This window comes from Ambystoma mexicanum, chromosome 1q (assembly GCF_040938575.1).
Source record: "Ambystoma mexicanum isolate Mex_15411 chromosome 1q, UKY_AmexF1_1, whole genome shotgun sequence".
Taxonomy (NCBI): domain Eukaryota; kingdom Metazoa; phylum Chordata; class Amphibia; order Caudata; family Ambystomatidae; genus Ambystoma; species Ambystoma mexicanum.
In genome coordinates, this window is record NC_090922.1 from 341123815 (window position 1) to 341412172 (window position 288358).

The following is a 288358-nucleotide window of genomic DNA, read 5'->3' on the forward strand; positions in this document are numbered from 1 at the left end:
AAATGTATTCTAATTGAGTGCCACATCCTAGGCTAAGGGCAAGGGTCCTGGTCCGGTGTGTGATGTCTGATTGGAATCCTTCATACTATACTAACCAAGCACTAACCAACACAACTGAGAAAAAACTGCAAATCTACCAAAACAATGCACTCAGAGCAGCAACCAACTTCCTGAGAACACACCACATCTCAGTGCTGAGGCAGAGTGGCAGGTGGCTCTCCATCAACCACAAAAAATTAAATTCAAAACCCTCGTACTTACATACAAATGCCTGAATAATCAAGCTCCCGTGTATCTCTGTGACAAATTCAAACAGTACACTACTAACCGACTAGATCAACACAATCCAAATGCCTCCTTATACCAAGGTTTAAGCTACAAAAGGCAGCTGGCAGAAGCTTCCCGGTGCTAGCAGCCAAAACGTGGAATGCCTTCCCTCCAAGCCTTAGAGTAGAACCATTCTACTACAAATTCCGTAAGAATGTTACAGCATGGCTCATCACAAATGAAGCCTAACTACCAACAGAACTTGTCACATACGTCATCATGTAAATACTGCGCACAACTGTAAATTGCTTTGTGTAGCGTGTAATTTTATCTCATTGTATCTGTATTCTTGCTAAATGTACAAATGTGCTTGCCTGTGTAACTTTGTAAGAAATGTGCCCAGATGCCTAAGAGCTTGGCACGCTATAGAAATAAATACAATGAAGAAAAGAAGAAATGAAAGAAGGGCCTGTATCAGAGGCGGGGTAAGTACTGGGAAGAGGAAGAGTGGACAATCCCTTTGCTTACAGATCACTGTGCTGGTGCCAAGTCACTCTATCAGAGTGTCTAATTTCGCCAAGTTAGCCACAGCAATACACACAAGTAAATCACCAACGTTAGAGAGGCCCGGTCCACAATCACTCGACTGGCAGACTCAGTAGGCACTTCTCAACGAATCACGGTGTACACCAGAGATGGATAGCAAGCCAATTGCGGAGTGCAATGCTCCACAGTCATTGTAACTTGGCTAGGCAGCTGGATGGCCAGTCTCTCTGGCCCTTAGAGTCTTGAAAACACGGACAGCCCAGACTGCCTGCTCTGCTAGGAGGTCAAATTTGACATTTTTGTGACATAAGATTATCAGCTTCACTCTCTCGCTAGGGTCACACTACCCATACTGCCTGCTCCACAGCAGACCCTTACAAGGTCAAATGTGATGTTTCTGAGACGTAAGATGATTGTTAAATAAGGCATGTCTTTTGAAAGAAATTGTGGCTTCCATAAAATAGAATTTCTTTTTCCGTCTTTCTTTTTCATAGCACTAACATGCAGCCTTACGTGCCTCCTAGTGCTTTGAGAAAATAATTGGTACTAGGCAGAAGCCGAAGCTACACATCGCTAAATGATGCCCTATTGTGGTGAAACATGTCTGGGATGGCTTGTGGTCTCATGTAGAAGGCATGTGAATTAGCAGTTTGGACTGAACTGCCCCCTTTGCATATGTTTCTTCCCTTCTTTAATGGCATAACAGGCTGAAAAACAATGTCAGAGTTTAAAATTCATTTAAAACTTTCCAGCTGCCACTCTTCTGTTTTGCTAAAGAAGCCCCCCACTACAATGTGTATACACAGACATGTGTCCCTCTCTTCCCATGCCTAGTTACCCAGGCTCACCTCACTGACGATGCCCAATGGGCTCATGCAATATTAATACAACCTAGAAGTTCAGACTTGACTGCCTCTTTTGGGGCGTAACTTAGCCAGATTTGCATATGGCTTTTCCCCTCCTGTAATGGCATGGCAGGCTGAACAACTATGGTCTGTGTGGTTGTTCAGGGCAATGGCAGAGGTTGTGATTCATTCAAAATCTTCCATCCACCACTCTGCTGTTTTGCTACAATCATTCCGAGGGGGCAGGGGGTATGCCCAGACATCTGTCCAAAGCTTGCCATGCCTAGAGCCTCAGGTTACACCTCACTGATGAGGCCCAATGAGGGACAAACATGTCTATTGTTGCCTGTGGTCTTGTGCAGAAGGGCTGAGACTTAGCATTCCAGGCTGGCCTTCCCCTTTTGGAGTGGGACCAAGCCTGATTTGCATATGGCCTTTTCCCTTTCTTTAATGGAAATGTAGGCTGAAAAAAATGTTCTGAAGGATTGCACAGAGCATTGCTAGAGGTTTATGATTCATTGAAAACTTTCCAGCGATCTCTCTTGTTGGGGTGGTCAGGAAAGGTCCCAATGAGAAAGAGGGGTTCACCTTGCGTGCACCATATCGGTGACTGGGTGAACAACGAAGTTGGCACGATGTTGAAATCTTATATTTATCTAGTGTAGTTAATGAGAATGGGATATGTGTTACTTTAGAGTTACTTTGTTTTTAAGTTCATACATTTAGATTTGCACGTGCATAGCAAGATAAATGTAAAAACCCTTCAATGAAATATAAACAAAATATAGGTATGGTGTTGTAGAGTGGGGACCAAATCTGACCCTCATGCCCCCCACATGACTCTCAACACGAAGGCATAGAAACAACAGATGTGCCTCCCTCTTAGGCCCATCACCACAGTCTTCGATGTATCACAGTTGTGGGAAGGGCTATTCTCACAGACAACCGTTCAGACCAAACCCAATCAATGATTTGGACGAAATGGAAAGGACATCGATCGAGCAAGTCGACTGACTGCAAAGCTAGAAATCAATGACATCACGACATAGCCACGTTAATACATGAAGTACACATTCATCCATTCATGAAATTACACGAACATGCACTAGTTTACTGCATATAGGCACAAAGCACATGCTTATGACTCACATAGGCAGCTGAAACCGCAAGATGCAAAGTATTCATACATTTAGCTTGCACATGCTTGATTGGTACTTACAAGAAGAAGCCATAAGGAATGGCATGAATCTATAGGTCTCTGAATTGGATGTCAAAGGTGAGAAAGGCTTCGAGCACATGGAGGACCCGACTTGATCGTCGCAGCCAGAGGCCTGCAGAAACAAGGCACTCAGCCAAGGACAAGTGGAGACAGAAATGTTCCAGTTACCAAGATAATAAGCCACCTGCAGACCTTCAGGCTAAAATACTCATAATTACAGGCAAGAGGGCTTACTTTGGTGGTCTCAGCACACATGACCCAGCTGAACAGGACAATGCCCATTCAATCAAGGTAGACAGAGAGAGACGTTCCCATCGGACCAGGGGAGAAGAAGCTACAAGTGTTGCATCTGGACGATTAACAGAATGCACTCTCACAGGCTTAGGTGATCAGAGAATGGCAACATTAGGGAACGCTTCGCACCTTCATGTTCTTTCTCATTACCTTGAAAAGGTACACTCAGTGTGAGAACCGTCTAGGGTCCCAAGGATGGGAGAATATATGCTGCCTTTCACATGGGGATATAATTTGTTGCAAAGGCCAATGGTCTTCCTGCGACCCTGCAACATTGTAGGCTGATGCTACTAGAGGTGGTCCTAGGAGGAGCCACTAGATATGGCTATCCAATTGTAGAACTAACCTGTATATTCTCCATATGTAGTTTACCCAAACTGACCAATGTAATTGACTAATATGTTTTTGGGTTTTGGGTTGTGTAAGGAAGGCATGTTTATCAGAAGTGCGACAGACAAAAGGAGTACAATCTAAGGGTGTTTATTGAACAGTATATGGGTGAGACAAATGCCTAATCTAAGCCTAAATCTAAGATGGGAGCAAGCTACGACCATCAAAGTAAAGAAAACGCTGTCGTAGTGGTGTTGTGTCAAAACAAAATGGGCCATACTAAGAAACCTATTGCCAAATCCTTACTCTATATAACAAAAGGGTGTGGGACAATGATAGTGTAGTGCAAACTGAAATGTCCAAAAGGGTTTTGGTAGTTCAGGACTGCTGAACTAATGCACTCCTTTCCCCACGTTACATCACGGGACAAGGCGGAACAGCGCATGACTGGGGGCACCACTTGAGTCTATAGGCACCAGGAAGCAGTTTCTTCAGAAAAGACAGGATCCCTCGAATCAATGTCTTTGGCTTGGACTCACAAGACTTTTCCCAGGCTCTCACCATGTGGGATTTCCCTCTTCCCGGCTTTCTCATGATACACCTTTGTTGGGTTCACCTTCATCTTTACACAACTGTTCATTCACTTTATCAAAATGCGGGATTCACTTTCTCTTGATTTCACTTGGCATCCCTCCGTCAGGTTCACTGTAGCCTTTAAATCACAGTTCAGTTAACTTTACCAGTTCTACAAGCTTATAACACTCAGGAGCTCTTAATGTCTTTTTCAACGAACATTTTGTTCACTTTCACTGATTCATTCAGGTCCCCCTCCTCCGGGCTCAGACCTTCCTCTGTAGGTAGTTCTGGCTTCCCTCAACCGGGCGCGAGCCTTCAACCGCTAGCATAACACTTGTTACTTTGCAATCTTTCACGCTTTCACTTCAAAGCACTTGCCAGTTAAATACAGAGACTTCCGATCATCTCGCCGGGTCACTCTGTTATATTGTAGCAAGTGCGTTTACCTTTAACAACCAGGCTTCTATTTCTCATGGCTGCCGTCCTACACACAACCCACTATACTGGATACAGTTCAATGGTTTGTACCAGCCTCCTCTCCCAAGGCCTTCTGATATCTGCAGTTCTTAGTTGGCATCACAGGGCTAATAATTCCTTAGGTTAGCTTTATACTTGGTTTCACCTTTTTGTCAAAGACTTTTGACTGTACGAGGGGGCTTGTACCCTTGACTTTACCATTGTATGACCACTTTGACTATTCGGCTCCTTTCTTGGTTTCTTTCACGGCTTCTCTCACATGGATAATTTCGACATTCTTCAATCTTGCTACAATGTGCTTTCGTTGGTGATTTCTCGACAACCCAATGAGCACGTCAAACAAGAATGTCCTTTTCATATATCAACACAAGCCGGTCTCCCATTTAACTCACTGGCAGCGGGTCATACAATTTATCAAGACCCCTGTAGTCATGGCTTTTGGCCGAGCGCAGCTAGCCTCCTATCAGGTCCTCACACCACACATGAAGGTGCTACCACTGTGACCTTCCGCAGTAGCACAGCGTTGCCCCTTTGGGATTCTGCAGCGACCTTCACCCAGCAGCTGGTAGGACCACTGCCTTTCATTCGCCTCCTGGTCCCATCTGCTCTGCTTCCATGGTCACATCGTCTTCCTGGGATTTCCTGCCCTTCCGTTCTGCTAGTCTTGCTCGCTTTGGTTGCCCTTCTCTCCTTGCTCTCCGGGTGCTCTCATGCTCCGCCTTTTATCCCAGTGGGGAAAGGTAACATGATTCAGGTGCATGTCATTAAGATTAAGTGCCTGACTCTGCCTGACCCTGATGTTGGGACATGTCAAACGGACTGGCTGTATATGTCTTTCCCTGAAGCGCTTTGTCCGTGCAGCACAATTTGTGTAGGAAAGAGTGGAGGGGGTAAAGTTCCTAGTTAGTATACATGGAATGAGGGTGTTCTACAGGAAAATGGAGACAGGGATACCGCGTCTTTCCTCCGAGTGCCCCACTCACACTCCCCGGGAATCCCTCATCCAGGTGATCCTCCCGCAATGGTCACCCCCGGGGTCTGGATTCAATATCGATGGCCGTACCCCAGCCACCTAGATGACAGATCCCAAGGAACAGGTTGTTGAGACACCCTTTGGTTTTTCACAGTGGAACACGAATTTGTGACGTCACACTGGGATCAAACCGGGTGACACATGCTTAGAAGATGAGAGCTCCCGAGGATACTCATATATCTGGTGTGATCCCCGTCATTTCTGTTTTGCTAATAAAGGGCAATAACTTTGCCCCATGTCTCAGTCCCCCGTGCTTGTGTCTGGGAGTCATTGATGGGCCTGAGTGTTCGCTGCTAACAAGTCCTGGCCACGCTATACAGTGTGACACATAAGCGACTAGAAACTGGGCAATGAGGAGCTTCACAATGCGCATGCAAGAAGATTTGTCATGATGGAACCACTGCAAAAGGGATACAGTAGTTTTAAAACATGCAAGCACTGATATACATACATGGGCAAATGTACAAATCTGTATTCCGTGTGCTCTTTCATAAATTGGTTAAACTCTGCAGTCAGGGTTTGCTAGGTGAATTCTGAGTGACTGAAATAACTGGTTTGGCAAGGATTGAAGGACCGAAGAAGGGCAGCTGCAGCTATAATCAGATGGTCACACACAGGCAGGCCCAGGGTTTTCAATGCTTGGCAGTATCGCGGAAAAGAAGGTGCAATTGTTCAAGTACATGGGAGCTTGTTATTTATTGTTCAGGGGAAATCGGCCATTTGCTTTTGACCAGCAATAAACCTGTGTTGAACAGACGCCTGAGGCCAGAGTTGACCAATACAGTGATTGATTGATTGATTGATTGACAGGTTATTTATAATACGCCTATACACAAGTGTTTCAAGGCGCAACCAGGCTGGGAGGGGGAAAACAGGGGAGAACAAGACAAACGATCTTACTAGGCCTAGTATCATTTAGATTGTGCAAGAGCACAGACAAGAAGTGCAGGGGAAGGGAAGGAGGAGAAGTGTACATAGTAGAACAGTGCCCTGGGTTAAGTGCAGGAAGGCAGGGCCTCCAAAGGGAACATGTCCAGGAAGTGCAAGGAAGGCCAGGTGGCAGTATAGGAGGGCCCGAAGGCAAGTGCTAGGGACTGGACGGGGGGGGCAGGTGTCCTATATGACTCAGAAGAGCACCAGGCAGCCAGTCAAAAAAACAGCAGGAGGAAGGGAGGGATTGCAGAGGGAAGGCAGAGAGAAAAGGGAGGTGGGGAGAGGTTAGCAGGGGAAAGGGAAAGGTAAAGAGAAGGAAGAGAAAAAACTGAAGGTATTAAGGAGCTTCCGGAACTTAAGGAGGTCTGACACAAGGTGGAGAGTGGCAGGGAGGCCATTCCAGAGGGAGGCACCTGCAGAGGAAAGAGATCTACCACCCAGTCAATGCTTGGAGAAGCGACTCAGCAATAGAGAATTGGAGGTAGACGAGCGGAGGGCTTTGGAAGGAAAATACTTAGGAAGAGAGCATTGGAGTGCAGGCCCGGCCCCAGAAGGCCTGGTGTACAATGCCTATGGGTTTCAATTAGTTTCTCAGATTGTGTCTGGAGGTCATGCATGTTGAATTGGTAGTCATTTAGATTAGAGTGTTCCAGGGATGCCAGCAAGTCTGGGTGGGTGAGATAGATATAACCAGTTCAAAGGAAACATATTTACTGCACCCCCCTCCCACCCCATATTGCTCAAAGTGTCCTTGCAAATCACGTCTTGGGTTAAATAACCCATCTATATTGCTAATATTGGTGAAAACGTAATGTATACATGCCTCTATACGATGCAGTTTAACAAAAAAGACACCAAGTAATTTTGGATGCATATACATACTATGAGCGTACATACCATTCACAATGTAGATATTAGGTTAGTTGCTCACACCGTGATAATCACTCAGGTAATGCTCACACCATTTTATTTTAGTTATTAATGTTAGCTTTCCAGCTGTCCGTGTCTACAATGTACTATACCAGTAGCATCCAACCTAATTAGGGCAGAACTTCAACACCATGATATATAGCCACGCACTAGATTTTAATTTCAGCACGTTTGTTGAGGTGCCATGATGCCTCGCAAGGTCGCCTTGAGAACGTTAGCAACATTAAAGCATAGAAGTGCGTGCTCATGGGCGGCTTCATTCCTGCAGCAATGCTGAAGAAGGAAGGTAAGCAGACGCATGCCTGGTCACAGAGACGTCTAACTCTTTAACAGCGAGTTGGCAGTAAAAACATGTTTACTTTTACAGCTTTCAACTCTTACTTACAAGCAGTAAGCTAAAGCCTGCAAGGTAAAAGACTTTTCATTTATTTCACTACTGCAAATTTGTTACACACAAAGAATTATACGTTACGAACCACGCAATGAACACAGACATATACACATGTTTTCTCTTTTCCCTCTTGGCTGAACAACAGTGACAAGGCTCAGAGATTAAGGTACATTTTAACGCAATTTGGTGCCATTATATCACTGAATATAATGAGATGCGTAATATTCACGATGACATTCTATTTCTATTTTCTATCTTCCTTAATGCTGAAACTGTCAATGGATGTACATGATATGTACTTTATTATTTGTTTGATATTTTTGTCTTCTTAAAAATTGGGATGCTGTATTCATTACTGTATAATATGGCAAAATGTAAGCCCTGAAGATGGAGAAACACTCCAAAACGCATCTGCTCTCTAGCCATAACCGAATTCAGTAGACAATTTATGTTGAATAAAACTGGTTATTTTTATTACAACTATGAAATCATATGAATGACTCAACTCTGATTTAAAAGCACGTATGACTGGGAAATGAAATATTATAAAACCTAAAGAATCATTATAGTCATAGCACTTTTGAGAGAATCGGACTTAGCTGGGTGAGCCCATCCAGCATTTTTGTGTGTTTCTGTACTTTATGGATCCTGGTGTCAAGGGATCATCATATAGTCTTGTAGCTCCTTCACAACCAAAACTGGTATTTTTTTTATTTTTTTTATAATTCCAAATATTAAGGAATTTGCGTGGTGCCCACCTCTTTCTCCTCTCTTTGCTATCCTTTATCAGAAGGGAGTTTGAACCTCCATTTTCTCCAGTGCCAATTCCAGTGATTGCGAGAGGGACACAGTTAACACAGTTATCAGCTACGATTCCTAGAATATGGGATATTGAGGAAAGTGGAAGGATAAATCTTTCTATGGTTAGGGCTGTAGAAAGGTTGAGAACGGAGAGCCGAAAAGGAATAACTCCCCTGACTGCTGGGTTAGCAGAGAGATTAATGGTGGGGAAATTAGAGAGAGTGAGGCCGGCAGCCAGAAGAGTAGATGAAGGGTTGAGAATAAGTGAGAAAGGGGAGATTATGCCTTTTACTGCTAGGATAAAGGGTAGGCTGTGAATGAGAGTAGAGACAAAGGAGCAGAAAAAATTGGAGGAAGCGCTGAGGCTAGCGGAAGAAGAGGTAGTCATATTATGACAGCAGAGAAGTGGAGCAGGAAGAAGTGAATAGACAGGCAATGACATAGAGGAAGGAAGGTAGAGGTATGGACAAGTTCTTGTTGGGTTGGATTAATCAATTATCAAAAAGTTAAATGTGGAACTGGAGGACGGAGGTATTGCTATTGGTACAGGATTCGAGCAGGGACAATGGGAACCGTCACTCTATGGTAGTGCTGAATATGCTTCTGTGCCTGTAGAAGTATCAGGGGAGCTGATAACAGGAGTAGGAGACAAAGGTGAATGGGGATCAGATGTTGAACAGAGAGAGCAGGTTGTAGCAGCCCCACCTCCCACTTCAGTAGCAGTAACAGAGAGTACACCATGGGATCTTAGGACCAGACTTGGTACGTGCATGGCCGTAGTAAGTAGTAGGAGAAAGATGGGGGAAGCCCCAATAAAAGCGGGTGTAACTCAATTTCCATCGCTCCAGAAGGGTCAGGGAAAGGTGTATTTTGTCCGGTGGTCACACATGAACCAGAATAATTTGATGACGACACTCCCTTCACTCACTACAAGGGCAGAGAAATGGATTTATGTATTAGAGAAACACACTGACTGTGGGCCTCATTACGAGTCCGCCGACCCGGACTTAACGCCACCGGTAAAACCATACCACCGTCGTTTCCGTGACCGTGCAATCACGACCCACGGACCCGGAAAAACCCCCACCACAAACCACAGCCGCGGAGTTAAGGGATCCATAGAATGCGACGGCAGTGAAACCACACAGTTACCGGCAACACGAAACACCATGGGCATCACGAGTACCACAGACATGGAAACACTGCCACAAAAATGATGGAAAAACCGTGGCCACAGAGGCGGTATCGACGCCACCGCGAACATGATGTTAAACAGTACCAGGTGAGGTGAATCAGGCCACAGGTGCCCCAAATGAGGCCAGCCGGACCCAGCAGGTCACTGGGAGGCTACAAAAGGGCCACACCCACACCCAGGCCAACTCCAAACACAACAATGCAGGCAGCAGCAGCATTGGGACTGAGACTATTGAACCTACAGGCAGCAGTGCACATGGTGGCAGCAATGGTGCAGAGGAGGATGAGGCGGAGGCAGAGGAGGCGCAGGCGTCAGTTAGCAAACCCTGCACCCATTCCAAACCCAATTGCGCAGCCGGCACGACCCCGCAGGCAGCCTGCAATACCCCGCATCAGGGCCTCACCCTGGAACCTGACCCCAGGACAGATCCACACATTATACCGACTGGACCGTCCAACAATCATGTACATCACCGCCATGATTGAGGACGACATCAGCAGCCACATTGCCATCTCAACCGCAATCCCCCCCTCCTGAAGGTGGTGTCAGTACTGCATTTCCTAGGCACCAGAACTTATCAGCACACAGTTGGTGAGCTGCATGGGCTCTCACAACCCTGTTTTTCAAAAATATTGCGACAGGTACTGGACGTTCTGCTGCGCCATTTGTCGGAACACATCGCCCTACCCCGTACACTTGCAGAGGTCATTGCAACCAAGTTGGCATTCCATGCCATTGCAGCCATGCCAAATTGCATAGGTGCATTAGACTGCATCCACATAGAGCTGACAGTACCACATGCAATGGTGATGGTGTACCGCAATAGGAAACAGTACCACTCACTGAATGTAAAATGGTATGTGATGCCGGACTGCTGATTACACATTGCTGCGCACGTTTTCCGGGGTCAACACATGACTCAATGGTCCTGCGGAATTCCACATTGCCACGCTACATGGAACGCTACGCTGGACAAAGCACATGGCTATTGGGTGAGTACAACTGCCAATGCATAGGCCCTGTTGAAGTGTGTTGAGTGCCCAGGCAAATGACCTGTGTAAGTGGGCTGCTACAACTGCACATGCATCCCCCTGACCCATGTAATGGACGGTCAGCATAATCCACACATCACATATCTGCACATGACTGGTTGCCACAGTACTCACCCTGCCTAAGGAGACATATGACCAAAGCTACCAACAGGCCATACAAGTTGATCCACTCAATCCAGCCACCCACACTTAGGACCACTTCCCCCCCCAAAGCACATGACGGCTGCACATGAGACATCCTGCAACAGCCAAATCATCACAGGCCATGGAATGACTCCCCCATGTGTGCTTGTCATTGCACAGTGCCTTACTTACCAACCACTATCGTGTATAAGGTCCACTTCATATGCACAACAAGTAATAGTGCAATGTCCAAATGCCACCATCTACAACAATTACCCATGGATGGCAATCACCCGCCCTTCCGACCACGGCTAGGCCCATATGGATGAATGTATGATGACATAATATTGCATTGCATCAGATCGTGAGATGAACCACAAACACTGACATGTCCCACACATTTACATCCATGTAGGTGATGCTGGATATGCACTCACGCCATGGCTGATGACACCTGTACGGAGGCCAAGGAACAGGCATGAGGAGGCGTACAACAGGGCACACGTCCGCACACGTGGCATGATTAAGAGGACATTTGGCCTACTGAAGGCCAGGTTCCGCTGCTTGAGCAGATCTGGAGGATCACTGCTCTACAACCCAGTGAAGACGGGTAAAATTGTGGTTGTGTGTGCCATGTTGCACAATCTGTGCTTGCGCAGGAATATTCCGCTGCCCCCAGACGCAGAAGATGAAGATGGGGATGGAGATGGAGATGGAGATGGGGATGGCGATGGGGATGGGGTGGCAGCACAACCTCCCAGGGGTGTGCAAGATGGCCAACAAGCACGGGATGCACTCATTCGAATTTACAACCTGTTATAATGCTGCTCTCTTTGCGTTTAAACTTGATATTCTATATGCATTGTATCACCTACTGTAACCAACCACTGTTCTTCTGTAACAGCCTGTGTCAGGCTTTGTAACTAAGTTTCGAGCCCTCTTGTACTGCTGCGCCCAGATGCCCACGGGCTCGGAGCGCATTACCAAATAAATAAACAAACAAACAAACAAACAAACAAACAGCAAAGCATGGATATGACGATGCCAGTGAATAAATGATTTTTGTCTGCTGATGAAATGACAGATGTCCACTCATTATGGTAGTTTTCAAAGGTTTTTTATTATCAATTAAACAGGGAAGAAAGTGCATTGGGTAGGGAAGCTGTACACCCATGCCCACCCACCACCCAAACCACCCAAACGTTCCCACCCCCAACCAAGCCCCTAACAACTAACCACCTAATGGGCAACCCCCACCACCCAAACGTTCCCACCCCTCCAACACCCATGGTGTCCCCAAATGTCATGTTGACTGGCATCCCCACATGCCACTATTTGCGGGGGTGCTTGTGCGCAGGTGTGTCTTTGCTGGTGGATCCAGTCAACCGACTTGAACGCCTCCGTGGGCTGCCAGTGGCAGAGCTGGATGAGGTGGTGTAGGCTGAGGTGACTGTTGGTGTAACTATGGGCAAGCGACCTTGAAACGCCTGCTGGGCTACCAACATTGACTCTGCAATGCTGCACTGCACACTGTTCCCTTCCCTGATATGGCGTGCCAGGGTGAGAATTGTGGCCGCAAATCGTCCATTCGACCTGGTGAGCCGACGCACCGTCGTGGCATTGCTCTCCCGCTGCAGCCTGGCCTCCTCCCGCTGCAGCCTGGCCTTCTCCTGCTGTTGCATGGCCTCCTCAGGCTGCAGCCTGGCCTCCTTCAGCTGTCTTTCCACCAGCGGCGTCAGGGTGGCCTGTTGTTGCTCAATGTGCTGCAATCGTGTACAGAACTCGCCCATGGATGGAGTTGGGGAGCGCATGGGGCTGTGCAGTTCTGGGGGGCTGAACTGTAGGCCATGGATGGGTGACAGGCCATCCATGTTGTCCCCCTCGCCCTGTTGTACTGCTTCGGCCTGCATGGCTGGGGCACTCCCATCACTTGATGCAGCCTCCTCAGCTGTGCAGATGGGTTGCGAATCATCATCCGGGGCCAGGGTGGGTGGCTGCATGGGGATGGTGTTGTCTGCTGGTGTGCCTGCTGCAGCCGGTGTGCCTGATGTTGCCGGTGTGCCTGCTGCAGCCAGTGTGCCTGATGTTGCCGGTGTGCCTGCTGCAGCCAGTGTGCCTGCTGGAGCCAGTGTGCCTGCTGTAGCCGGTGCCTGTGTGCCAGAGCAGCTCGCATCATCCTCCTGGACATGAGTGCTGCGTTGTGCGCCTGCAGGTGGCCGCTGCGTAGCCACTTGTCCATCGTCGCTGTCACTTGTCACGACTGTGGGGATACAGAGGGCATGCGGTTAGTTGTGTGATGTTACGTAATGTTTCCATCACATGCATCAAAATTCACAATCCATGTCCACTTGCAATTCAACACTTTTGACTATTGATACACACAGGTGTGTGTCTCTGCTTCCAGTCAGGCACGCACTGTGTGAATTACGAGGGATTGTGCTTTGGGGATGTGATACTCGTCGTTTGGCCAGTCGGTGGGTCCATTGGGTCACTCCTGCCCTGTTTGGGGGGAGGGACAGCATTGGGAGTGGGTCCATTGGGTCACTCCTGCCCTGTTGAGGGGGGGCAGCATTGGGAGTGGGTCCATTGGGTCACTCCTGCCCAGTTTGGGGGGGGGGGCAGGATTGGGAGTGGGTCCATTGGGTCACTCCTGCCCTGTTGGGGGGGGCATTGGGAGTGGGTCCATTGGGTCACTCCCAATCACACGTATGGCTTTGTACTCTGTGCACTTACCAGCATCTGCAGGTGGGCTCACTCCTGCCTCTGCCTCTCCTATGCCGTGGATGCCTTTGAGGTGCATGACACTGCTGCAGAGCTCCTCCCACTATTGCATCTTCAGAGGGGATGCAGGGCCTCCACCAGTACCAGTGCTGTGTTGGCGGTGTGGTGATGAGGTTGCGCACCCGGAGCCTGAGGTCATCCCACCTCTTGTGGCACTCCTTCACTGAGCGTGTGGTCACGCCAACCGCTGTGCACTTACGTGCTGCCTCTGCCCACACCTCCTTGCGGCGTTGCTGAGTAGCGCACCGCTGATCTGCACTAAAGAGCATTTCGGCATGCTCAACAATGTGCTCCATCAGTACTTTGAGCTCAGCCTCACTGAAGCGCAGCTTTCTCTGTCTGCGTGCTGGTATCCTGGATGCCATGATGGTGTTGGATGGTTTGTCAGTCTCAGGGAGGTGATCTGACCTGTGGTGTCTGAGGATGGCAGTGGATTGTGCTTTATATAATGGCTGCCTCTCTGTTTCCGTTTCTTTCCCCGCGGTTATGGTATTTCCGCTTCCGGTGTTTCCGTGTCGGCGGGGGCAGACACGGTTCTAGCGCCGTTTTCTGTGGTGCTAAGTCCACGTACGTAGGTGTTTACGTGATGGTGGTGACTCCGTTTCCGCCTCAGTGTGTTGCGCGTGACCCACCTGCCGTAATCGGCCCTTCTTTCCGCAACCTTGCGGTCGCGGAAGCGGAATCACCGTCGACACGGAATCACTGCATTCCAGCAAAGCGGACTCGTAATGAGGCCCTGTGTCACATTGGCCATTGGGGACATGAAAAGCTTATTCACGGTCAGAAGATCTTTGGAGGTGAGCGGGGTACCTGGCAGTTCAGTTAGATACAAATACCCACAATGCAGCAGCATTTAATAATTACAGGGCACAGGTATGGGAGGCCACGCGGGTTATGTATCCTGATATGCCCGATATAAATTCTATTCTGGCCAAAACAATTAAGTTATATGATGATCCTGCCTCACACATCCAGTTAATTCAGGAGATGTGGAGGGTAGAAAAGGGAGAAGCGTGGGATAAGAATTTGGCAATTTTTTTTACCACATTCTAAAGAAGGGACTTCCTAAGGAATTCCAGCTTGATCTAGACATAGTAGTAGGGATGAGGCCAAAGGTTGGCCAGATATTCAGGCACATATTGTACATTTTTGTAAAAGGAGGCAAGAGATCGAAAGGGAGAGTATAGATCAGGCACAAAGGCAGAGGACAAGCTTGTTAATAAAAAGCTAGCGAAAATCTGTTTGAAGGAGTGGTGATTGCCAGCTCCAAGGAGGGACAATTGGGACAGCGGGGACATAGTGAATCAGGGATGACCCATGGTTGGATGGACAGGTATGTGCCCGGTCCAAGGCAAAAGAGAGTTTCCGAGGGGTAGAGGAGGATTTTCACGAGGAAATGGGTCATTTGACACGTTCGGAGGAATGAGGCCCCAGTTTAACGGGCCAATGGGAAATAACTATGGAGGGTTTATGGGGTTCAGTGTTGGTCGTGCAGAAGGATGGGACACATGGCACGAGATTGTCAAAGCAGGTCACAGTATTTTAACATAGGAGCTCAGCAAATGCAACCCCCATCCATGCCATATGCCCTAGGTTCTGTGCAATCACAGCAGGCATGGGTTGAACAGAACCCAGCGACTGGGGTTGCACAGACCTATGTGAGTCAAACGGCCATGCCAGCACAGGCACCGATACAGACATGGGAGTAAAATCCTTTGCCCCAAGGAATGGGCCCTCATTACACTGGAGCAAATATTTTTGGAGGGAATCCTTTCTTGCTCCTCTGTGCTAATATGTACCAAGATTAGGACAGCCCACAGGGATCTCTGATGTGTCCAGTCCTGTCCGTTACCACCGATCCAGAAGAGGAGCCCCGGATAGGTGTGCAGGTATGTGACAAACGTTTTCATTCATGGTCGCTACAGGGGCTACAAAATCTTGCATCAATGAAAGAGAGTTCCCCTTGTCAGGCAAAACAATGGACACACAGGGATTCTCTGGGGCTATCCTCTTGGTTCCTTACACTAACGATCTACGTATTAAGGTAGGTACATAAAATGCACCTGCTCCTTTGTTGTATTGCACAGATACCCCCGGTAAACCTCTTGGGCGGAGATCTCCTCAGTCAGCTCCACTTGTCGGTTGCTTTCATGGAGGAAGGTATACTATGCTTAACTCCAGGGTTGTAACCAGAATGAGAAGCAGCACGTTTGCATGCATATTGTAGTGAGAGCCTGATAAGGGGAGTACCTGTACACTCAACTTTGTTTGTTTATGGGGTGATGGTTTTGTTGATTTGTATCCTGGGAATTAGAGATCAGGCATGGTGGGTACCGACTGGCTTTTTGTTTCGGCCTGCTATGCCGCAGGAGGTAACACCAGGCACCATTGTTACGATTTTCCTAGAAGCAGTAGTCAACAAGGAAAAAAAGGGTGAGTCATGTGCCCAGCCTCACATGCTGCAGGGTGTCGGGCGTGGGTTCCCGCCCGAGTGCTTGAAGCCACAGCAACATCCGGGTCTGAAGGTACTGCCCGGAGCACATCCTCTCTATCTACATCCCGGATCTCCCCCCTGGGCGATGCAGATCCTGCTACACACGTACCCCCGGGGCAGGGTAGGTGCCACTTGGCTGCTGTGCACCCCCAGGCTTGAGTAGCGGTTGACACCGCTGTGGACTCTCCACCCTAACTCTTTCTACTGAACGATCACCACAGGCGGGCCTAAACAGCCCACACTGCAAGGCCTCAGCACTGCCCCCGACCCTGGGAAGCAATCGCCCAGGACTCCTGACCTTTGGGGTGCCGATCTACCCCCCCACACCAAAGCTAGGTGACATTGGTACCCATCCAACTTGACGGGGAGAACCAGAATGGACTGCACTCCACCCGGTGGTGTATAAACACTGGTGCCTGTTCACTCTCGGATAGGCCGACGATCTCTGTGCTTATGTGAAGGGGATACCAACAAGGGCCGACAGACTACTCGGACCCCAGGGAAACTGACCCCGCTGAGATATCAAGGGCCCCCTACAACAAAACACCAATCTACCAAGAGACTGACATGGGCACCGGTTCTGGGACCCCACCCTCCCTCCGGACCACGCAAACCAGCACGATGGTCAAAAACAAGGCAAAAAGGCAGGCTTTGCAAAGTAAAATCAACCTTTTTATGATCAGAGCTTCCCCTAGAACCACAACACAAAGCCTGGGTGGCGAAGAACCGAGCAATGGAACTCAAGACCATGCCATCTCTCTCACGGACGTTATGAAGGCGATTGGGACTCAAGAACATCGCTAGAATTGAAGCTAGGGGGCTTACCTGCAAAAGTATCCTTCCTCCCCCAGGACATTCATAACCATGCGTCAAGAGCTGGGGAGTCAGAGCAAAGAATCTTGAAAACAGAGGACACGCTCCAACAAATGGAGAAGAAGCTGGCTGCAATCTCAAAAATGGTTGACCAACTCGATTACCGCACGGAAGACAGTGAGGGAAGGGCGCAACGGAACAACCTAAGGATCCTTGGGATCCCGGAGAAGGAAGAGAGCCCTAGTGAAGAGCTTTTTCTCGAGGACTGGCTCGCCCACCTCTTTGCCCCCAAAAACCTTTTACATTTCTTTTCCATAGAATGTGCGCATAGGGTGCCCGCTGGATGCCCTGTCCCTGGGGCCCCACCACGGACGATCATTGCACGGCTCCTTAACTAACGGGACAGTGACGCCATCCTCCAGATGGCCCGCGCCACTGGCCCTGTCCCCTATAATGACTACTACATCGGCTTTTACCAAGATTATACTAAAGAAGTACAGAAGGCCCGACAATCCTTTGACTCTGTAAAAAAGAAACTGCACTCGCTTTCGATCAAATGCACACTTTTCTTCCCGGCGCTGCTGAAAGTCCATCATGAAGGGACCACACACCTGTTCTATAGACCCAAAGAAGCATGGGAGGGGCTGGAGGCTCGAATCCTCAATGAAACTGGGTCGCTACAATCTCCACAAGGACCAACCGGGCGGAGGCCAAGTACAGAATGGTCCCCACCATTCATAACTCCTGCGGACCTAGAACCAGGGGCAGCACGACATCCCGGAGAAAGGACCATGGACCACGGACAACAGGTGAACACCACGGCCCGAGTGCCACAACGATACACTAACTGATGGGGTGGACATAGGCGGCTCCCGCCTACATGAGGTGAACTTCACTACCACAGTCGGGGTTAAAGCCCCATAATGGTTTACGTTAGATTTATGCACCCTGTTGGTGCTTGGTTCAGGTTACAGGTGCTTTTGGTTGGGGGGGGGGTGCATAGGGTGGGGGTTTGGGGAAGATGCTCTTCACAGACGTCATTACAGCAACCATTCTTGCCACTCAGGAACGGGGGTGGGCCAGGCCTTCGGGCAGTTACACCAGGACACAGCTGTCATGTGTCTGGGCGCCTGGAGGGTGTGAAGGTGTTTGAGACTGGGCGGCCATTAACTGTTCCATCACGTTTCTGCTCATGGTGTGGTCGCGGTCTAGTCTTTTCTAAGATGGCGCTGCTAGGAGGTTGTTATTCAACCCACTCCCAGCTGTCTTTGCATTGCAACCGTGAAGCTTGGATTCCTTCTATCCGGTTCTAATGCTAGTGTTTACCCTTCCTTGTTTCTTTCCCTCTTGGCTCCTGTTTATTTTGGCTCCCTGCTTTTGGTTACCCCAGCAGCCAGCTCTGCACCCGGCATCAGCGGGCGCTCCTTTTTTGCTACCAGCGTTATTGCCATTCTTTTCTCCCTTCGCACATATTGACACTGCAAGCTCTTTTCTTTTTTTCCTTACCTTTTCCTCTCTCAGCTGGATTTGTCGGTAGCTTGTCTCTCCACCGTCTTTGCTCTGGGGCTCTACTCTGCTTCCCTCCTTGTGCCTCAGATCCCTCCCTTCTTACCTGAGTCATTACCGAAGAAGTCGGCTTCCTCCAGCAGATCCACCATGAATAGGAAGTGTGTTTTTCTTCCGGCTTTCTTCCTTGTTCCTACAAGTTACTTTGCCATCCGCACACCTCTACTGGATGCCTTCAAAGCTACTTTATCGTCGGCTCCAGTGGAACTCTTTGGGGTTTTTTCAGCCTTTGGCTTTTTCCCTATTTCTGCCAGCTTCGGAAAGGGGGCCACAGGGCTACAGCTTACTGGAGGCCACTGTGGCTTCCTTCCGAGGTAGGTCAACTCCTCGAAAAAAGGAAAAACACTTCAACTACAGTCGAATCCTAGACGTTTACGATTCTGAGTGGGGTAAATCAGATGAGGAGGAGGGCAGGGGGTTGGAGGACGGAGGACAGGCACATCACAGCAACAAGATATGGAATAAGGTTGAAGCGGGGGGACACTGCCCTCCCGTGCAATCGGGGTCCCAGACGGGAACCGGGGTGGGAATAATACCTCCCCCTCATGGCAAGCTACCACCGCACAATACCAATGACGCAAGATAAGCAACTAACCCTACTCAGATGGAATGTTAATGTGCTGGGCTCTGGGGTGAATCGGCCGGTTGGCCTCCAACAATTGAAAAGGCACTCAATGGACATCACTCTCCTGACCGAGACGCACCTCATGGGCACGGAATGTAAATTCTTTAAGAGATCCAATTATGCAACCACCTTCCATGCCGGGTTCTCTAATGGGTCTCGGTGCACCATGATCCTTATACACAACCGGGTCCCATTCCAACTGAAAGGACTCCATATGGATCAGAGGGGGCGCTTTGTGGTGGTCACTGGCGATATTGTGAGGGTCTCTTGGGGGATTGTAGCAGTGTATGCCCTCCCACTTACCCTTGAACTCCTTAACGACCTCCAGGAGGCAATGTTTGGGAAACAGGCAGACAATTGGGCACTGGGGGGAGACTTCAATGAAGTGATGGAGGTGCTCAAGGATAGGTCTCACGTGGGTAACAGGAACCCTAGAACAAAAACCAAGCTCCACTCCTTCGTGTCGGCACTTGGGTGGGTGGACGCATGGCACGCTCTTCATCCCGCAAACTCTGGATGCTCCTTCTTTTCCAACGTCCACAAATCCATGTCCCATATAGATTACCTTTGTCCCCAAGGATTTGTCACACATGCTCAAATCCACCACCTACCTAGCCAGAGGTATCTAGGACCATTCCCCCTTCTACTCACTTTAAAACAGGCCCGAACCAAGCCCTGGCCCTCCTGGAGACTCAATGCATACTATCTGGGGATCCCCGAGGTGAACGGAGGCCTCACGCAGACGACAACCAAATACTTTTCTTTGAACAAAGGTTCACTAGCCAGCCCTATCGCACACTGGGAGGGGTACAAGGCAGTGCTCCAGGGGGATGCCTTCTCTCTGCTCACGGCACACCGCTGGCAAGAAGTCAGAGATATCACTGATAAAGAGGTGGCTGCAGTGAGGGCTGAGGAAGAGTTCCTCACCTCTGGGACAACGGAGTCTAGAGAGGCGATGTTAACGGTCCAAGAAATATTTAAAAACATGGCACTAGACAATGCAAGGACTGCTCACTGGACCATGCGCAGTCAGATCTACGCTACTGGGGACAAAGCCGGCAAGGACCTGGCTTGGTTGGAAAGAAGTAGAAATAGCCAGGGACATGTCTGAGCCATCCGATGGGGATCTGCTTCAGGAGGACGCAGACATAGCAAATGCCTTTGCCGCCTTTTATGAAAGTCTCTATGCCTCCAGAGAGGTCAGACCCGAGGGGGTGACCCCCACTACCTGGACTCCACTGAACTCTCCAGGCTCTCTGGGGCGCGGACTGGGAAGTTGGAGGCAGAGGTCACGGAGGAAGAGGTGGCCGGGGCACTGTCCCAGCTCCAATCTGGAAAAACTCTGGGACCTAACGGCTTCCCAGTTTAAACCTGGCGGCGAACGGGCGATGCAGTGGTGGGACACATGCACCGCATGTTGCTGCGCTCTCGGGCAGATGAGATGCTCCCACATGACCTCAGACAGTCCACCATTGTAATAATTCCCAAACCCGGGAAGCCCCCGAACCTCTGCACCTCATATCGGCCTATCTCGCTCATCAATGGAGAGGCAAAGATCCTAGCCCGGGTCCTGGCCAACAGAATGATTGGGGTCATCCAACCTTTAGTCTATCCGGATCAATGTGGGTTCATGCCAGCAAAATCCACCTGGATGAATCTGCGCAGGGTCCACTTTGCAATTAGCCAAGCTGCAGTGATAAAGGAGCCACTTGCTTTACTCGCAGTGGACTTTGAAAAAGCCTTCAACTCTGTGGGGTGGACAGACCTATGGAATATCACGGACTGTATGGGATTTGCACCCAACTTCATATCGTGGGTTAAGATACTGTACACCGCTCCAGAAGCGGTGGTCCGAGTAAAGCGGTGGTCCGAGTGAATGGATTTCCTCCAGACCCTTTCCACTGGGCAGGGGAACCAGGCAGGGGTGCACTTTCTCCCCACTCCTATTCATACTGGCCATAGAGCCACTCACAATCCGGCTACAGACTTCCCGCGGGTGGTCAGGGTTTATATGACCTAGGGGGAGGGTGGACTGGGTCTCATTATACGCTGATGATCTGCTCATCTATATGAGCAACCCCATAGTCTCATGCCCCGAAGTCACCTGAATCCTTACCGAATACCAGGAGTTTTGTGGGCTTAAAGTTAACAAACACAAGACAATCTTTTTCCCACTCCAGGGAGGAGCTGAAGCAATCCCACAGGAATGCCCCTACTCGGTCTCCATCCAGAGTTTTGGGGTGACCCCCAACTCTGACGAATTTCATCGGCTTAACCTCAAACCCGTGATAAGCAGATTTGAGGCGGATGTCACCATTTTGCAATCCCTTCCGGTAGGCTTGCTGGGGAGGGCCGCCCTCTTCAAAATGCTCTCCCTCCCAAGATTCCTTTACGTCCTGCAGAATGCCCCCACCCATGCCCCCCACACGATCTTCCTCACCATAGACTCTGCCCTTCGGAAAATCCTTTGGGGCAGGAAGCTACCCTGCATTGCCCTGGCCACGCCACAGCGGTCTGTCTGGAAAGGGGGTTTGGATATACCCTGTCTGAGGGCTTAACTGGGTGGCACAGCTAGGGGTCTTGAATGACTCGCTCCATGCAGACCCTGCTCTGCCACATATTGGGAATGAGATCAGCTGCATGGGCAGGAGAAAGCCCCTCCAGGTCCTATACAGACCATAAACCGTAGTGGCCGACCTGCCAGGGATGATACAGCAAGTTTGCACGGTGTGGGTGTAGGCGCTCCAACACATTGGGTGGGGAGGGCGGCCGACAATGGGTAAATCTCTGTGGGATAATGGGTATATCCCTGAGGTCCTGACCCTGACAATGGGCCCTTTCCCGAGCTAGGAGGCCCAAGTGATACAGACCTTGGCTGAGGTTGTACAGGCTGGGCACCGTGCAGCCGTTTGAGGCACTGCAGGAGGAGTTTGGTCTCCCTCCTGGAGACACATAAAGATATATACAACTGACGCACGCCCTCCGTGCCCAGTTCCCTATGCTTTCAGACATATCAAAATGCTCCCCCCTCGAGGTTAATTTTCTTCAAACGAGGATTCTGGTAAAGCCCACATCAACACTGTACCAAGTGATCACTGCATTTGGGGCCCAGGACTTAGCCTACCTAAAGGAAAGGTGGGAGAGACTGGTGGGCCCCTTGGAGTAGGAGGAGTGGGTGGAGGAACTGATGTTCCCACGCAACATGGGTATAGACGCCAAACTCAGGCTCATACAATACAAAATACTTCACCAGGCTTACCGTTCCTGGGCAATGATGGCTAAATGGGGGCTGGCGGAAAACGCTGATTGTTTGAAATGTCACAGGGTGGTGGGCTCCTTCGACCATATGTTGTGGGAATGTGAGGTCATAAACGAATTTTGGTGCAAGTGTATTAACGAAATAAACAAGGTCCTATACTCTCCGGTTTTGCCGGAACCTCAAGTAGCACTCCTGGGGATCTAGGGTGACGGGGACCACACACAAGCAGAAAAAACATTCCTTGTGGTTGCTATGGGCCTAATCAAAAGATTCGTTGCCACCATGTGGGGAGTGCCAGAAGGTCCAATCCTAAGTAGATGGACCAACAAAATGGAAAGGTGTGCCTCACTCAAGAAACGTATGTATACCGCATGGGGCTGCCCCAGGAAATTCCTGAAAGTGTGGGGTAAATGGACTGGAACTGTATGATACAGAAGCAACTAGGGGTACTGGACTAGGGGACACTGATGCTGTCGTTATGGGCCCCATCTCTTTACTATGGACTACCACGCTCACATGAACTGCACTGTGACCTGGCCTTGCGGGTCTGATTGTTTGACCTTTAAATTTGCTCCTTGTTTAAGTCTGGCTTTTCGAACACCATTCTGTTTGTTATACATGTTGGAGTGATGGGTATGCCCATCCTTTACCTGTTGTAAACCAATAAAAAGAATTTATTTTTTTTTAAAAAGAAAAAAAGGGTGATTCTCTGAGGCACCGTCGACGAAGGCAGAGAGTGGCGCACAGTTTTGTGCATCATCCAACCTTATCGCTATGGGACGTGCCCAATAAGCCATTGTTCGAAGACACTAAAGACAAAGGAGAGATGGTTTTTGAGATTGGGGTGCCTTGCATTATAGCGGTAGAACAAAGGGAAGTACCACAGACCATGCTCATCTTTAGAAATACATTGCAACATTGGAAGGAGGATTTGGGCAAAGTGCCAGACCATTTATGGACCTGAAATCCTCATGATGTGGGGCTGTTATAGAGTGTTGGAGCGCTGTGGATGAAATTGAAACCTGGTGTGATATTACCATATTACCATATTAAGCAGTACCCCATGTCTAGAGAGGCAGATGAAGGGATTTATGAGACCATATGGAGTTGTTGAAGCAAGACATAAAACAACCTTCTGTGTGCCCATTGTAAGGAATCTGAGGGCATCCTCACTCCTTTCCCTAAACTAGCTTCCACCCAGGTGGCCAGGGAAAGGCTGTACCTGGGGAGGAGAAATGGGGTTCCCGAAGATGAGACTCAGTATTCCCCTTTTCCCTTCCATGATGTCCCTTCAGTTCCACAAGACTTCATGGGCTATTGTAAGCTCTCTGTTTTCCTATTGACAAACATGGGCACACGCACCACTTTGGCACTGGGAGGAAAACAATGACAAAATACCACTTTGATACTGAGACGAAGAAGAGGAATACTGAGGGGTTAGGATAATCAGCTAATGAGTGAAGATCGCCTACACCCGAGAAAGACTGGGCGGCATAAATATCCCTCTCAGGTGCAGACAGGAATGAATGGGGAACGGGCAGGAGAAGCTGGAGAAGCAGTTGAAAGCAGGGGTGGAGAGACAAGCAGACGCCGGGATCACTATGGGTCTTGAGAGGGTCTGTAATGCTTGTTGTCCTCCTTGCAGAGCTTGCACAGCGGAAGGCAGAGACAGTGAAAGCAGCCGAAGTGTCCCTGTTGGCTGGATTGCACCATGCTGTTGAGGAGACAAGGCAGCTCAAATTCAATGTGGTGGAAGCAACGCTGACCCGAGGGATGTCGGGTGCCTGGCCGGGAGGAGCTACATATATCGAGGTCCTACGCACACCAAGCGGAAGATGGAAAAGCAATTTACCCGGTGAGTTTGAGGCAAGCGAGTGACTGCTGGTCGCTCCGATGTAGTCCTTGTGTGCCGCGCAGATCCTTTCAATCGCGTGTGAGTGAACAAAGTGCAGACAAGTCGTATGAATACAGTACTACAAAAAAAACAGTACAAGCATTGCCAAGGGCCAAGAGAGAGCAAGTGTTGCCAAGAGTCAAGAGAGTGCAATAATTGTCAAGGGCCAAGAGAGAGTGTAGAGGAGGTCCCAAATAAAGCCTGCACTCCAATCATCCATTCTGAAGTTCCAGGAACATTCACACCAAAATATGTGATGTATGATGAGCAAATAAACCAGCAGAGAGCTGCAGTACGGCTCTGCCCAGTGCCTATCAGAAGAACAGCACCTATGGAAGTACCAATACCAAGAAGACCATGGGCAGTAAGGTATCCATTAAGAAAACCTTAACAACAAATTAAACGAAATGAAGATCGTCTGAGTATAGTCCCAGAAGAAACCAAAAAGGAAATGACGACCATAGAATGACACTAAGAGACGAAACGCCATGAATAAGTATATTGTGAGCTTAAAGTAAAAGAACGATTTCAAAATACAAGAAGCTTAAACTGTAAACAGGATGAAGATATTCAACCAGTTAAAACCTGTAAATATGCTTGGAACCGCAAGAAAGCTAAGACAACAGTGCAGCTTGCTATGCTTAGCAGAAGAATAGTGCAGCAAGCACCATTATACATAATCTACCTTAACGAAACACAGTATTACATGTATATTTCTACTTTGCACAAAAGCAAACCAACCCAGGTTACTAAAGGCGTAATGAGCAGAGATTCACATGTAGCAAAACGAGAAGAGGCGGCTGAATCGAAACTCGGCAGAAGCAACTTGTGCCAGGAAAGCCAAGGTCATACCAATAGACAAGGCGAACAGTAGCTACATTTAATTGAAACTAAGAACAGAATATCCTACCTGTGAAAGGTCGAGATAAGAAGACGTAGGCAGGTGGCGGGTGAAACAAAAATCAAATACACAAATTGATTGAAAAGAAGCAAATTTACGGTGTCTGAATCACGTGACCAGCCGAGCAAGGAGAAGCGGGGGTTCACACCTACGCTTGGCACGGGACCAGACAGAGATATCAGAACTTTTCCAGACAGAAGATGCAGTTTCGAGGCCAACCACAGTGAACTAATTGACACATGGCTATTAAAGGGATGATTGTTTGTAACCATAATTGGAGGAAGGCCGGGTGACTAAGGGGCACCTCGCACCTGACTGACCGTTCTGCGTGCTACTAAGCAAAGTAGAAAAATATACATGGGGTTGGTGCCAACCCAATCACAATGGACCAAATAATCTAGGGTTCTATAGTTAGTAGAACCAATGAGACGTTGTACTTTTAGTGACGTCTGCAGTAGTAATTTTTGGAGGAAGGGCTTAGATGCGCACCTGACAGTGTTTACCCAATCCCCTCACTCCGTTACCATATACAGATATAGTACCTATAGTAAAGTTACCTTTTCCTAACCAATATAATTGCATGTTAACTTTTGAGTTTTACACATCAATTATGATGGGTTTTGAGTATAAATGTGACAACTTGTATGAACTTTGTTGGAGTTGAAGCGAGAAGGACGATCGCATCACTGCTGATATCTATGACTCCCCATTTTTTGTACTTGTCATTAAATGGATTCCCTTTGCCAAACCATTGAGTTGTCCTTATTGATTGGTGTTTGAGTAATAAATCTACACCCCCATCCATCTCAAGGGTGCAGCTATCTCATCTTAAAGTACTTCTGAGCAAACCTCGGCTCTATGGGCCAGCCGGGGGTCTCGGAGTACACTAGGTAGCAGAGAATGATGGTTATCGATTATCGATTATTGATCAGAATAAGACACCCATTGAGCGTCGACATAAAGTAACTCTAGGTCTTCGGCAATATCACAAGTCCTTTGCCATTCGGCCGAGTAGATCGTGAAGCTCCCGTAGACAATGGTAGTGTAAGAGAAATCTGCAGACCAGGGTCTGAAGAAACCCGTGCTTCCCCAGCTAACCCCTTCCCATTCCTACGGACAGCTGAGCAGGCGAAAAGCCGAAGAAGGTGGTAACAAAGGCAGTGATCCCAAGGGTCCAGAGAGGAAAAATGTGAACGGTGAGTGAAAAAGACTGAGTGTTTTGGCAAAAGTGCATGCTTTAGAACAAGTAAAGGGAAAAGGTAATGGAGAGAGGTGGGAAAAAAACAAAATATAGTTAGAAGTAGAGATGAATGTATATATCTAAGAGGAAGGGAATAATGACTCGAGAATAATTAAGCAAATAGAGAGAAGATACCAGGGAGGACACCCGAGAAGAGAGAGGAAACGTGTATCCATAGTCCCAACTAAAGGGGAACAAATAGACTTCCACAGCGATTAAAGACGCTGTGAAAGGGGTATGTTTAAACTCCATGTCGGGGTAATATTTAGAGGCAGAGATACATGTGACCAGCTGGTGTTCATCTAGTCTGTTAAACGTCTGTCTTACATGTTGTTTGTTGTGACGTCACAAGTCGACAAATTTTCCTTGAGAAAACTGATTTCAATTTTACACGATTGAATAGCCAAGATAATTTGCATGCAAATTGATGTTTTTGAGTAAAATAGAAGATATAACATTTTGTGGAAAAAATCTGGATTGGAGCTTGCGGTGTTTGGTGCTCGCTCATATTGTTGGGAGTTGTTTAAGTCACGTGAAGCGTTGACAAGTGTTATATAAGGAGAAAGGGAACCGATTTAAGCATGGAAGACATAACTCCATTGGCACACCTATGCAAACAGTTGCTGAAACAGGCACATAAGCAGAAAAAATACAGTACAGAGTGGGTTAAGGGGACGGCCCACAAAATGTTTATGCCATGGCCACAAGGGGGTCCTTATCTAAAGCTGTTTTGCAACACATGATGACATATTTGCACGTCCCATACACGGGCAAAAAGTTAGACAAACGCCTAGCTGTTCTAGAACTTTGGAAAATGTATGGAACAGGGAAAGGAAGAGGAGCCGCCAATAGATTGGATACTTAATGTATACAAAGAGGGGGGTGAGATGCCTTACGCGCCACCCGCCCCATCTGAAACAAAAGTTGAGAAAAATAAATACGAGGGACTATACCCACTGAGAGAACTTAAAACAGCCACAGTGTATAGCAACCCAGCATATGAGTCACCTACGCAAGGTAGTGATGAAAATCAAGGGAAAGATAAGGATAAGGATATCACCTCCATAGTCCCAAGGGACAAGGAGAGACGTGATGACGAAAGAAGGGATCAGGCACAGACAAGTGCATCTCTCGATAAGGAGAGAGAAGGAAAAAGATGGAAAGGAAACAAAGATAGAACTGATGAGATAGCATTCGCAAAAAACGAATTAATGGGAGGGCAAATTCTATTGAAACCCAATGGCAAAGGCATTGATGATGCGAAACAAAAGGAGAGACTAGACAATGTACAGAGAAAGGAGAACGAGAAGGAATTGAGAGATGAAAGAATAAGCAAGAAAGACAGACAAAGGCGAGAACAGCTATATCGCAAAGAGCAAGAAAGACAGCTCGATCGCAAACAGAGAGCAGCCAATGATCAAGACAGACAGAACCAGCAAAGGTCAGAGGAAGAGCAAAGAATCCGAGAGAAGAGACTAAAGAGACGAAGGGATGAGGAAATCCAAAGGGCAGATGAATGTAAAAATGAAAAGAAAAAGGAAGAAGAGAGGGTCAGAGAAGAGGCGAGGAAGCGCAGAGAATTCAATGACGATGTAGAACGTAAGCGAAGACAGAGAGCATGCGACCTTGAATATCTGGAAAGAGAGGTTAGAAAACCTGATCCAGTAGTAGATTGGGAAGACATCGAAGAATTCTTCCCTGCGTATGATTCAGTACCAGGCACGTCTAGGGCAAATATGGAAGATGACTTCGACACCAGAAGCATCGGAGAAACGATTGATAGAATATATGATGAAATGGGGCTAGAACAAATACCCCAAGGGGAGGGGGAAGACGAGCGCCTAGAGAGCACTCAGCTGTACGACACTGAGGATGTTTCCCGAAGTAGTGGGAATAGAGAACTATCCCTGGATAGACTAGAAATAAATAGGAACAAAGAAGACACAAGAAGTGGCACTAGTTGGGCATAGGCAATGTCTGACTCAGAAAGGGAGGAGCGCGAGGAAAAGGAGGAAGCGAGAAAGAGTGAAAGACAATTCCCAAGGGAAAAAGGAATACGATGGTCAGACACTAGCGAGTCCGTATCAAGGGCATCAGAGTCAGCCACAGAGTCAGACTGACACGAAGAAGTATCTCAGGGTCAGAGGGGGGGTGTCATCATCGCCCTATGTGGACAGGCTCAGGACATTGCCAGGCAGACGGTGATGCGGGAATATTACCCCTGCAATAGACAGAACAATGAGAGAAGAGAGAGAGCTATGCATCCCAATTTCCGTTACTCGAGAAAGGGGGAGCGAGACCACAATATATTCCATGGCCACACATGGATTGAGAAAATTTGAAAAACAAGCTTCCAATGCTGACATCGGGAGCTGGAAAATGGATACACGAGTTAGAAAAAATGACAGGAGGAAACACGTTAGCTATAGGGCATATCAAGGGTCTCTTAATCGCCATACTTGGTGAGAGAGCAGACGATGTGTGGACATGGGCAGGTTACCCTGGTGTGACCACAATCAATACCGCGCATGACGGAGCTCCATTTAATAACTGCAGAGCCGCAGTATGGGAAGCACTACGAGTGCTTTACCCAGACACTTCTGATATGGTAGCTACAATGATGCGTAAAATGAAGGAGTCTGAGGATCCGTTAATTTACATACAGAATTTTCAAGACGCGTGGGTACTCGAGACTCATGAATCTTGGACAAAATCTATACCTGTGTTCTACCATATATTGTGCCAAGGGCTGCCAGAGCCGGTACAGAAACAGCTCAAGAAATTGGTAGGAATCGAGGCTAAACCTTGGGCAAAAATACAGCTGACCATCACACACTATTGCAGGCTACTACAAGAGACGAATCGCAAAAAGGAAGCCACATGAAAGGGTGAGGAAGTGAAATTGGTGCAGAAGAAATTCTCAATATATGCTCTTGAGGGAGCCATGATAACTAGCACAGCTGAATCGAGCATGCAGCAGGTCAATAATCTGCAGCAGAATAATCAGGGCAATGCAGGGTTTTACCCAAGGGGAAGAGGATTTAGAGGAAGGGGATGGCAGAGTAATCAGGGAAGCTTTCGGAATAATCAAGGAGGTTTCCAAAACGTGCAAAATGGCAATAAAGATATGTCAAATGGGCAAATGATCCGACCACCGCCGGTATGTTGGTTGTGTGGGATGACAGGGCGTTTAGCGCGCACATGCAGAAACCAAGGCATGATGCAAAACAGCCAAGGTATGGGAGCAGGCATGGTGAATCCACCTGCAGTTTTACTACAGGGAATTGCACAAAGTCACACGTTCAACAGCAAACGCCAGGAGCTCAGCAAAACCCACAGCCCCAAAATGGAGAGAGGTTTCCACAAGGGCAGTCCCAATAGTCACCGCTGCAATTGTTACAGACAGTGAGCACAGGACAGAACATGAACCATGGAATGGGAAGTAACAATGGGAATGGGGGAAATCCACCAGCACAAGGTGGGACAAAATGATATATGGACTAGGACAGCTCACTGGGAACCCTGATGTGTTCTATCCTATCAGTGACACCAGACCCTCACTGTGAACCTAGGGTGGATGTCGTTATAAGGGATATAAGGTTGACAAGGAAATGCTAGAATATTGTGAACAAGAAGTGCTGTACATAGCCCAGCTAATCTCACATGAGGGAAAGAGCGTGACCCAAGAAACGGCTGAAGCCATACTGAACACGGCTAAGCCACACACGATGAAACAGATGCAGAGCTTTCGAGGCCTATGCAACTATGTCAGAGCATGGGTCTCTGACTATAGCTCTTACACTAAGCCTTTACTTTAGTCCCTAAAGAAGGCCGAAGTGACGAAAGAAAAAGTTGAAAGGTCTGAGACCATGGAGGAAGGATTTGCTGAACTGAAAAAAGCTATTTGCACAGCACCAGTTTTAGGGATTCCCAATTATGCCAAGGAATTTTACCTGTTCTCACACACGAATGGCAGTGTTATGACGGCAGTGCTCACACAGAGAACCACATTGGGGTACAAGCCCCTGGCATATTACAGTGGGAATTTGGACCGGTTATGAAAGGCCATTTCCTGTGCGAACAAAGTTTAGCTGCCGCAGCGTTCGCCGTCGAAAAAGCTACTACCATTGTAATGGGATGCTCAATGACTTTATACGTCGAGCACTCACTATTTGCTATTCTAGAAAAGCCAAAAGGCACACTGACATCTCAGAGAGCTTCTGCTTATGAAGGGATCATATCGAATCCATCGATTAAGGTAGTCTGATGCAAAATAGTGAGCCCAGCTATGTTTATAGCAGAGCCAGTCTTTGAGGGAGAACCAATACATGACTGTGCGAACTATGAAGAATTCTATGATGAGATTCCCAGAGTGAAAGAAAATGCTTTGGCAGAAGGAGAAAGTGTCTTTATTGATGGTTCTTCGAGAATCGATCAAAGCGATGGGCAAAGATATACAGGCCTTGCTGTGATGAAGCACACAGCAAATGGAGAATTCCGAGTACTTACTGCAGAATTATTGGCGTTGATACTCGCTATTGAGAATCACGCAGACCAGGAAGTAACAGTGTACAGTGACTCCACCTATGTGACGTCGATAGTGCACGCAGGCTTAGCGCGCTGGAAAAGGAGGGGCTACCTCCGAGCAGACGGCATGCCAGTGCAGCACGCAGCCTTATTGGACAGGCTGATTAAGGCACTACAGCTCCCAGTGGGCATAGCGGTCGTGAAATGTGCTGCCCACAGAAAGGGGACAGATTTTATCTCACATGGAAATCAAGCAGCAGACACGGAAGCCAAGCGTATGGCATCCAAAAGTGAGACGATCGTGGAGGTGGAGGTCATTCATGCCAATGAGAGAATGATGGTTGCATGAACTACACCTGAAGGCTATAACAATCTTGGGCAAACACAGCTGATGGAACTCCAAGGGGAGGCACCACAGGAAGAGAAGAATCTTTGGAAACGACAAGGGTGTTCTTTAAACCCCTCTGACAGCTTGTGGCGACAAGACAGCACTGGTAAACCAGTGATACCTGTAGCCCTATTAAAAATAGCACTGGAGCAGTTACATTATCCGGCACACATGACAAAAGAAAATTTAGCAGCAACACTCGCAGAAGACTGGTTCATACCGAATTTAACCAAGCACGTTGCATTTTTTATAGTAAACTGTATAATCTGCCAACAATTCACAGCTAGGTACGCATTAAAAGCAATGAGAGGAGTCATCCCCAGGCCAAATGGGCCTTTTCAGCACCTGCATGTCGATTACGTCGACATGATTCAAGCATGTAACAGGTATATATACTTAATTGTTGTGGTGTGTCTATTCTCTAGTTGGATTGAGGCAGGTCCCTGTACAAATCCAGACTCTATCTGTGCGGCCAAATCTTTAGCGTGGAAGTGTTCCCCGGGTGGGAGGTGTGCGAGATCATGAGATCAGATAACGGAGCTCACTTTGTAAACGAGACATTCGACCAGATCAGCTTGCTGCTTGGTATAAAGCACAAGTTCTCCTCGGTGTATCATCTGCAAGGTAACGGAATCTGTGAGAAGCTCAACGGCTTATTAAAGGAAAGGATAGCCAAGTTGAAGCTTACTCTAAGAAAGGGATGGTTGCACTGCCTTCTTTTGGCACTATATGCACTTAGGAACCAACCTGGTTCCGACCATCATCTTACGCCACACGAGATAGCCACAGGAAGAAGAATGCGTACTCCTCTGACACCCCTAGATAGGACTAGATGTGATGCCCAGTCAACAGAAGACATTTTAGGGTCTGAAATGCAAAATTACCTGAATTGCATGACATCTTGCCTTACTGTAATTTCAGACCAACTGCAGCGACGACGAAAGGGGTGCAGGGAAGCACGGAACACAGAAGGAGATACTACTACAGACACAGCTCAAGGGCTTTGTGTACCATTTGTTTTCCCTGGAGACACCATCCTTGTAAGGAACCATACGAGGAAAAAGTGGGATGAGCCAAGATTTAACGGTCCCTTTACAGTGGAGGACTGCACTCCGTCCGCAGTAAAACTACAAGGCAGGAGAGCTTGGATTTTTTAGGGCGATATCAAACCCTACATCGGAGAAGGCTCCCTACCGGCGTCCCACTTCAGTTACGAATCCGTGAGATCCCGCGCTGTCAGGATTTACAGTAATTTTGGTGTTTTCTCGCCCCTACCGATCCAGGTAATGAGTGCTTGTTCACGTGTAGATTTATACATACTATTATTGCTTCGCGTGTCTTTGGAGGAGCCTTGCTATGAACGTTATTTCTTTAGCGACACAGCCATGTTGGGGAATATTACCCGGAGTGTCATTTGGACTACTTGGATCATTACGAGTTAAATATAACTTGAGCCATTCAAGTTATATGACGTCCTAAGACATAAGACGTCCTAAGAGTCACCTACCATAGAAGGTACTCATTTGTATGTGTATTTTTAAAGATGTCCTCCATACTAATCACTCTTTCTGAATGGTCTAACTTGATATTAACAACGTTGCCCCAATGTTAGTAAAGCCTCTAGCAGCTTTATTAAGTAAACCATTTGTGAACTCTCAGACTGATGCTTTTCTCATATTTTGTCTATGTAATTTATACATTTTATAAGATGGCTGGCTAATAAAAAAGAAATTTCTCTGCAAGCACAGCAGTTTTTGTTAATGAAATAGACCTGACGAACCCATGGTAACAAATAAAATAATCTGTTGTCCTAGGTGCCATGTTTTGTCGCTGTTCTGAATCTTATTGTATTGTGAATTGGACCTACAGAGCCCTGGCTCCTGGGCATCTGTCTGATTTTCTGATTTTTTGATATGTATCTCTTGTAGATGAGACCAGATTAAAAGTGGAAATATTGAAAATTGGCTAAATGTAGTAATATCTTTGATTACTGCTGTTGTTTCAGACGTTGACCACTCCAAACAGAGGTAATGAAAAAAGTATTTACCTATGTTTTGCACAGATTGATACTGTCCCCTAAAAAATAACTACGTTTCTGAATTTGGGTATATATGTTTATCTCTCAACAGTTCTTCTGTACAATATATATTGATTTTAACCCTGTATGACAAGATTTTGTGTGGCAATCGCAAGTGACATAGATGGAAATCCTCCTGAAGATAGTTCTACACTTATGGAAATGAACTGAAACATGTCGAGGCAAATGACCAGGACTACTTGAAGACTTGGGTCTTTTCATGAAACTATATCTATAAAGTAATACAGTGTACCTCTATCTGCTGTATTGAGTTGGCATAGGGTTATCCTAATCTGACCCATTTTGGTACTCAGAAAATTGTGACTATTGTTGGTCTATTATGTTTTTTGTGTCACTAGCAGCTTGCTTTTTTACTATCAGCACTTTGTGTGTTTTCTACCGTGTTGATTTTTATGTTTTTTTACAATTATTGAATACAATTTATACTTTGTTTGTGAGCAATTCTGAGAGTGAAGGACTGTTGGTAGTTATTGTTTTGTTGACCCTGTTCCTTTGTATATGTACCTCTTTTTGACCTCAGCTGACAGGGTGTTTTGAACACTCCTCCTGTGAGTGGTGAGAGTGTCCACTTGGGGTTTCCCTCTGTAAGTAGAATGATCCGGTACGAGAAGCCTGGAGTTAAGGAATTGGAAATAAGATGGGAAGTGAACCTGAAACTAAATGTCCAAGGAAAAACTCTAGAAGAGGCTCGAAGTTGGAAGAACAGAGGCCAAATGCAGATTTGGGGAACAGTGCTTTCACCAGATGGATGGGAGAAAGGAGTAGTAATCTGTAGAGCCTGGATGGTCACTGGTCGTTACCAAGGTACCATCGACATTGTACAGAACGGATGCAAGCCATTATGGCCAAAGCTTGCAAACCTTTTGACATAGGTCGCAGACAGAGGAGGACCTTTGCAGATAGTGCCACTGGAAAGCCCATAATTCTGCTTCAGGAATAATGGCACAAGGAAAATGGGAAAGAATCAGAACTGTGCACGAGTTTTTGACGCTCCATGAATGGTTCATGGGACTGCCGTAATTATGGATCATTATTAGGCATGTGGATCCAAAGCATACATCAGACTGCCAAGACACTGGGGAAGTATATGCACAATAGTGAATGTCCGTGTTCCAGCATTAGTGATTCCAAAAAGTGACCTGAATATTGACAGTTTCCCGAAAGTAGATGCTCACCTGAGGAAGAAGAGATCTGTGGAACTGCTTACTCGAATGAAGAGAGAGAGTTACTTCTCTGCTAAATCAGAAGAAGCCTTTCATGCAATCCCATATGAACACAGGCTGTTCAGCCTCACCTCATCAGTGTTCCCAACGATTTTCGTGCCGAGAATCCAAGTTGAAGCAAATACTAAATGGTTGCAGATAACCAGATGGGAGTTACTGCAGACCATCAACACGACAATAAAAGGATTTAATGCAATCAAAGAAGAGTTAAGAGCCATCCGACTGATGACTCTCCAGAACAGATATGTCCTTGACATGATCACAACTATGGATGGAGGATTGTATTCTAAAATTGGAGAATCATGTTGCACATTCATACCTTCTTACGATGAGGAAAATTGAACTTTAACAGAAGCTATAAGTATGCTGACAAATCTGCAGAACCAGATGATCAATGAAGCTGACGTAGTTGATGATAACAGCTGGTTTGGATCACTGTTTTCAAGGGTCCCACAGTGGATGGCAGACGCATTCAAGTTCTTGGGAGCCCTGCTAGTGATGATATTAATAGGATTTTGTGTTATCAAGATAATAATCTCTCAGTGCCAGAAGACTGCAAAAAACGCCATAGGGATGAAGATCATGATTGATTTCAAGCCAGAATGGAAGGCCAAAGATCTGACTGATGAAGAAATAAGAGACTTTGTGAAGGCCAGCATTTACGCACCAGAAGGATCAAAGTTTCTCTACCAGAGGAAACATCGAAATCATGTGGGAAGATGAGTTTACTGCAGCCCAAACGGCCAATGTCAACTGATGCCATGGAATAAAGACGAGCATGTAAGAACAGCAGGAAGCCTGAAAGGAGTAATAAAAATATAGACTCCAAAGAGACACTTCTTCAGACCATCATGTATAAATCCAGAAGATGAAGAAGGAATGAACCCAGGCAATGAAGTGAAGATGAATACAGAAGAACCGAGTAATATGGATCCAAAGACGGAAGTGAAAATTGTTGATGAATTGCCCAGAGGGGGGCATGTAGAGGAGGTCCCAAATAAAGCCTGCACTCCAATCGTCCATTTTGAAGTTCCAGGAACATTCACACCAAAATGAGCAAATAAACCATCAGAGAGCTGCAGTAGGGCTCTGCCCAGTGCCTATCAGAAGAACAGCACCTATGGAAGTACCAATACCAAGGAAACCATGGGCAATAAGGTATCCATTGAGAGAACCTTACCAACAAATGAAACAAAATGAAGATCGTCTGAGTATAGTCCCGGAAGAAACCAAAAAGGTCTTAATGGAAGACGAATGGTGAAGTCACGAGGACACGGACAGACTCACAGATAGAAGAAATGACGACCAGAGAATGACACGAAGAGACGAAACGCCATGAATAAGGATATATCGTGAGCTTAAAGTAAAACAACAATGTCAAAATACAAGAAGCTTAAGCTGTTAACAGGATGAAGATATTCAACCAGTTAACACCTGTAAATATGCTTGGAACCACAAGAAAGCTAAGAAAACAGTGCGGCTTGCTATGCTTAGTAGAAGAATAGTGCAGCAAGCACCATTATACATAGTCTACCTCAATTAAACACAGTATTATAAGTATATGTCTACTTTGCACAAAAGCAGAACCAACCTAGGTTACTAAAGGCCAAATGAGCAGAGATTCACATTTAGCAAAACGAGAAGAGACGGCTGAATCGAAACTCAGCAGAAGCAACTCGTAACAGGGAAGCCAAGGTCATACCAATAGACGAGGTGAACACTAGCTACATTTAATTGAAACTAAGAACAGAATATCCTGCCTCTGAAAGGTCGAGATAAGAAGACGTAGGCAGGTGGCGGGTGAAATGAAAATCAAATACACAAATTGAGAGAAAAGAAGCAAATTCACGGTGTCTGAATCACGTGACCAGCCGGGCAAGGAGAAGCTGGGGTTCACACCTACGCTTGGTACCGGACTAGACAGAGATATCAGAACTTTTCCAGACAGAAGATGCAGTTTCAAGGCCAACCACAGTAAACTAATTGACACATGGCTATTAAAGTGATGATTGATTGTAACCGTAATTGGAGGAAGGCCGGGTGACTAAGGAGCACCTCGCACCTGGCTGACAGTTCTGCGTGCTGCTAAGCAAAGTAGAAAATTATACATGGGGTTGGTGCCAACCCAATCACAATGGACCAAATAATCTAGGGTCATAGTTAGTAGAACCAATGAGAGGTTGTACTGTTAGTGATGTCTACAGTAGTCAGTTTTAAAGGAAGGGCTTAGATGCCCACCTGACAGTGTTTACCCAATCCCCTCACTCTGTTACCATATACAGATATAGTACCTATAGTAAAGTTACCTTTTCCTAACCAATAGAATTGCATGTTAACTTTTGAGTGTCAATTGTGACGAGTTTTGAGTATAAATGTTACAACTTGTGTGAAGTTCGTTGGAGTTGAAGCGAGAAGGACGATCGCATCACTGCTGATATCCATGACTCCCTGATTTTTGTACTTGTCATTAAACGGACTCCCTTTGCCAAACCATTGAGTTGTCCTTACTGATTGGTGTTTGAGTAATAAATCTGCACCCCCCATCCATCTCAAGGGTGCAGCTATCTCATCTTAAAGTACTTCTGAGCAAACCTCAGCTCTATGAGCCGGCCGGGGATCTCGGAGTATAAGAGCAAGTGTTGCCAAGAGTCAAGTCAAGAGAGTGCAAGGATTGTTAATAGCCAAGAGAGAGCAAATGTTGTCAAGAGTCAAGAGAGAGCAAGTATTGCCAAGAGAGTGTACAAATACTGTCAAGAACAAGCTAAAACTGGGCGCAAGTAACCAGAGCAAGCATTGCCCAGAGCAACAGATAAAGGGTAACCTGGCAGGGGAGCTTACCAAGTTTCCACTGAAGTAGAAACTCTGTGATTTGCGTATTGATGGAACTTACTATGTTTTCCTCTAGTCTGAAGAGGAACTGTTTTGTTGTGTTTGACAATGATGAACTCTTGGGAACACACCAGTTTCCAAGTGAACGAACTTTTGCTTTATGAACTTTTTGAGAACTTGAGAAAAGAGGGGCTCGACGCACCCCCTGCTTGTCAGTTGAAAGTGTTGTGTGAACTTTTGAGAACTGTGTCTTGAGGAAACTGAAGAACCTTTTGTTTGACAAAGGGGGCTGGGACGCATCCCCTATTTGTCCTTTTGAAGTACCTGAAAGCTTGCGGAAGGGAATCCCTTCTCAAGCCACCAGATGTGAAGAGCCAGTGGAAAATTTGTTGAACAATTAGCATTTTGAGATTCAACCCTTACACATTTTGATCCAAGTAGTATGTGAGGGCAAGAATAGGGTTGGACACAGACAGAACATTTGATTTGGGCTTCCTGACATAGACTGAAAACAGTTTGAGCTAGGTAGGGAAAATCCCACTTAGAATAGGACATGGTAGACCTTTTTCCCAAGATACCATAGATTTCACCGGATCCAATTCCACCTACTCAGAAATCTTTGATTTCTTTTTTTTTAATTAGTGAGGTAAGTAGGTACATTTTAAAACATTGATGAGGTGGGGTAAAGGGATAGGATAAGGTGGAGGAAGTGGTGGTGGTGTGAGCGGTCTCCCGCACATAATAAAAAAGAATTTGAAGAAAAGAAAATTCTAAGATTCCTCCTTTAGGTGAAGTGGATTCGGTGAAATCATGGATATCCTTTTTTCCCAACCCCATTTCCCTGTCAATAAAAGTTTATAGCCAAAACGATTTCTCTTGTGTCTGTGTCTGCTTCATGATGCCTTCACACCATGTAACATGGCCATCTACCCAGTGAAGAAAGCAAAAGGGTCCAGTTGAAGGATGCTCCAGGATTTGCGCCCCTTCAATAATATTGTTGAGACGGAGTTCCTGGTGATACCGAATCCTGCTACATTTCTCTGTAATATCCCTACTGGGTCAATCCACTTCACCGTGATTGATTTAAAGAGGGCATTTTTCTTGGTCCCCTTAAACCCCGATTCTCAGTACCTCACGCTGTTTACGTATCGTGGTCAGAGATTCAAGCACACAAGGTTGCCCCAGGGGGTACTGTGAATCTCCAAAATGTTTTCAACAGGGTGGTTCAAATGGATTTGGGGAATTTAAATGTGTTCAGTACAGTTACTCAAAACATGGATGATGTGCTAGTCTGTGGCACTTCAGAAGAGCAGTGTCAAGGAGATTCAATAACGCTCCTCACCCTGTTTCCGGAGAAGGGGTAAAAGTGGACATAGAAGGTTTGCAGTACTGCCAGACAAAGGTAGTATATTTGATGCAAGTGATATCGCCTACAGGAAGGAATGTAATGCCAGAGAGAGCCACTGCAGTTCAAAGTGCACCTCAACTGGTCATGGTCAGGAAAACGCAGACGTTTTTGGGACTTTGTAACTATTGTAGAGCTTGGATCTTTGACTACTCTAGTAACCTGAGGCCCTTACTGCAGGGACTAAGGAAGCGCAAAAGGTGAATGGTCGGACAGAATGGTCTGAAGAGATAGTGACTTGCTTTTGGGAACTTAAGGCTGTGATCAGCAGTGCTCCGGTTTTAGCGACGCTGAATTACAGGAAACCATTATATCTGTCTCACTCAAATGGACAGATGATGACAGCGGTCATGACCCAGCAAACATCGCTAGGCCATAAACCTTTAGCATACTATACTTGACTCTTAGACCCAGTGATTCAGGGACAGTTCCCTTGTGAGCAAGCTTTAGCGCAGTGGCTTTTGCAATTCAAAGGTCTTCAACCATTACTATGGGTTGCCCAGTGACACTGTACGTGGAGCATGCAGTCTTTGCGATCTTGTAAAAATCCAAGTCGACTTTGATGACCCAAAGAGTTTTGGGGTATGAGGTTATTCTATCAAACGCATCCATGCATATCGTACGGTGTCACTTATTCAACCTGTGACATTTGTAGCTGAACCAGTGAAACCTGATGACATTGTCCACAATTGTGCAACATATGAGGAAGAAGAGCAAGAGAGGATGAGTGTTAAGGAAGATGCTTTGGAGGGAGGTGAGGTACAGTATGTTGATTGGTCCTCACCAATCAATCAAGACACTGGTGAGATGCATACGGGTGCATACAAGTGCAGCCATTGTGCGCCTTGTGGATGAGGAATACCAGGTCAGACTAAAGAAACGGTTGCCTTTGCATTACTCCACGCAAGCAGTGGAACTAGTGTCACTTATAGAGGCGCTTGAAATTAGTATGAGGTTGGTGGTCACTATTTATTCTGACTCTGCATACGAAACCTCCACTGTTCATTCAGGCTTGTCAAGGTGGCAGAGAAGAGGGTTTAGGAGATCTGACAGGACCCCTGTCCAGCATGCTGCACTGCCTTCCAGATTAACTGAAGCACTAATCCTGTCCACAGAGATAGGGATCGTTAAGTGTGTTGCGCATACTAATCGTATTAAGTCAATTTCACTTGGAAATGCCGTAGACAGGGCTGTGAAAGAAGCTGCATATTTAGCATTCCCAGAAAATGGAAACTGTGTCCCAGCAGGTACAGTTACCAGCTTCATACACTGCAGTCCCTTTGCTTCAGATTATAGAAATACAGGGAAAAGCACCTATGGAGGAACAGGAGCTTTGTGAAAAGAGAGCATGTGCTCTCTCACCCATGGATTTGCTGTGGAGACAGGAGCTTACAGAGCCCTTAGAACTGCTTCTTCTGGCTCTAGAGCAATTACATTACCCAGCGCACACTTCTCTGCGACAAATTGCAGCAGAGCTCCAGGAGGAATGGTTCATACCAAACCTCCAGGAACAGGTAAGTAGATTTGTAGAAAACTGCATAGTGTGTAGGGAATTCAATCCTGGAAACACCATGAGGTAAGTAAGGTGAGTTTTGCCGAGACCTTCTGGGCCATTTTGGGAACTTCATATTGATTTTGTCGATATGATTGTAAGATGTAAGAATTACTGTTACCTTATAGTCAATGTTTACCCATTTTCCCGATGGTTTGAGGTTGGTCCCTGTGTACACCCTGATGCTAAGTCTGAAGCAACATTTTTGGTATGGGAGGTATTTCCACGGTGGGGAATTTGTGAGGCCCTGAGGTCCAACAATGGAACCCATTTCTTTAACGTACTATTCACAGAGATGACTTCACTCTTGGGGATTAAGCACAAGTTGTGTTTGGTGTACCACCCTCAGGCCAATGGAATATTGGAAAGGCTATGTTGTGTTCTCAAGTCTCGATTGTCAAAACTATGTAGAGATTTGCATACAAATTGGCACAGTTGCCCACTAATTGTTTTGTTTAATTTGAGGAATCTGCCAGGGAAAGATAGTCACTTTAGCCCTCTCGGGATCGTGATGAGGCATTGGTTACACACACTGCTCTTGAATGCACCCACAGCACCAGAAACACATAAATCAGCAGATGTCCAGGGTGAGGGGTTTAGGGAGTACCTTAGGGACTTAACCAAAAGTGTCAGAATTATATATTCACAGGTTGTGTCTTCTCACCAACAGTCTACAGGAGAAAGTGGCACAGAATCTGACCGTCTGCACCAGCAACACTCCCCGGGGACCAAGGCTCCTATGTGTGCCATGGACTAAGCAGTGTTTTGATGGGCCGCACCTCATGATTTTTGCATCTCTGAATGCTGCGAAGTTGAAGGGCTGCAAGAGCTGGGTCCACATCAACAACGTACAAAGGGATACCGGCGCCCCTCCACCGGCACAGGAGCAGGCTCAAAGGTAGGTATGCCATAATGATTCACAGTTCATTACAGTGTAAAAGGGGGAAGCAAATGAAAACTAGCAATTGTTATTTTTCAAGAATAAGAAGAAACTTTGAATTTACAATGTGTATTAGAATTATTGTTTGTATATCTTTTCCGTTTCTGGGGTCATCACTTTCAAAGATGGCAAACAGTATGGATGTGAATGGTTTAAACTCATCTAGTATCGTACAATTTGATAAAAATATTATTGAGGTCACTAAGAAGTAGTGATTCTGACTTTATGGATGATGGTGATGATGTAAATTTAGACCCGATAGTAGATGCACATGGTTTTGTAGTAGATAATGTATGGTATAGCCATGTGCAACATCTGCTCTCTCATCCCTCATGCTTCTTGTGTCCCTAGGGTGTTTATCCCAGATAAAATTGGGTTAGCAGAGGCACTGTGTCTAGTGCATCTAGCTTTGTGCAGGGTTCAAGGACCATTTCCAGGGCAATCAGTCACAGCATCTATTTTACCTATTGATGAATAATGTTCAGCTACAGTTCGTACAGAGCAGAAGAATGTTGAGTGTACGCAAAGAGTCCAGTTGAGTTTAAAAGTGGCCGTTATCATCAACAACCGATGGGAGTAAGGGGTGAAGAGTTGCAGAGATGGAGGGATGAGGGGATTCTCAGAAGAAGGGGTGGCATGTTTAAACCAGGAATGTGGAAATGTGTGGCAGAAGTATTTAAAATATCTGACATGGCTCAAGGAGCCAGAAAACCTGTTAAGATACAGACACTTACACCTTTTTTTCAGTGTTTTAATGGCGATGGCATGGTGCCTGTTGGCAAAAATGGGTACTGCAGCCACATACTTTGCATCACTGATCTGGCAGGAGGTACATCTGCAATTCTCAATGTATTTTGGACCTGTGGACAGTAGGCCTATAGACAATTGCCTCCAGCCTGGCGAGGTGTGTGCAGTTTCACCATGTTACATGTGGCTGTCCTTGTTATTCCTGAGGCCCCTTTGATACTTGCCCGCCCGATGCTCAAAGCCACATCTGTGTCCCCTTTGTCCCCTGTACACCTTGCATCCCCTGCATTACCACACATGGGCACCTCAATTACTTTGTCTGATTGTGGAAAGGAGGGACTATCACGATGGACCAAGTGGTTGAACTACATCTGGGCGGCATCTTCAAAAGCTCTTTGGACATTCCTGAGCAATATTGGTTATTCAGTTGAACAGAGAAATGTTTCTCCTCCCTCCTGGCACCTGGAGTCCAAGTTGCAGTGAATGCAAAGTGGCTCCAGGTGACCCAGTACGAAGTCCTGTTACTTGTGAATTCCTCCGAATCCACTTTCAGTCCCATCAAAGAAGAACTACGGGCCCTGAGGCTCATTGCCTTGCAGAATAGATATATTCTTGACCTCCTAACAGCTATGGAGGGAGGGCTCCGCCAGAAGATAGGGAGCACTTGCTGCAAATTTGGGCCGCCTAATGATTTGGAAAATGGGACTCTGACTCAGACTATTCACACTTTGCACAAGCTTTGGGTGATCATGGAGAATGAAGCAGGAATTACAAATGACCCTTGGTTGAACTCTGTTTTTTCTTGGGTGCCATCTTGGATAAGCCTAGCTGGGAAAATTTTAATACCAATTTTTGTCTTTTCCCTTGTTATCCTTTGCTCTTGCTAAATGCTCTTACGGTGCTGTTCTGCCCAGGCACTGAAAGCAGCTGCCATGATGACTGTGACCATGTCCAAGGCTAGAACCACTACCATTTCATATCACATGGGTAGTCAGACTGAAGCTGTCTTGTGTCCTCCACCAAATTGGGATAATTGTGTGAAGCAGCGAGTAGATTGTGGAAATGGTGGGGAAACAAGTTGGGTTTGTTCAGCAGAGACGTATGCCCATATTGGGACCAATGTGAGAGATGATAATAGGGCTTTTTCCCAAGAAAATGTTTTTTTAGGAACAAGAACTTGGATTATTAGTAAAGTATTAACTAAAAGGGGGAATGTTGGGGTGGTCAGGAAAGGTCCTGATGATAAAGAGGGGTTCACGTTCCTCACGCCATATTGGTGACTGGGGGAGCGCCGAAGTTGGCGCTTTGTTGCAATTTTATATGTATCTAGTGTAGTTAATGAGAATGGGATATGTGTTACTTTAGTGTTACTTTGTGTTTAAGTTGATCACGTGCACAGCAAGATAAATGTCAAAACCCACCAATTAAATATAAACAACATATAGGTATGGTGTGCCACGTAAGCGCCTAGAAACCGGGCAACGTAGATCTTCACAATGCATATGCGCGAAAGGAGATTTGTCATGAAGAAACCACTGTAAAGAGGACACAGTCGTTTTAAACATGCATGCACTGATATACATACATGGGGAAATGTACAAATCTGTATGCTGTGTGCTCTTTCATAAATTGGTTAAACTCTACAGTCAGGGTTTGCAAGGTGAATTCTGAGTGACTGAAAAAACTAGTTTGGCAAGGATTGAAGGGCCAGGGAAGGGCAGCAGCAACAATAATCAGATGGTCACACACAGGAAGACGTGGGGTTTCAATGGTTTGGCAGTATCGCGGAAAAGAGATGCATTCTTTTAAGTGCATGGGAGCTTGTTCGTTATTGTTCAGGGGAATCCGGCCTTTTGCTTTTGACCAGCAATAAACCTGGGGTGAAGGGACGCCCGAGGCCAGAGTTGACCAATACATATAGGTTTCAATTATTTTCTAAGATTTTGTCCGGAGGTTATGCATGTTGAATTGGGGGTTGTTTCGATTAGAGCGTTCCATGGATGCCAGCCAGTCTGAGTGAGTGAGATAGTTATCACCAGTTCAAATGAAACTTATTTACTCTCCCCCTCCTTAAAGTATCCTTGCAAACCATTTGCAAATCACGTCTTGGGCTAGAAGAGTGGAGGCCAGCTGGAACTTGTAATGAATTATGTTTATGTTTAAATGTGTAACTATGTGATGATGTCATGACCTACCATCGACACATCCTAAAAGGGGGTGTGCTTTACACATGAGCTGAAGATGGTATTTAAGATAATTGTGACCAATGAGAGCGGGGGAATTAGAGAAGTTTGGATTTCTTTTGTATAGGCTTTGGCCAATCATGTGTGAGTGGTGGTTTGTAATAAAAAAAATGTGGGAGTGTTTTAACTGTACATAATGTGTCAACTTGTGTTGTTCAGGGAGACTCAGGTTAGTTTGACTCTACAGCGTGATATAGCTCCTCCCAACCAATTTTACAATAAACTTGCTTTACGTACAAAAGTGCACTTGCTTCTTAAGTGGTGGGCCTTCTTTGGGTTAAGGTGATTAGAGGACCATCTGCATACTCTTCTGTTTTTCATAATTATGTGGTAACCTGTGGCAATGTGAAACTGGCAAATTAAGGTAAAGACTGACATGACAAATGTGTTGCATGTAATGTGACACTGGCATGGTAATTCTATCAGGGCAGTTCGAAACTAGCATAGATCTTTTTCGAGGACCAATGTGAAACAGAGAACAAGGTGCGTGGGTGATGAACCGCATAATCACCTACACTGGGCGTATATCAAGTATATTGATGAGGGGTCCAAAAGAGGATGCTGCACATGCATTGGTTTAGGGCACACCCTGAGAGCCCCAGGAAGTTAACTTGGAGAAAAGAGGGACCAAAGGCAACTTTGTGCTTGCCGTGTTTGTCAATGAGTTCTCTGGTGTGTTTTATTAGTTGGCAATGTGACGGCATATTTAGTATACACAAGTAGCAATGCATCGGTGTCACATTGTCCTGTTATAGGACAAGGTAAAACCAGCAGGTCACTATGTTTATTTTGGGCTGAACATACATAGCATGGTTGAAATTGGCATGGCAATATTTTGGGGCAATGTGAAACTGCCATATGGCAGTTTATGGAGGCAATGATTTGATTTAAATAATGTACAAAGCACAAAACAAAGTATCAAGCCGTATACACTGCATCTGGGTGCAGAAGAACTAAATTACAGCAATTAAATCAAAGGTTGTGAAGCATAAAATGTTATGGAAAAGGGTACATTTTCAATTCTTTTCGAAAAGCAGTAAGAGAATTAACCAGAAAGAGTGCCAAAGGGAGATTGTTCCAAAGGCGGACACCCAAAACGGAGAATCATTTATCTTCTCTGGTTTTACAATGTGAAGGCTTAATAATTAACAAATATTGGTTTGAGGTTCTAGGTGGTCTCAATGGATGATAAAGTTGGATCTTGCATGTAAGCTACTGATGTGCCAAGTTGTAAACACACTTGGAGTTTAGACAGAGAATCTTAAACATAATGCATTGACAAATGGGAAGCCAGTGTACAGAATGTCTAAAAGAGGATACTAGAGAAGATTTTGACAATTTTAATATGACCCGAACAGATGCATATTTAATACTTTAAAGGCACTTCAGGAGATGTTCTGAAATATCAAGGGATAGTGTGTTGGCATAGTCGAGTTTAGAGTCAACCAACATCCAGACTACCATTGTATATTCTTCTTGTTGAAGATAAGAAAGAATAGCAATCAGCAGACGAAGACGGAGAAAAGAAGATTGAACCACTTTGTTCACTTGGCAGGTTAGACCCATATCCGGTTCCCAAATAACACTAAGATTCTTTACCTTGTTAGAGAGACTGTAGGTAGATTGAAGAGCAAATGTGCGGGCATTGACAAAAGTCCCTTGACAGGTGTTTCGAACCCACTAGCTAGTATTGCTCTGGTCTTTGAGGGGGTTTAGTTGGAGTCCATTGGTCATCGTTCGTCGCTTGACTTCCTTGAGGCAGAGCTGAAAAAAGTTCCAAGAGTATCAGAAAGGCCCAGAGATACATTGCATGCATCTCATATCAAGGCATGATACTGTTCTTGCCAGGATCAAGATGAAACTGGTATGACTTTTCTTTGGAGGAAATGTGAAACAGTGTTGGTAATTTTCGGGGGGGCAATCTTAACCTGACACTAAATTTCCGAGGCAGTGATAATATGCTTAAGTGTGACAATGTGGAACTGGAATGACGCTGTTAAAACTGACATGACAATTTTCTAAGGCCAATGGAAAACTGCCATGATAGTTGACAATCGGTTTAGTTGTGGAAACTCAAAACTACCATAATACATTTCTGGGTGTAATGGCATCTAGCCATTGTATTTTTTATGGTCAGTCTACCAAAGTTCTTAGCTAAAGCCAAAGTGACACAGCACTGTTGAAAGTGTGGTGCTAATTTCTCGAGGCAATGTGAAATTCTGCCATTCATTTTCTGGAAGCCATTTGAAACTGGAAACATCATTTTCTAGATGATGGTAAATCTGATGTATGTTTTTGTATGAATTGTGAAAATGGAATGACAATTTTCTAGACACATTCCAAATTGAAATTGTGCTTAAATGGGGCACAAGTTACATATCCCTCTTGAAAGTGGCATGGAAATTGTATGAATACAATGTGAACTGCCATGTTCCCATTTGTGGAGTTGGTGTTAAACTAGCCTGATAATTTCTTGAGGCAAGGTGAAGCTTCTATTGCCTTCTTCTAGTGGCAGTGTACAACTGGGAAATCAATGTTTTTATTTATTTATTTGTATTTAGTTCAGATAGAACTTTTACAAAAAGAACACAAAATAGTGTTTCGAGTTTACCAAGAACTCTGCATTTCCGACAAAGCATATGTGCTAATGGAATATTAAGTTTTGCACCTCTAAAAATTAATAGTGGCTGTTGGTTTATACGTAGTCTCAGTATAAAGTTATGACTGCCAAACTTGGGCACTGTCTCAGATATCTTTGTATTTGTAAGTATATGTGTGTAATGTTTGAGACATATTTGTATGTGCGTAGGGTTGAGAGGTGAGCATAGTTGTTGGTCCAGTCCCATTTGGCCAATTTTCTTTTAAAAAGAAATGTTAGAACCTCGTATCTAGTACCTCGTGAAAGATCGGGAAACCAGACCATGTGGTTGTAGAGTGTCGCATTTATTTGGTTAAAATTCTCTGCTACCTACTAACATTGTAACTTTCTGAGCACAGTGTCAAAACTGACATGATAATGTATTTAACTAGGGGGAAACTGTCAGAGTAAAATTGAAACCAGCATGGTAAATTCATCAGGTCATTGTAGAACGGGTATGGTAATTGTCTGTGTTTATTCTGAAACAGACATTTTCATTTTTTGGGAACACTGTCAGACTGTCATGGTAATTTTCCAGGGCATTCAAAACGATGTATTTTTCAATTCATTTGGAGAGGAACATGAGTGCCCCTCCCCCAACTTCAGCAGCCCTACCACTGCTTACAAGGTTTGCAAGTTTGATGGTCCACAGATCCATTCTTCTTTCAATGCTCCAGTGCAAGCAAGCCGTTCACTCAAAGTGAACTGATGGACTGGGTTCATGGGCGCAGAGAATCAAGCTGCACCTCATGGATGAGGGCCTCATCATGAGGCTCAACAAGGTCATCAATTGTTGGAGGGGTCTCGTGCGCCTTTGTAGACGAGACTCAGCCTCGCTGCTCAAGGTAGACTGCTCCCTTTGGTGGCAGGGCCAAGACGGCTTTGCATATAGTTGGCGCCCATCTATTATGGAGCAGATGATCTAAAAGATGATGGAATGTTAAAGCATTCAACGCATTACTCATTGGTGCTTGTGGTCACGGCGATTGGAATGTGCTCTTAGTTGAGTACAATACTTGGTAAATGCACCAGACCCAATAGCAGATGCGCCACCGGTCGTGTGAGGAACTTGGTTTGATACCAAGTATTTTTTCCTTATATTGACACATTTCATAGGGAACTCGATATTTTGTTTTGTTAAATCATACCGTCCATGGAACCCATCAAAAAATGTCAAAAGGCAAGCTTGTCCACGCCGGCTAACATACTTTACATGAAATAGGAATGTAGGAAAAAATATCAAAAAAATACAACAATATGTAGTCAAGTGTTGGATGCAAATTGTCTCAGCTGACCTAGTTCTCATTCTCCTTTTCATTTTAAAAGCTCAGCTAAAAAATCCATAAATTAAGGAAATTAACTGATGGAGCCTCAGGCGTCTTTGTAAGTAAGCTATTTAAATCTTTAAATTTACAACATCTTCTGCATATATCACGTAATTGAACTAACTACGGGGATGTAACTTTAATGAGAAAATGTCCTTCTACTCTTGTAGTTTGGGTTGGAAAAAAAATAAAAATCTGCCCTCAGGGGGTTAAACTTTCTGTTTATTCCAGACTTAGAGGAAAGCGTATCCAGCGCACACAAAAGTGACACTTTGTGGGGCTCCTGGTCTCTCTGGGACTAAACTGGGGCAACGGGGGCAAAATACCCCCCTGGCACATTCTGGGCGTACACGATCCAGAAATGTCACTGCCTTTAAGGACACGGCAGAGCGCTCACCAAAACCTCAAAAGTGCAATTTCCCGCAGTGATCCGGCTGTGACGTGAAAAGTGCCTGGAATGTGGAGCTGGAGGCGTAGGCGGGGGCGCAAACATACTCAGAGAAGGCATCAATGCCCCCTTGCCCCCCTGCACATGGCAACAAAATTCAACATTTTGGAATAACTTTGGTGCACCTCCCCTCATTCGCAACTAGTAGGCGCCAAAGGCCTAAAAATCAAGTCTACGGTTCGGAACAGGGTACCTGGTTTGAGAAATATCTATTCTTGTTTCTGCCCAGGGGCGTTGCTAGGGGGGGGCTAAGGGGGCTATAGCCCCTGATCTTTTGGTTGTAGCCCCGGAAAGAATCTCAGGAGCTACAGCCAAAAGACTAGCTAGCCCCCAGTCCCAACAGTACCGACATCAGCTTAGCCCCGGGTCTTTTCCAGACCTAGCAACACCCCTGTTTCTGCCCTAGCCTCCAGCGTGTGATCTTGGCCCTCTGCAGCAGAGGACTGGCAGGCCCTTCTTATCACAAGAGCAGGCGCCTGAGACACAGCACAGTGAAATCATCCTTCCCCGTGACGAAGGTCGTCCCTGTTTATGCCGGGGAAATAAAGCAGACGTTTAGTTAAAAGTTTACGTTTTTTTTGTAACTGTTCCTCCTCTGGAAATGAAGCATTATTTTCCCCCTTTTGTTTGCCTCTTTCTTGTTAACATTAAAGAGGAAGAAAGCCGCATAGAGGCCGTGGGAGGGAGGGGGTACCCCGCAGAGCGCCCGGGGAGCTGCCTGTCTACATGGGAACTCTTCGCGACAGACAGCTCCATCTAAGCCCTCGCGCTATAATTGAAATGGCGCGTTTGGCCCGAGGCAGGCAAGCGGAGGGCGATTTTTGCTATAGCAGAAATGCATGTCGATAGACGTCATTTGGTTTTAAAGGCCTCGGGGATAAAGTGGGGGCGGGGGGTTGAAACCGCCGCTTGCACTGCCAGACATTAGCAACCAAAAAAAAAAAAAAAAGAGGGGAGTGGAAACAGCATGATAAAGGGAAACTGCCCTCCCCGCCCCTGGATAAAAGATCACAAATATTGGACACCCCCACCCCTTAACAAAAAATAACTTGAGCCCTGCTCATCAGCAACTTTGAAGGGTCCTGGCCCCTAATTGTCTAACACCCAGTGGAAGCTTTGTGAGAAACGTGCCCTGTGTTACTTATTTGGGAACCCGAAAATGTATGCCTAGTTGAAAACGCCTGGGGAAATATTACATCAGACGAAATGAAAATGATTAAAATCAGCTCCCCCTCTCTTCCGCCCCCATTCTTGCCATTTCCCCCTCTCCCTTCGGTAAAGTCTGCCGGGGGAACCGATGATACTTCGGCTTTATCTCCAGCCTTATTAAACCGTTATCCCCCAAGCAAATAAAAAAAGCCCGTTATAAAGATTTATTTCAGGGGTGGGGGGTAGTTATAGGGGTGGAAAAACCTCCTCCAAACATCTGTATGAGGCAGAAATATCGCATTTTCATCGCAAAATTAAGCCAGGGCGAGAGCTAGGGCTGAGCTAATTGCGGCTTAATCCATTGCCCGGAGGCGTTTGGAAAGCCTTGAGCAAGAATTCTTTTTTTTTCTGTCTGTCGCTCTCTCTTTCCCTTCCCTGCTTTACAGACGGGTTATTTTTTTCCCCTCTTTTTATGCCCTTTCTTCATCTCGCAACAGTCTCGTTTTTTCAGGGCACGGGGAGGAAAAGGGGAGAACTAGGAGCTGATTTTGTTGTGTTTTGTGGCGTTGGGGAACAAGGAAAGCTACTCTCCCTGCGTTCAGCCGGTGGTGAAGGGAAAAAAAAGAAAAAGGAACGAGAGCGAGAGGGAGATTTCTCCTATGTACAAGGTAAGAAGAGGCTCTGCTCGCTGCCGCCGCCGCGTTCACTCCAGGCTGCCGCCGCCGCTCTGCTGGCTCCTAAGCGGGGGGCGGAGGGGGGGGTTGGCTGCCGTGACTGGGGCGAGCGGGCTGAGGTCCTCGGTTCTCTGTAGGAGGGGTGCACGTTTGAATTTTGAAACTGTTTCTGTGGTAAAATGCCTTCCCCTCCTTGTAGCCTTTTCCCTTTTTCGATTACAATACGTTGTTAAGCTTTTAGCTCTGCTGTGTTCTCGTGTACGTGTGTGTGTGTGTGGGGGGGGGGGGCTCTGGCAGATGTGACTGTTTCTTGTTCCTCTGGAGAGCGGCTCAGAGAGGAAGAGTGTTGTCTTTTGATGTGTCCTCGGCTATATGTCAAATAATTAACAACTCTTAAGGTGGCACATGTTTCCTTTTTTTTAAACAACCGTCTGGCCGCCTTATTTTCTCTTCGGCTGTAGTTGAATGGTAAAGGTGTCTGCATGTCTGTGTGTTATTCTTTTTTCCCGCCCAGACACCAACAAAACATTTTTTTCCCATGGTCACAGCGAGACCATTGGTTAGACCTGCCACGCTGCAGCTGGGTGATAATGGGGCATTTATAATGTAATGAGTTGAACAATGAACGATATGTTTTACAGTTTTCTTTTTTATGAATTCGTGTTAATGTACGTAGTCCTAATATTTCTTCCTGGTATTTTCATTCTTGGTTCCTTTATCAAAACAGCCTTGTGCCTAAAATGACACGGTCACTGTTGGGACCTTTTTTGTGTGTGTACCAATCCCCCCCCCCCCCTATGCACAAAGTGGGCTTGCACAATGGAGAAATCGGGTGATTTAGGCGGCGCGAGTGTGTAACATCCTGGCGCCAGTGTGGAGGCGAGTGCTCGTTATTGTGTGCGTGTCTGCGTCTGGGTTTACTGAAAGCGCTCCGGGGCAGCAGCGTGCATCTCGCCCCGCGTATGCCTTCTGTGGGGGCACCCCCTTGGAGAGGAATCATTCTTGGCTATAGAGTTTGGTGGTTGTGGAGCACAGGACTTGGCTGCTTGCTGGGGTGGGTGGCTCGTCACAGGCAGCCCACCTCTCCCGGCTTCCTGCCCTCGGTGTCTGAGAATAAGTAAAGAGACGCCATGTTGTGTGTTTTCTTTATTGACATCTTGACTTCAGGCTGTGAAAACGGGTGTTGGAGAGAGTGGGTCTTCTGGGATCCTAGACGGGGTCCCTGACTAAACTTTATCCAACCAACACAATGGACCAATCATGTCTCGCTCAACTTGTGTGTCCGTTTGGGAGAGACGCCCGTGCAGCGAGTTTTGTAGACCTGGGGGAGTGGGAAGACCCCCTCGAGTTCAGGGGGGCTCCAGCTGTATGTAAATCGGTTGTGTGGAAACTGTGGTAGTTCTGGAGGCACTGTTAGCATTAGTAGGGGGGGGAGACACCGCGACGCACAGCTGGACGCTTCTGGGACAAGTTAACCAGCTGTGTGTCACAGGATCGAGATGCAAGTGTAACTCCCCGCCCAAATGAATGGGCCGGGACAAGATTTGCATGAGCATCTTTCTAGCTCGCCCCAAAAGTCAGAAAGACTGCGGACCAAGCAAGCCTGTCTTGCCAAAACATGAGAAAATGCGACTTCACACGCGCACACTATGTGTCCCGGCCGGGTATCCTAGTGTAATACTAGGCGCTGCCAGGAGACTCACATTTAACTTTATTGCTCCACTTTCAGAGAGGCTAAAACACGAGCATGGCTCCCCCTCCCCGGTTGTAAAAAGAGTGCAACTTAAATGTCCAGGGCACGAACAGCCTCTAAACGGGGAGTTAAACAGCAATGCACGGGCGGGCCACGGGTTGTTATTGAGCCACGGGTGTTTGTGTGTGTATAGACACACCGGGTGCAGAGTATCTGCACTGTACCAAAAGGTCCACATTTGCAAATCCTGTCTTTCGCGACACTGCGTAGACCCAGAAGTGACCCAGAAGAGCACTTTGGATACAAGTTGTGACATTGGTGCCTCTTGAGCATAGTCACGTGGCATTTGTCAAAAATCGCAAGGCACTATCAAAGCCCACTACTTGGGTCCACATACACTGGACGGCCGGGCCGGCCCTTGGGGCATAATTTACCGAGCTTGTGTGGGAGTCGGGATCTGGAGAATAAATGTTGTGGCGACAGAAGCTGCATCTCACAACAACAACAAAGCCCCCAGCGGCTTTGCTCGCGGTGGGGGCAGATGCTTGGCGGTCATCTCGAGGTTGGTGACAGGCCCTGCAGCAAACTGCACTCGGATTTCTGAAGGAAGGCCAGCTGTCTGGCGGGCCCTAGCCGGGGGCGTCAGCTGGGATGAGGCCACACTATCTTCTCCCTCCACTTCCGGTATCCGAAAAGCTGTACAGCATATTGGGCTGGATGTGTTCATCTTGATAGCCAACCCCTAAGCAGGACAGCGAATAACTGAAGCCAGCCCTGTCACTTGCACAGATCATAGCCACACCTGGGTGCACGGAGGCACACCTGTAAAATACTTTTCATGCAAATGGCCCAGCGTTTGGGAACTCCCAGCGTGGAAGTTTTTGAGCAGTATAGCCGTGGGCAGGGGAAAAGACGTACTCATGTTCTAATTGACTTCAACTGAAGAAGGCACGGATTCGACAAGAGGATTGAAAAACCCTTTGGCTACCGCCTGTGCCCTTTATAATATCGAAATCTGTACACTTGACAGGAAGCGTACGTCAATATTTTATAACGATAACTTTCGAAATTGACGCTTTAATCGTGATTGCAGGTTTCACCAAGATATCTTTCAACTTTGTTTAACGCCATTGTCCCGCCTATCAGTACCTCTTGTGCTTTTTTCCTGTTGTGACTCCGGGCATTTTTGCAGCTCCACCCGCAACCTTTCACCCCCTTCCTAGGCCGCCGACCCTGTTCCCTTTGCGGTGCTATTTCTGATTTCTCCCCTCCCCCAAACCCTGTGATAAACAACAACAGTATTGGTTTCCAGGGCCCTCGAGCTACACGCAGACGTGGGCGACTTTTCCACCCCAGAACCCCCCCCCAACTTCCCTGACCTTTGAAGTCTTCCTTTTACAAGGAGATGACATGTATCAGCCGCACAGTGCGTGCATGCTTTAGAGACAGAGAAAGAGAGGGAGGCACCACCCTTGCAACATGTCTGCCGTCTTTCAGCGTTCTCTGCCTCAGGCCCGGCGCCCGCGGGCCCAGAGCTGAATGGAGTTCTTGCAACCGCCTTCTGTTTACCTTTTATGGCTAGAGAAACAGCTTAGAAACGAGGCATCTTCGTGGGGAAACGATTCAGCGAAATGGTCTCAAGCTGCAGCGGCTTAGCTTCTTTAATCGCCCCCAGAGCGTGGAACAACTGGGAGCTCGATGGGAGGCAAAACCATTTTGTCTTCGAAGGCTCGGAGTCGCTCACTCTTCATGGGGACATAGTTTTTACTAGCAGCACTTAGAAGCTACGTTCCCAGGGATAGAAGCACGCGAGCAGGCTCCGATGGGCAATTCTGGCAAATTGAAATCCTCTGATCGATTTTTTGGGGCCTTCCTTGATGGATTTTTGTCTTCAGCGAGTGTCTTTGTCACTGAACTATGTGGGACTAAGTTCTGTTACATTTGATATCAACATCAGGACATAAAGGGTGTAGTAGTTCTGACGTGACCCGAAATACCCCACCCTTAAGCGTGATGGGGGATACTGCTGTCATACTTCTTTTTGAACAATTTGTAAACTGGAATTGTCTTACACCATACAGCCAAATATTACACTCTTGAGTCCTGGCCTCGGTTAAATCACGCCCAGTTAAATCATGGCCCCAGGAAAGGACCTACTTGGTAATGAAATTGAAGTGTTTTCCCATTTAAGGGACATCCTTACAACCCCCCCCTATTTAAAATATTTGTTTTCCTTTCCTTTCAAAATATACTGAGACATCTTGCTTGTGTGCATTGCGTTGAAAGTGATGCTATGTTTTCCTACCTGACACAGTAGTTGGCACATACTGAAATAATCTACTTCTGCCATTAGGTTTAAAAAAGCACCAAGTTTGAGTTTCTAATGGTTGACAGATGGTGGCCAACGTGGAACCACCCAGTTGTTTTGGTGTACAAGTCTCATGACCTGTCACCACTGGCTATGCTAGCTCGTGCCGATAGGAGCTGTAGGACAAAACATGTGGAGGTTGATGGGAAAAATATTGCTGCCATTTTCGGATGAAAAAAAGTGATCCTCTTTTCTTGGTCTGTGTTGAAAGAAACATGTGTGTCAAAAGAATGTTTGCACCTTGTGTGTGTAAATTTGCTAGATTTGACTGCTTGAATACATGCATTTTGCCCTCGTGAGGGGACGCTCTATAGAAACGTCATCGACTCACTAACTTTTGCTTTTATAACACTTTCCTCAAGAACTTGACACCCATCCACACACCAATAAACATTCCCAGCATTTGGCCTTGCTACAAGTAATGTAATTACTGCCCCAGTCCCCGCACCTCCATGTTGCGATGTTGGTGGTGATATGTCAATCCTGACTGTTATTCTGTTCTGAGAAGTAGATGTCTCGGGAGGATAGCTCAGCAGCAACGTGCTCGCCTTGGAAGCAAGACAACACGGAGCAACACAGGTCCGATCCCTGGGTCCGCGCTTGGAAACCTCTGCGTATTAAGTGCGTTATAAATAACCTATCATATGCTGTACGGTTGAACCCTCATACACCCCATGGTCGCCCCTTGTTTCTATTCCAGTCTGCTAGACTTTTGTCCAGTACAGCATTGAGCCCATCCACGTGTGCAATAACATTGTGCCTTATTTCGTTCATTCTGTCCTTTCGTGTTCGTCCATTTCTTTCCTTTCTAAGCGACTCCTTGCAATACCTCATCTAGGACCTTCCTCACTTTATTAATTAATGCAGCCAATCCCTGCATTGATCTTTCTCTCCTATTGCAATCCCTTGTTTACTCAAATTCAATATTTGTGTGGTTTACTGCTTCTGGGCACCCTAGTCTGACTGCACATCTGTCAGACATTACTCGTCACCCTTGTACTCTAAGCGATCTTATGACGCCCTTCTATGCCCTTGAGTTTTTACTTGATGTACAAGGGATTCGGCCTTGCATGGCCATTCCTTGAATTGTCTTTTTCTTCTTCTATCCTGCAGCCAAGCACATTGCTAAACCTGCTTGCTGATCGAATAATATACTCCACCTTCTTTGTGCCTGTTACAATATTAGGCCTTACATACTAGTTGTAAAGTTGTCCACACTCATGAAAATTACCTAAATACACTCTCTTTTTTTTTTTGTGCTCAGCTAACTTGAAATCACACCCTTTGGCCATTCGATATCTCTCTACCCTTCCAACGTTACCTCTTATGCCTTTCAGCACTTTACCTCAACCAGTTCTGGCGTCTTCTGCCTCCGGGGTTTTCCCTAACTACTTTACCATCTTCTACCCACCACTTTATGACCCGGTGTCCTGGAAAACTCACTTGTGCAGCACCCTTTCCCCTATTCGAGTCATTGATGTCAACAGAGGTAAAAGATGGTGCATTACAAATTACTCCCCAAGCACCTGAACTTTGCCAGCATATGCAGCAATGGAACCATTATGGTGTAAACGAACCACAAAAACCTACTGAACTTTCCTTGCTTCTTCCCAGTTTTTCTTATAGATCCCCCTCTACTTAGTGTCCTGCGAGCCTGCTCACAGCACTCTGCAAAGGGAACTCTGCACCCCTGATGGCCATCTTCTACCCTCTCTCCTCCTGTGCCTCTCCTCTCTACTTACTACCGCTGCCCTTGACGCTCCTCAACATGCTCCTCCCCATACAGACCTCTCCCTAAACCTTATTCGCGTTTCTTCACGCTAGCTCTCACAATCCAAAATGTCTTGTGGATGCTTCCACTTGACTCACCATTATTACTATTTTACGCAATCCTGGTGATCCCACACTCTGCTTCGTGGGGTAGGCTGATTTCATTTCAAACATGCAAACAGCATCTGTCTCGATACTTGTTCTTGGGGCTGTTAATATCTGTTTAAACTGTCCAACAAATAAAGAATCTCTTGCTTTCTCTAACCTATATGACTCTCTTGTCATGAAGATCAGCCCCAACTCACATTGGCAGCCAAACACTTGATGCCATCCTTTCAACACTGAACTTCGTCCTGTCTTACGCTACAGTCACCAATGTCCCATGGTCGGAAACAAGCTGAACTGGCTAGTTTCCAGAAAAAGCCCTCGTTACCCCCATGGGAACCAAGGCTGCAGAGAAATTAGACACATGAGAAGAGTGACCCCAGCATCCTTTTAAGCAACATTTCCATCCTCATCTTTGCACACAGGCTCAAATGATACTATATTGGACGAGCTTAATCTTGAGTTTACTGAATCTCTTAATACTCTTGCTCCTGTCATTAAAAAAATCAAGCCTCCTTCCAAGATCAACATTCGGTTCGGATTTGCAGCACTCCAGAAAGCAATCGGAGCACTCGAACAACCGACCGCTTACTCTTTGCCTTCTTGGATCTTGGAACTGTGTCTAAGCATGAGTTTTGTGATATCAATCGTCTTGTGGGAGTATAGCGAGACAGTCAGTGGGATAAGACTGAGGGTTTTCGCTACAAAAGGCTTTGTTCCTTTCTTCTGAATTGATCCCTGTTGGTTAAATTAGGCACTCTCACTTCACCACGTTCATTGATTGCTTATGAAGTCCCACAGAGCTTGTTCCTGCCGCCACTCCTTTACATCGTAGCTCTCGCAGCCCTTATTCGGCAAATAGCTTTTTTTTCTTTCTAAACTATGCATATGACACACACATCCTCGTGAAGCTATCTGAGTTCAGAGAGAGGGTTATTCACAGATCCTGATGGACTGCTTACTAGCCACTGACGGATGGATGGATGGATGGGAATGTTCTAAAGATTAATCCCAGTAAGAAGAGAGGTGCCATCTTTCAAGACAGTAGCTACCCTCATGGAGTTCACTGTTCTGGCTGGGTAGCTTTGTTGTGAGCTCTACGTCTTCTCTACCTGTGAGAAATGTGGGCATCGTGATGGACTTTGACCTCTCACTCACCTCTTGGATATCTACAGTGGTAAAGTCATGTTTCTTTAACATGAGAAAACTCAGGCACTTTCTCCCCATTCCTTAGTTCCCCACATGTTTACGGCAGCCAGTGCACTGGTATCTTGATTCTGGATTCCAAGAATAGCATTTTTTTGGGCTCACCAGCAAGACATAGGGCACGCCTGTAGCGAGGACAAAATACGTCAGCCATGCTTTTTTTGAGGATTCACAAATTCAAACATATATTCCCCCCTCCCCCCCGAAGGGCAGCATTACACCGACTACCTGGAAGATCCAGCAGAGCGGTCTTCAAGTAGATGTGCTTAACACATGATGCCTTTTGTAGCAAAAACCCTCAGTCTTATCCCACTGACTGTCTCTCTATACTCCCACAAGACGATTGATATCACAAAACCCATGCCTAGACACAGTTCCAGGATCCAAGCCCGATATGCCTATAGTGCTAGAAACCCTCAGGGATTATGGCATGTGCTAGGGAGTGCAAGTAAACTGGGGTGAATCACGCCTATTTCCTCTGTATGATATACAAGGTCCCCAGATCGCTTATCAACCAACCTTACTCCTCACATGGACACCTACAGCGTGTGCTTATTTAGTGTGTATTGAAGTCTTTGAGACCAGCTACAACACAATGCCAGGGTGCTGGAGGGGGGCGAGGCCTCTGGAGATTTGGCTACGTTTGACCCTTGACCATGATGGGCAAAGTAGAGGCCTGAGTGAAGTGGTCATCATGCAAACACTACTTTAAGACTTTTACTGTTACTATGGTGTACATTCTGGTCAAGACGTCTAGGAATATGGATCCTTACTAAACAGAAAGGGGGCTCGAAAAGTGCAAAGTGTCTCTGAAGCTTCTGAAAAGTCCATGAAAGCGGGGGAGTTGAGGTTCATCTCCCCCGCTACAGAACGTAGTGCAATGGTTCACCACGACCAACACCCTGGATTCCAGATTGCTGGGTGAAACCCGGATGAAGCGACAGCTACATTGACTGGAGAGGGTCTGGCCAATAAGTTATAAGAAATAAAAACAAGTGATAAACAATGCCCCATCCTGCCTCTTCCTAAATGTATTCAAGCGGCCGATCATCTGATTTGCACTGCTGGAAAAATGGCGGTTGCATATTGGGTGGACATTTATATTTGGGAGGGAAACGTATGACATTCTCTGACATGGGGGCATGGTGTAATATCCCTCAGGGTTACTTTCCAGTATTCTCGAGGCCAAGTAAAGCAGTTAAGGGGCTTTGGCTCTGATTCCCAGATGGGCAGGAGTCGTCCAATGGGCATCACTGCCGAACCGTTTAGACTTGGAGGAACCCGCTCCTGTCCTAAAGTCACAATTTCAATCACATAGAGTCTGCTTGCTACCAAGCTTGCAGGCCTTACACGGAAATGTCCACAAGATGAAGGAAAAGGCTCAAAAGCAATATGATATCGCCTATCGTATTAAGTATAGGGCAGTGCTTAAATGATGTCATAATGCCATTCGGAAGGCCACGCAGGGTTATTGGTGAATGTTGATCACCCTGGGCGGGCATCAACTGCCTTTGAAGGGATTTTAGCTAACCGCAACAACTCCTTTGGCCAAAGTGCCTTTTACAAGCCAGTTCGCCTTCCAACAATCCCTGAAAGAATGTAGCCTCTTGTTTTTACAAACAAAATAAGAGGAGACCTAGAGATGACTGCTAAGCCGATTGCCTCTTCAAATGCAAGGTGCACTCAGGTTGCACGATGCCAGCTGCCCCCCTCCCGCCCCCGGCACATGAAAGCATTCTCGCGCACTTTGAGTCAAGTGCAGATCGCTGGGCCCTTCAAGACTGCGCAGAGACTAATTCCTACAGAGGTGTGGGTACCGGGTGGCTTTAAAGGGGTCTGATTAAGCACCTTTTGAAGAAACCCTCCCTCGGGCCTTCATTACTGGGGAACTACAACCCACTGGCCCCACGTGCACGGTTTTGGAAAGTGGGGCAGTACAAGTGCTTCAGTCCCACCTGGAGGCATATCGGATCCTGGGTGTTATTTAGTTGGGATTCGGACCCGGACAGTGGCAGCTCGACCTGACAGTCATGGATGATGTTGGCTAATACTGATGGCAGCAGGCTTACCCTGCTGCTGCTGCTGCTGCTACTCTAGCTCTCCGCGGCTTTAGACGCATTTGACTTTGCGATTGTGTCTTGAATTGTAATCCAAAAGAAGATTGTGGTGTAATAGAGTGCACCACCACTAACGTGCATGTGGATCCCTGCAACAGCCTCTGGGCTTGCTCTCGTGCAACCCTCCTACACTGCAGAGGTGGAATCACCTTTAAGGTTTTAATTATCGTGCAGGCTCCTGGCTAGCTGAAGGAACATCTAATGAGACCAATGCTTACGGCACCTTTACATCTTGGGGTCATCCCTAGACTCGCTGCTCTGTCTGAGGATGCCTGCTTTTGAACACCTTGCCCACCCACAATCCAGAGAAAGTGGGCAATAGGACACCCCGGTCACTTTTAAGAGAACATCAACCATTTACAGGAAATCGGGTTCCTGAAGACTCTACCAGATCTGAATAAATGGCCCTTTGGAAACGAGAAACAGATGGAGCACCTTTCTGAGAAGGCCAGATAATGCCTGTTAAGGAATGTTTACGTGACCTGGTACATCATGACATGACTTTTGGGGAGCAGGGACTATCCCGCTTTGGTAATGGTTTGTCTGCATGTAAACTATTGGCAGGAGAGTGACCAACGAGAAACACTGGATGTTCAAGATCTCACAGACACATTGCTCGGGAGTTGGAGCAGGGGGGGGGAGGAGTTATAGCCCTGGGTCTTTTGGTTGTAGCCCTGGATAGAAGGTCAGGAGCTACAACCAAAAGGCAAGCTAGCCCGAGTCCCCCCATAAATTCACATTGTGCAGCTCGTGGTGGCATTCAGTACCTGAACACAGCTGGGTCTGTGACGTCATGAACACATGCATCCACTACAGGGATCTGTGTTTGGCCTCAAGATCACAGGCTCTGATCCCAGCAGGTGCACTCAGCCCATCATCTTTCCGTGGTCGATAAAATGGGTACCATTGAGTGTGGTGTTACAAACATCTGTTTATTGTTTATAGCGCCAAGATATCCCTGTGAATGTGAACGTGTACACTACAAAATACACCAGTTATGCTATGAGAAAGCATCGCTGCGCGTAGCAAGAACAAAATCTGAGAGTTCACTGAAAAAGTAGCCAATAGATGGGGCTCCTCCTTAAGCCTGTCAGTGTGTGATACGGCAGCGCGATCCAGAAAACTGTTTGCAGCGAGCAGTAAAAAACAGATGGAGGACCTGCCGCCAACTACTCGTGATTCAAAGGGTGCATGCTTTAGAAGGTGGCAGAGAAAACGGCATAAAGGGCCCCGGTTGTGGCCTACCAATTCATTATTCCTTGGCAACACAACACAGTCAGTCACTGGGACTGGGTTGGAGAGCATGCCAAAAAAAAGTGTGGGAGAGTTGCAGCCACTCAGAGCCCCCAAACATAGACTTATCTCCAGTGCCAGTGAAGCAAAAACAAAAACCTTAGAGGCTGAGATCCTGCGTCTGAGATTTAACAGCGGGTGTGGAAAGTTAGGGGTGAGCAATTGGCACCATGATTCATTGGGTGGCAAGGCGAAAGGGGCAGGGATAGTGTTGTTTTTATGGAGTTGAAGACTTTACCCCAGGTGGGACGCAGGTGCCAGCTATGCATGGATTCTCCTTGCATGAATAGTCGACTAGTAGGAGTGTTTTGAAGAGTCCTGTCCGCAAGAACTCCCAAGTGGCTGTGAGGGCACCACCAAGGAACTGTTGCCGGTGTAACGTCATTTCTTGCTACCTGTCAGAAAATCCTACCGACAGCAGGCATTGAGCAACCCACCCAGAGGTAGGAGAAAGTAATGGTTTAGGAAAATCTGCCAGCCTGACCTGTCATTTTTTCCTACCCATCAGAAAATCCTACCGACAGCAGGCATTGAGCAACCCACCCAGGGGTAGGAAAAAGTGACGGGGTAGGAAAATCTGACAGCCTGACCTGTCATTTTTTCCTACCCGTCAGAAAATCTCCTACCGAGAGCAGGCATTGGGCAACCCACCCAGGGGTAGGAAAAAGTGACGGCGTAGGAAATATGACAGCCTGACCTGTCATTTTTTCCTACCTGTCAGAAAATCCTACAGAGAGCAGGCATTGGGCAACCCACCCAGGGGTAGGAAAAAGTGACAGGGTAGGAAATATGAAAGCCTGACCTGTCATTTTTTTCCTACCCGTCAGAAAATCCTACCGACCGCAGGCATTGGGCAACCCACCCAGGGATAGGAAAAAGTGACAGGGTGGGAAAATCTGACAGCCTGTCCCGTCATTTTTTTCCTACCCCTCAGAAAATCCTACAGAGAGCAGGCATTGGGCAACCCACCCAGGGGTAGGAAAAAGTGACGGGGTAGGAAATATGACAGCCTGACCTGTCATTTTTTCCTACCTGTCAGAAAATCCTACAGAGAGCAAGCATTGGGCAACCCACCCAGGGGTAGGAAAAAGTGACGGGGTAGGAAAATCTGACAGCCTGACCTGTCATTTTTTTCCTACCCGTCAGAAAATCCTACCGACAGCAGGCATTGAGCAACCCACCCAGGGGTAGGAAAAAGTGACGGGGTAGGAAAATCTGACAGCCTGACCTGTCATTTTTTCCTACCCGTCAGAAAATCTCCTACCGAGAGCAGGCATTGGGCAACCCACCCAGGGGTAGGAAAAAGTGACGGCGTAGGAAATATGACAGCCTGACCTGTCATTTTTTCCTACCTGTCAGAAAATCCTACAGAGAGCAGGCATTGGGCAACCCACCCAGGGGTAGGAAAAAGTGACAGGGTAGGAAATATGAAAGCCTGACCTGTCATTTTTTTCCTACCCGTCAGAAAATCCTACCGACCGCAGGCATTGGGCAACCCACCCAGGGATAGGAAAAAGTGACAGGGTGGGAAAATCTGACAGCCTGTCCCGTCATTTTTTTCCTACCCCTCAGAAAATCCTACAGAGAGCAGGCATTGGGCAACCCACCCAGGGGTAGGAAAAAGTGACGGGGTAGGAAATATGACAGCCTGACCTGTCATTTTTTCCTACCTGTCAGAAAATCCTACAGAGAGCAAGCATTGGGCAACCCACCCAGGGGTAGGAAAAAGTGACGGGGTAGGAAAATCTGACAGCCTGACCTGTCATTTTTTTCCTACCCGTCAGAAAATCCTACCGACAGCAGGCATTGGGCAACCCACCCATTTGTTGGTGGGTAAAGGAATGACCGTAAGCGCCACATGTGATGTTTGTCACTCAAGAACCAGACGCCAAACTCTGCACTGAGCAGACAGAGATACTGAGCAGACACAGGCAGTGATGTAAGTAGAAGGAGTCCATATCAAATAGACAATGCTGAAATTCAGCACCAAAGTGTGAAAAATAGTTCAGTTTGTTTCAACATTACCAACAGCATTAAAATTGGTGTGGTTCATTCTGTGTGTCCAGTGGGAAAATGTCTGAGTGGAGACCTTCCAGTGGCAGTGCAGTAACAATGGGAGCAGACTTGCTGACCAATAGCTTAGCATTCTACATGAAGCAGCAATACATGTCTTAACCTGTAACTACCACCGACTGAGATTGCTGAATTTGGGTGTTGGCTCCAGGAAAAGCAGGAACACAGCACCCCCTCCCCCATTGCCCCCTCATCCTTATGCCCCATACAGGCCCTGACTGCCGCCAATTTGTCCTCCAGGTCCCTCTGTGTCTCCCCCATCGACTTTGCTTGTCTTTTCCTGTGCCCTTATGCCTTAACAGTCAACCCTGATCCAAAGCCCTCCTTCCCTAATCCCTGAATCAGACCTCCCCTTACCCTGCACAATACCCCCCCTTTAAACCCGCTGCCTGCTCCTTTTTCATAATCCATACCACTGCTTCTCACCCCCTTTGAAGTCAGTAAGCCTTCACAAAGAAATTATCTCCGTTATGGTTTGGTCCTTAACGGAAATAATTTCTTTATGAAGTCAGAGTGACTTCAAGAAGAAACAATGGGCATCATTACGGGTTTGGCGGTAACCGTGCCGTTGCTACCGGCAGGTGGCCGCCGGATCTGTAATGATTTACTGGTGCCTGACCCTCTTCCCCCTGTTGCCCCCAAACCTACGGATTAACTTAACTTGGCTTTGCTTAGCGTGTGATGTCTACTTGAGCACAGTTTTGTAGAACACTTAGATAATAAGTATTTCTAGAACAGCCGAGAACTTTGCTTCATACGGCAGTAACCTAAATTACTTTGCACGCTGTTACGTCCCCCCGCCCCCACGCTAGGTACATGGGATAAGTATTCCACTAATTCAAAGGTATATTGTCCAGTCGGGTAATTATGTGATTTGCATTGACAGTCACTGTGCGACTGGTTTTCTGGCCAGAATGTTCCAATTAGGTCTACCCATCTATCTACACATCCATCTCAGTAGAGCTCTGTGCCCCTATGCACTTGCACGTTCTCAATGTCACTGGGCCTAGTAAGATCGCTGTTTCGTTCCCCCCTGTTCACCTCCCTCGCCTTGTCATGGCAAAACGTGTAAACTTCCCACAAGAGAGGACCCCCGCACCTGTGAACGGTCCTACCAGACCCCAATACACAAGTACTAACTAGGGCTGTACCGAATAGCATATTTAGTATTCGGCCGGATACCGAATAGTTTGTCAACTATTCGGCCGGAGCCGAATAGTGAGCCGAATAGTTTGTTTTTTTTTAGGCCCCCCCTATGCAATACAATCTCGGGCCACCGGCTTTGGCCCGGTGGCCCGACAAACAACATTATTGCGGTGAGGCCGCGGGGGTTCCCTGAGGCCCCGCGGCCTCACCGTGGTGAGGGGGATGGGGGCCGGAGGCCGCCGGGGTCGGCAAAGTGCCCCGGCGGCCTCATGAGTCTGGGGGGCCGCTCCTGTAGGAGCGGCCCCCCAATGCAAAATAAACGTCGGGCCACCGGCTTTGCACCGGTGGCCCGACAAACAAAACATTATTGCGGTGAGGCCGCGGGGGTTCCCTGAGGCCCCGCGGCCTCACCGTGGTGAGGGGGATGGGGGGCACCGAGGCCGCCGGGGTCGGCAAAGTGCCCCGGCGGCCTCATGAGTCTGGGGGGGCCGCTCCTGTAGGAGCGGCCCCTCAATGCAAAATAAACGTCGGGCCACCGGCTTTGCACCGGTGGCCCGACAAACAAAACATTATTGCGGTGAGGCCGCGGGGGTTCCCTGAGGCCCCGCGGCCTCACCGTGATGAGGGGGTATGGGGGGGGGGGGGCGTCACTTACCTGGTGATTGGGTCCGGGTGCTGGCATAGGAAGTGAGGGACGGGAAGAACTGTTCCCTTCCCTCGCTTCCTATTTCAACACGTTAGGCTGTGGTCAGACTGCAGAAGCCAATAGGCAAACAGCTTGTTTGGCTTCTGCAGCCTGAACACTGTCAAACATTCTATGATTGGCTGTCATCTCCCAAACAGGGAGAGGGCAGCTAATCATAGAAAGTGGACTTCGGCTTCGAGTCCCTAAACAGAAACTATTCTGCCGAAGCCGGATAGCTGTATTTCAGCCGAACTTCGGCAGAATAGGGACTCGAAGCCGAAGTTCGGTACAGCCCTAGTACTAACACCTCGAAACTGTAATGGAAACCACAAATGCTACTTCCAAACAGTTAACACGCTTCCCCTCATATACGGGGAGGTAAGCAGACACTGATAACATATCATAGCATCGTCCATTACCCTCCAGGCAGAAGCAGAAAACACATATGCACATTACTGTCACCCCTAGGTGGACTGGCCTATAGGGAACTCTGGAGATTACCCGTTGGGCCTCCGCACCCTGGCCCTCTTTATGTGGCATTCCCACATTTTTCGTCGGAAAAGCCTTGGGCTTGCTGAAAATGAGTAATATGGGGCCACTTTGAATATTACTTCCAGGGCCTCTTTTAATTCCCACTCCACCCCTGCAGTGCCATCTACGAACAGACCAAAAGCATTCCATACGCAATAACTGACACTTCCAAATAGATTCGGAACCCTTGAGCGGTCGGAGGCAGCGCTTAGAAACAGATCACCAAACGCTAGCTGTGTACGCCCCACAGTATGACGATGAGCTGGGGCCATTTATCTTTTTGCTGTTGCAAGCAGCGCAGGATACCGTACCGTGCAACGCTGTGAGCTTTTGTCGCGCCTTGCAGCTAAGCATCAGTTTTAAGCACTATACAAAGAAGCCTAAGGGCACATCTTCATGCACTGCTCGGGTGCCAGGTAACATGGTACTGCCATTTGCAATGGCCTACTGGTGGCACATGTTCTCTATGCACTGGTTAATAGGTGGTCATGTGTTTCTCGTCAGTGCAGCTCCAATTTCTGTGCTCGTGCGTGGGCGCACAAGTCACTGCAAAACGTCTTGCACTAGTGCAAAATTGATGCCAACGGGCAATCTAACCTTTGGTGTTTATGTTTAAAGTTAGGGTTGCCATCCCAGGTACAACTCAATCTCTGTGGACCAGTTCGTTTCCAGCCCCAAGCCTTCCTTTTGTAAACCTTGATAATCTGCTAAATGTCATTGAAGCTAATGAATACCACAACCCCCAGAATGCATTTAGTTCTTACACAAAACCCAGACCTGTATGCATTTAGTGATCCAATGTATTTACCATGCCCTAAACCTCATAAAGACACACTGCCTTGGCGGACATTCTACAAAACATGATGATGAAAAGTTTCTCCCGTTTCTCATTCCCGAATTCCCCCCCACTCCACTCTTGCTCTGCCTGCCCATAACTCACTACGCCCTCTACATTCCAGATTTCTTGATCCCCATATCTTGACGCCACTAAGCACCCCTCACCCCTACTACAGCCTGAATTCTCTGCCGCACGCACCCTGGTCCCTGGACCACATGTCTAACTACCAACCTGGCTAGGTGCGTTGCCACAGCCATAAACTTCAGGCGCCAAGCAATACCGGTCTGTTATTTAACGTTTCCTTTTTTGCTTTTATAGCCGGCATGTTTCGGTTAGCACTCACAATAATCAGTATAAATTCTAGCACACAGCCGAGTGCGTTTTAACGGTCAAAAGCCCATGCACTCCAGAACATGCAATGCAACAATATTGCTTCCAGTATAGCGCTCAGGATGAAGCTTTGCAAGTCCCTTTATAATACGCTACAATCCAATACAAACAATCCTGGAGGGTACCATAAATACTCTTCGCCAAAGTCTAGTAGCATGGAGCTGTATGTATGCAGGTCTGCCACGTTATGTGTGCCTTATGTCACCACCAAGGCAGGAAGGATACTTACCTGCAATAACAGCGCGTGGCATTTGCGCCTAGTACAGTTGGCTATGAGGGCAACCAACTGCCTATTCTGTAGCAACGGGGCCTGAGCCACACTGTCTCCGTACATTTGTTTACATTTTCCAGCCGCTTTAAAGACATGTGCCCCACCCTTTTATTTCCCTGTCACGTTCCCGGGCCAGGCCATTAGGTGGCCAGGCCCTCTCCAAATTTATGGCCTGACTTTATTGGACTTTATGGCCCAAAATGATGGTCCTGCGTGGTTTGCCCAAGGTGGCACCGAACACTCTCTCCCTTATCTCCCACTTGGCCCGCCCTGCATTACCCAACGCTGGCCCCCCAACCCTTGCCCCTTGGTATGCAATCCCGCGTTCCCAATCACCCCCAGGACATACCGAACACCTCGGCCCAACCGTAACTAAACCGCCACCGCCCCTGCTGCACATTCCCTGCACCACCCTACTTTTCACGGCCCGACCCTTCTCCTACCAAGCTGCCTTACGCCCCTCGCACCATGGCTCCTTCTCCCCTGCCAGAACCCCCACGAACATCCCCGTTCCCTCCCTAACCTTCTACCTCGTCTCCCCTCCGTGCAAACTGTACACCCTGTGCGTCTTGCTGGTCCCATACCAATTCCCCCATTAAAACCCTTTGTTATATTTTTTGCACATTACATTTGCACATCACTCCCTGCGATGCGCCATAAAATGCCCCCCTTATGCAGGTAAAAACCCAATCTTTTAGTTTGTGCTGTTCACCGCACAACCGTGTGACCCAACTTCTACACCCCCGCTCCCTGCTGCATCCCGCTTACTGCACCGTATTCATGCGTGCGCCTATCTGCTCATTTATACCCCCGCCCTTGCCGCGTCCACTACCTAACCTCAATTTACCGTTCCCTTTTCGCCCAGCCCTGCACCACATCTACCTCCCAACAATTCCCCCTACCCCCTGCATGAAGCCTGCTCATCTGCCACTTCTAACTCCTGCTGCCCGTATCCCCAGCAAAACACACCTACCCCCATCTGCAAAGAGCGGCTTGGAGACCGTGCGCCTTGATATTTGAACAAAGTTATATCACCACCATAAGTCATCCAATGCCCGATAACCTTCTCGCCCCCTTACAGCGCTCGCCTGGATCCCCTAAGAAAACCCTAACACTGATACACACCTAACCATCTTTGAGGCACCGTTGCCAGTGCATGAAAGTGCCAAATTGACACGGGACCGCCGAATACTTGTACTGGTAAAACATATTCATGAAGGGGTACCACCACCCCGTCGCGCTCAACTAACGTATGTATGTATTTATGTATGTATGTATGTATATGCTATGCGCAAGGGTACTGCGTGACGTTCATCCCCCATTAATTGACGCGCCCAGGATGACGCTCGCGATATCCCTTATAATATGCCACAATCCACTACAAACAAAACTGGCGGGTACCATACTCACTCTTCGCCCATGTTGATTCCCCGAAGAACATTCCACCACCGTACCATAATACCCAAACAATAATTGCTGCAGGTGCTGCCTTGTAAATAAATAGCCCATGGTGCCCGCCCCATACATCGCTTGTGCTCCACCATGCTTTCCTACTGTAGTGCCCTCTCCGTTCCCGACTTGCATGTCCCCACTTGAAATATCCTTGCATGCAGAGTGCATTTGTTCATGTTTTCTTGTAATTAATCCGCAAACCATTGATTTTGCATATGTCTGAAATTCATTCAGGAGTTTCTAACTGCCACATAAGTCTGGTCACACAAGGCCAGATCGTCAACATATGGAACACAGTATTCCCGACTTGCGTGTCACACTTGAAACGCCCAGTTGGCTTACAACCCTACAGGCCCCAAACCCTTATTATGAGTTTACAGTCCCTTCCCTCGAGTATTTACCTCCTATGAATATTCTAGCACTACACACGACTTTTTCCTTGCTGGAACCGACCCCTCCTCACTGGAAGCCACTAGTCAGCCACATATGCCCTGTTCTTATACAGTTGCAGAAAAGATAGCTCACTGTGTTGGGTACCTGCTGCTGAGATCTGTGCTCACAGCATATATATCACATGTACAATCGTACTAAGGAACAAATGTTTTTTTCATTGTGGTCAATAATGAGTATTAACACCAGTGATGCTAAGAATCACTATATTGAAGTGTTTACAGCTATGTTTATTTTTGTTATAGCTTGTGCACCATGCTGCCAGTGCAGGTTCCCACAGTGTAGGGTGTTCAATTCAGGCTTTCTCACACGCGCTGAGCATGTGCACGCATGCACAGTCAGCCAGACTTATCACAAATATGTACGTGTATGTGAACTAAGTGCATTATTATCACGTAAATAATGCACTTAGTTCACATACACATACATATACATTTTTGATGGATTCTTTAATATGTTTTGCACATTTCGTGCTTACTAGAATCCTGTGAGCCTGTAAAACAAAGTGTCTGCTGGGTTCAGGTTCCTTCGTCCGCTGGGTTCGTGGTTTTTATGTCCGTTTTGGAGTTGCTAGTGACACGGCTTCACCGTATTATGTAATTTGAGAGAGCCTGGCTCTCATAAAGTTAAACGTATTGCACACCCGGGACCTCAGAAAGACAGGCACACCACATTCCTGGTGTCAAAAAATCCTATCCGTTAAGTACTGACTGAGCATGCGCACGCAAGCGCAGTCATCAGGATAGGATTTTCTGACACATAGCAAAAAGTGACGTTACACCAGCTCCATATTGACTGAGCAAGTGAGACGGAAAGGAAGGAAGGACTACGCAAGGCCTTGTCACTTTCTTCCAAGCAAGCGATATGTCAAAGGGAAAGAGCTCTGCCCAGACTGTACTGCATTGCTTCTCAACTGTGGCCTCATCCTCATAGCTCCGAACTCACACGCTTTTGGCGGGTGTCACCCGCCTTGTAAACAGCGGACTCACCCGCCAAACCTCATGCACGCCCATTCATTTCAATGGGCCTCTCACCCGCCAAAAGTAAAATCGGGTGGTTTCACCCGCTTTTGCGACATAAATGGTTGAGAGCTATGCATCCTTTTGAGGGAGACATTTATGGAAACAACATATTGTACGTTTTGATGCCCACCTGACACATGTTTTTGTTTCTTAACGCTAAAGGGAAGAAGGCAGAAAAAATGATTTGATTTCAATCCTCGAAGCTTCCTCTACCCCTGGGGAAACCCCCAAGAAGGTCAAAGAGCAGTGTATGCAATGCAGTCGCATTTTTTCCGAATTTTGTTTTGTCCTTAGGTCTTTGGAGTGTACCATAAGGCAACTTCTAAAAGGACGTTAATCACTAGCGCGCCCTTTCTGCATAGTTTGCAAGCTGTAAGGACAAAGCCAGTCTACAGGTTTAAAAAACAACCGAATATGCCCAAGTTTCCCTGACCCATAATGTCTCTGGTTCAACAATGATGTTAGCACGTCTGGTTAATACGAAGAGGTGTGCCCCTTTTTTCACTGGCTAACTGCAGTGCATTTTAGTTCATCAGAACATGGGGGAAATTCTAGCCCCCTGATTGGGCCAAATGTTCACCAGCCTAACATCGCAGAATTGTCCGTTTTTAGGAATGGGCAGAATCCCACCTAATTCAGAGAGTGAAGGGGAAAAATACAAATTCTGACCCACAAGTGGAAAGACAGAGGGGGAACTTGTTCTACCAATCTGGCCTTCTGTTCCGTTGAGCGGTTCTTGATAATTTCAACCATCCCTACGATATGGATTCAGCAGAACTTTGGATAGTTTCCTTTTGAGGGTCTTTGTTGCCTCTCTATAATGTACTCATCCCAGAGTGCAGTGCAGGATAAAGCAAGAGTCTTTGGGCCTCATTTCGTGCCTTGAAACACTTGTGTATAGGCGCGTATAAATGCCTTATCAAATGATATCATTTTAGCCACCGCAGGAAAAGCACGACCCACTGCGCACGACCAAGGTGGAGCAGTGCATGCCCACATGAGTGTGATGAATGGTGTGGAAAGCAGGCATCTGCTGTGGGCATGCACCCGCTCTCACTCTAAAAATGGTGGCTGGCTTCCCCATTCATATTCACAAATTCTGCTCGGTCTTGCAGGTGCAAAATCCGTTCAGTTAATCTGATTTTGGGGGAATTGGAACGCCAATCGCCAGTGAGTTGAAAATGGCCCATATCTGTGAAACCCCCATGCTACTGGGGATTGCAATACACGAATGCAGATACAATTCGCGCAGTCAAGTATTTCGCTGTTTTTACTCAGCAAGTGTTCAGGCAGCATGAGGCTGCAAGTGTGCACTGTTTCCTGGTTTTTGATGTACAATGAGACATATTTATATAAGGTCCGTCCTAGCATAGATACATATAAAGGAAGTCAAAACAATTACACTAGTACGTGCACAGTACAGTCCCCGTCCGATCTGCCAATCTCTTCCTTCTCTCTGTCCCCCTGTCCCCATGCGCCTCCTCTCATTTTCGTTCCTTTCAGCTCCTTGCCTCCCTTCAATGGAACTGCCTACCTCTCTCTATCCGTTCCATCCCCACCTATTCCTCCTTTCGTGTCTCCTTGAAATCTCTTCTTCTTCACTCTCCACCCTGACACTCCTATCTTCTCCTTCCACCTCCTCTCTCCTCCCTTATGCCCTTCCCTTCTTACCTCTCCCTTCTTGCTCCGTTCCTCTTAAGTCCCCTCTCTCCTCCTCTCTCATCCTCAGCCTATTCCTCTTCCTGTTTCCCACTTCCTTCTCCTTCTCCACCCCGCCCCTCCCCCTCTCTCGTTTTTCTTCACTGGCAAATTGTTCTACTTACTGTTTTACTGGTTTGATTCATATTTTGTAATTGCTTCTACTGTTTTTATTGTATCCTTGTTGTTGTTATAATGTAAAGTGCTTTGGCGTAAAGCGCTATATAAATACAATAAACATAAACACAGTAGACACGCCTTCCCCCACAGTCTTTCAGTTGAGCTTCCAAAGCTCCACCCTGTTTTTAGCCTTACCAATCCCTTTAAACCCCACCCTCCCCTGCGCTTGCCCTGGAACTTCGAGAATCTCCACGATCATTGGCTGAGGAAAGCTGATAAATGTGATTAATTGGCCTATGCATGCACCAGAACTCGAATGTGACTACAAGCGAAATATTTACACAAAGATCGAACCGCCTGAGGAACAGTGAGCCTCTTAAAGTAATTCTGGAAGATCAAAATAATTCAGGCAGAACTACAATCGAACACAATCAAGAGCGTTATCATTGACTTTTTACTATGACTATTTGCTCTTTTGTCAATGGTGACAAGTAAACACTGTCAATGTGTTTTTGTTTTAACCGGCCACCTCTGTGCAGATCGTAAGTACGGAGCACTAGAATTGTGGAACTACTGTGTCTGATTGCTATTCCTGAGCATAGCCTGCTGCTTGGGCTGGTGTCTCTAAGGACAGTGATCTACTGTCCTAGATTGGGAAAATTGGAGACCCCTCACAGTTGTGCTGGGTACTTGCAAAATCTGTGTTTAAGTAAACCTTGATAATTGTATGTTGTATCTTTTAAGGAGTAGGAAGTAAAGTTTTGAGTTGAGTGTAACACGTGTATTTTATTTGTGTAGCCGACACTTGTTTCGACCCTCAGGGGTCATTTTCAAGGCGAGTTGGGGTACTAGGAACAGGATAATCCTTGGTTGGGTTCTAGGGACGAGGCCCATCCACTGGATGAGTGGGTATTCCACTGATTGAGCCAAAGAAGGCCGAAGGGCTCTGGTCGGAGCTTCCTGGCGGCTTCCCAGAACCCAACCAAGGATTATCCTGTTCCTAGTGACCAAACACGCCTTGAAAATGACCCCTGAGGGTCGAAACATGCGTCAGCTACACAAACAAAATACACTTGTTACACTCAACTCGACATTTTGCTCCCTACTCCTTAAAAGATGCAACACACCATCATCAAGGTGTACTTAAACATAGATTGTGCAAGGACCCAGCGCAACTGTGAGGGGTCTCCAACTCTTTTCTCACTTCTGTACTGCTGCACAAACCTTTCTGAATAAGCCAGTGGTATTTCATCTTTTTTATACTGCGTCTTTCCTTGAGTAAAAATATTACCACAAGCTATATCTGTTTATATTTTCTATTAAAATCAGTCACTGGAATCCCCTTTTAAAGAGCCCCGTGCCCTCATGGTCCTCCTGGACAACCTTTGGGGGGGCAGCCCCACAGTTTAAAGACCACTGGTTTCAAGGTTTACTTCTGTGCCTGAGTTCCTTTTTCACTTTCTATTCATTCTGTTCATTGAGGGGTGCATGTACACAGACTTTCCGCCAGAGGCGTTGCTAGCGGGGAGGGGGCTTTGTGTATAGGGGGGGGGGGTAGGCTAAGGAGGCTAAAGGGTTGTAGCCCCTGATAGAAGCTCTAGGGTTACAACCAAAAGGCTAGCTAGCCCCGAGTCCCGACAGGCCTGACATTAACAAAGCCCCGGATATTTTCCAGGCCTGCTAACATTGGTACCAGTCTTTTGAAGCTCGTATATATGGCCTTTTAAACCCTCTTTATCAAAGATGGCTGGACTGATTTAGTACAGCTCGTTGTCCTTTAAAAAGCAACAAAAAACGAGTCCTTGCTGAGATGATCGATAGCTTAATAAGTATAACTCATACAATTTGCGTTTGTACCTTTTTACAACATGTGTCCCCTTCTTCAGGCGGGTATGCATAGCCCTCTGAGGGAAGAAAGTCCTAATGTAGTCTTGAAAGCCAGCAGCCAAAGACTCTTCAGGGTTTTCTATGCTTATTTTTGTTGTTGCTTTTCTTTAAAACAACCAGCTTTACTTTTTGTGGAGCTAACATTTTGGGCCAACCTTTTTTTGGGCATAATGTAAACCATTTTACCAAAACATACTTCCATAGAAGTAAGATGATTCTGCCTGTACATTTTGGTTAACATTGCTGTTCGGGTATATTGTATAAAATGCGGCCAAATCTTTCTATCATTATTTTGAAAATGCAAGATGGTGATGATTGAACGCTTACTTTCTGGCCCCACCACTGAATCGTGGCACATCTTACTCACCCTTGGTTGTGTGCGCTGGTGATATGAGGTTATACCTGCGCACATTGGATAATGCAGCCCACGTTTGTACCGTGGTGACCAAGACAGGTACACTGTGGTCCTGGGATTGTACAGCTGGGAGTAGTCTTGACTCTGAACTTTGTTGCTAAAGAGTTTGCGTGTGAGTATCTCCGTAGGCCTCTAACTTTCACCTTCCGTGCCCTCGAAAGTGCAAATCTGAATAAGCGGCACCGATGAGGGTGGACCCGCACTATTGATCATGCGCCCCAACGCTTCCCGCCTTAAATGTGTACGCCACTGCAGATCTCTGAAGCCAGGTGGGCCTAGGGCATCTTTGTAAGATCTACAACATTTACAAATGAGGGGGTGGGGCATTTAGGTGTACAACTCCCCTCCCTGCGCGTCGTTTTGAATTCAGGTCTTCAGTTCAATCTAGGAAAGTCCTTCCACTTTAGCAGTACCATTAACAAAACTGGGTAATTAAGAGGGTGAATGGCCAGCTGTGGGGGTATGTTCATGGCATACCAGTATCCTAACTATGTGCAAATTATAACACGTGTCTCTCGGCATTACCTCATTTGATATGATCGGATTGGTTATTTATAACGCACTTAATACCCAGAGGTTTCTAAGCGCGGACCCGGGGATCGAACCTGTGTTGTTCTGTGTTGTCTTGCTTCCATGGTGAGCACGCTGACACTGAGCTATCCTCCCAAGATCATTTGGAGGGTCTTATCTTCATTTTCAAGTACAAAAACAAGCATGACAATTTAAGTCTCGCCGAACTGAAGAAAGCTTCACTGATTGGACAATGCCCATCCTAATGTTGATTATTACAGTAAATCTCCTTGAAATGAATATAATGTCAGATTCCCCCAAACACTGACAATGCCATCGAGCTGCCATTGCAATCAATGCACCTTAAACCTCCCGGAAATAGAGGAAAATATAAAGAATGGGAACTGCATTCTCAGTTGGTTAAGCAACAAGCTGTTTATCTAAGCATGCCCTGCATGTCGCACTGTCTACCTGAAATGTGTGGCTCTCAGACCCTGCACCTTGCTACTTTTAGTCTCCAAAGCATTACTCTCAACTGATTGCTAGCCCAGCATGGGCCAGTACTTTCATACACCCCAACAGCAGAAAGCTAAAAAGAAGGATTTTTGGGTCGCAAAAATAGTTGACGGATGTCATGATTTTAGAAACTGTACCTATATTTGTCAAAAAATAACAATTTCACTTTATTTTTTTATTTTTTATTGTAACAGTTTTTACAAACTTTAGTTACAAAACACGAACGATAACATCACATAACACATCACTAAAAAATGAAACACAGAAATCCAATCAAACATATTAAGATTCAGCCAAACACATAGGCTACCCTTTAATAATTCTTCAGTATTCTATTATTATGGCTATTTGTAATGACATCTCGGTCACCCATCTTATAATTTATCCAATGCAGCTTAGTCAGTGTGGCCAACCACAATTGATATTTTTTAGAGTACTGCAACCAAGATGATTCAAATCAGTTGAGAAACATCTCACTACTCCAGAATTTTTTCCAGAAAATCAATCACTGCAAAAGTTAACATCACATTATTTCCAGACATCAACCTCCACCACCACTCTTCCAAGTTGATGTCAGGAGGTGCAAATCTGCCCAGAAAACATAACCGTTGAGTAGTGATTGTAGAACATTCCATAATTAGATGTTTTAATGATTCTATTTCCACTGAACAGAATCGACAAAGATTGTCAGCGGTCTTCGAGTCTTTTCTTCTCCAAAGAACTTCTTTGGTTTTATAAACGTTCAGGCATAGCCTCAGAAAATTATTGCGATGCCACCTGGAAGGGAATCTTGATAGATATCATAGAAGCTTATCTAGGCAGTTATAAGATAAACCAAAGTTCAAGGATGAGGACATTGACGAACGCTGCTCTTCATTCAAAATCCAATTCCATTGCTTTAGTTTTTTCTTAGCAATTTGAGGCGTTGCTATTACCATTTGCCATGGAATATCAGCTATTTCAAGGGTTTTCCTGATTTTATTTGCCCATGTCAAAAGAATTCCTGCATGTGGATTCTTAAGTGTAGACTCAAAAATCTTATATGCTGGAGCTATATCTAATAGCTGCATTTTTCGTAAGGCAGAAATTGATTTCCATTGGATAATTCCATGTAGGGGCTCCAGACCTATTTCATATCTTATTGCGGCAATCGAAGTACTACTTGGGAGTCACAGAATTTTCTTCCAAAATTGGCCTTCCAGACTGGCCCAAGTTTGGATGTCAATATTCAATCCAGCTTCTGCCCCATACGTTATTATAGGAATTACTTTCTGTATGTAGAAGGTCCGTAATGGTTGGAGAGTGAATTTGCCGTATTCAAAATGAAGCTTTTGACCTTGCATTGTCAGTATGGACATACAATGTTTCAACTCTGCCACCCAAGCTGATTCACAGATCGAGCTGTTTACATGAACGCCCAAATATCGAATTGCTGAAACAGTCTCGATTGTCTCGCCTGCTGCAAACCATTTGAATTGGTTGGATTTCTTTTTTGATCCTGCTCTAATTTCCATCATTTTGGATTTCTTTGTGTTGGTGGCAAGGTCGTTTTCTTGAAAATATGCGACTAAGTTTGTCAAAAGTCGCTGGAGACCAATTTGGGTTAGATCAAACAGCAAGATATTGTCTGCATAATATGCCCAGCTGATTTCTTGCCCATTCAATTTTGATGGAAAGCGATGAGTTTTTACTAGACTGCTTGAGATGTCTGAAATGAATAATTTAAATAGGGCAGCTAATGGACACCCCTGTTTTACGCCCTTAGAAGTTTTTTTATTTCATTTGTCAGATGGTCAGATGCATCCCAGCGCACTCTTACAGAAGTATCATTATGAAGTGCAATCAGTGGTTGAAGCAGGGCTGGTGGACAGGACCACGATTGTAGTTTTGTCCATAATTTGCCACGGTTGAGGGTGTCAAAGGCTTGACGCATGTCTATAAAAGCTATAAACAGATTCTTACTATGTTTCAGTGCGTCAAGTTTTAATAAATTTAATATCAGCAAATTCACCTCTGTTCCAGTGTCTTTAGTGAACCCTGTGTGACGACAATCCATTAGGCCACTTGCATGTGCCCAAGATGTTAACTTTTGTTGTAAGCAGGTTGCAAATATTTTTCCTATGGTGTCCAGGAAGGCAATAGGGCGATAGTTGTTTGGATCATCCCTATTGCCCTTCTTGAAAATTGGCACAATAACCGATGTTGTCCACGATGTTGGAATACTTTTTGAGTTCGATATCAGTTGAAAAAGGTTCTTGATTAAATCAGCCCAAAGTTCCTTTTTTTCTTTTAGCATTATGTTTGACAAACCATCAGGGCCTACCACACATGAATTTTGTAGATATTGTATCAGTGTCCGAATTTTATTTTTTGATTACATTAAATCCCAGGGTTCTGGACAATCCAGAGATATTTGCTCACTTTGTGTTAGTTTATCCCTGAAGACTAGAGTGAAGTGGTCTTCCCAGACAGATGCAGGGATTCCATTCGCTAGTCTTGCCTCTTGGCATAGTGATCCTGTGTTCAAAATTGTCCAAACATCTTTTACATTATGTTGTATGATCAGCTTCAGCATAGGCTCGTCTCGTTCTTGATCGCTTATTAATTTAAATGATTTGAGCCAATTTCGATATTTTAATTTAAGCTTTCGGATTTTGGTCATCATGTCACAGCCTCCACTTTTTTTCAACAATCTTATGTCTTTGGTCAGTTTTCTTTTCTCATTGCTCACCAACGCACTGAATGTGTATTTGGTGGTTAGACTGGAGTTCCTTTGCTGGTATTTTTTGGTACAAAATTGCTGAAGCAAAGGAGCAAAGTTTAATCTTTTGGCTGTAACATTATTTGAATTCAATAAGTTGTTACTCAGCAATTTGTTGGTTGTTTATTCTAAGTCTATTTGCTCCTTGATTTATCTCAAGTGGATAGTTATAGGTTAGTTTTGTACCACTCCTTCCCATCAGCAAGGCCAACTCCAAAGTATAATGGTCGCTTTTAGATGACTTGTATATGTCTAAGTGTTCAATTTTCGACCAATAAGAAGAGCTGATCCAGAAGTATTCTAGTGTTTTCTTACAGCTCCCTCTCTGCCATGTGGGACCAGGTGGGATGTCACTTTGTACTCTGCCATTTACCATTTCACAGTTTCTTGCTTTTAGAGCTCGACTCCGAAGGACACCTCTTGACAATCTTTTGGGGACTACAGATGAACTTATTTGTTGATCTTCATACCATGAATAATTAAAGTCTCCACAAATTATTATGATAAGTTTTGAGAGCGTTATTAAACACTGATCGATTTTCATTGTGACAGAACTGATAAATCAATCTGTAGATATCATAACAGGGTTCCAATATATGTTTATCAATAATAACCATTTCACTTCCACTTTTGTGGCCGAGTTCAAAACCAACAAGGTTCCTTGCACATAGATGTTCAGATTATATCTATCCATCACTTTCCAACCATAGGCACTATTCACTAAAGTTAATAGCCCCGGAAAATACAGCCCAACCTGTTTTTATCAGCTGCATTTAGCAGTATAGTATAGCCGTCTTTTATTGGGGTTTAACGCAACCAGGTTTCTTGAAGAAATATTACAAAATTATTTTCTAGAGATAAAAACCACTCTTGGAACAGATGATTAAAACCTCTGGTATTCCATGAGATTAAACCACACGATTCCTCTCCGTTATGAAATGCTAGTTATGAGGTCTGTCTAAAATTGGCACTTCCTCTCAAATTATTGAAATTATTTTGTTGGTGTGGCACTTCTTTAGTTAATTTAGGCAATGTCAATTTAAAATGTTGCCTTAAAACATCTCTTATGCATTCATTAAAGTATTTTGCACCTACTGGCGACAATTTGCTTGCTTAGCTCCGGTCGGATTGTTGCTTTTCTAACTGGATGTCAAACCCATAGAATAATAACTCGTCTTTTGCAGGAAGTAGAGTTTTTTCTACTGCATTCGATTTTATGTGCAAAACTATTCTGTCGGCAACATCCTCTGAGATGTATTCGACAATATCATCCGAGGTAATTGTCCGGAGTGAGGGTATTGTGTGTAGCAGATGCTTCACAATTCTTCTATTCAGATTGATGTCTTTATCATCTGGAAAGAGATTTTCGACTTTGATCTTCCAAGTCTTTGTTTTTTTCCCAACAGGGGACATTGACCTCATCCTGTTTTTAAAAACATCTTGATTCTTCGTTTGGGCCAAAGTCGTTTTTGGATTGAACTTATGATTTTGCGAGAATCTCACTTGCTCCAGCTTTCAGCAGGACCTGCTGTCGCATTTATGGCACTCCGAAGTTGGACATGAGTTGATGCTTTCACTACTCCACAATCAAGCACTTTTGAAGAGGCTAAGTCCTAACAATTTCACTTTCTCTGCCCTGAAAGGTTTATGGATCTCACCCAAATGTCCCTTTTGGATTATCTCTTACAGTACCCATAGCGTCCCTGAACATTTCTCATAATTTGTAGGGACAATGTGTTCAACATTCAAAGTATATAATCACAGAGGATAGCATAAAATCCATAAGACCATGGTGTCAATGTTTGGTTTGCAGATAGTGCATGAACTCAATTCAGATTTAAATCTAGGAATGTGGTTGGCTTATGCCTAGAGAACGTTTTCCAGCTGCCATCATGGATCCATGACCAGAGCCCATATCAGTGGCACCCCTGCTGCAAAACCTTTGACAAGTGGATTATAACATCTCTCTGGGAGACATCTTGGTCCAGGGAAAGGCATGGCTAGGCCAGGCCGTGGGGGTTGGGGGGGATGGATTGTGTCATTTTCAAGGAAGAAACTGAAATGTACCTGTAGATTTGGGGGAGGGGCTATGAAAAACTGTGCATGCTAAAGTTAGCAATGGTGGGCCCTAGCAAAGGGGACAAATCTTTGGTCCGCTTGGACAGAGCTGCGTGAAACGTCAGAAAACAGAAACACACCCACATTTTAGTATTTAAAAGAAAAAGTTCAGCTTTGTTCCATCCTAAAGGGGCACAGTTATTATAACAGGAGCATAAAAAATGCATTCACCCTGTTAAACGGCCCTGCATGAACTTTTGACACGAAGATATACAATCTCCTCGGATTATGTTGGCATTCTTTGTGAAGTTGTGTCCGGTGGGAGGTGTTACTTGACTCAGAGGATTCAAAATGAACATTTCCCATTCAGAGTCGCACAGGGATTTTTTTCTAAAGTGCAACACAAAACACGCTGGAGGGATTGACATACATTTTGGCAATAAATTGGGATATAGGATTACTCTGCCAGAGGCACCGTGACTGCTGGGCAGGCCATGCCTAACGGGCACTGCAGGTAGGGTCGTTGAGGCGAGGAGAGACAGTGCTCGGCATCGCCTCAGGCCATGACTAGAAGAAGCTGTGTGCAGGGCATGGGGTAGTGCAAAAGAATCCAATAGATGAAGGCATTTTATACTGCAGTTAGGATTGGTGGGCTTTAACTGATTAAACAAACAATAGTGCTTTACCTTCCTTTTGTAGCATGTTTTGCATGCACTGGTCAGAGGAGGAGTGGACAGCTGTTGCATGGAGAGCCTGTGTGAGATTCCCAGTTCAGGGTAATGCTGCAACAGCACCAGTAACTAAGGGTCTGTTTCACGAAGAATCTTTTATGAGAGGTGTAACTTTCACCTGCGACTGCCTGCTGATTCCGAATGAAAGCTGTATTAATAACACCGCGAGTGACAGACAGTCAGAGTAACTAGCACATGACTACACGGAAATACATTTGCGTTAGACATGATTCCCTAACGCAGCCCCAGATAGGCTGCCTGAGACGCCACCCAGATGGCACATAGAAAAGCAAAGTGTTATTAAACCAGTGTAGGCATTGCCACCGGTATGCCTCCTGCAGCGCATCCAGGTGTAACTTAATTTTGTTCACATACATTTTTATAGGCGTGCACCGTTTTTGCACCCAGACACCCGTGTTACCCACATCACGGTACGTGTACACCATGCATACACTTGCCCTGAGGTTAAACACTTTTTTTGTAATAGTGAGTACGTTCTTTAGTGAGTTGTTCTTAAATTCCAACTGATTCAAGGCGTAAACAACACTACGTCCGGAAAAAAAGCACTGTGAACCCATCTCTGGGTGCTTTAGTCGGGAGGGAATTCGCTCCGAAGGCTCCAAGTTACTGGAATAATTTCATGGCCTGAAAAAGATATTATAAACCTTTTTGGTCTCAGATCTAAGAATAATTGGGACATTTCCTGCTGCTCCCTGAGATGCAAAAGAGCCAAACCATATACCATAAACTTACTTTCGTTTATCCACGGCTGATGTTTTGAGAATGTAATTTAAGATCCTTTCTAAACTGACTGGTAGCTGCTGGAAGGTACTGGTGTCAAGCCTAGTTGGCTTGACACCAGTACCTTCCAGGAATAAATGAATACTTTATTAACTCGGATTTCTCCATTAACAAGTGCAATGATGAATAAAATCAAGAGCATCAGCTATTAGACAAATTAATTTTCGAAAATCACCTATTTAACAATCTTAAAATCAGCTGGATCCCTACCAGGAGATACTTTTGACTCTGCAGACCAAATGATTAACTCTTTGGGACAAATGGCGCCATACAACTTACCTATGAAAGCTTAACTCTCTGTTATTGGGAATACGATTCACTGAGCATTAGGAGACATTTAAAGTATAATGGGCAGTGTATAATGAATGCAATGTATATAGTTTGCATCTCATCTGAGTGTTAGATTTGTGGCATGCTTTATTCTGGTTCCTCGTTCCTGTGGGTAGCGCTTGCTCATCAGATCCTTATTTTGATCTCTGAACAACCTCCCCCTACAATGTTCCCAAAGTACAGTTCTGAACCATTGTGATTTTTCCCTGAAATCTGTGGAAGGTTGGTCCAAGCAGGGCACCGTTGTAGTGAGTGAATTACCGACAATGCACTTTTCCATGTATTGCTCTGTAGAACCTAATTTGGTCATGTCACTAAAACTGTTGAGATGACACAAAACAATCCCTCTCATCACGCTTTTACTGGAGCTAGACCCTTCTACAGAAATCCTAAAGACAGCACCACTATATTAAAGTCCTTGGAACTAGCCTTCTCATTCGGAATGATACCAAAAAGCTGTAAGAATGATACTACTACCTGGGAGGAAGCATAGCTAGACCTTGCAACTAAACGTGTCTACAAGGGAACTACAACAAGTCTTGAAGAAACAGGCCCTGCAATTCCTGTAACTTAGGTTATCCAAAGATCCACAGAACACACCAAGGAAGGTAACTACTTCCAAGGTTATTTTACTGATGGATCAATGGTAGTTGGAAAAAAACATAGCAACTAAATCTTTGATTACCCATAATAAAAAATGCTACATACATACAAGCAATGAATCTAAAGGATCAAGTCAGTGTGGATAAACCATGCGAGACACAAAATGTTGCATACCTTATTGTGCTACTGGAGACAGGTCCTCACGAAGCACTTCTTGCACAACTCCCAGAGAAAAACCTAGGTTACGATGTCCTTTCATCAACAGTCTTTTTTTCGATGAGTTATTACGAAACATTTTCAATGAAAAAACTCATAAAAAAATATAGATGGGTCGGGGAAGTGCATATAAGTGGTGGGGTCAGAATAAGAGAAAAAATAAGGGATGGAGGCTTGGGGGGAGGGGGCGCAAAAATAAAAAATAAACAATTTTGATCTGTTTTTTCATTGAACATTTTTCATAAAAAAACAAATCGAAAAAAAAGACTTGATGAAATGACATAGAACCAAAACCCAGTGCAAATGAAAGGACTGATGCTCTGACAAATAGAACAATGCATTGGATTAATACAAACATAACAGGACCACTGACAAATCCATGTGATATATAAAGGAAAGTAAAATAAGTGGGGAGTGAAATTAAAGCTGCATTGTAATAAAAAGATAGAGCAACCATTCATTAGCTACTCAGAGCTGTGAAAGGTAGGAATGCCATAGGTGAGTTTGATCAATCAAGAGTTCCAGGACCAAACGACCTTGGTGCAGTCTGGCACCCGAGATTGTTCTGCCTAGATTCCCAAGCTATACCTGATGATGCCCATTGAGGCCGAAACATGTCTTGCAGTAATTTTGGTCTCACGCAGAATGGATGCAACCTTGCAGGTCGAGCTGGACTGCCTCTTTTGGGGCGGGAACAAACCAGATTTGCATATGGTTTCCCTTCCTGTAATAACGTGTTAAGCTAAAAAAGAACAATTTTCTAGGGTTGTCCAAGAGCAATACCAGTCGTCATGACTGACTCAACACCATGCAGTCATCCCGTTTCAGTGTTACAGCCATCTTGCTAAAGTCTAATCCTAGCTGGTGGGCTTCTGTTTGAAATTCTCTATTTCTGAGTCCCTGCGGTACTTGGAATACAAGTGGTAATATCCTCAGCCCCTTTCACAACAAGTGACCTAACTTACATCCTGCTAATTACCTTAATATGCATGAGTGAGAAAGCTCTTGGGAAGATTATCCAGAATGAGATGCAGACCTGAGCAAATCGGTCATAATTAGTGCCCTGTTCGCACGTTTGATAACGTAAGGACCGTCCTGCCACAAATTGCTGCTGGGTTCTGAATAGTTAAATTGATAATTATTCTCTTGTGTCCCACAGATAATTGTATTTCTGTTTTGTGGATTGTCCATGTGGATCATTTTGTCAAATTTATGGAAGGACATATTTGCCTTCTTCACTGATACATTGGTCTGAGTTCAACTGATAGTCAATGGAGTATGTTCCTAAAGAATACGATCAGGGAGGTTTTAACATAGGTGTGCAATCGTGCACCCATAATCTTTAATCTCTGTATTGATAGAGTGTTCCTGAAGAAAGGGTTAGCAAGTAAATTAATTCCTGCCCTACTGAGATGTCATGGCAGAGGATTATGGAATTCATAATAAATACACAAATTTGATGACGTTATCATGGATCATTTTACTTCAGAAATCAGGGGGAAATTTGCAGCTATTCTACATTCTTATATTGTAAACATATTTGAAAACCTTATGTTTTACTATTGTCACATTGCCAAAGTAAAACACACAGCTACTGACACCAAAATAAGCTTAAAGGGTTTTGTTAAACAAAGTAAAACATAAGACTATTCATTGACATTGGGTCAGTATGCCTGTAACATAAAGATTCTTGGAAGAAGTAGCCCTTGGATAGGGCACTGCTCACTAGTCCATACCCAGGGATATATTCGGCCTGCACACACTCTCTACTTTTCACTGTAGCACACTCCTCTTGTGTTCCACACATCCTCTTCTTGGGCCAAAATGTATGTATCTCTCTCTCTCTCTCTCTCTCTCTCTCTCTCTCTCTCTCTCTCTCTCTCTCTCTCGTCCCTTTCTATTACTCTCAAGGGATCTACTCACCTGACGGGAGCCCACCCCGCTTCTGGGTCCGAGCAGCTCACCCTTTCCTCTAAAGTAGCACACCCCTCTTCCAGAGATCAGGGAGGCTCTTCTGCACCTTACTGTAGCAGACACACCTTTTGGGGCTCAGGGGAGCTCTCCTCCCCCTCACTGGAGTACACTCATTTGGGGAGCAGGGCTACTGCTCTTGCCCTCAGTGGAGCACACCCCACTTTTGGGTGTCAGGGGAACCTTTTCCTCCTCAGTGAAGCACACCCCTCTTCTAGAATTCATTGGACTCCTTTCCCCCCCTCAGTGGAGCACACCCCATTTATTGGATTCAGGGGGGCTTTTCCCCTCTCTGGAGTACACCCCTTTTCTGAGGTACAGGGAACTCCTCTCCCCCCTCACTGGAGAAGATTCCACTTTTTGGGTTAATGGGGGCTCTTTTACCCCACACTGGACCATACCTCTTTTCTGGGGTTCAGGGAGCTTCTCGGCCCCTCACTTGAGCAGACTCATCTTCTGGAGTTCAAAGGGGGCTCTTCTATGCCTCATTGGAATGATTCCCTCTTCTGGGGTTCAGGGGACTCCTCTCCCCCTTTCTTGAGCACACCCTTCTTCTGGGCTCAATGGACTTCGTCCTCTGGTGGCCTCCAGCTTCCTCTGCAAACTCATCTCCTCAGCTCCCAGTATTGTGCGTGTTTCCTAGCCTTTGTTATAAAGCCCTCATAGTTCTACCCATTGGCCAGGCAAACATTTGAATTGATTGGATAATTACCTTCCTATTCCAAGCCAGGTAAAGGAAGTCTTTAAAAGGCTTTCCACCATCTTGGATTTCTTTCAGTTGGCTTTCAAGTGCTGGATCTGGTGTTTGTTAGATGTTCCGCTTGGCTCTATGATGTTTCCTTGCAGATAAACTTCACCAAAGCCCGGTTCACCGACCCCAGTTTCAGCGCTGCAGGGAAACATCATTCCCTCCAAGCTCCCCCTTCCCTGCCCTCTCCCAATGCGGGTAACGCCCTGCAACTCCGTTCTCTCACAAGCCCAGTTGTGTATTCCACAGGGGACACCCCTACTACCCCCTGACTGTCGACCTGCCCTCCCGTTCCCCACTTCAATAACATTCATACATGCACACACGCACCCCCCAGACACATACATATGCATACACATACTCCTGTCCCTCCCCACATCCCATACTTAGCTCACCGTCAGCACTGCTATTTGTGCCACTTTACTAGAAGAAGCCGCCACTTCCTGCATGCGCTGTAAGTGCATGCGTCGTTCCCATACAGGCTGCCGTTCTGTGAAAGTGGCCTGTCAGGGAAATGTTTGGGAAGAAAGTGGCACATACCGTTCTGCTCCTGCCTTGCTTCTTGGCTGTCCCTGTGCACAGAAGTTCATTTTGTGGGTTTCTGATCAAAAAAGACCCATCGGAATGGGCAGGCAAACCTTTAGTAAGTTCCCACCTGTGCAAACATTGTTTTTTCCTTTGGGCAACGGGAAGGAAGTATGCTGTAGCTGCTGGGGTGGGGGAAACATTCTCCTTTAGACACGCTACTGCAGGAGGGGATGGCATATGTTATGTTTTTCCCTTCAAGAAAAGGGGTCTATCTGAATGTGGTATAGTGTATCTCTCCCTGAATCCGTGGAAGACATTCCAGAATCCACTCTGGAATTTGGCTTTTACATCTGATGCTTCTTTGGAGATGTAGTCCCAAATCTCCTGTTTCTTTGGGACTTGGTAGTTTCTAATTAGTTGCTCTGTAAGGGTGCGTGGGAATAGTTCAGGGCTGGTTTTTGTCAGTCCTATTTTCAGGTGGATCAGGGACTGGATGTGTGATGTTTACACTGTGACTTTGTCACGCTATGTAGAAAAATATCTGTAAGCCTTCAGGATCTATAATGCAATTTAAAAAGTCTTTATTTCATTTGTGGTGTCCAGCCATGCTATGTCCTCGTGGCCATTAAAGTACAAGGGAGCAATTCTTAGGACAAAGTATCCATAACACAAAACCTGCCCGAAAAGCAGCCATGCAGTTTTTTTTTTCAGTTTCAGATACGGATCCTAATGTCTATAAATGTGTTGTAGATTGATGCTGGTGTGTTTCACTCCCTCCACCCTATACACTTTAAAACATTTCACCAGCGTTTAGCATGTACAAATACTCTGGCACGGTATAGGCCGGATTAGAATTACATGAATTTTGGTTAATTTTTGCAGAACTATCATGGCTGCTCTGTTTCAGTTAACCCGCCAAGTGACCTGCAGGTTACACACCAATACCTGTTCCATTAGTTGACTGTACAATCACACCACAGATATTTCATTGTAATGATGTCCTTCCTAGTATTCATGCACTTTAGTGAAATTGAGAAGATGTGTCTATGTGCACTGAATTTAAGATGGTTAAAACATCGCAGGTCTTATCGCGTATTTTGGCTTGAATAGTTAATGTATCACGTTTTCTATGTTTATGCTAGTACATACAACATTTCTTTGCACGGAGAACTAGGAAAATAATTGGAAACGCATTGGAGTTTGCTCCAAATGGATCTCCTCCTTAAGGTAAAATTGCCTTTTGTCAAGGACACACGCATCTACGAACTTTCCATCCGACAAACGGAACTAAGCCCCCTTTTTTTACTCTGACTGCAGTACTGTTCGTTTTAGGTACTCCCACCCCACCACCTCCTGATGCCCATTGACATGTTGGACAAGTACATTTGCCACTCCCCCTTGTTGGTATTTGGTCTTTTGGAAAAGCACACATGAGAGAACAGGCTGATGAAGCCAGAACAATCTTTGTGAAGGGACTAGTGTGTGAATGAATGCTTGAAGGCACTGCATGAGCCCACTCGAGTGCCATGACAAGATGGAAATACTTATATTTGTGTAGTGACTTGAAAATATTTTGTTCAGCCAAAGGAGATTACGTAAAAGACAATGGCGGTCGGTACATTTTTACCATGCCACCAGAATATGGCCTAATTATGCTTGATGGCGCGTAGACACGTCGAATTCAATACACTGGTGTTTTTTTTTTTACTGATAACCCTACATTTGTATTTGTTTTTGTTAATTTTGCCCTCATCAACCCAAAGGTCATCTCATAACGAGCTTTTCATTACACTATTGACGGTACCTCGTGGTCCCGTGACAATGAATAATGCACGCCGTTTGCAGTGCTACTGCGCCCCCTAACACGGCATGATCCTGTCTTTGTTTGCCTGGGTGATATTAGCTACCTTTGCTGGGGGGAGTAACATTAAACATCAGTGATCAGCTTGGGTTTATTTTTGGGGCTGTCAGATCCCAGGTAAGCCCTTCTTGGATTTTTCCAGCGTGCTCTGCACCGACGATTTGACCCTTTCGAGGGCATCCGGTTTGCAGTCGTACGCGACAGGGGAAATGCTCTTAGCTTGATGTGAAATGTACTACGTGTATAAACCAGATGCCTGAGGTGGCGAGGAAGTCACTAATTTAGAGGTGTCTCGTTATTGAGACAAACTTGCAAAAAAACCCTGAATCCCAATTCACAAATTGGTTATTCGTTTGTCAGGGGGATATTTCACATCTAACACGTAAGCCTGCGACCTTTAATTAGAATTTTGCAGTTTGTTTTATGCCCCTTGAGGCTGACACCTTGACATTTTTTTTCTTGATTTCTTATTGCTAATAAGCATCTTTTTCTTACCCTCTGGTGCTGGGAAGAAAATGATGCAAATAGACTTAATTACAGTCGTGGCAATAATTTGTTAGCTGAATATGTGATCAGGCAGATGCAAGAGTGATCTGATGAGATCTAAGATCCTGCGAGAAGTTGAGCCGGCTCCCCGGTTACATTTCAGCGGAACTGTTCATTGTGTCTGTCGTTTCCAGGAGGGAAGAAGCATGTCCCGTCTCTCCTTAACGCGGTCCCCGGTGTCACCTCTCGCGTCTCAAGGAATCCCTCTCCCAGCTCAGCTCACCAAGTGCAACGCGCCAGTGCACATTGATGTGGGAGGACACATGTATACCAGCAGCCTGTCCACCTTGACCAAGTATCCGGATTCCAGGTACCGTCCAGTCTTCTTTTCTTCATATTTCTGTACTTTTATCATTTGCTGACACTGATGGCATGAATATGTGCACTTTATTTACATGTGTCTTTAAAAGTACCGCAATGTAATAAGGCTATGAAAAAAAAAAACTCTTCCATGAATTATGTTACTCCATTTTTGTCTTTTTGCTCTTTTTTAAACTCATTGACTGTGTGATCTCTTCACTTGAATGTTCAACCCACCTAATAGCATATGCTAACTCGTCATCTGTAATTCTCTTGATTTAAAATGTTAAGCCTGACCCAACTCGCTAGTCCAGGTCATGAAAATAGCAGTGGCAACATCACTGCAATATTGTCCTCCGGCAGGTCCCGGCGCTTGCGATCCGCCTGTTTCCACTGCAATGGGCACCAATGATATTGAATATATACACACATTGACACACCGTATTTATTTGCACCTACCTATTAGCATAACGCAGTGCATAAATATTGCACATAATTATTTACTTCACATGCTAATGGCGTAGCTGGGGAAGATTGCTTAATGCTAGTAAATATTTTAAAAGCGAAGCCATCAGCGAATCCCACAAGGTATATTTAGCCGTCAAAGCCTGAAAGGAAGCTCCACATTCAGTAAATTTGAACCGAAGTAGCTGCCTTGAGACTAGGGAGATGCTGGCAGCATGCGCGGCAGCGCGCAGCATGTGAAGGGTGGCTGGACTGCACTGGAGCCTTATGGTGAAGGTACATATGCAGGAGGCAGCATCTGTAAGAGTGGAGAGAGAGAGAGGGGTCTAGCCTAATAGGACCTGAAAAGACATGCATCTTCAATCCAGGCTCCCATGCAGTCCACCCTCGGACCACAAAGAACAGCCTTCAGCCTCATCTAGACTGACAAATACAGTAGTGCCCCTGGACGGCTTCAGACCATGCAGTATTCTCTTCTATTTTTCCAGGCACTATGTATCAAATATGGCTGCATTGTCACGGAAGTCCGTGGGCCACATATGTAATCATGGTAATCCATCCTAGAGGATTCTGCCTCTGAATCCCATCTCTCTGATGGATCAGAGACGCAAAGTATGTTCCCCGGGCCTCTGGGTCAGGCGGACATTTTCACTCACACCTGGAAAATGGAGTGCACTAATGCTGATGTCAGAGATTCTCAATTTGTGATCAGTACATTTGTCATCGTAGGTATCTGTGAAATCAAATCAGACTAGTGATTGTATATAAAAAAACGTGTTCAGGCTTTTTTTTCTTGTCATTGGACCGTGAGTGGACATATGCACAGTCTAGGGTGAAAGACATTTATAAAATCATCAAAAGTATTTCAAGTATGGCATGGCACACCTTGGTTGTCACTAGGTCTAATCAATCATCCAAGAGAACTAACACTGTTGTTAAAGTGGTAGAGGGTGTGTGCAAACAAACACAAAGGGGTAATCAAACAACACAACACAAATAGCAGGTGGGCCAGAACAAGCATGCACATAACCATCCACACAATAAGTAACTGTTGCAATGATATTCCAGACACACACACCTAGAACCATACACAGACCAGTCCTCACCTCATATTTGAAAATGTAAGAAACGCAACCTGATTCCTGGTTGGAGAGTGCTAGTAGCACATTGTATGTGATCTAATTTCGTGTCACATTAAGGTGATTTAGAACATCCATTTCTGGGTCCAAATCCATCTTCTTGACAGAAACGGTGTTGAGTGCAGCTATTAATCAGCCTTTAGTGTAATACTAACTTCTGATGTACTTGTTTCTTCAGCCGCATGATTGGGCAGTGCCACAGTTTGAGAGTCTTCACATCTTCTGCCTCCTCAAAACAGAACTGGCCGACTCAATGTACTGGAAGGGACAGTTTCCTTCTTCCTGTTTTCCCATCCGGGTCTGCATGTGGGGGTGCTCCACATTACTTTGATGCATACAAGGAGTTGAGTGTAGAGTGTGCTTATTATGGAGCCCCGGGCTTCAGCAGAGCTTGAAAAAAATCTGTTGCAGGATGTATAATGTCTTGGGAAGTAGGAGTCGAAAGCGTCGCCTTTCACGCATACTCTGCTCTCGCTTACTACCTTCCGTGAACAACGCAATCCTACAGGGAGCTATCCCAAAAATGGTGTTAAAAAAGATGGTACGACCCACCATTGCCAACAAAAATCCCTGTACTTCCACCCCACAAACGTTGCCAACTAGAACCCCATAATTAATATCCTATATGTGGTCAAAGTTCTAGACCCAGAAAACCTGTTATTCAACGTTACTCCTATGAGTAGTTCAATCGCACCTTGCATGAACCCAAATTTTGTTTATTTTATTTTAAAGTTTTTTTATAACGCGCTTAATACCCAAGTGCGGTTTCTAAGTACGGATCCAGGATTCGACCTCTGTTGCTCTGGGTGGTCTTGCTTCCAAGACCAGCACGTTGCCCCTGTGCTATCCTCCGTTCACTGGTTTCCTCCCAGTAAGAAGCACAGAATCTGCACTGGACAGTATTGGCGGCACTCCTTTGCGATATCTGACTAAAGAGGCACCCCTTCACATTCCTCCTGGATACAGTGGTAGCCTTGAATGGTCCTAGCCATGGCACACTGCATACCCAGATGGCCAAAAGTGCAAGAGCAGCTTTGCTGGTCCTCGATTCAAGATGTTCCTTAATTGTGGATGCCAACAAGTCCAATGGGGTTCCGCTGCTTTCCCTAGTCTGCACTTCCTGCAGAAGACCTACCTCTGATGACACTCAGGCATGGCTGACTCTTTCTTTCCTCCTTCCGAGAACGTTTAGCGGATTCTTAGTGGCACCCAGTATTTACATCTCTGTCAACAACAACAGTGTGCGAGTAAGACCAATACACAGGAACACCTAGAAAGAAATAATCTTTCAGAATACGCCCTTTATGTCAAAAGGACCACATATAGTTGCGTTGATTGATGTACAGTTACACCCTAGACTCCGAAAGAATAGATGCAAGCCATCCTGCACATTGACACCCCAAAGACCTCGATTTCAAGCATGGTGAATCTTTAGTTTCCTTATCACAAAAATGCCTTGCCTTGCCTTGCCTAACTCCCACTGTTGAAGTGTGAATATAGAAGAACTGCTAACAACAAAGTTGACAGTTCTGCTTTACCCATCCCGCTCTTGTCAGCTCCAAGCTGGTGGCCCAAACCGCCACGTCAGGGCTGTCAGAAGCTCTCTTGCACCCCTTGGAGCCTGGAAAACCCAGAGTAGTACTCCTGCTCGGACGCCCATGCCTGGCCAAAGAGGGGATCTGTAAGGGTTCCCTTGGGCCCACTCAGAGTGTGGGAGTGGAGCATCTGCCGCCCCTGAGGTGGTGGCACACCTCGTATGCACTGCCAGCTGAGCCTAGATGCCTGCGTGGCGGTGGACTGCGTATGGCTGGTGGAAGAACCTACACCAGGTGAATCCTCACCTCTGGATCAGTTTTGGCAACATCCTCTTTATTTGAGGAGAGTTGTCTGCCTTCCGGATAGGGCACAAGGTTCTAAATTAGGGGATGAGAACTTGAAGTGCTGCACGCATGTTGGGACAGGCCCTTCATGAGTCTATCTCATCGAGAGGCCAAGAGGAAAAGAACAAAGACATGTGGCAACATCACTGTAGGAACAGGTGGCCTTTCTCATAATTGGTAGTATACTGTATGCATGTATGGGATTTATAAAGCACAAGCCTGGCTGGGAAGCGATGGCGCACTGCACGTGACTGGTTCTACTTCGCAGAGGCATTCTCTTTGTAGCCTCCAAGTCTGACATCTTTCTTCACGTGACAGGGCCATATCAAGGACATGAATCATAGATGTTTTTCTGGGATGGAGGATGCAGACGGCACTACAGGCGAGGGCATAAATGTATCTGACACCATTAGGTGACATCACACCTGTACCGACACCAGCCCATGCCACGCGTGAGAAGTAATGTTCAGCAAATGCCCACTCAAGAATCCGTCAGCACGCTGGATCCCCGTGCTATGCCAAGTGCTGCAGGGGCATTGCCGGGGTAGTGCGCCCCATCAAACCTCCGACCTACCTTTAATGAAATGCAATTAGTAGAGCCCTGTACATCTGAGAGTTTTAATCAGAACACCACGATGGGTGAGAAAGCATGGCGAAACCACGCATTGCGCGCCCTTAGGTTGCTGTTTCCTTTTGCTTTTGTGGTCATTTGTGACCTTCATCATCAGCTCCTCTGATGTGCTTTTATATAGTATGGGTTTGCATGTGTGTTGTTGTATCTACACTGATGTATCAATTGCCCTTCCATGTCAGCATACTAAGATCTACTGTTGGCCTACGTGTAAGACGAAACGCCACAGCCAAGTTGTGTGTTCTGTTGTAGCTGACTCATCATGGGGTGCAGGGTAATGTATGTATCGCTTTGCTGACTTGTTTTCTGGTGCGTCTGTAGCTGAAATGATGTCTAATAACCAATCGACAGGCATGTAGGCAGCAAGCAGTGGTTGGTGGTACGGCGTGATGCTTGCACACTCTAGTCTTTTTCTTTACATGCCATCCGTGCATTTCGGTTTTGCTCTGATAAAATATTGACAGATGACATCCATCCTACTCTGTCTTCCATCATCATTGCGTGCATATGTATCTGCCGCGTATAGTCAATAGCAGGTCTGTATGCATGCCTCGCTTTGCTTCTGCATTGTGGAGCATGCAGCACAGGACAGCACGTCATCTCTCACACTCAAGCTGTGCATACACCTAGGCTTCAGCTCTGATGCACATGCATGCTCAATGGCGTGTCAAGTAGCAATGCTGGCGCAGCAATGCATTTGGGTTGCAATAATTAGCTCAAATGTGGCATCAGGATCCTACGGTTGATTCCAATGGGTGACTAACTCCCTTTGTCAGACCCACCTGCCGAATGCTGTACTCTCAGTACCAGTTTGGGATCTGGTGTATCCCATATCTAGAAGCCATCGTCAGTGTTCAACGTCATCTACTTTAACTCGATATCCTGTCCGCTGTTCCTAAATATGGATGTGTTTACCATTGATTAATAATGTGCCGCATGCTAATATCCGTCCCAAGGCGCAGGGGTGTTGCTAGGTCTGGAAAATATCTGGGGCTTCGCTAATGTCGCGACTGTCGGGACTCAGAGCTAGCTAGCCTTTTGGTTATAGCCCCTGCACTTCTAGCCGTGGCTACAACCAAAAGATTCGAGGCTATAGCCTCCTCAGGCACCCCCCTAGCAACGTCTCTGCCAAGGCGGCAACATTTTGGAATCAGATGTGCGTCTTGGTTAATCTGCACTCGCTCTCCCAATTACAAGCTTCAAAATGCAAGCTCCTCATTCATTGTTTGGGTGTAAGATGTCCCTACTGCTGTGCATGTATGATCTGAGGCTTGCGGTGGCACCCGTATCATGGGTAGTAGTCAGGTGCAAATGTGGGACTTAGGAGGGTCCTGCTATCCCGATGAAGTCCTCCTTCACCTGTGGCGTATGGCGTTCCTCAGTCAATCACCCTTACTGGCATGACTGCCAACACCGGCTCTAGGGGTTTGCTGGGATTTCCCCCGCCACTGCTGCTACTCTTTGGTTTATAGAGGCGGCTATATCCTAGTTGTGTTGCACAACCAGGGACCATAGTGATGGAATAGCATTCTCCCATAGATGCAATAGCCCCTGACAGGACTCACGTGTGCATGATTATTCTTTTTAACCCTCCAGCGTATCCGCAGATAACATTAATAGATAGCAACAAAAATATACAATTTAGAATTTGCAAAAGTGCGCACAAGTTCAGAAAGGTCGCACGATGCAATATTTGACCCACCTTGCGTGCATTTTAAATAGTTACAAGGATGCCACAATCGGATGGTATTGCAATTTTTACACTCTGAACTTGTGTTCAATCAGCAGAGCACACAAGCAGCTGAATTACCTGAGCGCGTGAGCTATGCATCCCCATTTTGAACTTTTGAAAGAAAGGCATGCCAGCATATCCGGGAGGTGCTGCTTGCCTCGTGAGTTAGTAGATGCAGTTGACCTTTCCCTCTGGCGCGCTGACCACGTACGTACGTACGTACGTACGTACGTGCGTGCGTGCCGCGCGCGTGGCTCTCTTGCCCTGCCTCGTGCTGTTCCCGGGTTCGCTTTCCTGCGCTGTGAGGAACGGGAGGTGCGTCTGTGCCAGCACTGTCTGCAGCTGCAGCCTGCATGGCTGCTGCTGCTGCTTCCGTGGCTGGCTGCCACGGTGCTGGGCGCTGCTGACACCTGCTTCCAGTTCCAGCCAAGCTGATGTCTCTGTCATTTTTATTATGATTTGCTGCAATGTAATTGGCATTCAGAGCAAGTCTTTGTCTGACACGAGTGTTTACGTGCGCCTCTGCCCTCATTTGCATTGACTTCACTAGAGGATTTGAGTCACCTTTTCAGTGCTTAATTTGTAAAAAGAAATATGTGCCAGGGCCCATATATTTTCTAGTACGTCTGGGATACATCGGGTCAAGCAACTCCGGGCCAACTGGGGCTACCACCCACGGCTGTGCCCCAAAGTGTCAGCATATTTAGGGTAAAACATGCAACTCTTGCAGGATAATGCAAGTGATGGGTGCACTGCCCATGTCAGATGTGTTGGTGCTGCTGGCTGGTGACTGTCCTCTTATTGTCAACCCACACTGGAGTAGCAGACCTGCACCATCGTCGTGCAGGATGACAGCATTGTCACCTTCCAACTCCTTGTTATCGATGAATTCTACCGCTGTCCTGGTATAACAGTGACAATGAACCGGCCCAGGATGAAGAGACTGCCCCCAGTGCAGCTGTTTTCCCTTGTTGTATGACAACTACTGGATGAGAGTTAAAATAATAAAGTCTGAGAAAATAAGTGCCAGGGCTCAGAAATAGGTGCAGTGACTGAGCCCTGGCAAACACTCCCACAAATTAAGCACTGATTTTTTTCGCGGGGCATTGTGGTGTCAGACTAGGGCACTCTTCCGTACCAGCTCTCACTTTTGCTACATCATGCCACTGCATAACCACATATTTTGCCGGCCTCAAAGCATTGGCCCAGGCCTTCTGTTGCATCACAGTGTGGTCTAGGGTATTTTAGCCCCTCTGCGTAATATTCTTAATGGCACAGGGCCTTATGGAGATAGCTCACAACAAGGGCCGATATCCAAGTAGGGCAGTTTAAAACGTACTAGACAGACATCCAGCTTATAGCGATTTAGCACTCACAAACAAAATACACACAATATTTAGGGCTTTACTTAGATTTGAGCAGTGGTATTTCTGACCCTTTCAGAGTTGGGCAGAGGAGGTAGTTCTTAAATACCTGGAGGTATACCAGAAATACCACCTCTGCCAGAGGAAGACCATGAAATGTCTTTTTTCAATCATTTTATTTACCCATTCCTACCTACAATGTGAAGGAGAAATGGAAAATGCACGCTGGTGAGCCACCCCACTGCTGGTCAACTCTGACCCTTTCATGCATTGCATGGGTAAGGTGGTGTGATGAGGGCCTCAGAGATGGCCACCTTTCCACCCCCTTATCATGGCTCTATCTCAAAACATGTTGGCCCTCATTAGGACCATGGTCCATGCCGGAGTCCGCCATGGAGAAAGGGGGAATTACCACCCCATTCCAAGGTTGGCGGGGCAGTAATTCCCCCCTTTCTCCATGGCCCTTCCCCATTCCCATTTTTGCCCCATAGGGCTCAATGGGTATTGGGAAGGCGGCAATTACGGTACCGCAAATTGTGGTACCGTAATTGCCATCAAGGTCCCTTTGCGGGTCCCTACTTTAGCGGCTGGTCCAGACCAGCCGTTAAGGTCGGGAGCTGCAACGGGACCTAGTAGTAAGGCATTAAGGGGAGTTAACAGCGCCGCAGCCTTTTACTGCGCCGTTAGCCCCTTAACGCCGGGGTCGTAATGACCCTGGTTGTGTTGCATTGGATGGAAGTGCCTACCTGTACAATTAAAAAGACTTGAACATTTCTTTTGGGGCCAGCCACTTCGTAATCTTTTCCTCTACCTCTGAGGTGGGTAAAAATAGGCTGACTTTCTGTCAGCAATATTCCAACCCTGAATTGGGTGGACGGTAAAAACAACTGTATTTGGCAGGTAAAACCAATTTTAACGTTACCTCCCAACTCTGAACATGGCCCTTAATTTTAAAATGTGCCACAGTATTTGTGAAATGCGGCTAAACATGTGAAAACATGTAGTATTTTACCCAGCTGCCACTTCTTTTAAATAGTCTGAAAGACAAATTAATCTTAATTTCTAATCCCAGATTCTCCAACATCAGTGTTTACAAAAACTGCATGTCTTTTAAAAGAAGGAACTCCCACTTTACTATGTTGTTTTTCATCAGGAGGTACAATGAGGACATCCGATGGTAATTCTGTATCTTTACTAGCTACCTATCACTATTTGAATTAAGTGTTATACAGATTGGTGCCTTTAATATATCCTTTTAAGGCCACACATTTCTTCAATCAATGCCGCTATGTCTTGGGCGGTTTGGCTAGCGTTGTTGATTGTAAGTGTGGGTTATTGCCAGCGGTTGCCATCTTCAGAGCACACGGATAATGCAATGTAATTCGTATAAACTAAGTGAGATGGCGCGTTCGGCAACTCTCCATTTTGACTTTAGATCATTTGAGGAGAAGCTATTGGGAGTGGCTGTGGGCGACTCATTTGGGAGCTCTATTTAGAGAGGGAGACCTAGAGCTGGAACACCCCCTGCCACTGTGCATCTCTTTACGCATAATGCAACTTCAAAAGGAAATAGCGAATTTACTCCGGGAAGCCCCACCCTAGAGCGATGTGGGGGAGGGGCAGAGGTGCCGATATCCGTCTCTTCAAGGAACCAAATCAAATGCAGCTGAAGGGCACCTTCAGGAGGGACCTGGGTGATGGCGATTTGCATAAAAGCAGGATGGGAATTTAAGAATGACCACAGAATTGTATATTTGAAATGTATCTGTGTCTGTGAATCAAGCAGGAAACCCTTTAGAGCAAGGGAATGCAAACTGGACTGCCTGCTCATCTCCTTACTCACCCGACCACAAAGCTTTCTGTAAACTACAAGACATACGTGCTCACCTGGACAGTCCCTGCATGGATGTGCGTCTGCGGCTGTTTCTGCACGCAGCTTGTAATTGATGACCAAGCCCCTCTTGTGCACTGCAGACTCCTGAGAGGCAGTCTAACCTGGAGATTTGTGGACCAGCTCTTCTGTCGAGGTTGGGGCCTCGGGCATCCACAGAATGAGCCTCCATCCTGTTCTGGCCCAATTCTTTCCCTGATAATAATAGCTCTATTGTAAACGTGCAGGAGGAGTGCGGTGCCATCCACTATGTAGTTGGAAAGAACTTCTGCAGGAAGTAAAGCCCTGTTGGGGCCAGTCGCGAATGGCGAAGCAACACTAACTTGGAATGGATGTCTTGCGTGGTGCAGCTTGTGATAGCCAACATTAAATCGAAGCAATCTTGGCCTTTTTAATGGCTTACACCTCAAACTGAATTGTCATTTCTTTTAGTGACCTACATGACAAGGACGAAAGGCTGAGATGCCACTGCTCAGGAAGGAACCTTTGAGCTAAGGTTTGACCACAGATATCTGAAGTCAGCAACACACCCGCCATGCCATTGCACCGACCATGAGGGGGAGATTTAGCAGATCTCCTGCATTTGAACTTGCTGATGGGCAATTACAGCAAGTTCAGAATTGGCAAAAAATTACAATTTCGGATGTAGGCAGGGTGCCAACAGCAAATGGAGAGGTGGATCATAAAAGTAGCAAAGCTGGCCTCCATGCGTAGGGTGGCATAAACCCTCCGAGGATGTCGGCCGTGCCCCAGGGTTACCCTTTCATCCAACTCCCCATCTCCCTTAATGCTCAGACAGTGTCAGCTGACGTCTCGACACCAACAGAGGATTAACCAAGTTGTGGGCTGCACCTGGCACAGCATGTCTAGCCTGCGCCAGGAGAGGCATGTACTTCTCGCACCATCACAGACTGGAAATGTGCCGCAGCACTCTGGATCAGCACAGAAAACCTAACATCCTGCCATCCAGATTTAACCCCACTAATGCTGCTAGCATTATCGATGTTCATGTAGGGTGCACATTTGAAGGGGCCCTGCCTGTAAAGCCCCCCACACCCTAATCGAATAAAGGATGTAATAGGGCAGTAGCCTCCCCTTGCTTTCATGGTACATTGTTCATTAAGAAACAAGGATACGACTGATCTGCAAACACTATGGCAAACCACATCTGCAATATTAATATAGCTTTATAGACTGAGGGATGGGTCGTTATCGCGGGATAATGACCCGCCACCAGGTTATGGCCTGAGGTGAAGCTAAGGGCCATAAGTTGGGGGAAGGGTCGTTACCCTAGGCGACAATAACCCCTCCCGGGGTCTATAAGGCTATTAGGACATAGTGGCAGTAGAAATGCTTGTTTTGGAGTTATGGTTGTGAAGTAAAAAACGTTAACAAGTAACACATTAAAGGTGGTTTCATTTGATGGTGTTTAAATAACGTGGTTGTCTACATAAGTGAAGCTTTTTAACTGCAAACTTGGATGAACTGAAATAGTTTAAACATGAGCATACATTAGGTGCCATGTAAAAGTAAACAGTTTCTCCAGAGGAAAGTGAACGCAGTTTCTCGTATTTTAGCTTTCTCTTTTGTGGATTAAATAGGATGTTGTTTTGTCTTGTTGAAATAAATCTTGCCTGGAAATTGCATTGTTGTTTCTCTGTCTGCTTTTGAACACAGACTGTTCAGAATGCAGTCATTGCCAGTAGTTCTAGACTGCACGCTAAACACTGTGATTGGCTGAGAGGAGGTCAATAACGATCTCCATGTGCTAATACTTGACTTGTCATGTTGAGGATGCCATAGCTATGACGCTTCCAAGGGCTGTACTTGCCAAAACGAATACTATGAGCTTTCCTTTGCAGGCCTTGTTGAGGCACTGCATAGATATTGCTTGCGGGTCCCGTGGACGTCGAGGGTGGCTAACGTTCTAAGTCCTGCTCAGAAAGCCCCAGGAGTGGCAGCTTGGCTGAGCTTCTAGAAGGCACATTTGCCCTGGAGCTCTCGCTGCGCCAGGCACAATGTTTCTGCTGTATCCCAGCATGCAGCACGTTATCACAGCACAGCAAACGTGTCCTTACCTGCTCTATTTCAGGAGTCCAGGCAAGCGGTTCGATTTCATTTAGAATTACTTTTTACCTCATTGTCAATTAGCATCTCAGTTTGTACCTTAACCTGGCGTGCAATATCCTTCCTTTTTTATTTATTTTTAATACCTTTTGTATCGTTCTCCACATCTCCCGCCGAACAGGTCAGGACAGCGACTCTATCCTCGACTGAACCCTCTCTGTTGAGGGAACGTCCTGGCGTGCAGGTTAACGTGGCAGCTCCACACAGATCATCCCCCATTTAACATCACTTCCAGGCTTATTTGTGTTTTATGAAGTTCTTGTCATAACCTGATGTGTCAGTTCTGTCTCGCTTCCCCTCTCCACCCCCTTTCTTTGTCTATCTACCAATCCGCGTCCACCTGTCTGGCTATATTTTCTAAGTATAGATTCTAAAACCTGAGAGACTTGAGTCTTCATTTTGATTTTTTGTGGATTTCATATACATGTATGATTTCTGTGGGAATCCTGAGCGCTGCGCACAGCCACACCCTTTATTGTAAACGCTGCATTTAGGCAAAGGGACTCATGGCGCAATGAGTGTCATTAAAAAATACCACTATTTGCTTGCGCATAGGATTTAAGAATTCTGATTTTAATATGTTAATGTTGTGCTCCAATAAGCCATATCTGTGGAAGAGTTTTTTACCGCTTCCCGGAACCACAGTAATTCAGTGGCGTTGCCCAAGTGTGGTAGAAATGGTTCACATGACCTAAATGCACAGCCTGAAAAAGCTCATTACTGAGGGCCCCATTTTAGGGATTGCATGTTTGAAGGAGCACTACCTCTGCTGCCAGCATGGTGCGGGCGCCTTCTGAGAGACAATCGTCTTTCACTGTATACTGTGGCACCAGGCACGGAATCCGGGCATATGCCAGGGCCCAGTGGCTAACAACACACGATGCAATGAATTCACTCAGATCCTCCCCGTGCACGCGTGCTGATCGGTAATGACGGCTGCTATAAAAAAAAACACACACAGTGGCCGCCACTTACTGCAGGTGAGATGCTGCGGGAAATGCACACGGATTCCCTGTACCCAGCGGAGAAACGTTTGGGCGGATTTCCAGCTCTGTGTCCCGCTTCATGTAGGCGGGCAGTTTGGTTCCAAAATGGCAGGCATGGTTTCCCTACATCCTTGCCATTTTGTGATATCAAAATGAGTCTTTAAATGAACTTTACTTCACATGCACATTATGGGCCTCATCATGACATTGGCGGTATCCCAGTGGTAAATCTGCTGGGATACTGCCAAGGCTAATAGCGTTACCACAACTCGGTCCGGCGCTATTAAGTTGTGGTAAGGCTGTTACTCCCCATTTTATTAAGAATCCATAGGACTCTATGGGGCAGTATTGGCACTATTCCCGCTGGCGCAAATAGCGCCGCAGTAATAGTGCTGCAAATGGGCGTAAAGTGGAGAGTTTTACCTCCGGCCAAACGCTAGAGGTAAAGCTCCCACTTTCCGCCCAAAGTTGGGATTGGACGGAGCAGTAATTCGGTGGTAATAGCATTAGAGCTGGGTTTTTGCCGCTTCGCCCAACCCCTGACGACCCCCTTTATGTCTAAAGAGTTGCCTCTGCCTCCTTCATCCATGTTTACCTATGAAGCTGCACAGTGCTGCAATTGGGCCGTATGGGCCCAGATTTGGAATCTGGGAAACCATGGAAAGCAAAGATCCCATGCACTCGATCAGACACTTGAACACAACGCACACAAGGCGACCAGCTATTCCCACCGTTCAGAGACCTTTATGCGCAAATGGGCTCTGCTCTGGATCGTCTTTTCAGCTCATAGAAGTGCAGTAAAGGTTAGATGGATGACTAACAAATGTTGATTTTTCTTGCACTGCGTTTCTTTTTAGATTCAGAGGCAATGATTTAGGCTCACATTAATCTGCTTGCTGGTAATTGTTGGCTTCCATTCAAGATGTGGAAATTCAAGCAAGAATCGTACTCTTTGCTTAACTGTATTGTTAGGTTGGTTTATTATGTCATGTCAGTGCACTCAAGTAAATCCCTGTTACTTTAGTCCTGTCTTTTTACTCTTTTTACAAGCCTTTGACTTGTCTCCCATGACTCCACTCAAGCCCTGGCCCAAACCTATGGCAAGACGACTGGGCTTCTCTAGTAAGGAAATTGATGTTGTACCCAATATGTCTTTTGGCGCACTCAGAGATCTCTGTGCCAGCAATCCAACAGACACAATATGTAGGCGAGGACAACACAAACCCCATGTAGGCGAGGACAACACAAACCCCAACCATGGTAGTAATTGCAGTGTGACCCAGAGTGTACTGTTTATCAGGGCTCAAATGTGTGCTCATCACTAGCCATTGGTTAATGAGAATTGGCTTTTGGCGAGCGGGCATGGTGTGCTGTGGGCATTTGTAGAATTGAAGTGGAGAGTGACTTTTTATGTGAGGCTAGTGACTTGCAACTTCACATTTTGACCTCTGGTGATTATTGCACACTACCCATGCTTGTGGCATCTGGACTCTGTGCTAGATTGTGGTCATTCAAATCTGTCCATGGTTGTGGCAACCATACTCTACCTAGAGTTATAGCAATTCTATTCTGCCCATTATTTTGTTCTGTTTATTGTAATCTCCAAATGTTTATAGTAACTGTGCCATTGGATGTGGTAATTTGAGGTTTGACTCTGCCTGGGATTGTGGTAACTGTAACCGGCTAAGAATGGTGTCTTATTGTAATCTGACAACATGAAGATTTGTGGGCTTCAAAGCTAAGCTCCAATCATTATTTCATTGGCGCAGCAACACATCGTGCATGCATTGGCAATAACACTTTATGGAATGCGGTGGAGGGAGGGAAAGAAAAATCATAGCTTCACTTCATTGACGGAGATGATTTTGTGGCACTTGTGAAATGTTTCCAGAACATTCTTGCACTCTCCTTCTTATCCTGACTAACTAAACTCCACGCACCATCTTTCAGAGCTGCCAGGGCAGTGGTATGCAGTACGGATCCTAATAAAATAAGCGTTGACAGCCGTAGCGAAGAGGAAGCAAGGTCAGGGCCCAGCAAAGACAACTTGTAGAATGCTTCTTGGCAAGTTAGATGGCGGTAGACGGGGAATCCCCGACAGAGGCATCAAGAGGTTTAAGAGCACTGGGGCCTCTGAAAGATTGCGTCACATTGCGTGTGTCTGACTGTGCTCTTCCAGCGCTCCAGGTGGATTGGCTAGTCAATAGGAACAGACGGTGACAGATAATTCAGAAGTGTGTCCCTTGGATTGCTGAGAGGACAAATGAGCCTTATGACAATCACAACTTTCTGTAAAACATTTGGCCCCTGGACCTGCCCAGAGAGCAGCTGCCATTGGCACAATGATATGCATGTATAGAAGAAATGACTCCCCAGTCTGCAGGCTTTGCTGCTTATCTTCTCCAATACAGTTCTCATGAGTTAACTTTACATACTGTGGACATATTCGGAGTACATGCCGATAAAGCCAGGAGTAATCTTTAAACATTTACTGGCGAGTTCAATTCTGGGAGAGAACGGGACTTCCAGAAATGACCTCCCACGTTCACCTGTGCGAAATCAGCTACCCACAACCAAGTGGTAGCAAAGAGAGGCCAAAAAGAGCGCGTCCGTTAATAAGAAAGACAGGGTCGAATACCAGAGGCTTCCGGGAATGTTGGTGGTACGCCACAGGATGAAACGTATTAGCTTTTAAAATCGAAGTCTCTCTACTGCTGGCCGGAAATCATGTGGGCTCCAAACGTAATCTCGTCTACTCTGGTTGAGCAGCAACGGTTCCATGTTTCCAGTTTTAGAAGTAGCCTGCGTTTATTTTAGGGGTCACTAGAAGAAACAATCGTAGAAAAAATAAGTAATTATTTCCAACAATCTTTGTATGGAAAACTGCATCCTTCTGCTACACGCATAGTTTCATCCGAATAGATAAAAACGAGCAGAATGTTGTTGGGTGAAATGTTTCTTTAGGGCAAAAGCGACATATTTGTTCCAGCAGTTGACCACTTTCATTGTCTCATGGGCTTCTCTATCTCATCATTTTATGTGAGGTAGGTTGGTCGACATTGAGGAATGTTCATTCTTAACACAAATGCTTTACCAGAACCAGGCACTGTGCATTCACATATTCACGGATTATGGGAGATGGGACTGTAAATAGGGGGAGGGGGGGAGCGTGAGGAATCGCCACCACACTGTTCAGAAAGCATTTTGTTCAATGACACAAGGATGGAAAGTGAAACACGGATATTAGGAGTTTGATTGAGAAGTGATATTCGAGAGGGAAAAACTATTCTGAACTGGAATCATACACGATTCTTAGAGACGGACTGACTTTAGCAGACCATAGGAGGAGACAATCCTTGATGGAAAACCATGTGAGCGATGACGACCTAGACTATGGTTCAATTTCTGCCCTGACAAAGACCTTGTTTAGGTCGAAACACGTGCCGGCCATCTGCTAAGACAAAGAGTTCTGTTTCATCCGCCTCTCTGCTTCCATGTCTGTTATTTCATGTTGCAATGTCACTCTTATCGTGCATGCCAGGCCCCTCCACCTTGTTCTAAAAACCCAGTGTTGTGCAACAATGCATTCCCAGATAGCCCACAGTGTTGCGATGACCAGGGTCGGATAGGCCCCTCAGCCTTTCGGCCCTTGGCCGGGCCAAAGTCGTCCCTGGAGAGTAGGGGCCGGTTTCTGGCCATGTCTGGACCGGTTTGGAAGAAAAACAAATTGAAAACAAAATTCTTTTTTTTTTATTTTCTTTTTTTTCAAAAAGCCTTTCATCCTTCTTAGGTCGGTACATGAGTACCAACACAGGTTGGGTGATATTGTATGCATATTTGTTCTATAAAAAAAGAGATTAAGTGTAAGTGCTATACAATAACATATTATCATTTGGCCTTGGACGTCTGCTTGGATTCACATTGAATAGTGTACTTAGGAACAATGCTATTTGATGCCACTTCCTGTTTTGTCAAGGGGTGAAAGGTCGTGTTTCCTCGCTTCCCGGGATGTCACTTTGGGGTGGGGTCAAATGACATCACTTCCGGTAATGTCATCAGAGGTCAAGGATCGTGAGGTGAGGGGTGGGCCACTTTTTTTGGGGTGACCGGGCCTATTTCTGGGCCCAGTCCGACCCTGGCGATGACAACTCAGTTGTTGGTTAGCACTTTACAAATGGAAAGGCACATGCAAGATTACATACTGTGCCACACTTCCCTGCAGTTACAAGTACCAAGATCTTTGGCGATGTATACATTTTCTATAAACAAACCAGTATTATTCACTTGCTTTGTGGGAGTAGCTTGGTTGATATGTGCATTGTGTGCTTGAGGATAGAGTTTAAGAGTTTTAGTACATGGAGGTGAGTGGAGAGCTAGGTTGGCAACTCTGAGCATGCATCGTGCAGACCGGCACCCGTGAGCAGAACTCGTGATTGCACCGGCGCCGTTATTAACGTTGCCAGTGCAACCATGCACCCGACCCCCATTCTGCCCTATGGGGCATAATGGGGATCGGGAGGCCGGCCATACTGGCCCCCGCGAATGGGCAATTTTCATCTCGTAATAGCGAGTTTGGCGATAGCAGTGCCCTTAATAAGGGCACGGCTAACGCCAAACCTATAATGAGGCCCAATGTCTCGTAAGGGATGCCTCTTGGACGACGTTTTAGAAGTGGTGCCCTTTGGGTAAGGTGCTTGTGAGTATATGCCCTGGTACCCTTGCATGGGCTGGTATCTCTGGCAGTGGATAGTGGGCAGCAGCTGATCCTGGATGAGAGTGAGAGATCACAGGGAGGCGTGGAAGACATAGGGGAGCATGCAGCAGTGAGTTCCAAGTAGACCATGGGTGAGAATAGTTTACAAGTGAAGTTCAGAGTAGACATTCCAGAGAGAGCAGAGTCCTGGTTGGTTCTCTGGGACCCGCTCACCATGCTACAAGGTCAAGGTGTGATATGTAGGAGCCAGTCACACTACATTGAGCATCAGAGAGCAAATACACAGTCGGCAATTAACTGCATTGGGAACCAGAGGGACGAATCACACAGGGACATCAGGGAGCAAAACCTAAGAGGGATAGTTGTGATGTGGCTCGCAGGATCAACATTATAGTGGGACATATGCAGGCAAATCCCAGAAGGCAGAATGACAGTGGATATGTGCTATATTGGGCAAGCTTGATGTACGGCATCGCCTCTATGTGATACACATTTGCCGCCATGGCATACAAGTAGCCATTGCGGTGCATTAATCAGGCAACACACACCTTGTGTTAATGGTACAAAATCAGATGCATTATAGACACCTCATTGATCCCTCTTGTGCAGGGGAGTGGGGTGGGGGATTGCACTGTTCACTTGCCTCCAGATTGACCCCAGGCCTGTGTATGTCTCTGGGTGGGAGACATCTCAGGGGCCGTTCACCTCATTTTGCAGAGTAACCTTTTATTATGTGTTACACCCCATGGCAAGGTCATATATTGACATTTGGGGGCATGAGATGGTGTGCAGTGAAAGTGGGAAATGCTCTCAAGGAATGACATGCGGGCACAGATTCTAGTGGGTCTGTTTGGTCATGCACCCACGAAGGTTCAATGTCTTTCCATCCATCGCTGCATTTACCTCAATATGTCGTTGCATCAGTGAACTTACATCTGTGCATTTGCATCCTTCTTTTTTTTTGTAAATGGGTGGCAAGTATCCCATGCTCCTCCCCTTCCCTTTTTTTTAAAACGACCTCCTACCCTTTTTCTGCTCTAATACTTGTGCCCTAAAAAAAGAAGCTACATTTATATCTTTCATTCTGTGCGCTTACATCAATGCATTTCCTTCTTTTTTCCTTGAGAATTGGGTGCAAGACCCCATACACCGCTCCTCTTTCTGAAATCACTTTCTTTCAGCGCACTTACGTTGGTGTAGTTGCTTCTTATCTCTTCTATGAAATTGGGTGCCAATCCCCCATACAGCTCTTTACTTGTTTACATCTTTGGCCGCCTACCTTTTATCACCGCTATACTTACTCCCTGAAAAACAAGCAAAGCCGAAGCAAATGCGCCGATGTAAGTGCAACGCCGGAAAGATATGTAAGTAAAGCGAGGGAGAGATGCCGCGTTCATGCCCACGTGCGGAAAACACATACGGGTTGCTAAGAAAAGGTTTCCAGCTGATTACCTCTCGAATCGTGCACCAACCTACCACATGCTTCACTAAAGTGTAACCAGCACATGGAAGTGCAAGCAGCTGTGGTTGTGGGTAATGTAAGGGAAGCGGGCACTGGGACCAAATAATTGCCTTGTGCTGTGTGGGAGTGTGCAGAACAATCACAGAAAGCACACATTGCTTAATGCAAAATACATCTTGTGTTTTGTCTTTAAAATAGTTAAAAAAAAAAAATAAGCACATTAAAGAAATCTGCTATTTGTTTAACTTAAATGTGTTGCACAAAGAAATCCTTCCTTAAGGGTCCAATTAATTCTCGTGTTGATAAATATAACATATGGCATATTTTATCCACTCGGTCGTTGGCTTTGAAGCATTCCCGTTTTTGTGTTATTGTGTAATTTTAAGGTCATGACCAAAGAGGAGTAGCTATCGGTTTTGAGCTGCTTTATAGATGGGATAACACACTCTGTTTCTTGACTTGTCTGTTTGTTTGTACCCCCAGTGTTGTGATTTGTGATGAAGACTATGCAATGTGATAGCTCCGGCTGAGGCCATGTGCTGAGGCTTGCCAGAACCAAAAAGAAGGGCCCTGGCAGTTCCTATCTCCCGGCTATGCTTCACTACTAGTAAAAACACCATCAATACTGTTCTCAGGGACCTGTATAAGACCGCCCCCACCCCCTCTTTAATTCTTCTTATTAACACAGTCTGTCTCACACAGGCGTTCTGCTAACCACCCACCACGCTACAGTCTTGCCAGCCAACTCCATAGGAGCCTGTGCACATCAAGCCTTCGTTCCGAGTATCACCTCCAACCAGCAGACCCTCCACTTGATCCTACATTGCCATCTCTCTGTACCGATTGTGTACCGATTGCTCGCAGTGAACATATGTGGTCCCTTCTCTGCTGCTGTAGCAAGCTCGCTGTCTTTTCCAGTCCAAGGTGTTCTCAGAGCGGATGCTGAATACATCTCGTTCGGCAACCATGGCCTAATGAGAGGTCATTGTCCTTCAAAAAGAAAGATGCATGTGGTCCTGAATATGGTTAGCTGTTCCTGATGTTCCTGATTGTGGCTGTTGATCGTGGCAGCTATTCCTGATTGTGGCAGTTGATCGTGGCAGCTGTTCCCTATTGCGGCATATGTTTCCGATTGTGGCTGCTGTTCCTGATTGTTGCAGTTGATCGTGGCATTTGTTCCTGATTGAGGCAGTTGATCGTGGCAGCTGTTCTCGATTGCGGCATCTGTTTCCGATTGTGGCTGGTGTTCCTGATTGTTGCAGTTGATCGTGGCGCTGTTTCTGATTGTGAGAATTGATCGTGGCAGCAGTTCCCGATTGCGGCTCCTGTTCCCAGTTGCGGCTGCTGTTCCTGATTGTTGCAGAAGTTATTGATTGTTGCATCTCCCCCTGATTATAACCTAGTGTGCTTGTGTGTGTGACTGACTCCCTCCATAAATGCAGTCATTAGTTTTATTATGCGGGGCGCAAGGCTCACCACGGTACCATCAGCCTCAAACAACAAGCTGCTTTTGTATGCCGAGTTGTCCCATTGTACTACTTCCCTGACAGAAGGTTCCCATGCAGAATGCTTTGTGTGCCACTCCTGTACTGCAGGAAAAAGCTGACAAATATTCTGCTATGTGGAATGTATTTAATGAATTATATATATATGAATATTCCCTTTTGCTATTTTAATCTTTATTTGTTTTTTTTCTTCTCTCTATTTCTTCCTCTCTTCCTTTTTTCTTTTCTTCCTTCTATTTCTCCCTGTCTGCTCTTTCCTGTCTTTGCATTTTCTGCTTTTTTATATTTCTTGTGAATGCTGTGTAAGCATATGGATAAGTGGGAAGTCTTGGTGGACAGGGCGGTTCTGTTCGGTGTGTCTGGAGGATTGTAGTCCGCCATTGCAAAACAAGAGCAAGGCAGTGCCTGCGTAACATTGAACATTGGCCTTCCCTGTAAGATTCGATAACATAGTCATCAACATAGCGTTGCAGGGAGAGCGTCCACAACATAGCGACAACATCCACCGGTAACTGACAGCGCAGCCATGCTGGGGTTTACGATGAGTGATGTGACGTTGCGCTACATCAGCGGCTTGTGCTGGATAGGAAAGGCCAGGGTGTGGCAAAAATCCAGTACATCGGAAAGTCTACTTGTATGCTATGATCCAGTAGGGATCCGTTTTAAATTGTCATCTAAACTAGAACTGGGCATGAAGGCACTGAAACACTTAGGGGTGTGAAAACCCAAACAGCACCTTGAAATCAGTGTTGTACTACCTGCACTGGAGATGAGGAGAGACCTGAGAAGCGTGGGGCCTCATCACGCGCATTGTCGGTGGTATTTGGTAATTACTCCCACTGGTAAAATGCCGCTCATTATCTGGGCTAGTCAATGCTGCCTCGCAGTAAGATCCACTCTGCCTGGCTTCTGCCAGTGGTAAATCCTTTCAAGAAAGAAAATGCGGAAATTGCGGCCTTAAACCAGATCAGATTGCACTGCCATTAAAAGCTATAAAACCTATAACCAGCGTTTTAACCCCAAACACCTGTTGATGGAGAAGAGTTGCTCTTGAAGCGGCTCCCTTCCTGTTTCTGAAATTTAAATATGTTGCAGTGCTGACATATTTTACCCACAATAGTAAAATATTACAGCCATCCCCTCCGCCCTCCCTGGTCCTGTGCAGTATCTGCAGTGTATAATCTCAGTTCTGCAGATATCAGCACCTGGCATATTTTATTTATTATGTGCTGAGGCCCGTGCAGGTTTTATGCACAAAAAACATTGAAGGAAAAAGGCATATTATATCTTATCATGTAAAGAAACTGAACTCTGCACCGTACAAAGATAAGTACAGATTCAGTGAAGCAAATCCCTCATTCAAGTGTGGCACCTACCGTCAGACCATAACAACCCGCTGTTGGCGAATAGTCATCAGAATCTATCTATAGTGAGACAAAAAGGCATCTGACAGGGACGTCATTTCCTCAAAATCATAAGGGGACTAGGAAGTGACATCACATGCATTTGCACCCGATATCATCACAGGAAACCCTTGTTGATTAAAATCACAAGTCTGCAACACGTTGATAAACATTGGTTGAGCTAGCTGCCAAAACTAGCAAAAGCATAAACAATTTTTTTAAAAAAAGGTCAGTGACCTCACTGAATAGCAGGAGATTTTAAAGTGTCTACAGGGGTTGCAAGAAGCAAACTTGCAGTAAGAGGTGCTACTTATACCTACCCCCAAATTACATCCATGGACTGTATAGTCTCAAGCAGAAAGAGAAAACGCTGTAAAAAAGTCAAACAAATGTGAAAAGATGCTTTAAGGCAACTAAGAATATGCGATTGCAGGGGCAGGCTTAGTGGGTAATGTCCTTAGGGTCTTCAACAAACAATGTTTCAGGTTTAGTTCTGTTATTCAGCGATTTTGTCAATTTTTGCAATGAATACATCATTTGAATTTCAAGATTTAAGCATTGATAGATTCTGCTGGCCAATATGTATGTATGAATCCAGCCCACACTGCTGGCTATGATTGTATTGCCAAAAAGGGGAGATCCTGAGATCAGATTCTAGCTCTACAGTTTCAAGACCACTGGGGTAAGAAATGTGACAAAGTTCTCTGCCTGTCTCAGCAGCTTAGAGAGCGAGGCAGCGTGGGAGAGAGGGAGAGGCATAGGGAGAAGGCGAGGAGAGGGAGCGGGAGAAGGAGAAGGAGAGGAGGAGGGGGGGCAAAGAGGGAGAGGGAGAGTCTCTGGAGAGAGGGAGAGAGAAAGGGTGAGGAAGAGGGACCATACCAAGCCAGTGCAAGAAGGGCCCAGTGATGGAATGGGAAGGATCCCCACCGAGGTCACTCTCATGCAGTCCTGGTCGCTTGGCGGGGGCCAGTCATATTGACTCAACCAATGAATCAGTCCTGCAGTTGGAACCTAAACAATCCAACCAACCACCAGGACGGCTTAGCACTGAAGACCCTTCAACCCGGTAATTAACATTTAGCAATAGTCCTCCTGGAGAGCCATTCCAAATCTAGGGCTAGGCCCAAGCCCTAGACACAGGAAATTATACCTTCTCCTTTAAGAGAGAAGGGTTTAATTCTCTGGCAGTCAGCAGCGAGAACTTTGATACAGTTTTCAGCTTTGTACATGAGATAGCAAGTTCATCTACACTGGACAGCTCTCCTAGCTTTACCTGACTTATGATTCCCACTCAGTTGCAACAGAGAAGCCTAGGTCCCAGCAGGAAGTGCCAATAAGGGTTGACAGGCTATGCGAGAGGGACCAGCAACGTGTCTAGATCAGGTCTTAGATCCAAAAGGGCAGCTGGCCTTGATATAGGCTTTAGGCTAGCCCTCGCTTGGCAGATATGAGCACAACCACAGGGTCTAATCGCAGCTCAGCACGGGTCACCTTCCACAGCTGCAATTACTGAGGCAGAGGTATTATTTCCCTGTATAAACTAGGACTTCTGTTCAGGGTTTCTGGGTGGCAGGGGCAAGAGGCTCAGTTTAGGAGAAGATTGGGGCATGATGGGAAAAAGAGGAGGAGAGAGAAACAGAGAAAGCTGCAGAGGCAGTGGCAGTGGAGAGGAAAAAGGAGGTGGTGACATCAAGTGGGGAGAAAAACCAAGGAGCCCATAATGCCCAAGGCGAGGGAGGTGAGGCAACCTCAATGGACTCTAAGGACTTGGAGATTGGCTGCCTGATGGGCTGGCTACCCTTATCCGGTGACATGGACAACGACCCCAAGAAGACCATCCTGATTACTGTTAATATTTTCCTTTGTGGGAAGTTCACACGTTCACTTTAGCCGGCATTCACTTGTATATAATCCCACAATATAACACATTGAAGCATCAGCATATGGTCTTGGCATCCTTCTCATTCCCAGATCTCCTATGTGACAGGACATGCAACAATATAAAGACTTCCTCCACCAGGCACCCTTCTGCAGTCAGCCTGAATGCCTGGACTTCCTGACAGTAAAGAGCATCATTACCAAACTCAGTACCTGGTTGGCCTGCCTATGTACCCATGTCCTGTTGTCTGATGGGGTTGGAGATTATGATCATTTCCTTCCTATGTGGAGCCCAGGAATATTGTGGGGGTACATTTATCAGCCCAGCAGAACTCCCCTACATCACCAAACTGCATTCCAGCGGTTACAAGCAACGCTATTCCCTTGCATCAAAAATGCGTTTTGCCGCAACAAAAATAATGGCTGTGCTGTATTTGCCGGGCACATATGGGGCGAGATGGAACCCGGAACTCCGAGAATGTCTGCCAATGTTTTCTTCATGTGCACCAAAGAAAATAATCCAAAGGCAGCGCTGCTAGGCTGCCAGCTCAAAACTTCCCACTGAAAAAGAAAATGTTCTGCATTTAAAATGACTGTGCACTGATGCTCTTTTTCATCTTTTCATCATCACCCAGTTTGGTTCAAGTAAGACACATTCATGTACACCCATATTCAGGGTGTACATCAGCAAATGAGGGCATTCCTCACTGAATGGCATGTTGTGTCAGGCAAAATCTGTGAAATAGCAGTACTCCAAGCCATACTCAAAACACTTTACTTTTTGCAACAAAATAACACAGACAAACCCTTCACAAGAAGCCCCCTCTCTCTTTGCTTATGTCAGTTTCATTGGCCCCTTGCCTTGGACAGACTCCTGTGTGGTAGAAATTGACTAGGGCCATGGAAATGCTCAGAACACAGATCCGAGAGATACCACATTTTGTAAAGGAACATTTAAGGAATATTAACCCACGTGTAAAATGGTGCTTTTTAACAAACAAGAAAATGCCTTTAAAAAAGTGAAATGTTAAACTAAGGCACCATGTGTGCATGGACATGTGATGGGGGCTTGCTTTAAACATATACATGATATTTATTTCTAAAAGATTTGCTTTCTGGTTAAGGAAAGAAAAACAAATAAATACATTAAATTACCATGAGGCCAGCTTCAGGTTTGACAGGCCTTGGTTTCACAGGGCCCTGCCTTTCCTGGGAACAGAACCATCTCCCCCAAGGGGACCATCCCCCTGGAAACTATGAATGGTCAAGGGGGAGAATGTAACACCCTCGTCAGACGAAGCAGCATTCTGCAGCCAAAAGACAAGGGACTTCCAGGACTCGTAGGTGTGAAGTCCTGGTGACACTTCCCCTCAATTCAAACTGAAAGACTTCAAAGAAGTAATCATGACAACATCTGTGCTAGTGGGCCAGAGAAAGACATTTGGCTTGGGGGGTTGAAAGACTGCTCACCTTGGGGACAAAGCCAGCCCCCTTGGTTTTAAAGACATTTTCTTCTTAAAACGTTTTTCTGTAACCTGAAAACTTAGGAATGTGAAATTTTGACAGTACGAATGTAAATTTTACACCTTTAAAACAAGACGATGTAGACCTTTCTGACAGGTTGTGGATGCAAACACCAAAAAAGTGACATTTCGGCTATGAAAGTTGGATGCAAATATGACCCAGATTAATATGCTTCAGTGCACCTATTTGTAGATTTTTAGGGGAAATATTTCCCACCAAATATTACAAAAGATTATTAGAAGGACTAAACAACATTGTATAAACGTGGGAGTTGGAATGACAGGTTCAGTATAAAATATGACATTTGCCTGTGTGATTTTTCAAAAGCGTAACAATTGTAAAAAGGTGCAATTTTGTGTCATAACTGATTTTGGCAAAAGTAACTGTGGGATGGCTCTCTACCTCATAAAAAGACACCCCATAAAACGAGTCCCCTCCTTCAGTCCAATCTGCTTCCAGGGAGGATGCGACATTACAGATTGACCTATCCGATTCTTAGAGGTAAGTCTAGCTTGGTTCTGCCCCATGGTAAAATCGTGTGATGTCATGCTCCTTATATAAAGGGGAGGCATGGGGAGCTCTGGACACACTCTTGTGACTTTTCCAGCTCCTGCGCATCCAGAGATCCAGACATTCCAGATTCAACCCGCAGGATTCCAGATTCCACTGCCAGGACAGGGGTAGCTGATCCAGGCCCCCCTATCCAGGCAAAACCACCCTGCAGAACTCAAGCCCTACAAATATCCCCATAATCCAGGGAGAAAGGGGGAAAGGTAGCTGAATCCTCATTGGGATTCTCTGGCGCTGCCTGCTCTGCCCCGCTACCTGCTTTATCCATCTGATGCACCTCACTATCTACTGAGACCAGACCCCGGTTGCCAGCTGTCCCCTTCTAGGAGAAAAGCTGCTTTGTACCATGACCAGATCCTTGTCCCACTGTCCAGAAACCCGGTTGGCTGTCCAAAATACCCAATCCAAGTGATTATTGTAAGTATAATCCCTTCCCCATACCAAAACATAGCATGTCCCATTTTGATACCTTGCCATTTGTTCCACCCTATAAGTAATCCTATAAGTATCCTACTAACTTGTTAAAAGGTCAGAATCCTCTGTGCATTCTGTTTTTGATCTCCATGTGTTAGCACCATTATTTCCTATCCTTTTAGTCAATTGCATAAGTCTGTAGTCATATTTGGAATAAACGAATTAATTCCCACATAAAGAGACACGCGGAGTGTGGGAGGGTTAAGACTGCAGCTTAACCTTTTTCACGGGCGGCGTTCCTCTTTTTTAGCCACTAAAACCTAGACTCAGTAAAACTTGTCATTTCCTTTTCAAACCTATTGTCCCTGTGCAACTGATTCCCGTTTAAAAACCGATTTCCTTCCCCTTTAAGAATCTCATACTACTGTCATCCCTTCAGAGTTACCCTTTCACTTTCATATTATACCTGTGATGTGCATTTGTCCCTTAGCATCAAAACAGCATTCCGTTTTTGTATGTTTTTAACCCGTTTTTCAAGCTGTTTTGTCATTTTAAATCGTGAAAATAAGCAAATGCAATTTCTCCACGTGTGATTTGGCTGCACTGTGTTTTTCCTTCCCAAGTCGATTTTCCGAACTATATGCCCGTTGTTAGCACATTGCCTTGTAGTTTGCTAGTGTTCTTACATCTTTGATACAGCTATACTCATTTCTACCTCATTCATTCAACCGCACATGTAAAACATGTATTTAGTAATTCAGAGTGCTATTTTTCTCAATTTCAAAGGTTTTCAATCCAATTTTGCCTCCCATTCAGAGGTGGAAGGTTGGATTTCAAGGGATTTCAATTCTGTATGTTGCCTAGTATACCTGACTCCTTGTTACCCCTTTCTACCCACACAAAATTCGGTTAACCGCGTTTGACGGAGCGTTGCATGGGGAAATACTAACTGTGGTGCTATCTGATAATTAATTAATTATCAGAAAACACCTGCCAAAAATAATGTTGCCTGTATTCACTTACGCATTATATATCTGATGTTAAAAGGTAAAACTAAGTGTGTTCTATCATTTTACAGTGTAATTATCACCACACTGGTGTTTGCTGCGCTATATTAAATTTGTGTGCTTTTCATTGAAATTTAAAACTAAATAAATATTGTATTATTACACACCGCCTGGTTCATGGTCCATTGTGACTCGGGGTATTTGTAAAGGTGGGTGTGAGATGGGTTGGGTGCCTTCTGAAATTGAATTCATAATAAATAAAATAAAAGTGTTTTGATTGTGCGCTGCATCCCCAGCCAGTAGCAAGAGTCCTGGTCTGGAGTGTGACGCCCCTTTAGAATCCTTAACAACATGTGGGGAGTACACCTACAGGACCTAGGGGGTTCCTTACGCAGCAGAAGGAAGAAGCTTTCCCTACACACAAAACACAGTGCCAAGATGGATCACAAAAGACAGTATATGCAGAGCTCTAGAATGACAACTGGCCATGAGTCTGAAAATCTAGGCCATGTTCTGAAAAATACACTTCCAAAGCCCATCTTAGCCACTAAGAGTCCTCTGGAGTTGTAAGGGCCTGGCACCCTTCTTTCATAGTAGGGATCTGGGCATCCAAGACCCTGGTCGTTGTTGGGTGTCTTTGTCTTGGGCCTTTTTCCTACTGGGATCGTATATGGCTTCCGGTGGTAGAGAGACCCCTCCTGTTCTTAGGGGTCTGGAAAGGTCAGGTGCATGGTTCTCCCTTCTGCCCTATTAGTCTCCTACGTTTGAGTGTACCGCTTCGGACAGCCCAGGTTGTCATTGCCCCGATTTGGGTTGGTCTGGATCCGATTTCCTTCCCCCCCCACCATGGGTATTAGCTCTTGGGGGTTGTACTCATGGCCTTCTCACTGCCACTCTGATCCGAACCACACCGTAGCATTCTGTTATTGTTTCTGAAGGGGAAATAGCACCACTGACTGACTTCGTATCGGAAGCGGGTCATAAAATCCCTGAATCATCGAGCCACCTGAAAGGTATCTAACAAATGGGATTTACTTCAGCAACTTTCCCAGTACTCTCTGCCTGCTCCCTGCCAGCTGCTGGCCATAGGTCCTCTGGAAGCCTTCTGCCTTATTCTGAACTTTCCACTGGGTTTCGACCCACTGTGGTCCCCTGAAGCTGACCCCATCCTCGTCTCTAACTTCACGGACTATCTGCACCCTTTGCACGCTAGCTCTTGCTCACCCCTTTCCTCTTTTCTTACTCTCACTTCTACTTCCCCCTTGATCCTGCTTCAGCTCTTACTCCTGTTCCTTCACCACATAGTACTGTCACAAACACGTCTTCCTTTCCTCCTCCACCCTTTCTGCAGCTGTCCTTGCTCTCAGTAACACCAGCTCTTAAGAACGCCGTCTTCTTCTCCCACCCAGCTATTGGAGACTGGATGCCTTTTCTTGTATATGTAATAATGTGATTGGGGCAGCAAGGACTCTGATTGGCTGGCCCGGTCTCTCATCATGTGCATTTAATAGAATACTGCAGTTCGCAATCGCAAACTATATTCCTGTATTCCTGAGACCTGTATGTGCCTTACGTTTTGCTTTAGACTACTGTCCACAATCCATGTTAGAAATTGTTGGGGGCCTGCCTCGGAACACCGGGCAGGCCCCTGCATGTGTTGGGAACACCCGACACAGACCTTTGGCGCAGCGCTCACACCGCGGGGGCACACGGCGGCCCCGGCTCTGGGGGCACCCAGGCCCGGGGTCACCCCACCAGCCGCGATCACACTGCTAGCACCATGACGGTGCGGGGCCCCTCCATTGGGCTGGACACACGCGGTGCAGCACCAGCATGGTGCCGTGAAGAAGACACCGGAGTCAGTTCTTTGTTGGACTGATGATCCGGAAACGGCTCGTATCTTTTATTAAGTTGGTCACGTGGCTACTGCCGCGTGAGCCATTACAACATCCTGGGAGCTACCATGCTCCCAGGAGGGGTGCCATGCAACACTCCTCCTTTTTCATAACAATGAACAAGTTAACACCACACCACACTATATACCATACTACTGGGACTATACCTATAACTTTACTTTACCCACTTAGGGGTCTAGGCTACACCAGGGTTGGTGAGCTCCTGGTTGAGAACTCCACATACAGACACACCCTTTATTATTCTGGGTGAGTGGACTTGCACCACCACAGTCCCCCATTGCCCCCCTTTGGACCCCTCACTACAAAATAACCCCACCACTGCAGGAACACATTTACAAACAGTACTTTGGCTGAGCCGGTTTCGGTCTGAGGGCTCCCAGCCTTAATGTTCATGATTCCAGGTCCACTCTGATCACTCGCATGTCCGCCGGATGCCAGTCTTACTGTCCATGATCTCTTTGCCGGACAGTTCAGAGCTCCCGCGCCGGTAAAGCCGCACCTGGGGGTACCAGGGGCCACATCGGCCTAGTCCGTAGCCGGTGGGCAAACCTTTTGGATGATGGTGGCAGCCAGATGACTGCCATGTACAGGGGCCGCCAAACTGCACCTGGGAGCACCAGGGGCCATCCAGGCCATGTTCATACACGGGGAAGGCTCACCGTTGCAGGGCACTGGCGGCAAGATGACAGAAACCCGCTCCTTTCACTTCCCCTTCCGCCCAGGCACTGCTGGCCGGGAGCCACTGGTGACAAGGTGCGTGGGCCACCTATCCTCCTCTGCTCCCCCAGTCAGGAGTTTCTGTGGCATGGGAGGGCGCACAAGCACTCATTTTTTTTAAATTTTATTTATTTATTTATTTAAATTTATATAGCGCGCAAGTAACCCATGGGCATTGAGGCGCTGTTACTTGCAAGAGCTTAGTTACAGGCAAAGAAGCATACATCAGTACATTATGTATTCAACAGGCATAGAGCTGCTGTTTTGGTTGGTACAGTTGGTCATTACAAACAGTTTATGCACTGGAACATAGGAGATGTATTCAGCTGGTGCGAGGAATCTTATGTGAATAAGATGGTTTTTATGGATTTGCGGAAGGTGCAAAGGGAGGCCTCACCTCGGATTATAGGAGGTAGGGCGTTCCAGTGAGTGGGTGCGAGATATGGGAAGCTGGAGCCGCCAGCTCTGGCTTTTTTTACTAATGGCACAGAAAGCATGTTAGTATATGATGATCTGGTTGGCCTCGTAGTAGAGACGGGGTGGATCCTTTGGGAGAGGTAGTCGAGGGCAGTAAGGTGAAAGCACTTGTGAGTCAGTGTAAGTGTTTTGAAGATGATCCTTTCTTTAATTGGGAGCCAGTGTGCTCGTTTTCTGGCTTCCGAGATGTGTTCTCGTTTGGCAATGCCTTGGGCTGCCCGGAGAGCGCTATTCTGAATGATTTGTAACCTCTCTAGGTTTTTGTTGGATGTACCTAGGAAGAGTACATTACAATAGTCAAGCCTAGATCCAGTGATGGCTCTGGCTATGTTAGTGCAGTTCTCTTTGGAGAGAAAGGGCCTGACTGCGTTGATTAGTTTGGCATGATATGCAGCTGCAGAGGCTATAGCGTTGACTTGTTTAACCATGGATAGGTTGGAATCTAAGTAGACGCCAAGTGTTTTGACTGATTCTGAGACAGGTATTTTGATGGAGTCTATGGTGAAGTGACTGAACTGGGAGTCTAGATTTTTCAGCGTGTCGGGTGAGCCTACCAGGAGGAGTTCAGTCTTGTCTGAGTTGAGGCATAGTCCATTGTCTGCCATCCAGGCTTGGATGGTGTTGTATAGGTTGTTGAGGGTCATGGAGTCAGTGTCGTAGTTGCCAGTGAGGGTGAGGAGGATCTGTGTGTCATCAGCGTAGTTGGTGTATGAAATGCCCATGGCGTCAAGGATGAGAAAAAGGGGTCGTGTGAAGATGTTGTAGAGGATGGGTGAGAGGCAGGAGCCTTGGGGCACACCACAGAGTATGATAGTAGGTGAGGCGGATGCTAGGTCCGAGAATACTTGCATGGTTCTGTCTTGTAAGAAGGAAGTGATCCATGCTGTGGCTTCAGGGGAAAATTTGGCCGTAGAGGAGAGGTGGTGGCATAGGACGTCATGATCCACGAGGTCGAAAGCCCTCATCAGAGCTGCAACCCCCTTCACTCCTTCTTCCCTCTTGGGAGTTACCACCACTCGGCTCTGGAGTGTCCATTACACATCCAGCACGCTGGCATCAGCCTGCTCCTGACTGGTGAACAAGGGCATGATGTTACTCCTGCTTGGAGCCTGCAGGCCACACCCTCTTTCTTTGAGACTGTCAGCACGGTGGTGGTCTTTATGTTCCCCTCCTCGATCCTGTGTGATCACATACAGACTTGACCACCGTTGGGCCTGGGATGTAGTGAGGCCATGTGCGGTGGCAGCCGAGATGTTAGGAGGGCCACACGCCTTTACCTTTTCTCTCTCCTTTCACAGGGCGACCAAATACCCTTTATGCCCTGTTGTGGTGCCCATAATTGGTAGGCCTTCAGGGCAGATGACATCTGGAGGCAAGGACACGGGCCAATGGGGTGTGCCGGCCAGCCCCACCTCCACTGCAACAGGGAACACTGTGTGCAAGGGCACGCCACCTCAATGCCTCCTTTTCCTCCCTCTCTGCTATTACTGATAGGCAAACCGTTGCATCCCATCCACACACGGCCCCACTGTGTGCCGTGTGCTTCGGTTGGTCTGGTCCGTCTTTTTTTTCCTCGTTCTTCTACCCCTCCGCGGGCCCGGATCATGTGGGCCATGCCAACCTCCTTGTTTGTCCCCGGGCCGCTGCGGCCCTTTTTCTTCAGTTTCCTTTTTTTTTGTTTTTTCAAGCTCCGGTACAGAGCAAAGTGTTTTATTTATTCCATGTGCGGGCCTCCGCACTTGCAGCCGTTGTACTGCATCCATGCCCACCTCCTTTGTTCTTGGGCCGCACGGGCCTTCTGTTTCATCTATTTTCTGTGCTCCGGTCCCAGAGCTCCCACTCACCCGCAGCTGCTGTGGGCACTCCATTTCACTGCTGATGCTGCGGCGCACACGTCAGAGGGGCAGGCACCCACCGACCCCGGCTGCACGAGCACCCTCTTTATGAGGGCCGCGGCCGGGGTGGTGCAAGCACGAACACCCCTCCCTCCGCCTCCTGCTGGAGCGCTCATCAGCTGTTTTCTTGTGGCCACCCTCGCCGCCTACGTTACTGACGCCGCCTCCTCCCTGCAGGCACCAGGCGAACTGTGTACACGGGGCCCTGGACCGCCCACAGAGCTATGATCTCCATCATGCTACCACTGTTCCAGCAGGGGGCCGCCCAGCTCTACGGCAGGCCCCCTCCGAGACACCAGACCTGGCGGAGCAGCTGGCCGCATTTCTCCAGTCGGTGGCGGCCGACCCCGCTCCTCCACCACGTGTGCACCAGGCGGCCCATGTAGACGTACACGGGGCCCTGGACCACCTCGTCGCCATTGTTGGGGGACTGCCTCGGAACACCGGGCAGGTCCCTGCATGTGTCGGGAGCACCCAACAAAGACCCTCGGTGCGGTGCTCACGCCGCCGAAAAAGGAAGGGGGGTTACCCCACTCGCTTCGGATCTCCGGATCAACCCACGTGGCTGGGGACACCCAGGCCTGGGGTCACCCCGCCAGTCGTGATCACACGGCCAGCACCATGATGTGGGACGGTGTTGCCCAGTAGGGGCACCGTCCCGGTGCGGGTCCCTCCATTGGGCCGGACGCACGCAGTACAGCACCAGCATGGTGACGTGAAGAAGACACCGGAGTCAGTTCTTTGTTGAACTGACGAGCCGGGAACGGCTCGTATCGTTTATTAAGTTGGTCACGTGGCTACTGCCACGTGACCCATTACAACATCCTGGGAGCTACCATGCTCCCAGGAGGGGTGCCATGCAACAGTAATGGTCCCACGTTTGCACACCGTGCGGGGGCTCCTACTCAGGCATGGACTCACAGACCTTAAGCAGGGCCTGGTTCTGTCCTAAGCTTCCTGGGCCTTTTTTTAACTCAGCTATGGATTCTCTCCTGGTTAACTCTAGGAGACACCAGTCCTCTATGTCTCTGTGGCCCGCATCCCGAGTACTGGAGGAACTCTGGGGTAATCCTCCATTTAATACTACCGTAGGTTGCATCATGGAATGGGTGGCTCCACCAGGGCCACAGAGTACCCTAGTCTTGCTTGGCTGGTGAGGCTGCAGTGAGTTTTGCAGTATGTATACACCTAGCACACACTCCTGGAAAGTGTGACTGTAGTTTTGTAATCTGCGGAAGGCATAATTCATTCAGTTTTGACAAGTTTATTGGTTCAGCATTTCATAAACTGAGCCCATTTGTTCCTTAGATACATGCCAGGGCTGTCTGCCAGTGAGAAAACATATTTTCCAGTTTGCATCGATTGCATGCAAAATACGTTTACAAATTGAAAAAAAATATTAATTTCCAATAGCCAAAAAATGGCTCTAGTGCAGCGTTAGCTGTGGACCCCTCCGCAAAGTCAGAGCAAGTCTTGTATGCCTTACTAGTGCAAAATGAACTGTAGGTTAAGAGCACAGTCACCCTCGATGTTCTTAAGAAACTGAACAGCACTTGCCTTGTGATCATTTTGGGTTTACGGTATCATAAATCCACAGGGAAACGCCATCTTGTGTCCTGCTTACCTTTGCTAGCAATCCTGCTAAGTGCCATTCACTAGCGTTAATTGTGTCTTGAGATCCACAAATTCAATACTGCTTTCTCTGCCACCTGCCCCTGTGAGCAGAAGGCACATACACATCAAGCGCTGGATGTGCACTGCTCACATCATAGGATAGGACATGGACCTAAAACTTGTTGGCAAGTAGTGATTGTCAGGGGTATCCATGCTGACTCGTTCCCTACCCCGTGGCCCACAACAGAGTGTATTGGCCTCTTGCATTTCCCATGCCTCCCCATCTTTGAGCTTTGTCCTGAGAGTGTTTCTTGTCGCCCTGAATTTCTTTGTTGTTTCAAATCACATCTCCTCCATGCGGGTTCTGCCCGTAGACCCAATAGGTTTTCTCCAAAGCCATATGCTTTTGTGTCTCCTCTCCACCCTCTGCCATTAAGATTGTATCATGCCATCTTCCCCAACTTGCCCACTGTTAAATACTTGTCACATGTGTATAGCCTTTTTTGCTCTCGAGTATTGAACAAGTGTTGGAAACATGGCTCCTGCCTTCAGGCATTTGGTATGTACATTTTGTATTTGTGTTCTTGGTTTGCAACAACTCTTTCACAATTATTTTGGTATATCCGTTTTGACCTATAATTGGGACTCCAGGTATTTTTTTTTTCATTTATAAAATGAAGATGTGTAATGTAAAAATGTTTATTTTGTAGTCATATGTTTGGTATTTCCCTACGTCCATTGTTATGTTATATGACATTTGTATAGCGCCTACTGCCATTGGCATGGCCTCGAAGAGCTGTGGGTTGAACGCCCTTGGAGCACCGAGGTCCTAGGTTTGGGGTGTGGAGGAGGATTCTAGAATGTGTATGTGCACTTCTAGCCGGCACGAAGATAGGTAGGGGTGGCTATGCCCGTGATAGCAACCGATGAGGATCTGGATAGTGGCTGGGTGATTTGACTGACTGTCAGGAGTGTAGGCGAGTCAGGGTGACTGGTTATCTGCTCAGCCCGACTGCATTTTTTCGTGGGACGCTGCTGCATTCTATTGGCAGAGATGATGTGTGTTGTGCAGTCCAGTATTGATTATTGGCGATATATGCAGGTGGGTGGCTGTGTCCTGGGGGATACAGCTATGCTGCATTGTGGTGGAGTGATATACATACCGGTTAACCAGGGCTGATATCTATTTGCCATGAGGTTATGTAGCTCGTATCGTAGGTTTTGACTGAAGTCCTTTCTGTGCGCATGTTTTTGATCTACGAAAAGCAACATCACCACAAACGTTGTGTAAACATTTATGTTTGTATTTGTTCAATTGTTGTAGATAAAGGCAGTGCTACATTTGCCAGGATAATAACATTGCAATGCTGATTTTGGACTATCAAAGTCCTTCTTTGATCTCGAGCTAGCTGTGGCTCTGACGCTGGCTTCTCAGGCAAATAGTGTGCCCTCTGGCCAAGTGCGGGCGAGCAGTTTCCGTGCCAGTCACCAGTGCCCATTAACATCAAGCACAGGCAGACAGCGGAGCACAGGTCTGCTTGTCTCGCTTTCTTTTCGTATGAATCGAGATATCACGATCATTGTTTATATGTATTTATCAATTTAAATGGAAAACACGAAGCTGCATAAGCATGACGCCACACAAAGGCACAACAGAAAAACAGAACCAATCGGTAGAACCCACCAAACCTATGTAGAGGCTTTAAGGTGCCTGAATAATGAATATGTACAAAATTCAAATAGGTACCCCAATAAGTCCTGGTAATGTCACCACCAGTGAGATAACATAACAGGTGTATTTGCAGAGCACACCTTCACCCCTGTGGGGCAGCTAACGCCGACAACAAGGGCTTACTGCTACTCAACTCCATATAACTAATGTTATCATCGACTCAGCAGGGATGAAGGACGGATGGGGCAGATCTGCCGGGATTCAAACTTATGACCATGGGGTCAAACACAGATGCCGCTAGCAGATGCATTAGTCCACCCAGCCAAAGATACGGCTATTTAGATGAGGGCAGAACCCTACTTGGACTAGTCGCTCATAAAGTTCAATTCAGAACGGCAACAATGTAAGGGCAGTCCTCAGCAGTCATAAGTATATTGTCTGTGCTCCCATAAGCAGCATGCCCCCCTCCCATGCCCTTTAGGTGCGTGCGGCTGGTGGTTCTTCTCATAAGATTTCTCAAGAAAACACTGCTCCCTTTTGGCCCATCTCCACTAAACATGGTCGGCTTTGTTTAGAGGTCTTGTAGCCTTTCGAATTAGACATCGGTTCTCAAAAGTGCCTTTGACACCTGACCCCCAAACTTAGTTTTTTTCTGGATAGACCTTTCCCAGTGGACCTCTTCATTCCACAGTGTTGACTATCTGCTTTTTATTCATTGGGCACATTTCGCGGTTACGTGTCATCCATGTTGTGCCTATACTTTAGATATAGACACATAGTGACATTTTATCCAGTTCTCCTCACCCCTGTGCGGTTTTCCAAGAATCCTATCTGCTATATGTTTCCCTCGTTCCAGAGATTCCTCAAAAGTAGCCTGGAGTGTTTCTGTCCCCAAGAAGAGTCACGCCTATTGCAGATACATTTCTACGAGCCCCATCTGCACTGTTTCATTTTCACACTAAACACACCTGGTCCAAAAGCAGGTAGTTGGGGCACCCCTTCCATCATCCCCCCCAACCCCCACCTTCCGGTGGAGAGAACTTCGTCAGCACTCTTTCATCAACTTTCATTTAATACATGAATCTTGTATAACACAATTAATATACCAGAGAGCAGTCTCTAAGCCCAGGACTGGGATTTGAACCTGGATTGCTCTGCGTTATCTTGCTTCCAAAACAAATGCTTTGCCCCTGGGATACTCTACCGGCCCAGACAATTTGCAATGTCAATGCCCTGCTGGCGTTTGAGAATCTGGTGTGCAATGCTATGGAGGCCTTAGTTAGATGAAACAGAAAGTGAATGGGAGGATTTCGCCCACGTACCCTTCCCTTTCCCTGTTTTACTTCCAGTACCGTCAACGCTGGTGAAATAGTTCAATACCCAAATACTCCAGCAGAAAATTGCCTGCAGTAAAATGATGCAGCCGTCTCCTTTATCGGGAACGCAGGATTTGCCTCTTTTTTTTTGTACAACATGGTCTGTACAAATATTTCCCATTTTCAAAGCATTGTTCGAACTTCTATTTTTGGAGGGAAAAAGCAATAGCATGCCATATACATTGTTTCCTCCAAGTATCACTACAAATAATAGTTGTCCAATTGTGTCCACTTAAGTTGCCATGTTAAATGGTATAAACTAATGAAGAGGTTGCTGGACATTGTGAAGAAGAACTTTTCTCTGGTTGAAAATTATTTTTAGGGAAAATGTCCTTTCTCAATATTTTTGAAATGGTAACATGGCATGCATCAATGGTTATGCTGCGTAACTGGGATCTATACAGCGCACCCGGATGTGCAATGCAACGTTGGGCAACCTCAAGCATGTCAGCTGCACATCTCTTTAGCAGCAAAGCATTTTTCTGCATGGTGAGACAAGCAAAGTCAAGTAGTGGTTTATTGATTTAGTTTGACTATCTAACCAATTAATCAAATACCATATGGGATTTAAAAATAAACAGTTATCATGAAGTACATCATATGTCAAAGGAGAGAACAGTGGAACATAAAGGCATTCATGACTATGGCGTAGGTGTACCAGTCTGTAATTTACATCCATTCATTTTGGATCGACCACCCAATGGTGGTGTTCCAGCTTTGATAAATCCATATCCGCAGCGTATTTGAACTTGCAGAAAATATCTTTTACTGAGGTTCCCTGGCCACCACATATCTGGTCTGCATTTGATAACTGGATTTACAGTTAAAAAAAGAAAAAACAATTATGCATGTGAATGATCGATATGGTTCAAACTGCTGGCAGCGCAGCTTCTGGCACAAGTCCCTCATTCACCAGAGCGCAACCTCTGGGACCTCTGGAGTTTTGATCTTCTGCACTACCTTTGAAATAGAGTCTATATTTGTCCTGTATTTCACTTGATCTTAAGAGTAACTTCTCGGGGAATAGATGTATAGTGTTGTCCTCAGGCAGTACCCCCTCTCATTCCAATTCTATTTTTAAAAAGTAAATATGTTCAGAAACTTGTGTTTTGTGGAGGAATGAATACATGCATTTTTTGACTCTGGAAGCCACAAGCCATATGAAAATGGCCATTTTATGTTTCATTTGGGGAGATAAACAGTAAAAAAAAAAATCAGTATGGAACATCTTCCTTTAAGATTCTGCGTTCTAAGTCTATTCATTGGTGTCTAGGTTTTTTTGTGGCTTTCGTTATGGTTAGCCCATTGAACCGGGCAGACACCCGTGGCTTTGCTGCTGTGTTTTCCAACTTACTTACTACCTTGGCTACCTCCACTTCTACTTGTTTTCGTGTATATGTGTGTTCCAAATGAACATTTAATCCATTGATAAGTCGAAGATGCAAAGACATGCCAGTGTCTTCAAGATCTGGTTAACCCAACAAAATAATTTTTAAATATAGTTGTCCATGGCTTTTGCGTTCATTGCATTCTGTGTGGGGTAAAACCCCCTGCCATGTGCTTGAAAATGACTTGAGAATATGAGCCCCAGTGAAAATCTTTAAATCTGTATTCTAGCAAGGAGCTCAAAATAGTAAAATGTATTTTCCCTAAAACTAATAATACTAGTTCACTTGTAGCAGGGCAACTGAGTTACTTGCCTTATTTCCTAGAAACTAGCATAAAAAGCAAAGCAAACATTTGAACCTCATAACACCTTAACCAACACTGAAAAATTGAAGCATGTATCTCCATGCTCAAACTACCTGTAGACAACTACCCCTTGATTATTGTGGGCGTGGTGCAAGTTGCGCTGAAACCAATCAAGTGAAGGTGCAGCTGGTCTATTACGTCTTCATCCCCTCACAAATGCCTTGTGCCCTCTCAATCATTTTCCATCAGGTTACTGTAACATCAGCCAAATACAGAAAGCGGCAGAATGTCTAAACTTTTTAGGGTAACTTGTGGCCCTCTTAAGTGGGGCTAAGGGTAGTTAAGAACAACATCACCTCTTGAAGGTCAGATGGTGGTGTATGCATTGATCGCTATTCTCAGCAGTCTGTGTGTGAGTCATGTGAAATGCTTGTCTGCCTTGGTACTCCCCCCACCTTTTCGGCATGGTTTAGTTCCTAATGGAACCCCCCCCCCCTTAGTCTCCTGCCAGGAGGGTTCAATGGGCCCTCCTAGCCACCATCCACAAGCTGTCTTTCAAGGATAACACTATATTGACCACTCCTAGGTTGGTTTGTAATATGTGTTGAGAGAGAGGTTGATATGTAATATGTGTTGAGAGAGAGAGAGAGAAATGAGAGAGAGATGTTGCTACCGGTGTATGTTGTGTATAAGTTGAGCACCATCCAGCCTTCTCTAATTGGTATTGGAAAAGGCCCGTGCAATCAGGGCACACCCCTCATGAATACACAATAATGAATACTAGTGCCCAGCATGTCCTGCAACAATCAGTTTCTCTCAAGGGCAGCCCCTGTGCTCACTTTAAGCAGGTGTGTGTGTGTGTGTGTGTATATATATATATATATATATATATATATATTTCATTTTTGGGGATATATATCAATTAAAAAACTTTGTTAAAGGGAAGTTATGGTTCCAAGTAAAATCGAAAACCCCCAGAAATTCGCCAGTTTTGGTAAGCTAAGCAACCATAACTCGCGCCACTACAGTGCACTGCTAAGACTTACACCCAGGACATCAAAGATGACATCACAAATGTCATTAATGACATCACTGATGACATCACATACCTGGGTCACTTGTTTTTGTTCACTGACATATATAGTCCAGGTGGTTTTGTTCACTGACAGTCAGAATATTAAAATTTTAAAGGTGCTATATATCTTGACGTTAACCTTGTCATATGTTCTTAAAGTACTTTTCTTAGGGTTTGGTCTCCTCAGCTCATAGTGCACATACATGTGGAAATGAGCAGGCCTCAAACACACAATTCATTTGTATACATGAAGATAAACTTTAATGTTATTAACATTTTCTGATGATACTGTTTCTTTCTTCCTTACTTTAGTTTCCCTGTATGTGCCTCTGATTTCGATGCATTGTGGTTCTTCATATGTATTGTTTGTACTAGCACATGTGTTGTAAGTCTTGAATTGTTAGCTAGTTATTACATCTTTAACATTACTCAAAACTCTGATAAGGTAGCATTCATTATTGTACTATCCAAAATTACAAGATTATAAATATTGTACTTCTATGGTTCATGCTGCAGTCATTGCCTATGTTTATATATGATTAGGTTTCTGTATTAACAACAACACTCCAATAGAATGATTTTAGATGAGTACATTCTTTAATAGATTAAGTAGTTCATGATAGGTCCCCCAATCACCCCTGCCATCGTGTTACCAACAGTATAAACACAACCCCCTGTAGGGACTTTTCATCAAAATGTATTTCACATCTGATGTAATCAGTGATGTCATCAATTACATTTGTGATGTCATCTTTGATGTCCTGGGTGTTAGTCTTAGCACTGCACGGTGGTGGTGTGAGTTATGGTTGCTTAGCTTGCCATAACTGGCGAATTTCTGGAATTTTCCGGTTTTACTTGTAACCATAACATCCCTTTAACAAAGTGTTTTAATTAAATTTCATAGGTTTTTATTAATGCAACTTAACCATAACGTCCCTTTAACAAAGTTTTTCAGTGAATTTCATGGGTTTTTACCAGTGCATGATATTTTCCTACAACTTACTAATTTCATACTTACCCAATATAGCAATATTTGTGTCCAGTTTACGAAGTGTCACCTTAAAACTCTGCCATGTTCCACCTTCTAGAATAATTTTTAACACTTCTATACACTTTTTGCAACTATTTCAACTGGTTTTGCATCCGTAGACGTCTACGAACATCTGACTTCATTGCAAACCTTCCGGACATTGCCACATGACCATACGCTGGCGCACGGTATGATGACGTGTCCGAGAACCCGTCCGCACTTCGGGATAAGATCCGTGCTTCGCAGACAGTTCGGAACTGCATTTTCTACTGATCTAGGAACTTTCAACTTCAAAATTTCCCTTGCACAGCTCCTACACCCATTCCTACTCATTATCCATTAACAATCTAGTACACAGTACATACTTTTAGCAAAACTGCTATTTATCTTAAAATGGCATCAGCTAATGCCATCCTCCGCCATCCCTCCTCCCCAAGAGCCACAGTCACTGCTGTAATCAGAGAGCATGAGAAACACTGCCCCCTACCTTAGAAATAACGCACACGCAACATTTTCCCCTGTCCACCTGCCCCTCCAAATTAGTGTTTGGTGCCTCTTGCCTCATTTCCCTCCACCTTTCGTTCTAAGCTCTCCTGCCAAAAATAAAAAATACATCCGAAAACAACAAAAGAAATTTTCCTTTAGGAACCACCTTTCACAGTTAAAAAATAGGACTAAAAAGAAAGTATAGACTCCATCTACTTTACATTTCTCAGTAAAGTACATAGACTCAATAAGATTTTCCAACATTTCCATTTTGTGTTATGCTAATGGGAACGGTAAATACCGGCCCCGCAGCCCAAGCTATCAGCCCAAACAAAGCGACGGTGGAAAACGAGGTCTCCGGACCATTATCCCCCCATTCCAGCCCCTGTAATGGGCGATGAAGGCCATTAGCACCCTAGGTTCCCTAAGCAGGAACCCAGGGTACTAAAAAAATGTATTTTTATTTTTTTATTATTTTTATATTGGTTTGATTAAACCTTTTAAAAAGGAAGAAAAGACAGAACACTTGACAAATCACAAGGAAACCCTGTCCCATCATCGTGTGGTCAACAAGCTCGTCATTTAGCTGATAATTATCTTTAAGTTATTTTTATGGGAGAAGGTGTAAATCTCACACAGTTACTGGTTTCAGAGTTATTTTCTCCGCATCTAAGCGTTCTTTTAGGACTCGGAGGAACAACACCAATGCAAGCATCACTGGTCTATGGGATCCTTCAAACAGGGCTTTCCACCACTCTTCTACGGTTAGAGTTTGATGCTTGCTAATAATTAGATCAAAGGTAGTTTTTCTGTGTTAAAGAAACGTGGGGCAGAACATCGTCAAGTGTTTCAAAGTCTCTTTAGGGGCACCACAGAATCTACATGTTATAGACATATCAGCAAATTGCGTCCAGGAGCTTAAGCGTTCCTTAGTTGCCATTATATTAAGCCTGAAATGCATATAAAGAGCTCTCGAGTGGTGATCAGGAAAGCAAGTCAAGTAGGTTTGCAGCTGGCCGTAGGCTCTTGCTTCTCCAGGTACCTCTGTCATGAGTTTTTCTTTCAGCCTTAGATTACAGGTATTGATCCAGTCTTCTCTCCATAGTTTTTTCTTGGCTAGGTCTGGGTTGTCGATCAGAGTTTGTAGGGTAATATCGTACTGATCCAAGACATCAAGACAGAGTGCATTCCATTTTCATCGTATACATTTTACCCAGGTGCGGTTTGTGTAGTATACGGATCTGTGGCGCTGGAACCTTTAGCATAATTTTTCTAAAAAGGCTCAACAGGTTCCTCAAGACTCTAGCTTGTATTGAAATGTATCCCAATTCGTATTTTTATGCTGACCATTAATAATCCCTTTGGCAAATTTAGCACTCTTGTCCAAAAGATATTTTCAAGGGAGTTCCATAATGAGTCTGGACATCCAAAAGCATTTTCTCCACCATAGATAAGGGCTGGGATAGCTTTTTGTTGGAAGAAGGTGATGGTTGGCTTCAATGAGAATTTCCCATGTTTTTTGTTTATCAGGCTCGCTTGGCATGCCAGCTGATGACATTTACTTTTAGATACCTCAGCCCATGGTGCATCATTCCTACTTGCACTAAACTTCATACGCAAATAGGAGGTATTTTTCGCAAAAATTATTTTTTCTCCTACACCAGGACGCTGAAGAAAATCCTTTTCCAAGATGGCCACCATGGAAACTGAAGGCGGGGTTCCATACAGGGCTTTCCATGGCAGCCTGCAGAAAGCGAGAAGAGAACCCTATGACCATATTACCACGAGCACATTTTTCTTCCCTTTCAAACCTATCCATATTTCGAATAACTTTTCCACAAAGCCAGTCCCAGGTGGACATGGCCACTTTAACCCCATGTGTTGTTCCTCATGGTCATGGCCAGTAGCCAGATTGTCCGGATCATGACCTTATTCCATGACCCAGACAATGTGGCCACTGCCCATGGCCACAGCCTAAACCTCAGTCACCAAAGGTATATCACTATTTTTTGTACCTACATTATGACCCTTGTCAAAAAATAAAACACAGACACATTTGCAAAACCATGCTTTAAGGTCCTTGCCAATGCTCCTTACACAAGTTTCCTGGAAATCCACCCATGTTTTATTTTTTCAAAAGTGTCAAATGTATGCACATACAATAGTCATATAACTTAGCCCCCACTTGACAAAATCCATTCAGACTTTACAAAAACATTTATATCTAGATTTAAAATCTTTTTGCACACATTTGTGTAGATTCATCAAATTGCACCACATTTATAAGTCTTTACAATATTTTCTGATGCCCCCTCTTGACAGAATCCCACCAGACTTTGCAAAAACATTTTATCCAGATCTATAATCTTTTTGCAAACCTTTGTAGGTTTGTCAAATGGAACCACATTTATAAGCCTTTACAATGTATTTGGGACCCCCCTCTTGACAAAATCCCACCAAACTTCACAAAAGAATTATCTAGATCTATTATCACTTTGCCAACTTAAGTGTAGATTCGTCAAATGGCACCTCATTTATAAGCCTTTACATTATTTTGGGACCCCTCTCTAATTTTGACCCCTCTTGTTAGAATCACACTAAACTTTGCAAACCCATTCCGAATCAGGTCAAGAATATATTTCATTAATATATTTCATTAAGAAGCATTCATGTTTCAATAAGTGGCGCCAAAGTTATAAGCCATCCAAGAACTGCTTTTCACCAACCCTGTAATGCAGAGGTGTCCTTTTATGGTGAAAAACACCTGTTTGCAGCCATAACCCATCCCATCCTCATCACCCCAGAGATTATTTGATAAGTTTGACCAGTGCAATGTTGTGTTTTTTAATATGTTTTTACCACGATGTTCGCGGACACCCGCAGCTGTCCGCAAACCCAAGATGGCGGGCGTTTCCAAAAATCTGACGCACTTCACGCTTTCCACCATCCAATCAGTGGGCGCGTCCGATGTCCGCGGACACCACATTTCCTTCCAAGCCAATCGGAGTCCTGTCCGCGGACCGAACAGGGAAGTGAGTCCGCGGACCGAAACTAGATATCACTAATTATTTGGGACCTACTTTTTGGTCGTTTTAAAAACGACGACTGGATGGATTTCCACCAAATTTACAAAGGCACACTTTCAGGACCAAGCTGCTGCTCCTGTGGTTTGGGCTGTAGGCTTGAGCAAAGTTTTTCTCCATTCAGTCTATGGAAAAAAAGAAATTTTGGGACCCCCCCTATAACTTTGCCCCCCTGGACGAAACCTCACCAAACCGAAAGATTCAGAGCAGCCCATATACTTGTTTTGCAAAGTTTGGTGAGGATTCGTCCAGGGGGAGCGAAGTTATAAGCCACCCAAAAAGTGTTCTTCCTATGGGTTTAGCAACTTAAACAAAACTACACGGCCATGGTAGTTCCCATAGGAAGAACACATTTTGGGTATGTATATATATAGGAAATGGCCAACAGTGCTTTCTGTGCAGGTATGCACAGTTCACCCTGAAAAATACCCCAACACATAATTTACAGTGGTTTTTGTGCCTTGTCCACATTGATATGGCATTTATAACGCGCCTGTACACAAGTGTGTCCAGGCGCGATGTGACCTTTTAGCACCTTACATGGCAATGGGCTTCCAACCCTGACCCTTGCTATGATAGTTAGATTTCCTCTCTACTGTTAGTGTGGATAGGTGCGGAGGGCTTAGTTCCTTTTGGAATATGTGAGAGAAAAATGTTTGAATAGCCATATGTCCCACAGCTACATTCGTTGCCTGAGATAACCGTGGTAGACCCTTGCGTTATGCTCAAGACAGTAAACTCTTACTGGACAGTTATTTAAAAGCCTAGAGGCACCGTTTAAACCTTCACTGACTAGAGCTTATTTCCCTTGTTTGATTTGTTCACTATTGTTATGTTATGTTATCTTACTTTGCATTTATATAGTGCCTTATGTACCATTTGTATGATCTCAAGGTGCTGGTAGGTTGAACGCCCTTGGGAACCATAGTTCAGGTCAGTAGAGAGAGAGAGAGTCAAAAGGTGCGTGTGTGCACCAGATATGTGTGCAGCAGTTGTGGCACTCATATGATAGCTGCTTCTTAGTGGTAGGTGTGGTGGTTGGGAGATCAGGAGTATGTGTTCGTTCTGGCAGGGTGATACCAGACTGATTCTGGTTGCGTTAGGCCTGAGGAGAATGCCTAGGCTAGCAGGTGTGCAGCCAGCTGCGTTTAGTTAGGATGGTGGGGAGTATGTGGCAGGTGTTGGTATGAGAACAGCTATACTGAATGTGTCATAGTATCGCTGTGTTCTAGTTGAGTGGTGGTGTATAGAAGAGAGTAAGCGTGGTGGTGTGATATGGTGGTTTTCAGTAGGTGCTTGAGATGGAGGGCCTTCATGCTCCATGCGTTCCATGCACTCCAAAATGTTCTGTGCACTCCAAAACGTTCTGTGCACTCCAGCCGTTCCATGCACTCCAGCCGTTCCATGCACTCCAGCCGTTTCATGCACTCCAACCATTCTTGTACAATGTCCATTCTATGCTCCCTAACTGTTCCAAGTATTTCATCCGTCGTACGTACTCCCTCAGATCTATGCACTCCATGCGTTCAATCAGTTCCATGCATTCCGTCCACTCCACACTCTTCATCCGCTCCACACTCTTCGTCCGCTCCATTCTCTTTGTACGTTCCACGCTCTTCGTCCGCCCCACGCCCTCCATCCGCCCCACGCCCTCCATCCGCCCCACGCCCTCCATCCGCCCCACGCCCTCCATCCGCCCCACGCCCTCCATCCGCCCCACGCCCTCCATCCGCCCCACGCACTCCATCCGTCCCACGCAATCCATCCGTCCCACGCAATCCATCCGTCCCACGCAATCCATCTGTCCCACGCACTCCATCCATCGCACACACTCCATCCGTCGCACGCACTCCATCCGTCCCACGCACTCCATCTGCCGCATGCACTCAATCCATGCCACGCACTTGATTAATCTATTCCATTTGTTCCGTTCATACTATGCACGCTGTCATTCCATGCCATCTATCCGTTCCATGTACTCTATCTATTCCGTGCACACCATCCGTATCATGTATTCATCCTTTCAATCCTCTTGTCCACTTTATTCCTCTCATCCACTTCGTCCCTACTTCCATTTCATTGATTTCATCCATTTCCTTAATTTCATCCACTTCACTGCTTTCATCCAGTTTATTCCTTTCATCCACTTTACTAATATCATCCACTTCACACGTTCTATTCAGTTTATCTGTTTTAATTTACATTGGTGGTTATTAGTTTTTGATTTCTCGCTCGGATCATGGTGTTGGATTGTTATTTATGATAAAGCAGCTTTGGGCTAAGGTCATTGATTGCTGTTATCCAGTTGGAGTTAAGAGTCGATTTTAGGGGATGAGCCATGTTTTCAGTAATTTGCGGAAAGACATGAGGTCCTCAGTGAGTCGGATGTGGGGTGGAAGTGTGTTCCACAGAGTGGGGGCCAGGGCAGAGAATGATGATCCACCTAACCTGACTGAGTTGGTTTTTGGTAGGACTAGGAGGCTGGCAGAGCTTGATCTTAGAGTGCGTGGAGGATGGTAGGGTTTCAGTTTGTCTTGAAGATATTGAGGTCCGGTTTTATGCATTGCTCAGTGAGAGATGCATAAGGTTTTGAAGGTCACACTTCGGGCAACCAGAAGCCAGTGCAGGGTTTTGAGGGATCGGGAGATGTGATCTCTAGGGCCAAGTGCTAGTAGCAGTTTGGCTGCAGCGTTTTGTGCTCTTTGTAGTTTAGTTAGTTGGTACACATGGATTCCGAGGTAGAGGGGGTTAGCATAGTCCAGTCTTGACATAACAATTGATTGGACCACAGAGAGTCTGTTGGGAAAGGAGAGGTACGGAAAAATGCACCTAAGAGTTTTAAGGTGGTAGTGGTAGGACTTGGAGATGTTGTTGACTTGGAGCGAGAGGGTTAGGTCTGAGTCTAGGGTGTGTTTTATCTTGTTATTGTTGTTAACACCAGAGACACCATTACTGATAAACCGGTTCTTTAATCCTCTAATCAACAACTGAGCACAGAACTGAACACCCCCAACATTCTACGTTCTCCAATCTATGACCTAGTAACATTCCAGGTCACTATAACTATTACAATACAACAATCCCCCCTTACTTATCATTTAACTTAACATCCTTTGTAAAATGCTCTTAATTTCATCAACTCAAATGTATACACAACATGTACTACTCAAATGTATATATAGCATGTACTTACAGGTTGTTGACTTGACATCTCATCTATATTTGTTCAATAAGTCTATCTGGTTTACGCACCATTCGATGAGGACGGCTTTCCACTAGTGATGATCTGGAATCGGGTTCAAATTCTCCACCACCTCCTAACTCCACAGGATGTGATACATCAACTGCTACAAACCCCAAACCACTACCATAATCCCCTTCCCCACATTCAACCACTTCTTCACTATTAAGAAGATCTCCTGAGTTCACAGAAATATCGTCCCATGCTGAACTGTCGAATCCTTCACCATCATAACCACATTCTGGTTTACTTCTATCATCATTGATAGGGTCCTCGCCTCTTGAAACATCCTCCTAAAGAATGATGCATTTCTTGTAACTTCATGATTGTTCTCATCAATAGCAGTGATCATAGGTCCTTTCACTTTCTTCACTTTCCAAACCACCGGTTTATACTTTGAGTCTAATTTCGAGCGTACTCTCTGTCGAACTAACACACGTTCTCCAACCTCAATCTTACTGTCCTTTGCTCTCCTTTTGTAATCTTTTTGATCTTTTTCCTCACTTCATCTTGTTTCCTTATTTCATCATCTTCTTCCAGAGTATAATCATTCAACTGCGGAATACGAGTTTGAGGCTTATGTCGAATCATTAGTTCAGATAGAGAGTACCGCGTCATTTCATGCAGAGTATTCCGATAACTCCTGAGTATCTGTGACACTGCTTGAGTCATTGCCATGTTGTCCACCATAGCTTTCTGTCTTGTTTTTTTCAGATTAAGCATGAATTTCTCGACCATGCCATTAGCTTGTGGCCACAGCAGAGTAATTTTCTGATGTATAAATCCTAAGTACGCTGCAAGGGCCATTGTCTGTTTTGACTATTTTGGGAATTCCCCATTCACTGAAGACCTCATCTAAAACTCCAACCACATGATGGAAAGCAGTTGAGATTACATGTTTCACCAATGGAAATCGAGAATATTCATCTAATATCACTAATAAATATCCCCCTTCTTCCAGAGGTCCGTAGAAATCCATAGACCCTCTACTCCAAGGTGCCTTGGGTAATGGAACAACTTGAAGTGGACAAGCATTGCTATCAGATGCAGACACCTGACATGCAAAACACTTTTTCACATGATTTTCGACCATTACATCCATCCACGGGAACCATACCTGATTCCTCAATATTTTTTTTGTGTTTGTTATTCCTCTATGGCCTTCATGTGCTAGCATCACTAGCATCTTCCTTAAACTTCTAGGTGCCACCAGCCTATTTCCTCTCAAGAGCATACCATCATCTGTTGATGCCAATTCTCCACTAATTCTCGCGAGCCTTTGCAATTCCTTTATATCTACTCCTCTGTCAACCTCTTGTTCTTTTGACATCCTTTTCCACTGACCAGTCACGGTCAAACATATAGCTGCTCGAATTGTCGGATCAGTCTGGCTTTTTTCAGCAAACATTGCTCTCGAAATTGTTGGTGGTAAGGCATTAGCAGATAGATATGACACATACTTTTCTGCCTCCATTTGCATTTTGTCATCATTCTCTTTTGTTGGGTGTCGAGATAAGTAATCGGACGGATTTGCCTCTTTACCTGGTTTGTGTATAATAACAGAATCCTATTCCTGCAGGCGTATCCCCCACCTTTCAACTCGTGGAGGCATTTTAACTCTTGGATTTCCGAATAGGGATATCATAGCCTGGTGATCTGTAATGAGCGTGAAAGGTTTTCCAATTATGAAATGATGACATTTTCCACAGGCCTACTCAGCAGCTAAACATTCTTATTCTGCCTGTGAATATGCTTGTTCAATTTTGTTCAAGGCCCGACTAGCATACATTATAATATGTATTTCATCTTCCTTTCCTGGCTCAACTTGCACCAGAATTGCTCCTAGTCCCACAGGGCTTGCATCTACAGTGACTTCCATTTCCCATTCTGGGTTATAGTAAGCTAATTGCTGGCTATTCACAAGTTCCTTCTTTATTAACTCAAAACTGTTTTTGCACTTTTCATCCCATATGAATGCTGTTTCCTTTTTTAACAGTTGTCGCAAGGGGTCTGTTAATGTTGCAAATTCAGGCACATAACGAGCACAATAGCCTGTCATTCCTAAGAACGATCTTACTTCAGTTACATCCCTTGGCGGTTTCAGATCAAGAATGGTGTTTACTTTGCTTGAATCTACTCTTATTCCCTTTTCAGAGAATACATGTCCAAAAAAAGTAGACTCTTTTTATTCACCTCACATTTAGATCCATTTAGAGTCAATCCACTATTTTGTAGAGCTGTACACACTTCTTCCAATGCTTCATCATGTTGTTTTTGAGTGGTACCAAACACTAATATATCGTCACTGCAATTAAATGTATTTTTTACAGGAGCAATGACCTTCCTGATTGCCTCTTGGAATATTTCCACTGCTGATGATATTCCATAACTCAGTCTCTTATATCTATACAAACCCTCATGAGTTGTAAATTTAGTTATATACCTGGACTCAGGATCAATTTCTAGTTGGTGGTATCCTTGATTTAAATCAAGCTTTGTAAATCTCGTTGCTCGATTTCATCTAATGCTCATGTCTTCAATGCTAGGTCCTGGATGTCTTTCTCTAGCTACATTTGGGATTCTCATGTCCACACATAAGCGGATGCGTCCATCCGCTTTTGGAACCACCACCAATGGTGACACACATGGTGTAGGACCACTTTCTACCTTTTCAATTATAACATTGTCAATTAGTTGTTTTAGTTCCTTAGAAACTCTTTCCTGAAGATGAAACCCTATCCTCCTCGGATGTTGGGGAACCGGCTGAATTTGCGAGTCAATGTGAAGATGTATTGCATCACCTTTTAACTTCCCTACTCCTTTGAATAAATTGGGGAATTTCTCCTTGATCATTTCTATGTTCATTGTGCTTTCTGTTATACTTTGCACTTCCTGTCTTTGTGGTGGAATACCCTTTATCATCTCATATTTGTTGTTGTTCACATTAATAATTTTCAGATCTGTTGCAGTCCTGCAACTGATGAGACATCTTGCTTCTACAGGACTGTCTATAACAAATATCTCAACAGGTATGAGAGTATCTTTATGTATTAAATCACATGTGAATTTCCCTTTCACAGTCAACGGCCTTATAGCTCCCCATTGAAATATGTTAGCTCTTGACAGTCGTAACAGGTATAACTGCGCTATTTTCTCATACATCTTGCTGCTCATCATATTTACTGTGGCACCAGTGTCTACCAAGAAAGGTATGTTTTGATTTCCTAACCTTATAGTCACCTTTATGGCTCTGTTTCCATCCGATATCAGTCTTACATATTCCTTGCTGTGCATGTCGTAATTCTATGTATTCATTGTTTGTCTATATTCATGTTTCTTCTAACTTCTATTGGAGGATTTTCATAAGGATCATTATACATTTCTTTAGCACATTCTTGATTATTGTTTGTTTGTGAGGAGAGCATTTCTTCGGATTCTGTTTGCCTGGTCTCCTCAATTTCCAGAGCATCCATCATTCTCACAAATCCTGGTCGGAGGTTTGGTTGACTTGAGTTTGATCTCACACCACTATCCAATGTTTCTATATTTGTTCTTGTAACAAACTGTCTTTGATTCTCATACCTTCTCAATTGCCCGCTTGATTTCTGTGCAGGCGTCCAGGGCAATTTTTCTCTGCACATATTTTGAAAGTGGTTTTCTTGACCACATGGAAGACACATGTGGCCTAAAGCTGGACACTGACCTCTGTGTGGGAACTGAAACCCACACCTATAGCATTGTCTTTCTCCGCCACCTTTACAATTGTTGTACCAATAGGATTCATTTGGAATCCTTCTTTGCCATTGTGTGTTTTGCTTTTGACTTGTGGCAGCAATGGTGTCTAGTCCTTTGGGATTCTCTATATTAGCTGCCTGTGTATCTACTCTTTCATAGATTTGTGCTAGCTCAAGTACTTCTTTCAACGAAAGGGACATCTTTAGCTGATATTTTCTGTATTGCAAAGATATGCAACCTTCAATAATCCTCAATCTGATTGGCTCATCATCACTGAAATGTGAGAAATCACAATACATCGCCTTCCTTTGTAGACGTAGGGCAAATTGTGCAATGGTCTCATTTGAGCTTTGAGTGCATTGATTAAAAATCTATCGCTCATAGTCTCGGTTTGGTGGTACAATGATCCTTGCATGTATTGCTGTTATTAGTGGTTGGTATGGCGTTTTTTCTTCTGGAGGTATTGTTTTAATAACACTTCATTTCCCTTCCTACTAGATTTGTAAAGATATCTAGCTTATTAACAGCGTTTTGATTTCCTACTGCTCTCAAGAATTCCTCGAAATCATCTAGCCACTCCTGCCATCTCTGCCCTTGATTATCCTGGGGTTCTAAGTCGAAAGGAGTGTGTTTTCTTAGAAAATTCATTGGGTCAGTCGATATGACTGGTGTTCCAGACATGAGCTGTGAAGATGCACTTGTGTTTCCACTTGCTTCATTAGAAGACATATTTCTGCTTTCTTTGTGTAATATTTACATGTTTAGTCGCAGTTTATTAGTATTTTTTAAATATTGTTTACTGTCTGTTTTATTTGTTTTCAGCACGGCTTATGTGTGCCTGTTATTGGTTTCCTGTACCCTGTATCAATGTTGTTGTGATTTTATTATGTGGCGTTCTTTTTTTTAATTTTTTTTTATTTTTAGTCCTTGATATTACTAGCTGTTTGTTTTATAATTCTTATAATTTGTTTGTATTTCTTTGTTTGTCACTTCAAATTGCTGCATCAGTAACCGTACATTCCCTTTTATTAATTTATTGTTATAGGCCAATGTGAGTAGCTGTTGTTGCAAAAGCATTTCTCTATTTCTCATTATTTTGCCTCGTATGCGTTGTTCGTTATTACATTGTCATGACAACGTTTCATTTGTTAATCTGATGCAGCCCGAAATGGCGGCACGTTTCGGCACATTTCCAGGTGCCCTTTTCTAGTATGTGTGTGCCTAACGTCGCTCGGTGGGTCTACAGTGGAGCTTGCGCCCTGCTTCCACGTATGTCCGTTTAATTATTTAAAATTATGCAGCGCTTTTCCCATATATGCTTATACGTTACTTGTTTCAAGCTTTTCTTCTCCTCACTAAATATCATTCATCACTTCTTCTGTTCCATTTTCTTTCAGCTTCCCACCTTCTGTTATTCTATTTGGAGTTTGTAGCTCACTTGTGTATTAGTTATCCTTTCTTCCTGTCTTGTTCATCCTCGTTGCCATTGTTTTATCTTGTTATTGTTGTTAACACCAGAGACACCATTACTGATAAACTGTTTCTTTAATCCTCTAATCAACAACTGAGCACAGAACTGAAAACCCCCAACATTCTACGTTCTCCAATCTATGACCTAGTAACATTCCAGGTCACGATAACTATTACAATACAACAGGGCGCATCCAAGGTTTTTTACTGAATTTGAGGGTGCCGGGGAACTGCCCATGGCAGATGGCCAGTGTAGCGGGTGTGGAAGAAGCTCGGTGTTACCACATACCATGATTTCAGTTTTGGAGGGGTTTAGCAAGAGGTGGTTTGTGGTCATCCAGTGATCTATGTCGAGGAGGCAGGAGGCGAGGTCAGGTTGGCCATTGGGTTTTGAATTCAAGAGTTTTAGGATTAGTTGTGTGTCATCGGTGTAGTTATAGCACAGGATATTGTGCGAGCAGATTATTCGTGGGAGGGTGGACATATAGAGGTTAAACAGGAGGGCTGATAGGCATGCTCCTTGTGGAACTCCAGTGTTGACTGGGCGGGCGGGGAAGCATAGGTGGAGAGTAGGGTTATTTGGTTCCTATTGTCGAGGAAGAATGCTATCCATTTGAGAGCGTTTCCATGGATTCTCGGGGAGTGGAGGCGATCAAGGAGGATTGAGTGGTTGATAGTGTCGAAGGCGGCGGATAGGTCAAGAAGGATTAGTGCGGGGCATCCCGCAGAATCAGCAGTGTTTCGGTTCTGTGTCGAGCTCTGAAGCCTGATTGCGCGGGGTCTAGGAGATTGTTGGTTTCGACAAAGGCATTTATTTGGGAGTAGGTGGTTCGGTCAATGAGTTTGGCGAGGAACCTGGTGTTTGAGATGGGGCGGTAGTTTGACATGAGCAGTTTTGAACGAGTCGGGAAAAATTCCCGAAGAGAGGGATTCGTTTATGATGGTTCTTGCGTGTTCTACTGCGCAGGTAGATGCAAAAATCTCTTTGAGGGTTGTGACTGGGCGGGGGTTGAGCGGGGAGCCGGATGGTTTGCGGGCAGAGAGAGTTTGAGAAATTGGTCAGTTGATATTGGAGTGAAGGAGTCGAAAGTCAGTTGGGTAGCGGTCGCAGGCGGTGGGATGGCAGGTAGGGTGGGTGGATTGCATGGTGGGTGTAAGAGAGCAAGTTTGTTGGTTAGAGAGTTTGTTCTTTCGAGAGCTGTGGGGTAAAAGTGTAGAGAGAGTGTGTCGCACAGTGGTTGTGAGGGGGTGGGAAGGGTGGTGGTACATGATGGTTTGGTGAATTCCGCGATGATTTTGTGAAGTTCTTTGCTGGGGTTTTTACAGTTTAGGATTCGGGAGTTGTAATGGGCTTTTTTAGCTTTCCGGATTTCGGCTTTGTAAAGGTGATGGTGCCGGGCCAAGGAGGATCTGCTCAGGGCTGTTTTGTCTTTCCGCCATTTGCGTTCTAGGGATTTATATAGCCGTTTAGTGGTCTTCAGTTCTGGTCTGAACCATCTAGGAAAGAGGCCATGGCGAGCTGATGTTTTCGAAGAGGGGGTGAGAGGGATTAGTGAGCTGTTGAGCCATGAGTCAAAGGCCTCGGAGGTTAGGGTTTTGTTAGGTAGGCGGGTAGGGGGAGGTGACTGAAGGAGTGCATCGGCTAGGTCGGGAAGTATTCTTAGTTTCTTCCAGCATTTGTGAAGATTCAGAGGTTCTGGTTCGGGTAATGGGAGCGGGTTGGGTGAGTGAATGGTGAAAGAGACAATTAAGTGATTGGACCAGATGATAGGGGTGAGTGGGTTTAGATGAATCAGGTTGTGGGAGCTGAAGATGGCATCAAGTGTGTGTCCTTTATAGTGAGTCGGCCCGTTTATGTGGGTATGGAGGTTAATCGCGACTAGGCCGTCAACCAGAGAGTGGGTCATAGGGTTAGTGGGGATGTCAAGCCATATGTTGAAGTCTCCTAGAGGGGTTAGGGTGGGATGGTTTAGTTGGAGGGTGGCAATCGAGTCGCAGAGGTTGTTTGAGAATTGTCTATCGTAGCCAGGGGGTCTGTAGATGATTAGGAAGCTGTGGGAGAATGAAGGAGGGAGGGATAGTTTTACGAGGAGTGATTCGCTGGAAGGAACGGAAGGCTGGTTGTCGATGATTGAGGCGTAGAAGTGAGACTTGAAGGCGATTGCTATGCCTCCTCCTCTAGAGGGACGGTTCAGTGGGATGAGGGCGTAGTCTGGGGGGAAAGCTTCACTGGCGATAGGGGCAAAGTCATCAGAGAACCAGGTTTCCATGATAAAGACCGGGTCCAGTTTGTCAGAGGCGAGGAGGTCAAAGATGCTGTGTCTGTTTTTTGCTACAGATCGGGCATTAAAAAAGATGCAATTTACTTCGGTACAGGAGGGTGGGGGTTGGGAGCGGAGAGGATGGAAAAAGGGTAGCTAGAGGGGGTGGATGCTTGGTGGTCGATGGGAAGAGTAGGCGGGCAGTTGAGTTGGTGGGTTTGGGGGGAGGGGTTGGACTGGTGTGATGGGTTGATTGAATTTGGGTCAGAGGATTTGACGGTGGGGTGTGGGGGGTTAGGAGTTTCAGTTGTGGTCGGTGAGAATTCGAGGGAGAGGGGTTTCAGGTAGGGTGAGGCGGGGCGTGGGGTGGTGATGATCAAGATTGGGAGGATGAGGTGGTGGGTCGAGACAGGAGTGGCGATGAGTACTGAGAGATGGAGGGAGACCAAGTACGTTTTCTCTTCAGTGTTTTTGTTGCGGTTGGTGTGTGAGAGAGGGTAGAGGGGTCGGAGGGTGAAAAGGACGCGGCTACTGTTCTTGCAAGGGCGAGGCGTGCAATTTTTAGGGAGGGGAAGGAGTGGGGTCAGGGGGGAAGATGGTGGGAGTTGATGAGGGGAATGGCGGGTGGATGGTAGTGGTGAAGGGTGTGCTTGGGAGGTTAGGCTAGGCATTAGGGGAGTGGGGGCAGTGTGTGTGATGATAGTAGGGGGGAGGGAGGAGGGTATAGGAGGAGGAGTGGTCTTAGGATGGTTGGCTCGCCATCGTGCCCCTCTGGCTTGGTGTTTGGTCAGGGGATGGGTAGGGCATTTGGTGGAGGGCAGGATGGTTTGGGGCAGGGTGGGGTGGGAGGTAGAGCGGGCAGGCGGGAAGGGATGTGGGCACGAGGGGGTAATTTTCGACGGACCTTGGTGGGTTGGGAGTACTCATGGTTTGGGGTAGTTTGAGCTGCGTTATAGTTGGCGTTGGATGATTTCGATTCACACCTTCCCACTTCAACTATACCACTGGATGTTAGTTGTACACACTCTCTATGATTAACTATACTACCGCTGTACCACAGCGATAATTCTATCAGAAACTTAAAATGTATCCATTGCTCAGTGTTATGCCCTCGTGCATTTTTCTAGAAGTGTTAAAAAAAGACTACTTTTGAAAGAATACATTCACTAAAATCTCTAACGACATGCTTTTGCACCACCTCCAAACGAGTTTTTAAAGGAGCTTGGAAGGCCCTTTTTGATCTTGGCTTATTGGTAGCACATCCCCAATGCCAACTGTGTTTATGCACATGGAAGTAGGTGAGGAGATCGACTGGACTATGAATAGCCACTCACATATTCTATGACGTGTGTATTCTTTCCTCTCAAAAGTAAATCCTTACCAAAGGATAGTCGGTGCACACCAGGCTGTGGTGAACTGTATGCTTCTCAAGATGGGGAGAGGGGGTGTGCCCTTACAGTACAAAGGGGAGAGGCCCATTGCAGCTGTGGGGGCATGTCTCCACTTCCTGCATCAGCATCACAGAACCTGGCCCATAGAATGCAATTTGTTACATTTGATGAGAATCTTGGGTATTGATATTAGTATCAAGTCATTTGATGCCAAACCCCAATAATGGTCTGTGTGCATGGACTTTTGATGGCGATAATTTGTATACGGTGGCAGTGCCTGTCATACAACAATGGTAGCATCCGTCCATGTCATAGTAATAACTGGCCAATGCCCTTACAGTAGCTAAAACTATTGGATTTGTCAATGCTTTCTTCCTGGAAGGTGGCAGGTCTTACAGAATGTTCTCACTGTTGAATGAAACTATATCTGTAAGCAGACACTGGGTGAATTATTTCTTGAACTAAATGGAAATCTGGAAATGGCGATTTCATGTCGGGTGGATGTTTGAATGTGTATGCTTGCTCCTTCTTCCTGTCTGACATGTCTACCGGTCTTAAATGCCGCAGAACACATAATACATCCGTGTAACCCCTAGTCCTTTCTTGGATGCCCCCCCAAGACGGACTATGAAATAATGTCCAAAATAAAGGAAATGGCAAGATGGATACATTAGCATACAGTACTATTATGAAGGCTTTATGCAATTGTTGTGTCTGGGCTGTCATAGGATTGGCTCCTTTTGTATGGATTTTTATGATTGACGCCACCCCGCCCACCCACCTGAAGGAACTGTGTGAGCGTTTGTGCTTGTGTATTAAGCTTCGTCGCTGGCTGGGTGACTGAAGGCAGTGGCGTCTCTGCTTCCCTTTTCTTTGTATCCTGTGTGTGGTGTTGCTTGGGCCAGGTGGCGGGATCCTTTCCTGGCAGACAATGACCACTTCCCTTTTGCAAAGCTTTTGTGTCAAGCCACATTTTGCTTCATTTTATCAGATCCCTTGTAAGCAACTGTCGGCCCAGAGCTGTCGAAGTCTGCACAGGAGGCCAAGGGGCAGTGGGGCTTGAAGGGAAAGCGGCCATCTGGCATTGACATAGAAACATCTGTGTGGGATCCCTCCTGGAGTAACGGTCACAGACGTCTTCCCAAGATTGGTACCCATGGGCAGACAGGTAGTCCCACCCCCCCCCCCCTTCCCTGAACCTGGGAGATGTAATGAGAAGAAATACGAAGGATGCCATGCAAAGTCTTTACAGGTCAAATATCAAAGGTTGTGGGGGTTCCCAGAATTGTGCATGCTGTGGATTTTACATGGCAAATGGCATCAATGGCCATTAGAAACACAACTAGAAGCCTATTAAGCCTTATATATTGCACCAGGAGCGCCGCCATGACCTGCATATAGGAGTCTGATGCAATCAACTCTTAATGACGCATATTAATGGGGCGAAACGTTGGTTGCGGGGTTGCTAAGGCGAGTCTCCTTAACCTAAGATCCGCGAACGTCCTAAGCACAATGTCCTACGTCCTGACCAACTCCCTTAACCCCTTTCTTGCAGCATATGTATAGTTCTGAAGTAGAAAGGCACTGAGGCAAACAGTACAATAGAAGCTGGGGGTCTGCATTCTCTCCCGTGCACAGTGCAGAAAAGAACTCGGCCGTCATCATTTTAAGGAGCACTGCTCATTCTGTGTGCCACACACCCGGAGCCACACATTTGATAGGCACAAGTCTCCAGAAACTCTGTGCTCGACTCTCTAAAGGCCCCCAAACTTCCTCGTTCCTCTGCCTTCCACTTTTACGTCACCTCCACTTTGAGGCTCATTTGCATCAGAGTCGTAATGTCAATAGAAGGCGTAACAGCCTTGTCTAAGGCGTCTACACCTTCCATTGAAGCCACAGCTCATTTTCATTCATTTGTATGGTGGATTGGAGGGGGGAGAGCGAAATGCAAGTTGCCAGTGGACTCCATAGGGATCCATTGTACATGCTTCCTGCCGTGCGCACGTCAGGCAGCGTTTTCAATTAAACGCTTCCTACCATGCATGCATGGTAGCACTGTTTGCTCATTTGTACAGTGGATTCCAAATGCGTAGGGCGAAAAGTGGCCTACACACTTATACGCCGCCTTTTTGCCTTAAACCTTTTTAGTCCACCGTGAAAAAGATGAAAATTTGGTGGCGGGGCCTGTGCACAGCAATGTGCATGCGTACAAGTCCCTGCCACCGAGTTATGTGGAGACTCTAAAATGAGGTCCTTTGTATTCCTGTATGCTCTGCTGCTTTTTGAAGCTAGGTTTGCACTTTGTATTTTAAGTCAAATAAATGCATACAATAAATGGCTGGTGTGCAGCTCATTGCAACCCAAATCTCCAATACTGAGTGCGTGGTAACACCGCTAAGTTAACTGCGAAAGGGAGCGCCTCATCATTGCGGCCATGGTGCTCAAGTCGTTGGCCGTTTGCGGGTCCTGAGGGGTGTGGTCTGAGATGCTGTGCCTATTTTGGTTTGTGAGGGCATGTCCAAGAATAGGGCATTCCCCTGAAGAGATGCAGATGTGCTTAATGGGCATAATGCTGTCCCTTTCCCCCTTGGTTTCTGCTCAGGATAAGTCGCCTGTTCAATGGCACGGAGCCCATCGTCTTGGACAGCTTGAAGCAGCACTATTTCATCGATCGGGACGGCGAGATCTTCAGATACATCCTCAGCTTCCTGAGGACCTGCAAGCTGCTCCTCCCAGATGACTTCAGGGTAAGACCCCGACACTGCAAACACCCTTTTTCACATGCAGACTAATTCACATTGTGGAATATTGTTTCTGCATCTTATACCTAAACACATCTAACTACAGAGAAGTGTTTGCCATTGCTGTTTTTTGATGATGTGAGTTTTTTTCTGGATTCACGTTAAAACGTGATGTAAAATAATTCAAGGTTTCCATGGTTACCATCAAAAATATTAAATGAGTAAGCCTTTGCCTACGAGTTTTCACTACAAATATTACTTAATCACATTGTTCTGAAATTCAACAAGAGTTAGCAACAATTGTAGTGAAAAGAGAAAAAACATTTCCTTTTGCTTGATATCCAGATGTTGAAGGCCTGTTTCATAGCTGGATTTTTCAATCTGTGTCTTTTTAAACAGGAAAGCTGTATGAAGTAAACCCATGTTTTGCCAAAAACACCTCTGAAGTTGTTCTACCTAGCCCGCCTTTATTGTTTCTTTTGCTTTACGCTGCCTTTAGTCACTTTAAAGCACCGACCATAGGGTTTCCTCTGACCAATCATGTGTGGGAGCTCTCCTCCTCGATTAAAGGAATTCAACTACATCTAGCCATCATTCAAAAACTCTAGCCCCTGCTATGTTAAGCCAAGAAAGCATATTCTCTCCTATTGCCACCTAGGGCATGTCTCACATACTCCACTCTTGGTTTCACAACACACCTTGCTCCTTACCACTTTTCTCACCAACGTCTAAAATTGATGTTACCAAAGCAGCCCTTCTCACTGTTATGGGTCCTGCATTCTTCTTTATTCTGTGTACACCTCCTGGCTTGGATATTTTGCGGTATTCACTTTCACATGTTGGGGGTCTTAGAATGGGTATATGTGTCTTTCACGCATCTTCTTTGCTTTGTTTTCATCGAGGTCGAGGGATATGGATGTCTACGTTCAAGTGTTGCCAAGGACTACACCAGCACGCTGTGTTCCCTGTAGGGCAGCCACGCGTGTCTAATATTTCATCACCTCGAAAGGAGAATGATCATTTGTGGCTGCTTTTGAACAGTAAGAAAGGGAACTGTTCCTTGGGCGTTAGGGGAATTGGGCCCGAGATAGTACCGAGTATGGGCTGTACCATCATACTTCCACCGCGGCAAGCGATATGTGGAAAATAGGCTGATGTCCATTGCTTTTATTGACACTGAGAGGAATTTCCACAAATGGAACCTATAAGAGATATGCCATGTCTGCCCTCTGGTTGGGCTTGTGGGGTGGTTCTATAGGTCTGGGAATGCCCACTTTTCTCAACCTGTCTTCTTGGGGTGTGCAGATTGAATGCTTTGCACACGCATTGGAGACCACGGCCATCTAGCCCTTTTATGAACAAGCGGCCTGCTCTCAAAGGAACCCTGCTTAGTACTGGGAGTCACAGTAGATGTATCAATTGTTTTATTAACATTTCGGCCCCAACAGCCTTTGTGAAATAAAACAAAAATCAAATAAATAATGTCACCAACTATTAAACATAGAACCATAAAACCACAATTCAGAAAATGCATAATGCTAAGATTCAGAAACTATTCTAATCAAGTTGGAAATCTCCCTAACACTCAAGACTTCACTTCACTCCCAAGGCTTAGTTAGTGCCTATCCCCAATGATTGGGTACTAGCAAGGTTAAACCCCCAAAAGAGATTGAACAGCTACAGAAGCAGAGGGAAAGGAGTCATGTATCGGCCCCTTAACCTAGGTTTAGCAACTCTGAACCCTTAATTGGCTTATGGCATGACCAGGCCAAGAGGCTCAGACTAACATGTACTGCAGAGAAATAGGCCACCAGCCTTCTGAACGATCTCAGCCTGAACAAGGCTTTTTATTTGGTTCTATGTGATATTTCTGCATTTTGAAGGCCGCACACCTAAAAGACCGAATTATTTCGGCCGATTTTATGTGGCCTTCAAAAGTGGAAATATCACACTTCTAGGGGGTTCACCCCCAACCAACCGGAAGCCGTTGCCCTGAACGCTAGCATTTTGTTTTAGAAATTGGGGGATTTCACTGCAAGTCTCCTTACCATTCCTGCATCCTCACTTCCCCGCCCAAGCCTTCCACCTCAACCCCCCACCACAGACACTGATTCAGACACACAAACACACACACACACTCACATTTACCTGTTTCCCACCCCCTCCATCCCCATCACCAACGTTCCCCCGCAGACACAGACAGACGGACACACACACACAGACTCTTATACACACTCACACATACACGCAAAACACTTACCTGGGACGCCCGCAATGTCCCTGTTAGGGCTCCACCGTGCCCGTCAGCCCCTGCGAGCACTCATGTCTGTCCAGGGGCGTGAGAGTTCGATTTAGAAAGACAGCCTGGAGACCACTCTGAGCGGTCTTTCTAAATCGATTAATTTTAGCCTGTCTTTTTTAAAAAATACGTTTTCACTCAAGATTTTCCACCAAACGAGGGCAGTTGTTGCACCGATTATTTACACACATACTCCATCTTTTCCTATTGCTGGCTAGTGGCAATGTGTCACCTATAGGCAAATCAAACAGGTGTCTGTCCTATGGTCTTGGCAGAGGTCTGAAGTAGGGTTGTTGGAAAGGATCTGCCATACCAATGTCCTGCTATTGCAGATGGCTCAATTTCTCAGGCGTAGTCTCCATTTGTTTCTTGCTCCACTCAGCTTGTTTGCTCTTTAAAATATTCAGCTAGGCTGTATGAAAGGGCAACAAATGATTTTGAAGTGCAAGAAATATCAACCAACTCCATAAGTAGGAGATAACGTTTGTGCTCCTTTAGTGTGACTCTGGACGAGGCTGGGAAAGGTGCACCCTCCAGGCTTTATCCACCAGACTGTTGTTAAACGAGAATGTGGCCCTCATTACAAGTCAGGCGTTAAGGGGTTAACGGCACCGTAAAGAGCGTCGGCGCCGTTAAACCCTTAACTCCTGATTCACACTTTAACGCCTGCTTTTTGCAGGCGTTAAAGTCCAAGGCGCTAAGCGACCTTGCTGCTAATTACGGTACCGTAATTTACGGTGCCGTAATTAGCGCCTTCCCCATCCCCATTATGCCCTATGGAGCAAAAATGGAAATGGGGAAGGGCAAATGGTGAATGGGAAATTACCGCCCCACTCACCTTGGAATGGGGCGGTAATTCCGCCATCCACCATGGCGGAATCCGGCATGGACCATGGTGCTAATAGCACCATGGTCCACCGCCTGCCTTGTAATGAGGGCCATGTTTAACAGCATACGCGCTGGGCTTTCACGCTATCTTTTCAGCCCCATAAAACACCCATTGCCGGCTTCTAAAGCAGCCCTTGGGAAGCTCTGGTGGGGGAACAGGAGGCATTTCCATAAAGGTACCTTTTCACACTGTCCAATCCCCAAGCCTTAGCACCGTAAATCACAGTGCCTCCATATTTGGCTGAGAAAACGGAATTCACTTGAGAGGAAACGATGTTATCATGAATGCAAACCAGTCTGGTATTCGCCCCTTCAGCTACCACTGCCACTTCTACGGCTGAAGACATTTTGTGGGTTTAAATTTGGCTTTGTGGATGTCATCACTTCAAGAAAAGAGTAGATGGTCACCTGCTCCAAATGTTTGACATCCTGTGTCATCCAGAATGCACCTTCTCTGGCTTTTACCAGGGTCCCTCCACCCCAAACATCATTATTTTGGATTATAATTTGTTGATAACCAATTTGGTCTCATTTCAGTAGACCCACCTGCTATTAATTGAGTATTTCATTTCATCAATATACAGCAGAATAGACCCCTGACAGCCCTCTATATAGGGAACATCTTTAGCAGCCATCATTACTCTAGTCGCCATAGCATTAATATATGAACAAAAAAGGATGATGGCTAAGAGGCCGCCCTGATTAACTAACTGCCCTGATGGTTGTGATTTTGCCTGATGGTCTCAAGTGTACTTGTGAAGAAGTATCTGTATAAACCGTGCGCATGATCTTCAGCAGGGTCTTATCCATGCCCACTGAACTTGGCTTTGCCAACCATTTGGCTCTGTCCTCAAAGTCAGAAGCTGGTCAGAATTCCAAAACGCCTGCATACACAGGAATTCTGTATGCAATGGAAAACCATGCATAATGTGTTCCAGAATGGAGATATGTTCAACCGCTGACAGGCCTGATCTGATTCTTTTATCCAGCTATTTACTTCTTCCAAGAGTATCTGTCAAACATTTTTACAATCCCTATCAATCACACTGATTTCCGTACACGCTGTGACCTGATTTGTTGGAGCCTCTTAAGAATCGGAATAATATTGATCCATTGACTTGGGAAAGATATTTTATTTGTCAAAATAAAGAACACAAACCCTCAGTACGGTGGCCCACCAAGTCTAAACATAGTTAAAGATTTCATCAGGTGTTGAAATTGGACCAGGAGCCTTGCCCTTCAATAAATAACTTTGATCTTTCTTATAGAAAATAGGTCCCCCACACCATATGTGATTTTTACGGGTGGCTGGAAAGTATCTGATAAAAGAGCACTATCGCCCACCCACCCACTTCTCCAGTGGACGGCCTTGGGCAGTTATATGAACAGCTTCTCTCATCCATTCATTCATCGCAGCTTGGAGGGCTCTCCGGGGACATTATTAAAGATCTTCGTGAAGAGCTCTACCAAGACATTTTCAACACTGTTTGCTTCCACTGACTTTTTGTGGATGCCCATACCCTGTGATGTGCATCTCGAGGATGGCACTGGATCATTGTCATGAGCTGCTTTTTCGACCATGTTCCGTCTTTGCTTCCAAAACGCTCTTTACTTGTTGCGTTTGAGGATCTCGTATTAGGATCTTAACTTTCTAATTGCTGCTCTGCATGGCCCATTCTTGGGGTTCAGATTCTCCGACCATGTAGAGCTCATCATGGAATGATATGCTCGCTGCTGATGGTGTTGGAGCTGGTACGGAAGGCAGCCGTTTTGAAGTTTCTGTTGGAGCTGGATGTATTTTCTGGAAGTGTGTAGTTTGCTGGCCCTTTCTGTACTTCAAGGTGAACAAAACTACTGTATTACGGGGGAAACAGCAAAAAATGTACTTGGGATGCTGTGGAAGATGGAAGTCCGATTGGACCACAGTTGATCTGTGACAGCAAGGGCATTTCGGCACCAAAAATGAGTTCTTGATTTTGGCCACCACTACTTGCCATATTTCTAATGCCAGCCCAGAGCCTGTATCAGCACAGACCGAAAACCACCCCCAGCTGAGAAGCCCCAAGCTTCAGAAACTCAAACTGGGATCCATAATGACCTCCAGTCAACGTGCCCCAGAGGTGCAGATCATGATCTGACTTTGGTTATAACAACGTGCTTGTTAGGATCGCTATTTAGTCAATGTACTCTGGGAGTATAGGCCATGACCTGCATTGAATTAATACACAGATCCCAGCGTCTGACATTCTCCCCTCAGGAGGTGATGGTATCATAAGTACTTACTGGCCCTCATTACAACACCAGCGCTAAACCATGGCGCTATTAGCACCATGGTTGGTGCCGGTGTTGTAACGGGTCCGCCATGGTTCAATGGGGAATTACCACCCCATTCCAAGATTGGCGGGGCGGTAATTCCCCATTCAACCATGGCCCTTCCCCATTCCCATTTTCGCCCCATAGGGCTCTATGGGAATGGGGAAGGCGCTAAGTGCAGTACCGCAAATTGCGGTACCGTACTTAGCACCAAGGTCCCTTTGCGGGTCCCTACTTTAACAGCTGGTGTAGACCAGCCGTTAAGGTCGGGTCCCGCAAAGGGACCTCGTAGTAAGGCGCTAAGTGTTTAACGGCGCCACAGCCTTTTACGGCGCCGTTAAACACTTAGCGCCAGGGTCGTATGTTCAGTGAGGACAGCATCCACACAGTAGCGCACTCGATTACAGCCACATGCCGCAGGCCGCATGCTAACTCCCTTCCCTCCTCAAACGTCTTTCAAATGGAGAAAGATGTCTGCTGTTGAGCTGGAACGTGAGCGGTGACGCATCTGCTGAGCCACTCAAGGAGTGCTGGTCATGCAGGGGATGTGAGCACTACCTGCTGGCAGGACGAGTGACCGAACTAAAGTTAGGAATAATCATTTGATGGCTGTACAATTGCACTGACTGTTTACCGAGAGTTTGTTCCATCAATATTAAAGTTCAACAAGAAGTTCAAATATGATAATGCCGAATGTGACGAACATTGCAACATTCCAAGTAAGAAACTGAAGCATGTGTGCCGAAGAAAATGATGAATCCTTGGGTAATCGAGAGACTGACTGAATAGGAGGGAATTGCACTCACATTTTGGCCAACATTGAAATCATGGCAGACATCTCTTATCAAAATATAAGAGCATATGCAAGATCAACTCTCCCATGACTTATCAAACAAGGCCCTCCTCCCTTCCCGAAATCACATTTAAACTAATGAACGATGCAGGATTCTGAAGCAATGTCACTTGGGGGCATCTCTAGTGGCAGAATATCATATTCAGCAAACTTTCCGAACTATAACTAATCCCGGGGTCATCTAGGAACGGAAGGAAAGGGGAGAGGGAGTAGAGGAGTGAAGGTGCAGGCAAACAAATAACTACCCTAGGCCCTTTTGAAATCATTAGCCTCAACCTATTAAAAATTGGGTCTAATTATCTATTTGGCCAGGGCATTTTTAGGTGTAGCTGAAATCTTATTAATGGGCAAAAGCTTCCATAAAAGAGGCCACAGAAAATCTCTCCAACCTCCACGTGGGTGGCAGCCCACCACTTGGAGGTTAGAGGGATTTTGTGAGATTTACAAAGAACAGGTATAGTAATTCTAGCTGCAACTAGGCAGTGTGCAATGAGGGCCGAGCAGGGTCTCTGCAGTGTGTGTGCGTGTGTGTGTGTGTGTGTGTATGCAAATATGAATCATCTACATCCCGTAGCAGCGTAGCCGGAGGGCTTTTAGGGAGGTCTAGTCCTGTAACCCTATGAATGTTTATAAAAACCGGATCCCAGAAGAGTTGAATAATACAACAGCCCCATTATTGGTACCGTGTCATCCCTATTTCTAAAAGGCAGCGCCAGCAAAAGGGTCGTATACCAGGAAAGCATGTTTGAAGTTGCAGAGGAGTGAAGTAACATCTCAAAACAAATGTGTAAGTGTTCTCCCACACTTGGGTGGAAAGAGAAGATTTAGCTGCCCTGTTCCAAATGTTGACCCAGGAAGTAAGATCAATATCTACACCAAGTTCAACTCCCCGCTCTCGCATGAACGAACGAATGAGTGAGTGAGAGAACCGCCTCCTGAATCCCAAATTTGATAAAGGGCCAACACAGTCTTGGAGTAAAGCCCCCATAAAAGTATGTTCTCAAAGATAGTTTTGTCTCTGCCTCCCCCTTTTACTACTGAGAGAGCTATGAAGTCCCAGGTAACGGGGTAGAATGCCATGCCCTGGATCCTCTAGGATTATTTAAGTAGAACATTGGAGCATGTTCTTCCAGTGAGAGCAGAATTTCTGTAATACAGAAAATAACCAGAAAGAGAAGAGTGACCATGAGTGATTCTTGGAGGAACTATTTTAGACTGCAAATGTGCAGAATTTAAGCATCCAACCACTTGTAATGCTTCATGGCAAGACCCAGGGAACCAGTTATCCCTTTGCCTAAATGGAGGGATTATTAAACAAACTACATGAATAGAATAGATATTGACAGGTTTAACATCTTACAAAAAGAAATCCCTGCATGCCCTTTGTCTGGAAAACCAGTGGATGTATAGGGAAATACCTCCCATAAGAGCGGAGTTGGCAAAGGGAGAACAGAACAAGAATGATACTACATTGAAACAATTAGACACCTTCTACTTTCCAAAGACTAATGTGGGCATACTACTGCAGCAAACAAGCTGAGAGAGGGGGCTAGAGAACTATGTTTCAGCTTTACGCAAATTAAGTGTCATGTTCCTTTGGCACTGGTGTAATACTGGACAAACTCTTCTGTTACCAGATCATTATACTAAGTAATAAAACAATAGTACAAGAATGTATGTGGATGAGCAGGAATCTCACGCTCGAGAAGACCATAGAATTATCTAAAAAAAGATGAAAGAGAAGAAGAAAAGGGAAGGGATAACAGAACCAACCCAAGTTAATGCAGCCATTAAGAAGCCAGGAAGCAACGATCCGAAGAGGAAGAAACATCGGCACCATGGACCTGGAAACATAAAGTGCTTCAGATGCTGAAAGATGGGTAATTTTGCATATTCAAAATCATGTTGTGTTTTGGGACAGAGATGCAGTTATTGTGGAATGAGGGGTTATTTCGGATCTGCATCCAGACGAAAGAAGAGAGTGGACATCAAATCCAATATTCAGAAACGGAAATCAATATGAGTACGAGTGATGGCAAGGAAAGTTAGCTCAAATGCACAAGAAAGGAGGACAGTATAAAAGTTGAGCTCATATCAGACCTAAGATCACTGCACAATGCATTGATGAAAGAACTGCAGGAGTGAGTGAGTTGGCCAGGCCTGAGAACCACACTTAAAAGAATTCATGAGAGATTGAATGATCGAAGACAATGATATTGGGGGTTCAGTTGACTTTAAGGGCCACACAGCAGTGATTAGAATATACACATCAAATAAAGGTGTCAGGGTTCTGGGATGGAAACACAGGTTAGACTGAGACAAAGTTCGGTCCGAACATTCCGTACCAAGTGCTGCATGTGGGAGTTACAGGGGGACTGGAAGAAATGCAATTTCCAGATTTGTATACCAATAATATCGGGAAAATGAGAGGATAGGGCCATAGGATAAGACTCAAATGAGATGCCACACCAGTAATTCAGAGGCAAATGACGTACCGCCCTTACTTAGAAAAGAAGTTGAGAAAGAAATCCATGGGTTGGTGAGAGAAGAGATCATAGTACCGACAGAATCGGCTCAGTAGCGCACACCGATTGTGGTGGCATGTAAGACCAATGGTAAGATCAGTGTGTGCGGATCTTGGGGACATCAATAAACACATTCTGTAGACAGATTTGCCATGCCTATAATCTTGTAGATGTTCAATAGTAATGAGCAATAAGCAAGCAAACACTTTCATTTAGCTAGACCTGTCCACAGCTTATCACCAAATACCGCTAACACAATTAGAAAAGAGCAGGAAACTCATAACATGTATCACTCAATTTGAGCCTTTACATACCACATGATGCTTTTTGGCCTTGTTTTAGTGGCAGCCATATTCCAAAGAGTCGTAACACACATTAAGAGGGTGGGATTAGGGGTAAGGGAGGAAGGATCCCACATTCAGCTGGGGCAAGTACTGGAAATGCTGATGGGTCAGAGGGCTAATAATTGAACTGAGTAAATATAGAATCATAATGAAAGAGGTTGAATGGGACATTAATGAGTACAGAATGGTACAAGTCTAAGGAATGACTGCTCGGGTAGCCAGAGTGATCAGAGACAGCTGGCAATGCCTTGTATAAATGTATATGCTGGGTTTAATATAGCATGAACATAGCTGTGAAGTAAAGGAGCACTGAAGAAGGGGATACCATGAAAGGGTACACTAATATCGATACAATTAGATGGGTAGGGTGTTAAGGGTACATTTGTAAGGTCAAGGCGAGAGGGAATACAAAGGGTCATAGGCAGGGGATACAGGTTAGGAATGGAAAGGTGGGTCCATTCTTGATTGGTTTGCTAGTATATCCATGTCTTCTCCTCCTCTGAAACCATGTTCCTGCGAGGTTCACAAAATCGAACCTTTCTAACTGCACTCTTCAGTCCCTGTTTATGCATCAATAATTCCATCCTTGCCTTCTGCTAGGACAGAGGAAGTCCAGCATGCTCCCTTTGAATTCTCCCTCAGAAGACCCCAAATAACCAAATCATTAAGCATCTCCTGCCACATTTTTCACCTTCTTCTTTACTAATCCCCTTAGCGATCCCTAAAGGTGGCAAGTCATTAACAAGCACCCGCCCCATGTTTCCGCCATTTTCTCTGCCAGCGTTTACCAGCTTCATAAGGGTTTTAAAGCAGACAAAAATGCCAAGACACAAAGACAGCCCCTCAGCACATTGTGAGGTTAGGGATTGACATCCTAGTATCTCATGGGGCTATGTGGAAGAGAAAGATTCATTATAACCATCAGCAACCACTTCTCAAAGTAGGTGGATGAAGGTGTAACATTTATCAGGAGAAGTAACATGTATCAGGGAATTAAGTGATCGAATTTCTGGAGGAACGGATAACCTGAACTGATCAAAAGTGTTAATGGATCACAGTTTGCAGGTAAAGATGTGAAAGATTCAGTGTGAGTAAAGGGATCAAAGGGTGCCATAATTCAATGTACCACCCACGAAGTAACGCAATGGTGGAATGACTCAATAAAGTAATTTCCGAGGCCATGGAACAAGTAGTAAGTTGTGGCATTGCTATTCGAGCAGCTCTTAAGTATGCACAGTTAAGTAATAGGACAGCTACTAATGGCACAATATTAGTGCCCCTTCCAAGCTCATGAAGGGCATTGACGTAAATTTGAAGTTTAATCCGGCCTTGGCCAATGAAAGAGTGGCAAAATTGCAGCCCCAAAGGAAGTTAAGACCATGATGGAAAAGGTACAAGGACAATGTAAAATAGCTTTTGATAAAAGAGAAGGAAAACAGGCAATGTTATATTGGGGATTGGGAAAGTGTTAGATGAGGGAATTAAGGAAATTCTCCAAACCCATGTAAATATTAAAGAAATATCATGACGCAGTGAGAAGTGAGATGGGAGGGAGGATCTGTGTGTAACATTAATAGCATAGCCAGGTGGGAAGGCAGTGAGGGAAGGTGAAAGAGTGTGACGAAGGGACACAGGAGAGAGTGAGAACTGGCGATAGGGAAGGATGAAACCCTGCGAATGGACATTGGGAAATAAAAGAAATTAGCATTCGGGATGTGACTGATGAGTCTAGTAATAGATTCAGAACGGAGTAACACAGTAGTACAGAGAGGGGAGAGAAGATGATTTGAGCATGGCACAAGGAATAAGAGAGGAAAGCACAAGAGTAAGAAGGACCTCATTAAAATGGAGGACTCTGAAATGTATTAAACATCTGTTCGGGAGGAGAGGGTGTGTGGTATTTAGGATGGAGTAAGACATCAATAGAACGTAAGGAAGTGAGCACCTCTTAGGATTGAACTCACCACTGATGTTTAGAAAATGTTGGGGTGGGAACCAGGAGGGACAATCAGTTTTGGATATAGAAGGAGGTAGCAGAGGACAGTGTTTAGTACTCGTCAGGGTTGTCATTGGGCAGTATACCCCTGACAGTTACCTGATTATTATGTGTCAGTGCTTACATCACTCACACTCTGCTGTACATGTAAAGGATGGTGGCATCCCTGGGGTCCCCCCAATGAACGATGAGGATCAAGGGGGCTGATCCAAGAAGCCCAGATATCTCCTACCAGCACATTCTGAAACACCAGGTACCCTGTCAGGCTTGCACCAGTGCAGATGGCACACCTGGCAAAAGCACTTTTCCCATTTAGATCTCTGCTTCAGGCCTGCCACCGGCAGCACAACCTAACCAGCATTGGCAAAGCCACATGTTTTGGATAGTCATTTTCCAGGCAATGCCATTGCGTGATCATATACTTAAACCATTATTCAGCTGTTGGGAAGTGTTGGAAACCATCACTGTCCAGCTATTGACAATATTTGCCCATATATTAACATCACAAGAAACCATAAATGGGAAGCATGGCTATCATATAGGTGCCTTGGCATCTTTTGGGCAGGTATCAGCAACATTCCCATATATCACCCTCAAACATAGGTGCACTCACACTATTGTAATATCACGTTTACAGACGCTGTATGTGCAACAGCTGGAAAATAGTGTAAGTACCTGGGTATATTATGGTAGTGTCTAGCAAATGGCTATCCGGTGTTTAGACAAAAGCCAAATCTGTTGACTTTGCCAATGCCTGTTCCTAATGCCCCCTTCAGACAAAACCCTAAGCGAATGCTGTGCGACGAGGGCTCGAAATGACTGTACTGCCTGGCAGCAATTTCCTGCCTTGGAGCAGCCTGCATACATGTGAACAATACGGCATAATGGAAAACACGGGCACAAAAACAATTGATGCTGCGACTGCACTTCATTAGGATAAATAACAAATATAATATTGAGCATGGCAAAAATACATTTTCTGGTAGATGCTTCACGATAGAGATGCCCCCATTGGGTAAGGCTCGGGAAGTCTCCTTTCCAACATGGCAGCTCTGTTTGCTATATAAACAAACAACACCAACAGGTTGTGCGTCCCTCTTTGTATCCATTTCTCCTCTAAAGACACCCTCATGCCAATAGTTTTGCCACACTGGGGGCTGTGTGGCACGGTCTGCGAAGAACCCTGCGCCCCTTCCCCCTCTTACCCCCTCTTGGCCTGCCTGGCTGTGAGGTGGAGCACGTGGTGAGGCTATGACATCAGGCCCATTAAATAGTATTGTGTTGCCCCACAGTGTTGACAGTTATTCTGCAAGTCATTGTTCCAGTGTGACCACAGTGGGCGCATGGGCGGCCCTGTGGGGAACGCGAAGCGTTTCCCCCCGGGGAGTTTTTTGGCGCTGCACACGGCCAGCGAATGGCCGTGGGGGTGCAGAGCGCCTCCCTGGGGGGTACTTTAGGGCTCTGGGAAGGTTCGGGAGGCAGGCGACGGTTAGGACTTGGTGATGACACGGGAAAGGAGGGGGTGGCGCTGTTTGCACAAGCAGGTCACCCTGGGGGAACAGGTATTGAGCCTGGAGGGGCATGGCCCCTGGGAGAAAGCGGGGCGCCTGGAAAAGGGGCAAGGAGACGGTAGGATCCAAGGGATCATTAGGGAGGAAATTGGTTATTTAATTATTTAATTGTTGGGGGGAAAATGAAAATGTTTAAGTTATTTAATTGATTGTTCAAATATCTCTTTAGTTTGTTAGGCCATGGAGCCAGTTAAGCGTTTTTGAGTGTAAGCTTTGGACTGTCACATTAAAGCGACCTTTTCCACTTTTAAATGAGTCTGGGTTTTTGTGCAGTAAGCCAAAAAGGCATCTCAATGGCGCAGGGTGACTTTCCATCACCTCCGAGAGCCAAATGTTGACAGGAATTTTGGAATAGGTGTTGCTGTATTTGGTGAGATCCCGTCTAGATTTTTTTCATAATTCATGTAAGTTGTGCGGAAAGGCCCACATATAAACTCCATCAGAAACACGTATTATGAGGAGCAAGACATCGAGCCGATGTTTATAATAAACACTTTTGTGACTTGTCGCGACCGTGAAGGCAGTCCGACGGAGGGCGTGTTTGATCTGTCAATGTTTTTTTTTTCCTTTTTAATATTTCTTTTGACAGTTTAAAGGCTGCAACAGTAAATGTCGAATTTCTTTTTCTTATTTTCGAAAGCGGATAAGTGAACCATTCAAGCTAGAAAGAAGAGAAGTTTAGTGAGGGCGAAGAGGAAGAGGGAAACAAAACAAGGAACAGATAAGTGGCCAGTGTCGATCGATGTTTGAATGCAAACGTATCCACCGCCATTTTGTCCTAGTGATTTGTAATTGCTAAACAGCATTAGAGGCACGAAAGCAGGCATTATTTGCAGGGAGAGTTGTCTGAAGTGTTTTCATCGAGCACATCATTATAACGTGTGGCTGAATATTTATCAGTTGCCGTCTCTTCCACAGGTTAGGTTTAAAAGTTTGAATATTTAGTGCCCTTTCACATATGTGTTCTCTGCTTTAAAATGTGCTACTTAAATTGGCACTGAAATGTGTTGTCTTCAGAGGCTGTTTTCGTATACCCATTGCTGAGGCGCTCTGACTAGTGAATGGCTTATGTTGTTGCTTCTGAAGTCCTGGTCTGCTCTAAATTTCCCAGAATTCATCACATGTTTCTATATGTGCAAAACTGTCTCTATAGTATAAACATAAACCGGCTATGGACTTGTCTTGCTCTAACTGGCCTCTCCTTGAACCCCACATACTGCCGGAAGGGGACCAGGGGTTACCCTAGTATTCACTGCACATTCTCCGCCCCCCCCTGTCCCCCATGTGACCCCTGTAATAGCTTGTGAAATGACTAATGGCCGGCCTGTCTTTTCTGGCAATGTGACTTATACACCACAGCCCCACTGTGAGTGCCAGTTCACCTTGTGCGTTGGAACAGCCTGGACCCACCGGGGTGAATTCTTTCAGCTGTACTGCTTCCTGCTATTGGGCAATGTCTTTACATCACCCTACCCTCACGCTGACGGCAACAGAGCCCACATCCTACTGCAAGATAATACCGGGAGGCAGAGGCGTTGCTGGGGGGGGGCGGGTATCTAAAGGGGCTATAGCCCCTGGTCTTTTGGTTGTAGGCCCGGATAGAATCTCATGAGCTACAGCCAAAAGACTAGCTAGCCCCGAGTCCTGACAGTTCCGCCATTAGCATAGCCCCAGATCTTTTCCAGACCTAGCAACACCCCTGCCGGGAGGAATATAAAGTGCTCTCAACTTCCGAAGTCTGACTCCCTTACTCCCCGTCGTCACTTATGTCATCCTACTTATGCCCCGTTATATGTTCTGGTCCTTATTTAGAACCCTTCACTTGCATGGTTCCCTAGCAGCAAGGCTCCCCTTTCAGGGCCTAATGGTCCGTAGGTTCTCTGACACCAGAATATAAGTATTCCCCTACCCCCAAGCTATCCTGTGACAACACTGTTAGCTGCAAGGGGAGCTAAAACCTCTAAGCAGCTTCCAGGTGGTCCGTCCCATGACCGCTTCTTTTAACGAGACTAGTTGTTGGCTGGTTGAGGTAATAGAAAGCCTAAAAGCGCAGTTACTACACACAGCTAAAATAAAGGACCATTTCTATTTAATGCTACCTTAGAAATCGCCCCTGCGTTACTTGATTTTGAATCATCAGTTCGAATCTATAGTTAATGCTAGAGCGGTACTGAATTCTTATTAAAATAGAAGGCGACACATGTCCTCCTCCTTTTTAGGTCTTACTAGAGAAAGTTTTAGCTCTGGGCGAGGGCCCTGGTGGGTACATATTAGAGAGGTGCTCTGGTGCCAGTCTGCTGCTCCGTGGTGCAAAACAAGCGTATCCCGGTGAAAGCTCCTTTTACTTGTAGCCATTTTGTAGGAGGGGATGTTGCTGTTTGAGCTTGGAAGAGATTTGCGAGCAGTGTTTTTAAAAGCATGTTTTGTTTTTCCTGCTGCTTGGTGCATTGATGTTTCATTCACTTTCATGGTGCATTATATTGTTATTGCTATTTGTGTTGTTCTTTGGCTAAAGCCTGCTCTGCACCACAGACAAAGAAAATCTATGTTTACGGTGTCAGACCTATTGGCTTTGCCAATGTTTGTCCCTGTTATATTTTAGCAAACAATTTTAGCCCCTTCGATCAAGTAGAGCAATGTTGACTCCTCTTGAAATGCATCTTGGTGCCTGGCTGTGTATGAACGATGCACCGTGCCATCAAGCCCTTTACCCTAATCGAAATGTGTCTTGTGAAGTAGGAACATTCGTTACTCAGTATTTTCCTCTCTCTGTGGAAAGCACTAAGATGTTCCCCTTAACCAAGCAAGTGAAAATAAAATCTCAAAGTTCAGTTTGGTATAGTCCAGTTTATCCTGTGAAAAAAGGCTCGCTATTTGCGATAATTTCTTCTTCAACCAGTTATGAAGAAAGGTGAGCTTAACCATACTTTCATCATTATTTCTTACTTCACAACAAGAATAGTTAGGTACTTTCCTTACTCTCTTGTTGACTTTTACCATACAGAGTGTAGGCATAGTGGTGATCTAGTACATGATGCCCATTGTTAATATTTGTAGCCCCATCATTTTTACCCAGATTGAAGGTCCAGGTGAACTACAGATCTTGTTATATTCAGAAACACTGTGTTGAATTTAATTTAAGAATGTTCCTGATAAATCTGCATTTTAGTTGAAATGTTGATTCCTAAGCTAAATTTGGTTTCTAGTCACACTAGGGACAGGATGTCCATCATAACAAAATGTTCTGAGCAAAAAAAGTTTATTTTTTATTTGTATTTGTTTTTTGAAGTTTTTTTGAAGTGTTTTTTGAAATTTTGTGATCTCACTTTAAAAATAATTACATCAGTACAGTACGTTTTTGATGAATTTCTGTTTTCTATCGATCTTTGTGAAATTTATGTTGAAAACTATGCCCCTGATGAAGAGTATATGAATCTCGAAACGCGTTGGGCCAACCTGAAAATATTAATAAAAAGGAGAAGACCTTTTTTCTCTTAATGAAAAGGAGTCATTGAATTTTCTTTGAAGAACCTTAATTTATTGCTTTATGAATGTCTAAGCTACAAAGGTCATTGATTATGTGTTAAAAATATCTTTAAGGCTTATTGCCCTCTAGAAAGTGTGCAGGGGACGCAGTTTTCCATAATTTGGATCTCTTTTGTTCCCAAAAAAGGCTCCCTGCACACACGCTGCAGTTTCTTCTCTAAGCAGAATATGTGGTCACCTGGAACCAATGCAGCATCCAGCAGCTGAATCAAAGCCTTCACGACTATCTGATCCTGTAGATGGGTCCACCTAGGCCTGTTCTCCTGATCCTCGGCTTGACACTAGCACCTGCTGAATTGAGTTTCCTGTGATGGCAATAAAGCAGCCTGCTCTCCCATCGATATATTCTGTCGGAACCCACCACTCCAACATCTGTTTGCTCATTCAGCCTAACTCTGCCTCCTTATCAGAGGGCTTTTATTGCAAGCTCCAACTCAGAGACGCTGATGTTCTGTGTGAACCTGCCTGCCGTCACATATCAGCAAAATGTGCCACCTGAGCAATTGACTTGCCAGCTCGACTAAGCTAAGTGTTGTACCATCACTACCACACTCGCTGCCTTAGTTATGTGTTCTTGTTTTCTCAATTGTTTTACACTTGTGTACGAGCGCGATAGAAATAAAATATCAATATCAATAAGTGGGGTTTTGGCATCTCGGCCTTGAAGGAATGCTTCTGGTCCTCATACGGGTATAAGATAGAGATTGCCTCTGACTGAAAACTACCCCCTGTAAGTTTCAGATTTTCCAAGGCTGACCGTACACTGAACTCCTGGTTGTGCCTCATCCTGCACAATATCCAGATTTGGGAGGCAGGTACACATCCACCTGCTTTGCAGTACAGTGAGTTGTTGCCATGGCATCACTATCCAAAGGTGTGCACAAGGGCTTGGCAACTCGGCATCAGTTCTCAATGGTATATTGCAGGACTTGGTGATAACCTGAACAGTAACTGCGACCCCCATTCAATACATTCGGCAGAGAGTTGATTGGCTAGCCTAGTGAAAATGTTGGTCTCGCCACTTAACACAAGACTAACTGTGCCTTGGAGCTAATCTTACCATGCATTCCGTAGCGAAGCAGAGACGATGACCATGCAGGGCTCATATGAATGTCAGAAGCATGTAGTCGCTTTTATTCTGGTGCATTTGATGAATGTGCATAATTAGGCCATTATTAGGGTTTTCAAAGTAAACCCCCACCTTGGGAAAGAGCAGACCACTGGCTAACAGTCTCATCAAGTCTGGGCCAGGGTAGCTTGGCTTTCCTTGTCTCCCTTGATAGCAAAGAAGACCGTTCCGGATGCCGTACTTGATATGGAAAATGTGTGTGATCCTGCCTATGCAGAATCTCCCTTCTGGAAATCTGCCGCCACAGCTTTGATAATTTTCTCTCTTCCCCCTTGCATTTATAATTTATAATTGTTCTTTTATGATGCGCTTAACACTGGAGAAGTTTCTAAGCGTAAGATCGAGATTCGTACCTGTTAGGTAGAATTATATGCAGTACCCTTTGGGAACACTACACACAATTAAGACTACAAGTGACAGTACAATTTCACCTTTGGTACACGCCTGTACTACACAGTTATAGAGGTAGCAGTAGCGGAGAAGCCAGACCTATCTCAAGAGTAAGTGAGCAGCACAAGGAGTTACACAAAGGGAAAGCAATTACTATGGTTCAGGCAAACACTGACTCAAGTTTTCTAAGTAAAAGAATATATATTTATTTACTCAACAGTTGTATAACATTTCACTAGTCTAAGCAAGTCAAAAATCACAATCATAAATACACCACACCACTTCCCTTAAATTCCAGACAAGTTAAGCTCACAAATGAAGTGGGAGCAAAATGGCACTCCAGCAATTTAAAAGGGAGGGAAAGACAAAGTTATTAGAAATTAGGCAACACCAACCGGTAAGTAATCGGGGCAGTAGAACAAGAGAGACTACAAGGTTAAAATCAGATAGAAAAGGCTTGGGGCCAAAGTCAATGGTTCAAACGTCTTTTGCTCAAGATAATAGGTTTAATGTAGTTCACGGTAAAGTTCGTGGCACAGATTCTGGACGAGGTTGGTTGGTAGAAAAGTTAGTTCAAAGAGAAGAGAAGGACAAGCCCTCGGATTGGAGGAAGATTTCAAACACTTTCACCGCGGCTGACCGAAACGGACAATGGATCTGCACAGTACCTTAAAACAGAGAGGGAGCTGTAGCTGAGGCGGACTTTCCTGGTGGTTCCTGCAGGGTCACGGTTCCTGAAGCGACTGTCGGACTGACACGAAGTAGGAAGACTGGAGGGTCCTGCGCCAACCAGGGAAAAAACCAGCAGCAGAGCAAATCAACGAATAAAAGGTGCGCTCCTTAAAACCCAAGCAGGGTCCGACCTTCCTGGCTATCCGGTCCCCTGTAGCTCAGTACAGTGAATTCGACCAGAGGAGGGGTCCTGGCTTGCAGTTTGGGGGAACTGGTTGGTCCCACCAGCTCAAGCGAAGAGGTTTCCTGGAGAATCTTCTCTGTTGTCGGATTTGGAGATTCGGACCTGCAGCAGGGCTTCACCGGGCGGTTCAGTCGTGGTAGGGGTCATCTTCTTCCAGTTCCTCGTTGGTTCTTTCATTCCAGTGGCGACTCTGCTCTTCCAGTCCCAGAGACCTGCTTTTTATGCAGTTTTCCCTCATTCATACAGCCTGGCTGTCAATCACACAGCAGGGTGGCTGGCCTGGCAAGGCCAGTCCCCTTAGCCAATCAGACAAGAATGCGACTTGGGTTGCTAAGGCAACCCATGGCAGGGGTTCCGAAGATCCCTCCCACCACATCCTCCCCCTCTAGACTATCAGGCGCCTTAAGGAGGGCTTCTGTGCAGAAGCCCGCGAAAAGACAGCGAACAAAGGAATCATCCCCGGTTTGGTGCGCAGAGTAAAACACGAGAAAGACTTTAACAAAAAGAAATGGCGAAAAAACCCAGCCGGAGCAAACATACAATGTATTTGGTCAAGCGGTTTTATGTTCGAGGCTACTATAATAGCCTGGAACAATACCACGTTTATATAATATAATCACGGTAGGAAAGTTAGGGTAGATACCGCTGCCACCAGCCAAGTTTTAGTGTTAACGGAGCAAAACAAGGCTCTAAGAGGCACAGACAAAAAGGGATAAGAATTAACCCTTTCCAATACTCCATGTAAGATGGGGTGTACTGGGTCTTCAGTTTAAAGTGACTATATAAAGTTACTGGCAACTTTACCTGTTTCTGGGGGACAGGAATCAGCCCCAGAAAAATGGAGTCAGTGGGAAGTCTCAAAGACAACCCTGTGTAACGCACACAAAAAGTGGTGCACATGGAGTAGGTGAGGCTCCAGTGCCCAAGATCACACAAACAGTAAAAATACACACAACAAAACACATGCAAGAGTGGGAAAAAGGGTCACACTCTTACCAGGTGAAAGAAATACATCCTAGAAATCCAGCAAACCTGCTGGGGGACTCTTTAGGTAAGGGAAATTAGCCATTTATGAGAATTCTCCCTAACAGTACCTGTTTTCCTATGCGTCGTGTTGCTTCCAAGACAAACGCATTGCCCCTGAGCTATCCTCCCAGCCTCTCACACTCCTCCTTTGTGCCCTCCCTATGCTTTAGCGCATGAATGCCTGGTCGTTTTACACACTTTACAATTTATAATTGTTATTTTTCTTTTATAATTGTTCTGTAAAAATAAATCACTAAGTAAATAGTGCTGTGTGCATCGGAATGAGTCTAGGTTGTGCTATCTACTTGAGATAAAGACACAAAACAATGGGCTTCATTACGAGGTTGGAGGTAGCCATGCCCTTAACAAGGGCATGGCTGCCCCCAAACTCGGGTCCAGCTTGGGGTCTCTCGAAAGGGGAATTACCGGACCATTCCGACCTTGGAGGGCCTGGTCATTTCCCTTTCGCGGGACCCAGAGCCGGTATGTCCCCATTCCCATTTGAGCCCCCATAGGGCTCAACGGGAATGGGGAGGATGGTAGCAGCGGTACCGTTCATAACGGTACCGTTGCTACCATCCTGTTATGCTCGCAGGTGCCGCTATGTACGCCTGGTCTGACCATGCATGCACAGCGGCACCCGCGAGCAGAACTCGTAATGTGATGGCATTGTAACAACGGCCCCGGTAGCACTATGGTCGCCGTTGTTGCCTTACTGCCACAGACGTAATGAGGCCCAATGTCTCCACTATTGCCTTTTTCTCAGATAGTAGAATCAGGTACAAGAACTAAAATCTGTCGAAAATCAGAAAAAAACACTACTGGTCACTACATCACTGAAAACCTGTAATCCTATCAAACGTGCATTATTGCAGAGTTTATCCCGAAAGTCAAGTAGAGTCCAGGGCACCAACAGTGCCTCATTGATATGATATGATGGGTTATTTTTAACGCGCTTAATACCCAGAGGTTTCTAAGCGCAGACTTGGGGATCAAACCTGTGGTGCTCCGCGTCGTCTTGCTTCCAAGGTGAGCACGTTGCCCCTGAGCTATCCTCCAGAGACGAGGATTCTTCCAGTGATGTCAAAATCGATCCAGTAATTTGTGCACAGATTCTAAGAAAAGGTTTCTCAGTTCACACCATGCACATTCGGTCCTGTAGTTGGAAGTAAGTCAAAGAACGAGGAGGCAAGGCAATCCCCTAATTCCAGGGCCTGGTTGTGAAGACCTGCCAAGGCACCAGTGGGTATATTCAAGCATGGCTGGTTTGGGAGAGGACTAAAACTGCACAGATCATCAGGTGGCATTACCTTATTTTGTGAAATCGCGTTCATTAATTTGCCTTTTTGATGTTGCTATTGACCACTTAAGGGGTGTCTATAGCTCGCTATCTGTGGGATTGTAAATAGGGGGGGGGTCAGAAAACGTAAATTAGGTTGTGTGTAAGGGAATCAATCTGAGTTGGCATTTTGGGGCAGAATGTGTGCTATTTATGGTAGAGCGAGGATTGAGGGCAAATGTAGCGGGGGTGGGTGGGTATTCTAGATGCTTCTTGAGACAATGCAGGGATGGCATAGGTGGATGGTAAAGAACAGATCATTAGGACCGTGATATGGGCAGGGAACTCCACTTTGAAGTTGTGACTAATGAAACGCGTCATACATATAGAAAGACTTCTGTGTGATCCTAGATGTTTTCATGAAAGCTGTCATTAATGTGACGAGAGACGAGCATTTTTTTGACTAGCTAAGCAGGGAGGGAGTTCAGAAGCTTGACTGCTCACTATCAAAGTGTCTACAGCTCGCTCGCTCTAGAAGTCATATTCCCGAAGGCAAACATTGTGAAGCCATTTTAATTCATGCCAAGGGGCTAATAGGATAATTGCACTTTGCTGAGAGTGGATGGTGAGGTCTCATGTGCTTCAATTGTGAAAAGATCTTGGATTTTACCAGTGATGAAGTTACACCGCTTTGCAGGTGGGTTTATAACTTTTGGATGGGCACAATTATGGCTAATTTGAAATTAAATGGATTAGCCAAACTACAAAGGAGCCTTTTTATTTTGGTTTGTAAATATCCCTTTTCAGCCACCTTTCAAGAGCAAAAGGCAAGGCCGCAAACAAGGCACATTTAGACATGTGTACGGTGCCTCTGGACTTGGTGCCTGTCTGCCATGCCCCACAGTTCTTCCGTTGAAGTACTAGACAATCATTAGACTTAGGTGCTGCTTGCTACAGAGCCATAGTTGTAGTCCGTCTTCTCTGTCCCCTATTGTTGGTAGACAGGTTGGCCTAACAACAATGATGGAAAGAGAGGATAGAGTGCAAAACACTCTCCATAGAAGTAGTGAACACTATAACACTATACCACTATGCAACATAGTATTACTGCATGTGGTAAAGTCATTTTAGAAAGTTGACAGTGGGGAAAAATGATGCTGTTCCACAGCAGGTGGCGGACAGGAGAGCAAGTTGCAGAGTTGTTGGCCCCTGGGCCGCAATCTTCAATCCCCTCGGCTACCTGCTTTGTGAGGCGGCAACCTGCTGGCACAGAAGAATGGAGCAATCCTTTTTTTCCCTTTTACCCCACCCTAAATCCCTGCCCCTTTTCTATGTCAGCAGTGCTGTGCAGCGGGAGAATGAAGGGAAGTCAATGTCCTCTGGTGACCTCACAATGCATGTGCATGGGAAATAATTGTTTCATCCCTGCTCCCTCTCCAGTACTGCCCATGCCATAGCAATCTCCGCCCCACGCCCAACAAAGGCAGGGAGGGAGCATAGTGGCTCCAACTGCACAGGAGAGGGAGCAGGAGTGCTGCAATTCCCACCCACATCTTAGCTAAATTGAAAGTCAATGGAAATTGGTTTGCATAACCTATCGATATGTGAGTTCCTGAGTACATGATGGCATAACATGACTGATGCTGTGAGTTTGTGGCTATAGCAGATGTTAAAATGTCAAGTTGCAAGTTACTAGCCAGCCATAGAAAGTCACTTGCCACCTCAACACACGGCTCCCCAGTTGTTACTCGCCAATATTCAATTATCACTAGCCAATAGCTAGTAGCAAGTGCAAACTTTGAGCCCTGCCTGTAGGAGCACATCTTGTATTGTTTTTTTTCCTGTCCCTCCCCAGTTGTACCAGTGGCTCCATGTGCCCCAGATGTCTTCCTCGGTCTTGTGGTTTTGTCATTGCCAAAACCCCAACCACTTTAATACAGACAAGGGAGTTTAAGGCCGATGTAACGGAACTAGTGTGCTGGCAGCCATTTTCTGTATGCACTTCCCACCACTGCAGTGATTCGATGAGGTGAGAAACCACTCGGATAACATTTTTATCAATATACATAACATCTGTGAGACGGAACAACATTTATGGAAACCTTTGTTAAGATCTGTAAGGCAGGCCTTGATCAAGACGCGCATTTTAATACGTCTTAATTTATCTAGCAGGCTCTCCGATTGGTTTAGGATAGAAAATATCACCAACAGCTTTTGTTTCTATATAAACCTTGTTGCTTGTCGAAATATAGCAGGAATGTGTGCACGTAACCTAGTATGAATTCAGAATTTCATAAAACTGTTTTTCTTTTAATAGGAATTTAATCTCTTATATGAAGAAGCAAGATACTACCAGCTGCAGCCAATGATTAAGGAGCTGGAACGCTGGAAACAGGACAAGGAGCAAAGGAAACATTTCCAGCCATGTGACTGCCTGGTGGTCAGAGTAAGCCCGGACCTCGGGGAGCGGATTGCACTGAGCGGGGAGAAAGCACTAATAGAAGAGATCTTCCCAGAGACCGGGGATGTGATGTGCAACTCGGTCAATGCCGGATGGAACCAGGATCCGACACATGTGATCCGGTTTCCCTTGAACGGGTACTGCCGGTTAAACTCTGTGCAGGTAAGGATGCTCCAATGAAAACGAGTGCCCTGTCCACCCACGCGCTTCGCTTCACTTCCCTCAATAAAATGGCCAGATAGCCAAGAACATAAATTCTTCTAGTTTAATGTATCGTTTTTGTATGAAACTCTTTATTCCTCATATCCCAGTGTTTATTCTTAGCAGGTGGTTGTGCAAGCTACAGTCATCTGGGCCAATACTTACTAATTTCAGAGCTCTCCTGGCGTTTTCAGTTAATAGTGAATGTTTTTACTTAACACTTCATTTGCACATTAGGGAAAAACAGATGGCTGTCATTTTGTTTATATAAAGGTTTACGCACCGAAAAGGCATTCCAAACATGCGTCATTTTAAGCATGTATGCCATGTTGGCACCCCCCTCTTGCACCTCCCAGCACTATCATTTAGATAAAAATCCATATGGATGCAGTAATAGTGCAGTAGAACCTGTATATAACTGCACCATTCCTGTTGCAACTGCTGCACTAGTCACCAGCTCAATGTTATGTTCTTGTGATTTATACAGCGCACTGCTGCCGTTTTCATAGTCTCCAGGCCCTCTGGTGGGTTTGAAAAGGCAGGAGGGTTAGTTAGTGGGATCAAGAGGGAAAGCGTAAGCGATCATTGTTGTGCTGTTGGTAGCTCCAAGTCCGGAAACCGGGAACTAGATGCTGGGTTTGCCTAGGGTTGATAAGATTTTGGTGGTGTTTTCATGTATGAGTGTGTATTGGGTAGTTTGTGGTTTTTAGTGTGTTGGGTTTAGTTGGGTGTTATGGGTGTGTGCATTTTTTGTGGTGGTTTAATGTTTCTGCAGTGGTAGAGGTATGTGTATGTTTTTGTTTGGTGGTTGAGGGTGAGTATGTAGGAAATTGGAGAGTTTTTAGTAGGGTTAGTGAGGAAAGTGGCCTGGGCCCTTCTCACCAAGGGTTATGTTGGTTTGGCTGGATTCATATTCTTGTATGGGGTTTTACATTATAATCCTTCATTTCTTTGGGGTATGCAGGTTTTGTGTCATTAGGTTTCAGTTGTTTTGGTTTTGGTTGTTTCTCCTTGTGTTGTGTTTGGCTGTTTCTCTTTGACTATGTTTCCAGTTTAGCTTGGTGAGTTAATGAACCATGTTTTTAGTAATTTACGTGTACGTGTTCCTCTGTTGTTTGTAGTTCCTTAGGGAGTGAGTTCCAAAGTTTTGCTGAGATGCAGGAGATCCACACAATTTCAAATTTGAGTATTGTTATGGCTTGAGTCAAATCTCGTTGCTGGACCTCAAAGTTCAGTTTAGTTTGTATATGGAGATTTGTTTCTGTATGAATTCCTCTCCTTGGCTGTGGATTATGCAGAACGTTTTGAAGAAAAATCTTTTTTGACTGGTAGCCAATGTAGTTTTCTCAGTGCTGGTGTGATGTGTTCTCTCTTAGTAATTCTGAGGAGTAGTCTTGATGCTGCATTGTGTATGCGCTGTAATTATTTGGTGAGGTAGTCCGACATTCTGAGATAGATGCTGTTGGCATAGTCTGTTCTTGACGGCAAGTGTTCTATGTGGGAAGGTGAGGAAAGGTAATATCCACTTGATTGTACAAAGTGGGAAGAAGCACTTCTACTGAGTTGACTTGTGGTTTGAGTGTTTAGTCAATGTCCATAAACACTTTGGAAGTTTCCGGTCGATTTCCCATATCGGTAAACCATGTAATGTGGTGTTAGTTCAACGGGCTGTTGGGTGTGATCATGATCATGGAATCGTTTATTTCTATGAAGCAGTTAATAAGTGTTCCGTCTGATTCTCCACTAGTTTTGATTCTATAGATGATTTGTGTGTCGTCTGTGTAGTTATAGATGAGTCCAGGTCTTTTGACGAGATTGGTGAGTGATGTCATGTAGATGATGAAGAGCAGTGGTGAGAGTGATGAGCCTTGTGGAACTCTGCAGGCTGTTGTACGTGGTGTTGAGTTGAAGGAGGTTAGCCCCGTTTCTGTTTTTTCTGTCAGGAATGATTTTAACCATAGCAAGGCTGTGTTGCTATTCCTATTTCTCCACGTCTTTTGACAAGAGTTTCATGGTGGACTGTATCGAAGGCTGCTGATAGGGCTTAGTAGTATTAGTGCTGAGGTTATGTTGGAGTCGGCATTGGTTTTTAGATCATTCCATAGGGATAATAGTGCTGTTTCCGTTCCTCTCAAGGGTCTGAAACTTGTGCCTGGTCTAGTATCCGATTGGTTTCTACATGTGGCAGGATTTGGTTGTATACGTGGCTTTCTAAGAGTTTTGCTGGGTACAGGATGTTTGATATCGGTCAGTAGCTGGTAAGGTCGTCTGTATTTCCTGAGGGGTCTCTAAGGAGTGATTTTATGTATGCAGATTTGAAGCTTCATGGAACTTTTCCTGCTGTATTACCAATATTTATCAGGAACAAGGCGATTATGAACCAATGATACTTTCTGCTTGTGCACTATTTCAAGGAGTGGGTGGTGTTTTTGGAGCAGGAGAGGCTGCAGTGCACTGCCAAATTGATAGTACCCTTTGCCTCCTTTTGAGAGGTTTCCACTACACTTGCCATGAACATCTTTAGTTGCCCTTATATCGGTGTAGATTGACCAATAGTAGCCAAGATACAAGCCATCAGAAATGGACATTAACAATGAAGATTACCCCTGCTGTAGCGCAGGGAGCCTAGATTCTATTAAAGACAGAGGCGAGCATTATGCTTAACTTCTTTTAATTATACTCTTCCCAGCAGATTTAAATCTCCTTATTTTTTTTAAATAACACATTATTTCTATTTTTTATTTTTAAACATAAAATAGAAAACTTCACATTTCAGTGTCTCTGTTAGATCCATGTCCATATCATGTCCCTGTGCTCCATGAATCACTTCCTGACCAGGTCTTTTCCTCTTCTTTGATGTCTTCCAACCGTCATCCTGAGATAAAATGCAAATGCACTCCAAACTGCAAAAACCCAACACGTCACCACCGGCAGCAACCAAAGTGCTACTCCATTTCAGAGCTCTTCTCACGGCCAATGCGGCCAAACTCCCTCACGAAGACTCGCTGTACTCGGCCTTGGACTCTCAGTTTGCCTTCTGTTAATCCCCTGTCAGAGAAAACATACATTAGGGCGGGTCATGCGACGCAGCGCATGACTAACACATGATAACATTACATACAATTACATTGTAATGCCTTGCGTCGCTTCCGTCGCTGGAAGGGATAATACTTGCCCCTGTGTCTTTAATAGGATCAAGACTCCCTGCGCTACAGCAGGGGTAATCTTCATTCTATATCAAGACCGGAGGCGAGCATTATGCTTGTTCAAAGCTATGTACTACAGCCACTGCTACGCTTGCTATCGCGGAAGGTGTAGTCGCTAGCCCAATCCGCCGCTTTCAAAATGTCCTGAAGACTCACTCCGGCTCCCAAGGCTTTGGAAGCCATTGCACCTCTAACTGAATGAGCTCCAAACCAAGTCCTGTCTATACCCGCCAGGGACATGACTTCCCACACCCATCACGCTATAGCAGCTGTTGCTACTGCCTTGAATGGCTTCCTGCGCATGATGAGCAACTGCGACACCCCTGCTGGTCTCACCTCGCTTGTCCTAGCCTTGTATTCTCTGACATATTCAGCTACGCATAACTTAGGTTGGTCATGAAAACTGGGATACAAAATAACTGTCGAATGGCTCTGAGCCCTTCTAGCCACGGAGAAGGTCACCCCGTCCAGACCAAAAGTCTTCCTGTCCACCTTGAGCGCCTTTACATCAGACACTCTTCTGCAGGATACTAGGCACAGCAACATTGCTAGCTTCCCTGAGAGCTGGCGGACTGACAGATCCCTGTTACATGGCCAGTCTGTAAACAGCGCCAGGACTGTTTTAATGTCCCACAGTTGTGCATATTTAGGAAAGGGCGGTATATGCATGTTCAGGCCCTTCAGCAATCGCACCACTCCTATAGGCGTTCCCCTATAGGAGCTCAGTCCATCGGATTGTGACTTGCTGACCTACAGACCCCTATAGTCCAAAAAGCCTTACTGTCTCTGGCTAGGAATGCCAGTAAATTGAGAACCTGAACTAAAGGGTGCCGAAACGGGATGAAAATCGTGCTGGCTGCAACATAGGCTCCGTTTCCTCATGCAGCTTTGTAGCTCTTGAGCATAGAGGGGGCCCAGGATTGCTTGATAAGTTTTGCAGCCGATTTTGAAATGCCTGGCAGACTCCATCTGCTCCCGATACCCTGCACGCCAGCAGGAGAAGTTGCCCCGTCCTCATCAGAGGATGATAACTCTTGGATGGGTCTGAAATAAGCTCCTCTCTGAGAGGAAGCACTTGTGGGAAATCGGACGAATGTTCCATCAGAACTGGAAACCAGGCTTGCGACTTCCAGCTCGGGGCTACTATGACAGCTTCCGCCTTCTCTCTGCCTTCTCTCTCCTGATCTTTGCTCGAACTCTGGCTAACATAATGAAGGTGGGGGGGGCGTACTGCACTGCGACTGACAAGCTTGTAGAAAAGCGTCTGCCCCTTGCACCTCTGGGTCCAGCCTCCAGCTGAAAAACCTTTGTTCAATCTGGACGCAAATAGATTGGTTTCCAGAGGACCCCACAGGGCCTCTATTTGGGTGAATGCTCCCATGTTCAGTATCCAGTCACTGGAATCGTGCAAGTAGCAGGAGCTCCAGTCTGCTACCACATTCTGCATGCTCGGTAGATACTCTGCCGTCGCGGAGATCTTCTGATCCAGGCAATAATGCCAGAAGTTCTTTGTGCGTTCCACCAGCATCTGTGTCCACATGACCCCAGAGGTGATTTATGTATCGGACTGCCAAAAGGTTGTGCATCCTGAGCAGGATGCAACACTCTGTCTTCTCCTTGGTGAAAGCCTTTATCGCAAAAGAGCCTGCAAGCAGTTCTAAGCAATTGAAGTGAAGGGATAGTTCTTCCTGAGACCATTTGACGCCTGTTTCCAGGTGACTGCACTGGGCTCCCCAGCTTGTTCTGCTGACGTCTGACTCTATAACGAATCCTAGAACTTTGCTGAAAATCACATGGCCGTTCCAGGCTTCCATGTTCTGAAGCCACCACTCCAGTTCTAACTTCCCTTCCTGATCTAGGGTTACTGACTGGTGGTACCCAAGGCCTTCTTGCAGGTGGTGAATTATGAGTCTCTGAAGGGCTCTTTAATGCAGAGGGCCCGGGAAGTTGGCCCGGATGGATGCTGCCAATAAACCTTTGCGAGTTCCACCAGCATCTGTGACCGCATGCCGCTGGAGGTGATTTATGTATCGGACTGCCAAAAGGTTGTCCATCCTGAGCAGGACGCAACACTCTGCCTTCTCCTTGGTGAAAGCCTTTATCTCAAAAGAGCCTGCAAGCTGAATTTTGCTGTATTCAAAGCTAAAGGAACAACACCCATGTTGTCGGGACGTCGCGTTCGGTATTGCCAGCAAATCTCGCTCCTATGTGGGAAAAGGACCTTACAGTGCCACAGTGTGTGCTGGAGGCGTGTCCCCACCCCCGCTGGACTCTCGGCCAGCACAAAGCTAATCATAAGCCTTGCTTTGCTTCTGAACACCGGTGGAGTCAGACTGCTTCGTGGAGCGCAGCCGGGTGCCCTGGTGTGAGCTAGGTGCTCACAGGTCCGGCAGCGCGCTACGTAAAAATAAATGGTTACTGTTGAGGAACCCTTGGAGGAATACGCTGCATGCGCGTTGTGTAAATTGAATGCTGCCCTCAGCAGAATAAGTAAATGAACACCTCGGAATCAAAGAAAAAATTGAATGGGGGCCTTGCAGTCCTATCCCTAAAAGCATATTACCAAGCGGCGCAGGTGTGCTGGGTGAAGCGGTGGTTGGACACTTCAGACGACTCCAGCTGGAGGGCAATGGAGATCACAATGATGAAACCCTTGAACCCTATAGAAATAATGGCCATACCCCTTAAGAAGCTCGCGCCCGGAGTTCGGACACACCCAGTCCTAAGGCCCACGCTCAGACAATGGCATAAACTCAGGGCAGCTCAGGGGATCCAAACCAAACATGCTCCGCCATGGTCCAGCATCCGGGCGATACTGCACTGGGGACATCCTCGAATACTACGCCGCCATTCCTTCAGTATCCACCAACCTCAGAAATAGAGAGATCCAATTTAAAATAATACAGCAGACATATTTGACCCCCTCTACTCTCTTCCGAATGGGGATATCCCAAACTAATATATGCTAGAGAGATTGTGGTGCCCTGGGCACGATGGGGCACATTCTCTGGCATTGTCCAAAGATCTCCCAGTACTGGCGAGAAGTGTACGATCAGATAAGTGGTATGGAAGGGGCCGACGTCACATTCTCACCAGAGGTAATACTTCTGGGGGGGGGACAATGATTCTTGGCACGAGGAGGGGCTTGCACGCAAACTGATAAACATTCTACTCTTTACGGCTAGAAAACTCCTCATTATGCATTGGAAGGCCAAGGATCCCCCTTCGGCTGCAGAACGAAATTCACTCCTATCGAAAACATGCAAGATGGAATGCTCACAGCCTCAGAACCCCTTAAGAGCATCACGAGCAAGAATATTCAACGAGCTTACAGACAAATATACATAGGGGAGCAGGTCATAGGCCCAGCTGAACAGAGATATGATACTCTTTGGCATGGGGCGAAAAGGCCTGGGTAACCAACATACTGCATAATTTCAGGAGTGCTGGTCATACAGAGCCTTAAGGGAGCGGACCATAGTTTAAGGGGGTAAGGGGTTTGTTACAGGGTATGTTTCAGTTGTTTGAGATTTTGGACAAAACGGAACGGCGGGGGGAGGGATGGGAGGGCTGCTAATTCAAGGCGCGGACTCCAGCACACCCCCCCCCCCCGTGTCCCCTCGGCCTCTACCGAAATACTATTAAGACAACACGAACTGAATATCAGGACTTATGCCTAATCTCGACCGCATTTAACTGCATGAAGTTTGTACCTATATTCTAAATGCCAATAACATTTTTTGGTGAAGTGTTCTGTTTTATGGTTAAACAAAGAAAACGAAATGTGTTTTTTTTCATATGTAGATTTAAATCGGCTTGGGAGAGTAGAATTAAAGGAAGTTTAGCATAATGCTTGCCTCTGTGTCTTTAATTGAATCGAGACTCCCTGCACTACAGCAGGGGTAATCTTCATTGTGAATGTACATTTCTGATGGCTTATATGTTGGCTACTATTGGCCAATCTACACCAGTTTAAGAGCAATTAGAGATGTTCATAGCAAGTGTAGTTGAAACCTGTCAAAAGGAGGTAAAGGGCCTCGACATAAATTAGAAGACTAGTTGAAAAGTTGGAACCTAACTGGGTGGGGGAGCGTGTAGCCATTACTGTGAGGGCATTTTGAATCCCATGGGGCTGTTTTATATGCCATGGCCAAACGAACATTATGCGTGTGAAGATCAAAATCTTATGAAAAAGGGCAGAAACATTTACCCTGGGTGGGCAGGCGTAATAACTTACCCTGCCATCAAAGTGGGGGGAATGTAAGTCAATGGGCCGGCCTCATAGGAAAAGCAGTGACAGGAGAGTTGTGAGAGAGCGAAGGATGGAGGGCGGGGGGTGGGGGAGGGAGAGAGATTGAGAGAGAGAAACAAGCGCATTCTAAGGGGGACAACGGGGGATAACAGCTGGAGGGGTCGGAGGCTCGGCATTTTCTGACTAGTGGGTGAGAATCGTCAGCTGCTGCAGACTCGGTCTGATAAAGGGACTCGGGCTGTGTGTAGGGCGGTGTCACGCTGGCCCCATAATGGTGTTACAGCAGTAATGCTAATTTTTCCATCATTGTGTTGCCTAGGGCAGTTCATCCCCTCCCTCCAAAACAGCCCGGAGGGTGTAGGAGAGTTCTAAAAACGACCCACACAAAAAGCCTGTTCATGCCATATTGAAGAAAAAAGCAACAATGTGAAAATGCATAATTTATGTTTCTCTCATAATTAAATGATGGTGCCTGCGGTGTGGACTTGAAAAAAAAAATACATTGATCCCTGCACTTCATTCAAAGGGTTGTCTTATAGCACTCCCCCAGATTATTTTAAACAAAATGGTTCTCATTTCACACTCTGAGCTTTGACATGGAATTTTAAAATGAAACAGCTGAAGCAAGAGCTGGTAATTGGGCGTTTGCATCAATGGCGGTGGGGAGAGGTGGATGGGCCATCTTTTCGCCCGCTGGCCTGGCTGGCTGGCTATAAGCGACCTTTCGAATGTGGCGACCCAGCTGATGTTAGAATGTGCGCGCGGGGGCGGGAAACGCGGGGTTATCGTGGAACATCACAGGCAAAGATTGAGGCGCTCATTTGCATGTGGATTCTGACACTTGGCACGACTATGGCAAGTTCTCTTTCTGTGCCCAAGAGAACAAAGTATGAAAACACGGGCACGGGCTTCAATGGCACCGCATGAGTACCAAATTAATTGGATTCTTTGCCAGGAACACTAATTACAAACATTCCGTTTTCAAAATAGCCTTCAGGTCGGGATTTATGTTGCATGAAAATATGAAGGATATGTGTCGTTCTACAAAAAAAATGGAGACGCACGTAACAGGTCTGACGTACGTAAAATGGAGGCCTCTATTCGGGGAAAGGGGAGTTTTTGGCCTCTGGTCGTTTGTCCTCACCAGGAACACAGCAACGTCCTCCATGTACAACTGAGCTTGAGACTTCATAGGTGTGCCCCTCCTTTGTGTTTCACTTCAGTATGCAACCTGAAACACAGAGTGGGTTCTATACTCCTAACTGCATTGACTGCTCAAAAACACTGCACCTACTGGTGACTCCCAGGCTACTCGGTGTCATCCCCAGGTTTTGGCCCTCTACCCTCCGATCACCCGTGCACTGGACTGGTTTCTCACTGGAGCCTCTATCAATCAAACTCCTACCCATATTCAAAATGACGGCACAAACACTTTCTATGCATGAACTTCCAACACAAACCCTTGACCTGAGAACCACCCCCGCTTCTACCCGCCCCCACTCGGCCGAACCCCCCTGCAATGCCGCTCAGCTGCCTTACATCTGACTCTGAACCACGCCAAACACAGAACCTCAGGAATTAAGTGATGCTGGACCGTACTATATGTAATGTATAGTTTTGACCGTCTTGCATGTCTTTCCTCAACTGTTGTCACTTGTCCAACATTATTTTTTGCATTCTACTCTTAGGCCTTGTTCTGATGGATTACTTTTCCAATCCATAAAGATCCTTAACTGTAGAGAAAATCTCAACTAAGAACCATCTCAGTGAGCCAAGCACTTGCTGCTGCGATCTGTGCTTACTCTTCAGTCACAGATTCAAATCCTGGCAGGGACAACGCCGCCCTTTATTCTTCCTACTTCGATGAATGGGGCTCCATTAAATTGTTTAAAGTATGTTTCTTACTGTTGTGACGAATCCAGGATATGCGTCCCTTCTCCCCTAGAGGGAGCAGCCCCCTGTGAGGCTAGGGGGGTGAGCCCGCAAAGCAAGACCCTCCCAAGGGGTCTGGGCAAGTGGGACCTCACTGGGAGTGACTCCCTTTAGGGGACAAGGACTCCCATTCCAAGAAGGCAAAAGGCCATTTACTAGGATATTGCCTTCAACAACCAGTAATTCGATTTGCTTCTCTTTGGCACTAAGCAATGCTGGATTATACACAAACCACGAAAAATGGCGAACACCCCTTTAAGCGGGAGCAGTCAAGTTAAAGACATGAAGAACCTAGAGAGAAGCACAGAGAACCTTACGCAGGAGAGCCTCTGACGTAGGTATGTCTTGGAGGGGCGGAGCTCTGTGGAACCGCGGAAGTAGCAGCAGTCCGAGGGACAGAGAGGAATGCCAGGAGGCCGGTGTAGCGAGCAGTGGAATAATCGTTGCTGGGATGGAGTTACAAAGACCATCCCGCTTGGTGGCGTGACCACAGAAGACCCAAGAACTAATGCAGAGACCAGATGTGTCAGGAGGAACAAATCTTCCACTCCGCCTTCATGCGTGGAGGCTGCCGGGGCAGGCAGATTACAGGTAAGAGAAGCCGAGGGACCGGAGAGACTGAGAAGCAAGACCTGGGGGAGGATGCCCTGATGCAAGGCCCTGTGAACCAGCCCGAAACTTGAGAAGGTATCATGGTGGTTCAGGGAAGGGGGAGGCCACAGGAACAAAACGAAACAAAGTGATTGTTAATGTCGGTTACAGGAACCTGAGAAACCCAAAGTATGAGCCGTGGCAAGGGCTGTGAGAGTTGTTGAACATAAAGAATCAAGATGGCCTGGATTGCCCCATAAAAGAATTGTTGAAAACAAGTGTTGAAAGGTAATCTAAAAGATTTAACTTGATAAAAGAAAGATTAGAAAAAAACAGCCAAAGGTCTGGAGAAAGGGTACATGAAAGACCTATCAAAAGACTTACAGGGCATCATCATGAGTTGGGCGGTATCCCGGCAGTAATACAGGGCTTTTTTCATATTCATGCACTCCTTTAGGTGACCCCCTCACCCTCCTCATGGGAACGGTTCGTGAATGTATACGGCCTGTATCTATTTTTTTTTTATTGTTTATGGTTTTACAACCTTTACAATTATTCTTTCAAATCATACAGAACAAAAACAATATCTCACATAATACACTTAAATCATAAACAAAAACAATATGCACGTAGTAAAGCCAAAATAACATCTCAACATAATATAGTTTTTCAAAATGCAGAACTATAAATTAAACATCAACATCACAGATAACAGAAAACATATCTTAATCGATACTTACAAATCACTATATCATAAATAAATAAAAAACCTTAAAATTCCGTCCGTGCAACTTGGTAGTCATATAGAATCGACATTTCATTTCATAGTTCCTTTAGTCTAATCACTTTTACTAAAACCAATAACATGAGCCCAAAAATCATATAAGAATTCTAACCTTGAGAAACGCTACCCAAGCTGGCATGAAGTTTGTATGGGTCACAACACTCTTATATGTAGCGATCTTACTCTGAACATCTAGATTCTTCATCGGATAAAATTAGTAGCTTTTCAGACAATTTTCTTTCAAGAATTAGTAAAAAATGTGTTAGACAAATGATGAGGCTTTGATTTGTACCTGCCATACATCTTTGCCAAAGAGGCTCTCTGCTTAGGCTAGATACTGTGTAGAGCTGTTTACCAAATATATGAGTTCTGGTGGATTCAAAATAAGAACAGTAGACTGTGAGATGTTTCAGTGTTTCAATGGTGCTATTCCTATTACAGAATCTGCATTGACCATTATTTGGTTTATTATTGTACCGTTTCCACAACATCAATTTCTCGTTAGAAAGTAACTGATTCAAGCAAAATCTCAAATACGTCTTCCTCGCTTGACCACAAGGAAAGATGACCTGGTACTTAGGTCGATAGCCCCACTGCCTCGTAAATTTCACATATTCACGAAAGGATTGGTATTCATTAATTTTCATGATCAACAGGCACCAATGGTATCTACAATATTTAAGTTTGCATGAAGGCAAACCCAGTACCAGATCATCCTGAGTGATCATGGTGCTAGATAACAACTCCTCCATCTTGTTCCTACATTTTAGAAAGGAGGGAGGGTCTCCTTTCTTTATCATATTTGCAAGATCTTCATAAAGGCAATCGTTAGGGGGAGCTAGCATTTTCCCATAATGCATAAGTAGTCGCCAATGCCACTTCACCGATAATGGTAATAAGCCCAGCTCATGACACACAATAGCATTCGGGGTGGAATAAGCCAAGCCCAATACAGTTCAACATTTGACCTTGGATCACATCAAGAGTTTGTTCCACATCATACAAGCATATATCTAGGGAATACAATAGAATTGGTTTGATCTTTTGTGCGGAAAATTTCATAGTAGGAATCATTGAGTATTTCCCCAATCGATGGTAAATCATTTTCATCTGCATTGCCAGCATTTTTGCTTTATTAGACAACATTGTCTTCCACCCCTCACTGGAATATGAGCTTGCAAGATGATAGCCTAAATAGCGGATGGCAGTGGACCTAGGAATAGCAATACCATTCAGACCCCATGATCATTTAATAGCTTTTTTTCGACCTTCAATGAACGTGACTATGAAGGATTTTTTGAGATTAATCTCTAGATTGTGGTTACTGGCAAAAGAATGAAACAATGCCAGTTTAATCTGTAACCCAAAAGGGGTCCTATCAAAAAATAACAAATCATCTGCAAAACTCAGCCAATTAATCACAATTGCCCCCAGTTTGACAGGAAAATAATGGCATCCTTCCATTACTCGTCCAAATCTAATAAGTATAAATTAAATAGGACCGCAGCAAGATTCCATCCCTGTTTGAGGCCGATTTCGGTAGGAATAATATCAGTAAATGCCCCATTTTTTGTCAAACGAATTCGATAGGTGGTTTGTTTATGGAGAGCAGCAATGATTGAAACGAGCTGAACCGGAAAACCATATTTAATCGATTTTGTCCATAGTAATTGTCTGATTACAGAATCGAATGCAGCAGTAAGATCCAGGGTCGCCATATATACCGGCCCTGCCTTATAAGATCTAGTCTGCTGGTATACATGAGCAACGATCGTCGTATTGAGTTGACAGCCCATATGACGGCGAAAACCAGTCGGATATTTCTATAAAAGGTTAAACTTTATGATATGCTGATTGATATGTTGGAGTAGTAGACTAGTAAAGATCTTAGCTGAAGCATCCATCAGCGCTATCGGCCTATAGTTCGCCGGTTCATTCATTGGACCCTTTTTATAAATTGGGATGATGTTGGCCGTACACCTAGAATTCAGAATGTAACCCAAGGAATAAATAGCATCAAATTTTATTTTGAAGATTCTTGCCCACAAATCCGGGTTAAGTTTAATCAGGCAAGGAGGAATACCACCAGAACCTGGTGCTCGAGATCCTTTGGATTTCGTAATGATCATAGTTATATCTTCCATCGTCCATGGACAGCCACAAACAGTAGACCTAAATATTAAACTATCCCCATAGACACCAAAAGCAACTGGCTTGGTAAATTTACCTCTGATCTACGCCGTCCAGACTACTGCAGATATTGCCGATTCTCCAATCGACTCAGCATTATCAAACAGGGTACGCATAGTAGCCCACACATGTCTGGTATTATTCTTTAATAACAGAGTGATTAAATTCTGATTATCCATATTAATCAGTTCATGCCTCATCAATTGTAGTTGTCTTTTATAGGTTGTGATGATATGAGCTTTGCTCTCATAAAATTCAATGGTAGTAGGATTACCCTTGCTAAGTTGTCTGAGCAATTGGCGTTTCTCTTTCCTTAATGCTACTACTTTTGAATTAAACTGATGGCGATGCGAGATCGTAGGCTTAGCGGCCTTTGATTTCATCAAGAGTGCCATATGGAGTGCAACTCTTATGGAGTTCTGAATCTCAGCGATAACACACGAGATTCCACTAGACACATAACTCATAATAATCAAGGTATCATTTTGAATTTTAGTGGTAACTTCATTACACCTACTAGAGGTCCACTTAATCAATGCTCCTACGCGATCAAATTCAATAGCAGTTAGCATAGGAATACTATCAAAATTCGTGATATTCAATCTAAGCTTAGAATTCAAAGCTAAATGATCCCCCCTCTGTAGATTGTGAATTACTATTGGATCAATTAGTTGTAACAGCCCTGTTGATACAAAAATGTACTCAATGAGTGATGAACAGTTCCCTCTTGCCCAAGTATACTGGTAGGCTCCCATTTCAAAAGGGACACTTTGTATGTCCCATGAGATAAGGAATTCCAACCACTTTAAACCATTTACATGAGATTTTTTTTTCAGATCATGCGTGGAATATTTCCCATTCTTATCTATCACCACACATGTGGAATTAAAATCACCACCAATTATTACAAAGTTAATTTATGCATCAGTACCTGTTCAAAGATAAGGTTCAATCAATTGGTAATTGTTTCAAAAGACACTGTGACCTCATTCCAGTATAGATTAACAATAAAAAAATCTCGGCACACTAGATCTTTGCATACACTTTCCACCACCAATAAAGCATCATCAGCCCACAAAATAGAGGATTTTAATCTTAACTGCTTATCAATCAAAATAGCAAGGCCTGCAGCACGGTGGCCTTGATCTCCTCTTACCGCGGACTGGTGATATGAATCGAACCCTTCTAAGACTACATCGCCCATGATCATAGTTTCCTGTATCAAACAGATCCCTGGGCGGCTGTCGCTAACTAATGACGCATTCCATAACCTCAAATTAGAGTTTCCACATGAGTTACAAGAAAATACATTAATCCCTGGATTTTCATCCTATTTTCCTCCCATTTTTGTATGCGGGCCAGATGGAGTCAACGCCCCCATACTCATCATACCTGTTAGGGAGGCTGCCAAGTTCAAAAATTGCTTCAAAACCTCCGCATTAATCAGAGGTTGAGTACCTGCTAAGTTAGAGATCTGCGGGGGTTCCGGAACAGTCGCAATGAACATTTCTGCAAGTTCGCCGGTATTAAAGAGACAAGGATCTAGTCCCAATAATTCCAGATCTTCTCGTTGCGCCCAAATCAATCTTGTGATTATATGTGACTGATAGCCGCATATCATCCGCGTGGGATTATTGTGTGCCAAACGAACCCAATAAATATCATTGCTTCTGATAGTACGTAACACTGGGATTTCTTGGAAAACCTTCAGCATTGCAGAGCGATTTAGGCTCGTTTTTGCAGAGGTTACTTGCTTGCTTTCCCATCCCATAATAGATGGCATCTCGGGGGTTAGGGACATTACCTCTTTTTTTGCCATACGGTCATGAGAATAAAATTCAGAGTATACCTCATCAGTCCAGCTTTGGGCTTCTGATTTAGACCTATCCAGGCCCGTATTCACATTATTCTTGCCATGCGACAAACCCAGCTCTTCAGCTATATCCCCATCATCAGTGACTAATTTAGATACAAATTCTTTGATGCCACTATTAGAAGGTCTCGCCTGGGGGGCGAGTGATTAATCAATGACCGGTCTTGGTCTGCTTGTCCATTTGTAAGTGACATCTTAGATTTGCTTAGAGTAGGTTTATTCGCTACTGTTTTTTTCATGGTTTTATTAGTCCCTGCAACCTTGATTTTATTAGAGGCCTTCTTCATATATAGAGCAGGAAAGAACTTTGTCAAGTCTGTTTGCTTTTGTTTGGGAGAACAATTGTGCTCTCGCTGAGCACTACCCCCAAGATTTCTTCCTGTGTGATTGTTATCCTGCGACTTCCGTACGTCCGAAGGACTCTGTGTTACATCAATATTCAATAAGGCCCTTGACTCTTTATTAAATTGCAATAGATCAATCCTCTCCTCTTCATGGGACAAGTTCTTGGAATCAACTTTTAGTGAGTCTAAAGTGTCTTTGAGTGAAATTTGACTATTCATTGATTTTATGTTTTTTGCTTGTTTGATCTTACGTTTAGTGGCTTTCAGCAGCATTTTCCTCTGTTTCCTTGACAAGACAGGTTCATAAACCTGTTCCTCAACCATTTTCGCTTTCAAAGTTCTCAAGTCCTGCTGACATAACTGTGCCTCATCTTCCAAGTCAATTAAATTAGTTAGTGCTGAAGGGCTATCTAAAAGTTCTTCTTTTTTAAGATTAGATGTTGATGGCACCGGTGCAGCCATCACCTCAGCACTAGTCATCTGAGCACCCAACGGTTGTTCACTCGGACTGACCTTTGTTATACTGACTAGTATCTGTTGTATGGTCGCTGCATTAGCCGATACCATCTCAGTTAGCTGTTTGATTTCTGCTGCAGCTGACGTATCATTTTTGTTAGGATCACATCACAAGCAGTGACTGCTGCAAAGGTAGTCACCGCATTGGGTCCCAATCGTGGGTCAGCTGGAGTTTGGGAAGTTTTATTGCTCAATGGGGGGCTCTCCCTTTGTTTACCACTAGAGAGGACCGCAACTGCCTCACAAGTAAACAATAACCCCTCTATTCTGTTGACCTTTGTAAGAAGCTCTGTTAACATACTGTGTGAGTATCCAAGTTGGACGTGGTCATGTCCTTTATCAAGTAGATTAAGGATCCTGGACAATACCGGAAACTCAGCTCCAATATCAGAGGACTCAATTAGGTTACGTTCTACTTCACCTTCTAGATCATACAAGGTTAATTGTGGTTCAACAGGGGAAGGTACCATCACCGGAATAAATCCAGACTACATAGGAATCACTTCAGGGGGAATTTCTACTTCTGAAGGTGAACTGGTCTCTGAACTTTTGAATTCCTTATTCACCTCATTATTAACAATTTGATCATCGAAAAAAGTGTGCACCTGGGCCTTCGTACTGAGTACTTCATCAGGATCAATATGCACATGTACATCCTCCATGCAGTACTTATTAGCTTTAATTGGGGTTGAGGGCCCTCTAGAAAAACGCATCCTCCTATCCAGCAGTGCCTCAATTGCTGGAGCAATAATAGAGACATCAGAGAATCTGGTTTTCGTGCTAGTGACACCCATTTTCATTAATAGGTCTCCATTTCGGCATTCCTCTAGGCCCGCACCCATGTCCCCATTATCACAATAATGATTCATTGCTTTGAGCTTAAAGGTCTCTAATGTCGACTCAGAGTTGTTCTTGGGAATGCTTTCCACTGATATCTCATTTCTTAGCTCTTGTTCAGCCATCTCGGGTGACGTTATTTGGCAGGTCATATCCCCCTGGGTTTCTACACACACAGACGTTCCCACCTTATTAGATAAGTTATTCTCCTCGCTCTCAGAATCCACCATTTCCTCATTGCCTGCCTGTGTTCCCATGGGACCATTTACAACATTGCTCATATTAACGTGGATTTTCGCCCGCTACGGAGACCATTCACCATGATAAATCAGCAAGCAGTTTGCACAATACCCAAGTCTGTCAGCCAAATCAACCCACCTTACTTCCCAGCAGCCAGCCCACCACACACCGCACAGTGAACAGTTAACAGCACTTCCTCGTACTTCCCAAGGTGCGTGCGCGAGTGCGCTGGCTGCTGGGAATAAGTAGGAGGTAGCCAAAGAAAAGGGGTGTCTCAATTCGCAAGGGCAGAGCCCAACCAAACAGTCCTTAAGTAAAAGGAGACAAAAGAAAGAAAACAACCATTCAATATGCTGGAGTTTCCGTCGGCATACACGCTGACTTAATGTTGTGAACACAGTGTACACAGTGTACATGCGCTTCCCGCGTGCACGATGGAGACATTAAGCGTAGACGCTATGCTGTGAACACAGTGTACACAATGTACACGCGCTTCCCGCGTGTACGATGGAGACACCAAGCGTACACAGATAATTGAAAGTCACCTTTTTCAATGCCACTAGATCAGGAAATCCACGGTGTTCACTAAAAAGACTTCCTCCGGCTGAAATGTCAGTTTAGATCACGTAGCTTCGTATGAGCAAAGAATGCTCAATAACACTTTCAAGCAATTCCAGTCAGCACGGCATGCCAGTTAACAGTACTTCCTTGTACTTCCCACAGTGCGCGCACGAGTGCGCTGGATGCTGGGAATAAGTAGGAGGTAGCCAGAGAAAATGGGCGTCTCAATTCGCAAGGGCGGAGCCCAACCAAACAGTTCTTTTTCAATGCCACTAGATCAGGCAATCCACAGTGTTCACTAAAAAGACTTCCTCCGGCCGAAATGTCAGTTTAGATCACGTAGCTTTGTATGAGCAAAGAATGCTCAATAACACTTTCAAGCAATTCCAGTCAGCACGCCACGCCAGTTAACAGTACTTCCCACGGTGCACGCCTCACAGATACAGGGATTGTATAGAAGAAGCCGGTGATCTTCAGACATACGCATGCTTAAATCTCCCTCAAGCGGATTTGAAAATAGGGAAAAGTGCATGGTAGATATCATTGGACAACTTGGAATATGTTCTGTGCTGAAACCCATACATTGCATGCATGTAGGTGTAAGGTCTTCTATAGCACAAGTCTAGCTGGGAATCGGTGGAGTTCAGTAGAGCACAAGGGGAAGGGGGATCCTCTATGGAGACGGTATAAGGGAGAAAGGGGGAGTAGGGTTTAGAGAGGCCTTCCAGACCCAGCGGCTGATGAGATGTTCTCTCTTTCCTGAAATGCATAAGAGTAGGAGCAGTCCTGATCTGTGTCAGGTCAGGATGTCATTCCTGACTAGGATGAAATTACCAGAAAATATCTGCAGCATTTCCATGGCACTGCATGTCGTCTTCCTCTCCACAGAGGGAAAAGCTGTACCTAAACAATATATGGAAAGGCAGCTCATGGTCCTGGGAAGTGAAGTCTCATCTTTCTCTACCAAAAAAACTCTGAATTGTAGCGAGCAGTTGTTATTGCAGGTGCACAACATTATGTTTCAATTCAGTGTAGTTCTGTGTCCCACTTGCCCATTGTGATGCTCCTTCCACACTCCATTTCCCCTCTGAGTTACTCTTCACTGGCTGCATTCTCCCACAGAGCCGTTGCCGGGGGGTGGAGGGGGCGAGGGGGCTATAGCCCCTGGTCTTTTGAATGTAGCCCCAGATAGAAACTCAGGGACTAGAGTCAAAAGGCTAGCTAGCCCCGAGTCCCAACAACCCCGACATTAGCGAAGCTCCAGCTCTCTTCCAGATCTAGCAACACCCCTGGCTGTATAGCTATGTTTACACCTTAGAAGTCCTAAACATGACTTGTCAAAAAAACCGCTTTGGCTTTTGTTTAGTAGTGGGATAGGCATTTGCCAGACACGGCCATGATGGTAATACCTGGCCATAACATGGCAATAGGCAGACAAATGTGATTTTACCCGGGCATATGATATAAATGTCTATACACTAGCCAAAACTGTTGGCTTTGTCAGTGCTTAACAGGACTTAAGTGCAAAGAACAGACAATAATAGAGTGGCTGAAGGCACACTTAGTTCAGTACATTCACTGCTGCAATTCAGCCATTAACTGCACACACTGCTTAGAAATTACACTGGCAGGCCAACGTGTGATGCTCCTGCTTGATAGAGCTTACTCAAAGAGGATGTGTTATGGTGGTTAGGGCAGGTGGTGGGTGGGAATGACCACAGAGGCTAGCATGCCCAGAGGTAGTCAGTCTAAATATGAAGCCAGAAAACAATCGTAACACTTCAGATTCATCAAAACAACTGTCAGACATAGACGGTTACATCACTGATCATTTGCGACATTTGAGAAAGGACCATTTTGTGCAACTTAGATGATACTCGTTGTTACAACGTTGTGACTTAACAGAGCTTATTGCCTCACTTCAAAGAGTTAATTGATAATTATCACATCTAGGTTTGTGGCCAGAAACATTACTAATCTACGGTTTCTCATAGGCAGTGCCCTGGAAGGTTCTACCATACTCTAGATTACATGCTCTGGAATAGCACATTTCTAACTTGTTAAGGGTTTGCCTGGCCTTTCACCTACAAGAGATTACAGGGTGTTACTTCATAGAGAGCATTCACTTTTCTGCCACCATAATAACTTCTGGACTAGAGATCAGACTTCCACCAATAGGGAAAAGTCTTGCATGTTCTAATGACTGTTTCCTTTCATGGCGATTTTTCTCTTGCCAATCTTGTAATTGTATGTTTGGGTGTTTTTTTGTCTTTTTGGAAACAGAATTACCTTACTACTCAATTTTTATTTTACAGTTTTTCTCCTTTCTCCGACCTTGGTCTTTCTTTCTTTTCCCTTTACCTCTATGCCCTATCCTGGTGATAGGATCTAAAACAAAAGGGTCGAATGCCTTTTTTTCGGGGGGGTTCCCCCACCAACCCCCCTTTTTTCTTTTTTTTTTAAAACTTTTTTTTGGCCTACCAAACTAAAAAATATATAAATAAATAAGAAAGCATTCGGCCCTTTTTTTTCGGTCCTTTTGGATTCGAAAAAAAGGGCACTCGATCCTTTTTTTTTTTATCCTTTGGCTGGACACCCCCTATCCTGACACTAAATTCCTACCACCACCTTTTCCCTTCATCTTTTACCTGCCATGTTATGCTTCTTTGGAGAGCTTCATGGACTTATTGGCAGACCATCAAATGCAATATACGCATTTGGTGGTTCTTGGGGACCTCAATCTGAAATGAAACTGTCCAAGGCCCCCAGTTTTGAACTCTTTTTTTTGACAGTCTGTCTGATTTAGAGTTAGATTAACATGTGGTAGGGCCCACCCATAAATTAGGCAATACACTTGATCACTTGATCTGATTTTTGCTAAAAATGCCTTAGTAGCCCTGCGGTCAGTCGAGCCTGTACTTTGGACAGATCGCCATTTGGTGACCTGTATGCTAGAGCCTGTAGGGGTTCTGGCTAAAACCCCCTCTTGCAGAGTTTGGCAGCACTCCTGGCGCACGGCCGATACTCAAAGTATGGTATTGTCTGTTGATGCTAAGTGCAAGGCAGCTCCTACTACCTCTCTCTCACGCATTACATGAGGCAGCGGATTTGGTAGCTCCACTGCGATTCATACAACCGCGCAGGCTGCCATCAGAGCCCTGGTTTTCTGATCTTTTGAAGGCTGTCTGGCTCACATTGAGACAGGCGGAGCGAAAATGGCATAAGGCTTACGACCCTATATGTAGAATACAGTACAAGGTCTGTTCGGCAGCTTATTCGTCAGCTATTATTGCTGCAAAGACACTGTATCTAAGAAAATTGAGTCCCCTTATGCCAACCAAAAGCTCTTTTCTCAGCAGTTAAATCTCTCTCTCTTCATCAGCTAATCTGGTTCCCAACATCACGCCCACCCAGGAATTGTGTGACGCATTGTCATAATTTTTTATTACAATGATTGAGACTATTCGTGGGTACATCTCAGTGGAGGCGAATATTCCTACCAGTGAGAATAATCTGCCTGAACCGATGGGTTCGGCCAGATTAACGGGCTGGTCATCTTTTCCTAGGCTCTCGGAAGAGACCGTACTTGCTGCCATTCAGAATATCAACTCGTGTGTCCCTGCCGACACATTCCCTTTGGCTGTTATGAAGAAGATCTCCCCTGACCTCCTGACAGAGATCACAGTGGCAATTAATGGCTTGTGCCAGACAGGGCTGGTCCCGCCAGAGCTTAAAGCTGCTACGGTTATTCCTCTTCTGAAGAAACTGGCACTGGACCCATCTATTCTTTCTAATTTCCGTCCCATCTCTCTTCTACCTTTCCTCACAAAGCTTTTGGAGTCTCTGGTGACACCTTTACTTTCTTCATTCCTTGAATCGTCCAACCTCCTAGATCATGCTCAGTCTGGTTTTAGGGCAGGCAGGGGCAGGGAGAGTGTCCTGGTGTCTGTCCAGTGCGATATGGCCAGGATGTTGGACACAGGAGGGGTGGGAGCCCTGATTCTTTTAGATCTTTCAGTGGCGTTTGACGCCGTCGACCAACCCCACCCTTCTGTCCAACCTATCTGGGCAAGTGCTGGCCTGGTTCTCCTCGTTCCTGGCTGATCTTTCCCAGACTCTCTCTCTCTGCCCCCTTTTGGATCTGGCCTCTGCCATCTTAGTTGCAGGGTGCTGCAGGGCTCTTCTCTGTCTCCTTTTTCTATTTAATATCTACATCTGGGCACTTGTGGGTCTCATCCTCTTCTTCCACGTCGGGTGCTATTCTTATGCTGACGACACCCATCTTCTGATCCGTTTAGATCTTGATCAGGCTGCGGTGTCGTCAGGCCTTCAGAGGTGCCTGCCGGCCATAGGGGACGGGATGAATCACAATTGGCTTAAACTGAATGGTGATAAAACTGAGGTTCTGGTGATGGGTTCTCCCCCGGTCCGTCACTCTGGGTGTCCTCTTTCTGGCCCGCTTCTCTTGGCCCCCTTCCAGTTCCTGTGGTGAAGGTGAAAAATCAGGCTGTGATTCTATCAGCGTCCCTGTCAATGGATGCCCAAGTAGCGACAGTCTGCCAAGCTGGCCATTTTCAGCTTAAAATACTGAAAAAAGTACATCCTATGATACCGCCCCTCCGCCCACCGGTGGTTGCAATTTTGGTGTTAAGTCGTTTAGACTATTGTAACTCCCGCGATCTGGTGCAGCCGAACTGTTTGGTCCTGCGACTGCAACTTTTGTAGAACCTAGCAGCCCACATTGCCACAGGTGCACATATCTCAGCAGTTCTGCGGGCCCTTCACTGGCCCCCGGTGGCTCCGCGCATCAGGTTTAAAGCGCTATGCATCGCCCACTGGGCTCTGCATGATCAGAGTGTGGAATATCTACGCACAAAGTTTACCTGGTATTTGCCTAGGCGCTGTTTGCAATCCGCCTCGGCTGATCTACTCTGTTTGCCTCCCTTCCGTCGTGTGCGGACGGCAGGGGTGTACTGGCCTATGAGGCACTCTGGAGATTTCCCGGTAGTCTCTGAACAATGGCTTTTGTGTGGCATTTCCAAATTTTCTGGGAAAATGGTTGAGCTTGCTGTAAATGTGTGATATGTGGCCACTTTGAAAATTATTTCCAGGGCCTCTTTTGGTTCCCAGTAAATCCCTGGTGGACGGGGGTCGAGAGTTATCCATAGCGGTGGCTCAGCTATGGAATTAGCTCCTGCCTGCTATAAAAAAAAAATCTACCCAAACATTTGTCCTTCAGAAATGCTGTTAAAACATATCTGTTTCAGGCGACGGGTTGTATTGGCTGTGGTAACGTACCTTTTCCTCTCCGGTGCCATGATACCTTCGAGTGGCCGTGCGCTTTAGAAATTCCCTTAACATAACATCTTTCTTTTCTTTATTTTCACAATCTTTCCACTCATTCGCCAAAGCAAACGCTGTCACTGCATCCTTCCATGTTCATTTTCTTTCCCTTTACCGTTCCTTGATCCTGTTTTGTTTGTCATCATGCCAACACGTCAAACTAATAGTAACCCAAAGGATATTTTTTGTTCTTCGCTGTGATCACTATGACAAATAAAAAAAATAACTCATAGCAACTAAATAAAATGGCAAAGACCATCCCCTCTGCCGCAGAAACTGAGGGAGCCTAGATTCAAGTAGAGCTATTGCCAACTTTGAAGAAGGCCAGGTGAGCAATAAGCCCACTTGAACATTATGTTCCCCAAAACATCAACAGCAGACAACCTTGGGTCCGCAGTGTCTATTCACTGTGCAACCTTTTTGACAGAATTAGCATTATCCAAAAGGCTTGTCATTGATTTAATTGACCTCACAAATATTGGAATCTGAGTGGCTCAGCAAGGTTTTAAATGTGTTGGTACACACACATCTCCACAGCAGGTTAATCAATTTACTGAGGTTGCTTGCGGTCTGCTCTGCTTGCCTAAGTATGGCCCAGGCCCTGCAATCGGACCTCAGCCTTTTCTTTTGTGTTTTTTTAATACTTTCTGTCTGTTTTGTTGCCCACACTGTGGGTGGCTGTGGTCCAAGGACTAAACCCCCACACCCTCAGAGAAACGTAGAGAAGATGTTAAGCTTTCTTCATGATTCAACTGAAATTATGATTCCATGCATTGATGATGGTTGAAACTAAGGGGTGAGCGACATTTCACTTCCTTCTTTCATGGACCACATGCATTGATGATGGTTGAAACTAAGGGGCTAGCGACATTTCACTTCCCTCTTTCAGGGACCACATGCATTGATGATGGTCGAAGCTAAGGGGCGAGCGACATTTCACTTCCCTCTTTCATAGACCTCATGCATTGATGATGGTTGAAACTAAGGGGGGGGGCGACATTTCACTTCCTTCTTTCATGGACCACATGCAATGATGATGGTTGAAACTAAGCGGGGGAGCGACATTTCACTTCCTTCTTTCATGGACCACATGCAATGATGATGGTTGAAACTAAGGAGAAAGCGACATTTCACTTCCTTCTTTCATGGACCACATGCATTGATGATGGCTGAAACTAAAGGGCGAGCGACATTTCACTTCCCTCTTTCAGTGACCACATGCATTGATGATGGTTGAAACTAAGGGGCTAGCGACATTTCACTTCCCTCTTTCAGTGACCACATGCATTGATGATGGTCGAAGCTAAGGGGCGAGCGACATTTCACTTCCCTCTTTCAGGGACCACATGCATTGATGATGGTCGAAGCTAAGGGGCGAGCGACATTTCACTTCGCTCTTTCATGGACCACACTGTACAGATGTAGGGATATTTTCCTCTTCTCTCGAACCACTTTTTCATGAATGTTTGTTATTCATTGAGTTTGTTTGTGCAATAAAAGCATCATTCACCAGCAAAGGACAGTATTATTATTTTTACCAACAGGGTGAGTAAAACCCTGCAGGGTTATTCTATGTTTCAAAACTTTCCCCATGAGAAGTATGCTCGACAAATTCTTCTCCACACGGATTCTTCAAACGTGGGGAAAACGGAGGAGGTTAACCATGACTAGCATTGGTGCTGCCTCCCTCCCATCCAATCATTTCAGAATGTAGGCTTTTGATTTGATCGTCTACTCGCTGTAGATATCCAGATCAATCAAGACCTCCAACTACCGAATTAACGAGCCCAGTGGAATCTTTGTACTTTTACTCATTGATAACTAAGCATCCACGGTACAGGTTATCATATGCTTGGGTCTAAGAAGAAGTTTCACATTTTTATTTTTTCTTTCTTTTTTTATGATTTTGGCATTGACTTGAAACCCTCTTTTCTCTTTCTGTGGGGTTCCCCCCCAAACCTTGTTTTCCCCCATGCCCTTAAACACTTAGCACCAACACCCATGTTCCATTTGAGAGCACAGGTGAAATTCCTATTATAAATGTATTTTCGTGGTAAGGGAGTTTTGAGGTTTTTTTGGTAAAAAGAAAATCACAAAAATAGGGGGAAGCCAAATTTTCTAGGTGGTACCCCAATACCTTTTTCGTACTCCCCGATCCCATTCAGCAACAGAAATGCACCCGTCTATTCATAGCAAGCCAGTCTCATTGTCACTCTTAAGCAACACGATCATTGCAGTGAGGTCTAATAACAGAAGTACTGATGCCTTCCTCATCTTTTCCAACACCCTACACTTCAGTGGCACAAGTAAAAGCATTCGTCTAGATCCAATCGGCCCTCAAGAGATACTAGCATGCAAGGTCCCTCTCATCCTCCAGTTCCTCTGTATCTACTGCAAGTGAGCTTCTGACAGGACATCATGATTCAGCCCTCTGGAACTCTCCCTCGGCCCTCCTCTTCTCTGTTATGAAGAGAACTACTTTCGCTTGCAATGAAATTTGAAAAGGCGACTGCTCTGCCTGTTATTCTTCCCAGAATCATACCCATCACAGTGTGTTTCCTCTGGTCCACCCCACTTACCCATCTTCCTTTTCTCGCTTGCACAGTACACCCTCCACTGTGCTTGGCATTCCTGCTTTCTATGCAGGAGCGCACTGTCCAGCACATAAGGATCACCACTTGCAATGTGCTTGCCTTCTGTGTACCCACACAGTTAGTTCCAGTTCCGTAGAATGGAAGTACCAACTTGGGCGGGCTTCGCATGGTAAACAATTCATTGGGTCAGGGTTCTTCCCAACGCTTTGGGTAGCTGGTGCCCACCCAAGCAGTGGTGAAATGTAGATGTGGGGTTCCCATGTGCCCATTCCCATAGAGTCCTGTAGAGTGGGAATGGAGATTAACAAAATGACTGGCGCCTGGCTTCCCGGCCGCCGGACTTGCAATAGCTCGGTGGCACCGGAAAGTCAGCTGCCGGTAAGTTTTTTATGGGTCCGGCGGCAACCCACCGGTAGCACCGGCAGGGTTACCGCCGGACCCGTAATGAGGCCCACTGCTATGACTTTCCTTACACCGGGAGTACACATTTGATTTTCAAGCTACTAGCCAAGCATACATGCACTAGCCCCCTGCCATCAATGTTATCTACCCAAATGCACATGGCACACAAGTTCTTACTCGCCAAGAGTGAGTTATCACCCGCGGCTGGTGAGTGCACGTTTTGTGGCCTACTACTCTCTTCAAATAATAATGGAATCTCCACAACATTGATGCACCTTTAGGATAGTTTTTAACTAAGGGGCTGGTGTGACTTCCCAGACATTTCATTTAGATTCTAATGAAGTCAAGCCTAAAAATGAGTGTTTTACAAGCAACGCATACCCTGTAAAAACAAACAAATAATCCCAACAAAAAATGGGGAGCAGAAATACTAGGAACGGGAAACCGCGGACACATGGGATCCTGTCCTCCTATTCCTACTTCGTACCACAAAGCCCAGAGGATGTGTTCACTTCATTGGGGCCACAAGAGCAGTACCAGAGGAAGGAGCTCTGCTATTATTGCAGCCTAATCTACATATTCTAGACCTACTTCCTTATTGGTTGGTTCTCACTCAGCTCTTTCTTGAGGGAGAGTAACTCCTTTGTCCCCCAAACGTGTGTGGAGTGGTTTCATTTTGCTGTTTTCTCTCAATGGGGTAATTTAGAAGATTGAGCGAAGACATTGCTTAACTTGCTTGCTTAGGGTGCAGTATGCAAAAGCAACGCTTAATGCAGTGCTTTAAATGGGCAGGTACTTGCTGGTCCTGAGTACCTGCAGTTTTCTTTATTTTCGAAGACATTGTACCGGCACTTCTCAGCAGAAAGCCAATACATTTAATGGAGCAGTACCGGCACTTCTCATCAGTAAGCACTTCTGTATTTCCATTTAAACCACTGGCTTAATGTGATGTTGAATGGAACCCACCCACTCCAGAGTTAGGACCAGTCTGAGGATGAGCCTTTTATACTTTGCTAATTTCCAAGTTTTATAACACGCACATTTTATTACACCACTGTGTCCTGTTATTGCCTTTTTGGTCCATTATTTTTGTGTGTGGTATGCTTTCTACTAGATAACTGCCTAAAAATGCAGGATGTTCCCAGTAAGATAGCGCAGAGAGTTAAGCTCTCGCCAGAGACATTTCTTTTTGGCACCCAGGACATAGATTAAAATCCTGGCAGGGCCGACTCAGCCCTTCATTGTTCCAGTACCAATAAACTGTGTCTTTTAAAAAAATTAAGTGATAACACCACCTATTTTTACAGTGTTTAAGTGGGAGGAATATCGCATTGTGTGCTATCATTATTCTCCTGTTAAAATGTGCATGTCCCTCCTTACCTTAATTCTGGGGTGAAATCCAGGTGCAAACGCCCTGCAGGAGGGCTGTGTGTAGATTACCTCTAGGGAATGCATCCTCTCTCCTGCAGGCCTTTACTTGCTAAGAACAAACTAAGCCTGTGTAAAGCGCGGGCCAAAAATCGGCGAGGTTTGGCAGACGACGCTTGATTGCGTGCGTCACTCCTGTACCTCAGCCAGCTGAATCCGCGCCTTTCCTTCACGACCTCGCCAAAGCCGCGCGGGAACGAGCAGCAGCTCCCATCGTTTTGCCCCGACTCGGCATTCCAGACTACCATGCGCAAGGCCTTAACCCTCGAGTTAAGCAAAAAGCTACGGTTTAGAAAACAAACGCGCGGTGCCAGCGTGTGGAAGTCTCCAACGCAGTTGGCTGGATATGTGCTGTGTTTGCACAGTGACTGCCTCGCTGCAATACCCTGATGCCAAGTGAGGCGCGTTCTAGTTTGTAGTAATCCTTCATCTGTGCTTCCAAGTCTCGTTGGGCGTTCACACTTGTACCTTCCTCATAATCTGCCTTGGCAGATCCAGCCACGCAGTTGGTTCAAACTTTTCTTTACGACCGTGTTAAAAACGGCGTGAACTGTATTTTTTTATTTACAATGGGTATCAAAGAGCAGGTTTCTGCTACACTGCGAGTCCACAAATTTAGCATTTTCTAGTGACAAGGGTAGCACCGATTTCCCAACGGGCTAAATAATGTGTGCATTTTTTAGTAGAGGGCGATTCATTTTCTTTTTAAGATAAATAATAATTTCGAGCAATTTCTAATAGCCAAGATGCGCATCAGCTTCTTTACCCAGGTACATTTATGTGTCTCCATGTTGGGACCAAGGGCTACGTTCTCTAAACTTTTTTGGCCGCAGGTGAGGAGATGTGCCAGCTCATCGCATCTGTACCAAAAAAGGAGCATCTGAGTGAGGAGGGCAGCTTAGATGTGCGCATTCAGACCGGCTCCTCAGCCCCCTTTGCGCAAATATGGGGGCGTTTCTGCGCATTTAAAAGCGCATCACAAATTCACAAATGGTGAATCTGTCATTCGCTTTCTTTGATCATTTCACAGAGAAGGGCCTGTCTCGGTGAAATTCGCTCCCAGCAGCCACAGCGGGGAGCCCGTCATTGCTTAGTGGCAGGAGCATGCCTCCCACACTAATGTATGCAAGGGGGGTGGACAGTCCATCAGTATCAAGGAGGCAAGCGAGTCATTGCCTAAGACTCCTGCTCCTCGTCTTCGCTGTAAACCCCATTCTCCTTGTCATTTATGTCACCAAACACGGTGTTATGTCTTTGAAACTGGAGCTCTTCTGGCACAGAGGGTGTGGACAAGATACCAGTATTCACACTTATGTCAACCCTCCCGAATTTTGCATACAAAATGTTGCTATTTTTTTACTTTCCCCCTCCTAAAATAATACCTCAATGGAATTCAATGGAACATTTTTATTCTCCTGCTTTCTGAGAAGAAATCCCAGGAAATCCACAAAGTTGGCATGCATGTATATGGAACTGGCGGGGCTTGCCAAATGACTCCATGTCATAAAGGAAACCATGTCCCAAGGCTGGGCTTTCCTTTCTCTCCCTGTTGCGTTCTGGGAGTTGCTCTTTAGGGAAACCTACACTGAATAATGTTGACTGAAGTAACACTAAAGTAAAAGCAAAGCCCAGGCATGGATTAGGGTGTCCCGGGTGATATGGTAACACTAGTTAAACTGACTGTGCATCCTAACTTTTGCCCTTGCTGCAGGAAGTGCCTGGATACAGTTCAATAACAAACATTCTCATATGATTTTCCCTTGTAGAAGGGGCAGTCATCAGCCACATGGAGAAGCCAAAAGAGACACTCTAGGAGAAAGCACCCAAAACGGAGCAGTAGTCAAATGATATTGGTATGTTAGGTTAACAAAGGCAAAAGCAGGAAACCCAGAATAGCAGCAACATCAGACAGCAAGATGAGCGATCACAGCACGCAGCAGCATCACAAGCACGCTGCAGGAAAAGCAGGCTTTAGAAAGAAAGGACGCTGCGTACAAACATAAGAGACGTGTCAGATCTCAGCAAGATGCTTCCAGGGAAAAGCAGGTAAATAGGACCTCAAAGCTGAAACGAAGCAGTGGGATGTAGCATCACAAAGTGCAGAATATATGACGTACTTAGAACTTCAGAAGAACTCACTAACATGGCGTCTCCAGTGTTCTCATAGTGTCGGGTACAGCTGCCAGTTTCTCCTCCTCAGGCCATGGGCCTAATACCCTCACCTGCCTCTGTTACGTAACAGCAAATGAGAGCTCAATTTACACCGAGGTGTCATACATACCAACATCTTTCAGCACCTGGCAAAGCGATTCTCTCAGAAAAATCGGGAGAATTGAATTTCCACATTCGATTGCATTGGAGTTAGAATTATATTAGGATTTAGGTTAAGGTAGTAAAACATAGCAACGTTTTTGTTAACAAAATTGGAAGTCTCCCAACTAAATCGGGAGGGTTGGCATGTGTGAGGCATGAAGAGCAAGAAAGAAGTGTGAACGTGTGCAGGCTATGGTCATTGATCAAGGCAGCCTTGAGGTAGCTTTGTATAAACATAAGGAGCACAAACAAACTCAGTAGAAAAGGGAGTTCTTTGCACCAGTCAAGCTATTCAGAAATCAGACTTATGCTTGGTCAGTGGTACTAATTCTCCCCATGACTTGTGATCTAAAATTCAGAAAGTGCGGTATATATGGGAAACACTTATCATGCGGGGGACTGTCTTCAAAAGTAAGTATTTTTTTTTATCATAACACTCACTGCACCAACAGCCTAATGCGTTGTGGAAACCTAAGGTGAAGGGGCAAGTGACCCCACCCTGGGTTTACTGTTATATGTCCTTTTCAGCACTGACAGGCTTGACAGGTTTCAATGTGTACAGGTGTAGGAACTGCCCGTTGGGGGGTTTCTGCTGGGTGGTAACCAAGGTGAACACCAGGCAGAACTTACAGTCAAGTGCATAACAGGAGAGTCAGCCAGAGGTCTCCATGGTCGACCAAGGCCACCTCTTGGCTGTTCCCAGTGGTGTGGAGAATGTTTGCATGGGTGTGCACAAAAGTGATCTGTTCCTCTGGTACTGTAAAAACCATCGATAAAAGAGCCATGGCCAAGCAGGAAGAAACAATGCACAAGTTAACACCTGCCACAAACCACGTTTGCTGGAATGTCGACAAAAAACCACTGCATATTTTACAGAGAGCCAAGGACCACTCGGCCCATACAGTTAGCCCATTTTGTATAGCGCTGTATTTGCTCTTGTGCCCGAATCGGACTATGCTTGAAATCCCTTGTTATCAGTAGACTAATAAATGCGGCCACATGTTAAAAAACATGCTTGTGCTACTAACATACAACTTTGATCAATTCTTTACTTTGTAAATGGCTACACCACAGAGGCATAATCTTACATAAACCAAAGAACGAAACACATCTTCGTGCTCAACACACATAAAAATCACTACTAATTCTTTCTTACCATGGACAAGGATCAGTGACAAGATCACACATTGTTTTTGAGACTTCTAGGGTCTCTTCTTTACTCCTTATTTAGCCATTTTTCAATCTCAACAAAAGCACAGAAAATAAACCCCGGGGGCGAGCCATCCAAACTAGGGCCACCTTCTATTCTCTCTCTCTTGGAAGGGAAAAGATTGGACAAAACAAAGCAAATCTTCCCCCAAACAGACATTTGGTTCCCCTCTTGGTTCAGCAGCTATTTTCAAAAGAAAATTGTAATTCAAATGAAGTTCTATCACCATCTCTCTGCATTAGGATTAGCTCAAAACCAAAAAAACACATCTCCTTAAACGATCATCAAACTTTTTATTGAGGATTGTTTCGGCAGTACTCAAAGTCTCTCATTCGCTGAATTGAAGGGTGTATGTGTACCATTGGTCTCTTGTTTTGTGGCATTCTGCTGCCCTGGACATCATTAGTTCCAGTCTTCCAGCTAGGTCTGTAGATGTTGTTGCATCTGTGTCACTGGGTGTACCGCAGTTTGGACTTCAGTTTCACGTGGTCGGGAGAGCACATGAGGTCTTCTCGCCCTGATATCTACAGGAGAGATTCTGAGGCTCATGTCACCCCCCCCTTCCGTGTCCCAATCTCTACCATATTCCACTCATCCCTAAGTGTCTTCTGGGCATGGGCCTCCCTGCTACCTGCCAGATGCTTGTTTCACCTCACACAATGGGCTTGACCGCTTCAGATAGGGGCCTCACCCCTACCCTCTTCCATTGGCAAGTCATGCCCTCATTCATTCCTTGTCTATCTGGACTGGCTAGTCTTAGGCGTTCCTTCCGGGAATTATGGCCTTCCCTTGCTGATTGAAGCAACACAAAGGAAGTGATGGTTGGAAGGTTTAGAATTAATGCTCACCTCTGGCATGGCTCTGGGGAACCCTCCAGACCATCATTCCTCTCCAGCCAAGCCATTACAACAAAAGGGGAAAGATCATATGTAAATCAGGCTTGGTCCCACCCCAAAAGGGGCAGTCCAGCCCAAACTGCTGGATCACATCCCTTCTGCTTGAGACCACCAGCAATCCCAGACATGTTTCAGCCTCATTGGGCATCATCAGTGAGGAGTAGCTTGGGTCTCTTGGACCAGCAGTGACAGGACCCACCTCAATAGTTGGGGATGGACTGCCCCTTTGGGGGTGGGGCCAAGCCTGGTTGGAATAAGGACCTTCCCCTTTCTGTTATGGCTTGGCAGGTCAAGAACGTTGCCCAGAGCAATTGCCAGAGGTTTCTGATTAATTCCAAACCTTCCAGACATCTTCTCTCTGTTTTTGCTTTGTCTTCGCTTGCTAATTGCCTCCAACCACTACCTTAACCGCTCCTCCTGGCACCTCCCACTGTTGTTCTACTCCTTCCAATCTCTGCTAGTTACCTCTGGCTACCCTTTACTGTCAACCTCCTTCCAACCACTGCTGTTCGCCTCAATCCATCCTCTGCCGTATTGTTCCTTCCAACCTCTGCATTTCTCTTTCTTCAAACTTCTGCTGTTGTCCCCCTTCTGGCATTCTCTTCTTTCCAACCTCCTACTGCTCTCTTCCATCCAACCTCTGCTGTCTTCTTCCTTCAGTCCCCTTCTGTTCTCCTCCTTCCAACCTCTTAAGCTCTCCTTCTTTTACCACCTGCTGTGTGTTCTCCTTCCTACAAAACAAGGTTTGCTGGGTGCGAACCTGGCAATTGTAGATTTGGGGTTCCCTTGCTAGTCTATCATGCTGAACAGGGTCCTGACCCTGTGTGTTGGGCAGCCTCTGTGTTTTCTGCCCTATTGACCTTTCTCTTAAAGTTATAGGAGCACTTGATGTGCACATGTGATGGACTCCTGCCAGCTCGAGGGGGCTATGTTTGGGTGACCAGGCGATCCTCCCCAAACAGCCACGAGGCCCATCATACACTGGCACAGGGATCCATCCAGCCCGAGTTACCCACTAGAAGTCCCCAAAACAAGTCAATGGTCTGTGTCACACTACCACTGAACATTAGCAACGCTGGTTTATTTCAGTCATTACTTGACAAGGGGGATTCATAACAACAGTTTTTGTGGTTTCTCAGGAGGGTTACATTCTTCAATGACAATTTCTGTAAGGTTACAGTACTTGAAAATGAAATGTAAAATGTAAAAAGGAAAGACAAAGAAAAAGAGAAAGAGATCAGAGGCAGTTTCTCGGTTCATTGATATCACTTCTACTAATCTTAAGTTTGCATATTCTGAATCCTACCACACAATTTACCAACGTTAATTGCTACTGGTGCGCACATTGCCAGAGTTAAATGCTATGTGCTTTTTTGATCCTTAGATCCTTCTGCTTTGTACATTGTCAATCAAGTATACTTTCAGTCTGTGTCAATATGACTGATATGCAAAAACGAAACAATTTGTGCTATTTATCCACTTACTTTCCTTTTTATATTTTCCATTTCATTTTCAAGTACTGTAAACTTACAGAAATTGTCATTGAAGAATTTAACCCTCTTGAGGAACCACAAAAACTGTGGAGAAACACGTGTCGAGGGAACGATATTGCAAAGCAATGAGGAAAATATTTTGTAGAAACACTGTCAACCAAAGAAATTAAACTACCAAACCATTTTGGAGCACTAGATCTGAGTGACTGGACTTTTTTCTTTTGTTATAACTATTTGATGCATTCAGCAGTCCACATGCAACCGGCCAATCCTATTGCAGCCCCAACAAATTATCAACCAAAATTTGAATCATAAATATAACATCTCTTACCATCCGCCATTTCGCCATCAGCTGTTTAAGACTGCAAATATTTTCCATTTGAGAACTATGTAGATAGCAATCATCTTGTAATTAACCCAAATAAGACAAACATTTTGAGATTTGCGAGGGGAAGGAAGACATCTGTAGAGAGCTGGGTTCTGGCTCATGTCAGAATTAAACGGTTGTTAAGTGTCATCTATTTGGGCTTCTATATTAATGTACAACCATTGAGAGTTAGCCTATGCTCCTACCTAATACAAAAAGTAAATTGCCTCATGAACCAGTTAGTGAAGTTTGATAGGCGGTTTGGACAATTTTCAGTTAGGCCAGCTATTCGTTTCTATGAGGGGAAGATCGTTCCAAAGTTAATCTATGGTATATAACGGTGGAAAGAAGTTATGTTTAACACTTGTGGACCTTGTGGAAGCTGCCATTTGGTGACGTGTCCTAACCCTTCCTAAATCAGTCCTACTGTCGGCTATTAGGTATGAGTTTGGCTTACTCTCTTTGAGAGTAGGAGTGAGTTGGAGAATGTTGGCTCTTTATAAGGCTATTATGAACCCACAGGAAGGATCAATTTACAGTACAGTGAAAAATGCTATGGAAATCTCCCCCCCCCCCCCGGGAGGAGGGAAATTAGAGTACCAAACGTATTGTTTGAAGAATGATTGTGAAAACCTTCTGAGTGAATTGAATTTGGAACAGGAGGATTTATTTCTATCCCCAGATCGGGTTAAAAAAAGCCCTCTTTGAATATGATTGGGTAGACATGGTAGAATCCTTCCGTGCTTATCCTTCTATGGCACATTTAATTCAGGAACATAAAAAAAGATGGTATGTACTCCCATACTTAAATTTGTTCCCAAATCGCTACCTTAAAAACTTTGTGTTAAAATTTAGATTTCATATTCTGCCTACTTAGAGAGACTCTCTTGAGAAGTGGACGGATTAATAAGTGCAGATTTTGTCAAATTGAGAGCGAACAAGAGAGTCTTAAGCATTTGGTTCTCTATTGTACTGCCCTAAATGGCATTCTTGGGTAAACTGTTTCTGAGTATTGATCAGATGAATGATGATAATCTCTGGAAGAGGTGCTTAAGTTCTGGTTCTTAAACTCCATGCCGTTGAACTTAATCAGATTTTATTTTTTTAAATACACTTTTTTAATGTGTCATTACTATGTACTTAATGATGATTTTTAACATTGAAGGGATTTTTAATATTAAAAGGGAATTGCTATAAAAAGTACATTTTAAAGTCTGTTAAGTTGAAATAGTGAGTCCCGGAGAGGCCCGCTTTGCCACAGACGTCTCTGCATCTTTCTGGACTGAATCCAAATTCGGACTACAGCGTTTCAATCATTTAAAGACTCTGTTTCCCACAAGGCTTTTTGCTGTATGTTGTAGGAGTGGCTATAAAATAGAGCACGCGTGGGCACCGCGTGCGCGCACCCGAGTGAGTCCCGGAGAGTCCCGCTTTGCCGCAGACGTCTCTGCATCTTTCTGGACTGAATCCAAATTCGGACTACGGCGTTTCAATCATTTAAAGACTCTGTTTCCCACAAGGTGAAGACCGCTTCAAGGACTTTATAGTTGACACTCATTTTAATTTTGCATTATGTACACTCTTTTTTCCGTTCTGTTTAGGCTTTTTGCTGTACGTTGTGGGAGTGACTATAAAATAATGCACGTGCACGCTCACCCGAGTGAGTCCCGTAGTGTCCCACTTTGCCGCTTGGTCGTGGCAGCGGGGCAGCCGAGGAGCTCTCTGTAACTTTCTGAAGTGTATTGTGTAAGCAAGCGGTCTTGAGACTATGACCCGCCTAACTTTGAAATCAGGTATGCCCGCACATAACCCATTAAAGAGTGTGAAAGCTGGGTGCATAGGAAAACCCAGTGAGGCCGCGCTCATGTGCTCCACCCCTAGACAGGGCGGATCGAAATATAGTACAGTGGGAAACACGGACATTCGTACATTTTGCAATGGCTCGTTGTCTGCGTTCCGTGCTCAAGTTGGGAATACTCCCCAAAGCAGCTGTGAGACGGGAGCGATAGGGATGGAAAAATTGCTTGGGACAAGGAACCTCGATGCCGTTTCTGTTAATTCAAGAACTTTTATGGGGGGAGTGCTCAATATCAGATACTGCTTTACTACATTCAGTCCCTGTATCAGGGCAACCGCAGCTGGTTGCAGCAGTGCCCTACGAACGGGTGGAGGACCGAGGGGATGTTGTGGTAATAGATTTGGATGCAAATGACAGTCTTTTCCGATAACTTGTTACCCAAAAATCTATCAGTGTCTCCAGTAATATTCTCTGAGAGCAGTATAAGTGACTCTCTCTCAGTGAAGGATGCCCCAGGAGCGATAAAATCAACAACTAGTATGAATACCTTTGTGATCATTCAGCAGTCGGACAATGTATGGGGAATTGCTTTACAGTCTATGAATCTTGCGTTAGCATCTATGTCTAGATTTTTGACCATATGTGAACAGAAACGAAGTGTACAGAGTGAATTCTTCGAAAAAATTATGGCAAGGGAGGAATTCATGCCAAATTGTGAAAGTATTGGATAAGAGAGTGTCAACATGTGAATTGATGTCCTGTATGAACTCGGTGGCATTGCAAACAGAAAGCAGTGTAGATATCAGTCAAACTCTCGGAAATGTTCCTTATGCGAACAAAAAGCCCTATGCGGTTAAGTCAGTAATTCCATGTTTTGATGATATCATTTTTGAAAATCCAAGTGGAGCACTGGGACTGGTACATGTGGGGAGTGATGGACTGAAAACATTGCCTTCTGCTAGTGGTGTAGTACAACGTGAGCAGGTAAATGGTAAGAATGCAGTAACAGCTGTGCCCCCAGCGAGTCAAGTGAATAAAAAAGGAAATGTTGGGGATAATAAAACATCCCAAAAAACTCCAAAAGAATCAACAGATCATGAAAAATATAGGGAAATCTTCAGTAAAACACTTCTTTAAGGCGATCACTGTTCCAAAACGTACCTCCACAGCAGCATTGCAGGCAATTGAGAAAACATATCAACTGCTTGCCCTTGAGAGAAGAAATGAGTCCCTGAAGTTTGCCCCAGCCCATGCAATGGAATATCCTCCATTGGACGATCTCATGGAGGTGTTATCAAAAAAAGATTGCATCGTGAGTAAAAGAACAAATATAGAGGCAACCCAAAGTCTAAAGGCAGTGGCGGAATCGAACCACGACCTAGGGGTAAAAGACTCAACCCTTGCTGTACAGCGGTCGGAAATTCAGAAAACTGTTGATGCCTACATGATCGGATTGACTCCAGCTTTACTAATCCCACCCCCCAAAATGAGCTCAATTGGTGGTTTAAATAGCCAACAAATTCCTGTTAGTGGTCCGCAGTCACAGTGCTCGGAGGGGGCAGATGAAGTAGGTACGGGTAAAAACATCCCCGAAAAAATAGCTCTAGTAAGTGAAGTGACCTCAGAGCCTAAGAAGATTCTGGTGCCGACCCCACCTTAAGGTGGTGGTGTTCACATCCAATCCCAAGAGTATTGTATGTAAAAAGGAAACAATGGAGATCTTTAACATATGTCGGGGGCTATTATGTCCTTAATTGAGAGTGGCCTGAATAAGATGCAAGGACATAATCAACAATCAGAGGTACTAGCCCCGTCCGTCACTATTCCTCACAATGGGGAGATATACCAGAAGCTCCCTGTTAGGAGCATGCCTGCACCGTATGCACTAGTCCTGGCATGTAGGAGGCCGCCTTGTACACAATATGATCTAAATAGGCGGGCAGTGTTGGCAATCTTTTCTGAGATCCCACAATTAGATGATGTTGTGTCCTCTGATATGGTATTAGTTGAATTCTCTGTGAAGGGCCAGTTAAACTATGTAAATCTGTGGTTTAAATCTCGAGTAGTGCAAAATGTAATCTGGCAGGCCAAAGAAGATCTATATGCTCTGGGATTTGTTCTTTCGACTGTGCCAGACCCAATATTAAGGTCGACCACCCGATGTCATTTAAGTAGCATGCAGAGGGGTGATGTGGGGGGAACTATGAAAGTACAGAAATCACAGCCCCGTTTTACTTCTTGTATGAGTAGCCGTATGGGAACACAGAAGTAATGTGAGGTGGGGATTTGGGTAAATCAGATATCCCTGATAAGCTGGAATACCAGGGGTTTTAGCCATCTCATAAATAACGACCATAGCGATTTGAGTAATTGTGATATTGTACTTCTTCAGGAGAAGTGGCTCACCGCCGTCCCCATTTGGGATAACCATGAAATGTACCGAAATCCCGCAATTAAACCTGCGGTTGGTTGTCCAAGTTCAGGGATCTTAACAGCGATAAAGATGGGTAGTGGGCTGTCGTCGGAATTGTGGGCCATGCCAAATAAATATATGATTCTGGTGAAAGTATTCACTGGTGATCAAAGATACACAATTTTGAATATTTATTGGAACCCAATTGCCATGTCTGACGATAGTTTTTTTAATGATCTAAATGCAATCTTAGACCTGGAGCAAAATGTAAGAGCACTAGTATTGGCAGGTGATCTCAATTTAAATTGCCTGAGTGAGCTTGGCAATAAAAATAAAGCACGATTCAGAAGGTGGTCCTCTTTAGTGAAAGCGAGAGGACTAATGGCTCTCAAGTGGGCATTTGAAACAGATATCCCCCCAGCTCCGACTTGGCAAAAGGGCGAAAGTAAATCAACTATTGATTATATTTATGTGAATGAGGCCCTGTGGCCAGCAGTAACGAACTTTTGTGTGTCCAAATCTGAGGCAAGTGACAATAATATACTTATGGCAAAATGGGTCGCGGGTCCAACAAGCGATAGACATGACCATGAGCCCATGAAAGCTGTGTGTGTAGTGAATGCCGGAGGGAATAGACTCTGATGGTCGGAGAACGAAGTAATTAATCTGGAGCGACTGCTGGGACTAGGTCTGCCTGATTATGGCATACTGGTCGGGAATGTTAGCAATGTGCAATCTGACCTACTCCAGGTGTTTCAGCAACAAACTGGCAAAAGAAAACAATTAGCACTACATCTCCATTCGTATGATGAGGAGGTGAAAGAAAGGAAAGCGCAATTACGCGCTGACCTGAGAGCTGTGCAAAAAGAAGCTGCGCATTTGAGGCAATCTTTAATCATTAGGTTGAGAACCTCCTATAGAAATTGAGTAAGAGGCCATCGTGCGGCATTATACCATATCTTAGCTGGCAAAAATATTGCAAAGATGTGGTCTGCTATAAACAATTCTGTTGTTGCCCCTCAAGTGGTCCTGCAGGCGAGTGCAGTCCAAATACATGTATGGGAAGCCCATTTTACCTGACTGTATGCTCGACCGGTCTCTAAAGAGTCATCCGATCAAGTCATTCCCTCGCTCACCTTTCATTTGTAGTTTGAGCTGTCTGATATCTCATCCCTGATCAACTCGGCTAGTAACTCAAAGGCTAGGGGCCCTGAGGGCCTCTCTAACTTTGAGCTTAAAAAATATCCTGAACTATGGGCATCCATATTGTATAAAAATCTTTCTGTTAGTAAATGCATCCCAGATGCTTCCCAGTTCATGGACACAGGCGATAACAATCCCAATATATAAAAAGGGGGATAGACAAGATCCAAGCAGTTATATGCCCATCTCTCTGCTCGATGTTCCTGGGAAATTGTTTTGTCGGCTAATCTTGGGCCAATTGCAGGCATGGGTAAAGAGTAAAAAACTAACAGACCCTCTGCAAACAAGTTTTGTAAAGGGCCTGGGAACCATTCCAAATATAATAACATTGAGTATGATTAAAGCCCAGCAGGCGGAACGAAGGCATCCCCTGTATATGGGGTTTATTGACTTTAGAGCCGTGTTCGATTCAGTGGATAGAACCCGGTTGTTTCAAAAACTAGAAGAGTACGTCATTAATAATCTTGTTTCACTCAAAACATCAATGAGAGTGCGAATCAGCTTAGATGGGAAGTTATCACCCGAAATTGAGACCCATTGTGGTCTAAAACAGGGATGTGCATTGGCAGCGTTTCTATTTAATTTTTTTCTTAGATCTGTGCCAGGAATTTGCGAATTGTAAGGGTGATGCCCCGAGGATTGGTGATCAGCAAATTCCTTATCTGCTATATGCGGATGACCTTGTGTTACTATCGCAAACGCCGCAAGGTCTACAATGAATGTTGGCACGGTTGGGGGATTATGTCAAAGCAAATAAACGTATGATTAACGTCACGTTGTTCTGCCACCGCGGGATCCAAGAACCTCCTCCCTGCTTTATCATGGACGCTTAAAGATATCAAATTATTAAGGGTGTCCAAATACAAATATTTGGGAATAGACATTACCAATAGACAAATCAAATCTGCTGAGGTGGCATCTGCCGGGAACAAATTGCATCACTTAATTTCACAGTCTAGAATTCTAATTAATACATTTGGGAAATTCTCCCTGAAGCACGTGGTTTCCTTCTATAAAATGAAGGTGTTGCCAAATATGCTATATGGTGTGGAGGGTAGACTGTTCGATAAATGCCATTACTGGGAGGGGTTGGAAGCAAGGGACTGGAAGCAGATTTTAGTCCTACCCAATGCAGTCCCAATCGCTCTAATACGTCATGAATTTGGGTTGCTATCCCTTTACTCTCAGGCTTTGTGGAGACAATGCGCTTTTCTACACAAATGCCTGCTGGGAGTAAAAAGCGGAATTATTCTAGAAGTAATTGGTTATAACCTGCTAAAATCTAGAAACGTTTTCCCTAAAACATGGCGGAACTATGTGCTAGATTACTTGGCTGAGGCTGATGTGTCTCTTGATCTGTTGATTGCGAACCCTGACCGTGCGAAAGAGAAACTCTTTCAAGCAGACTGGGCTAGGAATTTAGCTAAGTGTACTCAATATAAACACTTTAATATCTGGACATTTGGAATAAAGCGTCATGGAATGATGGCGCCGTATTTAGTGAAATGTCCGTCACCGAAGGTTCTGGCTGACTATTTAAGGTTCAGTTTTAATCTATGGGGTACCCGTGACTTCCTGTGTAGGCGGAAACTGATTCCAATGGATCGAAATTATTGTAGATGCTGTTTATCAGCGGAAAAAAGGGAAAGCCTACAACATTTGTTGGTGGAATGTTGTGCTCTAAAGAATGTTCGGGCAAGATGCTTTGATAATGTGTTTGCAATCCACACTGAGGTGGCAAATGATCAAATATGGCAAATGTTGTTTTCGAATCCAAGGGAGAGTGCACAGATAGCGATAGTTCAATTCTTAAAAATGGTACTACCTCGAGTCGAAGAAACTCACAAAGGCATTGGGAACAAAGATTGATATCATTGCCGGTGGTATATTTATGTATCTGTAATTCAGATTAAGTCATGGGTTATGTATGACCTGTGGTTGTATTTAAGTATGTGGCTACACTTTGTTCTTAACATTGAGTGGGAATGTATGTGTGTGTGAGGTAGCGGTATTATTTTGCAATTATGTACCGATAAATATCCTTTCAGCTGGGGTAACGGAACTGATGAATGTAACCTGTACCCTAGTGTTATTATTAATATTAGTATGATTTTATATCTTTGTGTTATTTTACGCTATTGTATGTATATATGATTGATTACTGTTTATATAAGTATAAATATTTGAAAAGGTGCACTGCAACTAAACCAAATTTTATAAATAAATAAGTTGAAATAGTTAAGAGGAAATTTTTGAAATCTAATGAATGTGTGGTTTTAATTTTGAAATGTAATGAATTTGTGGTTTTAACCTTTTTTTCTTATTTTTTACTCTTGATTGATACAATTGTAAAGGTTTTTTGTAAACCGTACACAATACAACAAAAAACCATTGTACCATGAGGATGAAAGAATGAATAATCCTATGGTATCGTATAATGCCATTACTCTAAACATGGAGTGATTCTGGCAGTCGGGTGATATTAGTGAGTTTGTTAGCTGGGGAGACCAACTGGGAGGCGACTGCTCTGGGGAAAAATATTCTTTAATAGATTTCTCAAACAAGAGGTGTAAATGCGAAAGAGTACAATATTGTATCACCAAATAAATAGCAATTCAGTATTCATTGTTCCATTCCAGGAGAAACTAGAGGAATGTCAGAGGTCTCATAGAGCCCAGGGTCACACCTGCAATAATCATCTCTATAACTGAGTGAATAGAAGCCCACTCTCTGAGGCAATCCAAGCCTTTTGATGATATAGAGGGCTCGATGAGTTACCCCTAGTCTGTATCTCTAGGTATCCCATTCACTGTCTGTTTTGGCTGTTCTCAGGTGATTTGCCTAATGTCACAGAAGCCCTGCATGATTTGGTTGGGTACTTTGAATAGCATATTGTAAACAGAGCTTAGGAATAACTTGATCGGCTGGTAAGATGATTGTTGTACTGAATGTCAGGTCTGTATAACCTCAAAGCTTCACAGATGAGTTCTGACAAGGTGGACCTAACCTTTCATACTTGTACATTGCGGATTATGATTGGGTACTAAATTACCATTTGCAAATATATGCTTGCACATATATACATCTAGAGCGCTTAGGATAGTATAAGCAGAAAAGAATACATAATACATCAATCACAAGGACAAAATATAGGGATCAATAACTAAAGGTACTTCAGTTTGTCAAAGTTCAAGTGTTTTACAAATCCGAAGCCAATTGTATGACTGTCACTTGCATATCTAATAAAATGATGTATTTAGACATTACAATGCAGTGTTATATGTGCCGAATTTAGAGTGACAGCTTGCTATAGGTTTATATATTATGCCATTTCTATTGTTGATTACAGTGGTTAAATAAATCTCTTTTCACTTTTCTGAATTGTAGGTTCTTGAAAGATTATTTCAAAAGGGATTCAACGTGGTGGCATCTTGTGGAGGCGGCGTCGATTCCTCCCAGTTTAGTGAGTATGTCCTGTGCCGTGAGGACAGACGGGTACTGCCAATTCCATCCTCACTCAGGATAAAGCAAGAGCCTCTGGACTGAGTACCTCCCCCGACCCCCGTGACGATTTTAAAACACAAGAAGTGTTTACCAGTCCATTACGTGAATCAGAGGATTTGCAAGATAGTATTAGCAAGCAATTTGTGACTATGTTACCAGTTTCTGGTATCCTAAAACTACCTGTCACATTGCGACAAAACATTGTTCATCATAACTGAGCATGCTCCACGTGCAGGACTGCGTGGGAATCAACTTGCAACAGAGCCGCTGTGGTGTCACAGGCACACCCTTGCTCCCACTTGGACTTTGCAACAAAAACATTGCAAGCAATTCCAACATGTCAGCTGAAGAAACCAGTGCCATTTCGCTGTGACAGTCTCTCTGAATGATAATATGACATTCATGGAGCTACTGAGCCGACGATAGTTCCAGCTCTTAGATCACCCTGCGTCTGGTTTCTGCACATTGCTCATATAAGATGTTCGATCATCTGAGCTAGGACATACTCACCAACATGACTGTACTTTCACTCAAGCTAGGAAATTGATTATTTTTCTATGTTTAGAATTGAAATAAATGTGTACATAATGTACAATAAAAAAGGACCAATGCTTATTTATCAGGTACTCGATAATTACCAGTGAATGAGGAATTCAGTGTGGGATCGTGGCACCCTGAAAGAAAATCAACTTTGCAAATTGTGCCCTCAGTCCATGAAGAGGAAACTCGCCAATGAAACCACAGATTTTTCCCCAGGAAACCAACTTGGTTCTCCTCTTGAATTTCAGTGCATTTACGTGCCCAAGATTGGAAATTCCAAGCAATGCAAGGAGAAAAACAGATGTACAACCTTTAGGCAACGTCTTTCTGCACTTGATGGTGATACGGTCACAAATGTAAACATGAATTTGCAATTATGTGCGGATAAAACTCAGAGCTGCGTTGGGCCCTTCAGCAAGTATGATCCTCACGTCCATCGGCAATGCCCGTTTCAGTGCACATTCTGCAGATCCCACGTCATTGACACTAGATTTCTCCACACTACTGCACGACAGTGCCTATTCCACGCCTTTTCAAATCCAGTCACCACTTCATTTTGTACCACTTCTGGTAGATAGTCCCCTGCAATCACTAGTCAACATAAACACGTTCTAATGCAACTCCTGAGCTTCCCTCTACCTCACCAGTGTCACATCGCGCCCTTGAATTCGATAGATGTGCTTCTGTTGAAACACGCTTGCCTCCGGAACTTTGCTTATTCTTTTCAAAAACTAGAATACCTCCGTTATATCCCTCCAGTGTGTGTGTGTGTGTGTGTGTGTAAACCTGTAGATTCCTTGACTGCACCTCAAAGGACTAAAACCATGTACTGAGTTGGCAGCGCAAGGCTGGGCTGTCTCACATCTGTCTTTCAGTTTCTCACTCCGGCCCCCAGAACTGGATGCAAAACTCCAAATGTTGCCACACTCGTGGCATGTACAGTGGAGACACAGCCTGCTCTCATTGTATCCAAGTATTGCTTCGGCTACTCCAACAGTGAAAACACACTGTTAATCCCATTTTAGGTGGTCAGGTTACCACTGTTGAGTGGCCTATAAAATCTCACTGTCCTTTTTCACTATTTTAACCAGTTTACTTGCAGAACTAATAGCATACCATCATACCATGAAATCTTGGGAAGAGCGTGCAAGGGGTATGGCTCAGAGAAGCATGGCACCCATTGCATAACACATGGACTATGACAGGGACTTTACTCTGCAGTTATATTTGATGCCTTATTCCATAATAACTGGCAAAATAACACACCATTATGGCCAGATGAATTGTTACCATTAATAAAACAAAATTGATTTCCCTTTTAATTCTGCAAAATGCTTAAGGAGATTATCGTAATAGGTGTTAGGTACTGAATAGTAACAATCATTTGAAATTAATATATCCACAAATTCGTAAACACCTGCCCACATGCCACTAAAATAGTCATGAGCATTCAGACATTTAGAAATGTTCATATCCATGTTGGGTTCTGTGATGTAAGAATCACCCCTGGGTATTTCGATTATGCAGACATAATCTCTAATAAAGCCTGGATTTCAAGATATTAAGTCAACATTGCAGCTGGCACAGCTGCAGAAATGAGTGAAGAATGCTTGGATGGAGCAGTGGTGGACCATGGCTTTGGACCTTGACGGCTCTTTCGTTGAATTGTAAAATGAATGTCAGTACACTTCTCTTCCAAGACATCTTGAAATTCCATTCCCTGTCAATTGGAGAAATGTAGAGTTATATTGATTCAACTATAATGGCCTTCCACCCTACCTAACCGATTGATATAGCTGTGTGATGATGTAGGCCTCTTAGTGCTTTACCACTAATCTCCCCTATAATCAAGGGAGATTGGGGCACAGTTCATGACACCAGATCCGGACTTGGCTTTATTTAGCTTCACCTTAAAAAGATGCCCTCCCTTTTCAGAAAGGCACATAGCAGGGGACACTCACTACCAGTAAATAGTACATGCATATGTACCAGAATGGCATGTGTTTCAGTGGACTTGTTTGCTCAGTTGAAATACTGTCTGCCAATACTCTCTCCTTTTTATTTACTCTCAACGAATGAATCGCAATGATAAATACATGAAATCATGTGGGTGAAAAAACAATTGGCGGGTCCCTCTGGGGATGGCCTCACACCCTTCCCTGTTGTGGTATGCTCTAATTAAAGCAAATTCCATTCGATAGCACATGTGAGATTTAAGTGTGGTGTTGCCTTTGAGGAGTCCTGTTCCGAAACTCATGAAAGAATAAGTTGGGCCGAGTGGGTGCTCTTCAGCTACCCAAACCTTTGACAGCCTGTCGTCCCAGTCATTATCGCCATTAGCACACCGGTGTAAAGTAAAGTCTGGCATGCTAATGCAGAAGGAAGTGATTCCTATTTTAAGAACTCCTTCATGCCCAGAAGACAACACACTTGGATCGTGAACAGTTGTTTAAAAATAAAGAAAAATGTCTGCCATGGAAAACAAAGGGAGCTCTTTCCAAGTAGAAAGAACCCCTTTTCTGTTTCCATTGTGGCACTTGAGCAGTGAAAGAGTAGATGCACAGAAGAGATTGAAGGTGGGGGTGGGGGACTGCATGCAGGCAATTAGATTTTAATTAAAATAAAGGGAATTATGTTGCTAACCAGAGGTGCAAGAGGAAGCAGCTGACATGCAGCTCAGTAGATGCAGCCCGCGTTCTGAGGTTCCTGGTTTGCTAGCAAGCAGCAGCTGGGTGATAAATAAACATTACAGGGCACCTGGCAGGCCCTTCTTCATTCCATGTACATAAGCTCTCAGTCATATTATATGCCATTTAAAGAAATTACAATCACTTTGGGGAAATATCCTTCGAGTTGTGAAGTGCTTCCTTTGCCCATTTACTTAATTTCTAGCCATGAGTAAACAGGGTGCCTTATGGAGTCCCTTATGTAGCGTAAAATGATTCGGCAAATTACCTGTACGAAATACATAATTCATAGGACTACAAGTAAACTTATTTCCAACATCATGGCAGCTAATCGGATGGAAACTGTATTTTCCGGTTGTAAACAACAACTATAACATTTCAAAGATATTTACACATTTGCCCATATTTAGAGGCGTTATTCTCCAGTCATGGTTTTATATCTCTACGACACTAATAGGCAATGGAGTTTTAAAATACAGGCAGATCCACAGCGAAGGCTCTGCATCCACCTTTGTATGTAAGATATCTGTAGAATTGTATATTATACATTTAATATTGTAAAAATCTTAGTGTACTTGTTATGTATTTGTGTATACATATTTCTTATACGCTGTGCCATAAAAACATTTCTATACAGTCAATGGCCAGAGTCTTGTTTCTAGGGAGAACGTGCCTTGTTTTATTTCTGACATGTTTCAGTGAGAACAATTGATGTTGTCCAACCACAGAAAATCATTATACAACAATTCTGAGAAAAGAAAACAAATGTATGTTGCATGTAAGTGTTTTGATTTGAGCACAAGCCCTGAAACCTGGACCTGATCACCCCGTCTTTGACCAAATTCCAGCTACGTGCCCCAAGACAGCACCAAGTTCTTCCTCACGATGCACCCTAGTTTTCTGAAAGGTTTGCACTGGGGACATGTTTTGTAACTCACTGTGTCAATCTGGGCCAAGGAAGAAAGCAAAACGTAGTCTGCATGTGGCAACTGGTAAACCCTCGAACAGGTGAGATGCAAATCCCGTCCCCAAAATGAAGCCGTGTTCTAGGATTTACAGACCAATGGGGTGGACAGAAGATGTTGCAGCACTTCTAATGCAAGCACTGCCACAGGACATAGGAGCGTTTCTAGGCAGTACATCTTGAATGCACCTATGAGAACATTGTGCGCCTCGCCTGGTGGCAGCACTATGCTCAATAGGCACATTTTAGGGCCACACCACTGAACCAGTGCCAGGTAGAATGTACCTGCACCACTGTGGCAAAGATGACAATCAAATGCAAGCTTTAAATGTGCCGGGGACCAATGAAAAGAATGTTTCATCACAGTTCTGAGACATAAAAAGAGCAGCATTGAATCTGTGCTTGTTGATGAAATTCTGTCAGAATTGCTGTTATAATATATGCAAAGGTGCCCGCACAACATTCCAGAATATTTGCAAAGTATATCTGAGTATTGCCCAAATAAAGCCGTTAAATGTGAAGAATGTCAGGGTGTGTTCCAATAGTGTTCAAAGTGGAATGTTTACTGTGCCATCCTGCTAGGATTGCTGCGTGTACATTACATGGTACTCTTATACATACTAGAATTCAACTTAATAAGCCATCCTCTCGGTTTCAACATTGCCCTGGCACTGTCCTCCTTATCAGGCCAGTTGCAAATGGCGCCAGTTAATCATATACTGTCATGCGAGTTTCAACGGTGCTGTGACAGTTTTCCCAGCACCTTGTCATCTGTGTTTCTACATAGTCCCTGTAAAAATGGCCAGGCCGGTCTCACATTGCCTCCAAAACACTGTTTCCTGTGGCCTGCCAATACTCACTCAGTTAAGCACATGACAGGCTAGCTTCTGCATTACCACCAGAAATCAACCTTGCCAGTTTTGTATTGTCCCCAGAAAAAGATCCTGCCAGTTTCACATTGGTCTCAGAAAATGGCTGTGCCAGTTGTAACATATTCTGCCCATTAAGCATGTTGTCAATCTAAATCCACACTGCCATGCCAGTGGTACTCCCAGTTAAGCATATTGTCATGCTTGATTCCACAATGCCCCAAAAGAAGACATGCCGTTTTTACCCTGCCCCCAGAAAAGTGTCCTTTTCCCATTTACATTGGCATGCCTTTGTTGCCAGAGCTAAGAACGTTATCATGCTAGTTTCTACGTTCCACAGTGTCATGCCACACTGCCTTGCCCTTCCTGGGCCAGGGAGTGGGTACCTCGGACTCTTGGACCAAGGGAGTGCATGTGTTCTCTTCAGCACCTGCCCCTTCAGGTCTACTTCACCTGGTGGATCCAGCGCCCCATCCTTTCTACCATCTAGTGTGCAACCTTCAGGCTTAACGAGGGGCTAGAGTGAGTAGCATCAGGCTGCAAGACTCCTCAGTCCCAGTACAAGGCTCTGATGGCGACTCGCCAGACTGGCAAATAACCTCTCATAGTGAATCCTCATGGTTCTCCCATACAAAACACAAGTGCAGACCATGCTTCTGGCTTTTCAGAGGAACAGGCCTCTAGATACACCATCTTAAAAAAACATATGTACTTCTTTCTCATTATCTTTAATTGCAATCACATATTCATACAGAGATCAGCTCTGTGAAATACTGCTATTAACTCGTTTTTGGTAAGTATTATTGCTCTTGGCTACTTAACAAGTTGGTGCACTTCTGATGTCATTGCCCATTCTCTTGTGTCCTGCTTATGAGCCTCTGCAGTTTGGTGCTTAGGACCAAAATTAACTTGATGTTTAGTTTAACTGTAAACACAACTTAACAATATTATATTTACACCAGGCCTTGCCGAGAAGGCTACATGCATCTCAAACTGCATGCCATATATTAACTATTAAGAGCCAAATGCATTTGGGATTTAATAAATGATGAACTGATCGTGAAAACTCTGCTATATACTCACTAATGTTAATTTTCAAAATGCTAGCTGTTGAGGTACGAGGACTAAGAAAGAGAATGGGACAGAAAATCAATATCTGGTCTCCTTGTAGCATTTGGAAATGAGCGATGTGTTGTCAGATATATTTATGAGCACACAATTAGAAGTCAATAAATAAAGATACCAAATAAATGTTATATTGTATAGGAAATTGAGCAGGAAATTAGAATTTACTATAGATATCAAATTATGTTTATATTGCATAGGAAATTGTAATTGCAGACTTCATAGTGAATTCGGACACTTACAATCTAGGCACACAATTGTATGGACATTTACAGATTTCTACAGGCAGATGTGAATATTAGTTAGCATTATGTGTCTCGACAGACCTATAAACCGAAATAATGTCAAAATATAATAAAAATATATGATACTATTTTCAGGACAAATTCGTGCCATTTCAAAGTCATTGTCCGGCATCGGCCACAATGCAACTGGGAACTCATTACACAAATCCTACAATGTGGCAGTGAATCCAATTGCATGCACTTTTGACCCTTTACGGAAACATTCTGTGGCATGGTTCTCCAGGGGATGCACCATTGAGTATAACGGAGAGCCTTGGTCCACCCTCCCACACTGTGGCTGGCATGTTTGGCTATCACCAGTATTAGCACATCAATCTACGTCAACAGAATTGATGAGGCCGTGGATAGAGTGCATTGCCACACCTCTGAAGAGTTTCTTTCCACCTGTTCAGACTAGCTCACTGCTCCTTCATGCATGCTACCTTGTTCCTTCCCCTGGATCCCGGCTCCACATAAGCGCTGGTCCCACTGCCTCTTTGCACCGCAAAAGCATTAGCTTCTCCAATTCGTTAAAAGCATTATTGGATCCTCTTTTTTTATTTGTATATGGGTTTATACATTTTATTTTACAATAATTTCATTATAAGCAAAAACAAATACATTTAGTTACAAAAAAGCTAAATAAAAAACAATTAGATTAAAAACAATATTCATATGGCATATAAGATTTCATTAAAGTACGTCATGGATAACAAAATACTGCAGACAGCAGTACAATACTATTACCAAAACACACTCAGAGATTCCAAGATGGCAGCCGCATGTTGAGGACGTTTGTGAGCGGTCTCTGATCCTGCCTTCAGTTCAGGGATTCTTTCTCTGGGTCGCTTAGGAGGGGGAAGGACATATAGCTGGTTCCCGGAAGGGCCCCGGTGGTCGGCGCATGTCCCAAAAGACCTGGGATCATTCCGGAGCAGTTTTTCTGCAGCACAGTCCCTCGCAAACACATCCATCCAGCATGGGTTCACCGGGCCGGGCGGCAAGTGTCCCTCAGAGTGATCGTCTTGGGAGCAGGAAGGGGTGCATGTCCCATGCAGCCGCTGGGCGGTGCCCATTGAGAGGCACACATGTGAAGCACCACCAGTAGCAACTGGGGAGGAGTTTGATTTCCTGAAGATGTGGAGCCCAGGGGATTTCAGGAGCCCTTTGAGGTCTGATGGTGGAAACTGTGGGCCAGGTTCCAGTTGTTATTTCATTGGGGGGTAGCAAATATTCGCTGGGAAAGCTTCCGAAGAGTACAGGCGCAAGGTGGAAGCTCTATACAGCGCTGGTCTTGTTGGTGGTTAGATAAGAGGTTGGCGGCCAGCAAAGCATCTTTGATGTGGCAGGAGGCCCCAGGAGCTGAAGGTTATCCGCGGACACTCCACGGTAGGGGCACTGCTATATGGGAAATGGCGCACCCCACTCGCTGAGGCAGCAAGGCAATAAAAGGGGGTCACTGTGAGCTTTGTGGATCGCTATCGGTCTCTATTCTTCAAACCATGTCAAGAGGCAGGGAAAGATTTATCCCAGCAGCGCACTCGCAATTACACTGAAACCAACTTAACGCATTGGAAAAAACTTTTGTGAGGCAAGTGGGTCTCCTTCAAACCTCTGCCACTTCTGACCCGGAAATGGCAGCTTCCAAGGAAGAGTTTGCTACCAGCTTCCATGAATTCCAGGAGAAATGTTCTGCTTCCTTTCAGTCACAATTCACCACTTGTACCTCAGAGATAAGACACTCACTGGCAGATTTTGATAAAGAAATCGCCTCACTTGGGGAGCGGGTGGACTCAAACGAACGTGCAATCCAGGAATTGGCAGAGGACAGCAAGCAGTTGGACATTGCACACACCACACCATAGGACGGGTCCGAAGAGGTCTGAACCAGGTGCACCCCCTGAGATGTTCTATCAGCTTGTGCACTTCATCCACAAAAGTAGCGGATACTGAGGGAGGCACGCAAGGCGACGCTGATAACTTACAATGGGTCAGAAATGCATCTGTATCAAGATCTTTCACCTGTGACTCTCCAAAAGCGCCAGAGAATGCATGTAGTGGTTTAAAGTCTTCAAACATGTGGAATTAAGTATAGATGGCCCTTTCCTTTTGGCCTGCTTTTCTCAATGGAAGGAGAACAACATAGAATCACCTGCTGTGACAAAGGCATCAAATTGCTTCAAATAATAGATGAGGGAATAGCTGGAACATTCGAAGGAGAGGCGGCCTCGACAGATCCCTGCCTTAAGCGTCCAAAACCAGGGGAATGGACACTCGCTGAACGAAAGAGAAGTAACTACAAAGGGGTACAAAAGGAGGATTGGAGAGCGCGACTCAGAGGCACTATCTCGAAATCAGCAAAGTAAGCGGGCATACAGCTTCCACGATGGGCAGTGATCAATGAGGCACTGAAGATTTCACTGATATGCAGATGCGGAGCACAACATCCTGGAATCCGCCCGCTCAAGTAGCGGATGGGGTTGTTAGTTGACCCCGCCCTGGGAAACAATAGGTTTTGTGACTCACACCAGGGGACTCTAGGGGAGTGAAGGGGGTAATGTTTGGGGAATTGTTTGAAAAAGTTAGTTGGTGGGGTGGGATCCCGCTGTGCAGTAGCTGTAATTAAAATGTGAGTGGATTCATCTGTTGATTTAGGTCTCCCACATTGTGGGGCTGAGATATACCCAATTAAAATGTCTATTGATGAATTTTAGGGACCATAACATGGTTTGGGACTGGGTTAGAGATCCTAGTATTGTTACGCGATACATGCAGGTGCCTCAGGCACTACAACAGAGATTCAGACAGCTATCTCTAGTAAATGTGTGGCTCGCTTTCAGCGAGGAGGAAAGAGGCTATACTTTTTACTCACATGTGCATCAGTTGTTCTTAAGCATAGATTATACGTGGGCCTCAGTCTCCCTGGTCGGCAGAATTACCCAAACAGAGACCCATACGATCTCACTGCTGGACTATGCACCAATAACAATAGACCTAATCCCACATAAAAGGACTCAGAAACTAGGGGCATGGAAATTCCCATCAGAATTACTGCAAGATCCGGTGATTAGAGAGGAACTAGATGATAAGCAAATACAAGAATTCTTTCAGCATAACCAGGTTGGGAACACTAAAATGAGTGTAATATGGGATGCCTTTAAGGCTACGATGAGGGGGTTTTGATAGTGGAAGAGGCCTTCAGCCGCAAACGGAAGATGGTATTGGAAGCCGAATTGGAGGAGGATCTCAGGTGAGTACTTAAAAAAAATGGAAATGGCAACAAGCCCAATGCTACAAAAAGAGTTCAGGACTGCCTATGGGAGGTTTAATCCATGTCGGACAAAGAAGGCGGCGAAAGTGTTGCTCCTCCTTAACCAAAAATATTATATCAAAGCTATCAAAGCCAGTATACTTTTAGCAGCTCAGCTTCACCAGAGAGCCGCTTCCCGTATTATACAATGGATTCAGCGTTCTTCTGGTGAGGTGGTTACTGAGGCCTCTCAAATTCTCACACAATTCCATGCATTCTATACAAAATGATATCAGTCGGAACTCCTAGACCCACAATTGCAGCAGGAATATTTGGAGTCAGTTACCCTTCCCCGTCTCACGCAGATAGATGGTGAACGGCCAGAAGCCGATATTACTCCGGAAGAGGTTCTGCGGGTAGTTCGTGATCTCTCTCTAAATAAGTCGCTGGGTCCGGATGGGTACTCTGTGTATTTTTTATAAAACATATAAAAATATTCTAGCATCTTTAATTAACCCAATCATATAATTCATCTGGTTTCGAATGTATCGCTCCCCCCCTCAGAGATGCAGGTTGCATGGTTTGGTAAACAATTTGGATGGGTGCAGGAAGCAGTCAAATTGTTAGGGTTATACACAACTCCTACAGTGAAAAGGCTTTTCAATGCTAACTATGCCCCTATGTTGAAGGCAAATCAATCTCAACTATTAGGGTGGGCCCCTTCATGATATGTTGGCTGGGTAGGGTTAACTCAATCAAAATGATTACGCTCCCAAAAAATTCTATATTCGTTTCAAGCACTTCCTACCCAGATCCCCAGTTTGTTTTTTTGCAACTTGCTCAAAACGGTCTCTGCCTTTATATGAAGGGGTATATCTCCAAGGATAGCCTTAGGTATTTTAATGGCCCCTACTGAAAGGGGCGGGCTGGATCTACTGAACCTTAGGAAATACTATCAAGCAGCCCAAATGAGAGTCCTTAAAGACTGGTGCGATGTAGATTCAGGGAAAAGATGGATGCGGATGGAAAGGGCTGTGGGGTGCCTTAGGTTGGTTGGAATGTTTGTGGCTACCTAAGCATGCCTGCCCAGTAAAAATGCATGCCAGTGTGATCAAGAGATTGGTGGAGGAGGTCTGCAATACAGTTGTGAAAAAGTATCAAATAACCTTGCTCCCCTCTCCTCTAACTCCATTATTTTTGAATCCCCAATTCACCTCAGGGCTTGAACCTAATGATTTTGGGGCATCGAAGAGGGTGAGGTATGTAAAAATAAGAGACATGTTTCAGGGCAAGGATCTTAAATCAATCACGTAATGTAAGCAGGAGCTCGCCTTGCAGGAAACCAGTCGCTTCCAACACTTTCAATTGAGACACTGGATTCTCGCCCCACCGGTATGGAAAGCTGCGATTAGAGACTTGACTCATTTTGAAAAAAACATGACGTCTAGTCCAAATAATAAAGCCCTAATATCAAATGTATACAAATTGATGGTGGATGTCATCCCCGAACCCTCAATCAGATACAAACAACGTTGGGAATTGTCCTTGGGGTAGGCAGTCTCAGGGGAGGTTTGGGAGGCCTTGTGGCGTAAAATACCTAAATTCACCAGGACACTCAAAATTAGAGAGTTTTGGTACAAAGAGTTTTGGTACTAATCGTACAGTGGCCTTATACTCCAGATCGAGTAAGTACCCTTCTATCTCTCATTTATGCTGGAGAGAATGTGGAATGGTGGGGCATTGGAAGCATATTTGGTGGAGTTGCCCAGCGCATGTATGGTCCAAATGTTCGATCTACAGGAACCAATGTCTTTGAAATCATGTCTTCTGGTTATTATAGAAGAATAAGTGAGGCAGAAATCAAAAACAATTGTGAAGGCATTTGTGATACTTCAGTTCGCAGCTTTGTTGGTGATCGTACAGAAATGGAAATTGAAGGATGCTCCCATGTTTCTGATTGGTTCGCCAAAGTCTGGAACCTTTTTGGCTTTGGAATGGGTGGCATACTCCATCCAGGAGGAACATTTAAACTTTTCCAAAGACTGGGGTATGGCTTTATAATGTCTGCAGGAGGATTTCAATGTTAGATTTGCCTGCACAAATTCTGAATTCTGGGCATCATGTGATTACATTTTTAACAGCTTGCAATCACACTGTGATAAATTCTACTCTAATATGTTCATAAACTTGCACAGCATGGTTAATTGGGGGAGACGGTTTCGCTTGACCAATGGTGATGTGAAAGCAGCTATGCTTCATCGATGGTAGAAAAACATTCCTATTCTGGAATAGGTTTTACTTGGATCACCTAAATCAATTTCTCTGGAGCTCTCCCACCGGAATCATTTGTATTTTATCACTGGAAAAATGATTTCTAGGTTATGTTGTATTATAATACATTGAGAAACGCAGCTATCACCACAGTCATGATGCATTGGCGCTGAAGAGCCCAAATAACATCCAGCAAAAGAGCTTCTTACCAGCTCCTACAGGGGGGAAAAGATTATTTTTAAAATGGGTCCTACACAACAGGTAGGAAAATAAAACTGTCACTAAACTGGTCATGCACACACTCCCTTTCTTTGACCATCCTTCCAGGAGCCATCAAGACTCTCTCCACGACCCTAGCTTGACTGCACTACCGAGACAGGGCCACCAAGCTCTGTAAAATCTAGGGCAGTTTTGGGTCCTCAATCCTAAATAACCCCAGACTTACTTCTGGCCTCCATTCCCATTACTTAACACAGAGGAAGTCTCTCACATCTATCACAACTCTATCATGAAGGAAACCCCATTACATTCATCAAATGCAAAAACAGATTTCAGGTCCCGGGGAACGAGCGTTTCTGGTACTTCCAACTCGGGGATTGGGCCATTCTCATTGGGCCACTGCTTCCCTTCATTATCCAATGGGAGAGGCCTGCAGCAATCCATTTCAGATGATACCTGGGCTAGTATATGGAGCAGTGCCGGCATGTCCTCTAAATGCATTACAAACACTCAACCCATATTGAGCAGGTTCACGATCTTGTCCCTCCTGTACGGCTGCATCACTTAAGCGCCGTCCCTTCAGTTATGACCGTCAAGGGAAGAAGTCAAATGTTTTAACAGTCTACTGCCTGCTCTCCCTGTTTTAGAACTGGGTCTGGACCTAATCTGCCTCAGAGAGAATAGGACTACAGTTCGAAAAAGGTGCAATGATTGCTTTGGCCACCCCCGAAAGCTTTGCCACTACCTGCCAAAACTGGGCCTCTCGCCACGGTGGCGGATTGGCCATTATTGCCAAAAAACATCTGAAAATGTTCCAGGTACCTGCAAAATCCCAAACTGTGAAATCTTCCATGTTCAAATGACCGCTACAGTTCATACTTGCTTAAACTTTGTTCTGGTCTATCAGCCACCTATAGACATGCCAAAATTCAATGAAGATTATACATATTTGAAATGTACTACATGGACCAAACTGCACCACGCTGCTGGCGGGGGACTTTAACTGGTGGCTAAATAATAGCTCATATTCAAACACGTCTGAACAACACTGACTACTACGTAATCAATAACACACCCACTCATGACAAAGGGAATACCCTTGAGTGGGTAGTAGCTATAAACCTATCGGTACAGATTGACAGTACACTACAGTGCATCTGGTCGGACCATCACTCTCTAGTTTTCAAAATTCACCTCAAAAGCCTGCTTCCAAAAGGCAAAAACCCAGCTAAAACACTAAACAATCACAACTTTAAACAAGTCACTACCAACGACTTCATTGTGTGAACTCGCTCATGGCTTCTACCTTAGAGTCAGACCCCCCAGCTATTCTTGTTGATGCCTTTAACTACACACTGGGCACTATGCGTGACAGAGCGACCCCAATCAGGAATACATTGGTTAGAAACAATGTTACCTACCAGAAATGGTATACTCAAGATCTCAACTCAATGAAGAAGAACAAAAGGAACGCTGAGGTAAAATGTCTGAAATGCTCCACAGAAACAAACAAAAGTACTTCGAAAACCTTAGACAAAGTATATAAATTAGCTATCTGCGATGCAAAAAATCATTTTTACAACAAGCAGCTTGGGGAGGCAAATCATCCTAAGAAATTATTTGAAATCATCAAATCCTTGCAGAAGCCAAGTACTCCACTCATTTCTCCCCAATGGACCAAGATTGTCTCAAAACTCAACAAGCCTTCGAGGCAAAAGTGGACAAAAACTCCTCAAAAATCAAACGTGAACTAAATAAGGATATGACTAATTTAACTCCTATCCAAGGAGAAATATGTTGAATTTAGCTTCTCTCCTATTACCATTCCTGGCATGATCAACACACTATTTATGCTACATCCCTCTCAGTGCCCAGAACACACAGTTCCACCCAACCTAATTCTTAACCACAAAGATATTTTTGCTCTTTTTCTTGTAAGGTTTGTAAATTCCTCGTTCTCTAGCAGCCAGGTTCCGGAATCCATCAAAAATGTCACCATTACACCACTGGCAAAAAAATCCAGCCTTGATCCCAAAGATCAAATCAATTTAAGGCCCATTACGAAGTGCAACTTTTTGTCAAAAATACTGGATAAAACTGCCACCATTCAATTTTAGTCTTTTGTAGAATCATCTAATATCCTACACTCTAGACAATCTAGCTTTCAACCTCATTATAGTACTGAAACCACCCTTTTAGATCTTCAGACTCACATGTTGAATTTTACAGATGAGGGCAACACTAGAATGCTCATATTGTTACATCTTTCTGTGGCGTTTGATCTTCTGTATCATGAACGCCTCCTCATCACCCTGAAAGACATTGCGCTATGTAGCCCGAACACCATCAAGAGGGTGGAGTCCTTCCTATCTCACCATACTTCATGAGTCTGTTGGGGTGATGCCACCTCCGCACCAGCCTCGATCAACTGTGGTGTTCGACAGGGGGCTTGTGTATCTCCTTTGTTCTTCAACCTGCACATCAGGTCCCTCTGTGACCTTCGGGATGAGCTGAAGAAGTTTTTCACTAACTACGCTGATGATACTCAGCTAGTTCTCAAGCTTTCGGGGGACTTTGAGCTTGACACCATCAGCATGTAATCCATCCATAGCCACATTGAAACATGGATGAATTCCAACTGGATGTGCCTTAATGGGAACAAGACCGAGTTGATGATATTTGGCTCTGCTTGTGCCAGACTTAAACTTGACCACAGATGAGTTGCTAAACTCGACCACAGATACCAGTCTTTCTCCATCCATGACTGTTGTATGCCAGTTTCCAAGAGAGTTAAAATCTTAGGCTTTCAGCTTGATTCCCTCCTCAGCTCCGAAATCCATGTCAACCAGATGGTAAAAAGCTGCTCCTACCATCTAAGACTTCTGAGGAATATCTGCCCTTTTTTATCAGAGTACAACTACTCCGCAGTCGCCCGGGCATCTATTCTGTCTAGATTGCACTATGGTTATGCCCTCCTGATCGGTGTTCTAAAAAAAAAAATTGAGGATCTGCAGGTTATACAGAACGATGCTTTTCACATTGTTAAGGGGAAGTCCAGGAGAGAGCACATCACCCACAGTTAGCAGGACTTACACTGGCTCCCTATTACTGCTTGTCTACATTTCAGGGCAGCAATACTCATCCATAAATCTTTATACGGTACCTCTCCAACCTATATTAAAAATGTGGTCCATCCCTACGAGCCCCCAAGAAAGCTACGGACTTCTGCATTAGCACTGGTTAAAAACCCAAATTTCAGGCTTGCGAACGGCCTAGGAAGATTTTCCCCATTCTTGCTGCAAAAATATGGAACTACCTTCCATTAGACCTGAGACCATTGAAGGAACACCCGTCTTTCCCCAGACAACTGAAACCCGTCCATTCCATTGAGATTCCCGCTCTTCCGTTTGCTGCTCTAAATTCAGCTTGTCCTGTCTTTTTATTATCTTCTCTGTGTTTTTGTTTTGGTGCCCTGATGCCTGCAGGCTTTTGGCACCCTATAAATTAATACATAATAATACATAAAAACAAGGAATGCGCATATAAAATCTCATACAAATGATACATGAACCTTTCATGCCTAATCAAAATCGACCCTGCCATTTCACTGCTACGCGGGAGGACTTGCGGGCTACGAGGTGACTTGCTGCATCATTGGTGGACCTGCGAAAGGGCTCAGATCCTTTGGAAGGAGGTCCTATCACTAATCAAAGAAATAGCAGGATTACAATTATGGATTAGTTAGCAGTGATACTGGCGGAAGTCGTGGAGGGTATCTATCCTATGAAGGACCAAGCTTCAACATTATTTACCCACATTCTGACCGCTGCTAGAATTTCCTTGGCCAGAAGTAGGAGGCTACCGGAGGCTCTGACGATTAGCATGTGGTGGCACAAGCTATGGGAAATCCCCTCGGCAGAAAAAAGAATGGCATCCCTGCACGGGCGGCTCCCCAGTTAGGTCATAGAATGGATTCCACTACACACATTTTGCAATAGATTCCCAGGCCGAACAATTAAGCCCTTACAGCTGGAACACTTTACTTTGATATGATCTGTTTTGTGGGGCCGGCCCTGTGAGGAGTTGGGACTTGGGTCCTAATGGGGAAGGGAGAGAAGCTGGCACGAACAATATTATTAGTGTCCCCCTGGACGGGGTACACAAATGACCTGTCATGCATCTATTACACCTGATTCTACAACTGAAGTGTGATATGTTGTTTACCGAACTGTGTGTCGTTCTCACTGCTATTTGTTTACTTTCATGCACTGCCTATCCTTCCTTAGTGCAATAATGTTAATGTTAAAGGACATTTGTACCGCGCACTATCACCACCGAAGTGGTCCCCTGGCTCTCTGGCGGCTTTGAAAAAGGGGAGGAGAGGGATGGTTTAGTGGGAATAAGCTGGAAAAGTGCAAGAGAGCAGTGATGTGCTGTTGGCAGCCTCAGCCCGGTGGGTCCGTTGGCTGGGCTTGGGGTGTTTTATGGTCCGTAGTCGTCGTGTGCTGTTGTGCAAGTCTATGTGCGGTTTGTTTTGTTGTTGCATTGTTGTGAAGTCTGTGCGGATTGCTGCGTTTTAGGTTTGTGGTTGTGTTTGGTTATAGTTTGAGAGGTGTATGCAGAGGGATGGAATTGTTAGTTGGTTGGGTAGTTGGCATTGCTGTCCTTGCAATTGTGGGATTCCATCTGGGTGCGGTACATGCTAACAGTTATATTTCTATCTGGATGTCGCTCCATCTAAAGTTCAGAATTCCACACTAGTATGGCACATGCCAACAGTCACACTCAGTCCGGATGCGACGCAAGCTAGGGTTCAGAATCCTGAGTGTGGTGCATGCTAAGAGTCACATTTTTATCTAGATGCGACGCAAGCTCAAGTTCAGAATTCCATACCAGTGTGGCACGAGCTAACAGTCACCTTTCTATCTAGATGCGACGCAAGCTAGGTTCAGAATTCCAAGTGCGGTGCCTGCTGAGAATCACATATGCTAACAATCACATTTCTCTCTAGATGCGACGCGGGCTAAGCTTGAGAATTCCATCTAAGTGTGGCATATGCTAACAATCCCATTTCTGAAATTCCATCTAAGTGTGGCATATGCTAACAATCACAATTCTGTCTAGGTTTGGCACAGACTAAACTTGAGAAATTCCATCCAAGTGTGGCACGTGCCAACAATCACAATTCCATCTAAATGTGGCATATGTTAACACTCACATTTCTGTCTAGGGTTGGCGCAGACTAAACTTGTGAAATTCCATCTATGTGTGGCATATGCTAACAATCCCATTTCTGAAATTCCATCTAAGTGTGGCATATGCTAACAATCCCATTTCTGAAATTCCATCTAAGTGTGGCATATGCTAACAATCACATTTCTGAAATTCCATCTAAGTGTGGCATATGCCAACAATCACATTTTTGTCTAGATTTGGCGCATACTAATCTTTCTGAATCTCTCGCGGTATAGTACTAGTTACCATTATACTGCAGGCAGTGTTTGCTGTCCATCCATGAATAGGTTTAGGCTGGTGGTCACATATCTCTCTAATAATGCATGGTGTAGGTCTGTAGCAGTCTAGGCCATTGAAAGGTAAGTTAGAGTGGCAGGAGCTTTCTGGAGTAGAGTAATTGCTCTACTCCCCACCCATGCCAGCACTTACAAATAAAGATTTAAAAAACAGCTCCTGAATAACTGATGATCTTCAAGGATCCTTACACTGTGTGGGGCCAAGTTCTATAGTTTAGCTGCAAGTACCAAGAAGGAACAGCCTCCCTTTTTGGCTCCCTGGAAATTTTGGAAGAGAAATTGAGAAATTGAGTAAGGATGATGCTGAATAGACTGCGCACAAGGGCGATAATGTACAAATATGTTGTCCAGCAATTGTGTTTCAATACAACAGCCTATTTGTAAAAAGAGGCGGGCAGTCGCATTTTGCACTTTTTGTCAAGGGCTGAGTCATGTACAGAGGGAGCCCTAAGAAGGAGTGTTGTCATAGTCCAAATGAGGCAGCACTAAGGCTACCACCAACTCAACTCTGCAGGTGACCGGAAGTTTTGGAAAATCCGGCAAAGCATTGTCACGTTTAAGAAGCCTTCTTTTATCCACTGCCGCCACTTGTGGTGCCATAGAGGTTCCACATTTTAAAGGACACCAAGATTGTTCACCAGACAAGATGGTTTTGGACATTTTCCAAGTTGTGATGGCTAAGCCTCATAGGATGTTTCCGCCAACAGAAATGTAGCTTCATGAATAATACTCAATGCTTTAAATGGGGCGGTTCTAGATGGTTCTCAGTATCACACTTCTCTTATTTAGCAGTAATGAGTACCAGCAATTGTGCCAAGCTGAAAAAGAGTACTGGTCCTCAGATTTATGGTAAGGGGCAGAATTCTAACATTTAATTAAACTGTACCGTGAGGTCAGACAAAGGCCCCATGACCAGCTGTACCGTTTCTCCACTCGTCTGTCCCATGCCCACTGTCCTTTCCTGCTGCCTCCCCTTCTCACCCTGCAAAACAAAAGAAGGGTCCAATACGTGGCCCCCAGAGCAGCCAGTGTGCTCAGGTCAGAGGCTCCATCAAGCCTTCTGGCACTCATTGATAGAGAGGATTAGAGGGAGCAAAACATTTGGGCCACAAGAATCTCTCTGATTGGGCGAGTATACTGGAAGATAATGTATACAATCTGTTCATTGTTTCATGTACCTGACTGAGATGTTTCAGTTAGGCATGCTCACACGCCTCAGGGTCCAAAAAACAGGGTCCAAAAAAAACAAAATAGAAGGAAAGAGGTTCTTGAGCAGAGAGGGAAAGAGTAAATATGGAGTGGGAGAGACTGGGAAGAGAAAGAGATAGAGAGAGAGCTAATAAAGAGGGACACATTTGGGGAGCAGTGCAAAGAGCATGGGACATAGAAAAGGAGGAAAATACAGTTGCACAAATAGAAAATGAAACAAATAAAGATAGGAACTTGCAGAGGGTATGATAAATCGAGAGGAACAACATTGACTGCAACAGAGAGGGACAGAAATAGACAGGGGTATACACAGATTGTGGAAATAGAAAGAGTCCACACAAGAGGGGACAGACAGACTAGGCAAAAAATAGGAAGTGTATTAGGGTAAGGGAAATAGAGCAGAGACAACGAGGAGGCTTTGTGAGAAACTTGAGAGACTTAGAAAGGAATTGAGATAACAATAGGGAGAAGGCAGAGAGGGAAAGGATGCATCCACGAAGGAGTGTGTGAGAGATAAAGGCCCAGATAATGCGTCTGTGAGAGAGGCAGTGGGACGGGAAGGGGGAATTGGAGAGACACAAAACAGAGTGAAGGGGCGAGAGTAGTGATGGGAAAACAGAGTAAAGGTAAGAGCAGCCGAGTAAGCTTGGAGTGAAAGAATGATCCACACATAGTGAAAGAAAATTATTTTAAAAAGAATCACTTTGGTATAAAAGTGTGTAGGTGAGTGTGCCTGGAAGCGAGATAGAAAAAGGTTTAACAGATGCCAAACCACAAAAATCATGTAAGAAATAGAGAAGCGGTTAGAAAGGGACTTCATAGGCCTTCTGTGAGAAACAGTTCACATGTGAAGAGAGGTAATACAGGAGACAAGAGATAGTGGAAGAAATAGTGTTTGGCAGAGGGCCACTTGGGAGTGAAAGATGATCCTAGAAATGGTATGGAAGGAAAGAGGGGGAGTTAAAACGACAGAAAACGTGCCAAGGAGACTAAGCGAGCGTGAGCAAGTGAAAGTTTTGCGAATGGGAAAGGTTAGACTCACAGAAAAGCCAATAATAGTGCTAATGTTGATTTTCAGTGCATGCTTTGGACTCACCAGGGCTTGTGTTATGAAGCTTTGCATTACAGTGCAAGGAGTACAATATGGCCTTTGGTGCGCAAGTGCAGCGTGGCACCAAGCTCCTGTAATTCTGTCCCAGTGAACACCTGCACTTCTTTTTCCCTTTTAAGTGGTGATAATGGCTGTTGTCAAACAACTCAACGGGGCTCAATTTCTCATTCTTGGAAGGGGAAAGTGCTAAATTGGCCCTGGCATGGGTTTGAACTTGTAAAGTGCAGGCTTTCCCCATGTCAGAGGCAGGTCCTTAACCCATGAGCTATCTATCTGGTGGTGGGTAGTGCTCTTTTATTCGTTAACAGTCTCATATAATTCACTGGTTAATCTCCATTACCATTCAGTATTGCGTTGTTACATCGACAGAAGTGTTTTCGATCGAATTTTGGCTGAAAAGATTCGATCGAAAACACTTCTGTCGATGTAACAACGCAATACTGAATGGGAATGGAGATTAACCAATCGAAATATAGGGGATAAAAAGCGTAGTGAGGGGTTTGGGATAGGTATACAAATAAAGGGAAAAGGAGGTTTGGGGGAACCCCATACAAATAAAAAGAAATATTTCAATTAGTTTTTTCAATGGAATTATGGCAGGAAAAAATGTCATGAGTAAATTGAACCAAATGTTTGGACTATTTTCGATTAAAGCCACTGTCTCTTTTTATGAGGGTAAGGTGGTGCCCAAACTCATTTATGGCATGGAGTTCTACTATGAAGCAGTTTGTGACTGCTTAGAATCTATTGAGGCACGACTTTGTAGACGAATCTTGAAATTACCAAATGCAATTCCGGCCCCAGCCATCAGATATGAGTTGGGTATCCTTTCATTGGGCGCTCGGGTGCGCTGGAAGTTGCTTTCTTTGTTTCGGAATATGCTTGATTCGATACCCAACTCGTTGTATGAGCCAATGGGCAAGTCTGTGGGTCACAATGGAAGTACTTATTGCTCAAATGGGTTTTTACGAGACATGGGACACAAATGTGACTTGTTATTGGCTGATTTAACATTGGATAGGGAGGCTGAGAAGCAATCCAGATAAAGGTATTTGTACGGCGCACCATCACCACCGAAGTTGTCCCCAGGCGCTCTGGCGGATCCGAAAAAAAGAGTGTGGAAAACGGTGTTTGGTGGAGGGTTAGTGGGGTGTAATTGGGAATAGGAAAGTGAGATTTGTGATATTGTGTTGGCAGCTTCAGTTCAGTTTGCACCATTCGCTGAGCTTAAGCGAGTTTAACAGGTCTGTGCGAACTCCCATGTGCTTGTGTGCCAGGTTATGTGTTGTTAGTCTGTTGTTGCAGTGTGGTGAAGTGCGTGTGGATTGCTGTGCAGAGAGATGGTTGTCAGGTTTCCTGTATGAGAGTTGTATGAGGAAAGTTGAGAGTTGGTTTAGCAGGTTTTTTGTTATATTTTATTTTATTTTTCTCACTCCCTACCTCTCTTACCTCTTTGCCTTTTCTTTTCTGTGCTCCCTCATCCTGGGTTGGTGATGTTTAGGTTAACAACTCTGGTCCCTCCCTAACCCTCCAGTGTGGGGATCTTACGTTCCTAGGTTTCTTCTGTGGGTTAGTGTATTTCTTTTTCCTTTTTTTTGTTCTTTCCTCTCCTCCTCTCTCTCCCTCTTTTACTTCTATATCCTTGCATTTTTGTGCTCCCTCATCCTGGGTCGGAGATGTTTAGGTTAGAGGACTCTGGTCCCTCCCAGCCCGTCCCGTTTGGGGATTTAGGTTAGGAATTGATTAACGTTTATGGTTTCCTCCCTGAATATCTTGTTCCCAAAGGGTCCTAATCCTTTGCAGTCGTTTCATCCCGTTTCCAGAGCAAAAAGCCAAGGTTTGAGCAGTTTTCTAAATTTCAGATGATCCTTTGTATTGCGTATCTTTTTAGGTAGGTAATTCCAGGATATTGCTGCCATGTGAAAGAACGAAGATCCCCCGAATTAAGGTTTTGGTTCTAGTCGTATGTCGTTGCTTGATCTTATTGGTCTTGCTGGATGGTAGATGGTTATTTTCTCCTTAGGAACTCTGCTCCTTGACCGTGGATTGCCTTGTGTGTTATGCAAATCGTTTTGAACTTTATAAGCAGTTTTATTGGTAGCCAGTGTAGCAGTTTCAGCACTGGGGTAATGTGTTCTCTTCGCTGTAGTTTGAGCAGTAGTCGTGCTACCGTGTTTTGGATGCGCTGAAGATTTTTTAATAGTCGTTCTGGCATTCCTAGGTATAGGCTGTTGACATAGTCTACTCTGGACATGAGTGTGATGATGGTGAGTGTTTTGTGGCTGAATGAGAGGAATGGTAAGATTCTTTTTACTGCGTGTAAGAGAAAGAAACATTTCTTTATTATAGCGTTTACTTGTGGCTCTAGTGTTAGTTCGTTGCCCATTAAGACTTCCACGTTGTCAGACTCGGTGCAGTTCCCATTTCTGTCGGCCATGGGATGTAGTGATTGTTTTCCCCTCCTTTTTTGGGTATGATCATTATTTCTGTTTTGTCTGGGTTGAGTTTGAGGCTGTTAGTGTTCATCCAGCTGTAGAGTTCTTGTAGGCATTCTTCTAGTGTTGTGTCGCCTTCCTGTGTTTCTTGTATTTTGTAGACGATCTGTGTGTCATCGGCATAGTTATAGCAAGTGAGGCCGTGTTTTTTAATGAATTTGATTAGATGCATCAGGTATATGTTGAAGAGCAGTGGTGAGCAGTGGTGAGAAGGAGGATCCTTGTGGTACTCCAGAGGTGGATTCCCTTGTGGTGGATTTGTATGGCTTAAACCATACGGTTTCTGTTCTGTTTGAAAGAAGGATTTAATCCATAGTAGGGCTAGGTCGGTGATTCCTATTTCTTCTAATCTACTGATGGGAATTTCATGGTTGACTGTGTCGAATGCTGCAGAGAGATCCAGCAGTATTAGTGCTGTGTTTTTGTCAGCGTCTGTGTTGGCCTTGGCCTTAAGATCATCCCAGATTCAAAGCAGCACCGTTTCTGTTCCTCTCATCGGTCTGAAACCTACTTGTGTGCTTGGTCCAGCAGTTGGTTCTTCTATGAATTCCTGTGTTATTCTATAGACGTATGTTTCAAGTATTTCCGCTGGGTAGCGGATGTTGGAGATAGGTCTGTAGTTGGCGAGGTCCTCCACGTTTCCTGCTGTGTCCCTGAGCAGTGGTTTGATGTATGCTGATTTGAATGATCGTGATACTTTCCCTGTGATTGGTTGAAGAGGTTTTCGGTAGTATTCCATGGTCGTTCCTTGTGTGAGGATTGACTTGTGTATGTCCCGAGGGCATAGATCTATGGGGGAGCCTGATTTGTTACTATTGCTTACCAGCTTGACGAATGTCTCCATGGATATTAGGGGAAATCTTTGGAGTTTGATATGTCGGTCCTTGGGTAGCTGGTTCGGTTGCATGTTGTAGTTGCTCGGTCTGCTTTGCATGATCTGTTGTATGGTGCAGATTTTGTTTTTTAAGTGGTCTGTGAGGTCATTACTGTGGAGGGTATTGGTGTGTTTATGCAGCTAGACAGGTTTCTCATTTCGTTTATGATTTTAAATAGCTCTTTTTGGGTGTTGGCAGCTTTGGTGATTCTGTTGTCATAGTATTTATTTGTCACCTTATGGATTTCCTTTTTGTATGAGCGGATTTGTCGTTGGAGTTGTAATTTCTTCGCCTGGTCGTTATTCTGTCTCCATTCTAGTTCAAGTTTCCTGTTCTTTCTTTTCATGGCATTGAGTAGTGGGGTAAACCATTTAGCTGTAGCTCTTTTGCGCAATGGCGTGAACGGTTTTTCCTTGGAGATTTCATCAATAGTTCCAGCAATCCAGTTATCAAATAGTTCTGTTTTGCTGTCAAGGTCTGCTTCGTCAAGGGTACTCGTTGGTGGTTTGTTAATTTCTAGTTTTTCTGCTAAGTTGCTAGCTTTGATGGCCCTTCAGTTCTTTTCATGGTAGTCGGCAGTTTGTCTGGTTATTTGTCTGTCATCGTGGGCAGCGTTACTACAAAGGGGTTGATGAGGTGGTCACTCGAGAGGATCTGTAGTGGTGGCGTCGTGGTGATGAGGATTTTGTTGGTGAAGATGGTGTCTAGCATATGTCCCACCGTGTGGGTTACTCCGTTGACTAGTTGATGTAGTTTTATTGTCTTCAGTTGTTTGGCTAGTGATTTCTGTGAGTTATTCTACATCAAACCAGATGTTGAAGTCTCCTAGGATTATCCGGTGTTCTTGTTCGATGGCTAGGTTGGTGATGGCTGCAGTGAAGGCGTCAATGAAGGTTGCATCATATGTTTGTGGTTTGTATAACAGAGCAAATCTGAGATTTGTTTTTGGGTTTGCTGTTAGGTGAAGGATTAGGGATTTGCAGTTTTTAAAGTTTAGTGGTTCATCCGTTTTGATTTTCAGGTGTTCCGTGTAGGCTACCACCAGTCCTCCTCCTCTTTTGTTTTTCATGTTGGCTTGTGAGCACTTGAAGTTGTCAGGGAGGCAGTTATGGAGTGTGATTTTGTAATTGCCGTCTAGCTATGTTTCGGTTATGACTAAGATGTCGATACCGCTGTCGCACAGGAGGTCGTAGATCTCGGTGGCATGTTATGATATGATATGATATGGCATTTGTAACGCGCCTATACACAAGCGTTTCAAGTGTTTCAAGGCGCGACGAGGCAGGGAGGGGGAAACGGGGGAAGACAGACAGCGATCCTACTAGGCCAGGTGTCATTCAGATCGCGCAAGTGCAGGGGAAGGGGGAAGGGACAAAGCGCAAGGGGTGGGGAAGGGGCAAGTGCAGTACAAGGTAAGTATACATAATAAAATGAATAGGGCCAGCTGGTGGCAAGTGCAAGGTAAGTGCAGACAAGTGCTGGGAACGGGGGCTGTAGGGATACAGAGACAGTCCCGCAGAGCAGGGGTTGCCAGCGAGGCAGTGCAAGTGCAGAGTGGCTGGGCCCAGGACCGAGGTCGGCGAGAGTGGCCCAGTTGCAGATTCGGTGCAGATTCAGCGAAGAATTAGCAGGGGAGAGGGAGAGAGAAAGCAGAAGCAAAGAGGAAGGTTTTGAGGTGCTTCCGGAACCGTAGATGGTTCTCCTCAAGTTTCAGGGAGGCAGGAAGGCTGTTCCAGAGGGAGGCCCCTGCCGCGGAGAGAGATCTACCCCCAGCTCGTTACTTCGAGAAGCGGCTGACCCAGAGGGAGTTGGAGACGGATGAGCGAAGGGCTCGGGAAGGAAGATATTTAGGAAGAGAGAGTTGAAGGTATTTAGGCCCCAGCCCCCAGAAGGCCTTTTGGACAATGGAGAGGGTTTTGAACTTTATCCTCGCAGCCACTGGGAGCCAGTGTAGAGACTTCAGTCCTGGAGAGATACGGTCCCTGGGCTTAAGGCCAAGGACAAGTCTCGCAGTTCTGTTCTGGATGAGTTGCAGAGGGCGGAGAGTGGAGGCAGGCAGATTAAGATAGAGGCTGTTACAGTAGTCCAGCTTTGAGAGAACCAGGGCTCGTGAGACAGTGAGCTTCTGGGGGAAGGAGAGGAAGGGAAGAATACCTCTGAGGAGGTGCAGCTGGTAGTGTGACTTCTTAGAGACGTCAGATATATGAGGAGAGAAGGAGAGTGTGGAGTCGAAGATAACCCCGAGGTTTTTTGCCGTGCAGGAAGAGGGCCAAGAGAGGCCGGCCAGAGAGCTGCAGGGAAGGAGGGAGTGGGTGTGCCGATGAGTAGAATCTCAGTCTTACTGGCATTAAGGCAGAGGTCATTGGCAGCACACCATTCCTGGATAGCCGACAGACAGTCAGAGATGAGGGAAGGAGAGGAGGAGGCCGAGGGTAGCCGGAAAATGAGCTGGGTATCGTCCGCATAGCACTGAAAGTTGGGGCAGAGAGCGGCGATGCGGTGGGCAAGGAGTGCCAGGTACTGGTTGAACAGCCAGGGGGAGAGATTTGATCCCTGGGGGACACCACAGGTGGAGAAAAATATGTCAGAGAGGAAGGACCCCAGTTGGACCTGGGAGGGTCGATTGGAGAGGAAAGAGGTCAGCCACGCCAGAGCCTGACCAGTGATACCCAGGTTATCACGGAGACGGTTGAGCAGGATGGCATGGTTGACAGTGTCAAAGGCAGAAGAGAGATCGAGCAGAATGAGAACACACGGAGTGTTGGAGTCAAGGTTCAAGAGTAGGTCCTCACGGATGTTCAGGAGAGCAGTTTCCTTGCTTCTGGCAGCTCTGAAGCCAGATTGATGGTCATGAAGACTGCCAACAGATTCAGCATGGAGGTTAAGCTGGGAGATGGCCAGTTTCTCCACGAGCTTGCCCAGGAAGGGAATGATGGAGATTGGGCGATAGTTAGCCGGGCAGGAGGGGTCAGAAGAGGGTTTCTTAAGAAGAGGGTGCACAAGGGAGTGCTTAAGGGGGGATGGGAAGACTCCAGAGGCGAAGGAGTGGTTGCAAAAGTCAGCCAGGGCAGGAGCCAGGGCGTCGATGTGGTCCTTGATAGTTTTGCAGGAACAGGGGTGAACCTGTTTGGATGAGACTTTCATAGATCGGACTTGTCTGGAAACCTCATCAGCAGAGAAAAGGGGAAAGGCAGAGAAGGAGGGAGATGGGGTGGCTGTAGAAGGGCCAGTGGAAGAGCCAGGAAGAGAGGGAGGGAGGTGATAGGAGGAGAGTGAGGACAGGATGTCCTGAGTTTTAGAGATGAAGTGAGAGGCAAGTGCAGTGCAGAGGGCCTGGGAGGGGACAGGAGAGGTAGAGACTGCGCAGGGTTGGCAAGCTCCTTGCAGATTTTAAAGAGTTCGGCCGAGTTGTTAGATGCCGCAGAGATGTGGGCTTGGATAAGGGCTCTCTTCTTGGAGAGAACGGAGAGACGGTATTGCCTTTGGAGCAGGCGGCAGGCCAGTTTGTCAGAGGATGAACATGAAGCATGCCATTTCCTCTCTGCCACCCTGCACTTGCGTTTAAGGGTAACGAGCTCCGAGTCATACCAGGAGTTACATTTGGCTTTAGGCTTCAGGCGGATTCTCATGACAGGGGCAAGGATATCAAGAGTATCAGATATAGCAGAGTGGAGCATGGAGAGGGCAGTGTCAGGGTGGGAGTCAGCAGAATGGGGAGGGGGGAGTGCGAAGGTGGCAGCGAAAGCCTCAACTGACACGCGCTTCATGGGTCGGATGACCGAGAAGGTGGGTGGCAGTGGTGAGGGTGGCTTTGTCAGTGGGGTAGGGAGGGTGATGTGGGAGGATAGGAGAATGTGATCACTCCAGGAGAGGGGAGTGGAGAGAGGGACGGAGAGGGGAAGGTCAGAAGAGATCAGAGCATCAAGAGTGTGCCCTGCAGAATGAGTAGGCCCAGATGGGAGAATAGAGAGTGAGAGGGAGTCGCAGAGGTCACGAAAGAGTCCCGTGGGGGGACAGGAGACATCCAAGTGGATGTTGAAGTCACCAAGAAAGAGGAGTTGAGTGGTTGAGGACAGGAGTGAGGAGGAGAGGTCAGCCCACTCGGAGAGGAAGGAGGAGATTTGACCAGGTGGCCGATAGATAGTAGCCACGGTAAGGGAATGGCTAGGAGAGAGAGAGAGACGGCAGACAAGGCATTCAAAAGAGGAGTATGACTGCGTAGGAGTGACAGTGGCAGGAATCCACTCAGGGAAGATAAGGGCTACACCCCCCTGCACGGTTGGGCCTGGGCATGGAGAGGATCTTGTAGCCGTCAGGTAGGAGTGTGTCAAAGCTGGTGACAGAGCTGGCCGTGAACCATGTCTCAGTGAGACCGAGGACGTCAAGGTCCAGTTCCTCAAGAAGGTGACAGATATCAGAAGAATGCTTGATTGCAGAGCGAGAGTTAAGAGTGGCAATGTGGAGAAGGTTGCCATCCTTGAAGGACTTCCGGGGAGGGGTACAGATCAGAGGTACGCCCTGTGGATGTGTAGAAGAAGGAGCAAGAGAGGGGGCAGGGAGGGAGGGTAGGGGCAAGGTAGCCGAGGATAGAGGAGGGGGGACAGCAGGAGAGGAAAGGAAGTTAATGAGGCATGGGAAGCGTCTGTCAAAGAGGTGAAGGTTGGCCTGAGGGCCTTGGACCAAGACGGCCCCGTTAGCGTAGACATTAATGATGGCCTTAGAGGAGTGGAAGGAGGCCAAGAGGACATCCCAACGGGTGCCACCATTAATGGGAGAAGAGGAGAAAGGAGAGAGCACAGAGACCATATGAAGGGTCCATAGGTCAGGCGAAGGCACGAAAAAGAGGATGTCAGTGAGAGTTTCCTTGGAGCAGGCACTAGTGTAGGTGTCAGCGATAGGGAGACCTGGGTTGGAGACCAGGATGTCCTTTTTAAACTTTTTCCTACCAGATTTAGTGAGGAGAGCAGGGTAGTCAATAGAGAAGCAGTTAGAGAAGATAGGCGAGATAGAGAGCACCATGGAGTAGGAGGTAGTGGGGGAGGAGGACAGACGATACGAGAGCACGCAGGCAGTGAGAGAGCGGTCAGCCCTAGTTTACCACATTACAGAACAGTGCACCTCCAGTGCATGAGTGCGTATTAGGTACAGAGGCCACCTAAGTTTGAGAATCCTGCGGGGGGAGAAAAACCCTGATTACCACAATTCAGAACAGTGAGAGAGTATTAGGTACAGAGGCCACCTAAGTTTGAGAATCCTGCGGGGGGAGAAAAAACCCTGATTACCAAAATTCAGAACAGTGAGAGCGTATTAGGTACAGAGGCCACCTAAGTTTGAGAATCCTGCGGGGGGAGAAAAACCCTGATTACCACAATTCAGAACAGTGAGAGCGTATTAGGTACAGAGGCCACCTAAGTTTGAGAATCCTGCGGGGGGAGAAAAAACCCTGATTACCAAAATTCAGAACAATGAGAGCGTATTAGGTACAGAGGCCACCAAGTTAGAGAATCCTGCGGGGGGAGAAAAACCCTGATTACCAAAATTCAGAACAGTGAGAGCGTATAAGGTACAGAGGCCACCTAAGTTTGAGAATCCTGCGGGGGTGAAAAAACCCTGATTACCAAAATTCAGAACAGTGAGAGCGTATTAGGTACAGAGGCCACCTAAGTTTGAGAATCCTGCGGGGGGAGAAAAAACCCTGATTACCAAAATCCAGAACAGTGAGAGCGTATTAGGTACAGAGGCCACCTAAGTTTGAGAATCCTGCGGGGGGAGAAAAACCTGATTACCAAAATTCAGAACAGTGAGAGCGTATTAGGTACAGAGGCCACCTAAGTTTGAGAATCCTGCGGGGGAGAAAAAACCCTGATTACCCTGATGTTTGGTCATTAACCTAGCATTGATTAGATTGCAGTGGGTCTTTTTTACGTGGTTAGGTTTGTTTTTTGATGTTTGGTTTGTCTTGCGGATGTTTAGTTGGAGTGCTTATGTGTTGTTGTTGCAGAATGGTTGGGGTTCCATGGAGGCTGCTTTGTTGTTGAGGCGGTCTGTTAGATTGATGATTGGGTTGATTAATTCTACAGCTTCATCAACTTTTGTGTTTTTATGTGGTTGTTCACGGTACCCTTGTGTTCTTGTGATATATGGAGTAAGGGCGTTGGTAGCGTACCTTTCTCTTCTTGGGTCCTCTCTTCTTTTTTTTCAGGGTTCCAATAGGTTCTTAGCTTGTCTGGATATGTTGGTGGTGTTGAAGTGTCAAGGTTCTGTGGTTGTTGCAAGGTACGGTGTAAGGCATAGGGATTTTCTCTTATGATTTTTGTCCGGTTGGTTGTATTGTTTGTTGGGGTGCGTTCTGTATACGTGATTGCTTCTACTGGAGGAGGGTGAGGGTGTGGATCTGTTCGGATTGATCTTTGTTCCGATTCTCTTTGGCGGCATCCAGTTCTGTATCAGGGCATTTTGTGGTCCTTGGATGGTTTGGGTTTTGCGGTTACAGGGGCAGTAGTCCACCTGTAGGGCCTTGTGTTTGGATACTATTTAATTTTATCCTCTTGCAATGTGATAGCTGGATGCACTCTAAGGGTGGCTGTCCACTTAGTGGGTTAGGATCAGGTGTTCTTCTATCTATGTGTGGCCTGTCTAGGCGGGGTACTATGCGTTGAAAGGGGTAGCGCAGTTGGGTATGGGGGGTCAACTACGGGTTCCTGGTTAACTTGGTCAGTGATCTGGCTATAGTCACTAGCTTTCGGTGATTGCTGGGTGTTCGTGGGTAATTGGAGGGACTAGGATTCAATGGCGTTAGGCAATGATAGAATATCATCTTGATTTGAGATGACTAGATAGTGGGAGAAAAGGCCTAGGTTTCACAAGATAACAGGCAGTGATACAAATACACTTAGATTTCAGATTCCTAAATAGTGGGAGAAAGGCTTAGGTTTCACACAAAGGCTGACAGTGATAAAAATACACCTTGATTCCTAGATAGTGGGAGAAAGGGCTTAGGTTTCACAAGATGGCAGGCAGTGATAAAAATACACCTAGATTTGAGATTCCTAGATAGTGAGAGAAAGGGCTTAGGTTTCACAAGATGGCAGGCAGTGATAAAAATACACCTAGATTTGAGATTCCTAGATAGTGAGAGAAAGGGCTTAGGTTTCACAAGATGGCAGGCAGTGATAAAAATACACCTAGATTTGAGATTCCTAGATAGTGAGAGAAAGGGCTTAGGTTTCACAAGATGGCAGGCAGTGATAAAAATACACCTAGATCTGAGATTCCTAGATAGTGAGAGAAAGGGCTTATGTTTCACAAGATCGCAGGCAGTGATAAAAATACACTTAGATTTGAGATTCCTAGATAGTGAGAGAAAGGGCTTAGGTTTCACAAGATGGCAGGCAGTGATAAAAATACACCTAGATTTGAGATTCCTGGATAGTGGTAGAAAACGTTGAGGTTTCACAGAGTGGCTGACAAAGAGATAAGATACTCCCAGTGGTATTCCACACAAAAAAGCCTGGGAAGTTCAAACACTGCAAACCAGCATAGATGATGCCCAGGGATGGGAGTGGTTTAAGAAACTCCTGAGGAAAAATCTGTCTGAAAGTGCATGAACAGTAAAGCTATTATCATGGAACACCAGAGGGCACTGTCACTTCCTGGGGAAAAAGAGGGCATTAACATTTGTATGTGATTAAGATGTTTTATTTGTACAGGGAACATGTTAACCGAACCGATACAACTAGAGGGTTTTGTGGTCTTCCAACGACTGGTGGCAAAAGGTCCACGTGGTTGTCCATTTGGGGGTTTGATTGTGGCAGTAAGACAAAGCCTCAACCTGGCGAGTGTGAGAGTGTTATTGGAATCTGATACAATGTTGCCTATAGAGGCATGGATCAGATACGGCAGTGCTTGTAGTCAGATCCTATTGTTACATTTATATATACCACCAGGCGTGGTCAACATGGAGGTGGAACATTAATTCCTTGCTAAGGTGTGCGCTGAATAGTTTGCTATCAAGGGTAATTAATGTGCAATGAATGGGGGCAACTTCAATGCTCGTTGCAGGGACCCCGCTAAATGTGGTGTCTATAAGGCTGTCCACCCAGTTAGCCTGTTAAAGCAGAGTGGTAATGCAAAAGGGGCAAGTTAGATATCCCTACTGAAAGAATGGGGACTGTTTATGCTAAATGGAAGAACTGATGGTGACCAGCCGGGGAAAGCCACGTGGTCACCTAACAACAAAACATCCACCCTTGACTACCTCTTATGTCAGTAACGAGTGTGCCAAGTTGGTTGAGTCATTACAAGTACACAGGTCACACTATAGCGACCATTCTCCGCTGATTTTGTCACTTAATATGGGAAACACAGGGCAAAAATGAAAAGGTGGAGCAGGGGTAAAAGTTAATAACTCCGGAAACCGGATAAGCTGGACTCAAATAAATATTTGTAAAGCAGAGCGGGCCATGATGTGTCTATATAGACATGAGTTACACACGGTTGCTATGTCTAGTATTTCTGATATGGTTGATCGGATTTGTCTATTAGCCACATCTACAGGGTCAGTCACGCAAAATATGCTCATGGTATACACCCTTACAAGCACCGAAATGCATTTGATTATGAGATTCAGGCAGCAAAACGATATATGCGCTCTAACATTAGAAAAGAAAAAAGGGCAGGTTTCCTAGAGAAAACATGAAGGTTCTGATAGAAAAACGTAAAATCACTATTAACTGTACCTTAAAGGAAGGTGTGGAGACGCATAAAAACCCTCTTGGCAGAACATGACACAAATATATGTGGTAACAGTACCAGGTAGATCTGGCATCAACTGTCAAAAGCTAAAGGTGACAAAAGCCAGGACTTAGTAAACCCTATCCCAGCAGTGAAATGGGTCGAATATATTGCCAAGAAACCTTCTCCTCCAAGTATAGGGACATGTGATCACATTCTCTTGAAATCTTGGCCATTGCAATTTTCGGCTACAGATATATATATACAGTGATTACCCACTTTAAAGGATCCCGTGCAGCAGGCCCAAATGGGCTATGGAATGCTGTAATTAAGGCTAAACCTTAGGAGTGGGCAAACTACTGTCGATACTGTTCAATGAGATATGCACTGAGGGGGTATTACTGAACACCTGGCAACAGGCTTTCCTGCTGCTGGTGTATAAGAAAGGAGACAGGGAAGCTCCTGAGAATTATTGGGTGCTTTCCCTTGATGTAACTGGAAAGCTTTTTACCTCACTGATCCGGGTAGAACTGCAGAAGTGAGTTGAAAATGCTAATATATTGCACCCTGCACAAACTGGGTTCAGACCTGGGTCGAGCACTACTCTTAATATCAGGTTGTTGGACTTAGTAATTAGGGGGGCCATTGGAAAGAACAGCCCAGCATTGTACTTGATATTTGTAGTTTTTTCAGCTGCGTTCGTTTCAGTGAATCGTCTTAAATTGTGGGCCAAGCTGTCTAGACTGGGTTAGCCTGACTGGCTTTTGGTCTTTGTTATTAAATTCCATAGCAATACAAGTGTCCAGGTTAGACTGGCCGACTAAGGTATGTGAACAGAGGAGGAATTGACGAATAGGTGGACTTAAACTTGGTTGTGTGGACGCTCCTCTGTTGTTTAACCTCTTCTTATCAGTCCTACCAAAAGTATTAACATCAAAACTGGGCTGCTCGCTGAAACTGGGATTGAACATGGTGGGGTGTGCACTTTAAGCTGATGATTTGATCATTATGGATCGCACCATTGGCGGTGCAAAGGCTAAATTTAAGGCCCTGATTGACTATGTTGACATTAATGACCTTGAAATTAACATGCAGTAAACTAAAATGGTGGATATACCTAGTGGCAAAGCATGCAAGTTAAATATGGATTTTAGGGTGGGGACGCTCGAACGAGTAAATAGCTATCTGTACCTGGGACTGGAGTTTTCATGCAGTGGTAGTTATAATATAATAATTGAAGCAAAGAAAAAAAAGGTTAGGCAATTAACATATGCCATCAAGATGTTTTCCAGCACCCTGAGTGGAATAATAAAGCTCTATAAACAGAACCTTGTCCAGGCAATCCTGTATGGGTTGAAAGCCCTTGCCATGGATAATTTGAAATGGATAAATGTCCTGAAGGGACATTTCTGGAGGAAGGCTCTTAGCCTTCCACTTGGGAACACCAAGAGATCCATTAGGCTAGAATTAGGATACTTTTTTAAAAATTGTTTAAGTGCATATGGTTAATTTAACCTTTTGCATTACATAAAAACATACATTAATTGACATACAAATTTAAAAACACACATTTGATAAATATAAATATTAATTAAACAAATCCTTTAAGAACATCTTACATAATGAAAAGGACCACAATGACAAAAGAAAGATCAATGACTTGATCTGGTTTTCACCTTTTCCCAAATGTGGTACTCCCCTGCAATAAGGACAAGAGATTCCACCCCATACAGAAGACTCCATCCAAAATTGATCAGAGCTTATATTTCGGTACAGCGCGTACCCCCTGTCATACATGGTTTGAAGTCTAGGACACTGAGTCAAAATATGCCGGGCAGTCTCAATTATCTCATCACAAAGCCTGCAGATTCTAAGTTCTTGTGGTATGCCCGTCCAGGCCCCAGTATAGGCCAGCACCGGAAGGATATCAAACCTTGGATATGGTACAAAGTGTGCCAATCCAGGAAAGCAGAATTTAATTAAATAGCTACAAGGGCTATCCCCGGGCAGGTCTTGGTGAGTATAGTGTACATATCTGGGACGTACTGCCAATTGATCAGTAGCTAAAACGCAGTGGTAGACTCGCGTCATTCCCTCAATTTTGGATAGATGGAATTCGATGATTGACATAGGGACAACACTCAATCCAATAGGCAAATAATTTGTCAACACAGTTTTCGCCAGCCCACAACACCACATACAGGTGACCCTACACGAGTGTTCCACTATGTGGTTAAAAATATTTGGCTCACAATTTGCATCTAAGGTGATCTTAGCCCACAGCCGGCAAACAGCAAGTTTCCACAATTAGTTCAACGACTGTAGACCAAGCTCAAACCTAACTGCCTGCACCGGTACCGAGCAAGGCAGACCCAGCAATGAGTGAAGAATTTTCACCTCAAGCCGTTCAAGCCAGCCGATAGAGCCCTCCGGGAGTACCTCCAGGACATACATTATCCCTGGAATGATAGATTGCTTGTAGACATTCAGCTTGGCCTCAATCAACCCCCCACCCAATATACAATGCTCCTAAGAGTGAGCCATTTATTCCATGCCTTGCTGTAAACAATCTCTCCCCTATGAGACTGATCTTTCAAGGCTTTAATTGTCATGCCCAGATATTTGTATTTAACAACTTGTTCCATGGGCTGGCCATCCATTTTCCAGACAAAATTCGGAGCGCCATACGCTCGCTTCCCAATAGTCATAATTTTCGTCTTGGAAATATTTACCTTGAGGCCATTTTCTCGCGCATAGACATCCAATGCCTCTAAAGAGCGTTACAGCCTCACAGCTGTATGGTCAAAGATGACAGTGTCATCAGCATAAGTGAGGCAGTGGATAGCCTCAGTGCCGAATCTGGGGGGATGATTATTCATAGATCTTAAACGTTCTTCAAAGTCAGAAACATACAAATTATATAAAGTAGGGGCAAGCACACAACCCTGCTTTAACCCTCTATTTGTGGAAATGTAGGTCCCCAGATTGCCAGTTTTTGACAGGCGAATCTGTACCTCAGTGTCTGTGTGCAGCAACTTTAAGAAATACAAGACAGAGTCATCTATGCCCCAACTCTACAGTTTAGACTAAAATACCCCCCGATATACACTGTTGAATACCGAGCTGTAATCGACAAAGCACAAATACAGTGCCTAGTCCAGAGCCAATAAGGTGTCCGAAATTAATGTACATAAGACCCACAAAGGATGGCTCGTAGAGCAATTCTTCGTAAATCCTGTCTGAGTAAGATTAAGAAGGGCACGATTGTTTACCCAATGTAACAGTGTCTCATGTAACATCTTTGCAAATATTTTAGAGGCACTGTCCAGCATTGCCAGGAGTCTATAATTCTCTGGCAGATGCCGGGGACCCTTCTTGTGGACCAGGATTAGGACAGACTGCTGCCAAGTCCTAGGAATAGTACCTGTCTCACAAATGTACAAAAACAATTGTTTCAAAACCGCTGCCCAATACTCAGGTTCGCTCTTAAAGATACTATTGCAGAGCCCATCAGAGCCAGCTGACCAAGAAGCATCCAGTTGACTGATTATCAAGGACAAATCTGAATCCTTGACCAACTGACCCATCTCAGTATTGACCATAGTCCTATGAGTCAGAATCAGAGGAGAATCCTGTGCTACCAAATAATTTTCCTTTATAAAAGTTTCCCAACAGGACCCATCTATGGCATATATTTCAAGGGCCCAACCCTCAGCCACATTGGACCGTGCCAACATTTCCTAGAATCTCTTTCTTGGATACGTTTATTCACAGTCATCCAAGCGGTGATAGTCTTACTATGGCAATGGTTTGTAAGCCACCCTTTATATGAGCCTTTCAAGGCAGAGATTTCTTGGTTTCTCACTTTAAGAGTGAGATGTAGGTGTCTTTTAACCAAACGGATGGCAACCCTAAGCTCTCTCTTCCTACTGGCTATAATTACATCATAAGGAGTTCCCGGCTTTTTGGTAACACACCTCACAATAATGTGCCTGTCAAATTGTGGCGCATACCTGGCAACCAGGGTGTCTAGCTGCAATTGACATCACTAAGGGCGCATGTCATGTTGCATTGGCGCATGCTGCATATGAAAGCTATGTGTTGTCCCCTGTGTCCACTACTGAACATCTTGGGCCAAAGATGGTTGAGACAAAAGGAAAACGTTTCAAGAGTCTTAATGAGGAATGTTTTAAGCTGATCGATCGGACCCCTGACTTTAGTAGGGGTATTGATTATGAAAAACTAAAACAAATCTCTAAAAACTCCCTCGAAAAATGGGACTAGGTGCGTAATTCCACCTATGTCGTAATGCTGAAAAAATATAATTATGTCTCATGTGTTAGTTATCAGTACTTACGACCCAAGCAGTATCTTGTGAAAAGCCTGAGCCCATTACGACTGCGTATAAACCAGTTACCGTTACTTACGGTACAGGCAGTCTACACGCCCAGTGGAAGAGCAGATTTGCCGTATATGTAAAAACCATAAGGACCCTGAGACTGCAAGGCATGTTTTGACGCAATGTCCTGTAATGTGTTTAAAGTATTTGTGGGCTTTTGGCGATTTTCTAAGTCAATACAACGCTAATAAATCGGATGCTTTTTGGGCTTATTGTGTGAACTCTGACACAGAGAGAGTCCAAATCGCCTTGCATAGAGTATGGAAACAGGTCAAACTGCGATTGGGGTAGTGGTTAGCCAGATGACGATAGTTTTGAGACATTTTAGATTCCAGTGTTTTAAATTTAATGATTATAGGTATATATGACTTGATATGCTGTGTGCCAGGGAAATAGGATTACATGTAATGTGATATTGTATGTTGTATGTTTGTAATTCTGTTAAACATATTTTGTAAAAAGTTCATTACTTGAACTAAAAACAAATACAATTATTGTTATTGATAAATAAACACCTAGATTTGAGATTCCTAGATAGTGGGAGGCCAGGCCTAGGTTTCACCATGCAATAGATACTTCAATGTAAGCTAAGCATGTAAATTGTGCTCACACTGGATTCTCCAGAGGGTGTCCTGGGTGTGTATGTTTAGTGGTTAGATTACTTAATGCAGGAGGTGGTAGCAGTTACTACCAGTAGTTCTGCCTACTCTGTCTGTTGACGCAGGTTGAGGGCTGTCTGACCCTCTTTCGGCACGTGTGGATACTGTCTGAAGGCACTTATGCTGTTTGTGGGCGAGTCGAGGTGTGAGCGGGGAACTTCTTGGCAGCTGCTTTAAAAATAGGCAGGGCTTGCCACTGTAATCGAGTGTAGGGTGACAAGCACTGCTTTACCTGTTGCTTGATCTCGGCGTGACGTGGCGTCAGGGCAGATGGGCAAGAGGTACAGTGGGTTCTCAGGTACAAATGAATATGTCGGTGGGGTTTGGGGTCACGTATTCTGGTGTCAGTGATTGGCAGTTATACTTTTATTGATTGGCAGCCTGCTTCCCCTGCTGACACCTGCAGACACCTCCTGGGCTGGCTCTTTGGGGCTTCCCTTTGCCTTGGGGGCCCTTAGCCACAGGGGCTGCCGGGCAGGGAGCTGCCCTCGTGGGGTGTATTACATGGGGGTGGGGGACCAATCAGGATGCAGGGGTGGGCTGGGTGGCAGGAATAGACACGGAGGAGGAAGCGGGCAGGGGAGAGGGGACAAATGCACACACAGCGCTACTCTGAGCTAGTTAACCAACAAAATGCACAATTTCGGGAGACTAATGGGGTCAGGGGCTCTAGAGCACTCACCTGAGCCTTCTGCTCTTACCAAATGGCAGAGGCTATGCCGTGGGCACCGTGTCTCTAGCCCTCTGTTGTGGATTGAGGACAGGGACCAATCAGGATGCGGGGGCAGGCTGGGAAACTGGAATGGAAATGGAGGATTGAGCAGGAAAAGAGCAAGGGAGCTGTGGTGTGCTGTTGGGCCTAGGTGCGTATTCAGTTGGAAGCCATCAAGTGTGTTGAAGTGAGATTGTGTATGGTCTGTTTCCCTGTGGGGGTGAAGTGCGTTTGGTTTGTGGTGCTGTAGAGGTATGGTTGTGTTCAGAGTTTGAGATGGCGTGTACAGAGGGGTGAGTTTTTAGTACGGTTAGTTAGTGACAATACATTTCCTATACCCGACATTCCGACTAGGTGAAACCCCTATCCCTCCCATGTCGTTCATTGTGGTGTGAAGCAATTTCCAACCCCACGAATTCCACCAGGAGAGACACTTTCCCTATCACTGGAACTCCTTCCGTGTGCACCACAGTTTATGCCCCAAACCCATTCCTTTATGTGTGACACATTTCACACCCTTGGTAATCCATTTAAGTCTGATACATCTCCCACCCCAGTTCGTCCATCCCCATGCGTGACACTTCCCACCTTCAGCACTCTATCAAGGTGAGATACACTACTAATCTTCAGCCGCCATTCCAAGTGAGACGCCTCTCCCATCCTCCAGACTCCAAACCAGCGCGGCACACTCCCCACACATAATAAATTCATCTGGATAATTAACTATCTTGGAATTGCACTTAGTGAATTTTGATATATGAAAAGTAAGTGGACGGCAAGTGGTGTTTCTGGTGCCTGGCTGTGACTCTGCTGCTTTCTTTGCTGTGCCTTTAAGTCCTCTGGAAGTTGGGCTAAGAAGCTGCTTCCTGCTGCCTGCTGGGAAAACACTACTTATTTGCCATCGGCCGCAAAAGCAGACGGCAAGTGGTGTTTCTGGTGTTTAAAGGTGGTACAGGTGTAGCCCAGTCTGTAAGGACAGTTGCCCGTTGATTGCTGGATTGACTGAAGGACGAAAAAACCCATTGCTGCTGTTCGAGATACTGGGAGTGAGAGTGGAGTCTCTCGTATGAGGCTACAGGTGAGACAACGTTGCCATTCTTTATTGGCAAATACATCACCAAAGCGCTCCTGCCCCTTAACAACTGCGAACAATTCAACCCTAAAGCAATCCCGTTTGCTGTTTGAATACATGGATTCGAATACAGCCTTGAGTAAAGAGAATAGACTGTGTATGCCTCATATTATAATGTCTGATGATCAAGTGGAGAGTGTCTCTGAAGCTGGGAGTGCAGGGAGGGTTGAAGTCCCGCTTAGGGAGACCTCTCTAAAGCCTCGCCGCTCAACGCCTGTGAGCGGACAGGTGGCGAGAAAGAACTTGGACATGGAGGACTCCTTGAAATCTGGCTCTGCTCCCCAGTGGGGTCTTCCTCATCCCACAAACTCCGCTGGGCCAAACATCTCCGGTGCTCCCCTCAAGGTTGCGGACATTGTCGGGGGGAGGAGGGGCTGGGTCCCAGGATGCCGACATGAGCAGCCCCTAATGGAGCAAATAAAGAAGACAGGGAAGGAAGGTTACTCTACTCGACCTTGGGTGTGGTGACAAGTAAAAAGTCCGCTGATCCTATTCCTGAGGATTGCAGTCTGGAAAATGAGGACGCATGTTTAGGGGTAGGGAATAGAGAGGAGAATATCATGGAGACCCTGAAGTCAATGGCCTCTCTACCCCTGTCGCCTCCTGTGTATGTATTATTAAACACAAGCGAACTAAAGCCAGCTGTTGGTGTGGTGACAAGTAAAAAGTCAGGTGATCCGATTCTTGAGGATTGCAGTCTGGAAAATGAGGACGTGTGTTTAGGGGTAGGGAATAGAGAAGAGAATGTTGTGGAGACCCTGGAGTCAAAGGCCCCCCTACCCCTGTCACCTCCCGTGAATGTATTATTAAACATAAGCAAACTGATGCCCCCTGTTGATGAACCCCAGTAGGTGAATGCCAAAGTGACTGCCTCCCTGCCTCGACTGATGGGAAAGCCCGCTGGTCGCTTGTAACAGGAAAAACAAGCATATATAAAAACACTGATTCAGACTGCAGAGGAAGAAGCTAACATATCACTAAGTTGCTTAAGACTGTCAACCTGGGATGGAGCTGAAAATTGGGATGTTTTTGACAAAGTCCCACCAACATCAGATATGAGGGGGGGGAGTACTGCCCAACAAGCATTCCCGGGCCAACTTGAAGGTGGGGGGATTACCAACGCCAAAAGAGGAATCTCGGAACCCCCTTGGAGACAACGAGAGTAAAAGGAGTGGAGCAGTGGAAGAGGCTCTCAGGACATATCCATTTAAATTAGTAGGGAAAGTCATATCTGCTGGTACTTTAACATCCTCTGAAGACCTGAGCAATTCAAAGCTAGCAGATAAACTGATAAAAGATATTTCAGCCCTCACTGGAAAGAATGCACGGGAAAAACGGAAAAGCTTATCCTTCATTAAGGATAAAATAGCAGCAATGAACACGGCTCTGCCAAAGATGACCACTGATGTAGGAACATCATAAAGAAATGCAGTAAATTTGGAGAGATCACAAGTAATGAATGGTTCCGGCTCCTATGAGCTGCTACTTGTTAGGCTGGAGGAGCTATATAGAAAAGATAGGATGGAGAAGGCATCTCATCCCCAAAATACAGTGATGGCAGCTCTTTCAATAGCAGTTGCCCCTTTTCTAAAACTATATGAAACAATAAATGAATCTCTACAAGAACTACTAACGGCCAACCTCGAATCCAAGGAGCAGATCAACAGATTGGAGGGGTTCACACTAATTGTGGAAGATAGGTTGAACTATGAAGCGGGACAAACAAGAATATGGCAAAACCGCTTAGGTGATCAAGCAAGAAGTGAAGCCAATGACAAAACTCTCCTAATGGAGGCAATTCTTGAAGGCCGCAAGTGGATGAGAAACTGCCCTATTCATGTCTGTAACCATCAAATGTCTACAGTGCAACCTATTAACTTGCAGGAGGCCTGCCTCCTGTTTCGGTAACCCAACTTCAAGCAAATAACAAAAAGACAGGCAATAAGGCCGACCCAAATCCTATTCCAGTCGTAAAGGGATCAGGCCTGCTCGTACTGAAAAAAAACTAAAAGTCTCTGTCTCAAAAATCAAGTGGTGAGTCTAAAGAGAAAGATCAAACTGAACAAATCCCTGCAATTATAATTGAGGATGACCCGCTACTAAAATTAAGTTTTTTGATTTTTCAGGGAACAAATCAACTCGCAAAGGGACAGGATACGGCAAAAGAGTTGAAAAGAGGAAAAAAGAGGAAAAATCAAGCCCAAGGCCACAAACAACAGGGCTCGAGGGCATTCCTGAGGGACATTAGAACACTGCCACAATTTGATGACACTCAAGTTGCTACAAAAATCTAGAAGCGAACTCATGTTAAAAGGCGACGGCCCAGAAGGAAGGACTGCTGCGCCATCTGCAGATTTCAGTGAGCATTCAATAGATGACTCCCAGATATCTAGTACCTGTTTGAGTGCTCTTATTGAAGTGATGGAAAAAGACAGGGAGGAGGAAGCACAGCTTCAATTCGGCCGACTGGGAGCAAATAGAGAAACAAACTAGAACATTGACTAGTTCAAAGAATGGGGATTGTCGACATGTGCTGAATGTACCTAAACAAAAACCTAAAGAAAGGAATAGGAAAATGACAAACGGCCATAAACAAATACCTAATGAAGGAAAGAGAACGTTGACTAATGTACTTGAATTGATGGACTCCGACCATGTGGAGAGAGAGGACAAACGTATTATTGAGGAATTCCAAACACTGAATGAAAAAAGGAAGGATTGTGTGAAAGCGGCGAGTTTAAAGAACAATAAAAGAGAAACTAATAAGCAATCTTCAATGAAGACGGCTGAAGGCCAAACCTTCCCCTCTAAAAATATAAGCTCTGCAAGACCGAGTAAAGCAAGATCAACGAAAAATGAAGTAAAACTCCAATTGAAGAAAACGTCAAAAGGAGCAAAAGCAAAAAGTTTTGTTCTGAATCATGAGACGGTAAAGAAAACACCATGGTAGACCCCGGCATTACGATTCATCTCTTCGGAGGATATAGTTATAGTGGAATTTCCCAAAGAAAGGTGCCTTTACCTAGTAATTCGTCATTTAGGAACAGAAATGATTACACACTACTTGAAACCCAAAAGAAGATATGATCTAACAGAGGTGGGAAAACAGGGAGCCACCTCAAATAAAATCTCATCACAAACAGAGAAAAAATCTCCTGAAAAGCCAAGAGAAGTGGAAGACGAAAGAATTAAAGATACATGTAAGCTTACAGTTGCCAGTGAAAACTCCAAGAAGGAAAGTAAAACAGCTACCTCAAATAAGTACGCCTATCTTTCCAGCCTCATGGCGGGTTCACCCGGTGTTCCATGTGTCTGAAACCCTGTCCTCCTGACACCCGCCTACAGGTCCGTCCAGCACTTGGTTTGGTGGATGGGGAAGAGGAATTCGAGGTGGCCCGGATCTTGGATGTCAAGATCTCTAGGGGTTCTTTGTATTATTTGGTTGATTGGAAAGGCTATGGCCCGGAGGAAAGGACTTGGGAGCCCTTGTCGCACATCCACTCGCCTGACCTCTTGCGGGAGTTCCACGTTTCTCGGGGGTTGCCGCTCTCTTTGGGGGCGGATGCTGTTACACATGGGCACCGAGCGGCTTTGCTCTGTTCACGGCGCTCCCGACTTCAAAGAGGTCGGGTGTCCTTTCTTGCTTCCCCGTTCTGGAGACGCTTGCAGTTGTCAGGGAAACCACGCCGCAGGAGCAAGCGGCGTCCCCTAATCAGCTGACTCTGATGCTCCATCGGCCAAATAAAAACACACATCGCACAAGACACGGTGCTTCTAAATAGCGTTGCTATTCTCGCCATCGTTCGTGTGTACTCTCTTGGATCCTGTACCTGACCCCGGACTTGTTATCGGACTTGCATCTCGCGCGCCCCTTGTCTGCCTTTGGAATTGCTTGCTGTTGACTCGACTTCGGAAGTCCCCGGACCTGTCTTGTGTTATCCTTTACGGCCAGTTTTTCTCCTTCTTGCAAGTTCACCTGTAGCCCGACCTCGGAACGCTTTCTGACCTGCCTGGTGTCTGGCCCTTATTTTGACTACGCCTCTCCTTCCTGCTAATTGTGTATTACGTTACACTTGTTGATCCGGTTTTTCTGTTTAAAATTCAAGCATTGGCTGGATTACCGCTTCCTCTGTTTCCTGATTACAGTTCTTACAAATTACAGTAAGGAATTTTCAGCCATTGTGACTTGTCTTCTTAACATACTGCAGTCTTCTGTGAATAGACTTTGTGGATACCTCATTGTGCAAGCTGGACGCTCTGCTGATTCCTTGCACCATCCCGAATCTAGTTGCGACCCTCGTGCCATTCGGGAAGCTACCCTCTACTAACCTTCCCTGTTTATTATTTTATACATCCGTTGTGTTCTCTTTGGACCTCCTTTCATCCATAAGGGGGTAAGACCTTCTCCTTACTTTTCTATCAATATTAACCACCTAACTAGAACTTCCAACTTGAGCCTTTTCTTTTCTTTCTTTTCTTTAGAATTCCTCCTAAATTAATAGCTGCCAACCTCTTTCAGGTACTCGCTCTCATCATAGATTTCCGTCAATCCCTTATGTTCTGATTTATTGCCTCTAATCTGTACCTTGTGTTTTTTTCAGCTTGGTGTGGCGGTGTGGTTCTCCCCGCTCTTTTGGGTAATACACCAACCTGCCTGTTCTATTATTACACAGTCAAGGGGGTCCATTATCTTAAAGAGCCACCTCAAGAGAGGCAGTCCGGTCTGAGGGGTCCTTTTCTGGACTATACTCAGCAGTGACAGAAGTTTCCGGTCCATTTGGCGTTCCTTCCTCTCAACGCCCCGGCCAGTCCTACAGGTGGTGGATAACACCCAGTGTCTTGGCCTGCGGCGAAACAAGAGTGAAACGCTAACACTGTACGCAGAGCGGGATTGTTGTAAGGATCAAGTAACTGTAATTGCTCACTGTGTAATTAGGACATTTCAAACATGTAAATTAGGGTGTTGCGCAGGCGGTCAAGGAACATTAATGTGTTTTGATATTACACAATAGCAAGGTTGCCAGTTTACTTGATGGGTGATCCCCAAATTTGGCTCAATACTACATTCAGTTCCCATGAGGATGCCTACCAAGCGGGCACCAGGATCATGATCTGGATTACCTTTAAAATCCAGCACACTCACCTATCAGCAATCCCTCAGTATGTTGTGTCCGACTGAAATGGCAGAGTGATAGGCATCAATCATTCTATATGCTTTTTGCTGCTCTGCTAATGCTGCGAGAAAATTCAAAGCCGCGGTTACAGGTGCTGAAACAGGATGAAAACTCCTCCTCATGCACCAGAGAATCCATACGACCCAGGAAGATCAGTAGCTTTTAGATGTAGAAGAGCCCCTCTTTCTTTGATGAGACTTGCAGATTTTCCCAAAAGTCCTGGGATTTCCCAGCTCGCGCTGAAATCCTCTAAGGTACTAGAAGCAGAGACTACTCTACTATTAGTGGATGGGCGTGGCCCTTTTGGGTCAGTCAGAAGATTGAGACTCTTGGGATGCCAGATTGGAAAATCTGTGGAAAGCTCCAGAAAAACTGGAAACCAACCTTGAGAAGTCCACCTGCGTGGTACTACCACTGCCTCTGCTTTTTGTTTGTCAAACTTTCACTAGCAGTCGGGCGATCCGAAAGAAGGGTTGGAATGCGAAATTCGTCCCTGACTCCGAGGATTGTAGAGTGGCATTTGAGGCAGTAACCTCTGGATTCGGGGCCAGTTAAAAAATCTTGGCAGCTGAGCTTAGATAGATCTGTGACTAGGGGTCCCCACCAACACTGCAGGGATAGAAATACGTTCCTGCTTAAGGTACACCTCTTGCTGTAATCTTTCAGATGTGTCAAAATTACTGTGTTGGACACACCTGACCGCTATTCTCCTGTGACTTCAATCTCTCAGTGGATGCAATAATGCCACAAATCCTTGGATAGCTCTGCTAGAAGTGAGGACCGTGTGCCGCTTAGGTGATTTATGTACCTTTATGTAGCCGACACGTTATGCGTTTTCAGGAGGATACAGCAACCGACGCTGTCCTTTGCAAAGATTGTCATTACGAAGGAACCTGCTAATAATTCCAGACCGTCCATGTGCTAGTCCAACTCTTTCTTGAACCATTTGCCTCTGTGATTAATGGCCTGAAACTAGAACCCCAACTCTCGTGTATGGTTCTGCAAATAACTCTAAATAGAAACCCCTTCCTGTCTGCCTAATGTAAGCATCTCTTGAGAGCCTATCCCAAGTTGCGAAAACCTTGCTTCCCTGCATCCTACTTGTGAAGCTTGCACAGTCCACCTGAATACAGCCCCCTCCAGAGATTATTTATGATACTCCATTTTTGTACCACACATTCATTTAAGAGCACTCTAGGCCTGGCCCATGGCATCACACAGCCAACACCTTCTAAGATATACACCCAGGCCCTGAACGCCATGCTGCATTCAGTAGAGAACCATATCTGCTTTCCAAATGAACAGTAAACAATCACAAATATAAAGTTAAGTGCTATGTGTCCTTTCAAACCATACCCAATTATCTGCTGTTGCAGGCTATTTCTTCCTTGGGTTCTGTGGGTCAAGTTCCAGGCGGGTGTTATTCTGAGCAAGTCACCAAGGGCGCATCTCTCTTGATATAAGCTTAGTTTCTGAAGGAGCAAGTCACAGGCCTGGCTCTCCACCTGGTCGCCCGTGCCTGGGCCCAGCCATAAGGTAACCTCCTGGCCTAGTGTACCCCTCTCCCCCTTGGAGCCTCTAGTTCAGTATTCACTGGGTGCGGACTGCTGGGCAAGGTTTCTTTAAAGCTGTTGGTGGACTTGCCAATTTCACTAGAGCCGATCATGAAGCTACCAGCTTACTGTCTAGTTGGTTCAGTCTCTCTTTCTCTCTTCTGGAGTAGCAAGTAGATTAAGTATCATTGGGGGAGCTGCTATTTCCAACGGATGTAGTCCGTCCTCGGTTCTGCCCAGTTACCTTGGCTCTTCTCCACGGTAGGCCCAACTGGTGCCATCTACCACCTCCCGTCACCCTCTCTGACCACAGTGACCTTTTTTTTGGGGATCTTTCCCCCTCCTCCTGGGCTGTTTCCTCCTTGCTTCCTTCTTGTTCTCCCCTCTCCTCCTGCAGCCACTTTTCATCCTCCTGTATCATTAAACTTTGACTTCCTCTGGTGTTGTCTTGACAAATGCTAATGGTGCAGGCTACAATGGAAAGACCCATGTCAAAAAGTCAACAAACTAGCCTTAGCTAATGCACATCATCTTGTGTACTTTGCTCCAAACACACAGAGGTGACCATAGATTGCAGCCCAGTGTGGATTGGTGCCATAATAGCTCAAGTCACTCCAGACGCAGCTTAAGAAATGTGCATAGTAGCATACACCAGTAGACATTAAAGAACCTGAAAAAGAGAGCCTTGTGGTGGTCTGGGAGTGAAAACACTTCCACCACTACCTTATTGGAAAGCACTTCACGCTGGTCACAGACCATCAGGCGCTGCTTTCTATGTTTGGAAACCCGTGCATGCACATGTCTCCTTGCATAGAAAGGTGGGGCACGAGGCTGCAGGAATATGAATATGCCATCATACATCGACCAGGAAAAGATCGCAATCCGGCATATTACATTTCAATCAACACAGCAGACCAACTAACTCTGGAAGACGGCGCAGTAAGTGAGGCATACATCAGTTACCTGGCAGAACATGCTCTATCACCGGCTATCTCGGTGAAGGATGTATCGACGGCATACAGGAACAACCCAACCATACAGGCTGCACTTACATTAATGAAAGATGATCAATGACGTGGCTATGAACAACGCACTGAGGGATTGCCAGGGGGTGCACAAGGGTGATCTGAAACAGTTGGCAACTATACACACTGAACCCTCTGTCTCAGCCAATTCACTGGTCATGAGAGGGATGCGACTAGTCATTCCCACGGCACTGCAAAAGGCTGTCATAGAGGTGGCACACGAAGGACCACGGGGGAATAATAAACACCAAAAGGTTACTACGCCATCACCTCTGGTTCCCTGGCATAGATGAAATGGTCCAATCTTTAGTGGATAAATACCTTATAATGATCTGGTGGTCATGTGTCCTTTTTTAGGGGTATACAACTAATGGCTTAATTGTAACTCGTGCACCTTAAGCATAATATTTAATTTATCAAGATTTTTAATTCAATTAATAAATATTTGTACAGCACAATTCAAAAGATAGCTGCTGTTTGAATTAATAACAATTGTTTCCATATATTTTGTGGATTTATCTGTGTATAGTGTACTACTCAGCTTTTTATTAAAAACAAAGTTTTACTACATCTAATTTGTTCTCCTGTGCATGTAACTGTAGCAATTGATCTTCTTAAATCTCATCCATTCATCATTCTTTCATATTTCTACTATCCAATATGTTTCATTCCTCTCTCACATACAATAAAAACAATTATTCAGAAATTTCTTCAGGAGGACACTACTATGATTTCCACATCTTTTGCTTCAGTCTAGAGTAACCATCATTTGGTTTACCTCCATGTTCTGCTTTCTTTGCATCAACTGATTTTTAGTTTATAACAATTGGTGTTCCTTAAAAAATCTTGTGTTGATCTTCAACCATTACATTCCACTTATTAAAATGGTTTTTAGCCGACAGTTGTTCCCTAAAAATTACATATAAAAAACGGTTTAGATTAACAGCTCTTTCTCAACAAATTATTAATGCTGTCGATATCAACCGTTTAATGGTACGTGGGAAGTTATTTTCCCATTTACTTTTCTTGGCTAATTTTGCATTGCAAATATGCACAGTTATCCTGGGGGTATCTTTTAATGATTATGAAACTGTTTTTGTGTTAAGATGGTGTCTCATCCGGTTGTAACAGGAGTTCCCTGTTGTTTTTTTTTTTTTAAACTTTATTTATTTATTGGCAGGAAGTTGCGACAGGTAAAACATGCATTTCACAGAGATATACAGGAGTCAGAGTATCACATTGACAATTATATCATACAGTTGTTCTAGCAGCACATAAGAGGGGGTGGGGGGCTACCAGCTCGATGGAGCGCGTGGTGTTCAGGACTCAGGGTGCATCAGGCAGGCCCGGAGGGGGGGCGGAGCTCCACTCGACATCATCCTTGTTATTCAGATAGCTCAGAACTCAGTCCATACATTTTGGGGGTGAGATGTCATGGGGAGAGAGCCAATGTATTCCTCTTCGCACGTTTGTGTCCAAGTGAGGGATTTCAGCCACATTTCAAAGGTGGGTGGAGAACGGCGCTTCCAACATTGCAATATACATTTTTTTGCCACTATGGCGATTACATTTAAACATTTGGACATTTTTTTGCCTCGTTCCCCAGACCATATACCGAACAGCAGAGCAAGTGGGTCAAGGTCCACTGGGGACCCAATTATCTCTGAGAGCGCTTTCGACGCATCCAGCGCATTGCAAGACCAAAACATATGTACATGATCTGCCTCTTCAGATTTGCATTTTGGGCATATGTGAGTCGGGGTATGTGTGAATTCCGCTACATAGTACAGTATAGTATAGTACAGTCTGTTGAGGAGTTTATATTGTATGCACCGGAATCTAGCGTTAAGGGATACTTTGCGCGTGTGTGCACACATTTTGTTCCACATTCCATCAGTAATTTCCAGTTCCAACTCCCTTGCCCATTCCTCCCATGGTTTGAGGGGTGCATCCACTGATTTCCCCAGCCGCATTCTATACAGAGAGGATATTATACCCCTGCTGCCAGCACAGTTTGCTATGTATTGGATCTCAGGTGAGTCTGGGGGCTCGTCTGGATAGGAGACTGCTGCTTTTAGCCTAAAGTATTGTAACAGCTCTAGCGCCGAGCCAGTGTGCTCGGGCCGCCACGTCTGAGGGGTGATGAATTTACCATCTGGGTATAGATCTGTTAGTGCTCGATAGCCCAGGTCTGCCCAATGTCGTAGGATATGTCTATTGTGTGTGGGGGAGAGACCTGGGAATTGCCAGATGGGGAGCCACTTATAGTATGGGCGATGCTCTGGTTGCAAGTGCAACATGCTGTTCCACGCCCTAATCGTGGCGGCCACAGGGTCCGCCGGGGCATCCGTTTGAAGCGTGCGATGTAGTATTAATGTCATGATGTTGGTTCCCTCTCCTGCCAGTTTCTCTAGTTTGACGTGTGGGGGCGGGTTCAAATGTTCGTACCAGGGTGTGGCATGTTGGGCCTGTACCGCGATCCAATACTGTGTCAGGTCTGGGGCTGCGAAGCCCCCTTTTTCGTAGGGTAGGGTCATATGTTGCCACTTCTTGCGGACAACCCGGAGTGCCAGAGGAATTGAGCGCACGCCGAATGGAGCCTCTTGAAATATTGCTTCCGGGGCCATACTGGGACGTTGGCAAACATAAAGAGGAGCTTGGGGAGCGCTATCATTTTTATTAGGGATAGTCTGCCGGCAAGGGATAGTGGGAGGTTGCGCCATCTAAGCATTTTGGATTCTATGAGCTGTGCCATTGTCTCATAGTTGTCTGCCAGGAGGGAGGGTTTGGTTAGTGATACTTGAACTCCAAGGTACTTAATGCCACCCGGGGACCAGCGTAGGGGGAATTTACATGACAGTTTCTGGGTTGCAGCAGTGAGCGGAAATATTTCCGATTTGGAGTAGTTAATAGTGAAGCCCGAATATGTGCCAATCTTGGTTATGTCGCGGATGATCGGGTCTAGGTGTGTGGAAGGGTCTCTGACATGTAGGAGCACATCATCAGCGTATAATGAGATGATTTCTGGCTTGTCCTTTAGGTGAATGCCTTTGCGGGAGTGCCGATCCCTGACGTAGTCCGCCATGGGTTCAATGGCGAGCGCGAATAGGATAGGGGAGAACGGACAACCCTGATGGGTGCCCCTATGTAGTGCAAAGGGGGAAGATGTCAGGGAGTGTACTAGGACCTTGGCCATTGGTTCAGTATATAGCAGTTTTATGTAGGAGGTCATATTCAGTCCCACTCTCATTTTCTCCAGCACGGGCCACATGTATTGCCAGGAGACCATGTCAAATGCCTTCTGGGCGTCTAGTGTGACCGCCACTGCATCAGCCATCGGGTCAATTCTGGACATTACATTGGAAAGTCGGTGGATGTTAAGTGCAGTTGAGCGGCCATGGACAAATCAACTTTGGTCCGCGTGGACCAGATGGGGCATGATTGGGAGGAACCTGTTCGCTATTATTTTAGCAAAGATTTTCATGTCCGTATTTATAAGCAATAAGGGCCTAGAGGAACCGCATTCATCTGGGGGTTTTCCTGGCTTGGGAAGGACAGTTATCAGGGCTTCCCTTAAGGAGCGAGGGAGGCTGGGTAGCCTGAGTGATCCGGTCCAGACCCGTACAGTATGGGAACCAAGATAGCTACGTGCTCCTGGTAGAACTCTGATGTGTGTCCATCAGGGCCAGGGGCCTTGCTCTTAGGAAGATTACCTGGACTCTCTCTTCCAAGGTGAACGGGGCATCGAGTTGTTCTCTGGTGTTTTGGGAGATGAGGGTCATAGGGATACCTTCAAGTAGGTTGTCCCGGTCATGGGCCGTGTGTTCTTGCTGGGGGCCGTACAGATTGGCGTAAAAGTCTGCAAAGGTGTCAATTATGGCCTGGTCGGACCAGTGTTGTGTGTTTTGTCCTCTATAATGCTATCAATTCGGGTTTTACCTCCCGCCGCACGTTCCAATCTGGCCAGGGTTCTTCCAGGTCTGTCCCCCTCACCATACCTTCGCGCAGCAACGGGTCGAGCATAGTACCGCACCTCGCAAAGGGCGTGAGATTCATATAGTTGTAGTTCAGCTCTAATCTTCGCCAGGGTTGCCGGGGCAGGTGAGGAGGCGTCTTCTAGTTCTAGTATTTTAAGCTTAGTTTCAGAGTTGTGTAGGGCTTGTTTTATGGCTTTTAGTACCCCCGCCTCCCTTGAGATGCACATCCCTCTAATGTATACTTTAAATGCCTCCAAGCCAGTCCCCTCGGGTGTATCTTGTTTGTTGTTGTTCTCAAAAAAAGTGTTTATATCCGATAGGATCTCGGCTTTAAAGACAATGTCAGACAGAGCTTCAGATTTAAAACGCCAGGCAAAGCGTGTGGGCGGGGCAGGTCCCATTTGAATCTGCATCATCACCGGGGTGTGATCTGAGAGTGTGCGTGCCAGAATCTTGACATCTGCTACTCTTCCCACTCGGCAAATTGACACCAAAAAACATATCTATTCTTGAAGAGCTATCATGTACTGATGAATAAAAAGTATAATCTCTCCCTTGGGGATGGAGTGTCCTCCACACGTTGTGTAAATTTAGGGACCCCATATGTGTATGGAGTCGTTTGGTGGCGCGAGACATGGCTCTGCGGGTAGTGGTTGTTCTATCCAGGACAGTGTCTAGTATGAGGTTCATGTCTCCCCCCCATATAATGGGGACTTCCACATACCTCATGAGGATGGTGGCCACTTCGTCTATAAATTCCGGGGAGTCGGTGTTCGGGCCATACGGGTTTACGAGCAAGCATTCCTCATTGGCCAACGTGCAGTGAAGGACCACATATCTGCCCTCCGTGTCAATGTGGGACGTGTGAAGTGTACATTTTACTGATTTGTAGAGCAGGGTCAGGACTCCCCTGGATTGAGTGGAGTATTGAGTATAGAATCTGTTGGGGCCCCAGGACTGTGCCAGGTTTGATGTCAGGTGTTTCAGAGCGTGCGTCTCCTGCAGTAGGAGTACCTTGATTCCATGTCTTTGCGCATATGCTGTAATCCTGCGGGTCTTCGTGAAATTAGTTAACCCCCGGACATTCCATGTCATCATTTTGATAGACATGATAGCAGTCTATGGGACATCCCAATTAAAGGATCTACCTCTGCTTTTCACCGAGTGTGCTGCAGAGGAGTGAACACGCCTCTTTTCTGAACCAGTCACCTCCTTCCTGACGATTTTTGTATAACATACCCCAACTTCACCACCCCCCACCCTCTCCGCCCACTTCAAACTAGCAGTGTGATATTTCCCAACCATGGAGCAAACAACCGCCTGCCACCCACAACTTGGTGACACTCGACCAATAGCCCAACAGGGGCTTAAACTTGAACACTCTGTCTTAGTGGGCATTGCAGCTGCAGTGGGGGCCGCCTCTGCCGTATGACCCACATTTGTTAATACATATTGTGATGAGACATCACTAATCTTTGAAGGGCTGATAATACTTTAGGTTACAAGAACAAACTTATCCTTAGAGATCGAGATTTATACAGATAATGCCTAGGTCTGGTGTATATCAGTGAGGCTTGGCCGCCGTGGCTCCAGCCCAGTGTGCACCATTACAGTAAAGCAAGTTAGGTATGTTCCCCCTTTCCATTGGTGGTGGTCTTAAGATAATAGTGTTGGGTCCAAGTTGGCTCCTGAATGGTGTAGAGTAGGGGGGGAAAGGGTGAACAACTGGAGGGACAGTCAACAATTTGCACCCAGCTGGTGAAGCCTCATGAGAGCTCAGGGAACCTTTGCCTTAGTCGTTGTCTATTGGTTTCTCCGGGGGTTCCGTTAGTGGGATTTGTGCCTCGATGAATTGAATTGCTTCATCCGGGACTGTAAAGAAGTATAGCTTGTTGCAGTGAGTGAATTTCAGGCGAGCGTGGAAGAACATCGCATACTCGATTTTCCTATCCCTTAGCATCTTTTTCACACCTCCGAATTACCGTCGCTCCATCTGTACCCCCACCGAGAAGTCAGGAAAGATCCTGATGATTTGAGAGTCTAGCCTTAGTTCTCCTTTTTCCCTGGCCAGGCAAAGTATGTGGTCTCTGTCTTTGTAGTTTAAGAGCTTTGCAATTATTGGTCTGGGAAAGTCGCCGGGTTTGGGGTGGGGTGCCAGTGCGCGATGCGCTCGCTCAACAGTGAAGAACGGTGACAGATCAGGATTGTCTAGAAGGTCTTTGAGTAGTTGTTCAACCCTAAGTTCCATTCCACCCTTTAGTGTAGATTCGGGAACCCCCACTACGTGAATGTTGTTTCTTCGCGACCTCGACTCGAGGTCATCGCACTTAGCTTTGACCTGCTTCATGTCACGCCCGAGCTCCGTGACTGTGTTTTGTAGGGTATGAACACTAACCTCATTGGTTCAGATTCTGTGTTCTGCCTCAGTGATTCTGGCCCCTTGTTGGTCTAGTTTAGACTTTAGTGAGGCGACGTTCACATTGATATCGTCAAGTTTTTCATGAAAGGCTGCAAAGTTTTTCACCATGGACTACATCATTGGTGTCAAGTCAGGTTGAGGGGAGTCCGGCAACATGTCCACATCTTTGTGTCTGGCGGAGGAGGGCCCCTGTTCCGCCCTGGGCGCTGCCTTGGTAAACTTGTCCATAGCCCCGACTTTGTTGGCCCCTCGCAATCTATTGGACATTGCTGTGATGATAAGCAGCACCTCACTTGGCCGGTTTGCTGGTGATCGTGGGTCCAGAGTCCCGCAGTGGGAGTGGTAGCATGCCACTGGTTCCGGCGTGCGGGTGGTTCAAGCTTGACTGTACAGATATTTGCCTCAGATGGGGGAGGAAGAGCACGCTCGCCGCAGGGCAGTGGCAGTGAGGGAGCTGTGGGCATCAAGCAACAAGGGGGTTGTATCGTGGTAGGTTCAGCTGATGATTTGTGGTGGCCGCAGGCACAGTGGATGGGGCGAAGTTGAGGGGTGCCAGGTGGGTTCCGCTGTGATCAGTGCTCCTCTCAATAGCTTTTTGGATGGGCTGGGTCATGTGCTGGTAATAGGGTGAGTCTGGAGGAACCCCTCAGGGTCGAGGGAGTAATGTTAATTCACCTTAGTGTGCACTGGTGGAGCAGAGCGGCCTCCCACACCAGCACCACAGCTCAGGCACAGTTCTTTTAGAGGGGGCTCCCAGCGTTCGAAGGAGCTGTCACTGCAGGTGAGGGACAGCCGCATAGTTTTCACTGTTCTTTATTTGTGTTAGATCCGGCCCGCTGGGCAGGACAGCGGATGCCTGGGGCGAGGGAGGGCAGGCCGGGATGTCCAGCTACCTGAGGCCGTGCTGCGCGGGCGCTGGGCCCACAATCACAGGGGGCCCGAAGGGGGGCGTCAGAGCGCCAAGATGATCCTTCCCCCGTCGGGTGCTCAATCCTCGCTGCAGGCTGTTGGAGACCGCCGCCACGTCGTGGCAGGAGGGCAAGTGGGGGGGGCGGAGGGAGGCCTCCGAGCACCACACCTGAGTCACTGAGGCCTGCAGGGGCTCAGGCAAGGCGGCCGACCGGAGCGGAAGCACCTCCACGCACTCCCCCACTGGGGGCACCTACCTTTGCCCCCCGCAGTCGGCCAAGGCCCGCGGCGGCAGGGGGGTGGATGGTACGCCCGGGTTCACGGTTCCGCTGTCCAGCTCCTCTTCCCCACACAACGACACCTCCGGAGGCAGGTACCGCGGGCCAGCCGGCACAGGCCTCTGTAGCTTGGCTTCAGCAAGTCAGATGTTTGCGGTTTTAACACTGTGTGTGCCAGCAGTCACAGGATACGCAGGAGGAGTCATATAGGAGTTGAGATGACAGGATTGCGCCGTTGCAAGCAGATTGCGGACAGTGGGCACGGAGCTCCAATGCTAGGCAGCCATCTTGCCTGTTGCTCAACAGCGCTCCCCTCCCCTGTTGCTTTTTTATTGATAATTTAGCCTTTTGTGGGGTTTGTTCCTCTTTTAGTGGTCTTATTGCTCAGGTTGCTTTAAGAGGAAGAAAAGGAAAGCAAGCCATTCATAAAAACGTGTATCCCATGCATGGTGCTTGTTTTCTAAGTGTACATGGCTCACAAGAAATGTTCTGTTTCCCCTAACTGTATACACACTCAACGGCTTTAGCCGCGTGCTTTCACATTCCGCTTTTGGCCCAAAAGCAACTAGTCACAGTATTTCTTTTTGCGTCCTACGTTTTAAATTCAGTTTCTCGCCTAATGATCTTCTTGTTCAGTTTGCTATAAGAGGAGGTGGGTAGAAAACATGAGTCTATGCGAACAAAGGGAGACCTGGTATGCTGCATCACTCTCTGTCTCCAGCCACCCTTTTGACTATTGGCCCACCTTTAGACAATATCTATCTGACGTCGCAAAGAGGACCCGGTCCCCAGACTCCACCGCAGGTCGCTAACTAGCACACATCGGCCAGAACCAGCAGAAACAGTCGCGGAAGGTTGCCATAGCTGGAATCCCAAAATACTCCCTTTGTGATATCTTCTAATCCTAACGAAATATGCACTTGTTGTTGTCTCCTTACTGTAACCTTGTGAGAGTTGGAAGGGGATGGAGGGGGGGAGGGGCAAGGTTGGACAGTTTGGTTTGGCTTATACATGTTTATGGTAAAACAATAAAGAAAGGTAAACAAAAAAAAGAGGAAGAAAAGGAAAGAGCTATTCAGAAAGCGAGGTATCCCATGCATGGTGCTTATTTTCTAAGTATACGTGGCTCATAAGAAATGTTCTGTATCCCTGACTGATTACACATTCACCGGCTGTAGCAGCGTCTTTCACATTCCGCTTTGGTCCAAAAGCAACCAGTCACGGTTTTTCTGTTCGCGTCCTCCATTTTAAATTTGGTTTCTCGCCTAGTTCTACATACTGAGAGACAAATGATATATGATCATATTGCTCAAGTTTTCAAATTGATGCACATTCGCCCTCTCTCTTCCTACTATTGAAATCTGCACAGCTTTCCTTACACTCCGAGACCACGGCACTATGGTTCCTCGCTCATTCAGCCGGTTGTCTTGGTAACCATCCTTTCAACCTTCCAAGCTCTAGGTCCTTTTTTCTAACTTGCTCGCATCCCAAGCTAATGAATATACTTGTAGGTATGGGGTGACAAAGGGCTACTGTAGTCTCGCTTGTTTTTTATCCATTTCACTATATTGTTGTGTTTTGGATTGAGGTTAGATCGAAAGCCTACTCCAACATATACTCTGTGTGACTTATAACCTACTTATCTCCTCCAGGGAGGCTGTAATTTGTCGCATATTTTCCAACTGGCCAGGTTTTCTACATTATCGATGCAACTGCATCCTAGTGATATTGGCAAAACCCATTTTCTTTGTAGTTCTTACATCTGCTACTTGTATTCTTTGATTTATTATTTTTCCATTGGCATTTTAATTCCTCTGTGCATTCATTCAAGCCTGTGACTGCACTTTTTTGTGTCTGTTTTCTTTTATCCATGTTCGCATCTCCTCCTGGTTTTACTTGATATAATATGGTCCACCTCAAGTCCTTGGCTTTATGTATAAATTCAGTGAAATGGCTTACTAGAGGTGCTGTATGTATTCTGTTTTTTTATACAGCTTTTATGATCTGTTATCCTTGTTCTTATTTTTCTTTCAGTTTTCCCAATGTACAGTTTTCCACAAGGACACATATGGCAAAGACTACCATTCTCGAATTGCAATTTCTCAGAGTATGCTGTATCCACAATCTTGGTAAGCCTAAATTTACTTCCATATTCCTACGTGTTTGAATACAACTGGTACAATTACCACAGGGGGTATGTTCTGTGGTGCACGCAATCCCCCAGCTTTCCATATGTTTTTTGAGACAATGTTGTTTTGTGTTACTTGATCTTTTAACATTTTTTCTTCTTATATGAGCTATAAGAAGGGGCTTTCCAATGGATTTTTTCCTTTTTCAAAAATCTTCCAATTCCTATGGATAATTTTCTGGATTCGATTTGAAAGGTGGCTAAAAGTGTTCACAAAAACCAGTGTTAAGGGGGTGCTGTTGAGCAGCCTAAAGATGGCTGCTTAGCTTTCTAGCTCCGTGCTGTACCAGCATACATATCCTTCGTACAGCGTTTTTCCTGATCACCCTGCAACAAGAAGCTACCCGCCTCACTACTAAGGTGCCCTGCGGCTATGGCTTCATCCCCAGAAGAATTGGCCGTGTAGAGGATGAGATCTGGCTGTCTGCATGACCGCAGCCCTGGTGTGACATACGTGGCTCCCTGCGCAGCTGGCTCCTCGGCTCGTTTCACTACGGGAGGTCCCTACTGGCTGTGGCCTGGAGACGGTCCCTGCTCATCGTTGCGCCCTACATCAGCATTTACATTCTCCTGATTTGTGGCTCTTTCCCCCTGCTGCCGTGCTGTTTGGGCTGGAGGCGGCTCCTGCCCGACCCTCAACGCCTGGTGCCTGAAGGTGCCGTTGATCCGGCTACCCCGCGCCTGACTGAATTTCCGGCGCACCATTGACTCTGAATCCTTGTGCGGTCCGCCCACTGTGTGCTCAGCGGCCGCTTCTCTCCATCCTGGGTGGCCACTGTCCCCGGCCGTTGCGGGTGTGGGCGGCTCCCCTCCCTGCTTCTTGATCTGGTCGGTGGTTGCCTCACGCTGGGCTGCAGCCCGGGAGGTGCAGTCTGGGGCCAGGGGCAGCACGTGCCGCTGCCACCCCTGCTGGATCTTGAATGGCAGGAAACATCGAGAATGTCTGACCTCCTTACTCGCCGTCAGAGGCTCCTCGGACTCCTCATGCTGCTGTGGAGCTTGGAGGGCCGCCATCTGACTGAAACCTTGCTGCTAAACTTGCTGCAACTGTGTCATGAGCTGTGGTTGTCTGTCTGACCAAGACAGACCTGAAGCCCTATCCAGGGGGATGGCGGGCTGCGAGGGGCTGGAGAACATGTGGAGTCCCTTGGCATGTCAGGTAAAGGTGCTGCCTAAACAACTTGTCTGCTGACTGCTTGTTCTGCTTGGGTCTGGGTCCCCACTGCGGGATCCAGGCTGGTGTGCTTGTGACCCCCTGTGTCCTGTCCTGTTGCATTCCTGCTCCTCCGGCTGTGTTGGCCCTGGGCAAGTCGCGCCGTTGCTGGTCACATAACGGCCACAGAACTGAGCTCTTTGCCCAGTCCTGGGCCAGTCAACCAAACCTTATCTAATACTGATGCACCCGACTGAGTATAGTACATGCCACACCTGCCACATCGCTACCTCGGCACCACACCACTGATGTCGACGGCTTGGGTTCTTATAAACGCTGGCAGGAGAACTGCTCCACATGTTGGTTAACCTGGCCCTCACATGACCGCTCTGCCACCGCCCCGACTCCAGACTAGATGCCTGGTGCTGTGACGTATCTGCGGCCTGGTCCCCACTAACAGGCGCATGGACAGCGCTGTAGGTGGTTCTCCGCACTGCCCCTGACCCTTGTGGCCCGTGGCATTCAAGCCCTGCTGGTCTGCTGTCATCATTCACGGCCGCGTGGCACTTGAGGTTGGGCCGCTTACGGCACCCCGGAAGACCCTTGTCATAGGGAACACTTGTCGGAGCGGTTGAGCTAGCAGAGTGACTCTATACTGGCCTGTAATCCTTAGTCACTGGTCTCACTTGCTCCAGCGTGCTAGGCGCCTTGAGATATAGGATGCGCCAGATGGGCTGCACACTACACTGTCTTCTTGGAATCCTACAGCACGGTCCAATGAATTGCAGCCCTCTTGAACATGCTTCTGCCTTCCAGTGCATGGCTTTCTGCTGCTCCTAGCACAGTGGTGTTCCAGCTGGTCCCCTTCCTCTGGTGCTGGCCCATGGGCCACGAGTGGGCAAAACACGGCTGGTCACACCTCAGCTAACGACTCCGGACCTCCGCGGACACGTGGTCGCCACACACAGGCTGGCGATTGGATACCACCAGCCACTCACCAGCCAGCACCGCCCTACCTGAACAATGTCTAACAGGTCCCGCGCCGCAAATAAAGTAGGGGCAATGGACAAATTCACCAGGGCCACCCCAGACCTGAGCAGGGACTGGACACATCTAACCAGGAGGAAGCAGACATTCCAATAAGTGCCCCGACTCCTGACCTTACAACCATGATGGAATCATTGGCCAAACATTTTGCATCCTTCCATCAAAACCTCAATGATATAAATGCAAACGTAGCATCACTTAAGTCCAAATTGGATCAACAGGGCACCCGACTCACTGAGGTTGAAACCAGAATATATGCCAACGAAGACGGTCTCCGGGTCCTACAGGATACGGTGGCTGCCCTTTCCCGAGCCATGAAGTCTGTCAAAGCTAAGTGCGATGACCTCAAATCTAGATCTCGCAGGAATAATATCCGCATTAGTCCCGGAGAACGCACTTAAGGGTCGTATGGAACTGGCAACTGAAAATCTATTCAAAGACCTGCTAGATAACCCCGATCTCTCCCCCTTCTTTGCTGTTCAGCGTGCTCACCAGGCGCTGGCCCCTCGCCCCAAGCCAGGCGATTTCCCTAGGCCTATTATTGCTAAGATCCTTAGCTACAGGGATTGTGACCACATACTCCACCTGTCACGAGAAAAGGGTGAACTCAGACTGGACTCACAGATTATCAGGATCTTCCTGGACTTCTCCACGGGCGTACAGCAGGAGCGTCATCAATTCATAGGTGTCAAAAAACTGCTCAAGGAGAGAAATATCCCCTATGCAGTACTATTTCCTGCACGCCTCAAGTTTACTTTCAAGAACAAACTTTACTTCTTCACGGTCCCGGAGGAAGCTGTGTAATTCATAGAGGCACATATACCGCTGCATGCTCTGGCGGGTGAACTGATGGACAATGTCTGAAGGAACGGCCAGCCCATCAGGCGCTGTGGCCCCCACATCAGTTTTTTCACTGATACGCCTGTCTACATGAGTCAATAGCACCAGGGGTGAAACTGCCCCACCTGCCTGGTTGGACGGAATAACGCTTGTGCAATATTATTTCCGACACACCTCAAGCTCATTTCCAAGAAAAATCAATACTGCTTCATGGTTCCTGTGATTGCCGTTGGAATCATTGAGGCGCTTGACCCATTGCAGGACACAGGTGATGAACTCATGGAAGACTACTGAACATGGGGGCCACACTCCAGTCAACAGAATCCCCGTCTTTGTACTCAGATATCCTTTTCATGTCATGAGCTGCTAGCATCTTGAATCTATGTTGAACGTCTTGTATTGCAACATTGTGTGCTTCAATTGTCTAGTTGCCCACACAACGGCGACTCATTGTGAACTCTCATGTTCCAACTGTCCTTATGGCGATATTATGTATGTGTTCAGGTTTACTCTTTAAAGCAGTTGGGGACTTGGAAGTGGGAGAGTCGTATTGAGGGCCCCGTCTGAAGACTGCACTCTTAAGGCTTACTGTTTCCTTTCTTGAGCCCCACCACGCGGGGCGGGAGGGACAAAACCGCCACAATGCATAGTATGATGTGGTAACTACCACTTCTCCTTTAAGCTGGTTACACGGCAGCGGCACGCCCCATTGCGGCTCCAACAGTTTTCCCTATGGTTTTTTGGTACACATGCCCCAGTTGGGCCCGTGATAAGCATGAGCCGAGTTGGAGGTGGCTCAATGGAAGGGGGTCTGTCGGGTGGTTTGGACACACTGCTTGTTGGGGAAGGGCAGTGAGGGTGGGGGGAGGGTATGTTGGGGTACGTTACGTGAAAAATGGCGGCAGAAAGGTGGTGGTGTGCATGGTGGACAGAGGATGTGAGGCATACACTAGTATAACCCTACACGCGCATGGGCGAGACTGTTGGGATGTTCACTGAATGGTTGCTATGGCCACTCGAATAATAACATGGAACATCCGGGGGCTGTGTAACTTCACTAAGGCCCACAAGATCACGACATATGCGCAAAGACACAGGGTTAAAATACTTCTGTTGCAGGAAACCCACGCTCTGGGCTGTCTGGCATCATACCTTGCTCCGTCCTGGGGACCAAATGGATTTTGTACCACGTACTCCACACGGTCCTGGGGAGTGCTGACGCTGATTCACAAATCAGTATACTTTGTCTTAAAGAAAAGCTACATAGACCCTGAGAGCAGATATGTCATCTTACATTCTATAATATCAAACACAGAGTACCTAGTGGTGAATACTTACGGGCCGAATGTTGATACCCCTAATTCTATGGCACTGTGGTGTCTCTACTTATTGGGCTACATTGGCATTCTGATAATCTGGGGGGGTGATATGAACGTGATACTAGACAGTGTGCTAGATAGAACTGGTACAGCGCCTAGAGCTCTGTCTCGTGCGGCTAGGAGATTACACACAAATATAGAAGCCCTTGGCGTGCGCGACATCTGGAGGACCCTTCCCCCCAAGCACGAGAATACACATTCTATTCCTCGGTGCATGATAGCTCGTCCAGAATAGATCTCCTCTTGATATCGGGCGGACCCGTTGGTAGGGTGATGGACACTAGAATACTCATCTGCACTCTTTCAGACAACGCCCCGGTTGTGTTGGAGATGGAGCTCGGCGCTGCACCACCAACCCGCGCTGCCTGGCGCTTTAAGTCAAACGCACTGCTGGACGTGGTGTTCAGGGCTGAGATCCTCTCTGACATTAACAACTTCTTTGAATGCAATCCACAAGATGTCACCACTAATGGGGTCCGCTGGGATGCCTTTAAAGTGTACACAAGGGGCATGGCCATCTCACATGAGGCTGGAATATTAAAGGTAATAAGGAATGATCTGCGCCGGTCCGAGGCCAAACTTAAGGACCTGGAACGTGACTGCGCGTCAGCATCCACACCTTCCAAATTGGCACATATTAGGGAGGTGCTTGAGGTGTTTGAATCTCACGCTCTGCAGGAGATAAGATACTTTGCTCATCCTCGCACAGCAAGGAAATACGGTGAGGGGGAGAGGCCGGGAAGGATTCTTGCCAGACTAGTCCGATCTGAGGGGGACAGAGCCCAGATAGAATGTATAAAGGATGCACAAGGGGTCCAGCAGTGGTCAGATCAGCAAATACTTGAAATCTTCTCGCAATTCTACATCGACCTGTATACCCCTCTATCTGAACACACCGTTCAGGACACTGTTAAATTACTGGACCAAATTCCCACGACATATATATCCCAGTCCACCAGAGAACAGCTCGAAACCCCGATCTCATTGGAAGAAATAGTCAAAGCCATTACCGACCTCCCTAAAGGCAAGGCCCCTGGTCCTGACAGACTTACATCAGAATTTGACCAAGAGCACATGGCGTTACTAGCGCCAAGACTATTAGAGGTCTGGTCAGAGTCGTTGCGCGTCTCCATCCTCCCACCCTCCATGCGAGAGGCAATAATAACAGTCCTCCTCAAGCCCAGTGGCGAATGTGGATCCTATAGGCCTCTATCTCTCATGTACATAGGCACTAAGATATTCGCCAAGGTGATAGCAAACAGATTTCTTCCGATCATGGCACACCTTGTCCATGAAGACCAAAGTGGTTTCCTGCCTGGGCGCTCGACAGCCCTCAACATTAGACGTCTCTTCAATGTTATGTCTAGAATAGATCAGAGTTCTGAGGCTGTGGCGGTCACACTGGACGCCCAAAAAGCCTTTGATATAGTCTCATGGCAATATATTTGGATGGTCCTGGAGAAGATGGGCGTTGGCCCATGCATGATCCAATACATTAAGCTTCTATATACTAACCCTATATCCAGAGTCCTGATCATCTCCCTAACCTCGGCGCCCTTTGCACTGCGCAGGGGCACCCGACAAGGATGCCCGTTCTCCCCCATTCTCTTTGCTCTGGTCATCGAGTCTATGGCAGATTATGTCAGGGTGCACCACTCTCGCAAGGGCATACGTCTCAAGGATGCCCCTGAGATTATATCATTATATTATTTTATTTTATTATAATTACATTATATCATTATATACTGACGATGTGCTGCTCTATAATAGGGACCCGTCAATTCATCTCGACCCCATAATAGGTACCTTCTCTGGTTTCAACATCAGTTACTCGAAATCAGAGATATTCCACCTCATTAGCACAACTCGGCAGCCTGAGTGCGAATACCCTCTTCGTTAGTCCCCGGGTGGCATTAGATATCTAGGAGTCCAGGTATCTTTGTCCAGAACCTCCCTACTAGATGACAACTACACCGCTGCTGCACGGTATTTCGAGTCGAAAATAGCCAGATGGCGCTCCCTCCCTCTCTTCTTAGCTGGGAAACTCTCATTGATCAAAATGATCTTGGTTCCTAAACTTCTGAACATCTTGGCTAACGTGCCAACCTGGTCCGGGAAGCAATACTTCACTGATCTGCATAAGATAGGAGCCCAATTCCTATGGCACGCTGGAGGGGTCGGGAAAAAGTGGGAGCATATGACTCTACCTTATGAGAGAGGGGGTTTCACCGCTCCTAGCTTGGCCTTATACTGGGTAGCGGCGCAAGCCCAGTTTGCTACGTACTGATACAAAAACCCGTCCGCTCCACCTCATGTCAAACTGGGAAAACTTACCACTGCTGAGGTAAATACCAGGACAGTGGTCCTTCAGTGTAAATATGAGACTGATGCTCCAGGCGACCCTCTAGCGTCCACTTTGCTGTCATGGCACCGCCTACTAGACCTCGCATCTGATCCGCACCCCTACTACAAGTGGCTCCCCATCTGGGAGCTTCCCAGGCTTGAACCCGCGCATGATAAGCTTTTGTTTCAACACTGGCTCGGACTGGGGTACCAGGCCCTGACTGACCTATTCCCTAGTTCGAAGTTCATTACCCCTAAAACCTGGCGCCCTGGCCACACTGGATCGGTACTAGAGATGCTGCAGTATTACAGGTTACGGGCCGCAGTCCGAGCCAGGTGGTCTACATACCCGGATGAGCCTCCAGATCCGCCTGAACTACACTATATAGCCAACTCCAGCAGTAGCCGGGGGGTGGTGTCTTCCCTATACCGAATGCTACTGGCAAAGGCCCCAGACCAACTCTCTGGGGCGCGCGACACGTGGGCGGAGGAGCTTTGGCTGGTGATAACCGACGACCTATGGAAGAGAATGTGCCTCCACACTCCCAGGGTGTCACTCAACTTCAGGTATCGTTGAAAGCAATATAGACTGTTGAACAGAGTATACTACACCCCATACAAACTGACCAGGTTCAACAGTAGTCTGGTACACACTTGCCCCAGATGCCGCACCGAGAGAGTGGATCACATGCACATTTTCTGGTCCTGCACCGCACTACACAAATACTGGGGGGAAATCCTCGGAGCCCTCTCTGAGATCTTTGAAGCCAATGTCGACCCCAATATAGGTGTGCTATTTGGAATATGGAGGTGGGAAGGGAGCGTGAGAATGGCCAAGTTTCTGATTGTAGGCAGTATGGTAGCCAAGAAGTGTATCCTTCAGTGCTGGAAACGCCCCTTCCCACCAACCTTTACCATGTGGCTGAAGGCACTCACCTCGACACAGACTTGTGAAGAGGAATTTATCAACTCTCTTCCTGTGCACACACGCCCCAGGAATATATGGTCCACCTTTTGTAGCTATCTCAACAAACAGGATGATGATAACTCAGTCCCACCCTTGGCGCAAGTTGCGCTGGCCTGAACTGAACCTAATTGTCACATGCTTGGACTGTATTCTGTATGTTTATCGCATGTACTTACCAACATTGTACGTTGTATTGTGTCTCTTTGATTGATTGCTCCTCGTGCGCTATGTGTAACTGCTACTTTTTCGTCTGCCAATGAAAAATATATATTTTTTTTAAAAACGGTGTTTCTTCCTTCATTTTGACAGTCTTCCTACTGTGATCCAACAAGGCTTTACGATAGTTATTATTAGCTCGTTTCACTGCTTTAGCTTTTAGGTTCGGTGGATACCCCCTGTCATGCAGTTTGTCCCTTAGAATGTCTGCTTCTTGTTTGTAATCTTTACAAATCCTCTTAAATCTGAGGAATTGGCCCAATGGCAGATTATCTCGCATATGCTTTGGATGAAAACTGGTGTAAGGCAATAGCGCATTCATGTCGGTTGGCTTGTTGAAGGGTTTTACAAATACATTATTGTTTGCACTGTCCACTTTGATGGTCAAGTCCTGGTGGTTGATTTCATTCTTGTTTAATGTGTATGTAGATTTCAGGTGTCCATCTTGTTTATTTATCCAATCAAAAAAGTTCTGCTGCTTCATCTTTATTCCCTGTCCAAAAAATCAAAACATCCTCCATATAACGTCGCCACAGGAACACAGCAAGGTGTGCTAGATGACAGCAAAAGCAAACACGCCGGTACCAATAATAATCATGAATCTATCAGATACAGTATGGCAAACAGTGGCAGCAGATGTTTATGGACCGACACCGTAAGGATCATATGTGCTAGTATTCATAGTCAAATATTCCAGGTTCCCAATTACTAGGATCATGTCGTCAACAAGCTTCAAGTCCACCGCTGAAGGATGGATGAGGTGTTCAGTGAGTGGGGTGTCCCAGAAGTAATCAAATCAGAAAATGGCCCACCATTCCAAAGACGACTTTGTAAGGCTGGCAGCACATCTAGGGTTTCAACACCAGAATGCCTGGCCGAAAGGTTCATGGGGTCAATTAAGAGAACATTTCAAAGGGCAGAAGTTGAGAAGGTACTGCTGCAGTAGGCACTGTGCAAGGTGTTACAGGGGTCACTCCTGCTGAACTTATGATGGCCAGACCTCTCAAGACAAGGGTGTCGAGATATGTCATAGGCACAAAGAGGAGTGAGGCTGAGGTCCGAGAAAGAGACAACGAACGGAAGGTTGCTGCAAAGGCATACACAGATCAAAGGAGAGAGGAATATCACAAGGACCTTGATGTTGGTGATTAAGTCCTTGTTCAACAAAGACAGACGAGGAAAACAGACCCTGGATATATGCAGTGCACTGCTACGGTCGTGGCACAGAAAGCATCCATGGTTACGGTCAGAGGCGTTGCTAGGGGGGGCTATAGCCCCGGGTCTTTTGGTTTTAGCCCCCGAAAGAAGCTCAGGTGCTACAACCAAAATGCTAGCTAGCCCGGAGTCCCTCCAGTCCCGACAGCAGCTTAGCCCCTGTTCTTTTCCAGACCTAGCAACACCCCTGGTCAGCACTAGATGACAAGGAAGTCCTCAGGAACGCATCGCACTTTTGACCATTTCAAAGACCAGATGCAGAAGTGACAGGAAGTTCAAGTGAGCCGCAGGTGTCGGAAGAAATGGAGAAAACACACTCAGCCGAGGAAGGGATACTCAGGGAGACTCCTCATTTGCAGGTGATCCAGGCAGGGTGAGGAAGAGTGATTAGAAGACCCTGTTGATGGGTGAAAGAAATATAGAACTTGACAGATAAGAGGTGGGGAAGTTGTTGTGTCCTTTTATGGACACTGTAGCACTGAGGGGAGGTGCTTGGAAGGGGGGAGAATGGAGAAAAGGGAAGTGACGGAATGGGGGTCAGTATGAAATGGATAATAAAGAAACAAGTCACACTACCAGTTGTCCTGCATCTTCCTTTGTTCCCGCGGCCTGCTGCCCTTGGGGAACATAACAGTAGTGAAGTTAATGGCAAAATCAGAGGTAGAAAGGAAGGTGAAAAAGGATTGGGAGTAGGAGGGGAAAATACGTTTGAGCATTTGGAATAAGCAAAATGGATAGGGGAAAAGGGTAAATAGAAGATCAGCAAAGCACTGTTGCTTGGCTGATAGTAAAGAAGAAACATGGGAAGCATGAAGAGAAGATGGTATTTTAAGATCAAGAGAAGAGAACTTTTTTTTCCAGTGGCACTTGGGGCGGGGGGAGAAGTAGAAGGAGCAAATAGCAGGAGTTACACAAGGTTGAGGTTTCAGGGAAGGGAAAAAACGTTAAGTGGGGTAAAGTGTGTCAAGAGTAGTATGCAAGGCAGATGAGAATGATGATGGGGGAGAGTCCACTAAAAGAGTGGAAAATTCATTGAAGTGAGGGAGAAAAGAAGTAAAGGAACATATTAGATAAGGGAAAACGAGTCGAAGGAGTGGTAAAAATTGCTGATAAAGGAAGAGGAATCATATGATAAAGAATGGAGAGAGTGAAAGAAAATGAGGAGTGATCTGAAGAGGAGCTTGGAGTAGCCAAAAAAGTAGAAGCTCTAAATACAGTAGAGAAAACCAGACAAAGAGACATTAGAGAGAGGTATGGGAGTTAGTAAAAGTGATAGGAATTAACAACTGAGAGGAAGGGAATAGAAGCATGGATAGTGGTAAGGTGGAGATTAAAATCACTTAGGAGAATAATATGCGATTTGTAGGGGAGAATAAATGATAGAAGAACATCTGAATCATTGCAAAAGGAGGATAAAGGGGCAGGAGGTCGACAAGTATCACTAGTTCCAGCAGGGAAGAACTCTAAGGTTAAGCCACTCAGTACAAGGAGGACTAGTCAATGGGGAGCTGATAGAGGATTCAGGTCAGCAGGAAGGAAGGACCGGCATGAATTTGTGGGCAGAGTAGAGGTCCGAACACAAGCAGGACCAGAGAGGAAGGAGTAAACAATAGTAGAAACCAACCCCTGCCCCAACAAGGGGAGGTCACAAGTAATAGGATATGGAGCAATGCCCAGCAGTCTGAGCCATGGCCCAAGCTAAAAGGAACATAAATGTAGGTGGAGGAGATACCAAACAATGAAGCAATGGTTATGGAGATTAGTAAGTCAGTAAGCAGTAAGGAAGATTGGATCGAAAAACACTCGAGGGAGACATGCATGAGGAGCACCTTGCACCCAGAAGTGCATGTGCAACTAGCCTCCCGTCCTTCCTATGTAACTAACATGAAAGTATGTCAGGGGACTGTCAGGACTTGTAGTTTACCCTGCAGTCCTACTTCAACTTGCGCCAGCTGTCCTGCATGTGGCAAGAATCATACAGGAACAGCTGCTGTGGACACCACAGTGGTAGTGCAACACTACGCCCAGCCGTGAATCAGCCAATTCATCATGAATGCCACTGATTAGTTGGTTAAAATGAGCCAAGCTGCCATTTGATTCCAGAATGGATCTCTTGCAGCCCTGGGTCTCTCTTCAGCACTATCCTGAATGCTAGTTGTCATCAGCCAAAGCCATAGATTTAACATCTTCCCCTTTGGAGCAAAAAATGGCCAGTGATTTAGTAGAGCTTGTGCATTGACCTTACATGCTACCGTGCATATGCAAATAATGGGGCAGTATTTCTGGTGGGCATTAACTCATATCCTTTAGGGTCATAGGGGGATGCACCATATACCATTGCTGGGTCAACACCACATAGTGGGTAGTCATTCCCTGCCCTGCCTCCCCACCCCCCAGGGTCAACTGCATCCCTCCTGGTACCAACCATATTTTTTTGTCACACACACCATAGAAGGCTTCTCCAACATTGTGCAGCATTATACTGCAACTACCACTAAAGGCCTGGGAGCAGGTGTTATGAAATTACAAAATGAAGCACACCACCAATGCCAGTCTATGTAAATCTTTGTTTCATCCATGTGTGTGCCAGATTATCAGACTCCCGATGACAAAATGATCCTGTGGAATAGATGCCTTCAAGCATGATGTGGCTGGTTAGCTGCATATGGCCATGCAAGAAAAGAGGATGGAGAGGGGATGTTAGTGGGATAGAGGGGAAGGCAGATGTGAATCATGTGTTTTTGATGAATGAAGGCAAGAAGCACCAGAGTCTTGGGAATCAGTATAATTCAAAGAGGTTAGTGACAGAGACACTTGGGTGAGTGCTTCATCCAGAGTGAAGAGCCCAGGATCTTTAACTAATTGCATTTTAGTCAGCCCTACAGCGATCTGGTTGGCCTATGTCATGGGAATGTGTGATAGGAGTAGAAGAGTCCATTCCTCTGTTAATGTGGTATGTTTGCTTTCATGCGCGCAAGATCATTCTGTGAGTTGTGTAAGATGGTTAGACAGCAAGAAGGGTGTCGTTTAGTAGTGGTAGGGAGAGGGAATGGTTAGCGAAAATGAACCTTTGGCTTCAAGTTTGTTGTTCGGGAGGCATTGAAATATTTGCTGATTCTGAAAGATATTAGTGTCATTTTCATTGTTGTTTCTTTTAAAGGGTGCAGGGGGACTGGCAGGAATGAGTTTGATCTTCCGTGCTTCTTGCGAGTATGCAGAGAAAGGTTTTTGTCCAGTTTGTGCTCTTAAGAGGTTAGTGCAGTTTGATCAAGCTTTTTCTGAGGTGCTTAGGTTTTGTGAGGAGCTAGGAATGATATTCGAACACAAGGGTTTCATAGTTTTGGTCAAAGAATATTATTAAAATAAAAAGGGGTTTGGGAAAGGCCTGTCTGTCCCTGCTCTATAGGTTTTTCCGTACTTAAAACCAAAACTAAGGATCTGTCAGTGGTCAGAATGTCCAAAATAAAACATCCTGTGTCCAAAGTACTATTCTGGCCCTCACATTCTAAAGATAAACTCTAAGGTGAAAAGGGATAATGTCTTTGGCCTTTAGTGGTGAACAAATGTTCAAAAAGGAAAATGCGTAATTTTAACACAAAAAAGTTCCAAAAGGATAGAGTTCCTGGTTCCAGAGGGTGGTTCCCTTCCCCTGGATCTCTCCTCCCTCTTGTCTATCTTCAGGAACATCAGTTCCTTGAGTCTCTCTTGCTCAATAACACAACTAGAACAAAATCACTTTTTAATATTTGTCTTGTTAGGATACCTGGTGTACTCTACTGCCAGGTTTTGTATGGCCACTCTTGTATTTTCACAACATTTTCCTGATGTACTTTTATCAGGACTTCTTGACTTGTCTTTCTTTTGTACACTGTTCATATTGACCATACCTGGTATACCTTCCTGCCAGGGCATTTCCAAATACACATGTTCATAACTTGTATCTACCTAGTACACTCTCATGCCAGGGTTTTCCTTTACAAACACACTTGCAATTTGTATTTTACCTGATATACTTCATCTGCCAAGGCTTTTCTATATACTTTCATATATACTTAATTCATATATACTTTAGTGATTGTTTTCATTTAACACAACACTTTCAATCTGTATTTGCCTGGTTATTCACCTGCCAGGGGCTTTGCTCCTAACTTCAAGTTTGGTAGTTCACGTTTTGTACTCTCCCATCTGCCTGGTATATTATTCTGCCAGGGCTGCTATTATCTGTATTTCGTATACATTCACATACTTGAACGTTTCTTATTGTGGTTTTGTTTTCCCCTTTAAAGCAATTCTTATCAGATTGCTCACTTTTGTGTGCTTTATCAACAAATGCTTGGATTTTTCATAACTGCCAATATGCCCCGGTGTCCATACTTCCCTTAGGACTCACTGATCCTTTGTGGTGTTTTCTTTGTTTCCCACAGTAACGCTGCAGCGTTTGTTCGGCATCTTCTTGTTTGCCGCCTTGGCTTCTTGGCTTCTCTCGCAGTCCCCGCTGGGTTTGTTCGCAGCATCTCTGGCTTCGGCACAGTGGAGGCTTCCCCATAACACCTGTAAATGCCCAGAAGTCTTCTGTTGGCTTCTGACGTCCCTGCAGCATGTTCTTGCTTCTGGACAGCTCTCTTACTCCCACATGAGCCAGTTGTCTCCAATGAGTCCTCTCTCGTCTCATGGTCCCTCGATCGGTATCGAGAGAGACAGCCTGCTCTTGTCAAAAGTGCCCTGCAGTCAGCTGTTGCTTTCGTTTAAATCTCCCAGCTGCAGGGAAAAGCTCACAACAAAGAGCATTGCTTGCCCTTGTGGCCTTCATTGCTCTACAATGCTTGACCTATCTTCCTTGTTTCAGTATTTTGGTGTTTATGGGAATGGAAGTCCATTCCTGACAATTTGTATATAGAGTCCAGGGCAATGTCTTCAGTGATTTCTAAGGGTAAGTCAATTCTTGAGAACTTGTAGGTAGAGTCTGAGAAGATGCTTTCTCGAGTTTTACAAGACAGACTAGATTTTGATGGTTTGCTTCCGGTTTTATAAAGAGGTATTCAGTACTCTTCCTAGGTTGACAAGAGAAAGCATGACAATATGCCATGAAGGCACTGGGCATGAACGTGGCATCTTCTAAATAAGAAGGGGAATGCCATGACACTCTCCTGGGGGTTGTTTCCCCCCATGTGATCCTCCCTCATATTGCCACCCCCAGTGTCAGGATCAGTTAGCGCCTGCCATCCCCTGGCCACGAGGCAAGGTTATCCTTGGGAAAGCAGTAAGACATCACCAGCTTCATCACAGTTTCCTTCAGATTTTATTGTTGTCATAGGAACATTTTGTTTTATTTGATGATGAAGGCTCCTGCCATTGCAGTTTAATTTAAGGGTTGCTCGGGATCAAACCTGAAGAATTGCAACTCTTGTATTCCGTGTCAGATGCATTGTGTGTAGGTCTGTGGCATTTCCAAGTCAGCATGCAGAGAAAGGTTCTGCTTGGTTCATGTTTACAGGAGATCAGTAAATCCAAAGTGGATTTCAGTATATAGTGCCCCTGTGAAGACAGTACATGAATTGGGTGAGAGGAATGAGGTGCTTTAAATGTATGCAATGGAACCTGACATTTCCTTCCACGCAGGTAATTGGGGCTAGCTCCTTTATGGTGTAAGTTGCTTATCCGCAACTCCTGTTCTCCCCCATTGGTATCTTTCTTAGATAAACATGCTATGAATATCCCCTGAGTCAGGCTGGGAATCCTCGTTTACCCTTTGGTTTGCATTGCAAAAGCAAGAAAAGTTCTCCATATAGTAGGCTGTCATCCTAGTTATGGGTGCTTTTAGTCCCAACCAATGGGACCTCGAGTACTTATGCACTAGGCCCTCCTCCCTTTCCACCCTTCAGATTTAGACCCGTGATGCTGAAAGCCGCAGAGCGCATGCATGGTTTTTACTGGACAGGGGTGGAAAGGGGCGCTTGTGAATCTATGAAAGATAACAATGCTGGAGAAATGGAGTTACAGGGAAGCAACTTACTCCTTCTCCAGCATTGGATCGTTTATCGATTCACATGTGGTGAATAGATTAAGTAGCAGTATGTAGTTGTTGGAGGTGCATAGAGATAGAAACATATATTTTCCCCCTAAGACACAAGAGCATACTTTATTGGAACAGTTGGTGCATAGAGGCAAAATCAGTGTATTTTCACCCTAAACCACAAGAGCATACCTTATTGGAACAGGCGTTGTAGGCCCCCTCTTCCTGTCTGCACGTCCGCGGCGTGCTGCCTCTCCAAACAGTAGTGTGTCGTAAAAGTATGCAGCACTGACCACGTAGCCGCTTGGCAGATGTCAGCAATTGGAATTCCTCCCCACCACACCGCTAAGGCTGCTGTAGCCCACGTAGAGTGTGCATGCGGGAGAGCATGTAGATGTTTCCCGCTGATTTATGGCAGAAGGTGATGGTAGAGATCCATTGTGATATGCCCTGCTTTGGTAGCGATTTGCCTTTACTGGTAGGTCTATAGGCCAGGAACAGTTGCGTTGAACTTCGGAAAGACTAGATATAGTATTTCAGTGCCCATTTGACGTCCAGCGAATGTAGGGCCAAAAAGAAAACTGGCAAGACAATCACAGTGTTTCTGTGAAAGTATGTGGGGAGCTTGGGGATGAAGTGCGGGTTAGTCATCAGGAGCACCTTATCCTTTTGGAAACACAGATATGGTTGGTTGACAGTGAGCGCCTGGAGCTCAGGGACCTGTCTGGCTGAAGTCACGGCTACCAGGAATGCTACCTTCCATGATAGGTAACGAAGAGAGGCCATGGCCATCGGCTCAAAAGGCTTCTTCATGAGGCACAGCAACAGTGTTTAAGCTCCACTCCGGCAAGGTCCGTCTCGCTGGTGGGAAGGTTCGAAACAGGCCTCTTAAGAAATTCTTGACCAACTTGTTGCCATACAAGGGGGTACGATTATTACTTCTGCTGTATCTGGATATGGCGGCCAGGTGAACTCATATGGTTGCATGGACCAGGCCCTGCTTGGCTAAAGAGAGCGGGTAAGGATGTATCTCCTCCAGCACAACCTGGAATGGATTGATGTCCCTAAGGTTGACGTCCCGTTTACCTTCTACTATATACAGAACCGTTTCAACATCAGGCAATAAGATTTGTTTGTGGACAGGGCCCTTGCTGCTGACAAAATGTCGCCCTGCACTCTTGAGAGGTAGTCAGGCCTCCGAACTCTGCAAAGTTAGGAGCCACTCCATTAGGTGTAAGGACTGCGGGTTGTGTTGCAGTATGTTCCCCTGGTCCTGCGTGATGATGTTTGGGTGACTGCGGAGCCTAATTGGCTGGTCCCTCGAGAGTTGGACAAGGTCACAGTACCACGTCTGGCGAGGCCAGTCTGAGGCGATGAGGATTATCCTGATCATCTGTACTGGCCTGCGCAGGACTGGGAAGTGTGGAAAAGCATACGCGAACAGATCGTCCCTTTGGACGGTGAACACCTCCCCACTGACCCCTGCTGGGGAGTGCTGCTAGCGTATCTTGCACATTTCCTTTTGTGAATTGTGGCCCACCATCGGAAGAGTGATTGTACTGCGCTCGGAACTAGCTCCAACTCGTGGCTCTGGGACATCCACCTGCTGAGGCTGTCCGCAGTTTGATCCTGAACTCCTGGGAGGTGGAGCGCCTGTATAGAGGTGCCATGAGGGCCCGCCCAATACCGGATGCGGTGCCTCTCGTGACAGGGTCTTTGACTGTGTCCCTCCCTGCTTCCACAGGTAGTACATCATAGTTGTATTGTCCGTTAGGACTTGAGTGCCCACCTGACTGCCCTGAGCTCAAGCATGTTGATGTGCAGAGAGGTTTCGTGGAGAGACCACAGGCCTCCAAGGTGTAGTTGGTCCACATGTGCGCCCCATCCCTATAGAGAGACGTCAGTGACGAGTGTCCTGCTTGGAGCTGGTTCCTGGAATGGATTTGTTTAGGTGATGTTGGCCCTGTAGGCCCACCATTGGAGCTGTGTCATTAGTGCGAGAGAGGTTTTTACCATGATCCAGGTAGTTGGGACCAGTTTGCAGCCATGAACTCTTGTAGCGGTCTCCTGCGGAGCCTGCAGTGTGGGATGAGGGAAATGCAGGACGCCATTGTTCCGAGGAGCCGCATGCAGTGGCGTACTGTGAGCCATCTGCCTGGCATGAATGTTGGGAGCAGCGCCCCAAGGGCGTCAGTCTTTCTGGAGATGGGCGCACCTTGGGTTCCTCTGTAGAGAATTCCGCCCCAAATAACACCAACTTCTTGGATGGCTGCAGTGAAGATTTTCTGTAGTTGATGGAAAAGCCCAAGCCCCAGAGAAGACACACAGTTGCTGCTGTGGACCGCTCTGCCTTTGCCATGGAAGGTCCTTGTACAAGCCAATCGTCAAGATAGGGGTAAACATGGTGCAAGGTACTTTGTGAATGTGTGTAGTGCTGATTTCAGGCCAAACAGAAGCATCCAGAATTGATAGTGAGCGTTGTTGACCATGGACCATAGGTACTTGCTGTGTCTTGGCTCCAGGGACGCCAGGTAGTCGTGATGTAGAAACTGCTTTTATTACCTGTTGCACTTTGACCATGGTGAATTTTTTGACGTTTTATAAAGATGTTCAGTTTCCGTAAATCCAGAATGCGCCTCCACTTTCCACCTGGTTTGCGGACAACGAAGTACCGGGAATACACTCCCTTCATCCTGAGTCTCCTGGGAACTTAATCTATAGCCCTTTGTTATAGCATGAGTTGGACCTGCTTGAGGAGCCTGCTTCTGTGCACCTCAGGCCAGCTGTCTGGGGGCATGGGTGGTGCCTTTTGTAAATTCTAAGAGGTGTCCGAATGTAACTGCTTCCAGTGCCACTTGTCTGTTGTTATTTGTCTCCAGTTGGAGACCTGCCCCCCCTATGGGGCTGTGCTGTGTTTGATAGTTACGGCTGGGTTTTACCCTGCTGCCCCCTTTGAGAACTGGAGCATTGTTTTTGCTGCTGCGTCTACCTGAAATCCTTGGACTTTTGGTACCCTTGGTAGGACCTTTTATAGCCCTGGGAGTAGTATGAAGACCCCCTCGAGTATTGCCTGCCACCGCTATTGGAGGAGCATGTAGCTGCCCTTACTGCAGCTCACCTGGAGGAACGAAAGGACCAGCGATTCTGCACGGACGTTAGGGAACAGACTGTGTCTGTATCTGTCTCAATGGCCTTGAGGGCTTCAGCGATCTTCGGGCCGAAGAG

General features: G+C 45.6%; 1 protein-coding gene across 2 annotated transcripts; it reads left to right on the forward strand.

Moving 5' to 3' along the window:
- Window positions 1-49714: 49714 nt before the first annotated feature.
- On the forward strand, window positions 49715-217235 carry KCTD15 (potassium channel tetramerization domain containing 15). 2 transcript variants are annotated; one of them, XM_069639340.1, is made up of 5 exons: window positions 49715-50765; window positions 88616-88791; window positions 147207-147351; window positions 170738-171043; window positions 213256-217235. In XM_069639340.1, the coding sequence occupies exons 1-5, from the start codon at window positions 50757-50759 to the stop codon at window positions 213412-213414; spliced, it is 795 nt and encodes a 264-aa protein (XP_069495441.1). In that variant the 5' UTR covers window positions 49715-50756; the 3' UTR covers window positions 213415-217235. The 2 variants fall into 2 exon arrangements, with proteins under 2 accessions (XP_069495441.1, XP_069495449.1); XM_069639348.1 differs by lacking the exon at window positions 49715-50765 and adding an exon at window positions 50890-50945.
- Window positions 217236-288358: the final 71123 nt, after the last annotated feature.

Bases quoted from the DNA above. Each gene is read 5' to 3' on its own strand.
- KCTD15 (XM_069639340.1), top strand. The intron at 147,352-170,737 runs GTAAGACCCCGA...TTCTTTTAATAG, and splicing joins TCCTCCCAGATGACTTCAGG to GAATTTAATCTCTTATATGA. The intron at 171,044-213,255 runs GTAAGGATGCTC...TCTGAATTGTAG, and splicing joins GCCGGTTAAACTCTGTGCAG to GTTCTTGAAAGATTATTTCA.